This window comes from Bos javanicus, chromosome 16, assembly GCF_032452875.1.
Source record: "Bos javanicus breed banteng chromosome 16, ARS-OSU_banteng_1.0, whole genome shotgun sequence".
Lineage (NCBI taxonomy): Eukaryota > Metazoa > Chordata > Mammalia > Artiodactyla > Bovidae > Bos > Bos javanicus.
The window spans coordinates 41,154,464-41,442,821 of NC_083883.1; the positions used below are offsets into that span (position 1 = coordinate 41,154,464).

At 39.4% G+C, this 288,358-nt stretch overlaps 1 protein-coding gene and 2 long non-coding RNA genes across 6 annotated transcripts; 1 reads left to right on the plus strand and 2 right to left on the minus strand.

Moving 5' to 3' along the window:
- Positions 1 to 28,368: 28,368 nt before the first annotated feature.
- Positions 28,369 to 235,160, plus strand: LOC133227757 (uncharacterized). 3 transcript variants are annotated; one of them, XR_009729930.1, is made up of 6 exons: positions 28,369 to 30,373; positions 169,824 to 169,978; positions 197,993 to 198,074; positions 220,702 to 220,808; positions 224,882 to 225,311; positions 234,361 to 235,160. It is a non-coding gene; the product is annotated as an uncharacterized LOC133227757 (long non-coding RNA). The 3 variants fall into 3 exon arrangements; XR_009729931.1 differs by having other exon boundaries at positions 28,376 to 30,373; positions 220,702 to 220,804; positions 225,034 to 225,311; XR_009729929.1 differs by having other exon boundaries at positions 28,382 to 30,373; positions 225,034 to 225,311.
- LOC133227754 (uncharacterized) lies at positions 46,743 to 102,342 on the minus strand. The gene is made up of 3 exons (XR_009729927.1): positions 102,149 to 102,342; positions 59,589 to 59,704; positions 46,743 to 47,443 (listed from the first exon to the last, which is right to left on the minus strand). It is a non-coding gene; the product is annotated as an uncharacterized LOC133227754 (long non-coding RNA).
- On the minus strand, positions 223,359 to 234,365 carry TNFSF18 (TNF superfamily member 18). Of its 2 annotated transcripts, XM_061382657.1 has the most exons (4): positions 234,026 to 234,365; positions 232,996 to 233,172; positions 227,686 to 227,716; positions 223,359 to 225,320 (listed from the first exon to the last, which is right to left on the minus strand). In XM_061382657.1, the coding sequence occupies exons 2-4, from the start codon at positions 233,152 to 233,154 to the stop codon at positions 224,974 to 224,976; spliced, it is 537 nt and encodes a 178-aa protein (XP_061238641.1). In that variant the 5' UTR covers positions 233,155 to 233,172; positions 234,026 to 234,365; the 3' UTR covers positions 223,359 to 224,973. The 2 variants fall into 2 exon arrangements, with proteins under 2 accessions (XP_061238641.1, XP_061238640.1); XM_061382656.1 differs by lacking the exon at positions 234,026 to 234,365 and having other exon boundaries at positions 232,996 to 233,974.
- Positions 235,161 to 288,358: the final 53,198 nt, after the last annotated feature.

Here is a 288,358-nt window from a genome sequence, read left to right on the forward strand (position 1 = left end):
GTTCTGATAACCAGAGATGCCAGCTTTGTTTTCCCTTTTGTTTGTATTAACAGAGAAATTATTCGCTGGGATTGCCTCAAATAGGGGGCTTACCAGGTGGCACCCCAGGTGGCACTACTAATAAAGAAACTGCCTGCCAATGCAGGAGACATAAGACATGTGGGTTCAATCTCTGGATTGGGAAGATACCCTGGCTTAGGGCATAACAATCCACTCCAGTATTCTTTCCTGGAGAATCCCACGGACAGAGGAGCCTGAAGGGCTGCAGTCTAATGGGTGGCAAAGAGTTGGACATGACTGAAGCAACTTAGCATGCATGCATGCCTCAAATCGGGATTTGTCTTGTCTAATATTACTGACTACCTTGACCTCATTGAGAGTCTGGAGGCTTTGTTAGAAATAACTTTGAATAATCCCTTGGATACCCCATTTCTTTTAAAATAAGTAAAGGGAATGTATACTCAATCTACTTGAACAGATACTGCCTTCTCAGAAAGCATGGCTTCTTCATAGAATATTATTATTACTTTCACATATTATGTTCATTCTTCTTTATTAAATTATTAATATACCTGTTTCTTAATTAGCAGTAATGTTATGATATTTAGGATTTTTTTTTCTGTGAATGGATAAATGATATTTGTATTTTTCAGAGTTTTTAAAACCACTTTATTGAAGTATGATTGACGTACAAAAAGCTATACATAATCAATTGTGCAGTTAGTGAATTTGGAGATAAGTATACAGCAATGAAGCCACCACCTCAGCCAGTGCCATAAACGTATCTCTTACTTCTGTAAGTTTATTGCCATCCACCATCTTTTATTTGTGGTAAGAACTCAATCTAAGTTCTATCTACTTAGCAAAATTTTAAGAATATGATATGGTATTGTTTACTGTAGGCATTGTGCTGTACAGTAGGTCTCTAGGATTTATCTTGCATAACTGAAACTCTGTATCCTTTGACTCATCCTCCCCATTCTCCCTTCCCTTTTCCCCCCTGGAAACTCTCTGCTTTTATCAGTTTGACTATATTTTTTTCTTTTTCTTTTTTAGTTTGACTATTTTAGATTCCTCATAAAGGTGAGATCATTAGTAACTGTTTGTCATTCTGTGTCTGGTTTATTTCACTTATTATGCTATCTCCCAGATTCATCCATGCTGTTCCAAATGGCAGGGTTTCCTTCAGTTTTAAAGGCTGAATAATATTCCATTGTATGTATATGCCAGAATTTTCCTTATCCATTTATTCAATGATGAATACGTAAGTTGCTTTCATATCTTTGCTATTTTGAATTATGATGTAATGAACATGAGAACACAGATATCTTTTCAAAATCCTGATTTCAATTTCTTTGGATATACACTCAGAAACAAGATTGCTGGATCTTATGGAAGTTCTATTTTTAATTTATTAAGGAACTTCCATACTGTTTTCCATGATAGCTGCATCAATTTACAATCCCACTAACAGTGTACAAGGGTTCCCTTTTCCCCACATTCTCAACAACACTTGTTACCTTTTGATTTTTGACAATAACCATTGTAACAGTTGTAAGGTAATGTCTCACTGTGGTTTTGATTTTCATTTCTCTGATAATTAGTGATTCTGAGCACCTTTTCATCTACCTATTGGCCAACTGTATGTCTTCTTTGAAGAAAGGTCTATTCGAGTCATTTGGCTATTCTTTAATCAGCTTTTTTCTTTCAGTTGTAAGAATTTCTTATATATTTTGAGTACTAACCTTTTATCAGATACATAGTTTTCAAATATTTCCTCCCATTCTATAATTTGCCTTCTCATGTTGGTGATTGCTTCTTATGCTGTGCAGTTTTTTAGTTTGATGCTATTCCTCTTGTCCTTTTTTTGTTGCCTGTGTCCAGGATTTTATTTCTGAAGTTGCGAGAATAAGAAAAACACAGATTTTAGGCACAATTTTGCATTATTGGCTTCAAAATTTAAACTTATTTTTTAAATAAGATGAAACTTTACTGTTGAATATATGTGATTTACCCAATGTGTATTGATTATCAACTATGTGCAAGTTGCTGCCTTGGGGTTAAGAATAGAAAAGGATAAGCAGAGAGAAAAGAGACAAATTCTCCATCTCTGGGGGCATTATAAGTTAAAGGGAGGAAATTAAATAGATAAATAACAAAAAGATATTTTGTATTGAGTGAATTAATTCTCCTGAAATTAATTCTTCCTGAGAAAAATTTTCCAAATGAGACAAATTTGTGAATTCTCTTTTAATAGATCAAAGTCTGAAAGCATGAGAAAGTAAGAATTCATGGAAAGACAAGCAGTAGACTGGGGCTATAGCAAATGATCCCTAGGCAATATATGTAGGAAATAATTCTGAAGAAGCAGTTTGGAGTTAGATTATGAAGTCTTAGTTTCTACATTAAGGAACTTGCAGTTTATTCTCATAATGGTATGGGAGAGGCTTCTAGGAAACTGAGTGACATGAACTGATTTTCAGTGTGGGGACTGAGCAGTGGAGTGAATGGGAGTTTGTATCATAAAGTAAATCACCTATTTGTTTATTCCACAAACACTTGTTGAGTATCCAATGGTTGCTGGTGATACTGAATCTGATAAGACAAGATTTCTGTGATTGAGAAGCTTCTGGCCTAATGACAGATATAGTGCCAAGTAATCAGTGCTTTGGGGCTTCCCAGTTGGCACTAGTGGTAAAGAACCTGCCTGGAAATGCAGGAGATGTAAGAGCCTTGGTACAGTCCATAGGGTCACAAAGAGTTGAACATGATGAAGTGACTTACCACACATGCACAATCAGTGCTTTGATAGTGGTAGCATAGGATAGATTTAAATGAGACTGGTAGGTAGAGGTAATGATAAAAGAAAGCTATATGGGTCAATGACATGGGTTTGCAAAAATAGGTCCACATTAGCTAGACTTGTATTAGAGGTGTGTGTATGGATTTGTGTGACAATGGTGGTGAGGGGTGTGTAGAAATTGGGTACTTCAGGTAGAGAGGTTTTCATATATAAATTCGTGGACATGGGACACATTTTCAGAAGGGATATGTACCAAATTATTTCATGTGAATGAACTGGACTGTCTATAGTGGGTGTGGTAGGAAATGAGCCTAGAGAAGAAGGCAGAAACTAAATTGTGGAAGACTTTAGTTGGTCCATGAAGATTTTTTTTTTTTACTTTAATACTGTTGGGTGGGTCAAAGAGTTCTTTTCCTCTCTTGTGTATCTCTAGTGCTTGGAATGCTAAATACCTTATTTGTTAGAAAATGAATAAGTCGGTTAATGAAAAGTGAAGGCAGGAGAGGACGATACATTATCTTCTTCCAAAAGTCCTCTTCCATTTTAAGAATAAAACTTTTTTTTTCATGATAGAATATGATCTTTATTTTGGAAAATACAGCAATAAAAACATAAAATAATGTGGACATATTTGATATCAAGCATTTCTTCATAAATTCATGCATTTACTTAAAAAAAAAAAAAGTTCATTCAGGTTTTCCATACCATCTTATGGAAAAACACAAATGGACTTTTTGGCCTATCCAATAAATGCAATGGGAATCTGTAAAATTTAAGTAGGAAGTGGCATAATCATATTTGGACTTGAGAAAGATCACATGTAGTTATTTGTAAATAGACACTAGCCAAATTAGAGGTAAGAAGTCTGGTTGAGAGAGTGTTGTAGTTGCCCAGGTGAAGAGTAATGAGACTCTGAATTAAGCCAAAATGGGGTGAAATTGATGGATTGAAGACTTTTAAGACAGTAAAAGCTATGGAGTCAAAAGAGAGGTTGGGTTTGTAAGAGTGAGTGAGAGGGAGCATTCTACTAGGATGCTTAGTGTTTGGCTGTGAACACATAGAAAAGCAGGATGTCATGTATTGGAATAGAAAATATTGGAGAATACAAATTGTGAAATTATTTGTTCTAGCTCTGTGAAAAATACCATTGGTAGCTTGATAGGGATTGCATTGAGTCTATAAATTGCTTTGGGTAGTATACTCATTTTCACTATATTGATTCTTCCAATCCATGAACATGGTATATTTCTCCATCTATTAGTGTCCTCTTTGATTTCTTTCACCAGTGTTTTATAGTTTTCTATATATAGGTCTTTAGTTTCTTTAGGTAGATACATTCCTAAGTATTTTATTCTTTCCATTGCAATGGTGAACGGAATTGTTTCCTTAATTTCTCTTTCTGTTTTCTCATTATTAGTGTATAAGAATGCAGGGATTTCTGTGTGTTGATTTTATATCCTGCAACTTCACTATAATCATTGATTAGTTCTAGTAATTTTCTGGTGGAGTCTTTAGGGTTTTCTAAAACCTCGAATAGCCAAAGCTATCTTGAGAAAGAAGAATGGAACTGGAGGAATCAACCTACCTGACCTCAGGCTCTACTACAAAGCCACAATCATCAAGACGGTATGGTACTGGCACAAAGACAGAAATATTGATCAATGGAACAAAATAGAAAGCCCAGAGATAAATCCATGCATCTATGGACACCTTATCTTTGACAAAGGAGGCAAGAATATACAATGGAGAAAAGACAATCTCTTTAACAAGTGGTGCTGGGAAAACTGGTCAACCACTTGTAAAAGAATGAAACTAGAACACTTTCTAACACCATACACAAAAATAAACTCAAAATGGATTAAAGATCTAAATGTAAGACCAGAAACTATAAAACTCCTAGAGGAGAACATAGGCAAAACACTCTCTGACATACATCACAGCAGGATCCTCTATGACCCACCTCCCAGAATATTGGAAATAAAAGCAAAAATAAACAAATGGGACCTAATTAAACTTAAAAGCTTCTGCACATCAAAGGAAACTATTAGCAAGGTGAAAAGGCAGCCTTCAGAATGGGAGAAAATAATAGCAAATGAAGCGACTGACAAACAACTAATCTCAAAAATATACAAACAACTCCTGCAGCTCAATTCCAGAAAAATAGATGACCCAATCAAAAAATGGGCCAAAGAACTAAATAGACATTTCTCCAAAGAAGACATACAGATGGCTAACAAACACATGAAAAGATGCCCAACATCACTCATTATCAGAGAAATGCAAATCAAAACCACTATGAGGTACCATTTCACGCCAGTCAGAATGGCTGTGATCCAAAAGTCTACAAATAATAAATGCTGGAGAGGGTGTGGAGAAAAGGGCACCCTCTTACACTGTTGGTGGAAATGCAAACTAGTACAGCCACTATGGAGAACAGTGTGGAGATTCCTTAAAAAACTGGAAATAGAACTGCCTTATGACCCAGCAATCCCACTGCTGGGCATACACACTGAGGAAACCAGAAGGGAAAGAGACACGTGTACCCCAATGTTCATTGTAGCACTGTTTATAATAGCCAGGACATGGAAGCAACCTAGATGTCCATCAGCAGATGAATGGATAAGAAAGCGGTGGTACATATACACAATAGAGTATTACTCAGCCATTAAAAAGAATACATTTGAATCAGTTCTAATGAGGTGGATGAAACTGGAGCCTATTACACAGAGTGAAGTAAGCCAGAAGGAAAAACATAAATACAGTATACTAACGCATATATATGGAATTTAGAAAGATGGTAACAATAACCCGGTGTACGAGACAGCAAAAGAGACACTGATGTATAGAACAGTCTTATGGACTCTGTGGGAGAGGGAGAGGGTGGGAAGATTTGGGAGAATGGCATTGAAACATGTAAAATATCATGTAAGAAACGAGTTGCCAGTCCAGGTTCGATGCACGATACTGGATGCTTGGGGCTAGTGCACTGGGACGACCCAGAGGGATGGTGTGGGGAGGGAGGAGGGAGGAGGGTTCAGGATGGGGAACACATGTATACCTGTGGCGGATTCATTTTGATATTTGGCAAAACTAATACAATTATGTAAAGTTTAAAAATAAAATAAAATTAGAAAAAAAAGAAAAAGAAAAAAAAAAAAAGAACTGCCTTATGATCCAGCAATCCCACTGCTGGGCAAACACATCGAGGAAACCAGAAGGGAGAGACACATGTACCCCAATGTTCATCGCAGCACTGTTTATAATAGCCAGGACATGGAAGCAACCTAGATGTCCATCAGCAGATGAATGGATAAGAAAGCTGTGGTACATATACACAATGGAGTATTACTCAGCCATTAAAAAGAATATATTTGAATCAGTTCTAATGAGGTGGATGAAACTGGAGCCTATTACACAGAGTGAAGTAAGCCAGAAAGAAAAATACCAATACAGTATACTAACACATATATATGGAATTTAGAAAGATGGTAATGATACAAGACAGCAAAAGAGACATGATGTATAGAACAGTCTTATGGACTCTGTGGGAGAGGGAGAGGGAGAGGGTGGGGAGATTTGGGAGAATGGCATTGAAACATGTATAATATCATGTATGACATGAGTCGCCAGTCCAGGTTTGATGCACGATACTGGATGCTTGGGGCTGGTGCACTGGGATGACCCAGAGGGATGGTATGAGGAGGGAGGAGGGAGGAGGGTTCAGGATGGGGAACACATGTATACCTGTGGCAGATTCATTTCGATATTTGGCAAAACCGATACAATATTGTAAAGTTTAAAAATAAAATAAAATTTAAAAAAAAAGAAAAAATATTGGAGAATAAAGAAGAGAGGGTTTGGGGAGAAAACTGCTAAAGTTAGGATTGGACATGTTGAGTTTTAAGATACTTATGGGCCATAGTTCTGTAGCCATTAACAGAGCCCTGAGTAGCCCTGGTATTTAAGAGTGGGAAAGAGGGAACTATGAAGAAGAAGGAGGGAAATCAAAAGCATGGTGTCCTATAAATGAAGAAGACAGAGTTTCACAGATGTGTCAGTGAGCAGCAATATCAGATATCATGAGAACAAAGAAGGAAAGAGCAGAAACAAGCTTGGAGCTTGTTGGAGACATTAGAAGTATGGTAGAGATAGGAGCTACATTGCTATGAGTTGAGAAATGATGAGATCTGTAAATTAAAGGAAGAGGAAGCAGCAAGCCCCCTCCCCTTTCTCTTTTAAAAGAAGCATGGATTCTTAGAACGAATCATTGCCATTGATTTGGCATTGCTGGGTGATGTTTAAATATGTATATGTTGATGGAGCTGTACAGTTGCTGTGCCCACTACAGCTTCCCTAACCTGACGTTTGCTCTCTTCTCTGATCTTCGAATGCAGTGCAGCCAGGTGAGGACAGCTAGAAGGATGAGACCCAGTCACCAGAATGGACTAGGTACTTGCTGAGGACAGTGAAAGTAATGTTTTGTGGCAGATAGAACAAAGAACATGAAATGGACAAGCATCTGGTTTACATCAAGGAGCAGCTTAAGAATGGGTAGACAGAGGGGTCCCAAAACCAGAAACATTGGCAGAAAAGACCCAGTGGACCCAAAACATTTCAAAGTTCTTGAGATTAAATGCTAGTTCATGTCTGAGTAATAGAAAACCTGTAGGCCGTGGCTTTAGAACCACAGCATCATTCTTATGTAGGAATTCTGGGAAAAACCCCAAGGGGTTATCTCTTTGGGTTAGATGGAGCTGCCTGCTTGCAGACATGCAAATAATAATAAATATGTTTGATCTTTACCCATTTACTAAATTATAAGCTTCTAGATGCCGGGAAATCTGGGAGAGCAGGGTTTGTTTTTTTCAAAAATAATCATCATCATGTTTTGATAATTGAAGATACAGGCTTATTGGAAAACAGAAATGTTTAATTACCGAAATGTGTAGAAAGTGAAAGTTTCCCATAATCAACCACCCACCCCCATAACCACTGTTAATTGGTATATCTATGCAATTACCTGGGTTTTTTTTTTTTTTACAAGAATGGATAATACTGTATATGTTTTGTGACTTTGTGATTTCAGTGATGAGTGCCCTTTCTGTCAATACACAGAGACAACTTTCAGGCTTCATCTTCCTTAACAAACCAACAGAAACAAAACTTGTATTCTGTAGTGTACAGATTAATGAAATTATTTTAACAAATTCCTGTCAACAGACATGTGGGTTGTTTCTGGTCTCTCACCATTTCAGATAGACTGTAGTAAGTGTTCTTGCATATGGATCTGCATAAGCATTTCTATTGGATATATGTCTATTTCTAAAAATGCATTTATAAAAATTATGTATATTTTGCCAAACTGCCCTGGGATAGCTGTTAAAGAAGTTGCAAACAGTATCAGTAGCAGGGGTTCTCATCTTGGATTATGTGAACTATGGATATGATCAGAGTGTCTGAACTACAATGGGAAAAAAATTAGCATCTTCATTTTCTCTCACCTCTGAAATTTAGCTTTCAATTGCTAGTAATAACAACAAACCACAGTAGTTTTACCAATAGTTGTGATTTTCTCACTAATCGAATTCATTGTTGCTGTCAATATCTTGAAATATTATTTGTTTTTTCACTACTTTGAAATTAAGGTGGCTTTAATTCCTGTCAGTGTATCTTATTATTTAATGCGTTTAAAAAGTAGGTATATTTCAATATCACAGGTTTTAAAATATTGATAAATATTTCAATATACTTACTTCCTTTGTAATAGTGTGTACTTTATGTTTTTACGAGCATTTTTATGACAAATGGTCCACAGCCTTCTCCATACTGTCATAAACTGTGGCGCAAGAAGTGTTGCAAATTCCTAAGGCTTAGAGGCAAGTACATGAAGTGAGAATTATAATAGAATTAATAAGAAATACTTATGGTGCTATGACAAGCCAGATGCTATTCTAAGTACATTACTTATATTAACTCATTTAATCTTTACAACAACCCAGTTAGGGAAGTTATCTATTTTCACTTATAGCAAAGAAAATAAAGCACAGGGAGGTGAATTTGCCCAGGGTCACACTACTAAACCAGTTGTGTAGGCAGGCTGTGACCTCAGCATTGCACTTCAGGGTCTGTGTACTTACCTCCTTGGATAAACTGGTTTCAGAGAAAAGTATCTGCATGTGTGAAATAGTGAAGTCTTCACCTGGTCACCCTGACTTCACACCCTGACCTGAAAAGTGTGATTCGATATGTGCATCTTTACCTACTGTGTTGATGGAAACATGGGGGCAGGATACATAAAAGAACTAACAGAGAGCACAGACTCCCTGCTTCTGAATATAGTTAATATCTTCTTACCTATGATGATTCTCATTCACTCACAAATTCATTTATTCCACAAATATCTTGTACCAGGTACTTTCCCTGGCACTGGGGATGTAGCAGAGCATCAGAAAAATACAGTCCCTACCTTTCTAGATCTTATACTGTGGTCAGGAAATTGAGACAAATAAACAAATCCATGGGAACAAACAAAATGAACAAGGTCATTTCATAAAAGATAAGTGCTATGAATATGCTAAAACAGGGTGATGGGACAGAGTGACACAGACAAGGGTGGGAGATGCAACTTCAGCTGAGTGGTCAAGAAGGGCTCTACCCCAGGGTGGCATTTGGGCTGAGACAACAGAGATTTAGAGGACCCAAGCTCTCTGAGGACCTAAGGGACAGTGACCACTCCATGGTCAGATGTCCGAATGTATGAAGGAGATTGCTGAGACAGGGTCAGGTCATGGGAGAGGAGTGGGTGGTGAGAATGGGCCACCTTTTGGGGAAGATGTCTTCTCTGACTAACTGGTAAAGAAAGACACTTTGAACCTTCCCTTCTCATACTTTCTCAGCAGGAATTTCTCAGCATCAGAGCCAGCCCTTAAAAATCTCTGGTGTTAAATGCTCTTGAGACAGGATCAAGTCAAATCTCTCCTTCACTAGCTCTCTGCCTGAACCCTTTTTCACTTGACCCTTTCCACCAGCACGTGTTGTCTTTACATGTTTTCAAGTTGCTCTTCACTCCCCCAGGGACAAAATACCGGGAAGGAAAGAGACTTTGCCAGTTACAGAATACTGACAACACACTGTCACCCCAAATAGGCAGACTCATCTCCAGAAAAGTGAGTCTGTCCACAGTTTCGACTTTCAGTTCTGTTTTGTTGTCTCACCACTGACCAATTTTCTGTCAATAGAGGGTGAATTGACTTTAGTGGGAGTGGTTACTTCTACTGTGAATCTAAGAAAATCAAAGTAAAAAGTACAGGAATAAAAGAGATTTCAGTGTAGCCCAGAGGAGATCAATAAAACCAGGGTAGCAGAGGTGTGGGCTTACACTCATAAAATCATTAGCTTCCTTTCAGCTTTGTAGGAAGCCTCCAGGTGCTAAGGGAAGAGATGCTGAGCAGCTTCTCAGAGGGACACATATTCCTGTGGGGGTTCACACTGTTCCCAGGAAAGCCCTAATGAGCTGGCCGTGGAGGCATACGCTGTCTGTGGTTGTGAAAATTTTTTTTAAAGGGAAGGGAGTTTCACCCTGAGTTTTTAACTTAAAATGGGCTAACGTTAAAATATTTTCTGCCTTTCTAAAGCAAAGTCAGATTCCTTCCTCCTCCCACACAGATTTTTCAAACTGTCATCTGATCTTCTTCAATGTCTTAGAGCAAGGAGGGGGAAGACAGGGCAGAATGACTCAAATAATTAAATAGACCCTAGCAGGCAGGAAAATAAGAGGCCATAAGATAGAAACCAAGAATCCTAGAGAAGCTCCCATTATATACAATTGACCCATTTCAGAATTTTACATATTTTTATTTATTTATTTTCATATTTTTCTTTTTTAATATAAATTTATTTATATTAATTGGAGGCTAATTACTTTACAATATTGTATTGGTTTTGCCACACACTGACATGAATCTGCCATGGGTGTACATGTGTTCTCCATCCTGAACCCCCTCCCACCTCCCTCCGCATGCCATCCCTCTGGGTTCATCCCAGTGCACCAGCCCCGAGCACCCTGTATCATGCATCGAACCTGGACTGGCGATTCGTTTCACATATGATAATATACATATTTCAATGCCATTCTCCCAAACCACCCCACCCTCTCCCTCTCCCACAGAATCCAAATTTTAATTGGAGGATAATTGCTTTACAATATTGTGTTGGTTTCTGCTGCGCAACAGCGTTAGTCAGCCGTAAGTATACATATATCCCCTCCCTCTGGAGCCTCCCTCCCACGCCCCTCACCCCACCCCTCTGGGTCATCATAAAGCACCTGGCTGAGCTGCCTGTGCTATACAGCACCTTCCCGCTAGCTAGCTATTTTACACATAGGAATGTATATATTTCAATTCTACTCTTTTAGTTCATCCCACTCTCCTTCCACTGCTGGGTCCACAAGCTCATTCTCTCTGTCTGTGTCTCTATTCTTGCCCTGCAAATCAGTTCATCAGTACCATTTTCTAGATTTCATATATATGCATTAATACGTACATGTTTTTAAAGTCCTTTCTAGCTAAGCAGAAAGATCACACTTAGTCTGCTTTCCATTTATTTTTGTGTGTCAGTCACTCCTCAATGATTGTAAACCAGTCTTGATCTCCTTCAGTTCAGTTCAGTCACTCAGTCATGTCCAACTCTTTGCAACCCCCTGCATCGCAGCACGCCAGGCCTCCCTGTCCATCACCAACTCCCAGAGTTCACTCAGACTCATGTCCATCGAGTCAGTGATGCCATCCAGCCATCTCATCCTCTGTCGTCCCCTTCTCCTCCTGCCCCCAATCCCTCCCAGCATCAGAGTCTTTTCCAATGAGTCAACTCTTCGCATGAGGTGGCCAAAGTACTGGAGTTTCAGTACTTTGGCCTGAAAAGCATCATTCCTTCCAAAGAAATCCCAGGGCTGATCTCCTTCAGAATGGACTGGTTGGATCTCCTTGCAATCCAAGGGACTCTCAAGAGTCTTCTCCAACACCACAGTTCCAAAGCATCAATTCTTCGGTGCTCAGCCTTCTTCACAGTCCAGCTCTCACATCCATACATGACCAGTGGAAAAACCATAGCCTTGACTAGACGTACCTTTGTTGGCAAAGTAATGTCTCTACTTTTGAATATGCTATCTAGGTTGGTCATAACTTTCCTTCCAAGGAGTAAGCGTCTTAATTTCATGGCTGCAGTCACCATCTGCAGTGATTTTGGAGCCCAACAAAATAAAGTCTGCCACTGTTTCCACTGTTTCCCCATCTATTTCCCATGAAGTGAGGGGATCAGATGCCATGATCTTAGTTTTCTGAATGTTGAGCTTTAAGCCAACTTTTTCACTCTCCTCTTTCACTTTCATCAAGAGGCTTTTTAGTTCCTCTTCACTTTCTGCCATAAGGGTGGTGTCATCTGCATATCTGAGGTTATTGATATTTCTCCTGGCAATCTTGATCTCCTTAGAAAAGGTTTAATATACATATATGTGTGAGAGTGTGTATGTGTGCATGTGTGTGTGCTATGTGCATGCTAAGTCGCTTCAGTCGTTTCCTACTAAAGCCTGCCAGGCTCCTCTGTACATGGAATTCTCCAGGCAAGATACTGGAGTGGGTTGCCATGCCCTCCTCCAGGGGATACACACACACACACACACATATATATATGATTAAGTCCAAGACCATTGTGTCAGTGATACTGAGCATGATGCTCTTCCATTGAAGAAGATCAAGGAAAAGATTTGAAAATAGGCATTGAGACCATTCGACACAGTTTCCAGGCTTTGAGTTAAGTACTCAGTGTCTTCCTGGTAGTATCATGTTAATGCCCTAGTGATATTTTGATTTGATTTTGTACCACATTTTTTTTTTTCAGGAAATTAATGTGTACATATGACATCATTAATGCAAAAATAAAAGCTATTCCACCTTCCTGAACTTTAAGTTTAATTAACCAGCATATGGCTCAGTAAAGCCCAGATACTAAAGATTCTTCAGGGAATAGGTCAGGAGCATTTCTTTCAGAGTATTTGTTCTCGGCATGGTGCCCTGTCTAGCGGCCTGATTAGATTCGCCTGCATTTCATTTTCTCCCTAGTTGGCTTCTTCCTAACTCCACCTCCTTTATCTTGTACTCATGTCTCTAAAGTTAACAGGAGTGACTCTCAGTCCTCTATGTATTTGTTTTGGCAAAAAATGTTCACCATCCTAAATTCCTTCCAATTTTTCCTACTGTATTTCAGGAAGAACTATTACCAAGTCAGTCACATTGGATACATTTCTGTTGAATGTATCCAATAGACAATAACCACTCCCCCAAGAGAGTCATCAAATAAGAATTTTCCAGACTAAACTAAGGTCCTGTGCAAAAACTACACAATCATTTCATTGCATGACAGTGTAAGTAGATAATTTATCCAATAAACAGCCCACGAACCATTCTTAAACTGACCCAAGTTTAACCTTTTGAAGTAGTCTATGAAAAATATAAAAATTGAAGTGATCACTGATGAAACTCCAAATATGCAAAGACAGAGAAGTAAGATTTTAATTTCATTGAAGTATAGTTGATTTACAATGTTGTGTTAATTTCTGCTGTACAACAGCAACTCAGTTATACACATATATATTCTTTTCCATTATGATTTATCATAGAATATTCAATTTAGTTCCCTTCTGTGCAATAGAACTTTGTTGCTCATCCTATATATAATAGCTTGCAGTTCCTAATGCCAAACTCCCAGTCCTTCCCCCTCCCACACCCCTCCATATTGGCAACCACAAGCCTATTGTCTTGGGGCAACCACAAGTGAGTTGTGAGTCTGTTTCATAAATCTGTTCATTTATGTTGTATTTTAGATTCCACATAAATGATGTCATATGGTATTGTCTTCCTCTGTTTGACTTCCTTTGCTTAGTGTGATAATCTCTAGGTCCATCTATGTTGCTGTAAATGACGTTGTTTCTTTATTCTTTATGGCTGAGTAAAGTAATATTCCCTTTGCTCCGAAACCTGGAGAGAAAAGATTTTAAAATGTACTCATGCACCATAGAAAGAGAGCATTCAAACATAAAAGAGAATGCCATTTTAAAAGTAAGAGCTGGTTAAAAAGAAGCAAGACAACTTTAAAAAAGTAATTGATGAGTCTGTGTTAAAATAATGAAATTTAAAGTAGCAAATCTAAGATGGTCTAAGGATCATACAGCACGTCAAGAAAATTGAGCTGCTGAGTGAGTTTCACCTGTTTACTTGAACACATGGAGAAAATAGGGCAGCCAGTCTGGACAGTTGGTAACCAAGAGCCATAAAATAAAAGGGCTGGAAAATATCTTGGAGATATTTATACCAATATTCTTATTTTATTGATGAGGCAATGGAGGCCTAGGGAGCTTGAATGGCTTACTCAAATTACACAGGAACTTAATGACAGACCCTAAATAAGAATCTGGTCCCTTGGCTCCAGCCCAAATTTCTTGTTGCATAGGTCCCTGCCTCTCCGCTTGTCCTTTTCTTCCTTAGTTTGATATTGGTATTTTTACCCCATGGTAAACTCTTCTTCCACTCTCCTTCCTTAGGTAGAGTGGCCCAGAAATAACTTCAGACACTTAATTCCATCTGACTTTCTCTGAGCCTGGTTCCTATATAATGGCAGCTTTCTGGTACTGAAGGCGTTTAAAAGAATAATGAAGTCAGAAGAATGAGGTCCAAATCACTTACTAGCTATGTTGCAGGAATGATTTCCACTCTAAAAATAATTTTGAGACTATTAAATAAACATACTCCTACATACCTCAGTGACTAGGATCAAGTAAGAACTGAATAATTCCTAAAATAAAAATGATAGCAGAATAAAAAAATTGCCCAGGACTTCTGAATAACTAACAATCTCACATTTTCTTACCATCCCTAGTTAATATAAAGCATATGGTAACTGACATAATTTAATAAAAAGGTAAATTACAATATAGAAATGTAAATAAATAAATGAAGTTCATCTTATAGATGAAAATATCATCTAATCTGAAACTCCAAGATACTCTTCTAAAAACATTTTAACCCTGAATGAAATTTGCACTTTAAATCAAAATAATTTGACTTCAGAATAGATGCTTTGATGATTATTTTTAAGCATTTATGTGTCTATCCACTACAGTACCTATCAGAATATCTAGTATACATGCTCAGCATATATTTGGTGAATTTATGTAAATTAAAGTGAAATTCAGAAGAGCTTAGCAGAAACTATTTAGTTGTAGGTCTTTGGATACTAACTTTAGGCCTTAGAGGTGGCAGTGAAAATAAATGTATAGAATAGATTTTACAAATATGCTTGAAACTAATTAGCATTGATTTTTATGAACTAATACTTAAGATCAAGGATTTCCCAGGTGATGCAGTAGTAAAGAATCCACCTGCTGACACAGGAGATGCAAGAGACCCAGGCTTGATCCCTGCGTTGAGAAGATTGCCTGGAGTAGGAAATGGCAACCCACTTCAGTATTCTTGCCTGGGAGATTCCATGGACAGAGGAGCCTAATGGGCTATAGTCCATGGCATCAGAGTCAGACAAAACTGAACAACTGAGCACACGTATACTCTTAAGATCAATTTAATGCTTTACATTTTCTTTTCTTATTTTTTGACATCTATATAAAAATACAATTCACATATCAAAACATTTACCCGTTTAAAATGTACAATTCTTTTGGTAGCATCAGAGAGTTATGTGATCATCACAGTCTAAATGTATTTTTCTCTTTCCCAAAGGAAATATTTTTCCTTTCAGTAGTCACTCCCCATCCTCTGATCTGAGCCTAGGCAAGCGCACGTCTACGTCTCTATAGATACGCCTGGTATATTACATTGATTGCTTTTCTACATTAAACCAACCTTGAATTTATGAATTATCCCAGAAAGACAGTTGTCATGTAATGATGAAACATGATCCTTTTAAAATATTGTTGGATTGAGTTTGCTTGTGCCTTTTGAGGGTTTTCGCATCTGTATTTCTGAGCGTACTGGCCTGTAGTTTTTCTGCAGGAGGTGTTTTTGTTTTTATGGTGATTGTTTTTCCTGTTCAAGGATCAGATAATTGTCTCATGTAGTAAGTTGGGAGGTGTTCCCTCCAATTATGTTTTCTGGAAGAATTGGTATTAATCCTTCTTTTCACATGGTAAAATTTATTGATGAAACTACAAACTCCTGGGGTTTTCCTTATGAGAAGTTTTAAAATTACTAATTCAATCTTACTAGTAAGTTAAAGATTGTAGGTGTATTCAAAGTAGGTATAGCACGAAAGTTTTGAGATCTTTATTATGTGTTCAAAATAGACATTTACAGCTCTAATTTTCCCACTGAGCCCTTCTTTAACTGCCTTCCATAAGTTTTGGTATGCAATGTTTCAGTTTAAATCATGAAAATATTTTCTCATCTTATCTGTTAGTATTAACTTATTTATTCAAGAGGTTTAATTATTTTTACATATTTGTGAATTGCCCAACTTCCCTTTGTTATCAATTTCTAATTTAATTTAATTTTTGTCTGAGAATATACTTTGTATAATTTCAGTCCTTTTAAATTTATTGATATCTGTTTTATGGTCTATACTGGAGAATGTTCCATATGTACTGGAGAAGAATGTGTCTTCTGCTATCATTGGGTGGAGTGTTTTACAGATGTCTGTTAGTGCTATTTGTTTTATAGTCTTGTTCAAGTCTTATTCTGCTATTGATCTTCTGCCTAGTGATATCCGTTATTTAAACTGAGTCTTGAACTCTTCACCTATTATTGAATTATCTGTTTCTCCCATCAATTCTTTCAGATTTGTTTCATGTATTTCTGACCTCAGTTGTTAGGAGAATGTATGTTTATTGTTTAGTCACTAAGTCATGTCCAACTCTATGAACTGTAGCCCTCCAGGCTCCTCTGTGCATGGAATTCTCCAGGCAAGGAAACTAGAGTGGGTTGCCATTTCTTTCTCCAATGTATGTTTATAGTTGTTACATATTACTGATGGAATGACCTTTTCATCATTGTAGTTTCTTTATTATCTTTAGTAACATTTTTTTGTTTTAAAATTTATTTAGTCTGAAATTAGTAAAACTGTTCAAGTTCATTTTTTAGATACCTTTCCACCCTTTTACTGTCAACCTACCTGTATCTTTGATCTAAATTGTATTTCCTGTACATAGTATATCAGAGAAGGCAATGGCACCCCACTCCAGTACTCTTGCCTGGAAAATCCCATGGACAGAGGAGCTTCATGGGCTGCAGCCCATGGGGTCACTAAGAGTCGGACATAACTGAGAGAGTTCACTTTCATGCATTGGAGAAGGAAATGGCAACCCACTCCAGTGTTCTTGCCTGGAGAATCCCAGGTATGGCGGAGCCCTGTGGGCTGCTGTCATGGGGTCACACAGAGTTGGGCACGACTAAAGCGACTTAGTAGCAGTACATAGTTGGTTTTTTTCTTTCGATTTTTATTTTCCTTCATTTTTTAATTAAATAGAGTTAATTTACAATGTGTGTTAGTTTCAAGTGTAACAAAGTGACTTGTGTGTGTGTGTGTGTGTGCGTGCGCTTTTTCATATCCCTTTCCATTATAGGTTATTACAAGATACTGAGCATAGTTTCCTGTGCTATTTAGTAGGTCCTTGTTGTTTATTTTATATATAGTAGTATGTATAGGCTAATCCCAAATTCCTAACTTATCCTCTCCCCTCTCTTGCTATCCCCTCTGGCAGCTGTACGTTTGTATTCTATGTCTGTGGATCTGTTTCTGTTTTGTATATAAGTTAATTTGTGTCATTTTTTAGATTCCACAAATAAGTGATATTAGATGAGATTTATCTTTCTCCGTCTGACTTATTTCACTTAGCATGATCCTTTCTAGGTTCATCCATGTTGCTGCAGATGGCATTATTTCATTCTTTTTAATGGCTGAGTAATATCTTATTGTATGTATATACTACATCTTCTTTATCTATTCATGTGTCAATGGGCACTTGGGTTGCTTCCATGTCTTGCTATTTTCAGTAGCTGCAATGAACATTGCTGGTGCATGTATCTTTTCAAGTTAGAGTTTTCTCTGGATATGTGCCTGGGAGTGGAATTGTAGGATTATATTGTAGCTCTGTTTTTAGTTTTTTAAGGAACCTCCATACTGTTCTTCATAGTGACTGCACCAATTTATATTCCCTCAACAGTGTAGAAGGATTCCCTTTTGTCTACACCCTCTCCAGCATTTATTATTTGCAGATTTTTTAATGATGGCCTTTCTGACCAGTGTGAGATGATACATCACTGTAGTTTTAGTCTGCGTTTTCTAATAATTAGAAAAACTATGTTGAACATCTTTTCATGTGCTTTTTGGCCATCTGTATGACCTGTGAATTTCTTTATAATATTTCTCACCAGTTTTGCTGGCAAATTGCTGAAATTATCTTACTTTTTCCTTTAATCTAGGAATTTATTTGTTTTCGCCTTTATTTTTGAAAGATAGTTTTACTTGATGATGTGAAATTCTTAGTTGAGGAATTTTTTGCTTTCAGAATTTTGTATGTTCTCCTACTACCTGGGCCTTCCTGGTGGCTCAGATGATAAAGAATTTGCCTACAATTGAGAATATCTGGATTCAGTTCCTGGGTTGGGAAGATCCCTGGGGAAAGAAATGGCAACCCACTCTAATATTCTTGCCTGGGAAATCCTATGGACAGAGGAGCATGGCAGGCTACTCACTGGGGTCACAAAGGACATGACTGAACACTTTCACTTTCCTACTGCCTATCTGTCCTCTATTGTTTCTGATGAGATGTCAGCAATGCTATGTTATAGTTCTCTTCTGGGTAATAAGTGAAGTGAAAGTCACTCAGTCATGTCCAACTCTTTGCAACTCTATGGACTAAACAGTCCATGGAATTCTCCAGGCCAGAATACTGGAGTGGGTAGCCATTCCCTTCTCCAGGGGATCTTCTCAACCCAAGGATTGAACCCAAGTCTCCCACATTATAGGCAGATTCTTTACTGTCTGCATAAGAAGTTGTTTTATTCTTACTGCTTACCAGTCTTTCTCTTTATCTCTAGATTTTAACATGCTATTGTGATGCAATTGAATGTAAATATGACCAACCTAGATAGCATATTTAAAAGCAGAGACATTACTTTGCCAACAAAAGTCCATCTAGTCAAGGCTATGGTTTTTCCAGTGGTCATGTATGGATGTGAGAGTTGGACTGTGAAGAAATCTGAACGCCAAAGAATTGATGGTTTTGAACTGTGGTGTTGGAGAAGACTCTTGAGAGTCCCTTGGACTGCAAGGAGATCCAACCAGTCTATTCCACAGGAGATCAGCCCTGGGTGTTCTTTGGAAGGAATGATGCTAAAGCTGAAACTCCAGTACTTTGGCCACCTCATGTGAAGAGTTGACTCATTGGAAAAGACTCTGATGCTGGGAGAGATCGGGGGCAGGAGGAAAAGGGGACGACAGAGGATGAGATGGCTGGATGGCATCACCGACTCGATAGACGTGAGTTTGAGTGAACTCTGGGAGTTGGTGATGGACAGGGAGGCCTGGCGTGCTGCGATTCATGGGATCGCAAAGAGTTGGACATGACTGAGCGACTGAACAGAACTGAACTGAACTGAACTGAGGATACTTGGAGTTGATAGTGCTTCTTGGATGTGTAGAATATTTCATTTTGTTTTTTTTCAAATTTGAGAAATTAAAAAAATGGTGGGGGGAGGCATTATTTTTTGAGCATTTTTTTTGTCCTTTTTCTTCTTTTCTGATATTCTCATTATACATATGGTTAATTTCCTTAATGGTGTCCCAAATCTGTCTGAGATCTCACTTTTTCTTTTTTCTTTACCTTTGTTATTCAGGATGTATAATTTCTATTGATCTACTTCTCAGTTTGATAACTCTTCCTTTGGTCAGCTCATATTTACTGTTGATCCCTTCTAATGAGTTTTTAATTTTATCAAACTTTTTAACTCCAGAACTTTCATTCGATCTCTTTTATAGTTTCTATTGTGTGTGTGTGTGTGTGTGTGTGGTTTTTTTTTTTTTTTCTGTATTTGATGAGACACTGTTATCATTCTTCAACTCCTTAGGTGTGGTTTCTTTTAATTTTGAAGATATTTATGACAACTGCTTTGAAGTGATCATCTGCTGAGTCTACCACCTGGGCCTCTTCAAGCCAATTTCTATTGCCTGCTTTTATTCCTGTGTATGGATTGCAGTTCCCTGTGTCTTTCCATGTCTTATAATTTTTAATTGAAAGCTAGGCATTTGAAATAATATAATATAGCAACTCTGAATACTGTACTCTACCCCATCCACAGAGCCTTGATCTTGTTATTGCTTGTTTGGTCATTTGTTTAACAACTTAGCTGAATTAAGTCTTTGCAGTTTACTTCCCTTCCCAGTGGTCAAAAAGCTCTCATATCCCTGCTTAATTTTAAAAAAAATCTTTTAGCTTAGATACCTAAGGATTGCTCCTACGTCAACATAAACCACTTATTTGTCAAAAATTGTGCTTCAGTCTACTTGGCCAGTTAGATTTTTTCTTTTTACCATTGAATGTGTGTAGGTATGGAGGCTGCTATAAAGATTCAAGTTTACATTTTTGCCACCACATTCAACCAGAAACTAGTACCTTGGATTTTTTTCTCTCCAATTACTCTTAAAAGGACATGGCCTTTTGCATGTGTGCAGTCTTCCAGACATTCAAGGGTGGGAATGATTTTCCTAGGAGTTGCTTCTGGGTCTTCATAGATTATTGTTCATTCAGTATTTGATCAGAGGTTATGTTTATGCCACTAGTTCCTGTGAGATATTTCCTGGAATATGCTTTCACTTGCTGTGAACATTATATCAAGTTATTTAACCTTTTTAAGCCTCCTATATTTTTTGCTTTTGCTTTTCTAACATGTAAAATGAGAGCAATAACAACTATTTCAATCAAATATTGGTATTAGATAAAATAATTTATACAAGTGCCTTGTTGTTCAGTCGCTAAGCCATTTCGGACTCATTGTGACTCCATGGACTGCAACACATCAGGCTTCCCTGTCCTCCCCTATCTCCTGGTGTTTGTTCAAGTTCATGTCCATTGAGCTGGTGATGCCATCCAACCATCTCATCCTCTGTCACCCTCTATACAAGTGCGTGGTATACTGTTTTTTTACAGAATAAAATAAGGGTTGTGAATTATTATTTTATTATTATTAGGTATAATCAATGCTAATATTAAGAATAATAAATCCTTTAGGTAGTAAATCATATAAATATCCCAACTCTATCAGTTAGGATGCTTTGGGTCAAATAACAGAAAAATCAGCTCAAAAATTTCTTTCTTACAAGAAATCTAGAGGGAGGGAAATTTCATGGTTGGTTGAGTTAATGACCCAGAGGTATCATCAGGAAGCAGATTTATGCAGTCTTTTAGTTCTTCAGTCCTCAGAGTTTTCCTTGTTGTCTTAGGTTGATTCTTTTCAAGGCATAAGATGGCAATTATAGTTCTAAGTTTCACACGCAGGTTGCGAGAGCCACAGGCTGAAAAGAAATTGAATCTGTCTTTCATTCCTTTTTAAGGACAAAAACAGCTCTCCCTAAGTTAAAAAGCTTCCCCTCAGCTCTCATAAACCAGAATTTTGGCACACACCCATTATTAATACATCACTGATAAAAGGGTTCCGATTACCACCACAGGTTTACAAAGATTAATGAAGATTTACCCCTCTTCCCCAGCTGCTGGAGAGGATTAACATCTCTGAAAGCAGGTTGTATTGTAGTACCTGAATATAATTGGGTTTCTATGAGCAAGGGAGAAGAGGAGAAAGGATTTGAGTAGATAATAACATCTATTACATCTGTGCTAGGGATTAGGGGACTTAGAGATCAATAAGATAGTTTATCTTCAAGAAAATAATATTTATTAATAATATTACGAAAAAAATAGTATCATGATTATTTTGCCCATGATAATTGATACATTGCCCTGTCAATGTCTTTAATGTCATGGGTTTAAAAGAAAATGAGACATTAACTAAACTTGTTGACTCTCAAACTCATTTCATTTCCTTCATTCTGACCAAGACATTCTGTTTAGTCAGCATTGCAGATACAATTAATCAAATTGGCTAAAAACAATAAAGGGAAATTTGAAAACTATCCCTCAGTGATGGGAAAGTATCACTAATACCTAGAAAAGTTAGTTTATTTTATCTGTAAAGAAACGAATTCATGTTGATTTGAAGACTCATCAATTGTTATTCTAGACTGTTTTGAAGAAATCACTCAGGGTCTGTCTAGTGGCTCAGACCTTCCAAGTTTCTACCCACAGAGTAACACATTCTGTCAAGTAGACATTTGAAAGTTTTGCAGAAAAGAATAATAGAGATTTAGTTCTGTTTTGAATGAACACTTAAGAAAGTCTATTCTTCACTATAGTTTGGGGTAGAGAATACAGTTGAATGTGGTTTAAATTTTAGTGTCTTATACTTGGTAGTGGGTTAGAGAGAGAAGTGCCAGTGTCTAGATTTATGAAGCATGTATTATTTGTCCAAAATTTCTTTGTTTATTCATTCCACAAATTACACAGCTAAGTAGCTAATATGTGCTCTACATTTTGGTGGGAAATGATGAACCCCACAAAGTGAAAAAACTTCAAGGACTTTAATATGAGCATATTGTTATAATACAAAGAAGCAAGTGATAAGACAGTTCCTGCTATAGAACTTATGCAGAAGGAAAACAATGTCTGTTGCAACTAGAACAATATTTTATTGCAACAATAACAATTTTATTGCAACAAGAGTTGCAACAAAGAAAGATAAATACAGATATGAACATAATAATACATGGCACATACACATAGATACATTCATCAATTATTTATTGGGTCTTTGCTATATATAAGACCCTATGTCAAAAAGATACAAAGAAAAAGAAAACATTTCTGCATTCAGAAGGTTTACAAGATCACAAGAAAGATAACCTGCATACTTAAAGTACTAAAAACTAAGAAGGAAAAAAATCAATAATTTTTAATAAAATAGCAAATGCACACATAGGGGTTATTATGTGCCAGGAGTTACCCTAAGCATTTTAAATACATTACTACTAACTCATTTAAACTTCACAGTCTGCACTATTCTTCCATATCGCAGAGGAGGAAACTGAGGCACAGAAATACTTTGCCCAATGTTGCATAGCTAGAAAGTGGGGGGGAGTCAAGACTACAGGCCAGGCAATATGGCTCCAGAATCTATGCTGTACATGGTGCTTCATAATTACATGCAGTAACTTCATAGACTTCATATATAGGACAGGACAAGGTATACAATTTGAAATTTTAAGGAAGATATGAAGAAAACACTTGGAGTCTCCAGATAAATGAGATATTGTTTCTAATTCAAAGGATAAAATATGCCATTCTGGAAAAGAAAGCATTTGGAAGATGTGGAGGATTTAGGCATGAAGGATTAGGCAGGTACAGCCTGGGAAAGTATGAGGTATTATAGGGAATGAAGGCTTTTTCAGTGTAGTTTGGAATATAGTTGGTTATAGGAGATTAACCAAAGGTTAAAGTGGAAAGAATCCTAAACTGTTAGGACTGGCGGTGCCTTTGTTGTTGCTCAGTCCCTAAGTCATGTCTGACTCTTCACAACCCCATGGGCTGCAGCATGCCAGGCTTCCCTGTCCTTCACTCTCTCCCAGAGTTGGCTCAAACCCATGTCCATTAAGTTGGTGATGCCATCCCAATCATCTCTTTCTCTGTTGCCCCCTTCTCCTCCTGCCCTCAATCTTTCCCAGCATTAGGGTCTTTTCATTGAGTCAGCTCTTTGCATCAGGTGGCCAAAGTATTGGAGTTTCAGCTTCAGCATCAGTTCTTCCAGTGAATATTCAGGGTTAATTTCCTTTCCATCAATTAGTCTAGTTCATTCATTTACTGACAAAGAAAGTGAAACCCAGAGAGAATGACTGGAGCATCATCCCAGTGGTACTATGACTGGCAGAGCCAGGGTCAGATGTCTGTTCTGTGTTACAGGCCAGAAGTTTTCATATTCCATTAACTTACAGGAGTAGATCAAGGAGAAACTTTATATGTAAGTAACAGTAAACTACTAAAGGGTTTTGAGTAGGGAAGGAAGACCTGACTTTGAATTCCACATCCTTAACCTGCCAGTTGTGTGATTTGGGAGGATTTTACTTAACTGCTTTAAATTCAGTAGGTTCATCTGTAAAATGGGGATAATAAAATGCCTTTGTCATGGGGTTGCTTTGAGAAGTCAATGAGGTGCCTTACATAAAATTGTTGCTAAGTCGTGTCTGACTCTTGCAACCCCATGGACTGTAGCCCACAAGGCTTGTCAGTCCATGTGATTTCCCAGGCAGGAAAGGTTGCCATTTCCTTCTCCAGGGGACCTTTCAGCCCAGGGATCAAACACGAGTTTCCTGCATTGGCAGGTGGATTCTTTACCAGCCAGAAAAGCCCACACAAAGTAACAGTAGTTGCCAAATAAATAAAATCCCCACCCTCCACTTCTTTCTATTTTTCTTTCTTCTTTTTTTTTTTTCTTGTTTTGTTTTGTTAAACTTTTCTTTCCCTCCCCCCTCTTCTTTTTCTCTCTCTATCAGTTAGAAAGGTGGGGAAAGGCAGACACTGACCAGCCCCATGCCCACCTGCAGTGTGCTCCTATCTAGGATCTGTACCTCCTGGCCTGGAGGTTGCCTTGGAAGCATGCTACGCCCAAGCTCATGACAGATCAGAAGTGCAAGAATGCCCATAACCCTCCTCCCCACCTGCAGACCCCACCCCAGCCCCCACCAGAGAAGCCCTAAAGCAACGGCTGAAGGAATCTGGCTGAAGGAATTCATCAGCTTCTTCCTTGACACACAGATAAGATTCCTCTGAGGTACAGGTTCCATATCATTTCCCAGGGTTTCCCCACAGAACTGACTTCAGTGCTCTCTGGGATAGCACACCCTTCACTGGCTTCCTTCCCTTCCCTGACTCACTTCTTTTTTTTAACTTTTTATTTGTATTGGGACAGAGCTGATTAACAAACAATGTGATAGTTTCAGGTGAACAGTGAAGGAACTCAGGCGTACACATGTATGTATCCATTGTCTCCCAAACTCCTCTCCCATCCAGGCTGTCACATAACACTGAGCAGAGTTGAGTGTGCTATACAGTAGGTCCTCGTGGGTTATCTGTTTTAAATATAGCCGTGTGCACATGTCCATCCCAAACTCCCTAACTCTCCCTTCACCCCAACCTTCCCCCCACCCCTGGCAACCATAAGCCCATTCTCAAAGTCGATGAGTCTGTTTCTGTTTTGTAAGTTCATTTGCATCATTTCCTTTTAGATCCCACACATAAGGGATGTCTTACGATACTTCACCTCTTCTGACTTACTTTACTCAGTATGACATTCTCTAAGTTCATCCATGTTGCTGCAGATGGCATTGTTTCATTCTTTTTAATGGCTGCCCTGACTCACTTCTTCATTCCCCTTTCAACCTTTCAAATAAATTACCGCTAATGACTATTTGAATGCTTTGGGGGGATTCCACACCAAGATGGGATGGGATCTTAAATGGTAGAACTGGGTCCTAGAAGATCAGGGAGAAATGGGAATAAAAGCAAAGATTTCCCCTAGTCCAAGGGAAGAAAAAGAACATTTTTCGGGTTAGAACTGGCAGTTTACTGACAGCCAAGCTAGCTCTGTTACCTGTTATCCTATCCTCTCATCATTTCTTAACATTCCAGACCTAAACAACATAATCTCAGAAGTCTCATTATAATGTCTACTGGGAAATCCTGAATGGCCCAGCATCTGGGTTGACCTTTCTTTCCCAAGGCTGTTGCTCTCTTTGGCTTTTTGATGGTAGAATGAGGAGGTGGAAGCCACTAGTGCTAACATGCACTGTGATTCTGGGAACAAGGGTATTCCCAATATACAGACACCAATAACTGTCATTTTCAGAATTACTGTAGTGGTGCTGGTGATGAAGGCAGCCCAGAGAAGTTGCCTGCTTATCTAGATGACAGTGAGTTTTCTGATACTGTGGAGATGGGTCCGGGCCAGGAGGAGACTTTTCCCTGATAGTGCATGAGATTTGCCCACAAAAGCAGAGAACTCTGCAGCCTATCCCTACCCTTGTACTGAGCAGAGTGCTGCCTTGAGCAGGGCAAGGCTGTGTCTCCAGTTTCACATATCCATCTAATAAATAATCCTTTTTTGTGCTACAAGGCAGAATCCAGGAGAGTCTGTTGTGCGCAAGGAAGAGGAATATCTTTAGCAGACACCCACAAAAATATCTTTTAAAAGTCTAGAGCCCTAGGAGAATGAAACCAACTGGTGCCCAAAATGGCCTTTTAACATTCCAGGGAAACAAAGACCTTCAAGTTTCAGGGGTTATCATGACTAGACTTTTGAGGGGAAAAAAAGTGTAGCTGCTCAGTTATGTCTGACTCTTTGTGACCCCATGGACTGTAGCCCACCAGGCTCCTCTATCCATAAAGATTATTGCTAATATGGCCTGTGTCTAGATGACAATGAAGTCTTTTTCACGCAGTAAATACCTAGACTACACAAATAATGTGAGAAATAGTTTCCTAACACATTGAGGTTTGTAATATGACCTGTGTTTAAAATTTTAAATGGAGGTATAAATATGGGCAAATTGAAGGTAGGTGATTTTTCTGAAAATCAATTGGTTGAGAACAGTTGTTAAAATCAACGTGTGGTGGTGGTTCAGTTGCTAAGTTGTGTCCGACTCTTTGCAACTCCATAGACTGCAGCACGTCTGGCCTCCCTGCCCCTCACCATCTCCTGAAGTTCATTCAAGTTCATGTCCATTGAATCGGTGATGCCATCCAACCATCTCATCCTCTGTCACCCTCTTCTTTTGCCTTCAATCTTTTGAGGAGTCAGCTGTTCACATCAGGTGACCAAAGTATTAGAGATTCAGCTTCAGCATCAGTCCTTCCAATGAATATTCAGTTTGATTTCCCTTAGGATTGACTAGTTTAATCTCCTTGCTGTCCAAGTGACTCTCAAGAGTCTTCTCCAGCACCACAATTCAAAAGCATCAATTCTTTGACACTCAGCCTTCTTTATGGTTCAACTCTCACATCCATACATGACTACTGGAAAGACCATAGCTTTTACTAGACAGACCTTTGTTGGCAAAGTGATGTCTTTGCTTTTTAATACACTATCTAGGTTTGCCATAGCCTTTCTTCCAAGAAGCAAGAGTCTTCTAATTTCATGGCTGCAGTCACCATCCACAGTGATTCTAGAGTCCAAGAAGAGAAAACCCATCACTGCTTCCACTTTTAACCTCTCTCTATTTGCCATGAAATGATGGAACCAGATGCCATGATCTTAGTTTTTTTAATATTGAGTTTTAAGCCAGCTTTTACACTTTCCTCCTTCACCCTCATCAAGAGGCTATGTAGTTCCTCTTCACTTTCTGCCATTAGAGTGGTATCTGCACATCTGAGGTTGTTCATATTTCTCCCAGCAATCTTGATTCTAGCTTGTAACTCATCCAGCCCAGCATTTAAAATTAGGATATTGGTCAAAAATTGATATTTCTAATCATGGTAACTTTTCATTCAGTGATGCTTACCACTTCATTATAAAAATCATTTGTTCACAAATGGGGATAGCACTCATCATGTATTGAGTATTTAGGGTGAATAGTACAATAATGTCTATAATTATTAGAAAATTAAATCAATAAAATGGGCTTCCCAGGTGGCTCAGAATCTGCTTGCTAATGCAGGAAAATCCAGTTCAACCCCTGGGTCAGGAAGATCTACTGGATGAGGAAATGGCAATGCACTCCAATATTCTTGCCTGGAAAATTCCATGGACCTAGCAGGCTGTAGTTCGTAGGGCCACAAAGAGTTGGACATAACTGACCATGCATGCATGTAAATCAATAGAAATTATCTATAAAGATTCCCAGTATCTTTATTTCTTATTCCACTCTTAAAACAACATTCTAAACCATAGTGCTCTTTCTAAAAATACTTGACAAAAAGAAAAGAAAAGCATTCATTTGTTCATTTTGGAAGTTTAATTTTCTTTATAGAGAATTGTCACAGTTCCTTATGTTATAAAAAGTCAGGAAAATGTAGTTAAATATCACTGAAAGTGGACAAAATAGCTTTTTAAATGTGTTTTTAAAATTTTTAAATTATTGTAGGTTGCTTAAATATTAATTGTATGCAAGCAAGTGGTTAGACACTTTAAATATTTACCAATTTATTTTGGGTACTTTATTTAGACAGAGAAATATTATTTTATAATTTCTGAAAATATTAACCAATTAATTTAAGATAATTTTATGAGATTTGAAAAATAAACAAAAATACTAAAATATAAACTATTATTCATAATCAAGTATAAGAAAAATGATTCTCTAACCAAATACTTTCTGAAGAAATGACTTGAAATTAATTGTAGCCTCAAAAATTGAAAAACAGTCTCATGATATGCAGAAGTCACATATTTTTTAAGACAGTGACTGGAAAGGTTTTTGTTTTCAACTAATTTGTGATTTTAACCAATTTGTTTTAGTGCAAGTCTTTTGGAGAAAGTTTAGTCATAAAGTCTATACAGGGAAGTCACTCATTTTACCAGATGTTGATACAAGGTCAAGTGACTTTCATGTATTTATGATTTCCAAAGTGACTAGTGAAATGTAGACATAAAGACCTTGGATGTGATGATGGGAGTCTTAATTCCCTTATCTGATGTGTTAGGCTTCTGGATGTCCCTGTATCATGTGATTACTCGCTTGTTGGGCAAAGAGGACATCCATGTATGGAGAGATGTTCCTTGATCACAATTTCATCACAATTTCCTGCAGTGGTCCAATCAGGCCTGAATGGGTGATGCAGAGGAAACTGTCTTACATGCTTTATATAAAAGATTTTGATGCTGTGGTCTGTGGATTGTTTCCTGAAGGAGAATAATAAGGTCAACCACAATAAAGCACTCAGGTGAACAAAATAGGGTCTGCACAAGCTGCAGAACAGATATGGGTGTGTCAAAAACTGAACAGATATGGGTGTGTCAAATACTATCGTATTATTTATATTCCAGATTCCGTTGGTGGAGACAGAGATGTAGAGATGTTGTTGCTCAATTGCTAAGTTATGTCTGACTCTTTGCCACTCTATAGACTACAGCATGCCAGACTCCTCTGTCTTCCATTATCTCCTGGGGTTTGTGCAAATTCATGTCCACTGAGTCAGTGATGCTATCTAACCGTCTTATCCTTTGTTTCTCCCTTTTCCTTTTGCCTTCAATCTTTCCCAGCATCAAAGTCTTTTCCAATGAACTGGCTCTTCACATCAGGTGACTAAAGTATTAAAGCTTCAGCTTCAGCCACAATCCTTCCAATGAATATTCAGGATGTAAGGATACTTAACTTGAAAAGTGTGAGAGACAGAGGCAGAGAGAAAGAGAGTGAGACTTGAGAAATCTTTATAGACTATTTTATTTAGTTCTCTCAGGCTCAATAACAGCAAAACTAGAAAGGACACTTGGGCAAATTCTGAGTCATAAAAATACTTGTGGCTGTACATTTCATATTACTAAATTAGAGCCTATTAGAGGTTTTATGACTAGTTCTTGGCAAAAAGATCAGAGAATGTCCTTTCATCTGCCAGTGCTAACTGAAAAGGCAGTAGATTTTTATAAGCAAAGGCAGCGGGCTGAGCATGTAAATTTCCTGAAGGGTGCCTTTGACATTTGCAAGTAAAACTGTGTTAGAAGCCTAGATGTGTCCAGTGAAAAACAATATGTGAGCTGTGAAACTGCAAAACAATGTTGTGGATCATTTGGTCAAGTCATTTCTTGATCCAGTCTCCATCAGTACTGCTATAATATTTACAAGATTACTCTATTGGGTGTTTTCTTTATTTTCTCTTCTTTGGATTGCTCATGAATTAAGATTTCCATAAAATAAAACTTTTGGTGATAGGAATGTAGTCATCATGGTTTTTATATTTATTACATTTTCTACTTAAAAAAATAACTTATGAGGGTAATGAATGCTTGATGTAGTAGTCAAGCAAATACAAGTGAATAGACCACTGTCTCCTTTGCCAGTCCTCTGCCAAATTTAACAGTATCTTTCCACGCCTTTCTTTATGTCCATAAAATGTATTACTTTGTAAAACTGGTGTGACATTCTTCTCATCCCTGTATACACTCCTTTTTGCAGTATGACTTTGTGGCTCCTCTCATTAAGAAGTCAAGTCCACTTCTTCACCCTTGAAGCTGGACTTGCCAGGAGTGAGTTCCCTTGATCATTGGGGCACGACTGACAAGACACTGGGAGATCAAAGGACAGAAATCTTTTGCCTTTGGGAATTTTCTGAGCACCACATGAGTTTTGTCACATGTATAGTTATGCATAGAGCTCCTCAAAACTATGAAACAAGAACAGTACATAGAGAAAGGATTTATGAAAAAAAAAAGAAGAAGAAAAAATGGATTTCTGAAGTCTTTGCTTAACGAGGTGTGTGTTTTATCATGTTGTGTGATCTTAGGGAATTTATATGCAGTATAATCTCTTAAATTTCTTTATCTCTTTGTGCAAATATATGCTTTACTTTTCAAACTGAAGTAGAGTTGATTTGCAAAGTTTTGTTAATTTCTGCTGTAGAGCAACATGATTCAGTTATACACATATATACATTATTTTCTATATTCTTTTCCATATGGTTTATCACCAGGTGTTGAATATGGTTCCTGTGCTATACAGTAGGACCTTGTTGTTAATTCTATATGTAATAGTTTGCATCTCCTAACCCCAAATTCCCAGTCTGTCCCTCCCCGCTCGGCAACCCCAAGTGTGCTCTCTGTGTCTGTGAGTCTGCTTCTGTTTTGTAGGTAACTTCATTTTTGTCATATTCCACATAGAAGTGATAGCATATGATATTTGGCTTTCTCTTTCTGACTTGCTTTTCTGTGTATGATAATCTCTAGTTGCATCCATGTTGTTGCAAATGGCATTATTTTATTCTTTTTTATGGCTGAGTAGTACGCTATAAACATGTACCAAATCTCTTGATCCATCCCTCTGTCAGTCAGTGGACATTTAGGTTATTTCTATGTCTTGGGTATTGTGAATAGTGTTGCTATGAATATAGGGGGACATGTATCTTTTCAATTGTGGTTTTGTCTGAATAGATGCCCAGGAGTGGGATTGCTGGGTCACGTGTAACTCTATTTTTAGTTTTTTGAGGAATTTCCATATTGTTTTCCATAGTGGCTACAGCAGCTTATATTCCCACCAATAGTGCAGGATGGTTCTCTTTTCTCCACACCCTCTCTACCATTTGTTATCTATAGACTTTTTACTCATGGCCATTCTGAGTGGTGTCAGGTGGTACCTCACTGTAGTTTTGATTTGCATTTCTTTAATAATTAGCAATGTTGGGCATCTTTTCATATGGCTGTTGGTCATCTGTATGTATTCTCTGGAGGAATCTCTATTTAGTTCTTCCCCCCATTTTCAATTCAGTTTTCTGTTTTTTGCTGTTGAGTTGTTTGAGCTGTTTGTATATTTTGGAAATTAAACCCTTGTCAGTCGCATCATTTGCATAAGTTTTCTTCCATTTCAGTAGGCTGTCTTTTCATTTTGTTTTCCTTTGCTGTGAAAAATCTTATAAGTCTGATTAGGTCTCATTTGTTTATTTTTGCTTTTATTTCTATTGCTTTGGGTGACTGACCTAAGAAAACATTGGTACAGTTTATGTCAGAGACTGTTTGCCTATGCTCTCTCCTATTATGTCTAATGTTTAAGTCTTTTGTGCTTTACCTTTTAAAAATTTGTCATGCTTTTACTTTTAAGAGCGCAAACATATGAGAATACATGACCCTCTTTTATTAAAAATGATTTTAATCCTTTTACTCTAGCTGAAAAGACGAAGGCATTATAGCTGTCATCTCTCACCTTTCTATACTCTGTTCTCAGTCTCATTTTCTCCTCCCAAGTTCCTGACATTCCCATAGTTGCTCAGTCTTCTGTTCTGTAGGGATAATGTAGGAGAGTGTTCTACTAAGTTAATTTATACTACTGTGATAGGAATTTATAGGATTATCTTTCTGATGTGGGTAACCTGAAGAGAGACTAGTCAGAGTTTATTACAAAAGCTTGAATTGATAATGGTGGAATTTTAGGCCAGAAATATCTGAAAGTTGAAAGTTTACATACAACCTCTTCCATCTCAACCAGTGTATCTCTAATACATTCTCAGAAATATACCTTCTCAGGAGCAGGTATTTACTGCTTTTCTTTACCTCAGGATTCAACCGGATATAACCAGAGATAGAATACTTTTCCATCTTATCAACAGAGGTGATACAAGAATAGAAAGAATCATAATAGGATATTCATGATTAGGGTCAGGATATTGATTACCAAACATAGTCAAAAGATTTTTTTTTGTAAGTGGCAAGAGAGAGAAAGAACCATGTGACTCAGCTAAAACTATGTACTATACAAATCTCTTCATATACTGAAGCTTCCTTGGTGACTTAGATAGTAAAGAATCTTTCTGCAATGCAGGAGACCCAGGTTCCATCCTTGGGTTGGGAAGATCCCCTGGAGAAGGGAATGGCTACCCACTCCCTTATTCTTGCCTGGAGAATCCCATGATTCTCCTCTCCCATTACAGAGGAGCTTGGAGAGCTACAGTCCATGGGGGTCTGCAAAGAATTGGACATAACTGAGTGACTAACACTTTCACTGAAGCATTGGGACTAATCAGGTCATTTTTTAAGATGTATGAAAAATTACAAGTGTCAACTCCTCATAATCTGTTCCTATCCTTTCTGGAAACTTATACCATCAACTTTCCTTTTCTCTTTTTCTTCAACTTTTCCTTCTCTACATCTTTTTTCTACTACTATGCTTTTTCTCTCTGAGCAGTTCTTTCAGTAACCTCTTTAATAATTCTTTCTTCACCCCCAGGTCATGAATATACATGGAATCAATGAAATATGTTGTATGAAATAAAGATCATTTCACATTTTTCATATAGATGTTTAATTGCTCCAACATCATTTATTGAAAACAATATATTAATACTTTTCCCTACTTGTTATGAATCTAATGTCCATATAAGCATCTCTTAGTCTTATAATTCTTCTCTACTTGTTAGCTGTCTGATACCATCAGGGAGATTTACTTGGGGGTTGTCATTAATGTTCTCAAATTAAATAGCTCTTTTTTAAATTTGCTACTTAAAAAAATAGTCCCCAGTCTCTGCTGAAATTTTTGATAGTATCTATTCAGTTCAGTTCAGTCGCTTAGTCGTGTCTGACTCTTTGCGACCCCATGTATCGCAGCACACCAGGCCTCCCTGTCCATCACCAACTCCCGGAGTTCACTCAGACTCACGTCCATCGAGTCAGTGATGCCATCCAGCCATCTCATCCTCTGTCTCCCTGAAAATAACAAGCAGAATTATTCTAAAGTTGTGTTTGGCAACCATATTTAGAAGCATATTTAGAAGCATTATTTCTGTTGTTTCTCACCTGTGTTATCTCGTCTCCCCACACGTATGATTAATTTTTATTATCTGCTAGACTTTGACAAATTTCCTGTTTGAGGTCTAGGATAGTGTCGTCATTCTCAAGAGAGGTTTGTTTCTGTTAGGTTCCTGAGAAATTTGAAACCTGGCGTCACTGAAATCCAATATCAGGTGTTGATCTGATCTGAATCTGGGTTGGTTGCTGTATAAGGACCATTCTGCCCCTACTTCACCCTTACTCCTGAGGCATCCTGCCCAATCAGCGAGTTTGTAGGAACCATGCCCTTGGTGAGCCCTGTGCTCTTTCCAGAGAAATGGCGTTCTTCCACAACAACAACTTAAAAAAAAAAAAGTAAACCTTAATGTGAAAATCCCAAATATAAAATAGATAAAAGCAACAGTGCTCTGGTTGAAACTAGACAGTAGGGCCTGGGACATGAAATTACATCTTCTTAGTCTTATCATGTCTCCTAAGGTGGTTCCCAAAGTACCTCCAATGAATTCATCTCTTTTAAATATCTTTTTAAAAACCATCGAATTTTAGGGGGGAAAAAAAGCACTTCAATCTATTTTTATAAAGCTGGGTGTGGTTGGCTCAAGAAAAGGCCTAAGCCATGCATACAAGCCCCTTACATCTAATTGGTTTTATTTACACCTGTAGTCTCAGGCTGCACCCTTAAACTCAGGCTTTTATGAATAAAATTTGAGCCAAAAGTAACAAGAGACACTGAAGGTACAGTTGGCTCAGTACAAACCAGAAGTAGTCAAATAACGCTAAACCTCATGTCCTTTATAGATGGACAGAATATTTCAGTTTTTATTTATTCATTTATGAAATACTTTTGAAGTACTTACAGTGCAGACTTTGAAGATACCATGATTAAAAAAGAAAAGTGTGCGATGTGTTTCTGATCTTCTAGGCTTCTACTTAATTATGTATGAAGGTTGTTTTTTTTTTGTATTATGCTTTAATGTTATGTGCAAACACCAGTCTCTCAGTAAGTCTATATTTTTATCTCTTCAGTAACACCTACACTTAAATTTCCCCTTTTTCCACTTTTTAAAAATCCAGATTCTTTATTTATTCACCTCTTTTATCAATGATACCACTTCCTTTGAAACCCCCTCGGACAGAAGCACTATCATAGTATCTAGAATCTCGGACAGATTCTATCATAGTGTCTTCTTTTGGGCCTGGGAAACCGTCTGCTTTCTTTGCTCACTCACAAATTCTTCTTGACTGTGCCCTTAGTTCAAAAACCTTTACTCCACTGAAAGCCACGCCATCTAATTGTACCACTCTTTTTACCATAAAATGCATGCAACAAGCAATTTCACGCACCATGTAATTTAAATAATATATTATGACTTGAAACTGAGTTTTCCCACTTTTATCACCACTTGTTATTGGCCCAGCTCAAGGTTGGGCTTTCCCTGGGGCTCAGTGGTAAAGAATCCACCTGCAATGCATGAGACATGGAGACACAGGTTTGATCCTTGGGTGGAGAAGACCTCCTGGAGAAGGGAAAGGCTACCCTCTCCAGCATTCTTGCCTGGAGAATTCCATGGATATGAAGAGCTTAGCAGGCTATAGTCCACGGGGTCACAAAGAGTTGGACACAGCTGAGCAACTAACACTCACTATAGTTAATAATGTTGTGTTAACTTCAGGTGTACAGCAAAGTGATTCAGTTATACATGTATCTACTCTTTTTCTAATTCTTTCTCCATTTAAGTTATTATAGAATATTGAACAGAGTTTCCTGTGCTATACAGTAGGTTTTTGTTGGATATCTATTTCAAATATAGCAGAGTGTATCATGTCAATCCCCAAATCCCAATCTATTTCCTGTACTCCCCCCAACCACCACCAATGTGAGTGTGTTTTGTAAATAAGTTCATGTGTATCATTTTAGTTCCTTTATTCTTTCTCAGCAGCTTCTGTTCCTATTCCCGTTAGAGACTACCCGGAAGTTTTCACTCTACACAAAGCCTCAGCAAATGACCCAGGTTCCTATTTCACTGAGAAAAGAAACACTATCAAGTAAAAATGTTCTTGGTTCAAACCTGGATCTTCACCTACCTTTTTCTTTTCCTTAAATGGAATAAAAATTTCTTCTGAATCACTAAGGTGATTCTTCTACATATATTTTTGATCCATTTCCTCCTGCATCCTTAGAGTTTTTCTTTTATCAGTAAGCTTCATTCTTGCATCTCCATTTATTTCCCTCTCTTTACGTAAGTTCCAAATACTCAACCCACAAAGATGTTTGTTATTTCCCCTTTCTGAAAAACTCTGTACCACCCAACTTTCTCCTCCTCTTCACTACTATTCTCTTTCCTACCCAGTTGATTAAAATAAGCCTTACTTGCCTCTTCTGCTCCTTTACCTTTCATACATTTTTACCCACTCAAATTTGACTTCTGCCTGTTTTGATCCAACCTTCTCAAAGGTCAACAGTGAAAAATCCTATTTCCCAAATCCAATGCCCTTTTTTTTTGCTTTCCTCATTCTTTGAATCTGGTTATGGTATTTAACAATATTGACCACTTCTTCTTTCTTGAAAGTCTGTTCTCCTTCAGCTTTAAGATAGATTCTGTTTCCTTTTATTCTCTTCCTGTCTCCTTGATCCACTCTCTCAACCTTCTCTTTCCACCTCTCGATTGTTGTTTATCAGAATTCCAACTTTGTTCTCTTCTTGCTCTTCACTCTTTCATGGAGTGTTTCCAAACATTCTCTTTTCAGCTCTCCCCTATATGCCTTAGAGCAGCAGTCCCCAGCCTCCAGGATCTTTATGATCGTAGGTAGAACTAAGGTAATAATAATAGAAATAAAGTGTACAATAAATGTAATGCACTTGAATCATCCTGAAACCATCTCCTACCCTGCTTCAGCCCATGGAAAAATTGTCTTCCACAAAACTAGTCATTGGTGCCAAAAAGGTTGGGGACTACTGCCTTAAAGCCTGTCTCGCCTTCTTTTGAGCTACAGCTCACCTCTAACGGCATACTGGAAATCTCTGTCCATTGTCTTACTCCTGCAGATATACCTCTAGTCTCACTGGAACTCTTCTAAACTCTCCTCCATTCTTACACTCCAAAGAAACCTTAAAAGTCCTGTTTCTCATCTTACACTCTTTCTCTGTTTCTAGTCTCCTCATTATCTCCATTATCTAAGTTGAAAACCCTGGAATCACCCTCACTCCTCTTCTTTCCTCATTCCATTAAGTCAATAGGTCAGATCATCTCCATTTTGTCTTTGAAGCATTTTTTCCTTTTTTAATCAGATGTGACTTTCTACTTCCCCTTTGGACCCTCTTCATCAAGGCACCCCTGACTCTTTAACTTACCTGTAGGTAGCCTTGATGAGTCCTGGCTTTCTTCACTCTAGAACTCTCTTACTCCTTCCTTCTCTCAAGTTGTATTTTTATACTATCTGACCCAAATAACACTCAGTTACTGGATTCTTCAAGGAGTTTATAACTACATAAAAAGTTATTCCCTTCTACTAATTAAATGAGCTATTAGTGTGCACATGACACTTGCATATCAGAATCTCTGAAATTAGTGTAGGGTTCATTAAGGATGCTTTAGTGTCTATAAGATGGACTTCCCTGGTGGCTCAGATGGTAAAGCGTCTGCCTACAGTGTGGGAGATCTGGGTTCAATCCCTGGGTTGGGAAGATCTCCTGGAGAAGGAAATGGCAACCCACTCCAGTACTCTTGCCTGGAAAATCCCATGGACGGAGGAGCCTGGTAGTCTGCAGTCCATGGGGTCACAAAGAGCTGGACATGACTGAGTGAATTCACTTTCACTTTCTTTCAGGGTCTATAAGATATAAAATGAGGATGCTTTAATATGAATCAATGAAACTCTGAAGTCATATTTACTTCTTATTGTGACTATTTATCAGTACTCTCTTCCATCAGAATTTTCCCAGTCATTTATTATAGGAGTGGGGGAAAAGCAAGGGAACCCTGCCCACCACAAACTAGACAATCAAGAGCTAACTCTTTTGAATTGTTTCTGTTAGAAAGTCTTTAAAATATTTGTTCTCTTCTCCATGGTTTGGAGACTTTTAAATTTGTATCCTTGCTCAAGAAAGCCTTAGAAAGTAAGGTATATGAATCAAAAAGATGAAACTTAGTTTTCCTATTTGTTAGAAGTTCTGATTGAACCACAGTATTGAGAAGAGGGTGCAATACATAAATCAAAGGACTTGAGATTTTAAGCAGAGGCTAATTATATGTAGATTCATTTGTGTTAATGACTGAAAGTTGACAGTTGGGATTCTAGTTTTTTTACTTTAACATAGTTTTCATAGATAAAGCAAAGCTCTGGTGGTGCTGAATTTTTCTAAAAGTCTACTTCTGATGTAAAAAAAAAACCCTGAATACTTAATAATACATGAATTAAGTATGGAATCTGAATAAAATTCAGTGTTCATTTTTTTTTTATTCTGAATTATCTATTCTCATGTAACAGCATTCTACACAATTGCATCAACTTAGATCACAATAAACTTAGGGAAAAGAAAATAATGAAAGGATTTTATTTTGAATGAGATTTCATATCTAGATCTGGAACTATCAACTCAGTTATATCTGTTTATTGTGTGTGTGTGTGTGTTATAAGGTATGTACAGCTTCCCAGGTGGCTCTAGTGATAAAGAATCTGCCTGCCAGTGCAAGAGGCACAGGCAGGAGACTCAGGTTCAATACCTGGGTCGGGAAGATCCCCTGAAGGAGGAAATGGCAACCCACTCCAGTATTCTTGTCTGAAAAATCCCATGGACAGAGGAGCCTGCCAGGCTAAGTCCATGGAGTCGCAAAAAGTCTGACACAATTGAGTGTGCACATACCCACCCCCCTCCCCCCAACAACACACACCTCAGATTCATGAATGTGGAAGTCATTTGAAATGAATTTTTAAATACAAGTAAGTATTTTCACAGTGCTTTGAAATTTTGAACTGGCCGTGTAGGACTATAAAGCAAACAAATGATGTCTTCTCTAAAATATATGTTTGACATTAGGAAAGAAGTAATTTCTGGACATTCCATGCACTACCACCAGTGTGTTGAGCTCAAAATCAGGTTATTTAGTTTCTCTTCTATTAAATGTCATGATGAAATTGTGGTGCAGCATTGACCTTACAAAAGGTTTAAATACAATTCCTGTGGTAAAATTAAATAAACCTCTCTTGTTTCAAATGGGTTTCAGAATGTACACTAGCCAGTTTTAAGATCCAGTGACTAATACTTATTAATTTGTGTCTTCCAGTGACAATGTTAGTCATTGTGTCTTTGATTGTGTCAAGATACATAAAGCAGCTGTAGAATTTTTTAAAAACCAAATGTGGCAATGTTTTCATTCTGTGGCAATATAGTTTGTGAGACAAAGATTTTCGTAATTTCATATTTTGTATGATTCATCTAATTTTTCAGAAGACTGAACCCAGTGCAAATAGCAAATCATTTTCTGCTGTTTAAGCTTTTTTTTTAAATTAGATAATGGAGCTGAATTGGTTTTTTGTCAATTGTATTTGAGATGGCAGCCACTTTAGAAAATGACTAAATTATATGAGACAATTTCAATTTCATGTGATTCACTGAAGACAAAATTGTCTAAAGATATTTCACTCAAGTATTCTGACAGTGGTATGATAGTATATGAGTTTTAGAAATTAACACAAACTAAAAAATGCTGACAAGGGCAGTAATATTTGAAATGGAACTGAAAATTGTTCTTTTATGAAAGTAATATGTTGTACAAACGTATTTAATACATATGTTTGTCATAGGTTACCTCTTGGAAGGAGGGTGACTACTTTGGCTCAACTGTGACGTTATGCTAGCCCTAGAAAATAGCTTGAACCAGAAAATATATAATGAGATAATATTTTTATGGGCTGATATAATTATTTTAGTGAACCTTTAAGACTTAATTAAACTTCTGAAAATCTTTTCATATATTCTTAAGAAGTGAAAGTTAAAGATTGGCCAAAGTATATAACCCTCTAATTTAAAAGAAATGCATTCTTTTGTGGCCATTGTTAAACATAAATATTGTTTCTCTGCACGAAGTGCTTCGAGTTCATTTTTGAAATGCTTTTTTGTGGTTTTCAGAAGAATTCTTGAGGATCATTACTTTTCCTTCCCAATCCTTCAAGTTTGAATAATTTAATCTCCAGCTAGGGAAAATTTATTTATTAAAACTGAAATAGGGATTAAGAAATTTAGTCACAACCAATGAGTCTTTTGATGGAGAAAAATCTGAAGGGAAATTCACCATTAATTTTTAGACTAGTCAAGTCATAACTCTTATACCCATGGGAATTCCATTCTTGCCCTTAAGGACTTTTTACCCATCCGATAACATGTCTTCATTTAACATTGTTAGTCTGGATTGGGTTCTTCTTAAATGCCACTCCAATTTTAGTCTATCTAAATGAACGACTGGCTCTATATCCTTTTTGCTACCGTAAAGAACATTTATTCCTTCTCTTTCTGAAATGCTGAGCAGATGATGAGTGAAGGGTCATTCAAAATCTTCATGAACTGGAAGCAGGTTTTTATTTTTTCACATCCTTACTGTGCTCCACACTCAAAGTGATATTATTTGAGTCCACAGGATTTGAAAGCTGAACGGCCAACCTAGTATTTTAGAACATTCCTGAGATACTTTGCTCAAGAAAGTGGAACAAAGGGAGGTGGATTTCTGCTTCCTTTAATGGAATTGGTACTCACAGTGTTTCTAAAAAGCAAAAATACTTTGAGTTGAAATTAAATGGTGTTTTCATGGTTATTTATCTAAATGCTGAACTGCACAAACCTAAAATGTCAATCACCCAGGATGAAAACTTTATTGTTTATTATTTTGTATTTTATGGACTTTTGAAAAATTAATTTTTAAAATTGAGGTTTGGCTGGTGTAACAATATTGTACAATATTGTATTAGTTACAGGTATATAGTATAGTGAATCACAATTTTTAAAGGTTATACTCCATTTATAGTTATTATATACTATTAGCTATATTCCTTTAGGGATGCTTTAAATCAAAGAATTTGGAATTCTTAAAGAACACCAAAAATTGAGTCCTTTTGGAAATTTTCCTGATGTTTGGAAGAAACTAGGTATCTTTCTTAAATTGGAGAAAGTTATTCTGTTCCCTGGAGGGCTTTACCTATCTATTCCCTTGATGTAGAATGATGCTACCTTTCACATCCATCACCCAATTAATTTTTTGACACTTAAGATTCAGCTTATATATTGCTACCTTGAGGTTGCTAACTCATGACCCCTCAGCCTAAGTCCTGATTCTTGTTATATGCTCTTGTAGATCTTTGCAAACATTACTTGAGGCCCTTACCACAAGTAGTACTTGGCCATTTCTTTTGTATAAGTGATTAGTTTTAATGTCTTCCCCAATAAACTCTAAAGTTCTATCTGATTTGCTAATTCCACCCAGTTCCAACTGCCTAGTAGAGTACTTTGTATATATTGCAGATGCTCAATGCATATTTGTGACTAAAATGTAAGAACAAATATAGGGATGAAATACTTTCCCTCAAAATTAATGTGTGCTTTCCTGATTGTAAATTATGCATTTCTAATGGCTAATTTTCTCCAGATCTCTCTATACTCCAGCATCAATTTGTTCTAATCCATGAAAACCACACTTCAGGTGTTTCAATGACCTTCTCGCTGCCAAATATAGTATAGCTTATATATTATTTTAATCTCTTAAACTCCAATATAGTTTTGCATATGTTGAACTCCCAGCAACATATTGTTTTTAAAATGTAGATGCCTTCTTTTAAAATTGAAATATAGCTGATTAACAATATTGTGTTAGTTTCAGGTGGACAGCAAAGTATCAACATAATTTTTAACACTGGCCTCTGTTGCATGACTGTCTGCACTTCTCCTTTTCTGGTGATTCTTATCTACTCATATTAGAAGCTATCTTAGGTTAGATTTTTCATTCTAAGTAAGGGATTGGGGAAAATAGGATAGAGAGAGGGGAAGGAGTCAAGCAAGGGTAAAATTTTAGGCAAAGTACCCTAGAGAGTAGCTTAGTCTTATCCCAAGGGAAACTCTGGGGTCTGAGTTATGTAAGAGAGTTGTTCTTTCATTGCTCCTGCACTGGGCAGTCATGGGCTAACAGTGGTTGCTTCCCCAGGACTTTGGCTTTCTATCCTTACAGGAAAAACAGCTCTAGTAGCTAGAGGACTGAGGGGAATCTCATATATGGGCTCTAGAAGAAAGAGAACACAAAGCTGGTAAGGCTGCATAGAAACACAAGAAAAGACTGAAAGGAATCTGGGAAGAGCGCCAACAGTATCTGTTATGGAGACTCAACCAGAAGCATCATCCCTATCAATGCGAACTATTTCTGTGCTCAATTGTGTATTCTGTAATTTTGGATCCACCTGTTCAGGGCTTCCCTGGTGGTTCAGTGGTAGAGAATCCGCCTGCCAATGCAGGAAATCCAGGTTTGATCCCTGGGTTGGGAAGGTTCCCTAGAGAAGGAAATGGTAACTCACTCCAGTATTCTTCTCTGGGAAATCCCATGGACAGAGGAGCCTGGTGGGCTTCAGTCCATGGGGTTGCAAAAGAGTCAGATACAACTTAGCAACTAAACAAAAACAACCATCTGTTCAAAAAAGACATGCAAATCTACTTATCCTTCCCTGAACATTACCAGGCGGCTGTGCAGCACTGGAGTGGTGAGCAGCAGAGAGAAGATACCCTACGTCCAAGGTCAGTAGCAGCAGCCACGAGGAGATACCCCACGTCCAAGGTTATGTTAGGTCCATGAATCAAGGCAAATTGGAAGTGGCCAAACGGGAGATGACAAGAGAAAACGTCGACATTTTAGGAATCAGTGAACTGAAATGGACTGGAATGGGTGAATTTAACTCAGATGACCATTATATCTACTACTGTGGGCAAGAATCCCTTAGAAGAAATGGAGTAGCCATTATAGTCAACAAAAAAGTCCAAAATGCAGTACCAGGATGCAGTCTCAAAAGGGACAGAATGATCTCTGTTCGTTTCGAAGGCAAACCATTCAATATCACGGTAATCCAAGTCTATGCCCCAACCAATAATGCTGAAGAAGCTGAAGTTCAATGCTTCTATGAAGACCTACAGTACCTTTTAGAACTAACACCCAAAAAAGATGTCCTTTTTATTATAGGAGACTGGAATGCAAAAAGGAAGTCAAGAAACACCTGGAGTAACAGGCAAATTTGGCCTTGGAATACAGAATGAAGCAGGGCAAAGGCTAACAAGAGCTTGCCAAGAGAACACACTGGTCATAGCCAACACCCTCTTCCAACAACAGAAGAAAAGACTCTACACATGAACATCACCAGATCGCCAAGACCGAAATAGATTGATTATATCCTTTGCAGCCAAAGATGGAGAAGCTCTATACAGTTAGCAAAAACAAGACTGCGAGCTGACTGTGGCTCAGATCATGAACTCGTGATTGCCAAATTCAGACTTAAATTGAAGAAAGTAGGGAAAACCACTAGACCATTCAAGTATGACCTAAATCAAATCCCTTACAATTATACAGTGGGAGTGAGAAATAGATTTAAGCGACAAGATCTGATAGACAGAGTGCCTGATGAACTATGGACGGAGGTTCGTGACATAGTACAGGAGACAGGGATCAAGACCATCCCCAAGAAAAAGAAATGCAAAGAAGTAAAATGGCTGTCTGAGGAGGCCTTACAAATAGCTGTGAAAAGAAAAGAAGCCAAAAGCAAAGGAGAAAAGGAAAGATGTAAGCATCTGAATGTAGAGTTCCAAAGAATAGCAAGGAGAGATAAAAAGCCTTCCTCAGCAATCAATGCAAAGAAATAGAGGAAAACAACAGAATTGGAAAGACTAGAGATCTCTTCAAGAAAATTAGAGATACCAAGGGAACATTTCATGCAAAGATGGGCTCAATAAAGGTCAGAAATTGTATGGACGTAACATAAGCAGATGATATTAAGAAGAGGTGGCAATAATACACAGAAGAACTATGCAAAAAAGATCTTCATGACCCAGATAATCCCAATGGTGTGATCACTCACCTAGAGCCAGACATTCTGTAATGTGAAGTCCAGTTGGCCTTAGGAAGCATCAGTATGAACAAAGCTAGTGGAGGTGATGGAATTCCAGTTGAGCTATTTCAAATCCTAAAAGATGATGCTGTGAAAGTGCTGTACTCAATATGCCAGCAAATTTGGAAAACTCAGCAGCCATTGGTCACAGGACTGGAAAAGGTCAGTTTTCATTCCAATTCCAAAGAAAGGAAATGCCAAAGAATCCTCAAACTACCACACAATTGCACTTGTCTCACACGCTAGTAAAGTAACGCTCAAAATTCTCCAAGCCAGGCTTCGACAGTACGTGAACCGTGAACTTCCAGATGTTCAAGCTGGTTTTAAGAAAGGCAGAGGAACCAGAGATCAAATTGCCAACATCTTCTTGATCATCAAAAAAGCAAGAGAGTTCCAGAAAAACATCTATTTTTGCTGTATTGACTATGCCAAAGCCTTTGACTATGTGGATCACAATAAACTGGAAAATTCTGAAAGAGTTGGGAATACCAGACCACCTGACCTGCCTGTTGAGAAATCTGTATGCAGGTCAGGAAGCAAAGGTTAGAACTGGACATGGAACAACAGACTGGTTCCAAATAGGAAAAGGAGTATATCTGTATATTGTCACCCTGCTTATTTAACTTATATGCAGAGTATATCATGAGAAATGCTGGGCTGGATGAAGCACAAGCTGGAATCAAGATTGCTGGGAGAAATATCAATAACCTCAGATATGCAGATAACACCACCCTTATGGCAGAAAGTGAAGAACTAAAGAGCCTCTTGATAAAACTGAAAAAGGAGTATGAAAAAGTTGGCTTGAAATTCAACATTCAGAAAACTAAGATTATGGCATCTAGTCCCATCACTTCATGGCAAATAGATGGTGAAACAGAGGAAACAGTGGCTGACTTTATTTTTCGGGGCTCCAAAATCACTGCAGATGGTGACTACAGCCATGAAATTAAAAGACGCTTACTCCTTGGCAGGAAAGTTATGAGCAACCTACACAGCATAGTAAAAAGCAGAGACATTACTTTGCCTACAAAGTTCCGTCTAGTCAAAGCTATGTTTTTTCCAGTAGTCATATATGGATGTGAGAATTGAAGTATAAAGAAATCTGAGTGCCAAAGAATTGATGCTTTTGAACTGTGGTGTTGGAGAAGACTCTTGAGAGTCCCTTGGACTGCAAGAGATCCAATCAGTCCATTCTAAAGGAGATTAGTCATGAGTGTTCACTGGAAGGACTGATGTTCAAGCTGAAACTCTAATACCTTGTCCACCTGACTCATTTGAAAAGACCCTGATGCTGGGAAAGATTGAAGGCAGGAGGAGAAGGGGACAACAGAGAATGAGATGGTTGGATGGCATCACCGACTCAATGGACATGAGTTTGAGTAAACTCTGAGAGTTGGTGATGGACAGGGAGGCCTGGTGTGCTGTGGTCCATGGGGTCACGAAGAGTCAGATATGAAGAGTTTATTCAAATTCATGTCCATTGAGTCAGTGACACCTTCCAACCATGTCATCCCCTGTCACCCCCTTCTCCTCCTGCTTTCAGTCTTTCCCAGCATCAGAGTGGCTCTTCACATCAGGTGGCCAATTATTGGAGCTTCAGCTTCAGCATCAGTCTTTCCAATAAATGTTCAGGGTTGATTTTCTTTAAGATTGACTGGTTTGATCTCCTTGCTGTCCAAGGGACTCTCAAGAGTCTTCTCCAGCACCACAGTTTGAAAGCACCTTCTTCAGTATTCAGCCTTCTTTATGGTCCAACTCTCACATCTGTACATGACTACTAGAAAAATCATATCTTTGACTATATGGACCTTTGTCAGCAAAGTGATGTCTTTGTTTTTTAATATACTGTCTACATTTATCATAGCTTTTCTTCCAAGAAGCAAGCGTCTTTTAACTTCATGCCTGCAGTCATTGTCTGTGGTGATTTTGGAGCCCAAGAAAACAAAATCTGTCACTGCTTCTACTTTTTCCCCTTCTATTTGCCATGAAGTGATGGGATATTATGCCATGATCTTAAGTTTTCTGCATGTTGAGTTTTAAGCCAACTTTTCTACTCTTCGCTTTTACCTTCATCAAGAAGCGCCTGGCATACTTGATTCCCATCCAGCCTGGTATTTCGCATGATGTACTCTTCACAGAAGTTAAATAAGCAGGGTGCCGATATAGTCTTGACAAACTCCTTTCCCAATTTTGAACCAGTCTGTTGTTCCATGTCTGGTTCTGTTGCTTTTTTACCTACATACAGGTTTCTCAGGAGGCAGGTAAGGTGATCTGGTATTCCCATCTCTCAAAGAATTTTCCAGTTTGCTGCTCTTCACACAGTCAAAGGTTTTAGCATAGACAATGAAGCAGAAGTAAATGTTTTTCTGGAATTCTCTTGCTTGTTCTATGATCCAGTGGATGTTGGCAATTTGGTCTCTGGTTCCTCTGCCTTTTCTAAATCCACTGTGTACATCCTGAAATTTTCAGTTCACGTACTACTAAAGTCTAGCTTGAAGGATTTTGAGCATTGTCTTGCTAGCATGTGAAATGAGTGCAATTGCATGGTAATTTGAACATTCTTTGGCACTACCCTTCTTTGGGATTGAAATCAAAACTGACCTTAGCCAGAAACAACTTAGCATCTCATAGCTATACTGCTCAAGTGAGATACACGAACATGATGCCTACTACCTGTGTTGAGTTCCTTCTATGTCAGCTCCTAAGTTGTTGCAAATCTTCTCAGAGTTCCACACCACCAGTGCCAACCCATGAGAAAAGAGTAAAGTAAATGCTGACTTTGCTTTCTGCCTTAGGATGACTTACTGTCTGCTGGTGCTGAGGTTCATTTATTTCTCACCAGCATTCAGAAACTGTCATTTCCTTTTCTACCTGCAAGGCCTAATAATCACTTTTAAAGCCCTGTGTATTATTCATCACACATCTGCTTCTCAGGTATGGGCCTGAAAGCTTGCTGAGGAACAGCTTCCAGTTTTCCTCTCTTCTTTCACTGTGGAGAAACTTAGAAGTTTGGCCATACTTTGTGATGGAAGGACAAGGAACTAGGTAAATTGCTTGAACTTGATAAGCTTTCAGATTTTTAAACTGTACTTTCATTCTTGAAGGATAAAAATGTTCTCACAGAATTTAACAAAGCATCTTATATTATTAAGGTTTTTATTGTTTTTTTTTTTTTTTTAATATTTGCTGTAGTCACTGTAGATACTTAGCAAAATGTCTCTGCTGTGGTGAGTGGATCTCCAGGATTTAGATTTTCTGTTGTGGCTTTCACCTGGTGGGGTTACTACAGGACTGGGTCTTTTATCATGAATCCATGTTACAAAATATATATTCAGTTGGGATATGGTAGTGGTACCTGGACAGTGGTGAGGAGGATGAAACAGAACAGAGGAGAGGGGAATGCTACTCTTGGTTTATCACCTCAACTGGAATGTGAATTCACTGGGTTTTATTACCAATGGTACTACAAAAAAAAAAAAAAAGTTTTCATTGACTACAAAGGTCTTAACTGTAACTCATGGAGGATTAGCAAAACTGTTCATTTAAGCCAGGAGTTGTACCTCATGAAAATGAATTTGTTCTGACTTGATCCAGTGGTGGTGTTGGAAGGGCCAAGACTCAGGAGTCCAGACTTGATTATTTTCACACAGAATAGATCCAAATGCCACATAGTCAAGTAAAGTACAAATACGAGATTAAAATGAGCCTGTGCTCTGCTGGCCCTTTGAAGTTTAAGAAATTACTAACCATGTCCACTGTCCCAGGTGCCTAAAGAGATTCAAACACCCACAACTGAGTGCATTTGCCAGAGCTGCAAGCAGGTTTACATATTTTATGCCAAAACTTGAATGGCAGTGTCTCCCATCCTGAACTTCCGTGGAAGCTCCCTCTCATCAATCTTGGTTCTTGTTTTACTCAAATCCTTAATTGAAAAAAAAAAAAAAAACAACTTCAGAGGGCAAAGGACAGAATATTTTTCTCACTCTTTTCATATTCCCTGGGTGACTAAATTCTCATTCAGCATGGGAGAGAATGTTTATTCCAGAACTGCTGGTGGTGGTCTAGAACGACTCCAGAATATTCCACCTACATCTGTGTAAAGGTTTTTGTGCCGTGACCAGATGATAAGGGTTGGAAAACAATGAGAAGCATGCCACTCAGCCTGCAGGAGGGTTGTGGGTAGCTGGGGCTGAGTCCTTCTGTGTCTACTTGTCATCTCAGCTCATCATTAGTCTGGCCTCTGAGTTATGCTTGGAAAAGACTGCAGCCACTGAGAATGCTCACAAAGATAACCTCTTGCGGTTTCTGCAACTTTGGCCTGAAGTCTAACTAAATCGTTTACCTAATGGAGGCCACATGTTGGCCCTTCTTGCCTGGGTGTGTGCCTCTTCAGCTGCATGGTAGTCAACTTCATCCAAAGATGGGGTTTGCCAAACTGTTATGCTATGAAGGGCCAGATACAGTTCTGAGTTTCTCAACCAAAACAAAAATGAATTAATTAATGACTCATGCTTTATACTCATTTCCTGGGGCACACCCTTTGTTTCTCCTCACTCTTGCCCTTATGTCTTACACTCAATTTATTTTCTTGGTATTGTTTATGCTATTCTTCTTGCTTTTCTCACTGCCTCTACCTTAGTTTTTTATATATACATATACATGTGTGTATAAAAAAATCCAGCTTCTCTCCTAAGCTTATAATGCCACTCTATTCACTTCACGTTGATTAGTTTGTGTGTTTGGTATTATTTAATTTTTTTAAAACCTTAATTTTAATGTATACTTTTTAGTCTTTTTCTTTTGGTTTCTGGATTGGATTTTGCTTAAAAAGGCCTGCCCTATTATAAAATCAACTTTTGTATTTTCTTCTGCAAATGGAATGAATTTTGATATAAGGGGTGAGGTAGCAATCTAGTTTTGCTTGATTTTCTTTTCTCTAAATGGCTGGCTGTTTATCTCAACGTTATTTATTGCATAATCCATCTTTCTCTGCTGACTCAAGTACTATCTTTTTCTGTTGTACTGATTTCCCATGAGGATTTGGTATGGTTCTAGATTCTCTGTGCCAGTCCATAGATCTTCCTAACTCTACCAGAACCAGTAGTTTTCATCATTCTGGCTGAAATTCATTCTGTTATGCCCGTATCCAATATATTTATAGAGGGCCTACTATATAATTGACATTCTTCTGTGTGTTAGGATTACACTGATGACCATTTTAATCCCTAGTAATATTTCTTTTAATCTCTCATTATTTTTGTGGATGGGAATTCTTGGTGTAGAAAAAAAATTCTTGGTGTGTATCACTTTTTTGTTATCATATAAATTTGTTTGTTATCATATAAATTTTAGAATCAGTTTACCATGTTAAAGATAGTCTTCCTGGGATGTTTATTGGGGTTGCTTTGAATTTCTACCTTAGTTTAAGGAGAATTGGTATCATTTGAATATTACTTCTAGAAAATAATTTCCTATTGATTCAAGACTTCTATGTTCCCTTATAGAATTGCAAGCTTTGTTTAGATAGGACCTGCATATTTTTTGTTGAGTTTGTTTCTAGGTATTTGTCTCTCTTGTTTTTATCGTAGATGGTATCTTTTCCCCACTATAGTTTGTCATTTACCTCTGTATTGAGAAACTACTGATTGTTGTGAATTATTTAATCAGTCACTATGTCGATTTCTCTTAGTATAATATTTTTTAATCAGTCCCAATGTTTTCTAGGTATGTATATATATATGTGTATATAAAAAATTGTAATTTTATCTGTTATGTTTTTTATTTTTTTCTCTTGCCTAATTACTTGAGATTTTGATCCCAGTAATGATGTTGAAAATGGTTATCTTTATTCAGTTTCTGATTATAATGGGAACACTTTTAGTACCTTATCATGACAGGGGGTCTTGATTTGAGCTGTGAAACTGTTTTTCACAGAAGAAACTAATTCATTAATTTTTATTTTGAATTTTATTACCATAAAGTTGATTTAATTATTTTTTTCTTTTTGAATATAAATACAATGGATATATTCATAGATCTTTTTGTTTAAAACATCTTGTCTCTCTTCCATTATATTTTAGGTTAAATCATAAAGAGGTAAATTATGTAGCTGATTGCCACTAATTTAATTCTGTTTTGGCTTTTTAAAAAACTGTGTCTGGGATGTTAGCCAAAGAGTCAAATATTTTTCTCTCTTCTTATTTCCTTTGTCAAAATGAGCAAAAATAACTTTGTTTGTGTGTATGGATGGATGGATATAGATACATTCTTAAAGCAGCAATAAGACTAAAAATCAAAAGTCACAGTTAAAGATGTGCTGTTTTAAAAGCTTGTCAGTTTAAAATATCCTATTAGAAAGAATTCCACAGGACCTCTGGCCCAGATTTGCCTCCCCTATAAGTAAGACCCAACAGTTGAGCATTAGTGTTTCAAATGTTTGTTTGCCTTCCTGGATCTAACATCAATAACAAAATTGATTTGAATGATTATTCAATAAGTATTAAACAGATCAGCTGGTCTGACCTTAAACCAAGTCACTTACAGATCTCACTAAGAATTCATTATCCAGTTTCTAAAGCCTTGAAAATCAAATGGCAATCCACTCCAGTATTCTTGCCTGGAGAATCCCGTGGATGGAGAAGCCTGGTAGGCTATGGTCCATAAGGTCGCAAAGAGTTGGACACAACTAAAGTGACTTAGCATGTAGGGTAAGGGAGTTAGAGAAGGCAAGGTTCAGAAAAAGAACGAGACTGGCACTTTACAGATCACTTTTAATGAGGCGAGAAGGGGCAGCAGTCAGATTAGTGAGCTGCTGCCTAACCCAAGAAAAAAGTAAGTATAGTCTTATATGTGGAAAGCTACTGTCTTAAGGGGGGCCTCTTCTCCAAGGTTGTTCGGAGTAGTTATCTCTTAAACGGCTGGGGCAAGGAATTTTGGAGATCAGCCAGAGGCTGGACCAGCTGGGAGCTGGGCTCAGCCTTAATGTCCTTTTTTTTTTTTTTTTCTTTCTGGTGGTGAGAGAGTTCTTTGTTTTGCATAGAATGGTGGGGAGGACCTGGAGGGGAGTTTTAACTCCAGGCTATTTTGAGCCATAAAACTTTCCTTCATAGCACACGTGCACACAGAAGGCAGTAGAGAACTTCTCTGTAGGACATAATACAGTAAACTCCCAACAATATTTTTGGGTCATGTCTTCTTAGCTCCCGAGTGTCATTTATGGTGGTTAGTAAGAATTAGTCCTTCTCTCCAAATTCCCTTCTCTACAGTGTCTTGAGAGCAGTACTATTTTCTACTTGGTTCCTCCTTGCTAGTCTGACCCAGCAGCCTCTTCCTTCCCCCTTCTGAAAAGCCTGTTTCAGGAAAGGTGAAACTTCCCACCATCCTTGCAAAAGACAGTTTTTCAAGAGGGATAGTTCCTGCCACAATTCTAGCAAATAAAGTCTTTCATCACCTTAAAACTATATTATTGCTGTCACAGCCGCATTTCTACCTCTTAGGTGGGAGTTATCAAAGAGAAAGAAATACTGTGAGCCATCAGAGGGAGGAATAATTTCAAACAAGCACCTACTCATGCTCCTTCCTTCCTGGGAGCACTAGAAAGTTTTCATAGGCAACATTTTGAGGGACTTTTTGTATAGAAATTACCCTGATCACATAAAAGCATTCCTTCTATAGGCTACTCACTGGGACAAAGATATAGATTTAGAATATAGCATTCTATTGATACTTTGATCTTTCCCAAACCATTAATGTATTTCTTACAAATCAGTGCTACTTTTATGTAAATCAATAAATGGTTGCTGTAGCTTTGATGCAGAACCTATTTGAAAAATTTTTGTGAAGTTCTCTGAATTTTAAACAAAAGAGGTAGTTTTATGCATCATTTAAATTCTTGGGAACTTAATTAATTGACTTAGTTTCCTATCAGGAATTCATAATTGAGGATAAAAGAAGTTACAGAGAGAGCCAATGGGTTTTTTTGGATCCCATTATATCTAAACAAGACCAGAAGGAAAGAGTATTTTTCTCCCAACCCTTCTTCAGATGATGTTTTGTCTACTGCAGAGGAGAAAGGATAAATAAGCTGGGGGAAAAATGGCTTAGTGAGGAGTTAGGCTGGAGGAGGTACATTTAGTTGAATAGTGGAGATTGCCTCTTTATCCACTTTAGAGAAGCAATTTCCTTTCTCACTGGAGTTTGGTTACTGAGGAACAAGGCTTCCTAAGCAAGTACCTCACCCACCCCTTCCCCATGAGAGTGACTTCATCATAGGAAAGGTGTTCCATTATGTCACAGTGGGGTTCTCAGTCAAATCCGTGATAAGAAGTGGTTTATTACTGCAAAAGGAAAACTGAGCTATTAAGAAGTGAAGCTGGGGACGTCTGAGAGCAAACTTGACTGTTCTCCCAGACATTATGTTTATTCCCTTTCAGTTCAGTATAGTTTAGTCGCTCAGTTGTGTCCAACACTTTGCGACCCCATGAACCGCAGCACACCAGGCCTCCCTGTCCATCACCAACTCCCAGAGTTTACCCCAACTCGTGTCCACTAAGTCGTGATGCTATCCAACCATCTCATCCTCTGTCATCCCCTTCTCCTCCTGCCCTCAATCTTTCCCAGCATCAGGGTCTTTTCAAATGAGTCAGCTCTTCGCATCAGATGGCCACAAGTATTGGAATTTCAGCTTCAACATCAGTCCTTCCAATGAACACCCAGGACTTCTCTCCTTTAGGATAGACTGGTTGGATTTCCTTGCAGTCCAAGGGACTCTCAAGAGTCTTCTCCAACACCACAGTTCAAAAGCATCAATTCTTTGGTGCTCAGCTTTCTTTATAGTCCAACTCTCACATCCATACATGACTACTGGAAAAATCATAGCCTTGACTATAAACCATAGCCGTGACTACTGGATAAACCATAGCCTTGATCTTTGTTGACAAAGTAATGTCTCTGCTTTTTAATATGCTGTGTAGGTTGGTCATAACTTTCCTTGCAAGGAGTAAGCGTCTTTTAATTTCATGACTGCAATCACCATCTGCAGTGATTTTGGAGCCCCCCAAAATAAAGTTATTCCATTTATTGGAAGCATTTGTTTCTGTAACTCCATCAAGGAAGCGAGAATCAGGCTTGACTCTAAATATTTCTTTTTGAACATTAGTCAGTTAAAAATAGAATCATAGGAATTAAAAGAACTTCCAGGTTGGTTTTTTTTTTTTTTTAAACATTCCTGTATTTCACAATGGCCTTCCTAAACCCTTCCCCACATGTATCCTGTTTGCCCAAACACTGAGGATGTAATATCTCATGGTCTGTTTCAGAGTTCAACATTGTCAAGAGCAGGGAAATATTCCCCAACCAATCTAAGTGTATTCAGTCCAAGTCTGCATTTTTTTCTACCTCAATGCTAGAGCTAATAAAATGATCTTAAATTGTAAAAATTTAGCAGAATAAAGGCCTTAAAACTCAAGTGTTTCCCAACCAGAATTCTACTCCAGGCTGATAAAGTAATGAATGTCTGCCATTGGCCCTAAGCACATAGGAGAAGAAAGGTTTTGTGGGAGAGGGCAAGAAATGACAAACATTCTCTACATGGACAGAGAACAGGCTCATTTAGACCAGTGGTCACCTATGCCAGGTTGACTTCTGGTGCCTAGAGAGCTACATATCAGATCACTTGGGCTGCCTGTGAAGAATCCAAGTTTACAGACTCCCCTCTCCTACCCTGCTGCTGCTGCTGCTGCTGCTGCTAAGTCGCTTCAGTTGTGTCTGACTCTGTGTGACCCCATAGACGGCAGCCCACCAGGCTCCCCTGTCCCTGGGATTCTCCAGGCAAGAACACTGGAGTGGGTTGCCATTTCCTTCTCCAATGCATGAAAGTGAAATGTGAAATTGAAATCACTCAGTTGTGTCCGACTCTTAGCGACCCCATGGACTGCAGCCAGGCTCTTCCATCCATGGGATTTTCCAGGCAAGAGTACTGGAGCGGGGTGCCATTGCCTTCTCCTACCCTAGATCCTAATTTAGTAGATCCATATTGTTGAGTGCTACTCTGAGTTCAGAATCTGTACTAAACCAACACCCCCTACCCTGGCCAATGTAGGAAACCTGCCTGTGTATCTAGCCCAGCTCTGCTTCCATGCCTCTAGTGATGGTGGTGAGCAAGGGGCGGGGCAGGGTGATGTCCATTACCTAATGAAGCAAGCAATCTCTTTTTCAAGCAATTGTAATTATTACAAGCTTTTCCATGCACTCATTTGAAACCAACCACTCCTTGACTCTCATTCATTGTTTTCACTTATATGACATAGAAGAGAGAGCAAGCAAATATAAGTCTCTAACAGATTAGCTCTTCAATGTTTGTTGATCATACGCCATGTTTTCTCTCTGTTTTATCTTTTTTCTTTTCTAACAAACAGAATAAAACAAATCACCATTCTCTGAAATCCAGGAAAAGGGAGTGCCTGGAACTCTCAGCCAGGACTTTCCAGCCTCACACCTTGATCCAGGTCACCAGTTAATTAGCCAACTCATAGTTCATTTTGAATTCATACTTGCTTGTTCAGAATGACTTTGTAAATGCCTCCCCTGTCCCACTCTTACTGTGTAATAAAGATCTAGGAAGTCTCAGATTTATCTTATGTTATCTTTGAAAACCTTTGCATCACCCCACATTCCTCTAGCTCTCTCAGCTTCAATGCTTTGGGTCTGAGTGGATATCAGAGCCTCAAGAAGTCCCTTGTTGAGGGACTGCAGAACCCTGGAGGACCTGAGCTGAGTCACAAGGTCAATTGGTATAGATTTTACCCAGAATAAGTTACACATCCCCCTTTCTATGAATTTTCTTCCTTCTCCCTTCTCTTTTGCCTACCTCTTATTTTCACATCTCAGCATAGATCTTACCTCCTTAAAACAATGCCCACACTGGGTAAGGTTGCCTACCTCATCATGTATTTCCATAGTATCTGTGTTAATCATAACAGCTACTACATAGCAGGGGCTTCCCAGGTGGGGCTAGTGGTAAAGAACCTGCCTGCCAGTGTAGGAGACCTAAGAGATGCGGGTTTGATCCTGGGTCGGGAAGATCCCCTGGAAGTGGGCACAACAACCCACTCCAGTATTCTTGCCTGGAGAATCCCATGGACAGAAGAGCCTGGCGGGCTACCATCCACAGGGTCACAAAGAGTCGAACATGACTGAGGTGATTCAGCAGGGCATCACATAACTTGGAAATTATCCAAGTAGTTGTCTGGTGGCTTGTTATTACATTACAAATTAGCTCCTTGAAGACATGGACATTGTCTTATTTACCTGTGAACCTTAGATACTTTGTAACTGCTCAGTTAATAATTGCTAAATAAATAACTAAATGGATGGATAAGTAGATGAATGCATTGACCTAAAGAGAAGCTTGAAGAATTCTGAGTGAACAGAATTTGCCTTCCCCTTTCACTTTTTTGGGTGGTTTCTTAGCCTTTTCTCCAAATGGTTACTTGAGAGGTCTCCAGTCTTGCGATGAGGTGGTGTTCATTGCATTTATTGTTTATTCACTTGTTTCCTCCATACATGGAGACTCCCAGGAAATACTGCTAGTAAAGTTCCCAAGCTGATCTAGAAAAGCAGCATTAACAATGCATCTAGTTTCTCACCCTTGATACTAAAAGTTGTCCTATTTTCCAGTCAGTAGGTAGGTTGGGAAATTTTTAAAGCTTATCCTAAACTCATCTTGACATTCCTAACCTTAATTAAATATTACAAAGTGTCCTATCTCCTGTCAAAGACACTCCTGTGATGGAGATCGATAGGCAAAATTCCTTCCATTCCTGTGTTGCCTGAGAACTCCCAAACTGTGTAAAGAATCTGGTATTTTCTCATTAGCAAGTGTTCTCCCATCAGCCATGCTCTTCCCACAGAGCTGCATTCTTCTTTGATGAGTAAAACATTTTTTAATCATGTTCTGCCAGTGAGTCATTGGGACCCAAAGCAGTTTAGAGGAGAAATACAGAACTGAAGTTGGGCATGTGATTCTAAATATTTGATTTACATTTTATGTTGTGACTAAGTAGGCTCAAGGCATATTCCGGCAGAAAGCACCGCCTCCACCCAGAAAAATGAAATAGTTCTTGGGTCTTTCCTATTTATTCATACCTTTCATGCCTGATATCTCTCTTCCAAAGTAATTTCCATTTAACATTTTCTCATATTTAAGTGACAGTGCTTAGTAAATTACAGTTTTAAAGTGAATTCAAGAGAAGGATAACATATAAGCCAAAAAGTGACATGTAGAGAGATTATGAGATAACAAGTAATCTTAGTCTCACTGGGGATCAGTCCCATTACTTCACAGTCTCCTTAGTTAACTCAGAAAATAATCAAACCATACATCTCTAGTTTTACTTCCGAGTTCTTTTTTAGGACAAGACAACATGGTAAACTCAAAAGAATACAGAAAAATCAAATGCTATAAAGTATTCTATGATCTTGTTGCATCTTGTTCTTTGGCTTATAGTCATTGGAACAAATAATTGGCCATCTGGGGTTTACTTTATTTATTTTTAAATTAATTTTATTGGGGTATGGTTGATTCATAATATGTTAGTTTCTGCTGTACAGCAAAGTGAACCAGCTATGCTAATGCTAAGTCACTTCAGTCGTGTCCGACTCTGTGCGACCCCATAGACAGCAGCCCACCAGGCTCCCCCATCCCTGGGATTCTCCAAGCAAGAACACTGGAGTGGGTTGCCATTTCCTTCTCCAATGCATGAAAGTGAAAAGTGAAATTGAAGTCACTCAGTCGTGTCTGACTCGTAGCGACACCATGGACTGCAGCCTACCAGGCTCCTCTGTCCATGGGATTTGCCAGGCAAGAGTACTGGAGTGGGTTATACATATACATATATCCACTCTCTTTTAGGTTCTATTCCCATATAACTAATTACAGAGGACTGAGTAGAGTTCGCTGTGCTACACAGCAGGTCCTTATTAGGTATCTATTTTATATATAGTGATGTGTATATGTCAATCCCAATCCCGCCCCCTCCCCTCTCCCTTGGTAACCATAAGTTTGATTTGTACATCTATAACTCTGTTTTTCTTCTGTATACAGGCTCATTTGTACCATCTTTTAAGATTCCACCTATAAGTGATGGCATATATTTGTCTTTCTCTATCTGACTTACTTTACTCAGTATGACTCTAGGTTCATCCATGTGGCTGCAGATGACATTACTTTGTTCTTTTTATGGCTGAGTAATATTCCATTATATATATGTACCATATCTCCTTTATCCAATTCCTCCATTAATGGACATTTAGGTTACTTCTATATCCTGGTTATTATAAAGTGCTACAATGAATATTGGGATACACATCTCTTTTTGAATTACGGTTTTCTCAAGATATTTGCCCCAGAGTGGGATTGCTGGATCATATGGTAGCTCTATTTTCAGTTTTTTTTTTTTTTTTTAAGGAACCTCCATACTGTTCTCCATAGTGGCTGTATCAATTTATATTCCCATAAACAGTGTAGGAGGATTCCCTTCTCTCCACACCCTCTCTGGCATTCAGTGTTTGTAGATTTGTTTACTTTAAATGTCTGTCTTCCACTAAACTGTAAAGTCCAGGAGGACAGAGGCAGTGTTTGTTTACCTAGAATCTAAAACTGTGCCCTGTATGTTGTAGGCACCCGGGAGTAATTGGTAAATGAATAGAACCAATTACTGGCTAGCATCTAGTTGAGAGAAAGCAAGCCTGAAGAGTTCCTTTTAAACCTCTGCAGTTATCCCATGGCAGGAGAGAAGGGCAGCGCAAAGAGCTCTACACCACTCTGTTGAGAGGACCCCTCCCACACCCCCAGTCTTCCTAGCTCCGTGCTCAATACTTCTCTTCACCTCGCCACTACACATGGCCTGAGGACTAAATGCAGGAAGGCACTGTGGTCAGAACTGAGTGTTCTTCTTCACCAAAGAGTCTTTAGGGCTTGCCTTCATGTTATTCCACCTCTCCTCACGTTGTTCCATATTCCCTGCTTGAACTCCTTCTCCAAACCTCTCAGTCAGATTCCCCAAACCCTTCTTTTGGACTATGTTCTCACAGTCAAGCCTCAACAAAGTCTCCTTTTTCCATTACTCCTTCATTCAGTTCAGTTCAGTCACTCAGTCATGTCCGACTCTTTGTGACCCCATGAATCCCAGCACGCCAGGCCTCCCTGTCCATCACCAACTCCCGGAGTTCACTCAGTCTCATGTCCATCGAGTCAATGATGCCATCTAGCCATCTCATCCTCTGTCGTCCCCTTCTCCTCCTGCCCCCAATCCCTCCCAGCATCAGAGTCTTTTCCAATGAGTCAACTCTTTGCATGAGGTGGCCAAAGTAGTGGAGTTTCAGCTTTAGCATCATTCCTTCCAAAGAAATCCTAGGGCTGATCTCCTTCAGAATGGACTGGTTGGATCTCCTTGCAGTCCAAGGGACTCTCAAGAGTCTTCTCCAACACCACAGTTCAAAAGCATCAATTCTTCGGCGCTCAGCCTTCTTCACAGTCCAACTCTCACATCCATACATGACCACAGGAAAAACCAAAGCCTTGACTAGATGGACCTTTGTTGGCAAAGTAATGTCTCTGCTTTTGAATATGCTATCTAGGTTGGTCATAACTTTTCTTTCAAGGAGTAAGCATCTTTTAATTTCATGGCTGCAGTCACCATCCGCAGTGATTTTGGAGCCCCCCAAAAATAAAGTCTGACTCCTTCATTAGCTTGTCCTAATCAAAATCTAGGTCTCCTTTAGAGATTTCAATTCTTCCACATCCCTTGCAAGTGAAGGCAATTTTTTTTTCTTCCAACCTTTGTGCCATAGTGCTGGAGGTGAATATTTGATTCTTAGTACTTCCAAATATTGTTAACCATTCTCTTTAAACAGTTTTCTGAAAACACCTACCATTAGAGTCTATGCACATCCTCATCTATCTCCTAAGCTGTAGGTCTCTCCCTTTTTTCAGTAAAATTTCAATTTCTGTTTTTCCCCACTCCCACTCCTGTCAAAAATTCTGATGCCTCATTATCCACTGGAATAGTCCATCTTCTACTTGGTCTTTCAGTACCTTGATCTCATTTTCTGTGCTCCTAACCTCCACCACACCTCATCTCAGTCATTTACTCCTGTCTAAAACAGGACAGGAAGCCTAGACGGAGTCACTTATGATAAGCCCCATGTTACCAAGCTGAGATGGAACATATTTGCAGTTTTGACTCTTTCAGAAATGGACTCTTAAACCAGTAAATTAAGAATCTCTTGATCAGCACTAGTGAGCACCTGTGCCTGACAGACCCTTGCCTATCCCATAAGGGAAAGTGACCACACCACAACCAATCCACTCTTCACTGGTATGACTCTCTTGATCTTGCTCACTTCTGACTACAAAAGTCTTTCATTTTATTCAGCTCCTTGGAGCTCCTTTCTACCTTCCAGATTGGATGCTATCTGACTCATGAATCATTGAGTAAAGCCAATAAGATCTTTAAAGTCTACTCAGTTGATTTTTTTTTTTTTTTTTTGACACTTCCTACACTTATACCCTAGACCATGTATTGGGATGGCCAAAAAGTTCATTTGAGTTTTTCCAACCCAATATTTTGCAAGCACTGAATCTTAGTCAAACTGTCTGATCACCACTCTTACATCTCCAGTTCAATTCCTCTTACTAGAGGAATTCAATTCAATCAATCAATTCAATTCAGTCCAATTCAATTCCTCTTACTAGCCCTCCTCTACTCCCCAGAGATCCTTCTCCCATTCACCCTCTCCACTTCTCACTGCCTATTATCTCCTTCATAGCCTGTCTTCCCTCCTTACCCAAATTAGTTCATTGGTTTATTCTCATAATTACCTCTGGGATATACTTTTAATCCCTTGCCCCTTTAGGTTCTGGTTATGTTTACCAGGTTAAATCCAGTTCTCCACCCATTTTTGTTTGCACCTGAGGTGGTGAATATGGTTGGAAAGACTATATAACTAGGCAGACTGATATGTTTGAAATTCAAGAGTATTAAATGACACGAGCACACTACACTTACCAGCAAGTCTGCTCCTGCTTTCTTGGGTCTTTAGTTCTTACCTTTTCCTCTCTCTTCAAATCTATAACAGCTCTATTCTTGCTCCCTCTTGACTGTTGACTGTGCCTGATATTTCACTGCAGAAATAAAGAGTAATCAGATAAAAAGCTCCTCATCTCTTCCCAACCAAATCTCTCTCCTCCCTGTGCCTTTTATACCCGTAGAGTCTTGCCTCCCTACCTATTAAGAAGAATGCATTTTCTGTCCCCCTATTTAAGACCAACCATTCCACCTGTGTCCTGGATCATTTTTTTTATTAATTCACACTGTGTTAGATTGATTGATGCTCTGCTATCTTAAGAGGGAATGATCTTCATATTGAGACCAAGACATCAAAACCTAAAGATTTTAGCCAAGAAGAATTGTAGGAGAAAATCCTCAGTGGAAATGGGGTTAATTATTTAAATAGACCTTACTCTGATGGCCCAAGTTTCATTTCCTCCTTGAGATTTTGTCATGTTTATTTTTGCAGCCACTACCTTATCCTATACTCAGAGGCCTGCTGTTCCCCTAAAATTTTGATCTACTACTGCCACAACCAAAATTAATTTTGGTCTTGGCATAACTGAAGTGTACTGTATTTTCCCAAAGGTCTTTTACTAGAAACTAAAGAAAAATACCTTAATATTTTGTGACAGAATTTAGGTATAGAAAAGATACATTTGTTTATTCATTAATTCTTCAGCTATCTATTAAGTCTCCCATTATACTTGGCACTGAGGTTAAAGTCAAAGGTTTTAGCACATGGTATGTATTTGCAGATGGCTCTGAATCTAGGAGAGAAGACAATAAGAAAGAAACAAATAATTGCATAGAATTTAATAATATACAAATGTGGTGTAGTGGTTGGACAGATTGGGATTGATTTTCTCTACCTGAAGAAGCTGGGAAGGTGCATTGAGGGGAGGGTGTTTAAATTTGGAGAACGTAAGCAGGTCAGTGTAGATGGAGTATTGACGTGAGGCGGGAGAGATGAGGAAGGGACTAGGAAAACAGACAGGTGCCAGTCCTGGAAGATATTAAACATAATACTAAAGGGTTTAGACTTTATCCTGAATATGCAAAAGGAGATCTTGACTTTTTTAAGCATTAAAGTTTACATATTAGGTAGTTTTCGTTTGTACGAAGACTATTTAGGAAGTCAAGTGAGAGAGATGAGGACCTAAACTTAAAATGTTTGAGTGATAGTGATTCAGTCGTGTCTGACTCTTTGAGACCCCATAGACTATAGCCTGCCAGGCTCCTCTGTCCTTGGGATTCTCCAGGCAAGAATACTGGAATGCATTGCTATTTCCTTCTCCAGGTAACATGTTTAGAAGTATGAATCATTAGGTCCTAAGGAACAGTTGGATGGAGGAAGGAATAGTCAAGGATGACTTACCTGTTTCTAATGTGGATGTCTACATGAATAAGGGAAGAATGCACCATTGAAAGGGATGAATAATTTCCAGTGGGAAGTGTTTTGACTACATCCTTTGTGAGACTAGCATTAGAAGTGATTTTTTTGCCTGCAAAAGAATCGTTTGTGACCTTTTCTCTAAACTGGATTAATGAATGACACTACCTAAAATCCATTGTATGTACTATATTATTACGATTTTTAAAAACTAAGCAAAACTATTTGCAGGATAATAAACCCATCACCATGACACCTGAGCACTTAGTGAAGATATCTGAAGACTCTTTCTAGAGCCTGCATCCAGACAAATACGATTTGAAAAATTCTATTCAAATTCTTCTTTTCTATCAACATTAGTTTAACAGTGTTGTCTTTTTAACTCATTACTCCAGGAAAGATACAATAGCCAGGCTTATGCAAACATGGTGAAATAAAACTTACAAAACTTGCTCAAAGCAGTTAATTTTCCTGAAGTACCAACTAGACATTTCTATGATCTTAGGGTGATTGTTTCCAATGAAGAAAATCAGATCATCTGAAAGATTTTAGCTGTGTCTACTATGATTATATAGATTGGGCCATAAAATTTGTCCTATGGCTACTGATCTTGAATCCCATAACTTGAATCTGATAGACAGGTATATGCTATCTGCCTATCCATTAATGCTATTACCCTTTATTAGGGAGATAGAAGGTGTTATACAAATGATAAACTCCATATGGAATTGATTAGAAGTATAAATAAAAATGAAAAAGTAAAGTGGCTTTGAAAATTTTAGGTGGTAAAATTATAAAAATAACATTAATAATAGTGCTTACTCTTTTCCAGGCAGTATTCAATGCTGTGACTCTATGATCTTATTTAATCCTCACTATGATCCCATGGGCTAAGCACTATAACATCAGCTTTACACACAAAGCAGCTGGATTTAGTGAGGTTAAGTAACTCATTTCAAAGAAGCAGTCAATAAGCAGAAGAACGTGATTTAACTCAAGGGTCAGTGGAAACCCCAAGAATTTAAGAAGAATGGACTTGAACCCAAGTCTTTGTTCCAGATTTGCAGTGTTGAACTGTACCTAAGACTAATCTTAGGGCAATGATATCAGCCTCCAGTAAGCAGGGCAGATACAAAGACATCAAGAAGATGTTTGTTATTTAGCATTCTTTACGAGGTACACACACATACACACACACAGATAACAGATGGAGTTTTTTCCTAGGAGATCTGGCAACCCTAAATTCTGACCACTAGTTAGGCCTCAGCATGACAAATGCTGGTCCTAATGTACTAAAAGATAGGATGCTTAAGTGTGATGTTTTCAAAGACTTTGCTTACATAATCTCTAAAAGACCTTTGTAAAATGATCTAGAGCCATGTAGTTACCTCTCACACTCTTAAATTACCAGATAAAATTCTTCATTTAAATTTAAATAATTGCTGAGTATGAAATTTCCAGTGCCCTATAAATATTGGCGTGAAGTGCTCAGTTACTCTGCCATGTCCTACTCTTTGTGACACCATGGACTATAGCCTGCCAGGCTCCTCTGTCCATGGAATTTCTCAGGCAAGAATGCTGGATCAGGTTGCCATTTCCTTCTCCAGGGGATCTTTCCAACCCTGAGATCAAACCTGTGTCTCTTGTGGCTCCTGCACTGTCAGAATCCTCCTGGATTTTTTACCGCTGTGCAACCTAGGAAGCATTACTTATAATTAAACTGTGAATTCATTCTTCTAAGTATATTCAGTGAAATCTAAATACCATAGTGGTTTGATACTGTCACCCACATTGAAATAGATGATCATGTTCTATAATACATGAAAGTTTTATAATTATCTTTGAATTAATACTTCCTTTCTCACTGTTTTATCCTCATATAACCTATTTTAGCTTTGAAGGTCTCTCATTGATTACCCAATCATTTGTTTTTGTAGCAAATAGATGTATATAAATGGAAATTTCACTATTTAAAAACTTTCCTATACTTACCATGCAGTTTATTAGTACAGAATGGTTGAAACATGAATATACAACATGTGGGATGCAATGTAATTGGACAAAATTTTGAACATTTTTACTTTTTAAAAGGGCTTCCCAGGTGACTTTAGTGGTAAAGAACCCATCTGCCAATGCAAGAGACATAAGAGATGTGTGTTTGATCCCTGGGCTGGGAAGATCCCCTGAGAAGGAAATGGCAACCCACTTTAGTATTCTTACCTGGAGGATTTCATGGACAGGGAAACCTGGCAGGCTATAGTCCATAGAGTTGCAAATAGTCAGACATGACTGAAGAGACTTAGCATGCACTTAAAAAAAAAGTAAATGGGAGTTTTTTATCCAATTGTTTCAGATATTCTGTTCATAGACAGATTTCTCAGTACTAGAATGAGACAAAGTTCATCAATTTACTCTTATTTTTTTGTTTGTAAATGTATAAGCACTGGGAAATCCTGTTTACGTGGTTATGTAGAAATGTCATTCAATTAATAATCCTCCTTTTGTGTTAAATGCCAATGTTTATATCAGGACATTAAATAAACAGTTTATTATGCTCTCTTCAGCAGCATATATACTAAAATAAACTATTTAGTGATCTATCAGCTGACAGATTGGTTAAGTCTTCCTCCAATTTTGAAAAACTCAACAAGCTGAAAACCATCCAACTTGCAACAGATCCATCATAAACAGAGTCATTTGCTTTCTCAACACCAGCATCACTATTTTCAAATGTCTCTTTGTTTGTCACCCAGTAGTCTTTTATACTCTGGAGCAATGAGCCAAAGAAACTTGTGGATGGATAATGGGTGGTTCTTTCTTTTGCAAAGTGGACAAAGTTATTATGAAGAGGTAGATGGGAAAGAAAAAAAACTATGCTTTTTTCATAAGCATTTTATGGAAGCTGAGAATAAATTAGTGCTTTGAAACCATGTACATCTGCATATGCTCAGAAAGTTTTCAGATACCATCAGAATCTAGGCAACACTTTGAATCCCACTACTTCAGTGCCCATGCCTGTATACAGGAAAATCATGGTATTTTGGGTCATATGGGTTGTCTTTATTCCTAAAGATAGCTGAGTACCTAATTAACGTCATTTGAAGTGTGTGTGTATAAGTTGCTTCAGTCATGTCCAACTCTTTGTAACCCTATGGACTGTGGCCCACCAGACTCCTCTGTCCATGGGATTCTCCAGGCAAGAATACTGGAGTGGGTTGCCAAGCCCTCCTCCAGGGGATGGAACTTGCATCTCTTGCACCTCCTGTGTTGGCAGGCGGGTTCTCTACCACTGGCACCACCTGGGAAGCCCCAGTTTGAAGGGTACCAGTATGTTTTTCTGGATTCTAAAATTCCCCCAAAGCAGTGGTTACTGTTACCCCTCTGAACAAAAACCTCTCAAGTATGGAACTGAAACTGACTGGAAGAAGTAATAGATAGTGTTTACTGAGTATGTATTATGTGCCAGATATTTAAAATTTTTGCATAAACTAAATACTACTTAAAACCCTATGAAGTAGATGCTATTAGCCCTGGTGTACAAATGAGAAAAATTAAGGCACAGAAAAGTTAAATAACTTGCCCCTGGTTTCACCATTAGTTGGTAGAGCTGGCCTCCAAACCAGGCAGTTTGTCTCTGAAAGCTACTAAGCTTAACCACTAGGCTAAAAAACTCTCAATATTATTCCTATCTTTACACACTAGATTTCTTGGGTTAATTTTCTAGACATACTTTGGGGCTTTGAGAATAAGGGGCAGAGGACAGACCTGGATTTGGGTGTTTGTTTTTTGGAGGGAACTATAGGTAATGCTACAAAATGCAAGTCTGAGTGCAGTCTTTCAGTAAGGGCTGTGGACAACTAAATGGATGACTGAAGGTATTGAGTCTTGGGAAGGGAAGACGGGGGTTCAGAACCAGGGAAAGCAGACTTCAGAGAGAAAAAAGAGATAATGACTTTGTCATAATGGTTCTCTGCCTAGCCCCACCGGGAATTTGTTAAGCTAAGAGAGTAATGGTCCATTTGGTCAGTGACAGATGTTGAATATCTTGTGCATCTAGCTGCATATGGGAAACCTACAGGAAAGCCTGTAATGCTAGTTACTTCATTCACTGGACACTTGCTTAGTGATTGCAGCCCCTGTGCATAGACAGTAGCATACTCAAGATGTCCAAAAAAAAAAAAAAAATCAGGATTATAAATGCCTTAGATCATAAAGTGTGATAATCACGGTAAATTCCTAAATCAGGAATGTTTCTGTCTTAATTTCACACTGTTCCATTCTACTTGCCAGTAGCAAGTTTAAAACAAGCCAGGAAGGACCTAGTTAGATTAGATCACCTCATACTTTGGGGTGAATACTGAAAAACACAAACCTTAGGGCATGCCTTGGAGGTCAGAAAGTCAGCATTTGTGAGAACGAGAGAAGAAACAATTCCCAAGGTCTTGGCAGGAAATGTTTCGGCCATCTGGAATCACAGTTCTGCTGTTGCTGCACTGTATTTAACCCTTTATTAAAGTGTGGCTATTGTTTAGATGGAAAAAAAGATAAGCAGACAAATTAGCAACTGACCAGGGAGACTTGTGGGTTAGCATTTGAGTTTGTACCTGGAAAGAAATGAGAGGTTTGACAAGCTGCCTTCAGGTTCCCTGCTCTTTGTTCCTGGAAACCTCTTTTTGAGGGCCAGAATATTATAACAAGATTTTCTGATAAAGAGCCATCAAAGTCAAAGAACCAGAATAGATGATTAAATGTTAAACCCACCTAGAAAGTACATCAAGTAAGAAGGAATTCTTGCCTTTATTGGTAACTAAACTGAAATCCTTGAAAGTCTAGAAAACCCCAAGTTAACCTAATTATCCCTGGTCATTGTGTACCCTTCTGTAAAACTTGGCAGAGGATTTAGGACAACACTAAAGTGAGTCTTAATCCATATGTTCTAAATATGAGTCAACTGTGACAAAGCTGTCAAAACCCTAACTGTCTTATTCTGGGCACAGGACCAAACTAAGGAGAACGACAGCATTGTATACCGTGAAACAGTCAAGCCATTTGTTAAATGTTCGGTTTCCCTCTGGAATTTACATTTTAAGAGGGATATTGATCAATTGGGGGCATCCCAGGTGGTACAGTGGTAAAGAATCTGCCTGCCAATGCAGGAGACACAGGTTTGATCCCTGGGTCTGGAAGATCCCCTGGAGGAGGAAATGGCAACCCACTCCAGTATTCTTGCCTGGAAAATTCCATGAATAGAGGAACCTGGTAGGCTATAGTCCATAGGGTCACAAAGAGTTGGACACAGCTGATCACACAAGCACACACATTGATCAGTTGGAGCATATATAAAGGAATAGAACGATAATGATAGGGTCTTGGAAACAATGCACAGAAGAAACAGCTAATGACTAATGAGAAAACTTGATCTGGAAAGAGAAAAAGGAAGAATGCATATGGTTTCATGTTTGAAGGAATGTCATGTGGGAAAGGGGACAGACTCATTTGTGTTGACCTATATAGCAGGCAGATAGGAAAGATTTAGAGGCGGATTTAAAGACATGTTTGAAAAGAATTATAATTCAAACTTTTCAATTGTGGATTGGGTTGTCTAGTGAAGTAATAGGCTGGAGATGATCAAGGATAAGCTGTCATGGATATTACAGAATATTGCAGGGGTCTCTGCACTGGGTGACTTACATAGCACTGGCTCTCGAAACCTGGAACCTCTGCCTTCAAACCATTTATTTCTGACACAGATTTTTTTAATGAAAATTGCACTTGGAAACTCACTGTGTTTTTCTCTTTTACCTTAAAGATAAGCCCACTGCATGAGCCAAGTAAATCTTCTTGCTTATTGGGTTACACTTACTTATTAGAGAATATGAATATGGTTTGCAAATTAGCCTTCTATGGAAGGTGGGGGAGATATTATCTAAATTTGAATCACCTGTCATACTACATTCCAGGGTCCAAAGACTTCACAGTGAGCAAAAGGAAGTGGTTGATACTTTTCTTCAAAAAGATTTTTTTTCTATTTGATGGTTGGAAACATTCCTGCTCTGTGAAAGGATAATAAATTTTTAATACCCCTTTGCACACCAATATTCTATATTAAAAATATGTCTAGACTTCCCCTGAAGAGAAGAAGTTAAAATTTTACATAACTTCCTTCTCCTTCTGCCTCTGTAACTCAGCTTGCCCCTTGCAAAGTCTAGATCACGTAGGTCAGGTAGTCTCAGAAAGTGGGGACTTGTAATACTAGGAACTGGAGTTTATCTCACTCACCTTGTCCCGCTCTTCGCAATTGCCCAGCCCCTGCAAACCTGCTTAATCATGCATGTCCAGGCCAGGCATCCCCCTCTCCATCTTGACTGCTATTCCCATGCGTGAGAAACCCAGCCTATTAACAGCTAGTGCTGCCCACTACAGCCTGTCTATAAAAACTCTGTAATCCCTTTGTTCAGGACTCAGAGTTTGGAGTGTTAACTCCTTTGGGCCCACCAGCGTAAAAAAAAGTTAGAGTTCTCTAACTCTCAGAGTGTGGTGCTTGGTTTCTCAAGTACTGGTTTCTGTAACACCCCTAACTAATTCAGATTTTATAACATGATACTAGCTAATGATTCAGGTTTACTAGCACCTTATAAATGATTAGTTTTTTTAAGGAAAACTTTATATACTATTATTCTTCAAAATATTTTATGGCATATGCATTTATTCACTTTTATATATTCATAAAATGTTTATTATCCTATTACATCTAGAAATACAGGAATGAACAAAACAAAAAATTCCCCTGTTTTTTGGGAACTTAGATTCTAGATGAGAGGTAACAGAAGAAAAACGAAGTCCTTAAGAAACAACATGCAGAAAAGTGAATGGATAGATATATACATTGATACATGTGCTTAGCTAGTTTTAAATGCTACATAAAGAGTATAACAGCAGCAGTGTAAGGATTGCTAACTGAGTATGTGCTCATGTTTCCTGCAAAAGTTAATGTTTGACTTGCTGCTGCTGCTGCTGCTAAGTCACTTCAGTCGTTTCCGACTCTGTGCGACCCCATAGACGGCAGCCCACCAGGCTCCCCCATCCCTGGGATTCTCAAGGCAAGAACACTGGAGTGGGTTGCCATTTCCTTCTCCAATGGATGAAAGTGAAAAGTGAAAGTGAAGTCACTCAGTCATGTCTGACTCTTAGCGACCCCATGGACTGGAGCCTACCAGGCTCCTCCATCCATGGGATTTTCCAGGCAAGATTACTGGAGTGGGGTGCCATTGCCTTCTCCATGTTTGACTTGAGACCTAAATAAACAGAGAAAGTGAAAGTCACTCAGTCATATCCAACTCTTTGTGACCCCCATGGACTGTAGCCCACAAAGCTCCTCTGTCCATAGGATTCTCCAGGCAAGAATACTGGAGTGGGTAGTCGTTCTCATCTCCAGGGGATCTTCCCAACCCAGGGATCAAACCTGGGTCTCCTGCATTGCACGTGGATTCTTTACCATCTGAGCCACAAAAACCATGTGAAAATACGGAGAGGACCTTTCTAGGCAAGTGAGCAGCAAGTGCAAAGACACTGTGGTGAGAAGGAGACTGACTTGTTGAGGAAAAGCAAGACCACGGTGACCAGAGGATAGTGCCTTGAAAGGGAAGATAGTGGCAGAAGAAGCAAGAAGGTACAGGGGACCCTGAAGACTTGCAGGCTTTTGAAATAAATTTAGGGTTTATTTCAAGCACATTTAAAGTTATTAAGAGAGTTTTAAGGAAGGAATTATGTAATACAATGAGATATTCTTTTTGAAAGAATCTTTTGGCTTCTGTGTAGCAAGTAGATGGGAAGAAGGTGAGAGCCAGAACAAGGTATATTAGGCCACCATGCAAACATGTAAAAATAAAAATAAGCTCCCCAAGTGAATGTTAGACCAGTTGTTAACAAGAACTATCATAATATTGTCCTCATAGAATAAATAAATATTTATTGATGAGTTAAGTGTCTGGGACTGAAGCCAAGCTCCTTGTTCTTTCCATGAATTGTGCCTTTTTATTTGGCTCCCGGGTAATGAAATTACAAGCGCTGTGTACATTCATATTTTGGAAGACTTAAGGCAGAGAGCTGCTGCCTTTGAGAGGACATATGTTCAAAATTGGAACACATATATCTCCAACAGATAGCTGTTTAACTGAAGGAAAATCCATGGATACAGAGGAGATAGAAGAGGTTGGTGGAAAGCAAAGCAGAAAGACACTTAAGGGTCATGGTCCCTTTAGCCCCCTGATGCTAACAATGCTTATGTTGCTCTAATTATTTAGCCTCAAGGCAGCTTCTGTGTCCTGTCATAACATTGCCTCCAGGTTCTCTGTACCTCTTCTAAAGGCTCTATGCTGACTGGTTGGCTTTGAGCTTCACAGCAGGCTTAATCCAGTGCTTCTTGCCAGAGCAATGGTTTTCAAGTTCTAGCATGCGTCAGCATCACCTGCAAGTTTGTTAAAACACAGACTACTGGACTCCACCCCTAGAATTTCTGGTTCAGCAGGTGGGTCCCAGGAACCAACATTTCTGTGCATTTCCAGGTAATACTGATGCTCGAGGTCTAGAAATCATGCTTTGAGAATCTCTAGCCTTTAGGCGTAGAGTGTAGGTGAGGAATGAGATAGAGAATGACAATGATTAGAGAAAACCCCTGTTTACAACACCTGTGCAATAGATACATATAAGATAAAACCAAATTAACTTGAACCTCAAAGGTATCTTAATTGGGGAAAATGTCAAAAGGAGGAATTACAGCTGAGAGAATGGAATACAGCTGGAAGAACGGTTTTACTCTTTGCTTGAAGATGGTAGCGGAGCTGAGAGCTTAGGGTTCTCGAATAATTGCATGGAATCAAACTGCCCATGAACAGTATGAAAAGGCAAAATGGTAGGATACTGAAAGAGGAACTCCCCAGGTCAGTAGGTGCCCAATATGCTACTGGAGATCAGTGGAGAAATAACTCCAGAAAGAATGAAGGGATGGAGCCAAAGCAAAAACAATACCCAGTTGACTCACTGGAAAAGACTCTGATGCTGGGACGGATTGGGGGCAGGAGGAGAAGGGGACGACAGAGGAGGAGATGGCTGGATGGCATCACTGACTCGATGGACGTGAGTCTGGGTGAACTCCGGGAGTTGGTGATGGACAGGGTGGCCTGGCGTGCTGTGATTCATGGGGTCGCAAAGAGTTGGACATGACTGAGTGACTGAACTGAACTGAACTTGAGTTAGAAATGTTAGGATCATCTGTCTCTTTCCTCTAGCCCAGTATTCATTGGAACAGTTTTTTTTTAAGCCTTTTTATTTTGTACTGAGGTATAGCCAATTAACAATGTTATGATAGTTGCAGCGATAGTTTCAGGTAAAAAGCTAAGAGACTCAGCCTTATGTATACATTATCTATTCTTCCCCAAATTCCCCTCCCATCTAGGCTGCCATGTAACATTGAGCAGTGTTCCCTGTGCTATATAGTAGGTCTTTGTTGCTTATCAGTTTTATATAGCAGTGTGTATCTATCCATCCCAAACTCCCTAACTATCCCTTCCCCACACCCTTTCCTCTAGCAGCCATAAGTACCACATCTCTTTTTATCCATTCCTTTGTCTGAGGACATCTAGTTTGCTTTTGGAAAACACTGATGCTTGGATTCCATGCACAGAAATTCTGATTTAACAGGTTGAGGATGTAACCTGAGCATCAGAATATTAAAGTGCTTTCCAGGTCATTGTACAGCCGTGTTCCAGCTTCTGCCTCTTTCTGTTTGCAATCACTGGCTGTCTTTACTCTGGTCCAATTCTTCATTTCCCAATGCGGAACAAGGTTGGCTTAGTCCTACTATTATTATTCATCACTGTCAGCCTAAGAATAGGAAAAAACAGCCAGAAAGAGGAATTCAGGTGCAACTGGACCAGCTGGATCAGAAGTGGCTCTCAGTTAGTGGCTCTAGAAAGTAAGATATTTTTAGATATTGGAGGAGGGGTCATTTAAAAAAAAAAAAAACCTCTATACAATTAACTGTTTAAATTATCATTTTATAAAAAATGATAGCAGTTTATGCTGTATAACACAGGGAGCCCAGCCCGGTGCTCTGTGATGACCTAGAGGGGTTGGATGGGAAAGGGGGGAGGGAGGCTCAAGAGAGAAGGGATATATATATGTATTGTTGTTGTTGTTTAGTCATTAAGTTGTGTCCAACTCTGCTACCCTATAGACTGCAGCATGCCAGGCTTCCCTGTCCTTCACTATTTCCTAGAGTTTGTGAAAACTCATCTCCACTGAGTTGGTGATGCTATCTAATCATCTCATCCTCTGTCACCCTCTTCTCTCACCCTCAATCTTTCCCAGCATCAGGGTCTTTTCCAGTGAGTCAGCTCTTCACATCAGGTGGCCAAAGTATGGGAACTTCAACTTTAGCATCAGCCCTTCCAATGAATATTCAGGACTGGTTTCCTTTCGGATTGACTGGTTTGATCTCCTTGTTGTCCAAGGGACTTTGATGAGTCTTCTCTAGCACCACAGTTTGAAAGCATCAGTTCTTAGGCACTCAGCCTTGTTTATGGTCCAACTCTCACATCCATACATGACTACTGGAAAAACCATAGCTTTGACTATACAGACCTTTGTTGGCAAAGTGATGTCTCTGCTTTTATACTTATGGCTGATTTCTGTTTAGTCACTCAGTCGTGTCTAACTCTTTGTGACCCTGTCCATGGAATTTTTCAGGCAAGGATACTGGAGTAGGTTGCCATTTCCTCCTCCAGGGGGTCTTCCTGTCCCAGGGATTGAAACCATCTCTTCTGTGTCTCCTGTATTGCAGGAAGATTCTTTACCCATTGAGCTATCACATTGTTCTATGGAAAAAACCATCACAACATTGTAAAGCAATTACACTCCAATTAAGAATTTTTTTTAAATGATAGGAGCTTAGAATTCTTTCAAAAGTAATTACTTAGTTCTTTGGCCCATTTTTTGATTGGGTCATTTATTTTTCTGGAATTGAGCTGCAGGAGTTGCTTATATATTTTTGAAATTAGTTGTTTGTCAGTTGCTTCATTTGCTATTATTTTCTCCCATTCTGCAGGCTGTCTTTTCACCTTGCTTATAGTTTCCTTTGTTGTGCAGAAACTTTTAATTTTAATTAGGTCCCATTTGTTTATTTTTGCTTTTATTTCCACTATTCTGGGAGGTGGGTCATAGAGGATCCTGCTGTGATTTTTGCCGGAGAGTGTTTTGCCTATGTTCTCTAGGAGTTTTATAGTTTCTGGTCTTACGCTTAGATCTTTAATCCATTTTGAGTTTATTTTTGTGTATGGTGTTAGAAAGTGTTCTAGTTTCATTCTTTTACAAGTGGTTGACCAGTTTTCCCAGCACCACTTGTTAAAGAGATTGTCTTTTCTCCATTGTATATTCTTGCCTCCTTTGTCAAAGATAAGGTGTCCATAGGTGCGTGGATTTATCTCTGGGCTTTCTATTTTGTTCCATTGATCTGTATAGAGACATTTCTCCAACGAAGACATACAGATGGCTAACAAACACACGACAAGATGCTAACATCACTCATTATTAGAGAAATACAAATCAAAACCACAATGAGGTACCATTTCATGCCAGTCAGAATGGCTGCGATCCAAAAGTCAACAAGCAATAAATGCTGGAGGTGTAAAACCCTCTTACACTGTTGGTGGGAATGCAAACTAGTACAGCCACTATGGAGAACAGTGTGGAGATTCCTTAAAAAACTGGAAATAGAACTGCCTTATCACCCAGCAATCCCACTGCTGGGCATACACACTGAGGAAACCAGAATTGAAAGAGACACGTGTACCCCAATGTTCATTGCAGCACTGTTTATAATAGCCAGGACATGGAAGTAACCTAGATGTCCATCAGCAGATGAATGGGTCAGAAAGCCGTGGTACGTATACACAATGGAATATTACTCAGCCATTAAAAAGAATACATTTGAATCAGTCCTAATGATGTGGCTGAAACTGGAGCCTATTATTCAGAGTGAAGTAAGCCAGAAGGAAAAACACAAATACAGTATACTAACGCATATATATGGAATTTAGAAAGATGGTAACAATAACCCTGTATACGGAGACAGCAAAAGAGACACAGATGTACAGAACAGTCTTTTGGATTCTGTGGGAGAGGGAGAGGGTGGGATGACTTGGGAGAATGGCACTGAAACATGTATAATATCATATGTGAAAAGAATCGCCAGTCCAGGTTCGATGCAGGATACAGGATGCTTGGGGCTGGTGCACTGGGATGACCCAGAGGGATGGTACGGGGAGGGAGGTGGGAGGGGGGTTCAGGATGGGGAACACATGTATTCCCATGGTGGATTCATGCTCATGTATGGCAAAACCAATACAATATTGTAATTAGCCTCCAATTAAAATAAATTAAATAAAAAAATATAAAAGTATTTTCTGGTCTTAACATAGGTCATTAAAACATTTTTTTTTCAGTTGCCTTTGAGGCCCTGTTTTCGGGTGTATTCTCAACTTATTGTAATAGAAAGCATTTGGTTTTTTTTCCCCTGTGTCACCACTTTTTCTAGCAAACCATTTGTAGCATTTATATCTTATTAGTCTATCCTTGTCAGATTTCAGGCAACCTGAGAGATGGAAGGAAGGGGATAACAGGGAATCATCAAGACCTGGAAGCCCTCATGGACTTAGGCTGTGGTTAGGGTGCTTGCTAGAAATACACCAGAGAATGGAGGGTGAGTCATCACTAAGCTAAAACATGTTAGCTAGATAGCCATCAGAAGGATTTCCTGTTTGCCTCTGTGGGATGCAAATGAGAAATTCATCTTTTTGTCTGATTTTACCCATTTTTATTGCAAATGACTCCATAGATGGGAGGTCTCTTAGCCCTCTATCAGAAGGCTCTTGCCCTGTTCACCCAAATACAGAAAGAAAGATGGGCCTTAGGATCATCCTTGACTGAGTCACTCTTAATGGATGAGTTTGACACAAGAAACTTTCCCCTTGAATAGAGAAAATTGCCAGGCCTCCCCCATGGGGAACCTGGACTGGGAAAGACTGCTTCGTGCCCTTCTGCTGGGTCCTGCAGTCCCCAGAGGTTAGCAGTGGGGGAGAGAAGAGCACAGTTAGTTGCAAAAAAGACAGAGTCAATGCCACATTCAGAGATGCAGCTTTCTGAGCCCCACAGAGTACTGTGTCATTAAGATTCAGATCACACAGATTTCTCTGTCCAACATGCCTCAGAAATACATCAGATTTATTGATCTATCCTGGAAAAATGAGATGATTTAGACTGCTATTGACTTTTCAAATGAGATTCACATGCCATAAAAATCAGTTTTAAAGTGTACAGATAGTTTTTAGTATTTTCATCAAGTTGTGCAAGTATCAGTGCTATAATTCCAAAATATTTTCATCACCCTCTAAAGAAACTTCCATTCTCTCTCCCCTACACTCCCAGGAAACCACTAAAATACTTTCTCTCCCTGTGGATTTGCCTAGTGTGGAAATGTCATACACATAGAATTGTACAACCTGTAGCCTTTCGTAACTTTTGTAACTGGTTTCTTTGGCTTAGCTTGGGATGTTTTCAAGGATCGTCTGTATTGCAGCATGTATCAGTATTTCATTCCTTTTATGGCTAAGTAATAATCCATTGAAGGATATACCACATTTTATTTATTCACACATCATTTAATGAACATTTTGCTACCATTTTTTGGCCATTATGTGTAATGCTGCCATGAATATTTGTGTACACATTTTGTATGTTTTCCTTTCTCTTGGGCATACATTAGAAGTGTAATTGCAAGAGTATATGGTTACTCTATGTTTCATTTTTGAGGAACTCAGACTATTTTCCAAAGTGGCTGTACCCTTTCACATCCCACTAGCAATGTCTGAGAGCTCTAGTTTCTCCACATCCTTTCCAACCCTGGTCGCTACTGCGTGTTTTAGATTATAACCATCCTAGTATATGTGGAAGTGGCAGCCAAGTGTGGTTTTGATGGCATTTCATTAATGACAGATGATGTTGAACTTGTTTATATATCTTTAGAGAAATGTCCACTTAAATTCTTTGTCTGTTTTTAAATTGAGTTCTTTTTATTGTTGAGTTGTAAGTCTTCTTTATATATTCTGGGTGCAGGTATCTTGTAGTATCTGCAAATATGTTCTCTCATTCTGTGACTTGTACTCTCAATTTCTTGGTGGTATTATTTGCAGCACAAAGTGTTTCTTTTTTTTTTTCACTTTTGATGTAGTCCCTTTTTTCTTCCTCTCTTCCTTTGTCACTTGTGATCTTGATGTCATATCTAAGAATCTACTTTCTAACCCGAAGTCATGAAGATTTAATTCAATTTTTGGTCTAGGAGTTTTGTTTTCACTTTGACATGTGAGTATATGATCTGCTTTAAGTTAATTTTTGATGTATAATGTGAGTTAAAGATCACATTCATTCTTTTTGCTGAAAATCTATCTACTACAAATGTATTGATTTATACGTGGGTCCTTTGCATTTCTGTATAATTTTTAGGGTTAGCTTGTCAATTAATGCTTTTTTTTTTGCATTTCTTTTCCATAGGGATGGTCTTGATCCCTGTCTCCTGTACAATGTCATGAACCTCAGTCCATAGTTCATCAGGCACTTTATCTATCAGATCTAGGCCCTTAAATCTATTTCTCACTTCCACTGTATAATCATAAGGGATTTGATTTAGGTCATACCTGAATGGTCTAGTGGTTTTCCCTACTTTCTTCAAGTGAAAAAGTTGGCTTAAAGCTCAACATTCAGAAAACGAAGATCATGGCATCCGGTCCCATCACTTCATGGGAAATAGATGGGGAAACAGTGGAAACAGTGGCAGACTTTATTTTTTGGGCTCCAAAGTCACTGCAGATGGTGACTGCAGCCATGAAATTAAAAAACGCTTACTCCTTGCAAGGAAAGTTATGACCAACCTAGGTAGTATATTCAAAAGCAGAGACATTACTTTGCCAACAAAGGTTCGTCTAGTCAAGGCTATGGTTTTTCCTGTGGTCATGTATGGATGTGAGAGTTGGACTGTGAAGAAGGCTGAGTGCCGAAGAATTGATGCTTTTGAACTGTGGTGTTGGAGAAGACTCTTGAGAGTCACTTGGACTGCAAGGAGATCCAACCAGTCCATTCTGAAGGAGATCAGCCCTGGATTTCTTTGGAAGGAATGATGCTAAAGCTGAAACTCCAGTAGTTTGTCCACCTCATGTGAAGAGGTGGACTCATTGGAAAAGACTTTGATGCTGGGAGGGATTGGGGGCAGGAGGAGAAGTTGGTGATGGACAGGGAGGCCTGGCGTGCTGCGATTCATGGGGTCACAAAGAGTCGGACACGACTGACTGACTGAACTGAACGGAACTGTCAATTAATGCAAAAAAGGAGCTGAAATTTTAATAATTCTTTGCTTTTTCTCTTTGCTACCATATCTCTCTGATGCTTTGAAAATGATTTTTTTGTAATGTATCCAACATTTCCTAATTTTCACCATGAGGCCTTTGTCTTGCCTTGATCTACTACATCCTTCTTAAAAGTAAAAGTTCTCAGCTTATTTTTGTGGCTATATTGGTATCTCTCACATACAATGATCTTGATATAGGAGTGTTTGCATTTAAAATATAAATATGCCCTATATTTGAGTCATGTGTCTTCATCTAGAATGTGAAAATATATGTCTCTTCTACATTTACTTCTTGTAGGGAAGCCTTTTTTACTGCTTTTTCCTGACAGATATAACCATGAATGACATTTCTTCTTCTCATTTACACATATGATTTAATCATTTTTCATTTTTGCTATTCTTTGGGTCATAAAATCCCTATCTTTCTGACTATCAGAAATAATCAGTTTTTTCTCAGTAGGAAAAAGAAGTTAGAGGAAATGAAGTTTTGAAAGGGGAGCAGTTGCTAGTTTCAGGTTCTGAATGTCATTCTCATTCTGAGAGTAAGATTTCTTAAGCCTTAGGTTTCCTTCTATTCTCCCCACAATGAAAGAACTGCAATTCAACAGCAATCTTTGCATGATGCTATTTAATGTGTACAGAGCTGTCCCTGAGTCCTTCCAACCATGTGATCACCCTCAAACATATTTTTCAAACATAATTTTCAAACATAGTTTTAAATAGGCTAAATTCTAGAAAACTACAGAAGGAACAATCTCACACTTATTTTCTACGGTTCTTTTATTCAAGCTTCCCTTTTGAATTCAAGTATTTTCCCCACAATTTTACTGATAAAATCAAATGTAGTTAATATGTTTAAATAGTAGGCTTGTTAAATTATCAAATTATTTTTAAACTTATTCATTTAATGGTTTGTTGACATGTACATGCTTTATTTCAACAAATGTTTATTGAGTTCTGGACCCCGAGATACTTGTGATTCAAAGATGAATAAAATTTAGATCATGCCTGTGAGGAGTTAAAAATTTAGTGGGAGTGGGGAGAAATAGACAAAAAACATACAATTTTAAAATAATTTAGTGAACTCAATGATAGTACAAGGTGTTGTGGATCACTGACGAAGGACAGGAGTTGTTATTGTTCAGTCACTTAGTTGAGTCTGACTCTTTGCAACCCCACGGACTGCAGCAAGCTAGCTTTCTCTGTCCTTCACTATCTCCTGGAGTTTGCTCAAATTCATATCCATTGAGTCATCTCATCCTCTGCAGTCCCCTTTTCCTCCTACCTTCAATCTTTCCCAGCATCAGGGTCTTTTCCAATGCTCTGGCTCTTCACATCAGGTGGCCAAAGTATTGGAGCTTCAGCTTCAGCATCAGTCTTTTCAATGAATATTCAGAGTTGATTTCCTTTAAGATTGACTAGTTTGATCTCCTTGCAGTCCAAGGGATTCTCAAGAGTCTTTTCCAACACCACAGTTCAAAACCATCAATTCCTCAGTGCTCAGCCTTCTTTGACTACTATAAAAATTATAGCTTTGACTATAGGGCAATTTTAAAATAATTCAGTGAAGTCAGTGATAGTACAAGGTGTTGTGGATCACTGAAGAAGGACAGGAGTACTAAGGTGAAAAGAGAACCATGAGGCATTAAGGCCTTGGAAGGAGAGGAAGGTAAAAGCAAGAAAGGACCAGAATATTCTTGGCGGTAAAACTTAAGGGGAAGTAGATTCTGTTATCCTTAGATGGATACCTAGTGAAAGCTCAGTCATGGTAAAAAGGAACATCATCCCTTATTTTTTCACCTACTTCACAAAATTGTCTTGGAACCATTCAGTAGTCAGGTTTCTCTTTTTCTCTGATCAGTTCATGGGGCTTCCTTGACAGCTCAGTTGGTAAAGAATCCTCCTGCAATGCAGGAGGCCCTGGTTCGATTCCTGGGTCAAGAAGATCCGCTGGAGAAGGGATAGGCTACCCATTCCAGTATTCTTGGGCTTCCCTTGTGTCTCAGCTGGTAAAGAATCCGCCTGCAATGCTGGAGGTCTGGGTTCAATCCCTAGGTTGGAAAGATCCCCTGGAGAAGGGAAAGGCTATCCACTGCAGTATTCTGGTCTGGAGAATTCCATGGACTGTATAGTCCACAGGGTCACACAGAGTTGGACACAACTGAGTGACTTTTACTTTCCCAGTTCAGTTACAAATTCTCTGATGCAGAAGATTCCTTGTCTGGGCAATGCATAGCTTATAATTAACAACCAATTATTGTACTCAAAAAGAAGGAAGGAAGGATGTCACTGCACTTCACTGAAGACCTCTAATCTTACCTTCTCAGTGAGTTTTATTTCCTTTCTGCCACTAGAGGGAAATGTCAACATTTTTTTTTTTCTTCCTATCACCAGAGGAAATCTTCCTGAAGAAAAGGCCCTGCCCCCATACAGCTGGAGCCTATTTCTCCTGGAGAATTTTCAACATGAATCACTGTTCATACTTTATCCAGCTAGGTTCTTGGAACATAAACTAGCATCTTAATAATGGAAGAAATATCACCAAATAACATAGCTCCATTTTAACTGTTCTCGTTATTTTCTCTTTTCAGTCCTTAGAAACCAAATTCTATTGTAGCTGCACCCTCTGTGTGTGCACACTGACACTCACACATGTACATACACACACACTCCATGTTGCAGGCTTGCAAGGAGGTATTTTCTCACTTTGTGCTTTAATCTCTTCTCAAATAAGACTGAGAACTCTGAGGGAAAGAATGCATATTTTCTTCCCCAGATATTCTTACTTAAAATGAACACATTTAAAAATATGTTTAATATTTTATCATATTATATCATAATATGATAAAATAAAATATGAGGTCCCTTAATCATAAAATATGGTGTCCCTCCTAAGTTTTAGGAGGGACATCAGGATGGCCAAGGGGTCTAAAGTGAAAGTGAAGTCAGTTGTGTCCAACTCTTTGCAACCCCATGGACTGTAGCCTACCAGGCTCCTCCATCCGTGGGATTTTCCAAGCAAGAATACTGGAGGGGGTTGCCACTGCCTTCTCCAGGAGATCTTCCCCACCCAGGGACTGAACCCAGGTCTCCAGCATTGAAGGCAGATGCTTTACCATCTGAGCCACCAGGGAAATACTTGTTGTTCAGTTGCTAAGTCATATCCAACTCTTTGCAACCTGATAGACTGCAGCACACCAGGCTTCCTTGTCCGTCACTATCTCCTGGAGTTTGCTCAAACTCATGTCCATTGAGTCTATGATGCCATCCAGCCATCTCAATAAATATAAATAAAGCAATGAAGAACTCCTACTTTGGTAGAAAACAGGAATTTAAATTTAAATTTTTTGGTAACCAAAAAAGAAGATCATATTGGTGGTATGTCAACATCACTAGGGGGTGTCCTCATGGCTCAGATTGTAAAGAATCTGTCTGCAATGTGGGAAGGTTCGATTCCTGGGTCTGGAAGATTCTCTGGAGAAGGGAATGGCAACCTACTCTAGTATTCTTACCTGGAGAATCCCATGGACAGAGGAAGATGGCCAGATACAGTCCATGGGGTCTCAAAGAGTTGGACACAACTGAGTGACTAACACTTTCAACATCACTAGAGACCTGAAGGAAGTGAAATGCCAGAAAGGTCAACATGTTTACTTTTTCCCTACCATTAATTAAAATTTGCTATTTGCTAGACACTGGTCTAAGATTACATGCATTATTTTAATCTTAAATACCACCCTATGAAGTAAGTAATAATACCACCCCATTCAGGCCGGATGAAACACAGGCTGGAATCAAGATTGCTGGGAGAAATATCAATAACCTCAGATACACAGATGACACCTCCCTTATGGCAGAAAGCAAAGAGGAACTAAAGATCCTCTTGATGAAAGTGAAAGAGGAGAGTAAAAAGCTGGCTTAAAATTCAATTCAAAAAACTAAGATCATGGCATCCAGTCCCATCACTTCATGGCAAATAGATGGGGACATGATGGAAACTGTGACAGACTTTATTTTCTTGGGCTCCAAAATCACTACAGATGGTGACTGCAGCCATGAAATTAAAAGACGCTTTCTCCTTGGAAGAAAAGCTATGGCCAATCTAGAAAGCATATTAAAAAGCAGAGACATTACTTTGCCAACAAAGGTCCATCTAGTTAAAGCTATGGTTTTTCTAGTAGTCATGTATGGATGCGAGAATTGGACCATAAAGAAAGCTGAGCACTGAAGAATTGATGCTTTTGAACTGTGGTGTTGGAGAAGACTCTGAGGGTCCCTTGGACAGCAAGGAGATCAAACCAGTCAATCCTAAAGGAAATCAGTCCTGAATATTCATTGGAAGGACTGATGCTGAAACTCCAATACTTTGGCCACCTGATGTGAAGAACTAACTCATTTGAAAAGACCCTGATGCTGGGAAAGATTGAAGGCAGAAGAAGGGGACAACAGAGGATGAGATGTTTAGATGGCATCACTGACTCCATGGACATGAGTTTGAGCAAGCTCTGGGAGTTGGTGATGGACAGGGAAGTCTGGCATGCTACAGTCCATGGGGTTGCAAAGAGTTGGACATGACTCAGTGACTAAACTGAACTGATGAATTGCGTATTATATGTCCCTTGGGACTGAGCTTAACTATATTAAGGTAACTTAGGTAAGTTTCCACAGCTAGTAATGTGAAGACCTGAGATCTGAACTCAATTTTCTTTTCTTTCTCTCTGATGTATTGCCTTCTATTTATAAACAAAGTTCTAGACCTAAATCAAAGGGATCTCTGACTGTACTGCCAAAGTGCTCCCAACACAATCCCTTTCCCTTTACTCCAATGGGTAGAGATAGAGGATGGGAAAATTAGGCCAGTATTTCCAGTGTTGGTCCATCCTATAACTTGTTAGACTCAGACTTTGCCTATGATATGGTCAAAACAATCAGTGACTTAAAGTTCCGGGCCTCAGTTTTCTAATCCATAGACTAGGCTTAATGATTCCCATAAACTGGACTGCTGTTAGGTGCAACCTAGAGAATTTATGTAAAACTCTAGGACAGTTCCTTACTCTACCATCATGTGCCCCCAGATATACACTCCTTCAGACAAGCTGCAAAAGATGATCTCCAAGTTGTTTGTATAGAATTCTCATGGGACCCAATCAAAATTCAGATTTCTGAGTCAATTAAAGTAAAATACAGTATAGAGCTTCCTCAAAAAATTGAAAAATAGAACTACCATATAATCCAGCAATTCTACTCTTGGATATATAGCCTGAAGAAATAAAAACACCAGTTCGAATATGTACATCCATCCCAATGATCACAGCAGCTGTATTTATATTTGCTAAGAGGTGTGTGTTAGTTGCTTAGTTGTGTCCAACACTTTGCGACCCCATGGACTATAGCCTGCCAGGCTCCTCTGTCCTTGGGGATTCTCCAGGCAAGAATACTGGAGTGGCATGTCATTTCCTTCTCCAGGGGATCTTCCTGACCCAGGGATTGAACCAGGGTCTCCTGCATTACAGGCAGATTCTTTACCATATGAGCTAGAGGGAAGTCCTATAATTGCTAAGATATGGAAGCAAATAAAGTGCCCATCAACAGATAAATGGGTAAAGAAGACATGGTATGTGTGTGTGTGTATATATATATATGTGTGTGTGTATGTATGTATATATTCAATAGAATATTATTCAGCCATAAAAATGAAATTTTGCCATTTGCAACAACATGGATGGACTCAGAAGGCATTATGCTAAGTGAAATATGTCAGACAGGGGAAGACAAATACTGTATGACATTACTTATATGTGGAATCTAAAAAAATAACAAACTAAATGAATAATAATAATTAAAAAAGAAGCAGACTCACAGGTATAGAGAATAAACTAGAAGTTACCAGTGGGGGGAGGGAAGGGGAAGGGACAGTATGGGAATAGGAGGGAAAAGGGTTATTAAATGAAATCATATGTGTGAAACTTTTGAAAATTGTTAAGCACTATAGAATTTAAAGAATATTTCATTCAATAAAATAAGAAGGGTAAAATAAAGTTCCAAGGCTTCTCCATTTAGGTTTAGATAATTCATAAAAAAGGCCTAATTCAGTAAACAGCAAGTACTTTAAACTAGAAATTGATATAATCCTCCCTGTCTCTTAAAACACTATTTTTCCCTTCCTTACTACTGTTGGTTGCTCTCTCATAACTACAACATTCTTCATTTTACAGTTTGGTGGTGATTTTTTTTTAAAGATTAATTCTCAAGTTTTTTCCATCATTTCTCAAGATGGAAATTCTTCAGTTTGAGGGTATCATTATTGTCTATTATTGTCGGTTTCATTTTGCACTGCCCTGAATCTTCACATGCAAAATCAATTTCATCTTGTCTAAAAATGGAATCTTTGAAAACATAACAGTTGGCAGCTTGCCTCCATTTCTAATATCTGAGACCACCTTAGTATATTGCAGCACCGTTGGAATCCATAACTTTGGAGTCTCAAGCAGAAAAACATACTTACCATTCTGCATATTAATCTTAAATTTAGCTGTTATTAAGCAAGAAAAATAAGTGTCAACAATTAGAGTCTTAGAGCTACATATGGGATTGCCAGTGTTTCAGATAAAGTGGAAATTTATAGAATCAGTTTTTCTTAATGTTTACAAGAACTTCTGATTATTTTGACCTTATTTCTTGATAATCTTTTCCTCTCTCTTGCTCTGTTTTCTTTATATGACCCAGAATTGAGAATTGGGCTTTTTCGTAGGTTGTTTCTGCATGGAATCTATAGAGAAATCTATATTTGCTGGCGGGCGGGGATGGCTGAGGCAGCCCTATACATCTTTGACATGATTGGTTACTGTACCTTGATCTGGTGAGTGTCTGGTGCCTCCAGAGCAGGATGAATTTCTAATGGGGATGCAAGTTAGGGGGAGTCCTTGATCAGGGCCCAGATGCAGAGGTGTCAGGCTGGACAAAGAGTCTTGCTTTTTTCAGACATTTGCAGAGTATTTGAACCCACCCAGTCCTTGTACTAGGAACCAGATGGATCTCCTGAGTTGATAAGTGTCTTCACTCAGGTTCCCAAAAGCAGACTCTGAGACAGGTTTTTATGAAGGCAATTTATTGAAGATGTGCTCTCAGGAGAAGAGAAGTGGGATGCATGCGTGCTCAGTCGCTTCAGTCGTGTCTGACTCTTTGCGACCCTATGGACTGTAGCCCACCAGGCTCCTCTATTCAGGTAAGAATAGTGGAGTGGATTTCCATGCCCTCCTCCAGGAGATTTCCCAACTCAGGGATCAATCCCTCATCTCCTGCATAGAACAGGGAAAGAAAGTAAGGATCTGATCTCACTTGGAATTAACTTCAGTCTATGTCCCACAAGGAGTTCTGGAGCATGAATTATACCATGGTTTAGTTGCACTTTGAGGCAAGGGAGCCAGAACTATATAGTCCCTGTCAGTTACTGGTGGCGGACTGTCTTGGGGGAGGGATGGCTTCTCTCAGAGGGCGGTTCTCTGGAGAAAGAGCATCTGGGTACCCTTAGTGGTGATGCTCAGTGCTACTGGGGGATGGATGTGCCCACTCAGTGCAGGGGATGTGGGCAGGCTGGCAGCAGCATCCACTGCAGTAAGAAATGTCTTTCTCTTCTCACCCTATCTTAAGAACATAAAAAAATGCAGGTCAGTTCCTTTGCTTTTATTTAAGGAATTAAAATGATGCTCTGAATATAAATGGGTGTCTACACTGTCAGCCAGAGAAAACCTTAGCTTTCAGCTGCAGTTGAAATCTTGATTTGCTAGATATTTGTGGTTATGCATATTTAAGAAATCCCAAAGTTATAATTTAGGTGGATTACCACAAAGCAACAGCAGAAATTAGTTATATACACAAAAAGCTTTTCTTCATCACCTCCCACCTCTGCCAATACCAATTTTTCCACATAATATTCAACTTTACAAATCCACTCCTTTTACTTAGGATTATTCATTTTCTCACTCAGATGAGCCACATATTGTTTTCATAGAAGCTTGGTTCACAGAGACTGGGAGATGACTAAGGGATGAAATTGGCCTAGAGTCAGATGATAACTAGCAACAGATACTTGGAATAATCAGCTATGTATTCAACTGCCCAGCAAAGTGGAGACTATCTCTCGCCTTTAGTTCAACATTGCAGTGAGAGAAACAACGCAGTGACTCTATTTTTTTTTCCAGTTTTTGAAAGAAGAAGTGAAATTTTAGGTTTTCTATATAAATAACCCCATTTAAAATGTTAGAATAAATTCATATTTAAAATACTGTGGAGGCCTACTCTGTAGAGGTCAACATAGCCTCAAGTCCTGTGAAAGTCTGTCTGCCTGCACATTGCTATAAGATTTTAATCCCCTAGGATGAAAAATAGGAGTCTTATTTACCTTTGTATCATATCCAAGAGGGAGTTTTGCATTTAATACTCAAATATTTATTAAATGATTTGTTGAAAAATTGTGGAGACTCTTAGCATTTACCAACATTTAGGAAGATCTACAATTAATCTAGAATCACTGTGCTAAAACTGGAAAGAGAGAAAAGATAGCATTCTTACCCTCCAGCAGCTCACAGTATATCTGACCGGATAAAGAGATATGGAGAAGATAGTCGCAGTCTGTGGGGGTGAAAATAAAATAAAACAAAAAAGTGAACAGTTTCAAGGTCTTTGAGAGAAGCAGATACAGTAACACCTAACTGATTAAAGTAAATTTATCAATAGGAGCTAATAGAACAAAGTTTTGAATGACAAGTTGTAGTCAGCCTATCAGTGTACATATGGCAAAAAAGAAAGGCTTTCAAAGCAGAAGAAACTGTGTACAAAGCCATGGAACAGTGATAGTTCAGAAAGCTGCACCTTTGACTAGTACATAGAGTGAAGGATGAAAAGATAGGAGAGGACACATCAAAGGTAAATCAACAGCCAATTTGGGTTGGGAAGTGAGACTTACATGTCATGCTAGGAAGTTTTTCAAGACAGTGATGGAAAACTGCTGAAAAATCAAAAAAGGAAGAGGGTAGTATATTTTTCAGGAAGGCATATGAGCAGCTACAGTATGGCCTCAGCCTCATCCCCAACTAAGGCCTGCTAAGAGCAGTACCTCCCAGCCCTCTCTATGACTGGGTTCATAAAGCTGACACATCTGTCCTTGCAAAAAGAAGCATTTCCAGTTATCCAAAGTCCATCACGTGACCTTTGGTGTGACCCAGGGGCCTCAATGAAACAAGAACTTGGCATGGCATCACACTCACTTCACCACAGTGAGCTGAGTTGTGCTTATTGCTAATAGGAAGCAGAGAGGGGAAAAGGACTATTATGAAATTTTTTGGAAGCAACGCCTCTGGCAACCTGGTATCCTTTAAATGTCTAGGATACCCTTGTAGTGAATTGAATAGCTGGAGAATAAAGCTGAAAGAAAAGCACTTCTCTCTATCTTACATTTATTTTTTTTTAAAGCAACTAAAAATGAGATAAAGACTTGAGTGTAAGACCTGAAAGCACAACACTCTTAGAAGAAAATACAGTGGAGTAAGCTCCTTCATAAATGCATAAAGAAAGAAGAGATGGCAAGAAAACACAGAACAACTATACAAACAAGTTCTTAATGACCCGGGCAACCCCTATGGTGTGGTCACTCACCTAGAGCCAGACAGCCTGGAGTGTGAAGTCAAGTGGGCCTTAGGAAGCATTACTACAAACAAAGCTAGGGGAGGTGATAGAATTCCAGCTGATCTATTTCAAATCCTAAAAGATGATGTTATTAAAGTGCTGCATTCTATACGTCAGCAAATTTGAAAAACTCAGCAGTGGCCACAGAACTGTAAAAGGTTAGCTTTCATTCCAGTGCCAAAGAAGGGCAGTCCCAAAGAATGTCCAAACTACCAGACAATTGTGCTTGTTTTGCATGCTAGTAAGGTTATGCTCAAAGCCCTTCAACCTGCGTTCAGCAATATGTGAACCAAGAACCTCCAGATGTACAAGCTGGATTTAGAAAAGGCAAAGAAACCAGAGATCAAATTGCCAACATTTGGTGGATCATAGAGAAAGCAAAGGAATTCCAGTAAAACATCTACTTCTGCTTCATTGACTATGCTAAAGCCTTGGACTGTGTGGAGAACAACAAACTGGAAAATTCTTAAAGAGAGGAATACCAGACTATCTGTCTCCTGAGAAACCTATATATATGTGGGTCAAGAAGCAACAATTAGAACCGGACATGGAACACTGGACTGGTTCAAAATTGGGAAAGGAGTATGGCAAGGCTATATACTGTCACCCTGTTTATTTAGCTTATATGCAGAGTACATCATGCAAAATGTCAGGCTGGATGAATCATAAGCTGCAATCAAGATTGCTGGGAGAATATCAACAACCTCAGATATGCAGACGCCACTCTAATGCCAGAAAATGAAGAGGAACTAAAGAGCCTCTTGATGAGGGTGAAAGAGGAGAGTGAAAAAGCTAGCTTAAAACATAACATTCAAAAACTTAAGATCATGGCATTCAATCCCATCAGTTCAGTTCAGTTCAGTCACACAGTCGTGTCCGACTCTTTGTGACTCCATGAATCACAGCATGCCAGGCCTCCCTGTCTATCACCAACTCCCGGAGTTCACTCAAACTCATGTCTATTGAGTCGGTGATGCCATCCACCCATCTCATCCTCTGCCGTCTCCTTCTCCTCCTGCCCCAAAATCCCTCCCAGCATCAGGGTCTTTTCCAATGAGTCAACTCTTCTCATGAGGTGGCCAAAGTATTGGAGTTTCAGCTTTAGCATCAGTCCTTTCAATGAACACTGAGGACTGATCTCCTTTAGAATGGCCTGGTTGGATCTCCTTGCAGTCCAAGGGACTCTCAAAAGTCTTCTCCAACACCACACTTCAAAAGCATCAATTCTTTGGTGCTCAGCTTTCTTCACAGTCCAACTCTCACATCCATACATGACCACTGGAAAAACCATAGCCTTGACTAGACAGACCTTTGTTGGCAAAGTAATATCTCTGCTTTTTAAAAGCGGAAAAAGTGTAAACAGTGAAAAATTTTATTTTCTTGAGCTCCAAAATCACTGTGGACAGTGACTGTGGCCTTGAAATTACAAGGTGCATGTGGCTTGGAAGGAAAGCTATGACAAACCTAGACAGCAAATTAAAAAGCAAAGATATCACTTTGCCAACAAACGTCCATATAAAAAAAAAGCATAGAAAGCTATGGTTTCTCCAGCAGTCATGTACAGATGTGAGACTTGGACCATAAAAAAGGCTGAGCACCAAAGAACTGATGCTTTCAAATTGTAATGCCAGAGAAGACTCTTCAGAGCCCCTTGGACTACAAGGAGATCAAGCCTGTCAATCCTAAAGTAAATCAGCCCTTAATATTCATTGGAAGGACTGATGCTGAAGCTGACTCTTCAGTACTTTGCCCACATGATGTGAAGAGCCAACTTATTGGGAAAGACCCTGATGCTGGGAAAGGTTGAAGGCAAAAGGAGAAGGGGGTGGCAGAGGATGAGATGGTTAGATAGCATTACTGACTCAATGGACATGAGTTTGAGCAAACTCTAAGAGATAGTGAAGAACAGGGAAGTCTAGCATGCTACAGTTCATGGAGTCACAAAAAGTCAGACACAGCAGGTGAACTCACACACAAACTCCTTGATAGCAGTCTTGGCAATGATTATTTAGATTTAACACCAAAAGCAAATGCAACAAAAACAAACAAGTGGAACTATATTAAAAAAGCCTCTGGACAGCAAAGGAAACTATCTGCAAAATTAAAAGGCACCCTATGGGACTGGGAAAATATTTGAAAATCATGTATCTGATAAGGAATTAATACATAAAATATATAAAGAACTCAACTCAATTGAAAGATTAAACAATCTGATTAAAAAATGAACAAAGGAACCAAATAAACATTTTTCTAAAAGAGGACACATGAAAAGATGGGCAACACTACTAATAATCAGAGAAATACAAATCAAAAGCCCAATGAGGTGTCACTGCATACCTGTTAGAATGGCTGTTATCAGGAAAGACAAGAAATAACAAATGTTAGTAAGGATGTGGAGGAAAAAGAGACACTTGTGCATTGTTGGTGAGAATGTAAATTGGTACAGCTACTATGTTTAATAGTGTGGAAACCCCTCAAAAAATTAAAAATAAAACTACCATACAATTCAACAATTCTACTTCTAGGGTATATTTCCAAAGAAAATGAAATCACTATTTAGAAAAGATTTCTGTACCCCCGATTCATTGCAGCATTGTGCACAACAGTTAAGACATGGACGCAAGTATCCATCAACAGATAAAGGGATAAAGAAAACAGATAAATATATTTCTACACACACATATACACACAATTGAATACTCTTCAGCCATAAAAAGAAGGAAATCCTGCCATTTGTGGCAACAAGGATGGAACCTGAAGAGCATTATGCTAAGTGGAAGAAGTCAGAGAGAAAAACAAAAACTTACATTGGAATCTTAAAAAATAAAAGCACTCTTCTCTTAAATCAAAGATCTCCAGCCACTTGAAAATTGTAAACTGTTGACTCAAGAGCCAGAGGCAGATTTAATTGCCCACAAACTGTTGCCTGCAATATGTGAAAGCAATTTTTAAAAATTAATTGTCATTGAAAGACTGGCAAGTTAATGTTAGAATCCTCTACGTCTCTTGTAAATAATGCTACTGTGAACATTGGGGTGCATCTATCTTTTTGAATTAGTGTTTTCATTTTTTTCTGATTAAATAGCCAGGAGTGGAATTCCTGGATGATTTGCCAGAGAGGAGAGAAGTAGGGGAGGAAATAAAAATAGGTGAAGGGAGTTAAGAGATACAAACTACCAGTTACAAAATAAATGTCACAGGATTATAAAGTCATGGAGAATATAGTCAATATTTTATAACTACTTTCTATGGTGTGTAATCTATAAAAATATTGAATCACTATGTTGTCTACCTGAAGCTAATGTAATATTGTAAGTCAACTATATTTCATTTAAATAGTAATCTCCATGTCTGGTTTATGTTAAAAATCCTGAACTATCTGGAAATACTAGGCCCATTTTAGTATTTTAATTAATTGCTTGCCATACTTAAAACATGTCTTCAGCCATGAGGCTTAGTGTTCATATAGAAGTTAGAGAAGACATCCTGGGTAACAGAGACACTGGCATGATTCATTTGTTTTATGCATGCCTTTACAAAAAGAAAAATGTGTGTAAGTAATATAATGAACCAAGAAAACTGAAGTTCTAGTCTTACAGCATGCATGCTAAATTGCTTCAGTCATGTCTAACTCTTGGCAACCTCATGGACTGTAGCCCACCACAGTTCTCTCTCCATGGGATTCTCCAGGCAAAAATACTGGAGTGACTTGCCATTCCCTCCTCCAGGGGAGTCTCTCTGACCCAGGGATTGAACCCATGTCTCTTACGTCTCCTCATGGGCAGGCAGGTTCTTTACCACGAGCGCCAAGTTGCTCATAACCTACAATATCATTGGGATGAGAAGATTTGCCTTCCTAAATTCAGCTTTCCTATACATAACTCTTTGTGTGTTAACTTTTTTTATTTTTGGTGATATACACTTTGTTTTAGGGTCAATTTGAATTAGCGACCAAACAAGGTAAAACTTCACCTTTAAAAAAAAAAATCAAAGATGGTTACATAATTCATTTGCAAACTAATGTATACCTGAGACAACCAAATACAATTTAAGGCAATAATGGGAATATAGGAATTTTGTTGGTACCTTCCCAAAAAATAACACATAGTCAACTGTGAAAGGACATTATTTGTCATCAAGGATTAATTTATGACTATAGGACATGCTGTTGTGAAATGTAGCTTGTATTAAGTAAAAAAGTTTTCCTGGAATCAAAAATGTTTATGAATGACAACTTATAGAAGCATGTCAGTTGTTTGAGCAGAAATGATGTGTACCAGTCAGGAATGACCATTTGGAAATGGAAATCTAACTGCACATATTTCTTATCATTTTGAAGACATAACTAAGAAACTATAGAAAAAGTTTTACGAAAATAATACCATCTTATATTTTGAATAATACCATCTTATTTTTGTACAGGCTTCCCAGGTGGCAAAGTGGTGAAGAATCTACCTGCCAGTGCAGGAGACTTGGGTTTGATCTCTGGGTCAGTAAGATCTCCTGGCATAGGAAATGACAAAATGGCAACCCACTCCAGTATTCTTGCCTGGGAAATCCCAGGGACAGAGGAGCCTGGTGGGATCACAAAGAGTCAGACACGACTAAGTGCACACGTGCGCACACACACACATATCTTATTTTTGTGGTGTTGATGAATACTTTTCCATTACTAAATAACTTTTGGGAGAGGCCCAGGAGGGGCACATCTCAGAAATGACTTCTTTATGTGTTGAGAATAGTCTTGATTTAATGCAGACTACCAAGAAGTACTAAGTGTGACTTTAAATAGTACTCTTATGAGTATAGTTGGTACTTGGTATTAATATTAGATTACAGTGAAACTTAAATCCTGGTGACATTGTTTTACAGAGACTGGGAACTCAAATCTGCCTACTACATTTTCTCAGAAATCATTTTGTGCTAGGAATTTAAAATCTCACCCAATGTGGATGTGGTTTTTGTTCTAGGAGCTGGACATGGCACTGTGCTGGAGCCATAGACAATGCAATACTTGGCTTATGAAACATAATGTCTGTAGAATGACAGATTAGGTGTCCTGGTCATTCATTACATAGTGCTAAAAACATGTTTTGACTTCTTGGAGGGAAAAAAAGACCTGACTTATTCCTGTTATTCAAAGGGAAATTCTAGAGAAAAAAAAAATGTATGGGTGAGGTTAGAGCTCCCTTTTGAGTTCACAAGTATATGGTAGCAAAGACAACTTAAGCTCGTCAGTTTAAGGTTCCTTCCCTCTTTCAGCAGACATGTAGATCAGTCCTGAAAAACTTACATAGAGACAGACATCAAGTTGCAGGAAAACATCATTTGTCCCACAGGTTTCTACTGCGATTCCATGATTCAGCCTGGTCCCTCAGTTCTTAGTCCATTCAAGTGTCTGTTGAACTTTCACTTCCTCTTATGTAAAGGCTGGCAAATTTCCTCATATATTCTGGGCCCCGTTGTGAATCATGTTTCTGCCAACAGATTGTCCTAAGAACTATGGCGTTCTCTTGCCTTGATCCACCACTTCTTAAGTCCTGTTCTCTGGCTCTGCTTTTTTTCCTGCAAGGTGTAGATTCTCTCTACTCCCCTAAATCTGCCAGGGGTCTTGCCCTCTCTCTGGGTCTCTTCCCAGAAGGCAGAGTATCAGACCTCTCTCTCTGGGGTCTACCCACTTGTTGCTGTAGTTGTTTAGTTACTAAGTCATGTCTGACTCTTTGCGACCCCATGGACTGTAGCCACCAGGATCCTCTGTCCATGGGATTTTCCAGACAAGAATACTGGAATGAGTTGTCATGTCCTTCTCTAGGGGATCTTCCTGACCCGGGAATTGGACCAGCATCTTCTGCCTTGGAGGCGGATTCTTTACTGGTGAGCCACCAGGGAAGCCCACCCCAATCTTTTTGGCACCAGGGACCAGTTTGGTGGAAGATGATTTTTTCACAGACCCAGAGAGAGGGGATGGTTTCAGGATGATTTCAAGCACAGTGCATTTATTGTGTACTTTATTTCCATTATTATTATATCAGCTGTATCATAGATCATCAGGCATTAGATCCCAGAGGGATCCCTGCCATACATCTCCCCAGCCTGGAGAAGCTTTTTCTTGTACTAGAGGGAATGTTATTCTCCAGTCCTGTTCCTCATACATTTTAGATGAACCCATAACTATCTGTTTCCCTTACAGAGCTGAGGATTTTAGAAACAAAGCTAAGAAATAGCTCTCGGGATACTTTGGCTTTCTACCCTGTCCCATTCCTCCTCCAAGGCAATGAAGACAAAGGCAATAATTGGGTCTAGGAACTTTAGATGTAAGAACACAGGAATGAGATGGAGGGAGCAGGGAGGGGAAAGAGACAGAACACTTGTAGAACAAAAGAGAAGAGAAAGTTCAGAATACTGTTCCAGGAGACAGTATTTTAAAAGCACTCCAGATGGTCTGAAAAATTAACTAGTCAAAGGGCAGATGCTCCAGATGTCTGGAGGTGATCCTCCCAGGCCTTTTCTGTGTTATTACCATCCCAGAGCTCAGTGCATTCTGCAGCACTGTTATTTAAAATTAAAAGCAAAAAAGCTGTAAACACCCTCACTTGTGACTTGCCTTCCTTGAAAACAAGTTTCTCAATAGATTAACCATTGATTGCCAAAACACATTCCTTGATCAGTTTTCCTGAGATGCCTCATGAAAATTAATTCTTTGCAGGGTTAATTTTCTCCCACTGCCAGGTTACTGTGAAATTTTCCACTGCCAGGTTTGAGCTGTTTATCCATGAGGAGTGTGGTAATTTGTCTCCATCCATCTGCCTATTTTACTCACTCAACATTGGATGGGCACACACACAAGGAAGTAGGACTATAAGTAAGGATTAAATATAGTCACTGCCTCCAAGGATTCAGCCTATTGAGGATGGCAAAACTATACACAGACAGTTTCAATATAGTGTGGTAAGGGCTCTGCCAGAAACTGCCCAAGGACTTCTCTATCTCAAAAGTAGCAGAAGAATCAAATAGCCAGTTACTCTACTAGCTATCAGTAGAGATAGCAGGCCTGCCTAATGGCTCAGATAATAAAGAATCTGCCTGCAATGCAGGAGACCTGAGATCCTGGGTTGGGAAGATCCCCTGGAGGAGGGGATGGCAACCCACTCCAGTATTCTTGCCTGGAGAATCCCATGGACAGAGGAGCCTGGTGGGCTACAGTCTATGGAGTTGCAAAGAGTTGGACATGACTGTACAGTACTGGACAGTACAAGTACAGCTACTTGTACTCCTTTCCCTGGGCAATGGCAGCTATCCTAAAGATATTTTGTCTTTGTCAACTGCCTAGTATCTTTTATTTATTTATCTAAGTAGGCACAGGCAGAGAATTGAATTGATAATTCCCTTTAGTTCATGGATCATTAAGCAGTTAATCAGTCAACTACCAAGTCAGCTGTCAAGAGGCTTAGCCTAGCAAGCTAGCCGAAGACAGGGGCACACAGACTTTGCAATGGTAGTTTTAAATGAGAAGGTTAATCTTTCCTACTGTACATTGCCTACTTGCTTGATTTGCTGATTCACCACTTTATTCCACAAAGGACAGAAGACCAGATGGTGAGAGTAACTTAGATCCTGCACTCACCAAGGTCAATAGTAATCCTTTCTGGGTAGTCTATTTGTCTAGATTTGAAACATTGAAGAGGAACACATACCTCACAAACACCAGTGTTAAACTGCTTTTGACAAAAACTTTTATTTCTAAAAACCTGAAGTATTTCTGAGCAGAAAAGGATTATCAGCTTAATTCAGAACATTTAAAAAATTCTATTATTGGAGTATAACTGCTGTATAATGTTGTGTTAGTTTCTGCTGTATAACAATGTGGATCAGTTACATGTATTCCCTCCTTCTTGAGCACCTCTCCCACCCCTCTAGATTGTCACAGAACACCTTGCTGAGTTTCCTGTGCTTTATAGCAGGTTCCCATCAACTATCTATTTTACACATGGGCTCCCCTGATGGCGCAGAAGGTAAAGAACCTACCTGCAGTGTGGGAGACCTGGGTTTGATCCCTGGTTGGGAAGATCCCCTGGAGGAGGGGATGGCAACCCACTCCAGTATTCTTGCCTGGAGAATCCCTATGGAAAGAGGAGCCTGGCAGGCTACGATCCATGAAGTCGCAATGAGTCAGACACGACTGAGCAACTAAGCACAGCACAGTGTATATATGCTGGCTCAGATGGTAAAGAATCTGCCTGAAATGCAGGAGACCAGGATTCAATCTCTGGGTCAGGAAGATCTCCTGGAGAAGGGAACCGCTACCTAGTCCAGGATTCTTACCTGGGAAATCCAGAGGATCCTGGAGGGCCACAGTCCATGGGGTCACAGATGGGTCTGACAGGACCGAGGGACTAACACTTCCAGTGCATATATGTCAATGCTACTCTCCCAGTTTGTCCTACCCTCCCCTTAACCTCACTGTGTCCACACGTCTGTTCTCTGGATCTGCGTTTCTATTCCTGCTCTGCAAATAGGTTCGTTTGTACCATTTTTCTAGATTTCACGTATATGTGTTAATATATGATATTTGTCTTTCTCTTTCTGACTGATTTCACTCTGTATGACAGAGTTTAGTTTTATCCACATCACGAAAAGGACCCAGTTTCATTCCTTGAGCTAAACAGTTCCACCTCGCCTTTCTTTCAGTCAGTTCAGTTCAGTTCAGTCGCTCAGTTGTGTCCATCTCTTTGTGACCCCATGGACTGCTGCACACCAGGCCTCCCTGTCCATCACCAACTCCCAGAGTTTACCCAAACTCATGCCCATCAAGTCGGTGATGTCATCCAGCCATCTTATCCTCTGTTGCCCCCTTCTCCTCCTGCCCTCAATCTTTCCCAGCATCAGGGTCTTTTCCAATGAGTCAGCTCTTCACATGAGGTGGCCAAAGTATTGGAGTTTCAGCTTCAGCATCAGTCCTTCCAAAGCACACCCAGGACTGATCTCCTTTAGGATGGACTGGTTGGATCTCCTTGCAGTCCAAGGGACTCTCAAGAGTCTTTCCCAACACCACAGTTCAAAAGCATCAATTCTTCGGCACTCAGCTTTCTTTATAGTCCAACTCTCACATCCATACATGACTACTGAAAAAACCATAGCCTTGACTAGATGGACCTTTGCTGGCAAAGTAATGTCTCTGCTTTTGAATATGCTAACTAGGTTGGTCATAACTTTCCTTCCAAGGAGTAAGCATCTTTTAATTTCATGACTGTGATTTTGGAGCCCCCAAAAATAAAGTCAACTACTGTTTCCACTGTTTCCCCATCTATTTGCCATGAAGTGATGGGACCAGATGCCATGATCTTAGTTTTCTGAATGTTGAGCTTCAAGCCAACTTTTTCACTCTCCTCTTTCACTTTCATCAAGAGGCTCTTTAATTCTTTTTCACTTTCTGCTAGAAGGATGGTGGTGTCATCTGCATATCTGAGGTTATTGATATTTCTCCTGGAAATCTTGATTCCAGCTGGTGCTTCATCCAGCCCAGCATTGATAACTGCATATAAATTAAATAAGCAGGGTGACAATATGCAGCCTTGATGTACTCCTTTTCCTATCTGGAAGTTTCTATTCTCTCTCTCTGTCCCTCTCTTTCTATTTTGTCATAACTTCATCCTCAGAAAATCACCAGTTTGTTCTTTGGACCACATAATTTTACCATTATTCCTCTTGGAAGACTCTCTCTACCATAGGAGTTAATGTGTTGAGTTAATGGGAGTTAACGCACCATATGAGTTATTGAGTTATTCACAAAATAAGCATTTCTCTACTAAAGTAATGCTGTTTCTTTTTTTGACATGTCAGGACAAGTATAACTAAATGAAAATGAAAGGTATTGAAATGACCTTCAATTCAAAAACATGTGTTATGTTACAGTTGTTTACATGTCTATCAGCTTTGTGAACCTGGAGTCTGGAGGAAGGAATGTGGACTTTGGTATTAAGTAGCTTTACGGGCTTCCCTGGTATCTCAGATGGTAAAGAATCCACCTGCAATGCAAGAGACCTGTGTTCGATCCCTGGGTTGGGAAGATCCCCTGGAGGAGGGCATGGCAACCCACTCCAGTCAGTATTCTTGTCTGGAGAATCCCTATGGACAGGGGAGCCTGGTGGGCTACAGTCCATGGGGTCACAGAGTCGGACATGACTGAGCAACTAAGTACAGCACAGCACAGCTTTACTTTAGTTCCCTATAGAGTAATTCAGGAGCCATATATCCTTGGTCAAGTTCCTTAGTGTCTCTAAGCCTCAATTTTTTCATCTGTTAAAGCAACAAGTCATGGTGGCCTTGTGCTTTCTGCTTACTTTGTACTTGGCATCTCCCTCTACCCAACAAGCCTCTCCTTTCTCTCTACTTCCACTTACTCTGAATCCCACCCATCCGACAAGTCCAAGTTCTAGTCACTATTTCCCCAGTTGCTCTGGCCCACTGTGACCTCTGCTCCTTTGAACTTTCTAGAGTAAATAAATGCTCTTTGTACTACTCAATTAGCACTTACCACACTACCTTTGTAAAACATTCTTAAGGAGAAAGGAAAAAGAGTGCAAGAAGTAGGTCTAGATCAAACTACTTTTTCACCAATTTTCTGGTTCAAGCCTCCATGAAACACATCTTGATCATTTTTTCCTTTGTAATTTAATTTAATTTATTTATTTTTGGCTGTTCTGGGTCTTTGGGACTGTGCATGGTCTTTCTGTAGTTGCTGCGAGCAGGAGCTACTCTCCAATTGCTGTGCATGGGCTTACTGCAGTGGCTTGTCTTGTGCGGAGCACAGGCCCTAGGGTGCCAAGATTTCAGGAGTTGTAGCACGTGGCTCAGTAATTGCAGCTCCCGGGCTCTAGAGCACAGGCTCAATAGTTGTGGCACTTGGACAGGCCTAGTTACTTCAAGGCTTGTGAGATCCTCCCAGATCAAGGATTGAACCTGTGTCTCCTGCATTGGCAGGTGAATTCTTCACCACTGAGCCACCCGGGAAACCTCATCTTGATCTTTCATTAGTCAGATAGATTGTTCTTAGATATTGCTCTTGGAATTCTTAGATATTCCATTGCAATTTCTCTGTCCATCCATCTAGTTCTAGGTTGAAAGGGGCGGGGGGGCGGGGGGAGGGTTAAAATGCCATCAGACACTGCTGTTCCACCAGGAATGTGAACCTTCTGGTGCTTCCTTGCCATTTTCCTTAACCTACTCTGAACCAGGGGAATTATGAGTTTCTCCCCTTAACAACTGAGGTCAGTGTCACCATTACTGTCAAATGACAAAACAGACAAATTTGGCTAACATAAGACCTGAGTTGCTGCTGCTGCTGCTAGTCGCTTCAGTCGTGTCCAACTCTGTGCGACCCCAGAGATGGCAGCCCACCAGGCTTCCCTGTCCCTGGAATTCTCCAGGCAAGAACACTGGAGTGGGTTGCCATTTCCTTCTCCAATGCATGAAAGTGAAAAGTGAAAGTGAAGTCACTCAGTCGTGTCCGACTCCTAGCGACCCCATGGACTGCAGCCTACCAGGCTCCTCCATCCATGGAATTTTCCAGTCAAGAGTACTGAAGTGGGGTGCCATTGCCTTCTCCAAAGAACTAAGTTAAAACCTACGAATTTCCACCTCTGCTTGCCTTGAGCAGAAACCTTCTTCAAATCACTCAAAACTACAGCCAGTGCTGTTTTCTTGCTCTCAGCATTCTGACCAGGTGATTTTAAATGGTTATCCAGAAACTTTGCTCCATTTCAAAGCCCTTTTCCAGACAACAAACAACTTCTTCACTCTGGCTGCACATTTGGCTCTACTCCCTCTGTCTGGGACTGTGTTTCAGCTTTAGTTTGAAAGCAAGAGAGTTCCAGAAAAACATATATTTCTGCTTTATTGACTATGCCAAAGCCTTTGACTGTGTGGATCACAATAAACTGTGGAAAATTCTGAAAGAGATGGGAATACCAGACCACCTGATCTGCCTCTTGAGAAATTTGTATGCAGGTCGGGAAGCAACAGTTAGAACTGGACATGGAACAACAGACTGGTTCCAAATAGGAAAAGGAGTACGTCAAGGCTATATATTGTCATCCTGCTTATTTACCTTATATGCAGAGTACATCATGAGAAACGCTGGACTGGAAGAAACACAAGCTGGAATCAAGATTGCTGGGAGAAATATCAATAACCTCAGATATGCAGATGAAACCACCCTTATGGCAGAAAGAAGTGAAGAGGAACTAAAAAGCCTCTTGATGAAAGTGAAAGTGGAGAGTGAAAAAGTTGGCTTAAAGCTCAACATTCAGAAAATGAAGATCATGGCATCCAGTCCCATCACTTCATGGGAAATAGATGGGGAAACAGTGGAAACAGTGTCAGATTTTATTCTTCTGGGCTCCAAAATCACTGCAGATGGTGACTGCAGCCATGAAATTAAAAGACGCTTACTCCTTGGAAGAAAAGTTATAACCAACCTAGATAGCATATTCAAAAGCAGAAACATTACTTTGCCAACAAAGCTTCATCTAGTCAAGGCTATGGTTTTTCCAGTGGTCATGTATGGATGTGAGAGTTGGACTGTGAGGAAGGCTGAGCACCAAAGAATTGATGCTTTTGAACTGTGGTGTTGGAGAAGACTCTTGAGAGCCCCTTGGACTGCAAGGAGATCCAACCAGTCCATTTTGAAAGAGATCAGCCCTGGGATTTCTTTGGAAGGACTGATGCTAAAGCTGAAACTCCAGTACTTTGGCCACCTCATGCGAAGAGCTGACTCATTGGAAAAGACTCTGATGCTGGGAGGGATTGGGGGCAAGAGGAGAAGGGGACGACAGAGGATGAGATGGCTAGATGGCATCACTGATTCGATGGATGTGAGTCTCAGTGAACTCTGGGAGTTGGTGATGGACAAGGAGGCCTGGTGTGCTGAAATTCATGGGGTCGCAAAGAGTCGGACACGACTGAGCGACTGATCTGATCTGGTTGAACGTTCTCCTTGAATCACCATTCCTCAGGATGCCTAGTCCTTATCACAGTGTTCTACAGTGTCTTTTTTTGGATTGCATTGTTAAGGATGTCATCATTCCATTAACTGAAAAATCGTATTATTCTGCTTCTTATCAATGAACTCATCATTATATATATATATATATATATATATATATATATATATATATATACTTGGCCAGCATATTATGTCTCTAGGTCATGGAGTCTGTGCAGACTGGGTCTAATTTTTTTCTTCCTTGGGGATTTAGGAGCCTGTTAAACATACAGTATCCTGCTATATATATTTACCAATTGCTACAATGCTACATTTTCCTGGACAGTCCCTGATTCTAATACACTGTCTAAGCTTTATGTGCGTATTTTTTATGTATAGGTCCTATTTTGAAGTTTGGAAACCTCAGATTCATATAATCTGATCCCAGCTTTCAATAAACTTTCCATTCTGTGGTTTTAGGGCACAACCACAAAACAAAAACCAGAAGACTGTAAATAAAAAGGGTCAACCTGATCAAAACAGATAAGAGCATTATATCATTTCAGAGTCATTTAGGGTTGGGAAGGCAGGGAGATCTCACTTGGAAGTGATATCAAAGTCAAGGCCTTTGCATATATTTCTACTCATTCACATTTTTTAAGTAATACACTTGTTGACATCTTACGGATATATTGTCTCAAAGTTTGGGAGATGTGATGGGCTTGAAGGAAGATGTTCCCAGCATGGTGAGTCTACTTTCTGTAGGCCTGCAGGCTGCTGGATGCTGACTGAGGCGTCTCGGTGTGGCCCACATGGCTCTGCATGGAGCATAGTCAATAGAGAGTCCTGTGCTTTCTACTCACAATGAGCCTGCTGTGAAGCAGAAATGATGACAGAGGTGGTAAAGCCACTGAGTTGGCTTACTCACTGGGAGGGTGAAATTCAAGGTCAGTCAGCTTCTGTTATCCTAGCAACCCGCCCCCACTTCCTCTTGGCAAATAAATCACACAACGTGAAGTGTTTGAGTTAGGGGAGGACGCAAGGCACTAAAAAGGTGGTTAAGAGGCTTCTGTTCTGACTCTGCTTCCATTGCATCAAGGTTCCTGGGCAATCCATTTATTTAGTCAAATAATTAGGGTGCTGGATGGTAGAGAATTTCTGAGCAAAGGTACCTTTTTTTTAATACAGTCATAAAATTCCATTACATTCCATTGCCAAAGAAATATTAAGAACTTTGTATAGCTATAGAAAAAGCAACTAATTTTTTAAAGAGTCAACATTTTAAAGTCAGCAAAACAAAACAACTTTGCCCCCTGCAAAAGAAGGTGATTGGAGCAGATAGGTGGTGTTTTATGCTTTTTAAAAAGCGCTGATAGCCTGTTATCAATAAAATCTCATACAAAGCCATGATATATCAAAGGGACGAAGCAGAAACTGGTTGAAGTGGCAGAAACTGTCTACATAGCTTTTAAAACCTAAGCCGAAAAGTCTGTGTAGCTTCCCTTGCACAGAGCGTGAGGGCACTGCATAGCAGAATCTGAAACTGCTGGCCTCCACGCCTCCACACTGACTTCGGCTCTGACATTCCAAAAGGGAGCAATGTTCCCAATTTTTTTTTTTTCTTTTTAACAAGGAAATATTTAATTCTACTTTTCTGGTGTGAATAAAAGGAAAAGGCAGTATGGACAAGGGCATGGTCATGTGTTAAGCAGCTTTCTTTTTGTTCTTCTTGTATCATGAAGGTTTGAGAGCAGACGAGAGGTAAAGGGAAGTTCTGTACCTCCGAATAATCAGCTCTCCACTCTTCCATTAAGCAACAAAACAAATGAACATAAAGAAGATACACTGTGTTTCATGACCAGGCACTGGTCCTGTCTCCCTCACCCCATCCCCTCTCTCCATGAAAGAGTTGGGGGGTCTCTGAGCTCCTCTTTAAACCACACTGCTAAACCCTGGAAGGGTTAAGGCAGAAGATGGAAGTGTGGTCTCAGGGGGAGATGGAAGAGGAAACATCAGTGTATGAGATAAGGAACTTCCAAGAAGGCAGGCTGAGTGTTGACTTGGGAAGGCCAGTCTCTGCATACTTGGACATCTTCCTCAGGGCCCTAATGGTGGCTGGTCTTGGTCATCCTCCCCACTGTAAAGGCATGATATTAAGATCAATGAAATAATCCCTAGGTATACTCAGATTCCACAATATATGCTGTCACAAAGTGCATGATACCATGCAATTCACTAATTTTCACAGGCCCCAAAATGAGGGTTCCACTATCTACTTCACAGGAAGCCTACATTTCAGAAAATTTAAAGTACTATAAAAATGTACATAAGCCCTCTGGGATATCCTTTCCCCTCTCCTCTCATCTTTTGTATACTTTTCCTCATCGTCTTATCAAGAGATGGAGGTAAAGGAAAGGCATTAAGTGAATTTGTTGGAAGAGGTAGGTAAAAGCAGAGAAGGAAAATAACCATTCTTCCCTTTTAAACACGCCAACTGCCATTCCATTCAAGTCCTATTTCTCTCTAGTTGAGGTGAATATTTGCATCTTCTCTATTTCCTAGACACACACTACAAAAAAAGAACTTTGGAAGTTTCTAAGCATTAGACAAAGTATAAAGTAAAAATGTTACTTAGTTCAGAGAGAACTCAGCTTATTTAATGAAAGCATAATGAGCCTGAGATGTATTGTTTTCATTCAACAAATTCCAGGAACGCATGTAACCTCATGCTAAATCCACCTTAAAAAGAAAGAAATGTCTTATTCAGTGTTAAGTCACTTATCTAGTTTGAAAGATCCACAGAAGGCTCTTACTATAATGAGGAATCTGTTGGAGAAATCAGGCATGATGTATGTACTACTAGTAAGAATTGGCTCTATTCTTAAAACCAGAAAATTAGCCGTTAAAGAATGTATAGACCCATGGAAAAACATTTAGAGGGAAAGGAAACTTAGATGTGTAACAAACTATGACAAATCCAGCGACTTCAAACAACAGTCACTTACATAACTCATGAAACTGCAATTTGGGCAGGGCTTGGTGGGGAAGACTTGTCTCTGTTCCATGTGGCATCAACTGAGGCTTCCTAGGGCCTGGAGGATCCACTTGTAAGTTGGCATACTCACATGCCTGGCCTGTTGTTGGCTGGGAGCTCAGTGAGGGCAGGAGGCTGGAGATCTCTAGTCCCTTCCACTTGGGAGGCTCTATGAATTGCATAGTGGTAGGGTTCCAGAACTCAGAATCCTACAGGATAAGAAGTGGAAGCTTCTAGTTTCATAAGGCCTAGAACTAGAAATAACCACAGCAGCTTTTAAATTTAATTAGTCTAATTTGTTTATTTTTGCTTTAATAACTTTTACTCTAGGAAGGAGCAGAAATGAATCATGCCATCTGGAGAAGAGGGATGCTAATATGGGTAGGGAGACTGTGTAGGAAGCTTCTCTAAGTTGTGCCCTGACTACCTGTCTCTCCACTATGATCCAGGTCCTTCCGTAGGATTGCAACAACAAGATATCTGTGGGCCCCTTGGAAAGGGCTTGGGAATGGTCACGAGGCTGAGCCATCTGCCAACCAAGCCTATGTCTGTTGACCGTGGTCATCCTCTCATGGTGGCTGGATCAGTGACTGGTGTTGGTCACTGATCAGGACTGAAGGGTAAACAGGGCTCAGAGCAGGCCCTGCACACATGTGAGGAGTCTGTTTCTGGTGAACCTCCCGCTTCCCAAGCTTTTGGCCTATTCCCCAGGGCCTTGATCTCTTTAGTCCCAAGATCCTCTTCTACAAATGAGGCAGGTTCTATACAGCCCTGAGGAGAATGGGGAATCAGTTAATAACTTGGCAGATGAGGGATTCAGTTCAAATATTAGTATTTGACCAAATCTCTCCCATCAACTCATGAGTTCACCTTTTCTCTAAAGGATTTCCAAAAGCCAATGTTTCAAGCCCAACCAAGGGGAGCACTGATACTCTTAACCAAAAGGATTCTCATTATAGCAAGAGTACTATAAACTTCCTCAGATATAGTCCCAATTTAGGATAGCATTTCTCTGTCAATTTGCCATCTCACAACATCCACTTCTGAATAGTCTTACACATCACCATGAGTTCAACATCTGTCCCAAGGAATGAGACCCAGAGATGGAGTTTAGAGAATGTTCTTTTAATAATAGGGTAATCTATGTCCCATTGTTCCTATAATTAACATATGAATCTTACTTTTTTTCCAGTTTAGATTAATTCCACTAAACTGGAAATCTGTCACTCAAAATAGTCCCTGGTTCTTTATTTGCTGTTAAGCCAAACATAAATAATTGCTTCTCACTTTCCTAGAAAGTAAGAAGGGGGACATAAAGTCATCTCAAGGCATAGCCCCAGAAAACAGGCAAGTCTGGGAGTTGGCCTCTGTCTTTAGCAACATTGGAGGGTGTCACAAGTGTTAGCATAGACTGCTGGGAGAATATGTCTCTGCAATATCCATGTATCCCCCGCTGAGATTTCATCATGGTAGGTTCAAATTTTTGAGAAATAAAATATTATTTATAGATGTGAAATATTTTGTGCAGGCCACTACAATGGAGATAGGTTGGTGAGAGTTATTTCTGTAGAAATTTTTCTATATATCAGCAATAGTAATAATAGTAAATAACACAAATATTTCTTACAATGTGTCCAACATTATTCTAAGCACTTTCTATGTGTTTAGTCATATGATCTCTCCATCCTATAGGATAAGTATCACTGTCATTTCCATTTTATTGATGAGGAAACTGAAACTCAGAAAAGTTTAGTAATGTGCCCAAGACTAGTGGTAAAGAACACGCCTGCCAATGCAGGAGATGTAACAGACACAGATTCGATCCCTGGGTCAGGAAGATCCCCTGGAGAAGAAAATGGCAACCTACTCCAGTGTTTTTGCCTGGAGAATCCCATGGACAGAGGAACCTGGTGGGCTACAGTTCATAGGGTCACAGGGTCAGACGTGACTGAAGCGACTTAGCATACACACACATAAGTAGAAGAGTCAGAATCTAAAAAAAATTAATATATAGCAATATTTTATATGGTTTTAATGTTACATATATGGTATCATGTTGAATGCATCCTTTATAACTTTCTTTGTAACTTTATATTTATGTTAATATGCATGGCTCTTATTCATTCAAAGTGCTATACAGTACTTCATATGGAATATATTGCTATTCCACATTATGTTGATCTATTCTACTATTCTTGTCCCTGTTATGATTTATAATTTTTCCCTATTATAAAAATAGTGTATTAAACATAAAATATATTAAAAATTTGTATGAAAACACCAAAGACAGACACATATATCAATGGAACACAATAGAAAACCAGAAATAAACCCACATACTCATGGTCAATTAATCTATAATAAAGAAAGCAAGAATATGTAATGGAGAAAAGACAGTCTGTTCAATAAGTCACGTTGGGAAAACTAGACAGCTATTACATAAAAGAATGAAAATAGAAGCTGAGCAGCTACATGTAAAACAATGAAATTAGAACATTATCTAACATCATTCAGTTCAGTTTAGTTCAGTCGCTCAGTCGTGTCTGACTCTTTGCAACCCCATGAATTGCAGCACACCAGGCCTCCCTGTCCATCACCATCTCCCGGAGTTCACTCAAACTCACATCCATCGAGTCAGTGATGCCATCCAGCCATCTCATCTTCTGTTGTCCCCTTCTCCTCCTGACTCCAATCCCTCCCAGCATCAGAGTCTTTTCCAATGAGTCAACTCTTCGCATGAGGTGGCCAAAGTACTGGAGTTTCAGCTTTAGCATCATTCTTTCCAAAGAACACCCAGGGCTGATCTCCTTTAGAATGGACTGGTTGGATCTCCTTGCAGTCCAAGGGACTCTCAAGAGTCTTCTCCAACACCACAGTTCCAAAGCATCAATTCTTCGGCGCTCAGCTTTCTTCAGTCCTACTCTCACAACCATACATGACCACTGGAAAAACCATAGCCTTGACTGGACGGACCTTTGTAAGCAATGTAATGTCTCTGCTTTTCAATATACTATCTAGGTTAGTCATAACTTTTCTTCCAAGGAGTAAGCGTCTTTTAATTTCATGGCTGCAGTCACCATCTGCAGTGATTTTGGAGCCCAAAAAAATAACATCATATACAGAAATAAACTCAAAATGGATTGAAGACTGGATACTAAAAACTCCTAGAGGAAAACACAGGCAAACACTCTTTGACATAAACTGCAGCAATATTTTGGGGGAGGGGGAATTTGTTTTCAACTATTCATGCCACTGTCACCCTAAGTCACTCCTGCTTCATTGCAGTGAAAGGCAAATCATCAGGTTCACTCCAAGGAAAATGTATTCTCTTTTTGCAGGCTTAGCTTTCTCCTTACCTGCAGTTCCTCCAACCAATCTCAATTCTCTTCATCCTTCAAAGAGCACTGTAAGGTTGACCTTTATTGAGGTTTATATGTTTTATAATAAATGTGTGCTTTATACATTTTAGTTCACTTAGTCCTTACAATAACCCTACATGGTTGGTATTATTATTATTATTATTTTCATTTTAGAGATGGGAAATTAAGTTTCAGAGAGATTAAGTTCCAGAGTTACACAGTATATGGCAGAATGAGTATTTGAGGGCGAGTCTGTGAAGAAGGCTGAGCGCTGAAGAATTGATGCTTTTGAACTGTGGTGTTGGAGAAGACTCTTGAGAGTCCCTTGGACTGCAAGGAGATCCAACCAGTCCATTCTGAAGGAGATCAGCCCTGGGATTTCTTTGGAAGGACTGATGCTAAAGCTGAAACTCCAGTACTTTGGCCACCTCATGCCAGGAGTTGACTCATTGGAAAAGACTCTGATGCTGGGAGGGATTGGGGTCAGGAGGAAAAGGAGACAACAGAAGATGAGATGGCTGGATGGCATCACTGACTTGAAGGACGTTGAGTCTGAGTGAACTCCAGGAGATGGTGATGGACAGGGAGGCCTGGTGTGCTGCAATTCATGGGGTCGCAAAGAGTTGGACACGACTGAGCAACTTAACTAACTGTTAATTGAATTCTAAAACTTCTGCTTTGTGACTAACCTATGTGGGCCCACCCATCATAAGAAGCATTCCCTAGTTACTTTGAGAACTAGAAATACAAAAATCACAAAGGAAAATACCTCTTAAACACATAACTAGGTCCCATTAATACCATGTGAAGAATCTTCATAAAATAATAATTATCAGAGGATACATATCTTGTCAGGGAGAAATGAGTAATAATAGAAAATGAGTAAAACTTGGAAAAAATAAAGCTAAGACCTGCTTTACTTCTTCAGGGTTCCTAAGGTATTTTTGTAGGTGTCCTTTCAGAATCTTCCCAATAATGTGTTAACACTTGTTTTGCCTTAACATCTGTGATAACTATCAGGATGGGACTTCCAAGCTATGACACTGAGAATTCCTACAAAGTACTGAATAATGACTGATTAATGAGAAGGGGATGTTGAAAATAACTATGAAGATAAATGCACCAGTTACATAGAATATAGGTCAGGAAGTGAGATTTGGTGATTCCCAAGCTAAGACTTAACAGCCAATTAAGAGCAAAATAAAAGATGTAGAGCATTCTGGAGCTTCCCAGGTGGCACTAGTGGTAAAGAACCTGCCTGCCAGTGCAGAAGACTTAAGAGACTTGGGTTGGATCCCTGGGTCAGGAAGATCCATGGGAGAAGGGAATGGCAACCCACTCTAGTATTCTTGCCTGGGAAATCCCATGGCCAGTGGAGCCTGGTGGGCTACTGTCCATGGAGTTGCAAAGAGTTGGACACAACTGGCATGACTTAGCACTCACACACAGAGCATTCTAGACTTGGTAAACACCAGGAGCAAAGGGATTGAAAGCAAGAAATAGCATGGGATGAGGGATAACTACAAAGAATTTGGTTTTCCTGCACCATGAGTGAGAAAATTGAGGTTAAAAAGACACACAGGGTTCAGAAAATGGAGTCCACTTGGGGACACATTAAGGAGTTTGCAGTTTATTTAGCCTGTGGATGGTGAAATGATATCAAATGATCTTAGACAAGTGATCTGATTATATTTGCATATTTAGGCAGATGGCTCTGATAAATGGGTAAGACTTTGAGGTAGAAACCCAGTAAAGAGACTACAGTTGACCCTTATACAAGCCAACCTTCCACACAGTCAAAATCTGAGTATGTCTTATAATCAGTCTTCCATGCCTGTGGTTCCTTCTTGCCTGAAGTTCCTCTTATCTACAGTTCCATTATGCACAGATTCAACCAACAGGGGATCCATGTAGTACTAATATTTACTATTGAAAAAAAATCTGCAAATAAGTGGACCCACATACTTCAAATCCATGTTGATCAAGGGTCAACTGCATTATAATCTTCCAGGAAAGACATGAGGAGGGATTGGCATAAATCCATGACAATGAAATTGAGAGTGGGGTAAAATAAACAGATGATTGGAAATTTGAATCCAAGACAACATCCTACAGGATGTACGAGTTCTGTGAGAAAAAGAATGGTTTGGATCACAGGCTGGGGTTTCCATATTGGCTACTTAAGGGACAAAAGCCTGCCTTGTCCCTTTCTCTCTTCTGATGCAGTGTGAGAGCTAGTTCATAACATCTTCTCTCTTTACGGCCATGGCAGTTCTTTAGAGGTCTTATCACCCTTCTTCGCCACAAAGCCTGGCTCGGAGACAATTCTGCTTTACCCCGGTAGATCTTCCTACCTCAAAAACCTCAGGAATAGGTATTGGGGTTTAGTCACACTCTCACTTGGAAAGATCCTCAGGAAGTTCAGACAAGTTGCCTTATCTTCTGCCCAGAGCTTGGCATCCCATGAGGCTGAATTCCTTAAAAAACAGGCCAATAAAAAAAGTGGCATTAACCCTTTCTCCAAAATAAGAAACTGTCTGGTATATAGCTAGGCGTCCAAAAAGAGACTCCAGGTGACACTTTAGCACTGCTAGCCCAAACTGTACTTCACTAAAGAAAAAAAAAAAAAAACCATGTCAGCTACATCAGCATCTTTGTAACAACTAAAACTGTGAAAGTAGATGAGATCATTCAGAGTGAAATGTAGAATGAGAAAAGTGGCATGAAACCACCAACTTTTGAAATCCGTGGGCAAAAAAAGCTAACACTGAGATGAAAGTAACAGGAAAAATCAACAGAATATTTACTATACAAATCCAGGGGTAGAGCATTTTAAGAAGTTGTCATGAAGAGTCAAAGTTCTACTAAGTTAAGGTCACTGAAGAGTCCATTGTAATTGAATTTGTTGTTGTTAAGTCACTCATTCATGTCCAACTCTTAAGAACCACATGGACTGTAGCATTCCAGGCTTCCCTGTCCTTCACTATCCCCTAGAGTTTGCTCAAATTCATGTCCATTGAGTTGGTGATGCTATCTAACCATTTCATCATCTGCCACCCTATTCTCCTTTTGCTTTCAACCTTTCCCAGCATCAGGGTCTTTTCCATTGAGTCAACTCTTTGCATCAGGTGGCCAAAGTATTAGAGTTTCAGCTTCAGCAGCAGCCCTTCCAATGAATATTCAGGCCTGATTTTCTTTAGGATTGACTGGTTTGATCTCCTTGCAATCCAGGGGACTCTGGGGAGTCTTCTCTAGCTCCATAATTCAAAAGCATCAAATCTTTGGCACTCAGCCTTCTTTGAGGTCCAACTTTCATATCTGTAATGATTATTGGAAAAACCATAGGTTAGACTATATGGACCTTTGTTACCAATGTGGTGTCTTTGCTTTTTAATGTGCTGTGTAGGTTTGTCATAGCTTTTCTTCCAAGGAGCAAGTGTCTTTTAATTTCATGGCCGCTGCTGCTGCTGCTGCTAAGTCGCTTCAGTCGTGTCCGACTCTGTGCGACCCCATAGACGGAAGCCCACCAGGCTCCCCTGTCCCTGGGATTCTCCAGGCAAGAACACTGGAGTGCATTGCCATTTCCTTCTCCAATGCATGAAAGTGAAAAGTGAAAGGGAAGTTGCTCAGTCGTGTCCGACTCTTCGCGACCCCATGGACTACAGCCTACCAGGCTCCTCCATCCATGGGATTTTCCAGGCAAGAATACTGGAGTGAAATGCCATTGCTTTCTCCAAATTTCATGGCTGTAGTCACCATCTGCAGTGATTTTGGAGCCCAAGAAAATAAAATCTGTCACTGTTTCCATTGTTTACCCATCTATTTGCCATGAAGTGATGGGACCAGGTGCCATGATCTTAGTTTTTTGAATGCTGAGTTTTAAGCCAGCTTTTTCATTCACCTCTTTCACCTCCATCAAGAGGCTCTCTAGTTCATCTTCACTTTCTACCATTAGGGTGGAATCATCTGCATCTCTGAGGTTGTTGATATTTCTCTCAGCAATCTTGACTCTAGCTTGTGATTCATCCAGCCTGGAATTTCATATGATGTACTCTGCATAGAAGTTAAATAAACAGGGTCACAATATAAAGCCTTGTCATACTCTTTTCCCAGTTTTGAACCAGTGTATTGTTCCATGTCTGGTTCTAATTGTTGCATCTTGACCTGCATCCAGGTTTCTCAGGAGACAAGTAAGGTTGTCTGGTATTCCCCTCTTTAAGAAGTTCCCACAATTTGTTGTTCTCCACACAGTCAAGGGCTTTAGCATAGTCAATGAAGCAGAAGTAGATGTTTTTCTGTAATTCCCTTGCTTTCTCTATGATCCAATGAATGTTGGCACTTTGATCTGTGGTTCCTCTGCCTTTTCTAAATCCAGCTTGTACATCTGGAAGTTCTTAGTTCATGTACTGCTGAAGCCTAGCTTGAAGGATTTTGAGCATAATCTTGCTAGCATGTGAAATTAATGCAGTTGTATGATAACTTGAACATTCTTTGGCACTGCTCTTCTTCAGGATTGGAATAAAAATTGACCTTTTCCAGTCCTGTGGCCACTGCTGAGTTTTCCAGATTTGCTGGCGTATTGAGTGTAGCACTTTCACAGCATCATCTTTTAGGATTTGAAAAAGCTCAACTGGAATTCCATCACCTCCCCTAGCTTTGCTTGTAGTAATGCTTCCTAAGGCCCACTTGACTTCACATTCCAGGATGTCTGGCTCTAGGTGAGTGACCACACCATCATGGTTATCTGGGCCATGAAGATCTTTCTTGTATAGTTCTTCTGTGTATTCTTGCCACCTCTTCTTAATCTCTTCTGCTTCGGTCAGGTCCTTACCATTTCTCTCTCCTTTATTGTGCCCATCCTTGCATGAAATGTTCCCTCAGTTTAGTGCAGTTGCTCAGTCATGTCCAACTCTTTGTGACCCCATGAACTGCAGCACGCCAGGCCTCCCTGTCCATCACCAACTCTCGGAGTCTACCCAAACTCATGTCCATCGAGTCGGTGATGCCATCCAGCCATCTCATCCTCTGTCGTCTCCTTCTCCTCCTGCCCCCAATCCCTCCCAGCATAGCTCCAATTTTCTTGAAGAGATCTGTAGTCTTTTCCATTCTATTGTTTTCCTCTATTTCTTTACATTGTTCATTGAAAAAGGCTTTCTTATCTCTCCTCGTTATTCTCTGGAACTCTGAAATTTTTCCCTTTTTACCTTGCTTTTCACTTCTGTTCTTTCTTCAGCTATTTGTAAAGCCTCCTCAGACAAACACTGCCTTCTTGCATCTTTTTCTTTGGGAGGATTTTGGTCACTGACTCCTGTACAATGTTATGAACCTCTGTCCACACTTCTTCAAGCACTCTGTCTACCAGATCTAATTCTTTGGATCCACTTGTCACCTCCACTGTATAAATCATACAGGATTTGATTTAGGTCATACCTTAATGGCCTAGTGGTTTTCCCTACTTTCTTCAATTTTAGCCTGAATTTTACAATAAGGACCTGATGATCTGAGCCACAGTCAGCTCCAAGTCTTGTTTTTACTGATTGTATACAGCTTCTCCATCTTTGGCTGCAAAGAATATAATCAATGTGATTTCAGTATTGACTATTTGGTGATGTCCATATGTCTCTGATCTTGTTGGAAAAGGGTGTTTGCTGTGATCAGTGTTTTCTCTTGACAAAATTCTGTTAGCCTTTGCCTTGCTTCATCTTGTACTCCAAGCCAACCTTACCTGTTACTCCAGGTAACTCTTGACTTCCTACTTTTGTTTTCCAATCCCCTATGATGAAAAAGACATTTTTTTGTGGGGGTGGGGGGGGGTGTTCTAAAAGCTGTTGTAAATCTTCATAGAACCAATCAACTTCAGGCTTTTTGGCACCAATGGTCGGAGCGTAGACTTAGAGTACTGTGATGATGAATGGTTTGCTTTGGAAACAAACCAAGATCATTCTGTCATTTTTGAGATTGCACCCAAGTACTCCACTTAGGACTCTTGTTCACTATGAGGGCTATACCATTTCTTCTAAGGGGTTCTTGCCCACAACAGCAGATATAATGGTCATCTGAATTAAATTTGCCCGTCCCCATCCATTTTAATTCACCAGTTCCTAAGGTATCAAAGTTCACTCTTGCCATCTTCTGCTTAACAATGTCCAATTTTCCTTGATTCACAGACTTAACATTCCAAGTTCCTGTGCAATATTGTTCTTTACAGCATCAGACTTTCACTACCAGACACATTCACAACTGAGTGACGTTTCTGCTTTGGCCCAGCTGCTTTATTTTTTCTGGAGCTTTTAGTAATTGCCCTCTGTTCTCTCCGAGTAGCATATTAGACGCCTTTCAACCTGGGGGCTCAACTTCTGGTGTCATATCTTTTTGCCTTTTCATACTGTTCATGGAGTTCTCATGGCAAGAATACTAGAGTGGTTTCCCATTCCCTCCTCCAGTGGGCCACATTTTGTCAGAACTCTCCACTATGACCTGTCTGTCTTGGGTAGCCCTGCACAGCATGGCTCATAGCTTCATTGAATTATGCAAGTCCCTTTGCCATGACAAGGCTGTGATTCATTAAGGGGTGTTCCTGGATACTGATGTGCTTAACAAGAGCTGTTTCAGTGGATTTGTTAGGGTAGGAGTTAGATTATATTAAATTGAGATTTTAATGGCCAGTAAATAAGTAGCTGAGAAGGAAATTAATCATGAGGTACACAGAGGGAGAAGTTGTGTATAAGCATGGATACACAGTGAAGCAAAGGAGCCAGTGAAGAGGGCAGGCTGAGGATGAAAGACAGAAACACTAACCGATGGAGCTGGTCCTCTGGGACACAGGAGGAGATAGGGTCCAAAGTACAGAGGAGTGTGTTTGCTTTGAGCCTGAGAAAGAACAATCTATTCTGCTCTACAAATAAAGAAAAGGGGAGGAGAAAAATTATGAATGTAGACAAGTATGTAGTAGATAGAAAGTTCAAATATTTCATGCATGCTTGCTTCAAATTTCTCAGAGAACCAAGTAGTTAAAGCATCTGCTTAGATGGGCTGGAGAGATATGAAGCTTTGAGATTGTGACACAGTCAGATCAAAGACAAATAAGAGAGTCAATATTTGTTATTAATTCTCCCACTGATATTATAAACAACTAGCATTGTGTAGCCACACGTTCTGGGAAAGAAACTCACTCAGAAGGACAATGCAATAGTGGAGTGCAGGTTTTTTTTTTTTAATTTTTTTATTATTATTATTATTTTTTACTTTGCAAAAGTGTATTGGTTTTGCCATACACCAACATGCATCCACCACGGGTGTACATGTTAACTAGGCTTAAGACATATGAATCACGGGTTAACTTTGATTGTATCTTTCTTATGCGGGCCCAAGGCAGAGTCTCCTCTTAGCCAAGGACCCGGACCAGTTTTTATAAAAACCTTACATACCCTAAGCATAAGTGCCCAAACCCACCTCTCCAAATTCCCTGAAACTAGTCTGAACAAAGGAAAAAGAAAGATACAATCAAAGTTAACCCATGATTCATACGTCTTAAGCCTAGGTAGTTAACAGTGGACAATTATCAATAGGCCTGTGATCATACTCCAATAAGCATAATAGAATGTTATGATTCTATTTGGTTACACAGATAATTAGGGTATTCGAGAGTCCTGGGGCTCTTCCTTCCAGAGGCCTGGTTTTCCAGTTGGTCCTTCCAGGGGCCTGTTTTTCCAGTTGGTATGTGTGAACACTGTAACTTTGGGTTTCATTTAAGTTAACTGAATCTCTACCACCAAATTTAATCACACGGTGGCCCACCACTTACATTATTCACCCCACATACACTCCACATGTCAGTATTTTTCATTTGTATGTGGCTTTTTTTCAGTATAAAGAAGTTCTTGATTGTTCTTCTTGTGGTAAGGAAAGGAAATACAGCTCTTTTGACAACTTTATTTTCTTTTGACAAATGTATCTAAAGTCAGTCCTATATAATTTTTGTTTATTTTTACATTAGAGGATAATTGCTTTACAATGGTGTGTTGGTTTCTGCCATACATCGACATGAATCAGCCATAGATATACATTTTTCCCTTCCCTCGTGAATCTCCTTTCCACTTCCCACCCCATCCCACCTCTCTAGGTTGTCACAGAGCAGAAATGTGGTGATAGAGAAGACTCTTGAGAGTCCCTGGATTACAAGATCAAACCAGTCAAACCTGAATATTCATTGGAAAGACTGTTGCTGAAGTTCCAATACTCTGGCTGCCTGATGCAAAGAGTTGACTTATTGGAAAAGACTCTTATGCTGGGAAAGACTAAAAGCAAAAGGAGAAGGAGGTGGCAGAGGATGAGATGGTTAGATAGCATCACTGACCCAGTGGACATGAATTTGAGCAAACTCCAGGAGTTAGGGGAAGACAAAAGAGTCTGGTGTGCTACAGTCTGTGGGGTTGCAAAGAGTCAAACATGACTTAGCAACTGACCAACAAATAAAGAGGGTGATATTTTTTTTAATGCCAGTGGATAAACTATTCAGTTCTGGGACTGAGAACAAGTTAAAGAGAATGAAGAAAAATGGAAACTAAAACATTATGGAAACTTGGTTCTTGATCTCAAGTCATTTTCATGGAAATTGGAAGGGCAAAACTTATTCCCTAAACCAGGGATCCCCAACCTCTGATTCCCATAACTCATGATCTGAGGGGGAGTTGATGTAATAATAATAGAAATAAAGTGCACAATAAATGTGATGCCCTTGAATCATCCTGAAACTATCCCCCTGAAGACAATTTTTCGTGGAAACCAGTCCCTGGTGCCAAAAAGTTTGGGGGCTGCCACCCTAAACAATTAGCCTGTCAACAAACACTATTTAATAGAATTCCTAGTCTGTGCTTAAGTCTCAAGCAGAAGTCTTATGGCAGATTTTACAAAACTAGAATTTTACATTCATTTAAAGAGGAGTTGGCCTCTGAATGAAAGGTTCCTTTGATTAATGTCAAGTTAATTAATTTCTACTCAAGATTAATCAATTAAGAAAACAAAGCACTAGCCTGGTTTAAACAAATCTCATAAATAGAACAGTTTATATCTTTCTCACATAGCATTCAGATATATTGACTCAAATTTATACACGAAGAACCTTATTTAAATATGTTAGGCCATCAATAAGAATTTTTTGATCATTTATAGTGCCACAGGCCATAAATGCAAGGACATCTATTTCCAATTTGTTTCTATATGAAAACAAAGCAGGGGGGAAAAACACAAATGATGAAAATTGAAATGAAAAGAGGAGGATCTGAGAATCTGGATTTTAATTTGAAATCACTTTATGCCTGCTGCTAAGATTCATAAAGCTGATTTGAAACTATGGGATACTGTAGACATCAGATCAGATCAGTCGCTCAGTCGTGTCCTACTCTTTGCGACCCCATGAATTGCAGCACGCCAGGCCTCCCTGTCCATCACCAACTCCTGGAGTTCACTCAGACTCACGTCCATCGAGTCAGTGATGCCATCCAGCCATCTCATCCTCTGTCGTCCCCTTCTCCTCTTGCCCCCAATCCCTCCCAGCATCAGAGTCTTTTCCAATGAGTCAACTCGTCACATGAGGTGGCCAAAGTACTGGAGTTTCAGCTTTAGCATCATTCCTTCCAAAGAAATACACTGCTCTTAATGTATAGCTGCTTGTAACCATATCTAAGTCAAAAATCAACTTGTTAAAAAAGGAATTTTCAACCTCAAGGAAGCAAGACTTGATTTTTTATCTTGTGCTTCACGGGTATTAGAAGAGTTGTAAGGAGGCTGATGTCCTGAGCCAACCATTCCAGGTTCAGGAAGGAAGAAAGAATGTGAGAACAGGACTTGGTGGCTAGTGGTTTCAAACCCTTGGTCAGGAGAGTATTACTTTGGTAGTCTGATGGAGAGCAGGGAACAGGAAGAAGCAGCAGCATAAGAGAAATGCTGTCAGACCTCAGATGTCAGTGAATCTGGGGCAACAGTTCAACTGGCTGCATTTTCTTTCATTTAAAACACACATCTGCCCAGACTGGGCTGGGTGTTAACTTGTCTGGTAACAGGGCTGAGAGTCCTCAAAGAGTTGGACACGACTGAACGTCTGAACTGAACAAAACTGAACAGGGCTGGAAAGAGAACCAGCTATTTTTCAAGGTCTTTTCCAGCTCTGAGATTCATCCCATCATTTGCTGCCAGGGGAAACACAGGCTGAGCACAGGGATCATCCAAGCATTGGCATAAGCACACCAGGGAGCATAGTTCTGGATGTGGACAGTCAGCAGAATGGAATTTGAGGAATGTGATAGGACTAAAATGTGAAGCTAGAAAAGTTGACTTACATTAGAGAGATCATTGTTTAGATTCCTTAAGATTTTGAATACTTGAGGGTACACGCCTAGGTTAAGGGAAATGAGTTTCAGTGGAATTCAAATTGGGTCAGGCTTTTCCAGATGAAGCGGAAAATGCTAAAAGCCATAATGAGGCTAGAGGAACTGGGTTCAGAGTTTTCCTGGGTTCAAAGCTACTTCTGTGTTCCTCTCCTGGGATTTTGGAGAGCACATGGATAAATCAGGCAAGTGTATTCTCCTCAGTTCTGTCTCGTCTTAACAAAAAATTGAAGCGCCGGACATTAGAGCCCTCGGCGTGTCATAGCTCTTGGGTCTCAGACAGACAATGGTATAGCTCTCAGGTCTCGAACAGATCGTGTTATAGCTCTTAGACAAATCAGTGTTATAGCTCCGTGTTACAGCTCTATTTTATTTAGAAAATAGCAGGAAAATCCACCCTCAAGGTGTGAGGGCATGCCAACCCAAAGACATGAAGAGAAGGGGTGGGGCGGGGAGGCGGGGCACGCCAGCATGCGGGAGAGACAGAGAGACAGAACGAGCACGCACACAGGACAGAGACCCCTGGCCATTTGGCTCCTCTTTTTATATGTTTTTTCCTCTCCCTGGGCCTGTCCTATGTAAATTGGGCTAGCCAGGAGTGCTGTTTGTTCTACCTAAGGTCCTCACTCAGGTCCTCGGTCCTTGGACCTTCCTTTGTTCTATTTTCGCGGGCTTTTCCCTCCCTTGTCTTTTAGCTACCACCATTCTGGACTCCATTTCCTACTCTAACTACCTAATAGATATAAACCATCAGTGCAGAAAGAACACATGTAAACCTGCTTTGACATCCCTGCCTTGACCATGCTCAAAGCAGAAGCTTTTCCTCACTCCACCTCCTCCACTCCGTTGCATCTCAGCCCATTTTCATCACTTTGACTCTCAAACTCTCTTCTCTACCTTTGCCTTCTACAGCCTTCATCCAAACCATTTCACTTGGGTCCACTTCCCTTGGGCTCTTTGGAACATGACTTTGCCAAGGGGATACCCAAAATACAAATGCTTCTTTACAGAAAAACCTACTAGGCTTTTTTTTAGTCAATTAAAATATTCATACTTGTAAACCATATCTCAGTAAATCTGGTTCTCGGCAACCAAGATAAATCTTAGAAGTTTCTTTCTTTCTTCAGAGTTAATGATTTACATCTTCTCACTCTCCTTTTATAGCAACAATTGTGGCAAGTTTCCCTTGCCAACGAGCTTGTGAGTGCCAATACAGTCAACTGTTGACTTTGAGTTTGTCTGATTCTCAGAGCAGATTGAAGAAATTGTTGTTGTTCAAAGCAAATTGACGCAAATTATATAATTTCCTTCCAGATGTGTGTGAACCTAAGCATTTCTGAGATAGACAGCAAGATGTCAAAATCATTCCCACTTGGATAAACAGGAACCTCTTGAATTTGGGGCAGATCATCCTCTCATTTTTGGCTCCACTGACACTCTAAAGACAACGAGAGCAGGCATCCTCCCATCGAGGGCAGCCCCTTTGAGCACTGATCTTGCCCTAAGTGTGTACCGTGTATAAATGGTTATGAAGATACACAAATCAATGTGTGCATAACTGATATGAGTTTAACACATGGGTTTCTGGATAGTTACAGTGTTTTGCTCCCAGAAGGAAATCACCAAAATTAATTCCAATTTTGTTTTTGTTTTTTGTTTTTGAAGAAACATCCCACAGTGCTGATTTGTTCTCTATTTCCCACAATCTACAGCAACAAGTGACTCATTTTAAAACTAGCTCTAGAGTTGCCCATCTAAAATAACTCAAGTAAAACACACACACACACACTTGTGATGTTTGTCACAATTAATCAATCTTACAACACAATCCAGAACAATTAAAAGTTAAATAAGATATAAAACTATAAGAATCTTAGAACAACAAATGTGTGGAAATTTTTATACTTCTCAAGTGGGAAAGGTATTACTAAGCATTGTATCAAAGGCAGAAAGCATTAAGAAAATGAACAATAGAATTGATTTCTGAAAAAAAATTAAAACTTTTACAAGGCCAAGAACTTTGCCAAATATTAAAAAATATAAATTAGGGAAAATATTTGCAATCCATAAAGAGCAGTTAACATATAGTTTTTCACAGTTGCATGCTAGACAAAGTCATGAGAAGACAATTCACAAAACAAATGTCCAGTAAACATATAAACATGTTTGACTTTACCAATAAAGCTTTCCTTTATTCTCCAGTGGTTTACTTCTCTAGTATTAGCTTTTAAAAAAAATTGCATTATTAAAGAAAATAAAAAAGCAAACACTTTTCTTAAGCAGGTCTTTTGTTCAGAGGATTGAAGACCTCTGTGAGTAGATGGCAGCAAAACCCAGTGAAATTTGGATTATTACTATTAATATTATTAGTGCTAGTGACATGGAAAAATGTAGGTTGTATCAGTGCTCACAGTTCCTTGACAGGCACTTAGGAAAAGCTCATCAAAAACAATTTAAGTCAGTTGGAAATTACATCAGTGAAATAAGGGTATGTATATTTTGTGTGTGTGTGGTGATGCCCTGTAGGACTCTAGAAGCTAGGAAACTCCTGCTTTCCTTATGACTCTGTTTGTCTCTCCTTCATTCCATCTTTAAAGTGGGCTTTTCTGTAAGACTGTGTTCTGAGTTTGTTTGGATCTTAATGTATTGTTTATTGTTAAATTTTCTTTCTTTGTGGGAGAGATGGGGACTGAAGGAAAAGTAATGTCAAGTATGTTATCATTTTATCAGAAAGCATGATTTAAGATACTTCAAGTCATGCGTTTATAACCTTGCCAACGGATACAGTTGGAATTAGATGTGGCAGCAGCCAGATATGAACACTGAAGTGACTCCTGGAGAGAGAGTGGACTCTCGAGCAAACCACTGCGTTCAGAACCTGGCTCTAAGTATACTAGTACTGTAACTGCAGGGAAGTTATTTAACTTCTTGAAGCCTTAATTTCCTTATCTGTAAAAATGACTAAAACCAGGACTTGCTTCTTAAGTCTCTTGTGAGTCTTACTACTTGTAAGCACTAAAAATGGTATCAGAACAAGGTACGTGCTCAAAAGCTGTTAGTTACATACATATTTTCTTCAGTTTTCTGGGTTCAGAGATTTTTCTTCAATTCTCTGGCTGGCTGTCGTTCTTCAGATGTGAATACAGATTACAGGAAAGAGGAGAGTCATGCCAAGAAGTGAGAGACTGGAGAAAATGATGCATTCTCAGGAATCCTCTGAAGATGTTATAGCAGAAAGTTCAGAGAAAATTTAAAAACAACCCTGATCTCTTGGATAGAGATGAAGAAGAGCTTGGTTTGGACCAGCTGTTGGTCTTTTTGATGAAAGGAAATTCCATAGTGAAAGAGTGTTCTCTGGAGGCCTGGAAAGTTGAGAAAAGCATTGACTGCAGAAGGTCCTTGGGTGGAAGAAGCCTCACTCGGCTGTGAGGAAGGCACCTCCTTCAAGGAGCACAGATGCCATCTTCCCAATGCCTCCTGACCACTGTGGTTTTGACTCCAGGTCTTACCTTCTTTCTATCACCACCCGCACTCTCAGTCTCTCACTCCTTGCTGTAATTTTTCTCCATTGTAGTTATTCTAACGTATTTAACACTTGCTTGTGTATCCATTATTTAAGGTCAGTCTTTCTTCACTTGAAGTTAAGTTACACACGGGCAGAAAAGTGTGTCTTTTTTGTTCACTGATGCATTTCTAACACCTATACATAGTTGGGGCTCCTTAAATATTTGTTAAACAAATGAATGAATCACTGGATGAATGGAACACAGGGAGATAGAATGGTTTTAACACAGTTCCTCAGTTTTTCACTACTTGGGACACACATGCTTACAAGGCCCACCCTGACACAGCAGCTCATAGAGAGAGAAAGGAGAAAATTGAAATAAACAAATGGAAACAGAAGATAAATAGAAGCTCTGCTCTATAATGCTCTCAGTCTCATTCAAAAGGTGACGTTTAAACTTAGCCCCTTAAGGAAAATCCCTGCATCTCAACCTCCCCTTCCCCAGTCCCTGAACAAAGCAGGGTAAAAAGGACTGTGGCAAATCTTTGTTTGCTCTTAGCACCCAAAGAGGTGTATAAGAATGTACGGGAAGCAAAGCTGAGGATGAAGTTTTTCTCAGACACACCTCTTCCTTTGGGTGGAGATTGGTGTATGCGGTGTAAAACCTTAAGCTGTATTAAACAGAGCTGTGTGGGTTCCTCTAGGGGAGGTGCTCAGATTCTCAGAGTCCTGTCTTAGAATGCTTTATCCATTGACTATATCAATCTATCAGTGGGTTTCAACTGTAGTTTCCTTTGTGGTAAGTGCTGGTGAGAAAGTAGGATAGTTCAGTCTAGTTGTTTCTAGAAGATGAGGCCTGCCCATCACTGACCAGTGGAAAAACCCACAGTGAGGAAACAGTCCTGTATAAGGTCTATATCTCTAAAATAATCAACTAACTGACTAACTAACAAACCCTTCATCTATCTAGCTAGATGACTAATAGGCAAACCACTCAGTAGCCAGAATAGAGCTGTTGAAGGCAACAATTCAAAGCCATGTATATATATGTGTATATGTACATGAGCTTCCCAGGTGGCGCTACTGGTAAAGAACCCACCTGCTAATGCAGGAGACATAAGATATGTGGGCTCAGTCCCTGGGTTGGGAAGATACCCTGGAGGAGGGCATGGTAACCCACCCTGCTGTTCTTGCCTGGAGAACCCCATGAACAGAGGAGCCTGGCGGGCTACAGTCCATGGCTTTGCAGAGTCAGACATGACTGAAGTGACTTAGCATGCGAGTATACATGAATGCGAGTATGCATGAATGCGAGTATGCATGAATGCAATTATGCACGAATGTCCCACTGCAGTACTCTTGACTGGAGAATCCCATGGACAGAGGAGCCTGGTAGGCTGCAGTCCATGGGGTCGCGAAGAGTCAGACACGACTGAGTGACTTGACTTTCCCTTTTCACTTTCATGCATTGGAGAAGGAAATGGCAACCCACTCCAGTGTTCTTGCCTGGAGAATCCCAGGGACGAGGGAGCCTGGCTGCCATTTATGGGGTCACACGGAGTCGAACACGACTGAAGTGACTTTGCAGCAACAGCAGCATGCATGAATGTATATGCATGTTTGTGTGTGTGTGTGTGTGTGTGTGTGTGTATTGTTGTTGTTGTTTTAGTCACTAAGTTGTGTCTGACTCTTTGTGACTCCATGAACTATAGTCTGCCAGACTCCTTTCTCTATGCATATATAGAGTTGAATTTCGTTAACTCATTAGCCATATACAAACTAGCCTAATTACCTCTGCAGCCTATTTCCTTCTAGTTAGATCACAAATAGATCACACAGCAATTAGGCTGTGTCTTTCATTGTTTTAACTTCTGCTTAGTATGCATTCTTTTCCTGTCAGCCTATCTAACATATCTAAAATCCTTGGATCTTTTATGCACCAGTTTAACTTCTTGATCTGTGGCTTCATTCTGGGTAACTCTGGTTTCTCTTATGCCACCCTCCTCTACACAACACTTCTGCCCATATCCCAGAACCTTAAACTCAATAGTCTTGTCCTGCTCCAGGTTGGTTGTATTTTAAGTGGCTAGCACTGTCACACTGGACAAGTCATTTCTCTTTCTTAATTTCTTTTTTCATGTTTCTCCTCATTAACAATAGCTTCATCCTTCACATTCCTATGCTAGAATAATTGGGTTCAAAAAATAAAGTGACCCAGTCATTCCTTGTCTTTTTTTATTGGGATATAATTGCTTTACAATTTGCATTAGTTTCTGCTGTATAACGAAGTGAATCAGCTGTATATATACATATATGCCCTCTCTCTTGAGCCTCCCTCCCATCTCACTCCCAATTCCATCCCTCTAGGTCATCACAGAGCACTGAGATGAGTTCCCTGCACTTTATAGCAGGTTCCCACTAGCTGTCTATATGGTAGTGTACATATGTCAATCTCAATCTCCCAGTTAATCCCAGCATCCTCTTCTCCCTCCCCCTGCCCACATGTCCATTCTCTATGTATGCGTTTCTATTCCCGCCCTGCAAATAAGTTCATCTACCATTTTTTCCAGATTCCACATATATACATTAATACATGATATTTGTTTTTCTCTTTCTGAGTTACTTCACTCTGTATGATAGACTCTAGGTCTATCCATATATCTACAAATGATCCGATTTCATTCCTTTTAGTGACTGAATAATCTTCCATTCTATATATGTACCAGAGAAGGAAATGGCACCCCACTCCAGTACTCTTGCCTGGAAAATCCCATGGACAGAGGAGCCTGGTAGGTTGCATGCAGTCCACGAGGTTGCAAAGAGTCAGACACAACTGAACGACTTCACTTTCACTTTTCACTTTCATGCACTGGAGAAGGAAATGGCAACCCACTGCAGTGTTCTTGCCTGGAGAATCCCAGGGACGGGGGAGCCTGGTAGGCTGCCATCTATGGGGTCACACAGAGTAGGACACAACTGAAGAGACTTAGCAGCAGCAGCAGCAGTAGCAGCTATATATGTACCACATTTTGTTGATCCATTCATCTGTCATTGGACATCTAGGTTGTTTTCATATCCTGGCTATTGTAAACAGTGCTGCAATGGACATTGGGGTACATGTGCCCTTTTGAATTATGGTTTGCCCAGTCATGGGATTGTTGGGCCATATGGTACTTCTGTGTTTAGTTTTTTAAGGAATCTCCACACTGTCTCCCATAGTGGCTGTATCAATTTACATTCTCGCCAACAGTGCAAGATCCTTTTCTCCACACCCTCACCAGCATTTACTGTTTGTAGATTTTTTGGTGATGGCCATTCTGACTGGTGTGAGGTAATTGTAGTTTTGACTTGTATTTCTCTAATAATTAGTGATATTGAGCATCGTTTCATGTGTATGTCTTCTTTGGAGAGATGCCTATTTAAGTCTTCTGCCCATTTTTTGATTGGGTTGTTTGTTTTGTTTTCTAATTTTAAATTATTTTTTCATGGAGGATCTTCCTATAATTTATGTCATAGAGTGTTTTGCCTATGTTTTCCTTCAAGAGTTTTATAGTTTCTGAGTTTACATTTAGGTCTTTAATCCATTTTGAGTTTATTTTTGTGTATGGTGTTAGGAAGTGTTCTGATTTCATTCTTTTACACATAGCTGTCTAGTTTTCCCAGCACCACATTTATTGTATATTCTTGCCTCCTTTGTCATAGATTAGGTGGCCATAGGTGTGGGGTTTATTTCTTTCCTTGTCTTTTAAAGTTTTTGCTTTCCTCCTGTTTCCTACAAGGTAGAATCCAAAAGGTTTAGCTTAGAAGTTAAGACTCTTCAATATCTAATTTCAACCCACCATTTTATATTCTCCCTCTGCCCTCCCCCAATAACCTGTCTCTTATATTTTGCTCTTTGTAGTGTCACTTTGTTCTCTGAATACTGTAGGCCTTTTTACATATAGTTCACTCTCTTTGTGATATCCTCCCCACAATATTTACATATTCATCTTTTAGAACTCCAGTTCAAAAGTCACCATCTCAGTATTTCTATACAACTTTGTTCATATTTCTATAATTACAGTTAGTACATCTCTTTCTTATAACACCACACATAACACTTCAGCAATATTCCAGACATTTATTGGACATCTATTAGTTTTAGGGACAAGTACTAAGTGCTAGAGATGCTGATGATAAAAAATATCTCAAAAAAGTCAAGGAAGTCTCAGTCCAATGAAAAAAGTGACAAGTAATGAACATGGAGGGGAAGGCAGCAAGTCTCTTTTGAATGCAAAAGAAAAAGGGAAGTTTTTATGGCTGAAATGATAACTATTAACACATCTGTTTCCCAGTTCAACAAGGGCTGGCACTATATCCTGATTAGTTTCTGTCCCTAATAACTAGCAGTGTACCTGAAGCAGGCTTATTGAATTAATTAATTAGTAAATAAAAGAGGCAGGACTAAAGTGATTTGAAGTAACTTTCAAACTCTAAAACCATAAAAGCTATCTTTGTGGAATTCCATAATATATTACAAAGATAGTGCTTTATTTTTTTTTAATTTTATTTTATTTAACTTCACAGTATTGTATTGGTTTTGCCATCTATCAAAATGAATCTGCCACAGGTATACATGTGTTCCCCATCCTGAAACCTCCTCCCTCCTCCCTCCCCATACCCTCCCTCTGGGTCGTCCCAGTGCACCAGCCCCAAGCATCCAGTATCATGCATCGAACCTGGACTGGCAACTCGTTTCATATATGATATTATACATATTTCAATGCCATTCTCCCAAATCATCCCACCCTCTCCCTCTCCCTCTCCCACCGAGTCCAAAAGACTGTTCTATACATCTGTGTCTCTTTTGCTGTCTCATATACAGGGTTATTGTTACCATCTTTCTAAATTCCATATATATGCGTTAGTATACTGCATTGGTATTTCTCTTTCTGGCTTACTTCATTCTGTATAATAGGCTCCAGTTTCATCCACCTCATTAGAACTGATTCAAATGTATTCTTTTTAATGGCTGAGTAATACTCCATTGTGTATATGTACCACAGCTTTCTTATCCATTCATCTGCTGATGGACATCTAGGTTGCTTCCATGTCCTCTATGACCCACCTCCCAGAATATTGGAAATAAAAGCAAAAATAAACAAATGGGACCTAATTAAACTTAAAAGCTTCTGCAGAACAAAGGAAACTATAAGCAAGGTGAAAAAACAGCCTTCAGAACGGGAGAAAATAATAGCAAATGAAGCAACAGACAAACAACTAATCTCAAAAAATATACAAGCAACTCCTACAGCTCAATTCCAGAAAAATAAATGACCCGATCAAAAAATGGGCCAAAGAACTAAATAGACATTTCTCCAAAGAAGAAAGATAGTGCTTTAAATTGAGAGATTAAAGTAAGGATTTCAGAACACAAGTTTTTTTCCAGTTTATAAGTAGCCCTGAAAATAAGAGTAATACAAATTTCACACAGGGCTGCAAAAGTGAAGGGCAGAAAAGCCCTGAAGAAGACAGCAGTGAATCTAGGAAGTGCCTTGGAAAGAAAGGTAAAGGAGAGAAAGGAGAAAAAGATGTTGGCCGGTAAGACTAACTAAAGTTCTTCTCCGCTTCTTTTAAGGAAACAAATACGATGACACAAGCCCCGGGGGATGTATAGTCCAAGCTTTCAGTTTACTCGAAGTATAGGATTAGAGCAACAAGTTAAAACATTACCATGTGAAAACACACAGACACATCTAGAATATAGTACATTATATGTGTCTACGTACTGGTCCTATCTAAAAGTCAATTTCACAAAAACAAAACCAAACTAAAATGGTGTGAGACTGAAATTTTAAAGAAATTGAACTCTATAGGATGCTTGGGGCTGGTGCACTGGGATGACCCAGAGGGATGGTATGGGGAGGGAGGTGGGAGGGGGTTCAGGATGGGGAGCACGTGTACACCCGTGGCGGATTCATGTTGATGTATTAACCAATTAACCAAAACCAATACAATATTGTAAAGTAATTAGCCTCCAATTAAAATAAATAAATTTAAATTAAAAAAAAATTTTTTTAAAGAAATTGAACTCTAGTCACAAGACATTTCTAAGGCAACTGGAGCAATTTGGTTGGATATAAAAAGATACTATGAGATTACAGGTAATGTTTTAGGTATGTTCATGCTACTGTTTATGTAGAAGAATATTCTGATTTTTAGGAAATACCAGCAGAATAAGTTCAGATGAAATGTCATGATGAATTTAGTTTCAAATGAATTCAGGAGAGAGAGAGAAGCAAAATTTCCAAAATGTAATCAATTGGTATACCTAGTTGTATATATAACTATGTTTACTGAATTAGTCTATGATCTTCTCAATATCTTTGAAAGTTTTTAAAAACTAAAATATGAGGTAAAGAGAATAAAATATTAATAATATTTTATTATAAATAAAATATTTATAATAAATATAAATTTTATTATATTTTATATTTATTTATTATATTTATAGTTACTTACATATTGTATTTATTATATTTTATAATATAAAATATTATATATATTATAAATATATATTTATAATATATATTTTATTATAAAGTATTGATAAGGGAAATTTCTTAATGTGAAAAAGAAAAAAAAGAAAAATCAGACCAAGTAGCCAACTCACTAATCCATTGAGCTATACTAATGGATTAATCTATTGGATTTTAGAACACAGTAATTCTGTCAGCCAAGTTCAAGCCTCTAGGGATCCTTCTTACACTTAGAGGAAACAATAGTTTTGTGATGAGGACTAAACTGAACAAGTTCTATAGTGTTTCAAAGAGATAAACTGTGACACCTGAATTACAAAGATACACACATCTCCAATTCGGATTTATGGGAAAGACAAATAGCTTTTGCAGGCTTAAGTTATGAAGGAACTCTCATGTGTATGTGTAAGTTTAAACAAACTGTGTGTTAGATATAATGTATTTCACAGTATTTTCTATTAATAAAACTTGTTAATACAATTTTTGAACACGTGCTCATCCTAAACTTTAGAAATTCCTAGGAGTGCTAAAATATTAGGCAAGAGAAGTCAGTCAGTCCTAACATATTAGGCAAGAGAAGTCAGTCAGTAATTTCCTCAAGAAAACCGTGACCTTGAAATAGAGAAATGTATTTGAATGCTAATTAACCTGTGCTTCCAGAACCTAAGAAAAATTAACTGCTTCAGTTCAGTTCAGTTCAGTTCAGTTGCTCAGTCATGTCCGACTCTACAACCCCATGAATCGCAGCATGCCAGGCCTCCCTGTCCATCACCAACTCCCGGAGTTCACTCAGACTCAAGTCCATCGAGTCAGTGATGCCATCCAGCCATCTCATCCTCTGTCATCCCCTTCTCCTCCTGCCCCTAATCCCTCTCAGCATCTTTTCCAATGAGTCAACTCTTTGCATGAGATGGCCAAAGTACCGGAGTTTCAGCTTCAGCATCATTCCTTCCAAAGAAATCCCAGGGCTGATCTCCTTCAGAATGGACTGGTTGGATCTCCTTGAAGTCCAAGGGACTCTCAAGAGTCTTCTCCAACACCACAGTTCAAAAGCATCAATTCTTCGGCACTCAGCTTTCTTCACAGTCCAACTCTCACATTCATACATAACAACTGGAAAAACCATAGCCTTGATTAGATGGACCTTTGTTGGCAAAGTAATGTCTCTGCTTTTCAATATGCTATCTAGGTTGGTCATTGGAGAAGGCAATGGCACCCCACTCCAGTACTTTTGCCTGGAAAATCCCATGGACGGAGGAGCCTGGTGGGCTGCAGTCCATGGGGTCACTAAGAGTCAGACACGGCTGAGCAACTTCACTTTCAGTTTTCACTTTCATGCATTAGAGAAGGAAATGGCAACCCATTCCAGTGTTCTTGCCTGGAGAATCCCAGGGACAGGGGAGCCTGGTGGGCTGCTGTCTATGGGGTCACACAGAGTCGGACACGACTGAAGTGACTTAGCAGCAGGTTGGTCATAACTTTTCTTCCGAGGAGTAAGTGTCTTTTAATTTCATGGCTGCAGTCACCATCTGCAGTGATTTTGGAGCCCAAAAAAATAAAGTCTGACACTGTTTCCACTGTTTCCCCATCTATTTCCCATTAAGTGATGGGACCAGATCCCATGATCTTCGTTTTCTGAATGTTGAGTTTTAAGCCAACTTTTTCACTGTCTTCTTTCACCTTCATCAAGAGGCTTTTTAGTTTCTCTTCACTTTCTGCCATAAGGGTGGTGTCATCTGCATATCTGAGGTTATTGATATTTCTCCCGGCAATCTTGATTCCAGCTTGTGCTTCTTCCAGCCCAGCATTTCTCATGATGTACTCTGCATCTAAGTTAAATAAGCAGGATGACAATATACAGCCTTGACGTACTCCTTTTCCTATTTGGAACCAGTCTGTTGTTCCATGTCCAGTTCTAACTGTTGCTTTCTGACCTGCATACAAATTTCTCAAGAGGCAGGTCAGGTGGTCTGGTATTCTCATCTCTTTCAGAATTGTCCACAGTTTATTGTGATCCACACAGTCAAAGGTTTTGGCATAGTCAATAAAGCAGAAATAGATGTTTTTCTGGAACTCTCTTGCTTTTTGATGATCCAGCGGATGTTGGCAATTTGGTCTCTTGGTCCTCTGCCTTTTCTAAAACCAGCTTGAACAACTGGAAGTTCACGGTTCACGTATTGCTGAAGCCTGGCTTGGAGAATTTTGAGCATTACTTTACTAGTGTGTGAGATGAGTGCAATTGTGCAGTAGTTTGAACATTCTTTGGCGTTGCCTTTCTTTTGGATTGGAATGAAAACTGATCTTTTCCAGTCCTGTGGCCACTGCTGAGTTTTCCAAATTTGCTGGCATATTGAGTGCAGCACTTTCACAGCATCATCTTTCAGGATTTGAAATAGCTCAACTGGAATTCCATCACCTCCACTAGCTTTGTTCATAGTGATGCTTTCTAAGGCCCACTTGACTTCACATTCCACGATGTCTGGCTCTAGGTGAGTGATCACACCATCATGATTATCTGGGTCATGAAGATCTTTTTTGTACAGTTCTTCTGTGTATTCTTGCCACCTCTTCTTAATATCTTCTGCTTCTGTTAGGTCCATACCATTTCTGTCCTTTATCGAGCCCATCTTTGCATGAAATGTTCCCTTGGTATCTCTGATTTTCTTGAAGAGATCTCTAGTCTTTCCCATTCTGTTGTTTTCCTCTATTTCTTTGCATTGATCATTGAGGAAGGCTTTCTTATCTCTTCTTGCTATTCTTTGGAACTCTGCATTCAGATGCTTATATCTTTCCTTTTCTCCTTTGCTTTTCCTTCTCTTCTTTTCACAGCTATTTGTAAGGCCTCCCCAGACCACCATTTTGCTTTTTTGCATTTCTTTTCCATAGGGATGGTCTTGATCCCTGTGTCCTGTACAATGTCATGAACCTCCGTCCATAGTTCATCAGGCACTCTGTCTATCGGGTCTAGTCCCTTAAATCTGTTTCTCACTTCCACTGTATAATCATTAGGGATTTGATTTAGGTCATACCTGAATGGTCTAGTGGTTTTCCCTAGTGGTTTTTTCTTCAATTTAAGTCTGAATTTGGCAATAAGGAGTCATGATCTGAGCCACTGTCCTTAATGGGAATTAAATGGTTGACCCTAAATTTCTTTTTATATTCTTGGCATTTGTTTCTTATTTTCCCTGGAAAGAGCTAATTGTTCATGCTGGCAGAGCATGTGTAGACTCCGACTCCTTGTCCTGGGAATAAAGAGTCATGATTGCGAACTTCCCATTGCTTCCTGTTGCATGCTAGAAGATGTTTCACTCTGAAATGCTCCTTCATATGACCCTGGAACTGGTTTTGCTAAAATGCCTCTTTCCCCACCAGAGGGCATCAAGATTCACTGCTCACTGGACATTTCCCCCAGAACTGAGGCTTTCTAGGCTGTCAATGTTCTGTCAAGCCAGGGAAGACAGACTTCACCTGGAAAACAATGAGGGAAATTCTACTCATGTGAGTGGTTTTTCTCACACCAAAAACACATGTGCATTGTTACTATTCTGTCTTGAGAAAGTGGAAGTTCAATATATCCCTTTGAAATTGAAATATTTGAGGAAAGTGATTAATGTCCATAGAAGCTAACTCAGCCTAGGAGGTGAGTTCTTTCCCATGCAAGCTAATCCTCCCTGATTTAAAACTTACCATCAAAGTCAAATGTTTGGGGCTCTATGTATATTCAAATATATATTATATATTGAAGTCAGTCATGTCCAACTCTCTGCGACCCCATGGACTGTGGCCTACCAGGCTCCTCTGTCCATTGGATTTTCCAGGCAAGGGTACTGGAGTGGGTTGCCATTTCCTTCCCCAGGGTATATTCCCAACCTGGGAATCAAAACCAGGTCTCCCTCATTGCAGGCAGATGCTTTACCATCTGAGCCACCTGGGAAAAGTCAAGTATATAAACTTCCAGTGCTCAGAGATTTTCATCTCTTATGGCTCTTCTGGCCCAAATTTTGTAACTAGTTGACAAGTATGGTGGTTGCACATTTCAAACAATTCATTTATCTTTAGTCCCTGGAACAGGGAACAGACCCCATGGAGAGACCCTGTGTCTGGCACCCTTACACCGGTTGTTGTGCTGGTTATTAACCTGGCCTGCCATTTGCCTCTGATAGCCAGCTCCCTCATCTGAAACTTAAGAGCTGGCCAGACTTCCAAGACTCTCCCTGAGACCCAGGGCAGGGAAAACAAAATGTCTATTTTCCAAATAGCTTCATTTGGTTACACAGTGTCTAAGTAAGAACAATGGCCACGATGAAGGCTTCTCAGTTTTGTCATGATCAGAAGGGAAAAGGTGAATAATGACATTGAGGCCACTGAGGGTTTGTCCTCCAAAACCGAATGTCTCCTAATTCTGCCTCTTCCCCCCACTGTCAAATCTCAGTTCACTATTCTTAAGCAGACCAGAGAATTCATCTTTATTCATTTTCATAGCTTCTTTAAGTTTTTTTATTCTCCTTTCCTGCATCCCAAGGAACAGATTGAGTTTTTGTCTGCTATTTCAGATGTTGTATACCCTATTTTTTTCTTATAACATTCATACTCTTATTCATATATCCTTATTAGTTGTTTCATGTGTTAATACTTCTATTTTACATTAAAATATTGTTTTATCTCCATATTAATCTATCATGTTGTCTAAATTTTAGCTCTGGGTTTGATGCTTCCCTTTTTGTTTTTCTCCGGTTCTAGGTTTTAAAAAGAGAACAATAGACTTTACCAAGATATTTGATTACATTCTTTTTTCATCTCTTGTAGCAATTCCTGGTTTCTCTTCTTTAGAAATTTCTTATTTAGAACTTTCTTCAAAAGCACATTCAAGGTAGTATCTTTATAAGGTAAACATGAGGCTGTGCATGCCTCTTTTTTATTAAGCCGTTTTTTTTAAATGAAAATGTAACTTGATATAAAATTCTTAGTCTAAATTTCTTTTCCATCAATACTTTACATACAGAATTTCATTCTCTTTTTGCATTTGCTATTGCTACTGACAAATCTAACGACTACTTTGGGGGGAACTTGTGTCCTTCACTTGGAAGAAAGTACATCCAGAAACCCTTTGTCTCCTCAGCAGCATTGAACCATGAGTAAATTGATGTCATTACCTAATTAGACCAAAACTTTGCTCTAACACCAATCTTTCCCCACACATTAAATGCCTATTTTGACTTAAGTACTGCTTTAGGCTGTTGGTATGTGAACATCCTCTTCCAAGAACACAAGAAAAGACTCTACACATGGACATCACCAGGTGATAAATGCTGAAATCAGATTGATTATATCCTTTGCAGCCAAAGATGGAGAAGCTCTATACAGTCAGCAAAAACAAGACCAGGAGTTGACTGTGGCTCAGATCATGATGAACTCCTTATTGCAAAATTCAGTCTTAAATTGAAGAAAGTAGGGAAAACCACTAGACCATTCAGGTATGACCCAAATCAAATCCCTTACGATTATACAGTAGAAGTGACAAATATATTCAAGGGATTAGGTCTGAGAGAGTGCCTGAAGAAGTATGGATGGAGGTTCATGACATTTTACAGGAGGCAGTGATAAAGACTATCCCCAAGAAAAAGAAATGCAAAAAGGCAAAATGGTTGTCTGAGGAGGCCTTACAAATAGCTGAGAAAAGAAGAGAAGCTAAAGGCAAAGGAGAAAAGGAAAGATATAAACATCTGAATGCAGAGTTCCAAAGAATAGCAAGGAGAGAGAAGAAAGCCTTCCTCAGTGATCAATGCAAAGAAATGGAGGAAAACAATAGAATGGGAAAGACTAGATATCTCTTCAAGAAAATTAGAGATACCAAGGGAACATTTCATGCAAATATGGGCTCAATAAAGGACAGAAATTGTATAGACTTAACAGAAGCAGACGATATTAAGTAGAGGTGGCAAGAATACCCAGCGGAACTATACAAGAAAGATCTTCATGACCCAGATAATCACGATGGTGTGGTCACTCACCTTAAGCCATACATTCTGGAATGTGACGTCAAGTGGGCCTTAGGAAGCATCACTATGAACAAAGCTAGTGGAGGTGATGGAATTCCAGTTGAGCTATTTCAGATCCTATAAGATTTGAAAGTGTTTCACTCAATATGTTAGAAAGTGCTGCACTCAATATGCCAGCAAATTTGGAAAACTCAGCAGTGGCCACAGGACTGGAAAAAGTCAGTTTCATTCCAATTTCAAAGAAAGGCAATGCCAAAGAATGTTCAAACTACCACACAGTTGCACTCATCTCACACACTAGCAAAGTAATGATCAAAATTCTCCAAGCCAGGCTTCAGCAGTTCGTGAACCGTGAACTTCCAGATGTACAGACTAGATATAGAAAAGGCAGAGGAACCAGAGATCAAATTGCTAACATCCATTGGATCATTAAAAAAGCAAGAGAGTTCCGGGAAAACATCTACTTCTGCTTTATTGACTACACCAAAGCCTTTGACTGTCTGGATCACAACAAACTGTGGAAAATTCTTCAAGAGATGGGAATACCAGACCACCTTACCTGCCTCCTGAGAAATCTGTATGCAGGTCAAGAAGCAACAATTAGACCTGGACATGGAACAACAGACTGGTTCCAAAACAGTAAAGGAGTACATCAAGGCTGTATATTGTCACCCTGTTTATTTAACTTACATACAGAGTACATCAGGCAAAATGCAGAGCTGGATGAAGCACAAGCTGGAATCAAGATTGACAGGAGAAATATCAATAACCTCACATACCAGGTGACACCACCCTTATGGAAAGCGAAGAACTAAAGAGCCTCTTGATGAAAATGAAAGAGGAGAGTGAAAACGTTGGCTTAAAACTCAACATTCAGAATGGCACCTGGTCCCATCACTTCATGCAAATAGATGGGGAAACAATGGAAACAGTGGGAGACTTTATTTTGGAGTGCTCCAAAATCACTGCAGATGGTAACTGCATCCATGAAATTAAAAGATGCTTTCTCCTCGGAAGAAAAGTTATGACCAACCTAGACAGCATATTCGAAAGCGGAGACATTACTTTGCCAAAAAAGGTCCATCTAGTCAAGGCTATGGTTTTTCCTGTGGTCATATATGGATGTGAGAGTTGGACTGTGAAGAAAGCTGAGAGCTGAAGAATTGATGCTTTGGAACTGTGGTGTTGGAGAAGACTCTTGAGAGTCCCTTGGACTGCAAGGAGATCCAACCAGTCCATTCTGAAGGAGATCAGCCCTGGGATTTCTTTGGAAGGAATGATGCTAAAGCTGAAACTCCAGTACTTTGGCCACCTCATGTGAAGAGTTGACTCATTGGAAAAGACTCTGATGCTGGGAGGGATTGGGGGCAGGAGGAGAAAGGGATGACAGAGGATGAGATGGCTGGATGATATCACTGACCTTGATGCACGTGAGTCTGAGTGAACTCCGGGAGTTGGTGATGGACAGGGAGGCCTGGCGTGCTGCGATTCACGGGGTCGCAAAGAGTCGGACACGACTGAGCGACTGAACTGATGCTGAAAAAGATTGAAGGCAGGAAGAGAAAGGGATGACAGAGGATGAGAGGTTTGGATGGCATCACTGATTCAATGGACATGAGTTTGAGCGAGTTCAGGGAATTGGTGATAGACGGGGAAGCCTTGTGTGCTGCAGTCCATGGGGTCACAAAAGTCGGACACGACTGAGCAACTGAACCGAAACTGAATGTGAAAGTTTAAGTTTATCAAAACAAGCTCAGTTATGAGAAATCAATGGGCAGAACCTGCTCATATGATGCCAGGAAGTAGTAATGTGTCGCATACAATTCACTGTGGCAAAGCTAGCATGTACAGGCTAATAGAGACAGAGTAACAGCTAAGAAAAGCACTTGACTTCTAATTCAATATTCTCCCTTGAGGTAATCTCAAGACCCAAAACTGTGATGATACACAAGAGACACACCTTCAGAATGTCCTTGTGTCCCTTTCAGTAAGACTGTATGGACCTCAAATAAGGGATGTGGATAGTGTGATGCAAGTCAATGACCACTGTCAGTAGGGAGTCCTAGCAGTATAGCCAAACTACTATTCACTTATTCATTTATCTATCCATCCAGTCATCCACTCATTAAAAGCGGTCTTGTGTCTTTGCTGCATGTCAAGCCCTGTGCCATCAATATGCCAGGGCTATGAAAGAGAGCTTGACTATGTGGAGTTGACCAAATGGTGGAGGGGAAAGGTATGAGTCAAGGAGACTCACCAACGCATGCAAGCTCGTAAGTATGAGGAATGCTCTTAAGAAGAGAGTACATGTCCTTCAAACTGACCTGGTCAGCAGGACCAGGGAAGTTTACCTTGTAGAGGTGATGGCTGAGATTTGAAGGCTGCGCAAGATTTGAATAGACAATGACAGGAGGAGAGAATGCTCTAGGCAGAGGGTACATTATATGAAAAGAATGTGGCAGGAGGGAAGGTTTGGAGTCCCAAGGACAGAAAGTAGGCCAATGTAGCCAAGACATTGAACTCACCAGGGAACACTCTGTGACACGAGGGTGGGAATGGGTGGGGATCAGAATGTGTGAGACCTTTTAAGCTATGTTAGGAATTTTGGTCTTTGCCCTGCAGGCAACGGAAAGCCTTGGGGTTTTTAAGTCTGGAAATGGAGGTGGGATGATCAGTGTTGCAAGTGGAAAATATTACTTTGGTTGTAACATGGAGGGTGTATTACTGTGGGAAAGTGTTGTCAATAGCAGCAGCTGAGCACTTCCAGGCATTGGAAACATGTAACATGTAACAAAGCTTTCTCACATATGTCAGTTTACCTTGCTTTGGAAGATCACTGCCTGTGTGTGTGCATCAGCATAAATTCCCTTTCCCTGATTAATTTTTTTTTTTAATTTTGGGCATTTGTAACTATGCTGACCTCTGTTTAGAATAGTCCATCTGCTATCATGCAGAGCTCTGATCTGGCCTCTTTAAATTAGGTTCCCTGTGGTTGATCACCTGAAACTCATGGCACTGTTTCCCTGAGGTAAGGTTTTTCATACCTAGTTGCTGTTGTTTAGTCGCTCAGTCGGGTCCAACTCTCTTGCGACCCCATGCACTGTAGTCTGCCAGGCTCTCCTAACCATGGGATTTCCCAGGCAAGTATATTGTAGTGGGTTGCCATTTCCTTCTCCAGGGGATCCTCCCAACCCAGGGATTGAACCTGCATCTCCTGCATTGGCAGGTGGATTCTTTACCACTAAGCCACCAAGAAACTGGGCTTCTCGTATTTTAGGCTGTATCAAAAGCACTTGGAGCACTTGTTAAACCATAAACAGCTGGGCCCAGCACTCCCAAAGTTTCTGATTCAGTAAGGCTATGGTAGGAACCAATAATTTGCCTATTTAACAAATTATCAGGGGATATTGATGATGTTGGTCCAGGAACCACACTTTGAGAACCACTGCACCTAATGTGTTAGATCCCATCTGTGGCTGCACATTAAAATCACTTTGGAAGCCTTACCAGTACCAGTTTAGAGGGACCCCAGACCCAAAAATGTGAATATTCCCAGTGATTCTAATGCCCATACATTAGATTGGAAAACACTGATCTGGTTCCTTAGATGTTGAATACTAAGCCTTAAGTTGCATTACTCTGTCTCTTTTTCCCCTTTATTTCAAGCTAACTCATTGAATCCTAGCTATAAGGCAATTTGGAGCTTTCAACAGAAATAATTTTGAGATGCATACTATTTATGAAAAGTTTATCTGAGTTTTGTGTGCAACTATTTACATATTTATTTACAAAATGAGATCATACTATTCACACTGCATTTTAGTGTTTTTAAATATATTTTCCCACTCATCAACAAATTTCCATATTTCCATATCAACTAACAACAAAATACTCTTTATTTTTTTATTTGGGTATAGTTGCTTTACAATGTTCCATTAGTTTCTGCTGTACAAAGAAGTTAATCAGCTACATGTATTCATCTATACCCTCGCTCTTGAGCCTCCATACCACTTTCAAAATATCCCCTTTAAAACATCATTTTTAATGTTGATGTATTACCTCATTGTGTAAAGAACACAGTCTCTGAAAACAATACTAGTGATATTCTTGAAAAGTACTAAAATTAGAATTACCTAAAATTAGGTAAATGAAATTTTTATTTTGATATTTCTGTTTTATATTGCCAAACTGATCTATAGAAAAATGTATACAAATTTATACTCTCTTGTGAGTGTCCATTTCCCCACACTTTAATCAACCTTTGTTAGTTATCACTAAATCTACTTTTTAATTTACTAGATGAAAAAGTAAAATAGTTAAGAATTTTTAAAAGTTTAAAGTGAAAGTCACTCAGTCATGTCTGACTCTTTGCAACCCCATGAACCATACAGTCCATGGAATTCTCTAGGCCAACCTACTGGAGTGGGTAGTTAGCCATTTCCTTCTCCAGGGGATCTTCCCAACCCAGGAATTGAACTCAGGTCTCCCACATTGCGGGTGGATTCTTTACCAGATGAGCCACCAGGGAAGCCCTTTAAAAATTTATCGGAGTTTAATTTTAAAATGCCTACTCCTGGGAAGGAAAGTTATGACCAACCTAGACAGCATATTGAAAAGCAGAGACATTACTTTACCAACAAAGGTTCGTCTAGTCAAGGCTATGGTTTTTCCAGTGGTCATGTATGGATGTGAAAGTTGGACTGTGAAGAAAGCTGAGCACCAAAGAATTGATGCTTTTGAACTGTGGTGTTGGAGAAGACTCTTGAGAGTCCCTTGGACTGCAAGGAGATCCAACCAGTCCATTCTGAAGAAGATCAGCCCTGGGATTTCTTTGGAAGGAATGATGCTAAAGCTGAAACTCCAGTACTTTGTCCACCTCATGCAAAGAGTTGACTCATTGGAAAAGACTGATGCTGGGAGGGATTGGGGGCAGGAGGAGAAGGGGACGACAGAGGATGAGATGGCTGGATGGCATCACTGACTCAATGGGTGTGAGTTTGAGTGAACTCCGGGAGTTGGTGATGGACAGGGAGGCCTGGCGTGCTGTGATTCATGGGGTTGCATAGAGTCAGACATGACTGAGTGACTAAACTGAACTAGCCAACATCCATTCGTTTCTCAGTCAACACAACTAATGAGAACTTACAGTGTATACTGCATGTGAGCATCATTTTGGTCTCTAAATTAATATTTTTGTGCACCTATGTGGGAGTGGTTGATAATGAAGGTACTATATGATCTTTTGATTGTTTCTATTTTCATCACATGATTCCCACTGGATATTACCATCCAGATCAGTATATGTGTATTTGTGTGAGTGAGTGTTTACAGTCATGACTCATGTCCTAAGAGGTGAACAACATTGGCTTCAGCAACTTAGATGCTGATGAAACCTCTATTATGCAATTTCCTGTAGCACAGATTGCAGTCAGCAGGACAGGTTTTCATGACTCTGCTCTCCACTCCCTGCTTCAACTGCTTCCCACAAAATGTTCCCACAAAACGAACAGCTTTATCCCTGCCATGCTAACTGCTCCACAGCCAGTTTCCACCCTCTTCAAATTTGTACTTGCTTCAGGGACTAAGGAGCCTGGTAGGCTACAGTCCATAGGGTTACAAAGAGTCGGATATGACTGAAGCAACTTAGCACGCAGCCTGCACACAGGGAAGGGTAGATTTCCTTTACTACATGATTTTGGTGTGCCCAGGGTAGAAAGCAGGAGAAAGATTCCCACTAGCCCAGCAAACTCCTTCTCCCAGTTTATCAGTTCTTGTCCCTACTGCTGTTGCCACATCTCACTGCTGAGGATCTCTCAAGGAAGCTTCCCAAGGCTCAGGGTGTGCTCTTTACCAAGGAAAGTTATAGCCCCGGAAGTTGGCTGGGCTTCAAGAGAGGGAGGATTTGGTCTATGCTGTGTCATGAGTTATTTCCAAATTAATACAAAGGGTGAAGCTCCTCACTCGGACAAGCTGAAAGGCAGCCTCTGAACAAGTCAAGCAGTTCAGCTGGGGGTCTGACATTACTTTGATCATTCTTGTCTTTGCTATCTTTATAGCAGCTTACCTAAAAGCATTTAAATTGATCCCACTGAAGCTCAAAAGATTTATGTGTATTTTTCATATGTGGAGAAACTTCCAGTTTGGAATAACCTGGGATTTGCACTGGCACACACCTTTCCTTTCACCTGAAATATGCCTTCTAAACTTGAGAGATGGTGCTTCTCTTCATAAAATATAAGGTAGGAGTTGGTCACTATTACTCATCTCCATACAGAACATGACATTTAGTATCTTTGATTCTTATAGGAGTCATTCCTTAAGTTTACCCTGAATCTATATTGCTATGTTTTCTCCTGACTGACATACCATGATAATCAAGAGAGTCAACCAAAATGATGTCCAGACATGTAGAAAAGTGATCAGTACTCAAAGGCACATATTCCAGACACCAGCCTGCAGGAAAGTGGTATGCTTCATAGGGTACTGTGGAAGAAGTTCGGACAGGACGATCTTTAAATCCTTTCCCATTCTAAGATTCTATGTGCTTAGAACTTCCCCATGTTAGTATTAGGGAAAGAAAATAAAAAGTTGTCCCTATTATCTTTTCTTAATTCTACGTCTAAACACTTTTTATTAATGTATGACTTACATAGAATGAAATACATGATCTTAAGTGTATAGCACTTAAGCACTTGGCTTCCCTCATGGCTCAGATGGTAAATAATCTTCCTGTAATGTGCAAGATGTGAGTTTGATCCCTGGGTTGGAAGATCCTCTGGAGAAGTGAGTGGCAACCCACTCCTTTCTGGAGAATCCTATGAACAGAGGAGCCTGTCGGGCTATAGTCCATGGGATCACAAAGACTCGGACTGAGAGACACACTCAAAGAATGAAATACATAGATCTTAAGTGTATAACATTTAAGCATAACTCTGATTAAAACTAGAATAAATAGCAGTCCTCATGAGAGGTTCTCTCATGCCCCTTTCTGATCACTATCTCAAGGATAATATCAATTTTATACTCTATCACCATAGATTAATTTTTGCCTATTTCTGAATGTCATATTAATGGAATCACACAGTATATACTCTTTCATGTCTAGCTTCTTCATGCAATATTACGTCTGTGAGATTCATTTGTATTGTTAAGGATGGCAGTGGTTCATTCTTTTTCATTTCTTGTATGCTGTATGAACATACCACAGATTATCTATTCTATGGGTGAATATTTGAATTGCTTTCAACTTTTTGCTATCATTAATAAAGCTACTTTGAACATTCTTAAAATATTTTGCTACACACAGCACTCATTCCTATTGGATATATAGCCTGGAATGGAATTGTGGTAGGATCATGTTTAGTTCAAAAGATATTGCCAGTTAATTTTCCAAACTGGCTTTACCAATTTATATGGCCACCAACAATGTAAATCTCCATATTCACACCAACATCTGATTTTACTGTCCTTTTAATTTAATTCAGTCTAGTGGGAGAAACTGGTATCTCTTTAGTATTAATTTGCCATTTCTTGAAGGCTGATGATTTTGAAACTTTTCATATGCTTCTCCAATTATTATTTTAAATAATTCCAATCAGGTTTTTCTCTCCATTACCAGTGGAACTGCTCTTGATAAGTAACAAATGGCCTCCATATTAGTTCTCAGTTCTTATCTTCTTGACTCCCCAAGTAAGATGGTAGGCACTGAGAGAGGGCATGAGAGGGCATCAGAGGGCAGACAGACTGAAACCATGATCACAGAAAACTAGCCATTCTTATCACATGGACCACAGCCTTGTCTAACTCAATGAAACTATAAGCCATGCCATGTGGGGCCACCCAAGACAGACGGGTCATGGTGGAGAGGTCTGACAGAATGTGGTCCACTGGAGAAGGGAATGGCAAACCACTTCAGTATTCTTGCCTTGAGAACCAATGAAAAGTATGAAAAGGCAAAAAGATAGGACACTGAAAGATGAATTCCCCAGGTAGGTAGGTGCCCAATATGCTACTGGAGATCAGTCGAGAAATAACTCCAGAAACAATGAATAGATGGAGCCAAAGCAAAAACAACACCCAGATGTGGATGGGACTGGTGATAGAAGCAAGGTTCAATGCTGTAAAGAGCAATATTGCATAGGAACCTGGAATGTTAGGTCCACAAATCAAGGCAAATTGGAAGTGGTCAAACAGGAGATGACAAGAGAGAACGTCGACATTCTAGGAATCAGCAAACTAAGATGGACTGGAATGGGTGAATTTAACTCAGATGACCATTATATCTACCACTGTGGGCAGAAATCCTTAGAAGAAATGGAGTAGCCATCATAGTCAACAAAAGAGTCTGAAATGCAGTACATGGATGCAATCTAAAAAACAAAAGAATGATCTCTATTCATTTCCAAGGCAAACCATTCAATATCATGGTAATCCAAGTCTATGCCCTGACCAGTAATGCTGAAGAAGCTGAAGTTGAATGGTTCTATGAAGATTTACAAGACCTTCTAGAACTAACACCCAAAATAGATGTTCTTTTCATTATAGGGGAATGGAATGCAAAAGTAGGAAGTCAAGAAACACCTAGAGTAACAGGCAAATTTGGCCTTGGATACAGAATGAAGCAGGGCAAAGGCTAATAGAGTTCTGCCAAGAGAACACACTGGTCATAGCAAACACTCTCTTCCAACAACACAAGAGAAGAATCTACACATGGACATTACCAGATGGCCGACACCAAAATCAGATTGATTATATATCCTTTGCAGCCAAATATGGAGAAGCTCTATATAGTCAGCAAAAACAATACCAGGAGCTGACTGTGGTTCAGATCATGAACTCCTTATTGCCACTTTCAGACTGAAATTGAAGAAAGTGGAGAAAACCACTAGACCATTCAGGTATGACCTAAATCAAACCCCTCACAGTGGAAGTGAGAAATAGATTTAAGGGACTAGATCTGACAGACAGAGTGCCTGATGGACTATGGATGGAGGTTCATGACATTGTACAGGAGACGGGAATCAAGACCATCCCCAAGAAAAAGAAATGCAAAAAAGCAAAATTGCTTTCTGAGGAGGCCTTACAAATAGCTGTGAAAATAAGGGAAGTGAAAAGCAAAGGAGAAAAGGAAAGATATACCCATTTGAATGCAGAGTTCCAAAGAATAACAAGGAGAGATATGAAAGCCTTCCTCAGTGAACAATGCAAAGAACTAGAGAAAAACAATAGAATGGGAAAGGCTAGAGATCTCTTCAAGAAAATTAGAGATACCAAAGGAACATTTCATGCAAAGATGGGGTCAATAAAGGACAGAAATAGAAGGGACCTAACAGAAGCAGAAGATATTAAGAAGAGGTGGCAAGTATACACAGAAGGACTATACAAAAAAGATCTTCACGACCCAGATAATCATGATGGTGTGATCACTCACCTAGAGCCAGACATCCTGGAATGTGAAGTCAAATGGACCTTTGGAAGTATCACTTTCAACAAAGCTAGTGGAGGTGATGGAATTCCAGTTGAGCTATATCAAATGCTGAAAGATGATGCTGTGAAAGTGCTGCACTCAATATGTCAGCAAATTGGGAAAACTCAGCAGTGGCCACAGGACTGGAGAAGGTCAGCTTTCATTCTAATTCCAAAGAAAGGCAGGGACAAAGAATGCTCAAACTACCACACAATTGCACTTATCTCACATGCTAGTAAAGTAATGCTTAAAATTCTCCAAGCCAGGCTTCAGCAATCTGTGAACCATGAACTTCCAGATGTTCAAGCTAGTTTTAGAAAAGGCAGAAGAACCAGAGATCAAATTGCCAGCATCCCCTGGATCATCGAAAAAGCAAGAAAGTTCCAGAAAAACATCTATTTCTGCTCTATTGACTATGCCAAAGCCTTTGACTGTGTGGATCACAATAAACTGTGGAAAATTCTGAAAGAGATGGGAATACCAGACCACCTGACCTGCCTCTTGAGAAACCTATATGCAGATCAGGAAGCAACAGTTGGAACTGGACATGGAACAACAGACTGGTTCCAAATAGGAAAAGGAGTACATCAAGGCTGTATACTGTCATCCTGCTTATTTAACTTATATGCAGAGTACATCATGAGAAACACTGGGCTGGAGGAAGCACAGGCTGGAATCAAGATGGACGGGAAAAATATCAATAACCTCACATATGCAGATGACACCACCCTTATGGCAGAAAGTGAAGAACTAAAGAGTCTCTTGATAAAGGTGAAAGAGGAGAGTGAAAAAGTTGGCTTAAAACTCACCATTCAGAAAACTAAGATCATGGCAACCAGTCCCATCACTTCATGGGAAATAGGTGGGGAAACAGTGGAAACAGTGACTGACTTTATTTTTGGGGGTTCCAAAATCACTGCAGATGGTGATTGCAGCCATGAAATTAAAAGACACTTATTCCTTGGAAGGAAAGTTATGACCAACCTAGACAGCATATTGAAAAGCAGAGACATTACTTTGTCAACAAAGGTCAAGTTGTCTAGTCAAGGCTATGGTTTTTCCAGTAGTCATGTATAGATGTGACAGTTGGACTATAAAGAAAGCTGAGTGCCGAAGAATTGATGCTTTTGAAATGTGATGCTGGAGAAGACTCTTGAGAGTCCCTTGGACTGCATGGAGATCCAACCAGTCCATCCTAAAGGAAATAAGTCCTGAATATCATTGGAAGGACTGATATTGAAGCTGAAACTCCAATACTTTGGCCACCTGATGCGAAGAGCTGACTCATTTGAAAAGACCCTGATGCTGGGAAAGATTGAGGGCAAGAGGAGAAGGGGACGACAGAGGATGAGATGGTTGGATGGCATCACCAACTCAATGGACATGAGTTTGTGAACTCTGGGAGTTGGTGATGGATAGGGAGGCCTGGCATGCTGCGGTTCATGGGGTCGCAAAGAGTTGGACATGACTGAGCTACTAAACTGACTAACTCCCCAAATCACGCATCCTTTGTTTTCCTTCTACCCCACTGGCTATTCTTTATCAGTCTTTCTTTTTGCCAGTTCTTCCTAATCTCCCATCGTTTTAACACAGAAGTACCCTAATCAACTTCATCCCTCCTCTGACGCCAACCTCCTTCACCCCCTTTCCCTATTTTATTTTTGTTTATATTAATTATGACCATTTATAATATATATAGCATGCCAAGGTATTTATTGCTTTAGCCTTATCATAATAAGGGATGAAAGCTCCAGGAGGAAAGAAATTCTTGCCTCTTTTGTTCCTTTGATATATTCCCTATATCTAGGACAGTCTCTGTCACATAGCAAGTACTTAATAAGTACTTGATGAATAACTGAGTGATGGACTGAGTGAATGAAGCAATAGAGGGGAAATGGTAAGAAGCATTGGAAAAATACATTCTCCCAAGAAATATTTAGTGAGTGACTATTACAGACAGAGCCCTATTTGGACCTGTACACTCTAGACGGTATGACTTGTGTCACCAGAGTTCAAGTTTTAAAGGCAGGTGCCTTTGAGTTTATGAGTGGCATGAAATTAAAAGACACTTATTCCTTGGAAGGAAAGTTATGACCAACCTAGACAGCATATTGAAAAGCAGAGACATTACTTTGTCAACAAAGGTCTGTCTAGTAGAGAGGAATCAAATCCTTAAAAACATCTGTGGCAAGTGTCAAGATGACTCAAAGGAAAGCACCAGAAACAACTGCATAATCAGTTTACACTGCAATGTAAACTGAGGATGGGTGTGGTTTGGCAGCATAGTGTTATGTCTCTTTATCCACCTCTACCAGAAGCTTCATTGGAACATGACAGCTTCTCAGTTGGTAGCTAGGGCATAACTGAAGCCAGCTGGAGCTTTCATGTTGGGTCAGCTGGTAAAGAACCTGCTGCCAAAGCCAGAGACAAAAGTTCGATTCTTGTGTTGGGAAGATTTCCCTGGAGAAGAAAATCGCAACCTCTTCCAGTATGCTTGCTTGGGAAATCCCATAGATAGAAGAGCCTGGTGGGTTACATTTCATGGGGTGGCAAAAAGTCAGATAAGACTGAGCGTGTGTGTGCGCGCGCACACACACACACACACAGCTGTAGGCAGCTAACAATCTGGACTAAATTCTAGGTTGTAAAACAAAAGTAGTTAGTAAGCTGGACGAAGTCTCTGTGGCCAGAACAAACATTCAAACAAGTTTAGCACAAAGAAAGGCCAAATCAGTGCATTTAGAAATTCCTCTCTCAAAAAATTCCTGAGATCTCTGGACTTTGACCCAGGGAACGCCAAGAGATTAGAATACAAGTGAGAGATGCAAGCCCATGACAAGTCAAGAACAAAGTGGAAGGCATACACAATTGTGACATTTAGCAGTCATTTTTGGCTTCTGGGATCTATAGCCTGGATCTCCCAAAGGTCTTTGTGGTATCCAGTGCTGTGTTGGCTGGATGCCACCAACAGAGGCATATTCCTAAATCCTCACTGGAAACCTAAATCTGAAGACCAAGAACAGAATAAAGGGAGGTGGAAAGCTTTGCTGTCAAAGCTGGAGACTATTTCCAAAATAGGCAGATTCTTCCTCAGATTCTTGGCTATCAGGCAAATTGTTCAAAGGTAGTAGATGTCAGCTCATGGCCCAACTCTCTTCCTCCAGAAGTACAAAAAGATATTTTGGCCAACAAGCCATTACATGAATGTTTCTGTTTAAAAATTAGTTATTCATTTATTTATCTTTAGCTGCACTGGGACTTTGCTCCTGCACGCAGTCTATCTCTATTTGTGGCAAATGGGGGCTACTCTTCATTGTGGTGCTCAGGCTTCTCATTACCATGGCTTCTCTTACTGTGGAACATGGCCTCTAGGTGTGCGGGCTTCAGTAGTTGTAGCACATGGCCTCAGTAGTTGCGGCACATGGGCTCAGTTGCTCCGCCACATGCGGAATCTCCTCAGACTAGGGAATGAACATGTGTATCCTGCCTTGGCAGGCAGATTCTTATCCAATGCACCAGCAGGGAAGTCCCTACATAAATATTTCTATTCTTGAGTTACTATGTTTTACCTTGTATGATGGATATATATGCACTGCAGTCATGTCTGACTCTTTGTGACCCTACAAACTATAGCCCAGCAGGCTCCTCTGTCCATGGGATTCTCTAGGCAAGAATACTGGAGTGGGTTGCCATGCCTTCCTCCAGGGGATCTTCCCAACCCCAGAGACTGAACCCGTGTTTCTTATGTCTCCTGCATTGGCAGGTGGGTTCTTTACCATTAGCACCACCTGGGAAGCCCCATTCTTCCCTTTAGATTATAATTAATGAGGACAATAGAAGCTATTGTTTACCCATCTCTAAATCTTCCCTCCTACCACTATGTCCACCTAATCCAGTGCCTTGAACATGGCTGAAATTCAAAAAATACTCTTGATTGAATGGAATTTCCCTCAAATGTGTGAGAATGCATATTACCCTTAGGGCATATTGAAACTCCTGCACTGTGATTTTTCTCCTATCTACCATCAGCACGACTGGACCAAACTGGTTTGCCCACACTTCCTGCCTAGGTAACTAGAGGTGAACTTTTGCTGACCTTAAATATTTGTCACCATCTCTTAAGATCCTTACATTCCTCACAAGATTAATGGAAATAAACTTGGGTTTATTAATGGTTGATAATTGGAAATATTTGGAAGTATCTGGGAAGTAAGCATAGCCAGAGTATGTCCTATAAACCTCAAACATCTCTCTATAAATCTTAAAAATATCCTGCTTTGAAAATAAATTAAAAAGAGGTGTTGGGCAATTGTGTACTAAATTTCATTTAAATGAATCAATTTTTTCCCACGTCATTGAGAAGAAAATAACTGTAGACTTTCATGCAGTGGAGCAGAACTGAAACTCTTACTTCCCACAGTCATTTCTCAGCTATAAGTCATAAAATACAGTCTCTTTTCTGCCTATAATCTGTTTTCTTTCTTAAAGACACTTAAATTTTTTTTATTATATCTGTATTTCATCAGCAATATTTGATAAGAAAGGGAGCAGGGAAGAAGGAGAAGTAGGTAAAAAGGAAGCTTAGAGTATTAAGACAACCCCATAATAGAGTAGACTCTCACCTGGTCAGAAAATACTGGGGGAAAAAAAAAAACTGAAGAAACCGATGTAGAATGAGTTTGCCTTACTTTGAGATTTTAATAGCTATAGCTTTCTCTCACTAAGGAGAAAGTTGCTAAGGATTTTTTTTTTTTCTGCCATACAAAATAAGCAGTACCATCTTTATTAAACTCTAAGGGTGGAAACAGTGATGGTCAATTTTATGTGTTAACTTGACTAGCCCACAGTACCTAGCTATTTGGTGAAACACTAGTCTAGATGTTCCTATGAAGTTATGTTTTAGGTAAGATTAGTATTTAAATTAATAGACTTTGAGTAAAGCAGAATATACCCCACAATATGGGTGGGCCTCATCTAATCAGTTGAAGGCTTTAGGGGAAAAAGAAAAAAAAAAAAAGACTGATCTCTCTTAAGGAAGAAGGAATTCTGTCTCCACACTGCCTTTTGAATTGAACTGTAACATCAAACTTTCTGTGGGTCTCCAGCTTACTGGCCCAACCTGCAGAATTGAGACTTGCAGGGTCACCACAATTATATGAGCCAACTCCATAAAATAAATTTCTCTCACATAGATAGATAAAGTAAAGGTATACATATAGATAAAAACCTGCATTTTATTCTGTTTCTTTGGAAAACTGTGACTAATAAAAAAAAAAACCACACAGGTTAGCGTTGGACTTCTTGAAGCCAATAATACAGGTATTCGATACAAGTCAAAGATTAAATAAAGCACAGGTTACTTAGAAGATATTTTCTTGATTCTGAAAGGAAATGCTAGTCTACTGTGTATTATTTCTTGAAATGATACCTTCCCTGAAGCAGTTTCAATTGGAGCCCTTTCAACTCAGGTACACAATTCCTTGGATTGCCTTACTGTTATTATAGATCTACATTGACCAGAATTCAATCTTCAAAAATGTTATTACACATTAATACCTACTATGTGGGCTTCCCAGGTGGCTCAGAGGTGAGGAATCCCGCTGCCAATGCAGGAGATGCAAGAGACCCAGGTTCAATCCCTGGGTTGAAAAGATCTGCTGGAGTTCAGTTCAGTTCAGTTCAGTTGCTCAGTTGTGTCCAACTCTTTGTGACTCCATGAATCGCAGCACACCAGGCCTCCCTGTCCATCACCAACTCCCGGAGTTTACTCAGACTCATGTCCATCGAGTCAGTGATGCCATCCAGCCATCTCATCCTCTGTCGTCCCCTTTTCCTCCTGACCCCAATCCCTCCTAGCATCAGAGTCTTTTCCAATGAGTCAGCTCTTCGCATGACGTGGCCAAAGTACTGGAGTTTCAGCTTCAGCATCATTCCTTCCAAAGAAATCCCAGGGCTGATCTCCTTCAGAATGGACTGGTTGGATTTCCTTGCAGTCCAAGGGACTCTCAAGAGTCTTCTCCAACACCACAGTTCAAAAGCATCAATTCTTTGGTGCTCAGCTTTCTTCACAGTCCAATTCTCACATCCATACATGACCACTGGAAAACCCATAGCCTTGACTAGACTGACCTTTGTTGGCAAAGTAATGTTTCTGCTTTTGAATATGCTCTCTAGTTTGGTCATAACTTTTCTTCCAAGGAGCAAGCGTCTTTTAATTTCATGGCTGCAGTCACCATCTGCAGTGATTTTGGAGCCCCCAAAAATAAAGTCTGACACTGTTTTCCACTGTTTCCCCATCTATTTGCCATGAAGTGGTGGGACCAGATGCCATGATCTTCGTTTTCTGAATGTTGAGCTTCAAGCCAACTTTTTCACTCTCCTCTTTCACTTTCATCAAGAGGCTTTTGAGTTCCTCTTCACTTTCTGCCATAAGGGTGGTGTCATCTGCATATCTGAGGTTATTGATGTTTCTCCTGGCAATCTTGATTCCAGCTTGTGCTTCTTCCGGCCCAGCGTTTCTCATGATGTACTCTGCATCTAAGTTAAATAAGCAGGGTGACAATATACAGCCTTGACATACTTCTTTTCCTATTTGGAACCAGTCTGTTATTCCATGTCCAGTTCTAACTGTTGCTTCCTGACCTGCATACAGATTTCTCAAGAGGCAGGTCAGGTGTTCTGCTATTCCCATCTCTTGAAGAATTTTCCACAGTTTACTGTGATCCACACAGTCAAAAGCTTTGGCATAGTCAATAAAGCAGAAATAGCTATTTTTCTGGAACTCTCTTGCTTTTTCAATGATCCAGTGGATGTTCGCAATTTGATCTCTGGTTTCTCTGCCTTTTCCAAAACCAGCTTGAACAACTGGAAGTTCATGGTTCACATATTGCTGAAGCCTGGCTTGGAGAATTTTGAGCTTTACTTTACTAGTGTGTGAGATGAGTGTAATTGTGCGGTAGTTTGAGCCTTCTTTGGCATTGCCCTTCTTTGGGATTGGAATGAAAACTGACCTTTTCCAGTCCCGTGGCCACTTCTGAGTTTTCCAAATTTGCTGGCATATTGAGTGCAGCACTTTCACAGCATCATTTGCTGGAGTAGGAAATGGCAACCCACGGCAGTATTCTTGCCTGGAAAATTCCATGGACAGAGGAGCCTGCTGGGCTACAGTCCATGGGGTCACAAAGAGTCTGACACGATGGATTATGCATACACTCCTTTCCCCACTGACAATACTCTGTACTTGTAATAAAAATCTAAACTCCTTCTCATAGCCCATAAAGTTTTTCATAACTTAATCCCATCTTCCTTTCCATGATCACTTTCTCACTGTGCATCAACCACACTGGCTTTATTTCTATGCCCATTTATCCCATTCTCTTTCCTGATTCACTTATTTCCCCCTCCCTACAACACTTTTGGCTATCCATCATCCCATTCTTTCACCATTCAGGTCCACCTAAAATGCCAGCTTCTCAGATGGACCTCCTCTAATCACTTCAGCGAGAAGAGCCACCTCTGACAAAATATATTTTCCCATTCTCACTGTTTCTCCTATTGCTACCTTTCCATATTTGTTTTCTTCCCAGTGCTTAACACAACATAAGCTGTGTTAGTAATCACCTGTTTATAGACTTCTTGTCTTTCTGATCCCATTAGAATATAAAGGGTTTTGCTGGTATCGTTCAAAATTTTGAGAACAGTGCAAACAGAATGAGTTACTCTTTGACATATTTTGGGTGAATGAATGAAAGCCCTAAGTGTTTCCTCAGAGCACTTATTGCTTCAGTTGACAGTGGAGAGTCACTTGTGGTCACCTCTAATCTCAGCCCCCTTATGGTGAATGGGCCCTGATCTCCACCTAATGTTTCTCATATTTTTATACTCTGTTTCTCCAATTTGGACATAGAGTTTCGTGTGACCCACATTTTCAACCAAGATATTAAGCAAATACCAAAGGAAAAAAATTTTTTTTAATTTGTGCGGGAAGTGTGCTTTTTTCATAACATTTCCACAGATAAAATGTTTGTTTATGACATTTCCCCAAAGAAAATCCATCCACTTAGTATGGGTGTCTGCCTATTTATGTCAAATGCAGCTGGTGTTCTGTAAAATTCATTACATAAACAACTATTTCCCTTCCCTAGAATTTTAACTACTAAAAGATCACCTTTCTTTGCTTAGGTGTACCCCAAATGGGAAAATAGGTGCAATTTACATTAAATAAAGCATACAATTACATTCTGTTAGGTTTCAAATATTTACACGAACTGTGAACCAGGAACATACCACAGCACTTTAAGGGTGTTTCTGCCTGACAACAAAATATTTCACTAATTCAGTTGAAATTTAGTCTGTCATGCTGTTTAGTCTCCACAATGATCATAGAAAAGCATGACTACTTGGGCCAAATTAATTGATTTTCCTAAAAATTGTGTTGTTTGAGGGAGGATATGGCAAATATATTATTTAATCTTGCACTTGCTTTTATTTTTTTTTTCTTTTCTGAGATTCACTTCATAATCTTAATTATATCAATAATACTTAAATCATGGTTTTCTGAGCCTGTTTGTCTGCATTTTTTCCTTTCCTCTTCTTTTTTTATTTTCTTTGGGAACTGACATGAACTCTCCTTTATGAAGCTAGAGTTTGAAGAAGGCCTTCCTAGAGAAGAAGAATATATAAAATTCAATCTTGAGTAGCCCCTTCCAATAAGGATGTTAGTCTGTGCTCCAACCTTGTGGTAGAAATTCCCATGTCTCTAAATAGATAGATGATAGATAGATAAGCATAGAAATGTATAGAGATAGATGTATTTGAGTTAATTATACTCCTCAGAATGTACATTATTGTCATAGATCCATGATAGTCTCTTGCTTAATTTCATTCATTCTTTCATCCCTTTTCCACACCAGTTCTACATCCCTAGTATTCAAAAGTGTTTAATGTTTATCTTTTTGTAGGTATTGTTCTTACAAAATATCCATTTTATTAGCATGAATTTTCAACTTATGCTAGTTAGTTATTTACAGGTTCCACTCCTGTTTCTATCTTTTCTTTCTTTTTAAAAACTCAGCCATAACTTTTTTAGCATTCGTTTGTGGACACAACTTAGCAACTGAGCACAAGATTGAGCACATGGAGCTGTGGGCATACGTTATCTGTTATTTCTTTCACTGCGCAGTCCTTCACTGGGAATTCTTCACCTTCAACTTATCTTTCTCCTAAGATTGGACTCCAAGATTGCCTCTAATTTATACCACCAAAAGCGACACTGATGAGCTTTTTAAAAAATGTTCCCTTGTGAAACTGTGAGAATGTCTTTGTGTTGACATCCGAAAGTATGATTGCTTGGTCATAAAATATGGGGATATTTATTTGAACCAGGTTCTATTAGAGTGGTCTTTGCCCCAGTCTCTACTCTCTTGGAAAGATTGCCCCATATCTCCATCATGGCTGGGCAATGTCCAGCTTTCTCCCTCTTTATTTTTTTGGCCAGTTTAACAAATGCAAAATGGTGTCTCATTGATTAATTTGCATTTCCCTGGTTATTGCTGAATTTGGACATCTTTTCATATGCTTGTTAGCCTTTGGATTCCCTCTTTTATAAATGGCCTCATCATGTCCTTAGCCCATCTCATGATTGTGGGTTCTTGTCTTGTTAATTTTCATGTGCTTCTTTTCTTAAATATAAGGCTTTTGTATACTTCATCTATGTTGTGCATCCTTGAACAGAAAGATATAATTACTATATAATCAAATTCATCAATTATTTTGTTAATGATTTGTAGAATTATTTTAGAGGGAAGCATTGTTTAAGAATAGTTTCCCCAACTTCTAGGTCATAAGCATGTTCTTTTACATTTTCTTGTGTGTACTTTTATAAATTTTGTTTTAACACTTGAGTCTGAATCCATCTGCAATCTACCATTTGCATTTACTATTAAAGAAGGAATCCAGTTTCCTTATTCTACATGTTGTAAGCCTGTTTTCTTAGCACCATCTACTATAGCATCTGCACTTTGCCCATTGATTTGCAGAACTGCCTTTGCTGTATATACATGAGTCTGTCTCTCTGGGATCCATGTTCTTAAAACTATTTTTATGACTCTGATTTTTTTTTTATTATTCTTAATAACTGATAGGTTAAGTCTTCTCTCTGTAGCCTTTTCTGAGATGTTAGAATTGTGTGTTTGATTCTTCAAAGGTGTAGATTAAAGCTTAATTGGGTTTACCCTGAATTTATAGATAAATGTGGAGTGAATTGGTTTCTTCATAACATTGTCCTCATATCTAAGATAATAGAATTCCTCTCCCTTTGTTCAGGGTATCTTCTAGAAATCTTGTGTAAGTTAATTTCTGATAACTTTTTGTTGTGATTGAGATAGACATCTTTTATTTAAATAGTATTTTCTATTTTATTACTGATGAAGAAATGTGTTCTTATTATTGTGACGTGATCTTGGACCCAGCAAACACATTGAACTCAATAGTTCTAAGAGTTAGTCTGTTTTTCCTTCTGGCTTACTTCACTCTGTATAATAGGCTCCAGAGGGATGGTATGGGGAGGGAGGAGGGAGGAGGGTTCAGGATGGGGAACACATGTATACCTGTGGCGGATTCATTTTGATATTTGGCAAAACTAATACAATTATGTAAAGTTTAAACATAAAATAAAATTAGAAAAAAAAAAAAGAAGTGACACACACACACACAAAAAAGAGTTAGTCTGTCCCTCTGTTGATTTTTCTAGGTAAATAACCATATCACTTGCATGTCAAGTTTTATCTCTTTTCTTCCAGTCATTGAATTTACTTCTTTTTCATTCCAGGTAACATTCAGCAGTGTGTCTAGTACTGAGTGAAATAGTAACAGTGTATACTTGTCTTATTTCCAGTATTTAAAGGAATGTATCTAAGGTTTTTCCAATGACCACAATGTTTGTTCTAGATTTTTGGTATATAACTATTACCAAGTTAAGGAATTTCCTGGCTATTCCTAGTCCCAGTTTTCTAAGACTTTGTTTTTAATTATAAATAAGTGTTGAGTCATTCTTATCTCCTTTTGGAATCAAGACTACACTAAGCTCATAAAACAAGGTAGGCAATATTACTCCTTCCCTATTATCTGGAAAAATGTAAGTTAGAAATCAAATGGCAAATCAGGGTTTCTTTCCAATATGGGCAGTCTGGGATCTCTGGAAAGACACAGACTTTATTACATTACCAAAGAGAAGATTTATCTTTTTCAAATCAGTATTGGTTCTTGTTTGGTATCTTCTACCTTGGTAGGAGGGTGCCTACTGTTCTTAGTCATTGTTTTGCATAAACCAAGAGGCCTCTTAATGAAGGAGAAATTGGCATCCATTGTTGTTCAAACACAGTTTCTGTTCTCAATGAGTGGGAACATTGAGAGAGACTCTAAAGCTATCTCTTGAAGAGATGATTATTTTTGCCTCTGTGTTGCCCATAAGCATAATTACTCTGTTGGTTGAGGTAAGGAATAGAGGTGAGCACATTAAAAAAAATAGGAATGTGGTTAGTTGTATCTGGCAAAATGCCATCAATGAAGAAGATGGATAAACCATGCTGTGCTCTACTTCCAAAGATGCTAGTCTTCCAAATTTCTTCTTTTGATAATATCCACAGCCCAGTTTGCAAGAATTTCCAGATTCCTCTTTGTGATATTGAGGAAAGAATCCCAAAGATAGGATTTCAACAGTTCTAAAGATAAAGCTCAAAAAGTTGTGGTAAAACTTGTTAAGTGTGTGCTCACCCAACTCTGTACACTTTACATGGTGAAAGGAAGTAAAATCTTTTTTCCCATGAGCATTTGTTAGTTGAGGCTCCCTCTCCCATGTGGTAATCTGAAGCTAGATAAGGGCAGCCTTCTGATTGACAGTGATGTTGAGGTGAATATAGGAGTGTTTAGCTTTAGCTCAGGGCTATGGCATGAACTCCTGGTACTTTCTCTACTTGAGTTTATCTCCACCTTGAATTTACCTCTTTGTACTTCTATTCTTCAGGCAATACCATTTACACCACAGCAAAAGTAAGCGAGAGAGGGGTGAGGCTGAAGAAAGAGTTTCTTTAGGTCATTGTCCGTGCTGTTGAGTCAGTAAGTCAGGGTAGGTTTCTTAATTCCCAAAGGATCTGACCTTGCCAGCTGCCCACACTTGTTTCAGGTGACTAGACCTGTGGATGGAACCTGGCATCATTGCTTGAAATCTCATAGTGAGCAGGAGAGAGAGAGGATGGGGTGGAGGAGATCAGTTTTATTAGCAAGAGGGAAAACAACTGATTGCTGCTGCTGCTGCTGCTAAGTCGCTTCAGTCGTGTCTGACTCTGTGTGACCCCATAGATGGCAGCCCACCAGGCTCCCCCATCCCTAGGATTCTCCAGGCAAGAACACTGGAGTGGGTTGCCATTTCCTTCTCCAATGCATGAAAGTGAAAATTGAAAGTGAAGACGCTCAGTCGTGTCCGACTCTTAGCGACCCCATGGACTGCAGCCTACCAGGCTCCTCCATCCATGGGATTTTCCAGGCAAGAGTACTGGAGTGGGTTGCCATTGCCTTCTCTGAAACAACTGATTATGTATGCTTAAACACTGTGCCTATAAAATTCCCATAATCTCTTGTCAGTGAGTTTCAATAAGAGGGTGCGCATAAAAGAACTTAGAAAAATATTAAGCCTGCATATGGAAGGTGGTGTTACTTTGATCTTGTCTTTACTTTTCCATCTTCCATTATCACTGATTCTTTGGCACTCAGCTTTCTTTATTGTCTTAAAAACAGTATATTTTTCAGTTGAATCTTATCTTGTGGCTTCATGGTATTGTTTTATTTTTTAATTTTGAAGTTAATTTTTATTAGAGTATAGCTGCTTTACAATGTTGTGTTAGTTTCTGCTATACAGCAAAGTGAATCAGCTCTTGTTGTTGTTCTGTCACTCAGTTGTGTCCGACTCTTTGTGACCCCATGGACTGTGCAGCACATCAGGCTTCCCTGTCCTTACTATCTCCTGGAGCTTGCTCAAACTCACGTCCATTGAGTCGGTGATGCCATCCAACAATCTCATCCTGGGTTGCCCCTTTCTCGCCCTGCCTTCAATCTTTGTCAGCATTGAGGTCTTTTCAATTAAGTAAACTCTTCTCATCAGGTGGCCAAAGTATTGAATCAGCTCTCGATTCAGTTTAGTTCATTATTCATCCATGTCCAACTCTTTGTGACTGCAGCACACCAGGCTTCCCTGTCTATCATCAACTCCCAGAGCTTATTCAAACTCACGTCCATTGAGTCAGTGACACCATCCAACCATCTCATCATCTGTCATCCCCTTCTCCTCCTGCCTTCAATCTTTTGCAGCATCAGGGTCTTTTCCAACAAGTCAGTTCTTTGCATCATGTGGCCAAAGTATTGGAGTTTCAGCTTCAACATCAGTCTTTCCAATGAACACCCAGGATGGATCTCCTTTAGGATGGACTGGTTGAATCTCCTTGTAGTCCAAGGGACTCTGAAGACTCTTCTCCAACATCACAGTTCAGAAGCATCAATTCTTTGGTGCTCAGCTTTCTTTATACTCCAACTCTCACATCCATACATGACTACTGGAAAAACCATAGCCTTGACTAGATGGACCTTTGTTGGCAAAGTCAAGTCTCTGCTTTTTAATATGCTATCTAGGTTGGTCATAGTTTTTCTTCCAAGGATTAAGCATCTTTTAATTTCATGGCTGCAGTCACCATCTGCAGTGATTTTGGAGCCCAAAAAACTAAAGTCTCTCACTGTTTCCATTGTTTCCCCAACTATTTGCCATGAAATGATGGGACCAGGTGCCATGATCTTAGTTTTCTAAATGCTGAGTTTTAAGCCAACGTTTTCACTCTCCTCTTTCACTTTCATCAAGAGGCTCTTTAGTTCTTTTTTGCTCTCTGCCATAAGGATGGTGTTATCTGCATATCTGAGGTTATTGATATTTCAGTTCTGTGTATACATATATCACTCTTTTTTGGATTTCCTTCCCATTTAGGTCACCCCAGAGCATTGAGTTTCCCTTGTGCTATATAGTAAATTCTCATTAGTTATCTATTTTATACATATAATTTTCTTTTTCAACTGGAAATTTCCCCAGCACTTCCAAATAGAAGGCAAAGAAATATGTTCCCACAATACCATAGTGCTTCAGAAAACACTGGAATTTGAACAAGCCCACTTGAGTCCTCTCTTGACAAGGTCACCCTGCAGCTATTTGTGATCTTAGATTATCAGAACTCTTGAGCTCTTCTAACAAGCATCTCCACCTTAACAAATTTGGCTGTAGATTTTTTCTTTATTTCTCCTCCATTCCTTTCTTTTTTTCTTTCAGGTAAGACAGATTTGTATGTTGTCTGCCAAATTAAGGAAAATCCTTCTAAATGTATTCACAATCATATTACTGTATCTTTAAAATCCAATTATAGAAAATAATATTTAAAAAAGTTAAACTTCAAAATAAGGTGGTTTGCTTTTACTTTAACACCCTTCTATGGAGGAATTTTAACTATTCTCAAGGGAATGTTTCATGCAAAGATGGGTTGATAAAGGACAGATATGGTATGGACCTAACAGAAGCAGAAGATATTAAGAAGAGGTGGCAAGAATACACAGAAGAACTATACAAAAAAGATCTTCATGACCAAGATAATCATGATGGTGTGATCACTCACCTAGAGCCAGACATCCTGGAATGTGAAGTCAAGTGGGCCTTAGAAAGCATCACTATGAACAGAGCTAGTGGAGGTGATGGAATTCCAGTTGAGCTATTTCAAATCCTGAAAGATGATGCTGTAAAAGTGCTGCACTCAATATGCCAGCAAATTTGGAAAACTCAGAAGTGGCCACAGGACTGGAAAAGGTCCGTTTTCATTCCAATCCCAAAGAAAGGCAATGCCAAAGAATGTTCAAACTACTGCACAATTGCACTCATCTCACACGCTAGTAAAGTAATGCTCAAAATTCTCCAAGCCAGGCTTCAGCAATACGTGAACTGTGAAATTCCAGATATTCAAGCTGGTTTTAGAAAAGGCAGAGGAATCAGAAATAAGATTGCTAACATCTTCTGGATCATAGGGAAAGTAAGAGAGTTCCAGAAAAACATCTATTTCTGCTTTATTGACTATGCCAAAGCCTTTGACTGTGTGGATCACAATAAACTGTGGAAAATTCTGAAAGAGATGGGAATACCAGACAACCTGACCTGCTTCTTGAGAAACCTATATGCACGTCAGGAAGCAACAGTTAGAACTGGACATGAAACAACAGACTGGTTCCAAATAGGAAAAGGAGTACATCAAGGCTGCATACTGTCACCCTGCTTATTTAACTTAGATGCAGAGTACATCATGAGAAATGCTGGGCTGGAAGAAGCACAAGCTGGAATCAAGATTGCCGGGAGAAATATCAATAACCTTGGATATGCAGATGACACCACCCTTATGGCAGAAAGTGAAGAGGGACTAAAAAGCCTCTTGATGAAAGTGAAAGAGGAGAGTGAAAATGTTGGCTTGAAGCTCAGCATTCAGAAAACAAAGATCATGACATCTGGTCCCATCACTTCATGGGAAATAGATGGGGAAACAGTGGAAACAGTGTCAGACTTTATTTTTTGGGGCTCCAAAATCACTGCAGATGGTGACTGCAGCCATGAAATTAAAAGACGCTTACTCCTTGGAAGGAAAGTTATGACCAACCTAGATAGCATATTCAAAAGCAGAGACATTACTTTGCCAACAAAGGTCCGTCTAGTCAAGGCTATGGTTTTTCCAGTGGTCATGTATGGATGTGAGAGTTGGACTGTGAAGAAAGCTGAGCGCCAAATAATTGATGCTTTTGAACTGTGGTGTTGGAGAAGACTCTTGAGAGTCCCTTGGACTGCAAGGAGATCCAAACAGTCCATTCTAAAGGACATCAGTCCTGGGTGTTCTTTGGAGGGACTGATGCTAAAGCTGAAACTCCAGTACTTTGGCCACCTCATGCGAAGAGTTGACTCATTGGAAAAGACTCTGATGCTGGGAGGGATTGGTGGCAGGAGGAGAAGGGGATGACAGAGGATGAGATGGCTGGATGGCATCACCAACTCAATGGACATGAGTCTGAGTGAACTCCGGGAGTTGGTGATGGACAGGGAGGCCTGGTGTGCTGCAGTGCATGGGGTTGCAAAAAGTCGGACATGACTGATCAACTGAACTGAACTGAATGTTAATGACTCTCTCACACATATTGATTTAATATCATACAAAATACTTTCTCGGAAGTCTCATTTGAGAACTTCACATAGCCCTTAGGGTTGAAAGCCAAAGCAGGATTAATGATTTCCATTTTTCCAGAGATTAAATAGATGTAGAATGGTGACTAATGATCTAAGATGACACAGATTCCATTGGGCAAATCCAAGTCTTATACCACTAATGCATTTTCCAAGAACAACACTTCTCTGAGAGGAATTTAGCTGTATTAAGCAAAACTAAACTTGCAAAGTCATGTGATATGGGTACAAATAGTTTCACATACCATTTTCTCATCATCAAAACAAACTTGGCTGACAATGAGCAAAAGTGAAGTGTCCAGAAAGTTTGTCATTTGGGATTCTATCATTCTCCTTCATCCTTTCATCTCCATCTGGCTTCCCCTTCTCCCTTTCAGGTACCCTTTAGCCTTCTACTTGTTTCATACTTCTCCACTTATCCAGAAAGAAAAAAGAATTTCAAAGATCAGTGTGCTATTTTTCTGGCTGTAGAAAGTACATAAAAGGACAGTAAGGATAACCCCTGTGTATCCATCCCAAGGAGGGAGCACTCTTTATCCTTTTGGAGGAATTTTTGCATACATGTATATATAACATGCACATGCCTCAAGAGGTAGGTTGAAGGAGCAGAAAGATGAGTCAAAAGATGTTCCTGATATCTAGTAAAAATAATAACCTTTATATGTTATTTCTACCACTGGAAAACACAGCCAATCATATATTTATTCATGTAACACTTAATGCAACAATATACTGAGCATCTACTCTGCATCTGTGATATGTTTTAAGGATCTAGCAGTACTCTTCAAGGTTGTTGGACTAGTCAGCCAAAAAAAAGTGAAGAATTACAATATAGGGTGAAAAAGAGCATAATAATGTTGGTAAGTACTATGTGTAATAGTGGTACAAAAGAGGAAGTATTTCCCTTGTGAGCTGGAAGTCAGCAAAGGGCTCTCAGAAAAGAAGATATTTCAGCTGGAGCTGTAAAGAGGAATAAAACTTAGCCTGCCAGACATTCCAGGCAGAGAAAAACAGCACTTGCAAAAGCAGGAAGGTCTGAAATGAGTTGGCACACTCAAGAGACTATAACTAGTCCAGTGATGAAAAGAAAGAGTAGTGATGGGACAGACTGACAGTGATCAAGATCATGGCAAGACAGTGTGTCATGACTTATGTCATTCTTTTCTGATCAGTATCTTTTTCCCCTTCAAGTGATGATGGCACCATGATTTTCTTTTCTTTGGGGAACCACACTTTTCCTACTCTTTATGATCTTGATTGGGCTATCTTTCATGGAAACCTCTTAGAGACAGACAATGACTCAAAACTACCCAGTTTAGGGTTCTGTTGGTTACAGTGATTAATTCAAAGCACATGACCCAAGCAGGCCAATAAGAGTTTTCTCTAAGATTTGATGTATGGCAATTGGGATAGTCTTCTTCCTTTGGAATCTTTAACTGTATAGATAGCAGCTACTGTTTCCTGCTGCATGCAAGTTGTAGGGAGCAAACACACTAAAGAAGGCAGAATCCAAGGATGCAGTGAGAGAGATCAAAAGAAATGGAAAGATGAAGCCCAAGTGATATCACTTGAGTAGTGTGCCCAAAGCTTTTGATCAATTCCTGTACACTCTCATTACCTGGGTTCTACCTGAACAACTTTAAATTGAGTGTCCATCACTTATGATGAAGACAATCCTGATACACAACCATTTTTAGCACATTGGACTTTATTATACAGGTAATGAAGAGGGTCCTTGATAAGTCTGGAGCAATGACTAGATGTGTGTTTTAGAAAGTGTACGCTGGTGACTATGTAGAGAATGAGTAACAGTAGGGATAGTCAGGGAACCTAGTTATAAAACTAGTATGAAAATCTAGATAAGACACCAGAAAGACATGAACTAAGGCAATACTAGTGGTTTTGAGTGGAAAGAATCCATTTTGAGGAAGATTGAAAATGTAGTCAACTAAGTAAGAGGTGTGAAGGGGAGGAGGAGGTATTCAGGGATAATGATTAGCATTCTTGCTTGATGTTTTAGGTTGAGTGGTTTTTTGGTTAACCAAAAGAGAGAATCCAAGAAGAGATAAATATAGGGGGTGGGAAGAAGTATGTTCATTCAGGGAAATTTTAAGTTGAAGATTTTATGCACACTGATGTGGAGATGTCCAGTGGCAGTCAGTTAGATAGTTCTACCACTTCTGACTAAAGGCTGATCAGGAGATCCAGATTTGTATATCACAATAAACTGTGGAAAATCCTGAAAGAGATGGGAATACCAGACCACCTGAACTGCCTCTTGAGAAATCTGTATACAGGTCAGGAAGCAACAGTTAGAACTGGACATGGAACAACAGACTGATTCCAAATAGGAAAAGAAGTACGTCAAGGCTGTATATTGTCACCCTGCTTATTTAACTAATATGCAGAGTACATCATGAGAAACGCTGGACTGGAAGAAGCACAAGCTGGAATCAAGATTGCCGGGAGAAATATCAATAACCTTGGATATGCAGATGACACCACCCTTATGGCAGAAAGAAGTGATGAGGAACTAAAAAGCCTCTTGATGAAAGTGAAAGTGGAGAGTGAAAAAGTTGGCTTAAAGCTCATGATTCAGAAAATGAAGATCATGGCATCCGGTCCCATCACTTCATGGGAAATAGATGGGGAAACAGTGAAAACAGTGGCAGACTTTATTTTTGGGGGCTCCAAAATCACTGCAGCCATGAAATTAAAAGACGCTTACTTCTTGGAAAGAAAGTTATGACCAACCTAGATAGCATATTCAAAAGCAGAGACATTACCTTGCCAACAAAGGTCCGTCTAGTCAAGGCTATGATTTTTCCTGTGGTCATGTATGGATGTGAGAGTTGGACTGTGAAGAAGGCTGAGCGCCAAAGAATTGATGCTTTGGAACTGTGGTGTTGGAGAAGACTCTTGAGAGTCCCTTGGACTGCAAGGAGATCCAGCCAGTCCATTCTGAAGGAGATCAGCCCTGGGATTTCTTTGGAAGGAATGATGCTAAAGCTGAAACTCCAGTACTTTGGCCACCTCATGCCAGGAATTGACTCATTGGAAAAGACTCTGATGTTGGGAGGGATTGGGGGCAGGAGGAGAAGAGGATGACAGAGGATGAGATGGCTGGATGGCATCACTGACTCGATGGACGTGAGTCTGAGTGAACTCCGGGAGTTGGTGATGGACAGGGAGGCCTGGCGTGCTGCAATTCATGGGGTCGCAAAGAGTCAGACACGACTGAGTGACTGAACTGAACTGGATTATAAGAGAATGCCAGAAGCTTTTGAGGTGGAAGAGATAACTCAGGGAAATGGTATGGAGTGAGAAGAGAAAATAAAGGACAAAACTTTGTAGAATGACAGCATCTAAGAGGTAGACTTGTAATGGGAACTGGAAAGGAGATGTTGGAGAGATGGAGGAGGAATTATGAAAGAGTGGTGTACCAGAAACCGAGCTATTGTCAGTGGCACGAAGTACCTCGTGTTAGGTCAGTAAGATAAAGATTATAAAATATTCCTTTTTGACTATTTTGATGTCTCCTGTGACTGGCAAGAATACTGACTGAAGTGGTTTGCCATTCCCTTCTCCAGCAGACCATGTTTTGTCAGCACTCTCCACCATGACCCGTCTGTCTTGGATGGCCCTGCGTGGCATGGCTCCTAACTTCACTGAGTTACACAAGGCTGTGATCATTTTGGTTAGCTTTCTATGAATGTGGTTTTCCTTCTGGAGACTGTGGGATATAGTTCTTGCTTCTTATGTCTGCCCTCTGATGGATGTAGATAAGAGGCTTGTGTAAGCTTCCTGATAGGAGGGACTGGCTGTGGGGAAAACTGGATCTTACTCTGGTGGACAGGGCCATGCTTAGTAAATCTTGAATCCAATTTTCTGCAGATTTAATTGTTTGGCCTAAGGTGACTCAGTCCAAGGGAAGAGAAGCCCCAGCAAGATGGTAAGAGGGACAAAATCGAATTTGTAATAAAACCCCATATTCACCAGAGATGCTTAGAGGGCTCATACCTACCTTGTGTGCATCAGGACCCAGAGACTCCACAGAGACTGAGACAGAACTGTGTTTGAGTGTCTCCTGAAGAGGTATGGGTCAGCAGTGGACTGCTGTGGAGGCAGGGGTTCTGGGACCGGTGAACCTTGGTATGGCATAAGCCCTCTTGGAGGAGGTCACCATTAACCCCACCATAGAGCCACCAGAACTTAACACAGGACTGGCACAAACAGAACTTTGTGTGTACCAGGACCCAGAAGAAAGGAGCAGTGACCCCACAAGAGACTGACCCAGACATGCCTGTGAGTGTCCAGGAGTCTCCAGCAAAAGCATGGGTGGGCAGTGGCCTGCTGCAGGGTTGGGGGCACCGGGAGATTGCCATTATCTTCATTACCTCCACCATAGTTTGGCCTCAGGTCAAATAACAGGGAGGGAATAGAGCCCCACCCTTCAATAGAAAATTGAATTAAAGATTTACTGAGCTTGGCTCCATCTATCAGAACAAGACCTGGTTTCCCCCTCAGTCAGTCTCTCCCATCAGGAAGCTTCCATAAGCCTCTTATCCTTCTCCATCAGAGGGCAGACAGACTGAAAACCACAATCAGAAAACTAACCAATCTGATTACATGGAATACAGCCTTGTCTAATTCAATGAAACTATGAGCCATGCCATGTAGGGCCACCCAAGATGGACAGGTAATGGTGAAGAGTTCTGACAAAATGTGGTCCACTGGAGAAGGGAATGGCAAACCACTTCAGTATTCTTGCCTTGAGAATCCCATGAAGAATATGAAAAGGCAAAAAGATAGGGCACCGAAAGATAACTCCCCAGGTCAGTAGGTGCCCAATATGCTACTGGAGATCAGTGGAGAAATAACTCCAGAAAGAATGAAGAGATGGAGCCAAAGCAGAAACAACACTCAGTTGTGGATGTGACTGGTCATGGAAGTAAAGTCCAATGTTGTAAAGAGCAATATTGCATAGGAACCTGGAATGTTAGGTCCATGAATCAAGGCAAATTGGAAGTGGTCAAACAGGAGATGGCAAGAGTCAATATCGACATTTTAGGAATCAGGAACTAAAACGGACTGGAATGGGTGAATTTAACTCAGATGACCATTATATCTACCACTGTGGGCAAGAATCCCTTAGAAGAAATGGAGTAGCCATCATAGCCAACAAAAGAGTCCAAAATGCAGTACTTGGATACATTCTCAAAAATGGCAGAATGATCTCTGTTCATTTCCAAAGCAAACCATTCAATATCACAGTAATCCAAGTCTATGACCCGACCAGTAATGCTGAAGAAGCTGAAGTTGAACGGTTCTATGAAGACTTACAAGACCTTTTAGAACTAATACCCAAAAAAGATGTCCTTTTCATTATAGGGGACCGGAATGCAAAAGTAGGAAGTCAAGAAACACCTGGAGTAATAGGCAAATCTGACCTTGAAGTACAGAATGAAGCAGGCCAAAGTCTAATAGAGTTTTTCCAAGAGAACGTACTGGTCGTAGCAAACACTCTCTTCTAACAACATAAGAGAAGAATCTACACATGGACATCACCAAGAAGGTCAATACTGAAATCAGCTTGATTATATTCTTTGCAGCCAAAAATGGAGAAGCTCTATCCAGTCAGCAAAAACAAGACCAGGGGATGACTGTGGCTCAGATCATGAACTCCTTATTGCCAAATTCAGACTGAAATTGAAGAAAGTGGAGAAAACGACTAGACCATTCAGGTATGACCAAAATCAAACCCTTATGGTTATCCAGTGGAAGGAACAAATATATTCAAGGGATTCGATCTGACAGAGTGCTTGAAGAACCATGGTTGGAGGTTCATGACATTGTACAGGAGGCAGTGATAAAGACCATCCCCAAGAAAAAGAAATGCAAAAAAGCAAAATGGTTGGCTGAGGAGCCTTACAAATAGCTGAGAAAAGAAGAGAAGTTAAAGGCAAAGGAGAAATGGAAAGATATACCCGTTTGGATGCAGAGTTCCAAAGAATAACAAGGAGAGATAAGAAAGCCTTCCTCAGTGATCAATGCAAAGAAATGGAGGAAAACAATAGAATGGGAAAGAATAGAGGTCTCTTCAGGAAATTTAGAGATACCAAGGGAACATTTCATGAAAAGATGGGCTCAATAAAGGACAGAAATGGTATAGACCTAACAGAAGGTATTAAGAGGTGGTAAGAATATACAGAAGAACTATACAAAAAAAGACCTTCACAACCCAGATAATCACGATGATGTGATCACTGACCTGGAGCCAGACATCCTGGAATACGAAGTCAAGTGGGGCTTAGGAAGCATCACTTCAAATAAAGCTAGTTGAGGTGATAGAGTTCCAGTTGAGCTGTTTCCAATCCTAAAAGATGATGCTGTGAAAGTGCTGCACTCAATATGACAACAATTTGAAAAACTCAACAGTGTCCACAGAACTGGAAAAGTTTAGTTTTCATTCCAATTCCAAAGAAAGGCAGTGCCAAGGAATGCTCAAAATTGAAGTTTCTCAGTCGTGTCCTACTCTTTGAGGCCCCAAGGACTATAGCCTACCAGGCTTCTCTGTCCATGGGATTTTCCAGGCAAGAATACCGGAGTGGGTTGCCATTCCCTTCTCCAGGGGATCTTCCCAATGCAGAGATCAAACCCAGGTCTCCCAAGTTGCAGGCAGACACTTTACCCTCTGAGCCACCAGGGAAACCCAAGAATGTTCAAACTATCACACAATTGCACTCATCTCACAACGCTAGTAAAGTAATACCCAAATTTTCCAAGCCAGGCTTCAACAGTACATGAATCATGAAATTCTAGTAGTTTATCAAGCTGGATTTACAAAAGGCAGAGGAACCAGAGATCAAATTGCCAACATCCATTGGATCATTGAAAAAACAAGAGAGTTCCAGAAATACATCTACTTCTACTTTATTGACTATGCCAAAGCCTTTGACTGTGTGAATCAAAACGAACTGTGGAAAATTCTTAAAGAGATGGGAATACCAGACAACCAGACCTGCTTCCTGAGAAATCTTTATGTAAGTCAAAAAGTAACAGTTAGAACTGGACATGGAGCAATAGACTGGTTCCAAATTGGGAAAGGAGTACACAAAGGCTGTATATTGTCACCCTGCTTATTTAAATTTTATGCAGAGAATATCATGTGAAATGCCAGGCTGGATGAAGCACAACCTGGAATCAAGACTGCCGGGAGAAATATCAATAACCTCAGATATGCAGATGACACCACACTATGGCAGAAAGCAAAGAAATAAAGAGCCTCTTGATGAAAATGAAACAGAAGAGTAAAAAGTTGGCTTAAAACTCAACATTCAGAAAACTAACATCATGGCAACCAGTCCCATCACTTCATGGCAAATGGATGGGGAAACAGTGGAAACAGTGAGAGACTTTATTTTGGGGGGCTCTAAAATCACTGCAGATGGTGACTGCAGCCATGAAATTAAAAGATGTTTGCTCCTTGGAAGAAAAGTTATGACCAACTTAGACAGCATATTAAAAAGCCCAGACATTACTTTGGCAACAAAGCTGTGTATAGTCAAGGCTATGGTTTTTCCAGTAGTCATGTATGGATGTGAGAGTTGGACTATAAAGAAAGCTGAGCACCAAAGAATTGATGCTTTTGAACTATGGTGTTGGAGAAGACTCTTAAGATTCCCTTGGACTGCAAGGAGATCCAACCAGTCCATCCTAAAGGAAATCGGTCCTGAATATTCATTGGAAGGATTGATGCTGAAGCTGAAACTCCAATACTTTTGCCATCTGATGCAAAGAACTGACTCATTTGAAAAGACCCTGATGCTGGGAAAGATTGAAGGCGAGGGAAGAAGGAGACGACAGAGGGTGAGATGATTAGATGGCATCACCAGCTCAATGGACGTGAGTTTGAGTAAACTCTGGGAGTTGTTGTTGGACAGGGAGGCCTGGCATGCTGCAGTCCATGGGGTTATAAAGAGTTGGATATGAATGAGTGATTGAACTGATAACTGATTGGCTCAGTCCTGGAATCTATGGGCTCTATGGTAGGGCTACTGGTCACCTCCAAAAGGACTTATGCCAATACATGCTTCTCAAGACCGCTGCTTCCAGTGTCCCTTTCCCCATGGCAGGCGACTGCCAACCCACACCTCTGCAGAAGACCCTCAAATACCCACAGGCAGATCTGGCTCAGTCTCTTGTGAGGTTACTGCTCCTTTCCCCTGGGTTTTGTTTGTGCCCTACAGAGTCTCTGTTTCCTCCAGTTTATGGACATTCTGTAATTAAATCCTGCTGTCCTTCAAAGTCAGATGCCCTGGGGATTCCCAGTCCCTTTGCTGGATCCCCAGGTTGGGAAGTCTATGTGGGGCCTAGAAACTTTGCAGCAGTGAAAGAATTTCTTGGTATTATTGTTCTCCAGTTTGTGGGTCGCCCACCCAGTGATTACAGGATTTTATTTTTTCGTGATTGCACCCCTCCTACCATCTTGTTGTGGCTTATCCTTTGCTCTTCAACATGGGTTTTTTTTTTTTTTTTTTTTTGGTGGGTTCCAACATCCTCCTGTTGATGGTTATTCAACAGTTATGATTTTGGTGTTCTCAGAGAAGATGAGTGCATGTCTTTCTACTCTATTTTGTGGGGAAAGACTGAAGACAGGAAGAGAAGGGGGCAACAGAGAATGAGATGGTTGGATAACATCACCAACTCAATGGAGATGAGTTTGAGAAAACTCTGGGAGATAATGAAGAAAAAGGAAGTGTGCTTCAGCTCATGGGTCACAAAGAGCCGGACAAGACTGAGTGACTGAACAACCTGTGACTGGACTCTGAGCAGTTTCAAGGGAGCATAGGAGCTGAGAAGATAAGACTTTTTAAGCAGAAGTGTGTCCATCCAATTTAGCCTTTCTCATATTCTCAGATACACTATTGTTTATATGTAGAATTTTGCTGCATTTTATACTATATAGAGGATATAGCAAGCAGGATTTTATGAAAAATATGTAGTCTTTTATTGTGAGGTCTATACTTCTAACATGGGCAATATCTTGTGTACAAGGATATGTCATAGATGATCTCAGAAACCCAAAAGACACATCTTCCAGAACCATCTAGTTACTATATTTGTGTCTGTTTATACTTTCACCTCAGGTACATCATGTCTCTCACTCAGGTTAAGTGCTTTAAACCTAATCAAATGATACTAGTTTACAAGTTAAAGAGATTGTTTAGAGTTATGATTAGCTATCTTTGCATGTGTACTCAGTCAGTCACTCAGTCATGTCTGACTCTTTGTGAACCTATGAACTGTAGTTCACCAGGCTCCTCTGTCCATGGGATTCTCCAGACAAGAATGCTGGAGTGGTTTGCTGTGCCCTTCTCCAGGGGAACCTTCTCAACCCAGGGATCAAACCCAGGTCTCACGCCTTCAAGCAGATTCTTTACCATCTGCACTACCAGGGAAGCCCGAGAATACTGGAGTGGGTAGCCTATCCCTTCTCCAGGGATCTTCCATTGCTGCCTTTGCCTCAATCCAAATATGCTCAAGTTGGGAACTAGATTAGGACTTAGAGCTATGTGTCTTTATACCTTCTTAGAGATATTGTGTGTGTAATCACACAACCACAGAATTAGACATGATGACTAAAAACATAAATGTTTGTATCTCTTAGTAGGACTATCTTTATATTTCACTTATTTGAATAGAGACTAGAAACTGGAGTTTACCTCCTTGACTTTTTATGCTCTAACCTTAGACAAGTCTTTTGTCCACTCTGTACTTCTGTTTGAGTGTCTGCATGCTCAGTTGCTTGAGTCATGTCCAACTCTTTGTGATCCCATGGACTCTAGCCCACCAAGTTTCTCTGTCCATGGGATTCTCCAGGCAGGAATACTGAAGTGGGTTGCCATTTCCTCCTCCAGAGGATCTTCTCAACCCAGGAACCAAACCCATGGCTCCTGCATTGGCAGATTCTTGACCACTGAGCTGCCAGGGAAGCCTATGTCTCTGTTTACTTATCTGTAGAATGGAGATAATGCTAGTGATTACCTTAGGGACCTTTCATGAAGATAATGTGAACTAGAATGTATAAAGCACCAAGGCCAGATTACTAGCACATAGCTGTTGCTCAATTAGTTTCTATTGTGTTTATCATTATCATTATTAATATTGTCACCAGAAGGAAAGAGATTTTTTTCTTGGAATTTTTTTGCCCAGGACTCCTATTATCTTCTCTGGTCCAGCTGAATGACACTGCTTGCAGGGCCTGTGATAGAACCCCTACACTAAGCCACAAAGTCTCAAGAAGCCTCCAGCCTTGATGTCAAGCTCTAGAGAGTGTAGCTTGCAGTATTTTTACCTTTGTACTCCCTATGGGTGATCAGGAAATGATAGATTTATAGAATTTTTTCCTTCCTTCTGTTGCTTATGGTTTAATTTTTTGCTAAACGGAAAATATTTTGCCACATGCCCACATCCTCAGGTTTATCACATCAGAGAGAAATGCTGGCAGCAGCTCTTACTTCTCCAGATGTGAGCTCCTTGTGTGGCTGTCTGCATGTTTCTGGTACTTAGAGCCACAGAACATCTCATTTCCAGAAATAACACTATGATGTACCAACACTAAACTTATTTCCTGTCTTGGGTGGGCCCAGAGCATTCCAGTAAATTCACAAGTGTATTGTAGACTGGGAAAGAATAGAAAACATGCTTCACTCTTTTGCAAGGTTTACCAAGATCCATATGAATGAAACAGACTGACGTTGTGCTTTCATATGAAGTATTAAAGATCCCAGTGAAAGTCACTCAGCCATACTCCATTCAATTCTCCAGCCCAGAATATTAGAGTGGGTAGCCTTTCCCTTCTCCAGGGGATCTCCCCAACTCAGGGATCAAGCCCAGGTCTCCCATATTGCAGGCAGATTCTTTACGAGCTGAGCCACCAGGGAAGCCCAAGAATACTGGAATGGGTAGCCTATCCCTTCTCCAGGAGAACTTCCTGACCCAGGAATTGAACCTGCATTGCAGGCAGATTCTTTACCAGCTGAGCCACCAGGGAATCCCAAGAATACTGGAATGGGTAGCCTATCCCTTCTCCAGGAGAACTTCCTGACCCAGGAATTGAACCTGCATTGCAGGCAGATTCTTTACCAACTGAGCTATAGGCGAGGATGGAATGAACCAGCCAAGGGCCAAACATGACAGCATGTTTTGATATCCAGACTGTCTGGCTGAGAACTTCATAGCTCATTTATGCTCATTCCTCTGAGCATGGACTTTTTTTTTTTCTTAGCAATCACAAGAAATAGAAACTTCAACAAGAAACCCATAAGCAAGCTATGATATGCACTTGTAGTTACCAGGACACTCTCTGGAGTCCCAGTCACCATTATCATTGATAGCTTACGGGAAGGGTGTTGGATTTGTGATCTCCGAAGAAGATTTAGCTTCAGGACCAGAGACCAGGCTTGATCACTCAAGAGCTTTTGTGTAGCAGAGTTTTACTAAAGTATAAAAACGGACAGAGAAAGCTTCCAACATAGACATCAGAAGGGGGATGGAGAGTGCCCCAATCCCTAGTCTTAGCAAGAGAATTATATACTTTTTAATTGGTTATTACAGTAAATTAAAATGTCTCAAGGTTGTAAAGATCTTACTAGACCCACTCCCATAATATACATTTTAAGATAGCAGGATTAGTCAGAAGGTTTTCAGGAAGGAGAAACTTGTCCTCAAACAGGATACATTATTGTTATATAATCCTTACTAAGGAATGTAGGAAAAAAACATTTGTCCTTTCCTCCTTGAGAATTCCAGACCCCTATCTTCTCCTTAAGAGCCCCAGATCCCTTTCTCCTCCTTGGGGACCACAGATTTCTTATCCACCTGCCTAGTAATTTACACTCTCATCATCATCCTCATCATCTCTGCATTTTCCCTCAGTCTTGAGTCTTCACTACTCCATCCGTTCTAGTTGTCTGGTGCTGCAGGCTGTCACAGAGTCAATCAAGCAAGCCTCTATCTCAAGGGCCCAAAGATGGGCTGATCACTATGTACTTTCTGTAAGTGTAAATAAGTGTTAGTCGCTCAGCTACCTCTGATTATTTCTGTCCACAGGGACTGTACCCCATCAGGCTCCTCTGTCCATGGAAGTCTCCAGGCAAGAATGCTGGAGTGGGTTGCCATTTCCTTCTCCAGGGGATCTTCCCAACCTAGGGATGGAACCTGGGTCTCCAGCATTGCAGTAGATTCTTTACCATCTGAGCCACCAGGTAAGCCCCTTATCGTGCACATAAAAGAGTTCTGTAATTAGTCCCTTTCTGTGCAGTCTGAAAGACAAAGTAAGCACATGCAGAGCAACTAAAAAACCATAAGATATCTAAATGACAATGCAAACCTCCAAAATGGGAGTCCCAAAACAAGGGAGTTCAAAGTTAACTATAATTATGTGACCAGAAGAGGAATAATAGGAAGGAATAGGAATTCAGCTGAGCCATGGAGGATCAGCACATTTAGAGAAGGGAGGCAGAGATGTGTTTAGGTTGGTGAAAAAGTAATTGCGGTTTCAGGCTATGAATTTTAAATTATTATAACTGGGCTCAAATATATCTTTATTAATCAAGATAGGAACCATTACAATCAACATATTTTTTGCCAATGAGAAATAAGTTTGTTTATTCCTGTAGCATTAAAGTCTGTGTGTTGTGTCTTAGAAAGCATTTTCTTTTTAAAATTTATTTGTTTTAATTGAAGGATAATTACTTTACATATTGTGATGTTTTTTGCCATATATCAACATGAATTGGCCACAGGTATACACGTGTCCCCTCAATCCTGAACCCCTCCCTAGCCTATCCCTCTGCGTTGTCCCAGAAAATGGGCTTTCGGTGCCTAGCTTCATGCATTGAACTTGCACTGGTCATCTGTTTTACATATGGTAATGTACATGTTTCAATGCTATTCTCTCAAATCATCCCACCCTTGCCTTCTCCCACTGAGTCCAAAAGTCTTTTCTTTACATCTGTGTCATCCTACCTGCATGTAGGATCATTGGTACTGTCTTTCTAAATTCCACATATATGAGTTTATACACTGCATTTGTTTTTTCTCTTTCTGATTTACTTTACTCTGTGTAATAGGCTCAAGGTTCATCCACCTCATTAGAACTGACTCAAATGCATTCCTTTTTATAACTGAATAACATTCCATTGTTTATATATACCATAACTTCCTTATCCAGTCATCTGCCAATGGACACCTAGGTTGCCTCCACGTCCTACTTATGGTAAATAGTGCTGCAATGAACATTGGGGTACAAAGATGGCAGAGGAGTAGGTGGACATGGAGTACATCTCTCTATGGATATATCAGCAATACACTTCAAACACAGAAGTGCATGCAGAACACCAGCTGAGAGCAGACAGGAGTACCTGGCCAGCGGAAAAGAATATATAGACCCATGCAAAACTCGGTAGGACAAAGGAACTAGGGGGGAAAACAGGAGTATTAGTAGGACTGGACCTGCCCTCGGTGGGTGGGGAAACTGAAGCAGGGGTCCGATTCCCATATCAGGGCAATTGTCTGAGTCAGAGGAGAAACATTTAAGGCTGAATGTGAAAGAGCTGATCTGTGGTAGCCTAAATGGAATGAGAATCAGACGGTCCTTGCCACAGCCATACATTCCCTAGAGGGCACAGTGGCTGGAAACTGGAGTTTAGGGATTGTGGAGCAATCCCTGGGTGAGGGCTGCTACTGACTTCGGAGAGACAGATCATGGGGATGTGAGGGAAGAGATTGTAGTGGGAAATGCCTGTGGAGGAAAGTCAGGTAGCCATGAAAGCAAGGCGATACTGCTGAGTCACGTGTAGGGGGTGGAGCCAACATCATAGCCTCTCTCCCCCCACATGCCAGCATTGGCAGCTCAACAATAGAGAGCCTGGCCCATCAAACGCCTGACACACTGAACTACAGAGTAGGACCCCGCCCAGGGTGCTCCTTTAAGTGATTGATGCACCAATCTACAGAGTAGGACCGCAGCCGCGGGCCCCTCTATGTGCCTGATGCGCCAAACAGCAGAGAAGGACCCCAGGCAAGAAAGCCCTCTAAGTACCTGAATAGGCAGAGCTACAGAGAAAGACTGGCCAAAGAGGCCTTCTGATCACCAGCTGCAAGAGGCTCAAAAAAAGACTCTGATAGGGCCATAACTCCTGCAGCGGAGGCAGTCTGTGTCCCTGCACACTTGGTGCTGCCAGAGTCCCTGCAAGCCAAACAGCTGCATCACCTTCACGCTCAACTCTCACTGGGGCAGAGCTGACACAGGCAAAAAAATGTCTTGCACCTATGCGTACAGGGTCACTTCAGTTGTGTCCGACTCCTTGTGACCCTGTAGACTGTCGCCTGCCAGGCTTCTCTGTCAGGGAGAAGGGTTCTCCAGGCAAGAATACTGGAGCATATTGGCCAATCCTGGTTGCCATACCCTTCTAGAGCACAGTATTTCCTGCTGCCCTAGCCGCCAACACCCCTGAATATCTGGTGCTGCCAGAACCCCTGCAACCCAAGCACCTGCACCACCTCCACATCTGGCCCTCACAGGAGTAAACCCAAGTCCTCCAGGGCAACCTCAGGAGCAAATCCCAGTGGATGACCCACATGCAGAGGTGGAAATAAAACCACACTTGAAATCCACAGGGCAAGTGTGACTAAGGAAGATGACCCAAAACCCTCGCACTTAATATACAAGCTGTATATTAAATGTGATTAACACGATCAACTGGGCAGACTGTGGTGTGGAATATCTAAAAGATCAATGAGAGCTCCTTCAAAAGAAAATGGACTAGTTCTGATAGCTGTGGACATAGGCAAGAACACACAGGAGTAGGACCAGATTAGAATCTGAGCTGCCCCCACAGCAGGTCCAGAGATCAGCACAGTGTTAGAAGGCATCCTAGGGAGGTGAAGTGGACTGTGACTCCCAGCAAGGGAAAGGACTCTGACAGCAGTGACGCAAGAAAAACATTTATTATTGTTATGTTTTGACTTATTTTGTAGATTCTTTTGGATTTTTTTTTCTTTTCTTTACTTTCCCCCCCTCTGTTGTAGTTGTTGATTTTATTGGCACTATGAAATCTAATTAGGAGAAGGCAATGGCAACCCACTCCAGTACTCTTGCCTGGAAAATCCCATGGGCAGAGGAGCCTGGTAGGTGGCAGTCCATGGGGTCACTAAGAGTCGAACATGACTGAGCGACTTCACTTTCACTTTTCAGTTTCATGCATTAGAGAAGGAAATGGGAACCCACTCCAGTGTTCTTGCCTGGAGAATCCCAGGGATGGGGGAGCCTGGTGGGCTGCCATCTCTGTGGTCGCACAGAGTCGGACACGACTGAAGCGACTTAGCAGCAGCAGTATGAAATCTAATTAAGCTTTTGAGGGTTTTTTTTTTCTTTTTCATTTTTTTCTCAGTCACATTTTTCATTTTTAGTATAAACCTCTGCTTTATGTTGGGCTTTTGCAGTTCTGGGGAGGGTTTATTTTTTTCTCTTTTTTAATTTTAATTTTTTAAACCTATTATTATTTTTCTACATTTATTCCTTTGCTGGCTTTTCCTACTGTTCTTTTACCCTTCCTATTAATCTTTAATATATGTAAATCTTCTTTATCAACCACTATTTAACTTTGGATATCTATTATTTCTTTCTTTTCTTTCTTTCCTTTAGTCTCAATATATTTGTTAGTTTTATTCTCATTGCTTTATTCCCCAATTGGCACCTTGCTTTAGTTTTGTTTTCCAATTGTGCTTTAGTTAGTTTTGTTCTGGTAGATACAATTTTTGGTTTCCTTTGTTTATCAGGTCAATCTATTGTACTTTATTTTTGTTGGACTGTTTTGATTTTGCTTATGGGTGTATATGTATATTCAGTCACACTTTTTCTTGTTGTATGAACCTCTGCATCTGCTTTGGGCTTTTGCAGTTCTGTGGAGTTTTCCTTTATTTTTCCTTTTTTCTTTCCTCTTCCATATTTTTCTTTCTTTTATCTTTTTTATCATTCTAACTTAAAATTTTTTAAACCTATTATATTTTTTATACATTTATTCCTTCATTTGCCTTTCCTACTGCTCTTTTGCCCTTGCAGTTAATCTTTATATAAATCTTCATCCTCTACCTCTATTTAACTTTGCATATCTATTCTTTATTTCTTTTCCTCTCAACATATTTGTTAGTTTTGTTTTCATTGCTTTAGTCCCCACTTGGCACCCTGCTTTAATTTTGTTTTGCAGTTTGTACTTTAGTTAGTTTTGTTCTTAACTGGTAGATAAAATTTTTGGCTTCCTTTGTTTGTTGGGTCAATCTATTGTACTTTCTTTTTGCTGAACTGTTTTGATTTTGCTTTGGGTATATATGTATATGTGTATATTCCATTATTTTAATTATTTTTTGCCTGATTTTGTAACTGCAGTTTGCCTGGGGTTCATCTTTGGTTTCTCATTTTTGCATATTTATGTTAATCTCACTTCATACCATAACAAGCCACTTGTAGAATCTTTGTTCCTGACCAGAGATAACACTCTGAGCCTTTGGAGTGGGAGCACTGACTCCAAGACCCTTGACTACCAGAGAACTAACCCTAGGGAGTATCAAATAGGGAGAGCTCACACAAAGGAAACCACTGGAATATAAGACCTGGCATCACCCAACCACCAATAGCACCCTGTGCAGGATGCCTCATCTAAACAACAAACAAAAGAAAATTACAAACCAAATCATCAGCAGACAGGATTCCCACCTCACTTAGGCTTGCCCAACAGAGGAAAAACAAGCAAACAAGCAAAAACTCAGCACAAACTCACCCTATAAGAAGGTTACACAACCACTGGACCAACCTTAGAGGGCGGAAGCCAAAAGGAAGAAAGGATTCAAGACTAAAACCTGGGAAAAGGAGACCTCAAGCACAATAACTTAAAAAAAAAAATAACAAAAAGGCCGAGAAATACTACACAAACAAAGGAACAAACTAGAAACACAGAAGTCCAAATAAATGAAGAGGAAATAGAAAAATTACCTGAAAAAGAATTCAGAATAATGATAGTAAAGATGATCAAAAACCTTTAAAGCAAAATGGAGAAAATTCAAGAATCAATTAACAAAGACCCAGAAGAATTAAAGAATAAACATGCAGAGACAAACAACACAATTACTGAAATTAACAATATTCTTGAAGAAATCAATGGCAGACTATCTGAAGCAGAAGAACAAATCAGTGAGCTGGAAGATAAAAGGGTGGAATTAACTTCTAAAGAGCAGAATAAAGTAAAAAGAAAGAAAAGTACTGAAGATAGTCTCAGAGACCTCTGGAATCAATTGATATCAAATGAACCAACATTTGAATTAGAGGGGTCCCAGAAGAAGAAGAGAAAAAGAAAGGGTATGAGAAAATTTTTGAAGAGATTATAGTTGAAATTTTCCCCAACATGGAAAGGGAAACAGGCAATCAACTCCAAGAGGCACAAAGAGACCTATACAGGATAAACCCAAGGAGGAACACACCAAGACATATACTAATCAAACTAACAAAGACTAAACACAAAGAAAGAATATTAAAAGCAGCAAGGGAGAAGCAACAAAACATACAAGGGAAATCTCATATGCTTAACAGCCGATCATTAAGCAGAAACTGCAGGCCAGAAGGGAATGGCAGGATATATTTAAAGTACTGAAACGGAAAAATCTACAACCAAGATTACTGTACCTGGCAAGAATCTCATTCAAAATTGATGGAGAAATAAAAAGGTTTTCAGACAAGCAAAAGTAGAGAGAATTCAGTACCACCACACCAGCTTTACAACAAATGTTAAATGGACTCATATAATCAAGAAATACAAGAGAAGAAAAAAGATCTAAAAAATCAAACCCAAACAATTAAGAAAATGGCAATAGGAACATCAGATCAGTTCAGTTCACTTCACTTCAGTCGCTCAGTCGTGTCCGACCCTTTGCGACCCCATGAATCACAGCACGCCAGGCCTCCCTATCCATCACCAACTCCCGGAGTTTACTCAGACTCATGTCCATCAAGTCAGTGATGCCATCCAGCCATCTCATCCTCTGTCATCCCCTTCTCCTCCTGCCACCAATCCCTCCCAGCATCAGAGTCTTTTCCAATGAGTCAACTTTTCACATGAGGTGGCCAAAGTACTGGAGTTTCAGCTTTAGCATCATTCCTTCCAAAGAAATCCCAGGGCTGATCTCCTTCAGAATGGACTGGCTGGATCTCCTTGCAGTCCAAGGGACTCTCAAGAGTCTTCTCCAACACCACAGTTCAAAAGCATCAATTCTTCAGCGCTCAACCTTCTTCACAGTCCAACTCTCACATCCATACATGACCACAGGAAAAACCATAGCCTTGACTAGATGGACCTTTGTTGGCAAAGTAATGTCTCTGCTTTTGAATATGCTATCTAGGTGGGTCATAACTTTTCTTCCAAGGAGTAAGCGTCTTAATTTCATGGCTGCAGTCACCATCTGCAGTGATTTTGAAGCCCCCCAAAAAATAAAGTCTGCCACTGTTTCCACTGTTTCCCCATCTATTTCCCATGAAGTGATGGGACCAGATGCCATGATCTTCGTTTTCTGAATGTTGAGTTTTAAGCCAACTTTTTCACTCTCCTTTTTCACCTTCATCAAGAGGCTTTTTAGTTCCTATTCACTTTCTGCCATAAGGGTGGTGTCATCTGCATATCTGAGGTTATTGAGATTGCCCCCGGCAATCTTGATTCCAGCTTGTGCTTCTTCCAGCCCAGCATTTCTCATGATGTACTCTGCATATAAGTTAAATAAACAGGGTGACAATGTACAGCCTTGACGTACTCCTTTTCCTATTTGGAACCAGTCTGTTGTTCCATGTCCACTTCTAACTGTTGCTTCCTGACCTGCATACAGATTTCTTAAGAGGCAGGTCAGGTGGTCTGGTATTCTCATCTCTTTCAGAATTTTCCACAGTTTAGTGTGATCCACACAGTCAAAGGCTTTGGCATAGTCAATAAAGCAGAAATAGATGTTTTTTGGAACTCTCTTGCTTTTTCGATGATCCAGTGGATGTTGGCAATATACATCAATAATTACTTTCAATGTAAATGGATTTAAATGCTCCAACCAAAAGACACAGACTGGCTGAATGGGTACAAAAACAAAATCCATATATATGCTGTCTACAAGAAACTCACTTCAGATCTCAAGACACATATAGATTGAAAGTGACAGGATGGAACAATATATTCCATGCAAATGAGAAGCAAAAGAAAGCTGGAGTAGCAATGCTCATACCAGACAAAATAGACCTTAAAATAAAGATTACAGGAGATAAGGAAGGACAGTACATAATGATCAAGGGGTCAATCCAAGAGGAAGACATAACAATTGTAAATATCTATGCACCCAACATAGGAGCACCTCAATACAGAAGACAAACACTAACACACATAAAAGGAGAAATTGACAATAACACAATAATAGTAAGAGACTTTAACACCCCACTCACGCCAATGGACAGATCATCAAAACAGAAAATTGATAAGGAAACACAAGTCTTAAATGATACATTAGACGAGATGGATCTCATTGATATCTTCAGGACATTCCATCCAAATGCAGAAGAATACACCTTCTTCTCAAGTGCACATGGAACATTCTCCAGGATAGACCACATCTTGGGTCACAAATCAAACCTCAGTACATTTAAGAAAATTGAAATCATATCAAGCATCTTCTCTGACCACAATGCTATGAGACTAGACATCGATTACAAGAAAAAAATTGTAGGAAACACAAACACATGGAGATTAAAACACATTTCTAAATAACCAACAGGTTACTGAAGAAATCAAAAGGAAAAATTTTAAAATTCTAGAAACAAATGACAATGAAAACATAACAACTCAAAACCTATGGGATGCAGCAAAAGCAGTTCTAAGAGGGAAGTTTATAGCAATACAATCTTACCTCAAGAAACAAGAAAAACATCAAATAGACAATCTTACTTTACACCTAAAACAACTGGAAAAAGAAGAACAAAAAGAAAACACAAAATTAGTTTAAGGAAAGAAATCATAAAGATCCAAGCAGAAATAAATGAAAAAGAAATGAAAGAACCAATAGTAAAGATTAATAAAACTAAAAGCTGGTTCTTTGAGAAGGTAAACAAGATTGACAAGCCTTTATCCAGACACATCAAGAAAAAGAGAAGAATCAAATCAACAAAATTAGAAATGAAAAAGGAGAGGCTACAACAGACGATGTAGAAAAACAAAGGATTGTAAGAGACTATTATGAACATCTATATGGCAATAAAATTGACAACCTGGAAGAAATGGACAGGTTCTTAGAAAGTTCAGTATTCCAAGACTGAACCAGGAAGAAATTGAAATTATGAACAATCCAATTACAAGCACTGAAATTGAAGCTGTGATCAAAAATCTCTCATAAATCAAAAGCCCAGGACCAGATGGCTTCACAGGAGAATTCTATCAAACATTTAGAGAAGAGCTATTGCCTATTCTTCTAAAACTCTTTCAAAAATTTGCAGAGGACGGAACACTTCCAAACACATTCTACAAGGCCACCATCACCCTGATACCAAAACCAGACAAAGACAACACACGAAAAGAAAACTATAGGCCAATATCACTGATGAACATAGATGCAAAAATCCTCAGCAAAGTTTTAGCAAAGAGAATTCAGCAACATGTCAAAAAAATAAAAAGAAAAATAAAAACCACTCATGATCAAGTTAGGTTTATTCCAGGAATGCAAGGATTCTTCAATATATGCTTATCAATCAATGTGATACACCATAACAACAGATTGAAAGATAAAAACCATATAATCATCTCAATAGATGCAGAAAAAACCTTTGACAAAATTCAGCACCCATTTATGATTAAAACTCTTCAAAAACTAGGCATAGAAGCAATCTACCTCAACATAGTAAAGGCCATATATGATAAGCCTACAGCAAACATTATTCTCAATGGTGAAAAACTGAAAGCATTCTCCCTAAGATTAGAAGCAAGACAAAGGCATCCACTTTCACCACTATTATTCAACATAGTTCTGGAGGTCCACTACAGCAATCAGAGAAGAAAAAGAAATAAAAGGAATCCAGGTGGGAAAAGAAGTAAAGCTCTCATTGTTTGCAGATACCATGACACTGTACATAGAAAACCCTAAAGAGAATATCAGAAAGTTACTGGAGCTAATCAGTGAATTTAGCAAAGTTGCAGGATACAAAATCAATATGCAGAAATCACTTGTATTTCTATATACTAACAATGAAAAATCAGAAAGAGCAATTAAGGAATCAATCCCATTCATCATTGCAACAAAAAGAAATAAATATCTAGGACTAAACTTACCTAAGGAGACAAAAGAACTATACACAGAAAAGTATAAGACACCAATGAAGAAATCAAAGATGACATAAACAGACGGAGAGGTAGTCCATGTTCCTGGTTAGGAAAAATCAATATTGTGAAAATGACTATACTGCCAAATGCAATCTACAGATTCAATGCGATCCCTATCAAATTACCCATGGCATTTTTCACAGAACTAGAACAAAAAATTTCACAATTCATATGGAAACACAGAAGACCCCAAATAGCCAAAGCAGTTTTGAGATAGAAGAATGGAGCTAGAGGAGTCAACCTTCCTGACTTCAGATTATACTATAAAGCTACAGTCATCAAGACAGTATGGTACTGGCACAAAAACAGAAATATAGATCAATGCAACAAGATAGAAAGCCCAGAAATAAACCCATGCACCTATGGGTACCTTATTTTTGACAAAGGGGGCAAGAATATACAATGGGACAAAGACAGCCTCTTCAATATATGTTGAGAAAACTGGACAGCCACATGTAAAAGAATGAAATTAGAACACTTCCTAACACCATACACAAAGAAACTCACAATGAATTAAAGACCTAAATCTAAGACCAGAAACTATAAAATTCTTGCAGGAAAGCATAGGAAAAACCCTCAATGACATTAATCAGAGCAAGATCCTGTATGACCCATCTCCTAGAGTAATGGAAATAAAACCAAAGTAAACAAGTGGGACCTGGTTAATCTTAATAACTTTTGCACAACAAAGGAAACTATAAGCAAGGTGAAAAGACAGCCCTCACAATGGGAGAAATAATAGCAAATGAAACAACTGACAAAGGATTAATTTCCAAAATATACAAGCAGCTCATACAGCTCAATATCAGAAAAACAAACAACCCAATCAAACAATAGGGAAAAGATCTAAATGGACATTTCTCCAAAGAAGGCATACAGATGGCTAACAAACACATGAAAAGATGCTCAACATCGCTCATTACTAGAGAAATGCAAATCAAACCTACAATAGATATCACCTCACCCCAGTCAGAATGACCATCATTAAAATGTCTACAAACAATAAATGCTGGAGAGGGTGTGGAGACAAGGGAATGCTCTTGCACTTTTGTCTGGAATGTAAATTGATACAGCCACTATGGAAGACGGTATGGAGATTTCCTTAAAAAAACTAGAAATAAAACCACCATATGACCCAGTAATCCCACTCCTAGGCATATACCCTGAGGAAACCAGGGTTGAAAAAGACTCATGTGCCCCATTGTTCATTGCAGCACTATTTACAATAGCTAGAACATGGAAGCAACCTAGATGTCCATCTACAGATAAATGGATAAAGAAGTTGTGGTACATATGCACAATGTACTATTACTCAGGTTTTAAACGGAATGCATTTGAGTCCGTTCTAATGAAGTGGATGAACCTAGAACCTATTATACAGAGTGAAGTGAGTCAGAAAGAGAAAGACAAATATCATATTCTAACACACATATACAGAATCTAGAAAAATGGTACTGAAAGATTTATTCACAGGGCAGCAATGGAGAAACAGACACAGAGAATAGACTTATGGACATGGGGAGAGGGGAGGAGAGGGTGAGATGTATGGAAAGAGTAACATGGAAACTTACATTAGCATATGTAAAATAGATAGCCAACGGAAATTTGCTGTATGTCTCAGGAAACTCAAACAGGGGCTCTGTATCAACCTAGAGGGGTGGGATTGGGAGGCAGATGGGAGGGAGGTTCAAAAGGGAGGGGATATATGTATACCTATGGCTGATTCATGTTGATGTTTGGCAGAAAACAGCAAAATTCTGTAAAGCAATTATCCTTCAGTAAAAAATTAAATTAAAAAAAATTGGGGATACATGTATCTCTTTCAATTATGGTTTCCTCAGGGTGTGTGCTGGGTTGCATAGCATTTGTATGCCCACTTTTTTAAGGAATTTCCACACTGTTCTCCACAGTGGCCCTACCAGTTTGCATTCCCACCAGCAATGTAAGAAGGCTCCCTTTTCTCCACACCCTCTCTAGCATTTATTGTTTGTAGACTTTTTGATGAAAGCATTTTCTTCCTCCTGTTGGTTGTGGAAGTGTTTTTCTCTGAAAAATGTTGTTGTGGTGCTTCAAGAAGTGGTAGTTGGTTGGTGAGAGGCCAGTTGAATATGGCAGATGAGGCAAAATTTCATAACCTAATTCGTTCAACTTTTTTGAAGCATTGATTGTGCAATGTGCTGTCAGGTGTTGTGGAGAAGAATTGGGCTCTTTCTGTAGACCAGTGCTAGCTGCAGGCATTGAAGTTTTTGGTGGATCTTATTGATTTACAGAGCATACTTCTCAGATGTAATGGTTTTCACTGGGATTCAGAAAGCTGTAGTGGATCAGACTGGCAGCAGACCGCCAACAGTGACCATGACCTTTCTTTGGTCCAAATTTGACTTTGGAAAGTGTTTTACAGCTTCTTCTCAGTCCAACCACTGAACTGATTATCACTGGTTGTCATATAAAATCCACTTTTAGTCACATGTCACAATCTGATTGAGAAATAATTTGTTATTGCATAGAATAAGAAAAGATGACCCTTCAAAATGATGATTTTTAAAAGTTTTTGGTCAGCTCATGAGGCACCCACATATTGAGCTTTTTCAGATTTCCAATTTGCTTCACATGCCAAATGACCACAGAATGGTCAATGTTGAGTTCTTTGGCAACTTCTCATGTAGTTGTAACAATATCAGCTTCAGTGATCCTCTCAATTGGTTGTCAACTTCTGTTGGCCGGCCACTGCACTTCTCATCTTCAAGGCTGCCATCTCCTTTGTAAACTTCTTGAACCACCACTGCACTGCATGTTCTTTAGCTGTTCCTGTCCAAAACCATTGTTGATATTGTGGGTTGTCTGCTGTTTTACAATCATTTTGAACTCAAATAAGAAAATCACATAAGTTTGCTTTTTTTCCTAACATTTCCCTAGTCTAAAATAAATATAAAATAAACAGCAAGTAATGTCATTAGCAAAAAAATAAATAAAATAAAACAAGAAATGCACTTTAAAATGATTGATGTAGAACATCATTTTAACCACATTTCATTGTGACCACATTTATTTAAGAATGTATTCTAATATCAAACAGCAAAGTCCAACAATGCAAAACTGCAATTACTTTTGCACCAACTTAACATTAGTCTCTCAGTCGTGTAGGACTCTTTGCAACCCCATGGACAGGCTCCTCTGTCCATGGGATTCTTCACACAAGAATACTGGAGTGGGTTGCATTCCCTTCTTCAGGGGATCTTCCTGACTCAGGGATAGAACCTGGGTCTCCTGTGTTGCAGGCAGATTCTTTATCATCTGAGCCACCAGGGAAGCCATTGCACCAGTGTTCCAAACAGTGGGAGCTAAAAACACAAAGGCCAAAGTGTGCAGAGTAGGTATTGAGAACTGGGACAGGGGAACCAGGGAGGGGTGAGACCAAATGAGAAGAGCAGAATGTTTTAGAAAGTTAAATGGCCTTCCTTGGAATCTAGCCATCCTTTCTTATGTCCACTTGTAAATCTCAGGACCTGTTTTGAAAGAGGCAACTGAAACAACTGAAGGTATGGTTTAGGGAGCTGCAGTCAGAGGGAACTATGTACTGCATTTTCCTTTTCGTCCTTAGGGCTGTGCTGAGGGAACTCCCATTTTCCCATATTTGTCTCTCTCATCCCTGCCCCACACCAGTGCCAACATCCATCTTCAGGAAGAGCTGTTCACAGCAAGGCAGGTATGGCAAACCCAGCATGGTGCAGACCAGGAACAATGGCTCAGACTCTCAAACACCCATATGTGTTAAGTGCACAGCATCTGCCATCCTGGCCTCAGGCCCCAAAAGGAGGCTGCTTTCTAGGAAAGCTTTCACCAGTTGCTTTTCTGCTTCAAGATAGTAAAACTAGCATTCACCCCTCTGGGCTTTCATTTTAGTTCTCTTCCAATGCTTCCCTGAAGGAGGTAAAGGAGAGAATTCTTTCTCAATATTCTTTCAAACGAAAGCACACAGGCCCTTTTTCTTCCCTCACCAACCAGAATACAATTTCTCACCTACTTCTGATTCCTAATATAAGTCAGTAGCAAGGTTTATATGTATATTTCTCTGACTGAACTGTGATCTCCCCAAGGACAAGACATTATGCTACACGAGCCCCTTTCATCTTTTCACCCCAGTGTTCAACAGCCTGGCTGATGCCTATGGAGTATTTATCAACTGGAAAAAGAGAAAAGACCCCATAAGAGTTTCTAGACATTGTCCTGAAATTTTTTCTAAGACAAACCAGCTCATGAATGAATACTTGTATTCATGCACACTCCACCCAACTCAGGGCCATTAAACTCTTTAAATTTAGGTTAATGCTTCCTTTAAATGGAAAAAGATCAGATGGCCCCAGTAAATCATCAGATCTTTTCCAAAGTGGCAGCTAGCCATAAGCAAGGTCTTATGATCACACAGGGCAATTTTGCCAGAAAAGAGACTGGGGGTTAGGATACAGAGTTTCGGGTATTTATTAGGAAAGTAGGAGATGTTGATGCTACCCGGGGAAAGGCTTTATATGTTTCTTATGATTGAGTGAAGGGCCCAGATTCTAGGAAAGTGTGCAAAAGACCACATTACTGGCTTCATGACCTATAATTGGGCTTCCCTTGTAGCTCAGTTGGTAAAGAATCTGACTGAAATACAGGAAACCTGGGTTCAATTCCTGGGTCAGGAAGATCCCCTGGATAAGGAAATGGCAACCCACACCAGTATTCTTGCCTGGAGAATCCTATGGACAGAGGAGCCTGGCAGGCTACAGTCCATGTGGTCACAAAAGTCGGACACAACTTAGCGACTAAACCACCACCAATTGAGCAGGTTGCACAATTTTGCCATGTTCAAGAGACCTTGTTCTGATCGCTAGGAAACCATTCCTTCCCTCTAATACACACACACACACACACACACACACACACACACACCCCTTTCTATAGAGAAGAGAGAGCCATGAGCGTTCTAAAACCAGATGGGGAGCCAAAGGAGGAAAAGAACAAAGCACTATGTGGATTTTTAAAGAAAATATGTGTCATAAATTAGTTGTTAAGAAACTTTAGTATTGTCTTAAAAGAAAATTCCTCAAAGTCTCTAAAAAGTAGCTAGAATAAAGCTGACAAATTTGTGGCTTTTTCTAGAGGCCCACTGTGTAAATCTTGAGAAAACACCCCACGCTGTTGACACAACTTTCTCCTACTGGGCCATTCCCTTCTATTCCTCTTTCCTTCCTTCCTTCCTTCCAGTACACAAACTAAGACTGCTTTCTTGAAATTTTCCTGAGCATCATTGTTTCTGTGTCTGTTAAAGTACTGGTTCTTATCTCATACAGGACCATCGTCATCTCTCCTGGGCGGTCACTGAATTCTCATGCCCACCGAACATTGTCTGTACACTACATATAGATGCATCACAAATACTTCTGAAAAAGCCATGATAGTGTATAGTAAGTCCCCTACATACGAATGAGTTCTATTCCAAGCGCATATTTGTAAGTTCAATTTGTTCAAAAGTCCAACAGTGTTAGCCTAGGTACCCAACTAACAAAATTGTTTATATAGTATTGTAATAAGCTTTATAATACTTTTCACACAAATAACGCATGAAAAACACAAAAAATAAAGGAAACATTTTTAATTTTACAGTACAGTACCTTGAAAGTTATAGTAGTCCCAGCTACTTCACTACTGCCTTTACACTGGCTTCCAGACATCCTGGGCTTGAAATAGAGACATTTCACGACTGTGCTCTATAGAAAACTGTAAAGTACTCAGAAAAGTACACTTGTAGAGTGTGCAAGCACACGACAATGGCATGACAGATGAACTAGCTTACGTGATTGGACATGCTCACGTTTTTGAAAGTTTGCAACTTGAAAGTCCGTATGTAGGGGACTTACTGTAAAATTAATTCATTTAAAAGACACCTTCTGTCATTTTTATAATCAGCAAATATTAAAGGTATCTACTTTTAAATTAATTTTTATTGAGGTGTAATTGACATATAACATATTAGTTTAAGATATGCAGCATAGTGATTTGATATTTGTATATGTTAAAAAGTGATCACAAGAAGTCTAATTAACATCCATCATCACACCTAGCTACAATTTTTTTTCTTATGATGAGAATTTTTAAGATCTGTTTTCCTGGTGTCTTTCAAATATGCCTTAGTTTTCTTTGGACCTCAGTCTTTTTAATAACTCAAGGGCTAGCCAAAAATTAGCTTGTCCAAACTTGCCCAGTGTTTAAGAGGACACAGCATCCACTGGCAGTGTATTTAGGTCTGCTGGCAATTCAACAAAGAAAAGAGCAGAGAGGTGGAATGATATAGTCACAATGGCAAAATAAATTCCTATAGTTGGAGAACACAGATGGAGAACACAGATGCCTGCTTTGGCTCTCACACCACAACAGAGCCTTGAACCTCATGCTCTTTAGTACTCACATCCCCCACCATACACACACACACACACACACACACACACACACACACGGAGTGCACTCACACACCCTCATCTCTATTTCCTTATCAGTGCCTTCTTTGGTTACCCAGCTCTCTGTCACCTCTCCTTTCTTTAAACACCCATAGATAGCAATTCCCACTTTGCATTTTATTATCTCAGTCTTCTAGAGTGTCATATAGAACTTTCTGTCTCTAACCAAATTGCAAAGTCCTTGAGGATCAGTGACTGTGATTATACAACAGTTTCCTTGGGACCTTTACCTGGTCCTTGTATTGTGTTGAACTTCTTTTCAGTACATGAAGGTAATGACTGATGGATTGTTTTAGATGAAGCCTCTTATTCTGCAGGTCTGTTTCACATCCTTATCTTAAGTGAAAATTTCTTAGATATAATGTCTCCTAGTTTCCCTGAGAGAAAACAGCTTGGAGAATTTACTACCACTTTCCCTAATGCAGCCAAAGAAAAGGTGACAAAACAAATTATACACAGTGGAGTTATGCAGAGGTTTCCCATCTGATTTTATTTCCCTTACTAAAATGTATCTTCTGTGTCATGCGACAACTGTGTCAGTGAGACACAAAGGGCTTGGAAGTTGTCCTAGAACTTTAGAAAAAACAAGAAAATAGAAAACAGATGTTCTTCTTCAACAGCTCTGGTTTTAATCCCATGGGGGAAGCCTCAGCATCAGAAATCATGTGGGCACTCCATTTCCTGGTGATTAACAGACATGCTTCTCAATGGCAGGTTTCCAAAAGATATTTCTGCCTCTTTGATATCAGTTGTAGTACCTTCTGATTGGGCCTCCAATTGGCACAGTGGTAAAGAACCTTCCTGCCAATGCAGGAGATGCAAGGGACACAGGTTCAACGTCCAAGTTGGGAAAATTCCCCTGGAGTAGGAAAGAGCAAACCAGTCCAGTATTCTTTGCCTGGAGAATCCCATGGACAGAAAAGCCTGGCAGGCTACAGCCCTGGGGGTCACAAAAGGGTCAGACACAACTGAGTGCACACACACATACACACACACCTTCTGCATGCAAGCTCATTCAGGCTAAGCCCATTTCCCAATTTTTTTCAGTTTTTCCTAGAGATTGGTTTTGTAGTACTCAATATACCTGATTAAATGACACCTTCATTTGTGATTTTTACTTCATAATAATTATGTAATACATTTTATAATTATGTTATGAAATATGGTATACATCATAATAGTTAATCTAAGCAATAACTCCCTTCCCACTAACATGGTGTCTTGGAAGAATTCTGTCCCTTAACTGGAGCTTATGATCTGCATTGAGGAGTGAGCTAATATGACAGAATGATGGAGAGTTTAGCCTCAAAGTCAACCACCTGAACTTGCTGTCTGCCTTTGCTATTTATCTCTTGCATGAACTTGGGCAAGTGTCTTATCTTCTCCACGTCTCAGTTTCCTTATTTGGCATGGATTTGTTAAGAGGATTAAATGAACTGATCCACATAAAGTATTTTTAAAAGCTGCTGGTATACTTAATGTTCAGTAGATACTATTTATTATTAGTTATTCTCCTTGTCTAGCTCCAGAGGGTATGTCAGTCACCTGGAGTTCTGGACACATTCTCTCTCAACTCTGAATTTGGGCCCTCCACCCTGAAACAGAGACTCTTACCTACCTCAGGAAGGTCAACAGAGCTCCCTCCTCCATGACCTCATGTGGATGGATGCTGAACATCTTGTGTGCTGTGGAGCTGGAGCAGGAAGCAGTGCATGGGGCCCAGGGCTGCCAACTTGACTGAATTCAAACAAACATCGTTGATCCCAGACACACTCCATGACAAGTCAGCAGTCTGCTTTGATTTCCTCTTTCCTCACTGCTTCCTTTTCAGTAAATCAGTAGTCCACACCAGACCATGGTATAACAAGATATTTTCTAGGGCCTCATAAAGATGATTAGTTTCTTAAACGTTACCTGATCAGATCAAAGTTAGTACAAATATTTGGAAATTCCATAGTGTTTTGCAGTGTGTTGTGTCCAATATAACCTGTGAAAACAGCTTCGAGATGAACTTCTTGAGTGTTAAGAAATTGTTGTCTTATTTCTGTCGCTGATTCTGAGACTGCACTGGCTGGAGGACTTTAGGCAAATGACTTCCTTCTTGAATTTGGGCCTTCCCCAGAATAATCTCTGAAAAATAATATTCATTCCTACTGTACTATCAGAGATGGGCTAAAGACATGGCAAGAGTCACCCCACCCCTCAAACAAAAGGTGGGTGCAAGGAAATAAACATGTTCCCTGATTTGGCAACTTCTCAAGTCTATCTTTCTGTATTTCCATGATAAACTAATTAATAGAGAATTTGGATGAACTTGTGGCATCAAAAAAAAAATTTGGAAAGATGATCCTATTGTATGAGGAATGATGTTGTTTAATAAGGAATTACTTTCAGGATAGGATAACTTTAGGTGGGCGTTATTTTGTTAAAATTTTGCTGTGACTTGAATTAAGGTTTCAAAATGTAAATCTCAAATTATCCTGAGAACCCTCCACAAGGCTGTCAGTGATTTCCTAACTCTCATTCAAATCTTTGGCTAATCAGTATAACACACATTTGTCCAAACTTAGAAGTCCCTGAGAATTCCAGTACTTTTTTTTTTTTTTTTTTTTTTACTTTGCAATATTGTATTCATTTTGCCATACATTGACATGAGTCCGCCATGGGTGTACATGTGTTCCCCATCCTGAACCCCCCTCCCACCTCCCTCCCCATCCCATTCCTCTGTGTCATCCTAGTGCACCGGCCCTGAGCACCCTGTATCATGCATCGAACCTGGACTGGCTATCTGTTTCACATATGATAATTTACATATTTCAATGCCATTCTCCCATATCATCCCATCCTTGCCCTCTTCCACAGAGTCTAAAAGACTGTTCTATACATCTGTGTCTCTTTTGCTGTCTTGCATACAGGATTATCATTACCATCTTTCTAAATTCCATATATATGCATTAGTATACTGTATTGGTGTTTTTCTTTCTGCCTACTTCACTCTGTATAATAGGCTCCAGTTTCATCCACCTCATTAGAACTGATTCAAATGTATTCTTTTTAATGGCTGAGGAATACTCCATTGTGTATATGTACCACAGCTTTCTTATCCATTCGTCTGCTGATGGACATCTAGGTTGCTTCCATGTCCTGGCTATTATAAACAGTGCTGCTATAAACATTGGGGGTACACATGTCTCTTTCAATTCTGGTTTCCTCGGTGTGTATGCCCAGCAGTGGGGTTGCTGGGTCATAAGGCAGTTCTATTTCCAACTTTTTTTTGTTTTAATAGCTAATCTTTTTTTTTTTTTAATTTTTAAACTTTACAATATTGTATTAGTTTTGCCAAATATCAAAATGAATCCGCCACAGGTATACCCGCGTTCCCCATCCTGAACCCTCCTCCCTCCTCCCTCCCCTACCCTCCCTCTGGGTCGTCCCAGTGCACCAGCCCCAAGCATCCAGTACCGTGCATCGAACCTGGACTGGTGACTCATTTCATACATGATATTATACATGTTTCAATGCTATTCTCCCAAATCTCCCCACCCTCTCCCTCTCCCACAGAGTCCTTAAGACTGATCTATACATCGGTGTCTCTTTTGCTGTCTCGTACACAGGGTTATTGTTACCATCTTTCTAAATTCCATATATATGTGTTAGTATACTGTATTGGTGTTTTTCTTTCTGGCTTACTTCACTCTGTATAATAGGTTACAGTTTTATCCATCTCATTAGAACTGAAAAACTGGAAATAGAACTGCCTTATGATCCAGCAATCCCACTGCTAGGCATACACACTGAGGAAACCAGAAGGGAAAGAGACACGGGTACTCTGCTGTTCATCGCAGCACTGTTTATAATAGCCAGGACATGGAAGCAACCTAGATGCCCATCAGCAGATGAATGGATAAGAAAGCTATGGTACATATACGCAATGGAGTATTACTCAGCTATTTCCAACTTTTTAAGGAATCTCCACACTGTTCTCCATAGTGGCTGTACTAGTTTGCATTCCCACCAACAGTGTAAGAGGGTGCCCTTTTCTCCACACCCTCTCCAGCATTTATTGCTTGTAGACTTTTGGATTGCAGCCATTCTGACTGGTGTGAAATGGCACTTCATTGTGCTTTTGATTTGCATCTCTCTGCTAATGAATGATGTCGAGCATCTTTTCATGTGTTTGATAGCCACCTGCATGTCTTCTTTGGAGAAATGTATGTTTAGTTCTTTGGTCCATTTTTTAATTGGGTCTTTTATTTTTTGGAATTGAGCTGCAGGAGTTGCTTGTATATTTTTGAGACTAATTCTTTGTCCATTGCTTCGTTTGTTATTATTTTCTCCCATTCTGAAGGCTGTCTTTTCACCTTGCTTATAGTTTCCTTTGTTGTGCAGAAGCTTTTAATTTTAATTAGGTCCTATTTGTTTATTTTTACTTTTATTTCCAATATTCTGGGAGGTGGGTCATAGAGGATCCTGCTGTGGTTTATGTCAGAGAGTGTTTTGCCTATGTTTTCCTCTAGGAGTTTTATAGTTTCTGGTCTTACATTTAGATCTTTAATCCATTTTGAGTTTATTTTTGTGTATGGTGTTAGAAAGTGTTCTGCTGCTGCTGCTAAGTCACTTCAGTCATGTCCAACTCTGTGCGACCCCATAGACAGCAGCCCACCAGGCTCCCCCGTCCATGGGATTCTCCAGGCAAGAATACTGGAGTGGGGTGCCATTTCCTTCTCCAATGTATGAAAGTGAAAAGTGAAAGCGAAGTTGCTCAGTCGTGTCTGACTCTTAGTGACCCCATGGACTGCAGCCCACCAGGCTCCTCCGTCCATGGGATTTTCCAGGCAAGACTACTGGAATGGGGTGCCATTGCCTTCTCCGAGAAAGTGTTCTAGTTTCATTCTTTTACAAGTGGTTGACCAATTTTTCCAGCACCTCTTGTTATAGAGATTGTCTTTTCTCCATTGTATATTCTTGCCTCCTTTGTCAAAGATAAGGTGTCCATAGGTGCGTGGGTTTATCTCTGGGCTTTCTATTTTGTTCCATTGACCTATATTTCTCTCTTTGTGCCAGTACCATACTGTCTTGATGACTGTGGCTTTGTATTAGAGCCTGGTTGATTCCTCCAGTTCCATTCTTCTTTCTCAAGATTGCTTTGGCTATTAGAGGTTTCTTGTATTTCCATACACATTGTGAAATTATTTGTTCTAGTTCTCTGAAAAATACCGTTGGTAGGTTGATAGGGATTGCATTGAATCTATAGATTTCTTTGGGTAGTATACTCATTTTCACTATATTGATTCTTCTGATCCATGAATACGGTATATTTCTCCATCTATTTGTGTCCTCTTTGATTTCTTTCACCAGTGTTTTATAGTTTTCTATATATACGTCTTTTGTTTCTTTAGGTAGATATATTCCCAAGTATTTTATTCTTTTTGTTGCAATGGTGAATGGAATTGTTTCCTTAATTTCTCTTTCTGTTTTCTCATTGTTAGTGTGTAGGAATGCAAGTGATTTGTGTGTGTTTTTATATCCTGAAACTTTACTATATTCATTGATTATCTCTAGTAATTTTCTGGTGGAGTCTTTAGGGTTTTCTATGCAGAGGCTTATGTCATCTGCAAACAGTGAGAGTTTTACTTCTTCTTTTCCAATCTGGATTCCTTTTATTTCTTTTTCTGTTCCGATTGCTATGGCCAAAACTTCCAAAACTATGTTGAATAGTAGTGGTGAGAGTGGGCACCTTTGTCTTGTCCCTGACTTTAGGGGAAATGCTTTCAATTTTTCACCATTGAGGATAATGTTTGCTGTGGGTTTGTCATATATAGCTTTTATTATCGGAGAAAGCAATGGCAACCCATTACAGTACTCTTTCCTGGAAAATCCCGTGGATGGAGGAGCCTGGTGGGCTGCAGTCCATGGGGTCTCTAAGAGTCAGACACAACTGAGCAACTTCACTTTCACTTTTCACTTTCACGCATTGGAGAAGGAAATGGCAACCCACTCCATTGTTCTTGCCTGGAGAATATGTTGAGGTATGTTCCTTCTATTCCTGCTTTCTGGAGGGTTTTTTTTATCATAAATGGATGTTGAATTTTGTCAAAGGCTTTCTCTGCATCTATTGAGATAATCATATGGCTTTTATTTTTCAATTTGTTGATGTGGTGTATTACGTTGATTGATTTGTGGATACTGAAGAATCTTGCATCCCTGGGATAAAGCCCACTTGGTCATGATGTATGATCTTTTTAATATGTTGTTGGATTCTGTTTGCTAGAATTTTGTCAAGGATTTTTGCATTTATGTTCATCAGTGATATTGGCCTGTAGTTTTCTTTTTTTGTGGCATCTTTGTCAGGTTTTGGTATTAGGGTGATGGTGGCCTCATAGAATGAGTTTAGTTTACCTTCCTCTGCAATTTTCTGGAAGAATTTGAGTAAGATAGGTGTTAGCTCTTCTCTAAACTTTTGGTAGAATTCAGCTGTGAAGCCGTCTGGTCCTGGGCTTTTGTTTCCTGGAAGATTTCTGATTACAGTTTCAATTTCTGTGCTTGTGATGGGTCTGTTAAGACTTTCTATTTCTTCCTTGTTCAGTTTTGGAAAGTTGTACTTTTCTAAGAAGTTGTCCATTTCTTCCAAGTTGTCCATTTTATTTGCATATAGTTGCTGATAATAGTCTCTTATGATCCTTTGTATTTCTGTGTTGTCTGTTGTGATCTCTCCATTTTCATTTCTAATTTTGTTGATTTGATTTTTATCCCTTTGTTTCTTGATGAGTCTGGCTAATGGTTTGTCAATTTTATTTATTCTCTCAAAGAACCAGCTTTTGGCTTGGTTGATTTTTGGTATGGTCTCTTTTGTTTCTTTTGTATTTATTTCTGCCCTAATTTTTAAGATTTCTTTCCTTCTAGTAACCCTGGGGTTCTTCATTTCTTCCTTTTCTAGTTGCTTTAGGTGTAGAGTTAGGTTATTTATTTGATTTTCTCTTGTTTCTTGAAGTAAGCCTGCATTGCTATGAACCTTCCTGTTAGCACTGCTTTTACAGTGTCCCATAGGTTTTGGTTGTTGTGTTTTCATTTTCATTCGTTTCTATGCATATTTTTATTTCTTTTTTTATTTTTTATGTGATTTGTCAGTTATTCAGCAGCGTGTTGTTCAGCCTCCATATGTTGGAATTTTTAATAGTTTTTCTCCTGTAATTGACATCTAATCTTACTGCATTGTGATCAGAAAAGATGCTTGGAATGATTTCAATTTTTTGAATTTACCAAGGCTAGGTTTGTGGCCCAGGATGTGATCTATCCTGGAGAAGGTTCCGTGTGCACTTGAGAAAAAGCTGAAATTCATTGTTTTGGGGTGAAATGTCCTATAGATCTCAATTAGGTCTAACTGGTCTATTGTATCATTTAAAGTTTGTGTTTCCTTGTTAATTTTCTGTTTAGTTGATCTACCCATAGGTGTGAGTGGGGTATTAAAGTCTCCCACTATTACTGTGTTATTGTTAATTTCCCCTTTCATACTTGTTAGCATTTGTCTTACATATTGTGGTGCTCCTATGTTGGGTGCATATATATTTATAATTGTTTTATCTTCTTGGATTGATCCTTTGATCGTTATGTAGTATCCATCTTTGTCTCTTTTCACAGCCTTTGTTTTAAAGTCTATTTTATCTGATATGAGTATTGCTACTCCTGCTTTCTTTTGGTCTCTATTTGCATGGAATATCTTTTTCCAGCCCTTCACTTTCAGTCTGTATGTGTCCCTTGTTTCAAGGTGGGTCTCTTGTAGACAATATATATAGGAGTCTTATTTTTGTATCCATTCAGCCAGTCTTTGTCTTTTGGTTGGGGCCTTCAACCCATTCACATTTAAGGTAATTATTGATAAGTATGATCCCGTTGCCATTTACTTTATTGTTTTGGGTTTGAGTTTATACACCCTTTCTGTGTTTCCTATCTAGAGAAGATCCTTTAGGATTTGTTGGAGAGCTGATTTGGTGGTGCTGAATTCTCTCAGCTTTTGCTTGTCTGTAAAGCTTTTGATTTCTCCTTCATATTTGAATGGGATCCTTGCTGGGTACAGTAATCTGGGCTGTAGGTTATTTTCTTTCATCCTGCCATTCCCTTCTGGCCTGAAGAGTTTCTATTGAAAGATCAGCTGTTATCCTTATGGGAATCCCCTTGTGTGTTATTTGTTGTTTTTCCCTTGCTACTTTTAATATTTGTTCTTTGTGTTTGATCTTTGTTAATTTGATAAATATGTGTCTTGGGGCATTTCGCCTTGGGTTTATCCTGTTTGGGACTCTCTGGGTTTCTTGGACTTGGGTGATTATTTCCTTCCCCATTTTAGGGAAGTTTTCAACTATTCAACTATTATCTCCTCAGGTATTTTCTCATGGTCTTTCTTTTTGTCTTCTTCTTTGGGACTCCTATGATTCGAATGTTGGGGTGCTTAATATTGTCCCAGAGGTTCTGAGGTTGTCCTAATTTCCTTTAATTCTTTTTTCTTTTTTCCTGTTTCATTTATTTCTACCATTCTATCTTATACCTCACTTATCCTATCTTCTGCCTCCCTTATTCTACTGTTGGTTCCCTTCAGAGTGTTTTTGATCTCATTTATTGCATTACTCATTATATATTGACTCTTTTTTATTTCTTCTAGGTCCTTGTTAAACCTTTCTTGCATCTTCTCAATCCTTGTCTCCAGGCTATTTATCTGTAACTCCAATTTGTTTTCAAGATTTTGGATCATTTTCATTATTATTATTTGGAATTCTTTATCAGGTAGATTCCCTATATCTTCCTCTTTTGTTTGGTTTGGTGGGCATTATCCTGTTCCTTTACCTGCTGTGTATTTCTCTGCCTTTTCATCTTGTTTATATTGCTGTGTTTGGGGTGGCCTTTCTGTATTTTGGAAGTTTGTGGTTCTTCTTTATTGTGGAGGTTCCTCACTTTGGGTGGGGTTGGACAGTTGGTTTGTCAAGGTTTCCTGGTTAGGGAAGCTTGAGTTGGTGTTCTGGTGGGTGGAGCTGGATTTCTCTCTGGAGTGCAATGAAGTGTCCAGTAATGAGTTTTGAGATGTCAGTGGGTTTGGTGTGACTTTGTGCAGCCTGTATATTGAAGCTCAGGGCTATGTTCTTGTGTTGCTGGAGAATTTGTATGGTATGTCTTGCTCTGGAATTTGTTGGCCCTTGGGTGGTGCTTGGTTTCAGTGTAGGTATGGAGGCATTTGATGAGCTCCTATCAATTAATGTTCCCTGGATTCAGTTCTCTGGTGTTCTCAGGATTTGGACTTAAGCCTCCTGCCTCTGGTTTTCAGTCTTATTCTTACAGCAGCCTCAAGATTTCTCCATCTCTACAGCACCGATGATAAAACATCTAGGTTAGTGATTAAAAGTTTCTCCACAGTGAGGGACACTCGGAGAGGTACACAGAGTTACATGGAGAAGAGAAGAGGGAGGAGGGAGATAGAGGTGAGCAGGAGAAGAAGAGGGGGAATCAAAAGGGGCAAGAGCAAGCTAGCCAGTAATCACTTCCCTATGTGCTCTCCACAGTCTGGATCCCTCAGAGATGTCCATGGAGTTACACAGAGAAGAGAAGAGGGAGGAAGGAGACAGAGGTGGCCAGGAGGATAAAAGGGGGAAACAAAAGGAGAGAGATAGATCCAGCCAGTAATCAGTTCCCTAAGTGTTCTCCATAGCCCGGAACACATAAAGAGATTGACAGACTTGGGTAGAGAAGAAAAGGGGAGGAGGGAGATAGAGGAGACCTGGTGGAGAAAAAGGAGAGTCAAAAAGGGGAGAGAGCAATCAGGCCAGTGATCTTGCTCCCAAGTAAAAATGGGTACTGAAGATGGGGTTCTTAAAGGTACAAAGTTGGTAACAAATACCAAAAAGAAAGATTAAAAATCTAGAGTAGACGTTAGATTCTCAAAAATACAATATTAAAAAAAGAAAAAGAAAACAAAGTCACAAAATTATAATATATAATATGAATTTTGCTTTAAAAATAGGGTCTTTTTTTTTGCAAGGTAATAGCGGGTTATAAAAATGAAAATTAAAGGAGTAATAAGGGACTTAAAAATTAAAAAAATTTTTTTAATTTAAAAAATGATAACAGTAAAAATATATCTAGGACTTTCTCTGGAGCTGTTGCAGACAGTGTGGGGTCAGTTCATTTTCCGATAGTTCCTTGGTCCAGGTTATACTTCTCAAGGTCTATAGGCCCCTTCCTATGTAGTTGGTGCTAACTACAGGGTTTTAATCTATTGTACCTGTCACTTCCAAAGTGGTTCCCTCTGTTTATTTTAGCTTCTTCTGTTTGCTGGTCTCTTCAGTGTCTAATTTCTGCCCTGACACAAGGGGGGCAGTGGTGGTCACTTTTTTTTTAGGCTCACTTGTTCAGTCGTGCTGTGGGGAGGGAGGAAAACTGCATACATATACCACTGGCATGTGTGGGGAGCGCTCACAGTGTTTCAGCCACACTGGGTTTGCCTCCCCCCTCGCCCTCCTCTGCCCCCCCCCCCCCGGCTCATGGCATGTGTGCTTTCCCAGTCTACACTGCTCAGGCTCTAGGTTGCTCTGCCTGGAACTGTCTGATGCAGGCCCTGTGTTGCATGCACTCCCCAGGTTTAAGCCGCTCAGGTTCAGGTTCTCGGGTACTCCACAAAGGCGCAGACTTGGTTGGGCCTGTGTTTTGTGCCTGTCCCAGGTCCGAGCAGCTCAGGTGACCAGGTGCTTTGCAAGCACAGTTGCGCCCAGTTGAAGGCTGCAACTTATCACCTCCCCCATCCCAGCGGCTCAGTTTTCTGGGTGTACAATGGGCGGGCCTTCTCATGTGTGCCATGTGTCTCTTCTGGGGAGCTGATCTCTGGCTGCGACCCTCCCAGCAGATGTTGACCATCCAGAACCCCAAGACGTCTTGGTTAGCAACGAAGTCTGCTTGCAGTTTGGTATAGAATGCCTCTCTAGGCCTGTGATTGCCTCCTTCCGGCTCTGGCTGCCCTCACCTGCCTGTCTCCAGTGGGGGATAGGCCGGTCCGCAGCCAGCTAGCTCTGCTTAGTCCTTTGTTCTGTGAGTGAGCCTGGCAGTGTCTTAGGTTAGGGCTTTTTGCAGGATAGCTATCCCACAGTCTGGGTTGCTACCACAAGCTAGTTTCCTCAGATTGCCCTCGGGGCATTCAGGCTGAATCCTTACCCTAAGCCATGCAGCCTGCACCTCCCTGTCCAGTCCCTGCTTGCTAGTGGGCGATGCAAGCGTCTGGGCTGCTGCTCTGCTGGGAGTTGCTGTTAGGCACGTAATCTGTGGGTTTTAATTATTTACTTATTTTTCCTCCCGGTTATTTTGCCCTCTGAGATTCCAAGGCTCACCACAGACCGGCTGGAAAGAGTGTTTCCTGGTGTTTGGAAACTTCTCTCTTTTTAAAGACTCCCTTCCCAAGACAGATCTCTGTCCCTACCTCTTTTGTCTCTTTTTATCTTTTATATTTTGTCGTACCTCCTTTCAAAGACAATGGGCTGCCTTTCTGGGTGCCTGATGTCCTCTGCCAGCATTCAGAAGTTGTTCCGTAAAATTTGCTCAGTGTTCAAATGTTCTTTCGATGAATTTATGGGGGAGAAAGTGGTGTCCCTGTCCTATTCCTCCACCATCTTCCAAATATTTTTTATTGAACTGCATTTGACATATAACATTATTACTTGATACATTTATATACTCTACTATAATTGACATTGTAACAACAATTAAGATCTCTATGTTGTTACATATTTATTATTTCTTTCTAGTGATTAGAATTATTAAGTTCTAGTCTCTTAGCAAGTTTGAAAGTGAAAGTGTTAGTCTCTCAGTCATGTCTAACTCTTTGTGACCCTTTGGACTCCTCTGTCCGTGGAATTATCCAGGCAAGAATACTGAAGTGGGTACCCATTTCCTTCTCCAGGGGGTCTTTCTGACCCAGGGATTGAACCTGGGTCTCCTGCATTGCAGGCAGATTCTTTACTGTCTGAGCCACCAGGAAAGCCAGGCAAGTTTAATGCTTACAATACAATATTGTTGTTTGTATTCACTATGTTGTGCATTAGACGTCTAAGGCTTGTTTGCTACTTGTTGCAATTGTACCCTTAAACAACATTTGTCCTAATATAAATATTTCTGAGGGCATTCTTCACCATAGACAAGAGACTGTCTTGCTAATAAGGGAAAAATAATAATAGCAAGTATGTGTGCATGCTCAGTCATGTCTGACTCTTTGCAACCCCATGGGCTGTAGCTCTCCAGACTCCTCTGTCTATGGAATTTTCCAAGCAAGAATTTTGGAGTGGGTTGCTATTTCCTCCTCCAGGGGATCTTCCTGACCCAGGGATCGAACTCCTGTCTTCTCCATCTCCTGCCTTCACAGGGGGACTCTACCATGGAGCCATCTGGTAAACACAATAGCAAGTATATCCATTTGTAATGTATTAATAAGTTATTTTACATACATTATTTAATCCTCACAATATTGTGAAATAGTTATGGGAGACATAATTACCTCAATTTTATGCATGAGAGGAAAGAAAGAAGAAGAGGAATCAGTAGGGATTACAAAGAATATCCACCATCCATTTATACATCACTAGTGAATAACCACATGTGCCTATCTCTGGGAGTATATAGCAACAGACCAAATCTTTACAAAACCTATAACTTTATGAAAGTGACTGACAATTGATTTAATAACAATAAAATAATGTAAGTGCTGTGATATGGATCTCTGAGATCAAAGAACAGGTAGCCCTACTTTAAAAGTTGCAAAAGACCTCCTTAAATAATTTGCATTTTAGCAGATGTATAAGGGATGAGGAGTTAGCTTGATGAAAGGGAAGTAGGGTTGAGTACTCTTGTGGGACAGAATATCACGTCCCAAGAAACAGAATTAAGTGAAGACAAATTGCACTTATCAAGGAACCAAGAAAAAAAAATTTTGGCATGATTGTGTAAAATGTAAGCTGGGAAAGAGATAAGGCTAGAGAGTTAGACAAAGGACCAAAGTCATATCAGACCTTGTAGTTTATTTTAAGGACAATGATAAGACAAAAATTAGGGCAGCATGAAAAACTAGGATAGTAAAATATTTTGAAGGGATAATTTTAGGAATATAGTCAATCACAATAGCCCTACAAAGGAGTCAAAGAGTAAGAGGTCATTTGAGATATTATAGATGATAGAAACATTTCAGTTTGATGGTAGAGGTGTAACAAAAGCCCTATGTATGATTAAATGACAAGTAAATAGAGGCAAAGGGTATGTATATGGTTTGAAAAGTTCATCCCTCTCTTACTAGAGTTGATAGAAGGGTCAAAGAAAGTTTTTTCAAGATAGAAAATTTTAAATATGTTTGAAGACATAGGGGAAAGACTGTATATAAAGGTAGAACTTAAAGATATGATGAACTCATTAAAGATTAAGGAAGTAGTAATATACAGCATGGTGACTACAGTTAATAATATTGTATTCCATATTTGAAAGTTGCTAAGAGAGTGGACCTTCAAAGTTCTCATCACAGAAAACTGTTATGTTAAGTAGACTTCTTGTGGTAATCATTTTGTACTATATACAAATATCAAATCATTATGCTGTAGGCCTGAAATGAATATAATGTTATATGTATATTAAATCTTAATTTTTAAAAATTAAGGAAGTAAGATATACAAGAAGAGTTATAATGAAATGCTTAGCTAAGCAAGAAGGCTCAGAAAAAAGATCTGTGTGCATATTTTTACAGCCCAAGTACCAAAGCCAATCCTACTCTTTGCCCTTCCCTGGCTAGTTAACCTAATAATAAAATTCCTGGAAAGTTTTGTCTTTTTATCACTTGGTCTATCTGTAGTGGGACACTTTTCTGTTGGAAATTCACTTACTTGCATCTTTGAGATGATGTTAAGATAATATAAGAATTGCTAAGTCACATATCCTTAGCACATGAAAAGATAACATCAAAAATGAATTTTGGCTAATGGCTAATTTTCCATTCTCCTGATAAGAGGAAGTGCTCATATGCAATAAATGGGTATGGAAAGGTCTCCAGAATTTGAAGTGAGATGAGTCAGATCATTTTCATCATCACTGCAGCAACCAAAATGGAAAATTGTCAGATCATCATCTTCTACTAGGACATCATCAACCTTTCATCAAAAAGTAGAGGCTTCTTACAAGCACTGGCAAGAAAATGAAGCCACTTAATACTCCTTTCCCATGCCATCAACCTAACAAAAATGGGGTGATGGGGCTTTTCTTAGACATTTCAAGGGATTTGCTGTTCAGTTGCTAAGTTGGGTCTAACTCTTTGCAATCCCATGAACTGCAGCAAGCCAGGCTTCCCTGTCCTTCACTATCTCCCAGAGTTAGGTTAAACTCATGTCCATTGAATTCGTGATGCCATCCAACCATCTCATCCTCTGTTGTCCCCTTCTCCTCTAGCCCTCAATCAATCCTCCCTAGCATCAGGATCTTTTCCAAAGAGTTGCCTCTTTGTATCTGGCACAAAAGTATTGGAGCTTCAATATCAGTCCTTCCAGTGAATATTAAGGATTTATTTCCTTTAGGATTGACTGGTTGGATCTTCTTCTGTCCAAAGGACTCTCAAGAGTCTTCTCCAACACCACAGTTTGAAAAGTATCAATTCTTCAGTGTTCAACCTTCTTTATGGTCCAATTCTCACATCCATAACATGACTACTGTAAAATCCATAGCTTTAACTATATGGACCTTTGTTGGCAAAGTGATGTCTGCTTTTTAATATACTGTCTAGGTTTGTCATAGTTTTTCTTCCAAGGAGCAAGCATCTTTTAATTTCATGGCTGCAGTCACTGTCAGCAGTGATTTTGGAGCCCAAGAAAAGAAAATCTGTCACGGCTTTCCACTTTTCCCTCTTCTATTGCCATGAAATGATGGGACCAGATGCCATGGTCTTAGTTTTTAGAATGTTGAGTTTTAAGCCAGTGTGTTCACTCTCCTCTTTCACTTTCATCAAGAGGCTCTTTAGTTCCTCTTCACTTTCTTCCATTAAGTTAGTATCATCTGCATATCTGAGGTTTATATTTCTCCCAGCAATCTTGATTCCAGATTGTGATTCATCCAGCCTGGCATTTCACATGATGTACTCTGCATGTAAGTTACATAAGCAGGATGACAATATACAGCCTTGTTGTACTCCTTTCCCAATTTTGAACAAGTCTGTAGTTCCATGTCTAACTGTTGCTTCTTGCCTGAATACAGGCTTCTCAAGAAGCAGGTAAGAAGGTCTGGTATTCCCATCTCTTTAAGAAGTTTTCACAGTTTGTTGTGATCCACATAGTCAAAGGCTTTAGCATAGTCAATAAAGCAGAAGTGAATTTTTTTTTTTTTCCCTTGCTTTTTTATGATCCAACTAGTGGTGGTTTAGTTGCTAAGTTGTGTTGGACTCTTGAGACCCCATGGACTGTAGCCTGCCATGTTCCTCTGTCCATGGGATTCTCCAGGCAAAAATACTGGAATGGGTTGCCATTTCCTTCTCCAGGGGATCTTCCTGACCCAGGATCAGACCTGAGTCTCCTGCATTGCAGGCAGATTCTTTACCAACTGAGCTACAAGGGAAGCCCATGATCCAACAAATGTTGGTGATTTGATCTCTGGTTCCTCTGCCTTTTTATATCCAGCTGAACCTATGGAAGTTCTCTGTTTATGTACTGCTGAAGACTACCTTGAATGATTTTGAGCGTATCTTGCTAGCATGTGAAATGAGTGCAAATGTACAATAAGTTGAACATTCTTTGGCATTGCCTTTCTTTGGGATTAGAATGAAAACAGACCTTTTCCAGTCCTGTGGTCATTGCTGAGTTTTCCAAATTTGCTGGCATATTGAGTGCAGCACTTTCACACCAGCATCTTTTAGGATTTGAAATAGTCCAGCTGGAATTCCATTACCTCCCAAATCTTTGTTCATAGTAATGCTTCCTAAGGCCCACTTGAACTCACACTCCAGGATGTTTGGCTCTAGGTGAATGGCCACACCATCATTGTTATCCAGGTTATTAAGATCTTTTTTGTCCAGTTCTTCTGTGTATTCTTGCCACCACTTCTTTATCTCTTCTGCTTCTTTTAAGTCCTTGCTATTTCTGTCCTTTATGGTGCCCATCTTTGCATGAAATATTCCCTTGGTATCTGATTTTCTTGAAGTGATTTCTAGTTTTTCCCATTCTATTGTTTTCCTCCATTTCTTTGTATTGTTCACTTAAGAAATCTTTCTATTTCTCCTTGCTTATCTCCTAAACTGCATTTAATTTGGTATATATTTCCCTTTCTTCTTTGCATTTTGCTTCTATTTGTAAGGCTCCTCCAACAACCTCTTTGCCTGCTTACATTTCTTTTTTGGGGGGATGGTTTTGGTCATCACCTCCTGTACAGTATTACAATGTTAAGTGTTACAATGTTCAAGGAATTATGGAGTCAGATACCCTGGAAGATGCCATCTCAAAGTATTTCAGGACCTCCTACATCTTTAGATACAGATTCTTCTAGTCCTGCAATGGAAAAGTAGAGATTAAATCTGTGCCTTTAGCAGGCCACGAAAAAAGATATTGGAAAGAAAACTGGTTGTAGATACTGCAAATCTGGGCAGTAGACCTCATCCAGAAACTTCATTCAATACTCTAAATATCCTCAACATTCTCAAGCACTGGGCCAAGACCAACAGTGTGAAATTTAACAGGTACCGAGATTAATTCCTCAGAGTAGGGATTAATAGGTACAAACTACAATGTATAAGATAAATAAGCTTTAAGAATATTTTATACAGCCCGGGGAACATAGCCAAAATTTTCTAATAACTCTAAGTGGAGTAATATGTAAAAATATTGAATTAGTATGTTGTACAGCTGAAACTTATATAATAAATATTATGAATCAACTATACTTAAACTTTTTTGAGAAAGATTAATTCTTTCATCTAGGTTAAATACTATGAGTGCACATGAAAAAAAAACAGACATGAAAATCTGGGTTTTTTTTAACTGACTGTGACTTTAAGATGAGCCAGCACAGCTAATAATGACATCTAATGCCACTTTAGGCATGATTAAGGAGAAGAGTGTTTTCACTGAGAGTAAATTATATCTTTTTACTTTTTACAGATCAACCCCAATTCTGAAGTGCTTTATTCCAGTGTAAGGATAACTACTCAACTGTGAGCAAGTAGAGGCATCCATGATCAGATTTACATACAAATTTACAATGTGCAAGTCTTTGTCACACACTATAATACTGAGTTTGATCCCCATAATCATCCTATGAGATAAATATTGTTATACCAGTCTTAATAGATTATAGTGCTGAAATTGAGTGGCATTAAGTGCCTTGATCAAGGTAGCATGGTTACTAAGTGGTAGAGCCAGGTCATTGACTCCTAGACCTCCATTCTTTCATCTGTATCATCCTATAATAAACCATGATGTTTGACTGAGGGAGATAAGACTTGGTGGTTCTTGTTAATACTCTTCAAACATTGGAAGCTATTGAGAAAGCTATTAGACTATATTTAAAAAAATTTTTTTTTTATTGAAGTATAGTTGATTTAAAATGTTGTATTAGTTTTAGGTGTACAGTAAAGTTAGTTCAGTCAGTTCAGTCGCTCAGTCATGTCCAACTCCTTGCGACTTCATGGACTGCAGCATGCCAGGCTTCCCTGTCCAGCACCAACTCCCAGAGCTTGCTCAAACTCATGTCCATTGAGTCAGTAATGCCATCCAACCAACTCATCCTCTGTTGTTCCCTTCTCCTCCTGCCTTCAATCTTTCCCAGCATCAGGGTCTTTTCCAATGAGTCAGTTCTTTGCATCAGATGGCAAAAGTATTGGAATTTCAGCTTCAGCATCAGTCTTTCTAATGAACATTCAGGATTAAGATATCCTTTGGGATTGACTGGTTGGATCTCCTTGCAGTCCAAGGGACTCTCAAGAGTCTTCTCCAACACCATAGTTCAAAAACATCAATTCTTCAGTGCTCAGCTTTCTTTATGGTCCAACTCTCACATCCATACATGACTACTGAGAAAACCATAGCTTTGACTAGATGGACCTTTGTTGGCAAAGCAATGTCTCTGCTGTTTAATATGCCATCTAGGTTGGTCATAGCCTTTCTTCCAAGGAGCAAGCATCTTTTAATTTCATGGCTGCAGTCACCATCTGCAGTGATTTTGGAGCCCAAGAAAAGAGTCTGTCACTGTGTCCATTGTTTCCCCATCTATTTGCCATGAAATGATAGGACCAGATGCCATAATCTTTATCTTTTGAATGTTGAGTTTTAAGCCAACTTTTTAACTCTCCTCTTTCACTTTCATCAAGAGGCTCTTTAGTTCCTCCTCACTTTCTGCCATTAGAATGGTGTCATCTGCATATCTGAGGGTATTGATATTTCAAAGTATAGCAAAGTAATTCAGTTATATGTATATATATAGATATATAAGAATATAGGTAATAATTATATAGACATATATTTTTCATTATAGGTTATTATAAGATATTGAATATCATTTCCTGTGCTATATAGTAGGTCCTTTTGGGTTATCTTTTTAAAAAATTTTTATTGGGGTATAGTTGATTTACAATGCTGTGTTATTTTCAGGTGTACAGCCAAGTGAATCAGATATACATAAACATACATCCACTCTTTTTTCTAGATTCTTTTCCAATATAGACCACTACAGAGTATTGAGTAGATTCCCCCGTGAAGTATGCTGCTGCTGCTGCTGCTGCTGCTACTAAGTCACTTCAGTCGTGTCCGACACTGTGCAACCCCATAGACGGCAGCCCACCAGGCTCTGCCATCCCTGGCAGTATAGCAGGTTCTTACTAGTCATCTTCTTTATATATAGCAGTGTGTATATGTTAATCCCAAACTTCTAATTCATCACTCCTCTACCCACTTTCCCCTTTGGTAACCTTAGTTTGTTTTCAAAGTCTGTGAGCCTGTTTTGTAAATAAGTTCATTTGTATCATTTTTTTCAGATTCCACATATGAGATATCATATGATACTTGTTGCCTGATTTCACATAGCATGATAATCTCTAGGTCCATCCATGCAGATTTAGTCTTGAATGAGACAGCAGATAGATGTTAAGAGAACCGAGTGTTAGCAAAGCCTAGGTGACTATTACTGAAGGAGTAGGAAGTTGATGGAGAATTTAAGACAAAGCTAATAGAGCTAAAAGGAGTCAGTAGAATAAAATGAATTTCCTAATAAATCTTGAGTTATTTATAGCCTTCAGTGAAAATTCCTGAATAAGAGTTTGTGCAAATGTTTCCTTTACTCTCATTTTTTAAATAAACCTCTATTTTTATTATGAAAGCAGAAGTGGAAAAATGAGAAGGAGGATGCATTAACAATGACTCTGGAAAAGGAACCACTGATATGCCATCTGCCTAAAACTGTAGTATCGCATCCACAAAGCCTTTTATGGGACATCCCAATCATTCCAAATTCATGTGAATAATGACAGAGAGTGAAGGATGAAAGGCTAACCTTTTATAGGATAACATTTGGATCTAGTGGTGCTATATCCATCCACACTCTTCAAATACTTTCTAATTCTTCAAAATATGTAAAATACCAAGTCAGTATGCCCTCTCTACCTAGCTCCAAACAGGCAATCAGAAACTTGGCTTCTAATTTCAGTTCTGCTGGGTACTTTCTTATTGGCCTTGGGCGAGCTTGCACTCAGGTTTATGTTAGTATGACTCTTCAGGCCTGTGGCACCTCATGTAGAATTTATGAGCATATACTATGTAAAATGGATTAAGTGTACATGCCTGTTTAGCATCAGATAGACCTGATTTTCAGCAGTTCCCTGCCACTTAGAAGTCCCTCTAACTTCAGTTCCTTCATATGCTAAGTTTATGGATATGAAAATGCATGTGATATAATTATGTAAATTACCAATGAAGGGGGGATTCCCTGGTGGCTCAGATGGTAAAGAATCTGCCTGCAATGCAGGAGACCTGGGTTCAATCCCTGGGTTGGGAAGATCCCCTGGAGGAGGGCAGGGCCATCCACTCCAGTATTCTTGGCCTAGAGAATCCCCATGCACAGAGGCTGGCAGAAAACAGTCCATGGGGTCGCAAAGAGTTGGACATGACTGAGTGTCTAAGCACACACACCAGTGAAGTAGGTCACTGGTCGTAATCTATATTTTGGAGAAGGCAGATTTCAAAAAACTTTAAACAAAGTTAGATGGAATGTAATGGAGTAAAATTGGAAGGAGGACAGGGAGTGGATCAGTAAAGATGGGAAGCTATGGAAAAGACCTTGACACTGCAGTAGCATATCACTCAGATGAGTAAAGAAAGAAAGGCATATAGATGGATGTATGTGACTATACAAATAGTCTTTCTAATGGGCTCAGACCTAGAAGTGTATGAATAAAAGATGAGAGATGGGGCACATAACCAAGACAGTTTAGCTTATTTTTGACCATGCCATGAGACCTGTGGGATCGTAGGTCCCCAAAAAGGGATCAAACACAGGCCCATGGCAGTGAAAGCACTTAATCCTAACCACTGAACAAGCAGGGAATCCCCCCCACCCTTTTTTTTTTTCAAGACAATTTTAAAACAGTGGCCTAAACCTCCCAGAATAGAGTCAGGAAATCTATAGCCTGGAATGAGCTAAAGTATATGGGAAAAAAAGAAAAAAAAATCTGAAACAAGAAAAAGACTGTGCTTTGGGGTTTTGTTTGTTTAAAGAAGACTAAGAAGGAAAGTATAAGAGCCTGATTTGGGGGGGATAAAAGTGTCATGATGAATTTTATGGGAGAAACCTGAGTTTCTTAGGACCTCTTATGGAACACTTGTACCAAACGTTGAGCCTTTCATAGTTAAGGAGATATAACCTCATCTATGGAGATTTTGACTGTCCAGTAGGAAATAGGCATGCAAATAAATAAATTTAAAGTGTAAATATTTTTATTTATGTAAAAAATAAAATAAATGCAAAATATACTAAAATAACTATATTAATAGAGGCGGGTATAAAACCCAGGTGAAATATAAACCAAAAAAATCAAAATCTGCCTGGCTAGAGGAGGATTCCCAGAAAGAATGGCATTTAGACTGAGGCATCTCAGTCAATGAAATGCTGTACAAACTGAAAAAGATAACACAGATGTAAGATAATAATGTAGTCAAACTTCCTGTCATTCTGAATGAGTTTAGCCTCATTGACCCTGGTGAAGCCTTTCAGTTTGCTAAAAAACGTTTACTAAGGTTTCATAGTACCTGGCAAATTTTAGAGAACCAGAGAAATTGCAGAAGACTGAAAATTGATAAATATTATTTAGATTTTCAGTTTTAAGAGGAAAGATTCAATGGCAGACAGTGTTGTGGATTATTTGAAAGAACAGGCTGTGAATTTAAGATTGCTAAGAGATTCTGGCTTTGCTCCTTACCTTGGTCAAGATTGTGTGACCTTAACCAAGCTATCGAGCAACTCTGTCCTTCAGTTTCCTCATCTATAAAATGTGAGACTAAGAGGTTATACTCAAAGGATAGTAGTGAGCATTACAGGGAAAATGGTTGGAAGAATACCTAGCAGATGGTAAGTTCTCCATATTAGGAGCTGTTTTATAATAATACAAACTAGACCAAACTGGTAGGCCTTCAGATCAGATCAGATCAGTCGCTCGGTCGTTTCCGACTCTTTGCGACCCCATGAAGCGCAGCACGCCAGGCCTCCCTGTCCATCACCAACTCCCAGAGTTCACTGAGACTCACATCCATCGAGTCAGTGATGCCATTCGGCCATCTCATCCTCTGTCGTCCCCTTCTCCTCTTGCCCCCAATCCTTCCCAGCATCAGAGTCTTCTCCAATGAGTCAACTCTTCACATGAGGTGGCTAAGTACTGGAGTTTCAGCTTTAGCATCATTCCTTCCAAAGAAATCCCAGGGCTGATCTCCTTCAGAATGGACTGGTTGGATCTCCTTGCAGTCCAAGGGACTCTCAAGAGTCTTATCCAACACCACAGTTCAAAAGCATCAATTCTTCAGTGCTCAGCCTTCTTCACAGTCCAACTCTCACATCCATACATGACCACAGGAAAAACCATAGCCTTGACTAGACGGGTCTCTGCTTTTGAATATGCTATCTAGGTTGGTCATAACTTTCCTTCCAAGGAGTAAGCGTCTTTTAATTTCATGGCTGCAGTCACCATCTGTAGTGATTTTGGAGCCCAGAAAAATAAAGTCTGACACTGTGTCCACTGTTTCCCAATCTATTTCCCATGAAGTCATGGGACCGGATGCCATGATCTTTGTTTTCTGAATGTTGAGCTTTAAGCCAACTTTTTCTCTCTCCACTTTCACTTTCATCAAGAGGCTCTTTAGTTCCTCTTCACTTTCTGCCATAAGGGTGGTGTCATATGCATATCTAAGATTATTGATATTTCTCCAGGCAATCTTGATTCCAGCTTGTGCTTCTTCCAGCCCAGCGTTTCTCATGATGTACTCTGCATATAAGTTAAATAAACAGGGTGACAATATACAGCCTTGACAAACTCCTTTTCCTATTTGGAACCAGTCTGTTGTTCCATGTCGAGTTCTAACTGTTGCTTCCTGACCTGCATACAAATTTCTCAAGAGGCAGATCAGGTGGTCTGGTATTCCCATCTTTTTCAGAATTTTCCACAGTTTATTGTGATCCACACAGTCAAAGGCTATGGCACAGTCAATAAAGCAGAAATAGATGCTTTTCTGGAACTCTCTTGCTTTTTCCATGATCCAGTGGATGTTGGCAATTTGATCCAGCGGATGTTGGCAATTTGATCTCTGGTTCCTCTTGAACATCAGGAAGTTCACAGTTTACATATTGCTGAAACCTGGCTTGGAGAATTTTGAGCATTACTTTACTAGCATGTGAGATGAGTGCAATTGTGCGGTAGTTTCAGCATTCTTTGGCATTGCCTTTCTTAGGGATTGGAATGAAAACTGACCTTTTCCAGTCCTGTGGCCACTGCTGAGTTTTCCAAATTTGCTGGCGTATTGAGTGCAGCACTTTCACAGCATCATCTTTCAGGATTTGGAATAGCTCAACTGGAATTCCATCACCTCCACTAGCTTTGTTCATAGTGATGCTTTCTAAGGCCCACTTGACTTCACATTCCAGGATGTCTGGCTCCAGGTCAGTGATCACACCATCGTGATTATCTGGGTCGTGAAGATCCTTTTTGTACAGTTCTTCTGTGTATTCTTGCCACCTCTTCTTAATATCTTCTGCTTCTTTTAGGTCCATACCATTTCTGTCCTTTATCGAGCCCATCTTTGCTTGAAATGTTCCCTTGGTATCTCTGATTTTCTTGAAGAGATCCCTAGTCTTTCCCATTCTGTTGTTTTCCTCTATTTCTTTGCATTGATCGCTGAAGAAGGCTTTTTATCTCTTCTTGCTATTCTTTGGAACTCTGCACTCAGATGTTTATATCTTTCCTTTTCTCCTTTGCTTTTCACTTCTCTTCTTTTCACAGCTATTTGTAAGGCCTCCCCAGACAGCCATTTTGCTTTTTTGCATTTCTTTTCCATGGGGATAGTCTTGATCCCTGTCTCCTGTACAATGTCATGAACCTCATTCCATAGTTCATGAGGCCCTCTGTCTATCATATCTAGGCCCTTAAATCTATTTCTCACTTCCACTGTAGAATCATGAGGGATTTGATTCAGGTCATACCTGCATGGTCTAGTGGTTTTCCCTACTTTCTTCAATTTAAGTCTGAATTTGGCAATAAGGAGTTCATGGTCTGAGCCACAGTCAGCTCCTGGTCTTGTTTTTGCTGACTGTATAGAGCTTCTCCATCTTTGGCTGCAAAGAATATAATCAATCTGATTTCGATGTTGACCATCTGGTGATGTCCATGTATAGTCTTCTCTTGTGTTGTTGGAAGAGGGTGTTTGTTATGACCAGTGCATTTTCTTGGCAAAACTCTATTAGTCTTTGCCCTGCTTCATTCCGTATTCCAAGGCCAATTTTGCCTGTTACTCCAGGTGTTTCTTGACTTCCTACTTTTGCATTCCAGTCCCCTATAATGAAAAGGACATCTTTTTTGGGTGTTAGTTCTAAAAGGTCTTGTAGGTCTTCATAGAACCACTCAACTTCAGCTTCTTCAGTGTTACTGGTTGGGGCATAGACTTGGATTACTGTGATACTGAATGGTTTGCCTTGGAAACGAACAGAGATTATTCTGTCATTTTTGAGATTGCATCCAAGTACTGCATTTCGGACTCTTTTGTTGACCATGATGGCTACTCCATTTCTTCTGAAGGATTCCTGCCCACAGTAGTTGATATAATGGCCATCTGAGCTAAATTCACCCATTCCAGTCCATTTCAGTTCGCTGATTCCTAGAATGTCGATATTCACTCTTGCCATCTCTTGTTTGACCACTTCCAATTTGCCTTGATTCATGGACCTAACATTCCAGGTTCCTATGCAATATTGCTCTTTACAGCATCAGACATTTCTTCTATCACCAGTCACATCCACAGCTGGGTATTGTTTTTGCTTTGGCTCCATCCCTTCATTCTTTCTGGAGTTATTTCTCCACTGATCTCCAGTAGCATATGGGCACCTACTGACCTGGGGAGTTTCTCTTTCAGTATCCTATCATTTTGCCTTTTCATACTGTTCACGGAGTTCTCAAGGCAAGAATACTGAAGTGGTTTGCCATTCCCTTCTCCAGTGGACCACATTCTGTCAGATCTCTCCACCATGACCCACCCATCTTGGGTTGCCCCACGGGCATGGCTTAGTTTCATTGAGTTAGACAAGGCTGTGGTCCTAGTGTGATTAGATTGACTAGTTTTCTGTGAGTATAGTTTCAGCGTGTTTGCCCTCTGATGCCCTCTTGCAACACCTACCGTCTTACTAGGGTTTCTCTTACCTTGGGCGTGGGGTATCTCTTCACGGCTGCTCCAGCAAAATGCAGCCATTGCTCCTTACCTTGGACGAGGGGTATCTCCTCACCACCGCCCTTCCTGACCTTCAATGTGGGATAGCTCCTCTAGGCCCTCCTGCGACATGGGTGTGGGGTTGGTCCTCCCGGCCACTGCCCCTGGCCTCGGGCGTGGGTTGCTCCTCCTGGCCGCAGCCCTTGGCCTTGGGCGTGGGGGCGTAGGGGCGTGGGGTATCTCCTCCCGGCCGCCCACCCTGACCTCGGACCAAGGTAGGCCTTAGTCACATCAAAGATTCCAAAGTAGAATGCTTAAAAGACTCATCATTGAAAAAGAAGTGGTGATATTTGGGGACCAGGGTGGGTTCACTGATAATATGTTCCTTAGGACCCCCACACATTTCCTGTTTTGGCATATGTGTTTTGCTGACAAGGGAAAGGGACTTTGTAGACCTAGGATGTGGATTTTACCAAGGAATTTTGCCATCTTTGTAAAAAAAGGTAGGAAAATGCAGACAGGGATACTGATTGATCTTCTGATTAGGCATGTGTTGATTAAAGGACTTTAATCCTTTAATCCACAACTAAGTGTTGATTAAAGAACTTTACCAATTACCAGGAAAGGAGATACACACAGAAGGCTTTGGTATACTCATGGAGGAGGAATTATGTGAGACACTGGGGAAGCAAGAAAAGTATATTCCTATTTTCAAGGAGGTTATAGTAGATTAGGGAAAATAAATACTTACACAAATACTGTAACAGCATATGTATACTATACAATACTATAATATACAATGTGTCTGTATATACTATGCATATACTTTAATAACAGCATATACATACTTATATACACACTAAAATAACAAATATATATCCAGTACTATATTGCTTAGGGATTGTGGAAGGCAAAGAGGTCCCAGTGAAGCAGATACTTGAACTAGTTTTGAAGGCTGGTTTTTTTACCTCGCTAAATGATTTTGAAGAAATACTTTAAGAATATTTTTTTAATTGAAGCATGGTTGTTTTAAAGCTTTGTGTTAGTTCTTCGTATATAGAATAGTGATTATATATCCTTTTTCATATTTTTTCCGTTACGGTTCGTTACAGGGTATTGAATATAGTTTCCTTTGCTATACAGTAGGACCTTGCTGTTTATCTACTTTATATACATACACACACACACACACACACACACACACATATATATGTATATATATATATAGCAGTTTGTATCCACTAATCCCAAACCACTAATTTATTCCTCCCCTACTTTCCCCTTTGGTAACTGTAAGTTTGTTTTCTATGTCTGTGAGTCTATTTGTTTTGTAAATAAGTCCATTTGTATCATATTTTAGATTCCCCATGTAAGTGATATGGTTGGTATGTGTCTCTTTCTGACTTACTTCATTTAGTATGATAATCTCTAGGTCCATATATGGTTCTGCAAATAGCATTATTTCTTTTTTACAGATGAGTAGTAGTCCATTGTATTTATATACCACATCTTTATTCTTTCATCTGTTGATGGAAGTTTAAGTTGTTTTCATATTTTGGCCGTTGTAAATATTGCTGCAGTGAACATTGGGTGCATGTAGCTTTTCAAATTTGAGTTTTTCCCAGTTATATGCCCAGGAGAGGGATTGCTGGGTCATATGGCAACCCTAGCTTTTTAATGAACCTCCATACTGTTTTTCAGAGTAGCTATTCCAATTTACATTCCCAACATCAGCATAGAAGGGTTCTCTTTTCTCTACACCCTCTCCAACATTTGTTATTTGTGGACTTTTTAATGATGGCCATTTTGACTGGTGTGAGGTGATACCTCATTGTAGTTTTGATTTGCATTTCTCTAATAACTAGTGATGCTGAACATGTTTTCATGTGCTTATTAGCCATACAAATGTCTTCTTTGGAAAAATGCCTACTTAGGTCTTCTGCCTACTTTATGATTTTTTTTTAAATTGTTATTGAGTTGTATGAGCAGTGGGTATATTTTGGAAATTAAGCTCTTGTCATTTACATGGTTTGCAAACATTTTCTCCCAGACCATAGGTTGTCTTTTCATTTTGTTTATGGCTTCCTTTGCTATGCAAAAGTTTGACTAGGTCTCATTTATTTAGTTTAGCTTTTATTTCTATTTCCTGGGACGGTTGATCCAAGAAAACATTGCTATGAATTATGTCAGAGAATGTTCTATCTTCTCTTCTAGGACTTTTATAGTGTCATGTCTTATACTTAAGTCTTAAAGCTGTTTTGAGCTTATTTTTGTGTATGGTGTGATGGTATGTTCCAACTTCATTGGTTTACATGTAGCTGTCCAGCTTTCGCAACACCACTTCCCAACCCACTTCCTAAAATATCACCTCTTCTTTTCCAATGTTGAGTCTTTTAAGCATTCTACTTTGGAATATTTGGTGTGACTAAGGCCTACCAGTTTGGTCTAGTTTGTAGAATTATAAAACAGCTCCTAATATGGAGAACTTACCATCTGCTAGGTATTCTTCCAACCATTTTTCCTGTAATGCTCACTACTATTTCTTTGAGTATAACCTCTTAGTCTCACATTTTATGGATGAGGAAACTGAAGGACAGAGTTGCTCGATAGCTTGGTTAAGGTCACACAATCTTGACCAAGGTAAGGAGCAAAGCCAGAATCTCTTAGCAATCTAAATTCACAGCCTGTTCTTTCAAATAATCCACAACACTGTCTGCCATTGAATCTTTCCTCTTAAAACTGAAAATCTAAATAATATTTATCAATTTTCAGTCTTCTGGAATTTCTCTGGTTCTCTAAAATTTGCCAGGTACTATGAAACCTTAGTAAATGTTTTTTAGCAAACTGAAAGGCTTCACCAGGGTCAATGAGGCTAAACTCATTCAGAATAACAGGAAGTTTGACTACTTATTATCTTACATCTGTGTTATCTTTTTCAGTTTGTACAGCATTTCATTGACTGAGATGCCTCAGTCTAAATGCCATTCTTTCTGGGAATCTTTCTCTAGCCAGGCAGATTTTTATTTTTTTGGTTTATATTTCACTTGGGTTTTGTACTCACCTCTAAATTATTTTAGTATATTTTACATTTATTTTATTTTTTACATAAATAGCCTCCAGCTTTGTTCTTTTCCTTCAAGATTGCTTTGGCAATTCTAGGTCTTTTATGTGTTGTTTACTAGTTGTGTCCGACCTGCAACCCCGTGGACTGTAGCCCACCAGGCTCTTCTCCATGGGATTCTCCAGGCAAGAATATGCGAGAGGATTGCCATTCTTCAGGGGATCTTCCTGACCCAGGGATTGAACCTGGGTCTCCTGCATTGCAGGCAGATTCTTTGCCATCTGAGGCACCAGGGAAAATCAGGGAAGGGTCTTTTATAGTTCCATGTAAATTTTAGGTTATTTGTTCTGGTTCTGTGAAAAATGTCATGGGTAATTTGATAGGGATCACATTAAATCTGTATGTTGTGTGAGTAGTATTAATTCTTTCAATCCAAGAATATGGGATATCTTTCCATTTCTTTGAATCATCTTTAATTATCAATGTTTTATAGTTCTCAGTGTATATGTCTTTTACCTCCTTGGTCAGGTTTATTCCTAGGTTTTTAAATATAATTTTAAGAGGGTTTTTTTTTTTTTTTACTTTCCCTTTCTGATATCTCATTGTTACTGTAAAGAAATGCAAAGATTTCTGCGTGCTAATCTTATGTCCTGTTACCTTACTGAATTTGTTGTTTTTAGTTCTAGTACTTTTTGAGCAGAGCCTTTAGTGTTTTCCATATACAGTATCTTATTTTTCTGCATATAATAACAATTTTACCTCTTCCCTTCTAATTTGCATACATTTCTTGTCTGATTGCTGTGGATAGGACTTCCAATATTATGTTTAATAGAAGAGCATCCTTCTCTTAATTGAGCATCCTTCTCTTGCTCCAGATTTTAGTTGGGAGGCTTGAAACACTTTGTTATTTAAACTGCCAAAATTTCAAGACACATTTGATTATACTAATGAAAAAATTCTGTCCATTTATTGCTAAACAAAACTGTTTAAAATACTGAGACAGTTGTTTCAGTTAGCACTAAAATCATCCTTACAACCATGTCTTCTTGTCCAAGATCCCTATTTTGTTACTACTGCTTCTCTGTCTGAGCTCCTCCCCTCTCTGATACTGCTGTCTCTTACAGACCGCTCCTCACCTGGGCTGTCTCAGTAGCCTTTCAGGTGGTCTTGCTCTGCCTCTCCAACACGTCCTTCACCATGGTACCTGAGCTACCATCTCTGAAAAAGGTCCCATCAAGCCAAAAACTTCTAAAATAAAAAACAAAAAGCCCATAAATAGTAAAGCAAAGATTCCTTGAACTAACACTCTAGCTGTTTGGGATTTGATTTCCTTTGCATTCCATGTCAGTTCCCAACTCATATCTCCATCTATGACCTTCACTGAGCAAGGGGCTCACACATGCTCTCTTTCACACACCATGCATTTACTTACACTTCATCTCTGCTTAGAGACCTTCAACCCTTTCATCATATGAGAATTCAAATATTTCCCCCTTCTCTGATTTGGCTAGAATGTGTTATCCCTTATGCTTATTCATAGCACTTGTTTCATTGTATTGGATGATCTAGTGGAAAAAAAAAAAAAAAACTTGGCTAGGATTTGGATAATCTAGATTCTAATTCTTGAATATCTTCTTAACTTCACTGTGTCTATTTTCCAATTGCAACTGACGGGGCATTGATCATCTTTGTATAAGATACCTTTTAGCTCTATAACTCCTCAGAACTATATATTTGTGATTTGAATCCATCTATCTTCTACTAGGTGTAGTTTCTTAAATCACAATGTCTTATAAATCTTCACATTGATTGTAGCACCTGACTGCATTTTGTACCTAAAAAACCTTGGTGTAGATTAGTGGAATAAATGAGTGAATTAGTGAATGAATGATTAGATGTTTATATAATACAAATTGAGTCACTATTATGTTAGTAATTTAAATAAGATGTATTTAAATAAAGTATACTCTCCATTTGATGATGTTTATAGAGAAGATCTAAGATCACAGCCTTGTCTAACTCAATGAAACTATGAGCCATGTCGTGTAGAGCCACCTAAGATGAATGGATCATGGTGGAGATTTTTTGACAAAATGTGGTCCATTGGAGAAGGGAATGGCAAACCACTTCAGTATTCTTGCCTTGAGAACCCCATGAACAGTATGAAAAGGCAAAAAGATAGGACACTGAAAGATGAACTCCCCAAGTCAGTAGGTGCCCAATATGCTATGGGAGAATAGTGGAGAAATAACTCCAGAAAGAATGAAGAGACAGAGCCAAAGTAAAAACAACACCCAGTTGAGGGTGTGACTGGTGATGGAAGTAGAGTCCGATACTGTAAAGAGCAATATTGCATAGGAACCTGGAATGTTAGGTCCATGAATCAAGGCAAATTAGAAGTGGTCAAACAGGAGATGGCAAGAGTCAATATCGACATTTTAGGAATCAGGAACTACAATGGACTGGAATAAGTGAATTTAACTCAGATGACCATTATATCTATCACTGTGGGAAGAAATCCCTTAGAAAAAATGGAGTAGCCATCATAGCCAACAAAAGAGTCCAAAATGCAGTACTTGGATGCATTCTCAAAAATGGCAGAATGATCTCTGTTCATTTCTAAAGCAAACCATTCAATATCACAGTAATCCAAGTCTATGACCCGACCCATAATGCTGAAGAAGCTGAAGTTGAGTGGTTCTATGAAGACCTACAAGACCTTTTAGAACTAACACCCAAAAAAGATGTCCTTTTCATTATAGGGGACCAGAATGCAAAAGTAGGAAGTCAAGAAACACCTGGAGTAACAGGCAAATTTGGCCTTGGAGTACAGAATGAAGCAGGCCAAAGGCTAATAGAGTTTTTCCAAGAGAACATACTGGTCATAGCAAACACTCTCTTCTAACAACAGAAGAATCTACACATGGACATCATCAGATGGTCAACACTGAAATCAGCTTGATTATATTCTTTGCAGCCAAAAATGGAGAAGCTCTACACAGTCAGCAAAAACAAAACCAGGAGCTGACTGTGGCTCAGATCATGAACTCCTTATTGAAAAATTCAGACTTAAATTGATGGAAGTAGGGAAAACCACTAGACCATTCAGGTATGACCCAAATCAAATCCCTTACAATTATACAGTGGCAGTGACAAATAGATTCAAGGGATTAGATCTGATAGACAGAGTGCCTGAAGAACTATGGACAGAGGTTCGTGACATTATACAGGAGGCAGTGATCAAGACCATCCCAAGAAAAAGAAATGCAAAGAGGCAAATATTTGTCTAAGGAGGCCTTACAAATAGCTAAGAAAAGAAGAGAAGCAAAAGGCAAAGGAGAAACGGAAAGACATACCCATTTGAATGCAGAGTTCCAAAGAATAGCAAGGAGAGATAAGAAAGCCTTCTTCAGTGATCAATGCAAAGACATAGAGGAAAACAATAGAATAGGAAAAACTAGAGATCACTTCAAGAAAATTAGAGATACCAAGGGAAAATTTCATGCAAAGATGGGCACAATAAAGGACAGAAATGGTATGGACCTAACAGAAGCAGAAGATATTAAGAAGAGGTGGCAAGAATACACAGAAGAACCATACAAAAAAGACCTTCATGGCCCAGGTAACCATGATGATGTGATCACTCACCTAGAGCCAGACATCCTTAAATGCAGAGTCAAGTGGGCCTTAGGAAACATCACTACAAACAAAGTTAGTGAAATGATGGCATTCCAGTTGAACTATTTCAAATCCTAAAAGATGCTGCGGTGAAAGTGCTGCACTCAATATGCCAGCAAATCTGGAAAACATGGCAGTGGCACAGGCCTGGAAAAGATCAGTTTTCATTCCAATCCCAAAGAAAGGCAATGCCAAACAATACTCAAACTACCACACAATTGCACTCATCTCACACGCTAGCAAAGTAATGCTCAAAATTCTCCAAGCCAGGCTTCAACAGTATGTGAACCATGAACTTCCAGATGTTCAAGCTAGATTTAGAAAAGACAGAGGAAACAGAAGTCAAATTGCCAACATCCGCTGGATCATCAAAAAAGCAAGAGTTCCAGAAAAACACATACTTCTGCTTTATTGACTGTGCAAAAGTCTTTGACTGTGTGGATCACAATAAACTATGGAAAATTCTGAAAGAGATGGGAATACCAGACCACCTTCCCTGCCTCCTGAGACACCTGTATGCAGGTCAGGAAGCAACAGTTACAACTGGACATGAAACAACAGACTAGTTCCAAATCGAGAAAGGAGTGCGTCAAGGCTGTATATTGTCACCCTGCTTATTTAACTTATATGCAGAGTATATCATGAGAAACATTGGGCTGGATGAAGCACAAACTGGAATCAAGATTGCTGGGAGAAATATCAAGAACCTCTGATCTGCAGATGATACCACACTTATGGCACAAAGTGAAGAAGAACTAAAGAGCCTCTTGACGAAAGTGAAAAGGGGAGAGTGAAAAAGTTGGCCCAAAACTCAACATTCAGGAAACTAAGATCATGGCATCTGGTTCCTTCACTTCATGGCAAATAGATGGGGAAACAGTGTCAGACTTTATTTTGGGGGGCTCCAAAATCACTGCAGATGGTTAGTGCAGCCATGAAATTAAAAGACATTTGCTCCTTGGAAGAAAAATTATGACCAACCTAGACAGCATATTAAAGAGCAGAGACATTACTTTGCCGACAAAGGTCCATCTAGTCAAGGCTATGTTTTTTCCAGTAGTCATGTATGGATGTGAGAGTTGGACTATAAAGAAAGCTGAGCGCCAAAGAATTGATGTTTTTGAAATCTGTGGTGTTGGAGAAGACTCTTGAAAGTCCCTTGGACTGCAAGGAATTCCAATCAGTATATCTTAAAGGAAATCAGTCCTGAAGATTTATTGGAAGGACTGATGCTGAAGCTGAAACTCCAATACTTTGGCCACGTGATGCAAACTGACTTATTTAAAAAAGACCCTGATACTGAGAAAGATTTAAGGTGGGAGAAGAAGGGGACAATAGAGGATAAGATGGTAGGATTGCATCACCAACTCAATGGACATGAGTTTGAGTAAACCCCAGGTCTTGGTATGGACAGGGAGGCCTGGCATGCTGCAGTTCATGGGATCACAAAGAGTCAGACATGACTGAACGGTTGAACTAAAGAGTCATTTTTGGAGAAGATATACATTACTTTTTCTAATACATATATTTAATAAACGCCAAAGCACAAGCTTACTTTTAAGGATGTGGTGAAAGCATTACTATGGTAAAGGAAGCTAATGTGCCCTAGGGTATTGTTTCTTAGGGAAATAGGATAATGAAATGACTTTCATGATAGTGGTATGTGATAGTAGCCAACTTTCATGGAGCACTTGTTATATATGTACTTAGAATTTTGCATGGCTTATTTTACTTAAGTTTTTAAAAATGGAGAAGAATGGATATTAGATTATTTTGAGAGGTTGTTTGCAACATATATATCTTTTATCTTGCTAATCATTCTAACCAAGAGCTAGGTACCATCTTTTTTGTTCATTCATTTCAATTTGTTGAGTTCTTTTAATGTTCCAAGAACAGTTTTAGGTGCTAGGTGCTGGAGATATAGCATTGAATAAATAAAATGCTTTTATCTTGGGGCTTACCTTTTTGGAGAGGAAAGATAATAAGATAGATGTTAGATAAACAGGTTAAAATTTTAGGAATAAATCTAGCTCTTAAAATCAATGGCAGCCACCCTTCTAGTATCACTATGTATCATGAACATTTCATATATTAATTAGTATTGTAAACATAAATTTATTTTTGATTCAACAAATATTAAATTCCAACTATATATCAGACATTGGATAAATGACAGTAAACAAACAAGAAACTGAGTCTCAGAAAAGACAGAAATTTGTCCAAAATCCAAGTAATTGGTAAATGGCAAAACTGGGATTTTGAAAAAAGTATGTGAAGCTAGTGAAATAATCTTGGTCCACAGACAAGAGCCATAGCAGAAAAGAGGTCAGATTCTTTTTGAAAGTAAAGATTCTTTTTGAAGGTAAAGATTCATTTTGGTAAACTTGAATTTGAGATATTATACCCGCAACGTGAGACTGTCAAGTAGACACGTGAATTTACAAGTCTGAAATAAAGGAGAACAACTTGTGCTAGAGATAAATATTTGAGAGCTGACAGCATACAGGTAGATAATGTAATATTGATTGTGGCAAAGCTTGTATGCTATAGATTGCCAGCATTCAATTGGCAAAGTTGTCACTAGGTTATAAAAAGTGAAGATCTTGACCTTTTCTCAGACTCAGAGGATAGAAGTTCAGGTGATTTTGTGATGAGAAATGGATTATGGTAAGCCTCATGGGCAACAAAACTTAGGTTTTTTTTGTTTGTTTGTTTTACTTTCTAAATTGTATTTATTTAGAAGCTTTGACTGTCTTTAAATACTTGGAGAAATATTCAGCTGAGATGCAAAGTTGTATGCCATAAAGCAGTGGTTCTTATGTACCTTATCAAATGTACATAAGAAAAACCAATGGATCAGAGCTAGTTAAAAATTTGATTCCTAGGGCTCATTCCTAGAAACATTTATTCAGTGGAATATGAATGGGGACTAAGGATTTTTTTAAGCTTACTGGATAAATCTGATGTAAAGTTTATAGACCTGACTTTGAAAAATTCCGCTATTGCTCACTGAACAAATTGTTCTGTCTTAGTATTGTAAAGATAGCTGCTCTTGGTGCATCTGCCCAGCAATCATTAAACCAAATAGGAATTTTTCCAGTTCTGGTGATGTGAGACAGGTAGCTTATTGACCCTTTACCCTTAGTGCAAGTTAATTAACAAGGTTCTTTTATTTCCTCAATTACTTTAACAATGTTCCTAAGAACAGGTTGATAGCGAAGGGCAGCATTTAAGAACAGTAGGTGATGAAATGGAAGACAATAAATAAAGGGAGCCTAAAGGCTTTGCCCACTGGAGTCTGTCATCCAAAGTACACATGATAATGCTAAATTCACACCAACACTCAAATTTGTGATTCATTTGTTCATTCAGCAGACAGTAAGAACTATGGCCCAGGCACTGCGGCGGACCTTGGACTCTAGTCACTGGATTCCTCTCAGAGACCAGCCCATTGGATAAGAGGAACAGTCCAAAAGTAGGTAGGGAAGATTTCCATTCTAAACCCACCGGTACACCACAGTCTGATTCTGTGTTGAGGCCCATTGTGAACAACATCTCCGTTCCACCACCATCCCACCACCCCCTGCGCATGGTGGTGGTGGTTTAGTTACTAAGCCATGTCCGATATCCCTGGACAATACCAAAGCTGGGTAGAAACAATCACCCTGGATGCTGAAATCTGAGATTTCCACATGCAACTGAAGAAATGAGAAGGCTGGTTTATTCTAATGGGGCCTGTTTGTTGAATTTTCATTTTTCTATTGTCCAACACTTCCTGAATTCCTTGAAGCAGGTCCCATAAACCCTCAAGCCTGCTTCTCCAAGCAATGTAATGGGATTCACTAATACTGCTGTATTTCAGAGTAATAGCTCATCCAAAGTGTGTTGAACTCCTTAAAGTTGTTAATTGCTAACAGAAATCAGATTAAGATAAAATGAATGGAAGAGTCTGCAGTTTACTATCTTGAGCATTTGTTTTAGAACTGTAGATAGAGCCTGCTTAGAGCTCAGCACTGTTTTTTTTTTTTTTCTATAAAAGTTGAACTATTTCCATCATACTTCTCTAATTTTTCTTGACTATTTTCATTTCTAACAGTTTTCTTAAGTCTAACTTCTCTGAGCAGTGATTTTCCTCATCATCTGCCTTTTTATTCAACTCTTATTGCTCTTTGTGATGATGTTGGGACTTTTTGTATTTCTGTGTTTTATTAAAGTTTTCCTAGATCCCTTTTTGACACACGAGAGTATAACTGGATGGTAATATGATTGCTACTTGAATATCAAAGTGAGACAATATTAAAGTGAGACAATATCAAATTGTCACTGCAAATATGCAGAATTTATAAAAGGAATGAAGGTAAACTCCCTGTGCCACTCCTCTTAGACACTTTAGGAAGATCAAGGATGTAAATGAGGTCAGAGTCAGGAGGAGAGATTATGATAAAATTTATAAAGAGGGAGTAATAAAAATAGCTATCATCGAAAGACCACAAATAACAAACGTTGGCAAGGATGTGGAGCAAAAAGAACCTTCCTACACTGTTGGTGGGAATGTAAATTGGTGCAGGCACTATGGTGAACAGTATGGGGTTCCTCAAAAACCTAAACATAGAACTACAGTATGATCCAGCAATTCCTCTCCTAGGTATACATCTAAAGAATCAAAAGCACTGATTTGGAGTGCATGTATCATTTCAATGTTCATAGCGGCATTATTTACAACAGCCAAGACATGGAAGTGACTCAAATGCCCACCAATGGATAAACGGATAAAGCTGTGGTTTATATATAGTGAAATATTACTCGGATGTCAAAAAGAATAAAATAATAACATAACCATTATCCTTAGTGAAATAAGTCAGAAAGACAAATACTGTATGTTATCATTTATATATAAAATCTTTATAAAAAGCAAATGAATAAACAGAAATAGACTCGCAAATATGGAGAACAAACTAGTGGTTACCAGTGAGAAGAGGGAAGGAGGGGCAAGACAGAAGTACCAGATTAGCAAGTACAAATTACTATGTATAAAATAAATAAGCTAACAGGATACATTGTACAGCACAGGGAATTTAGCCAATATAATATCTTTCAGTGGACTATAATCTATAAAAATTTTGAATCACTATGTTGTTCACCTGAAAGTAACACAGTAAATCAAACTGTATCTCAAGTAGAAAACTTTTAAAAAATAAGTGTTTCATATGGGCAACAATATCTTTGATGTATACTTACATTCTCTAGATCACAAACACTAGCCTGGTAACCCACAGATATGTCAGTTATAGCCTACTTACCAACATATACTTTATTATAGGTATAAAATTTAAACAACTATTTGAAGAAACAAGGAAACAGAGTATACATTGGAAAAAAAAAAAAAACCCTGAAATCACAACACTAGGGAAATTTAAAGGTCATCTGTTGGTAGCTTTTGGTTGCAACTGTGGAGACCTCTGCTTGCCCTGAGAAATAACTAATAGGTGGGGCTATTTGTAAGGACTATGACAATTTCACTTTCTCCCTTGCCTATCCTGATTGTTCCAAGAACAAGGCAGGAACTGAGAGGCTTTATTGAGGAGAGTTTTACAAGCAGTGGTGTGCTGGTGAATAGACTTTCCAAAAAGAAAAGCCCTGATTGCCAATTCCCATGGTATAAATAGTCCCACCATAGCCAATTTCAAGGATGACTGTATTTCATAGCCAGAATGTGCAATTTTTGAAAATATAACAATCAGTTCTTAGGAGCAGGGATTCCCTAGTGGCTCATATGGTAAAGAGTCTGTCTGCAGTGCGGGAGACCTGAGTCAGATCCCTGGGTCAGGAAGATCCCCTGGAGAAGGAAATGGCAACCTACTCCAGTATTCTTTCCTGGAAAATCCCATGGACAGACAGCCTGGTGGGCTACAGTCCATAGGGTCACCAAGAGTTGGACACGACTGAGCAACTTCACTTTCTTATGAGCTAGTGCTGGCCCACTCCTGCACACTGCTGCTTATAACTCAACAATGATTAACACCGGCAAGTTTCCATAAATATATGTCATATAACTTTAATTTCCTGAGAAAATACACAAATGCAAGAGGAACCAGGCATCCAAGTCTTTGGCCCAACAGATTGCATTAAAAAAAACAACAACAACAAAAAAAGAAATACTAAGAAGCACCTTGGCCTCAGGCTTAGTTTGCTCCTAAGCAGACAATACAAATATTTTTAAATTAGCTTTATACGGTGATATTATTAACACACTGTAGCTTTTTACAAATATCCATAAATATCTTAAATTGGGTTATCATGTAATCATATTACATACCTTTCAATAAGAACCCATAAGCAGCTAGTTAATTTTGTAGAGTCCAAAACTTTAGCAGACCATTATTGAGTTGAGTGCTATTCATTCTTTTTGGAACTTAATACATTTGACCAAGACAGTCTCTACTAAGTGAGGAAGGGAGTTCAGTTGAAGTCAGTCCTGAACAATAGCCCATGCTCCCTGGTCCAGGTAAGGAAAGGAAAAGAAGTCTTTGAAAAAGGAAGGCATTGGTGTAGCTTCCCTCTATCTGCCAAGAGAATATATACCCCCTGAAGATCTAATCTGCTAAACTTTATAGACATCCACATGAGAGCAGAAATACCAACCCTAAAGCTATAATAGTGTGATACAGTGGGAAGCCCATGGCCCCTTGTTAATCATTTGTTCTGTGGGGTGAAGCAAGTTACCTATGTTCCACCTGCCTCCATATTCTCAGTGTTATAATTGTGCCAAAATACCTGCCCCGTTAACTTTCTAGAGTTGCCATGTGATATATGAAAATACTTTGCAAACTGCCTAGCCAGCTAAAAATACGGAATCATGACATGAAAAAATACAGTACTGGTAATATAAATTTCTGTGGTTAAATCTTATGATTAGTAATGATTACTCTTTCTTTACCATCGGCCATGTTTAGGCACATAGACAAACAAGTTCTCATGAAGCCCTATGTAAAGGTTCAGAATGACCCTTTTGACCAGCTGGTTTTATAAAGCACCAAGCATCCTGAGTGTGATTAAATTAAGAAAAATTCCAGAATAAAGTGCATCCCACACCAATGCCACCTGTGTCTCTGTCCCCTCATGCCATCAAATGTAAAGTGGGGTAATGCTTGCATAGCAGTGGCCACCCTCCAAGTCTGACTACTTTTTTATTAGGAGGGTCTCAGAAGATAGGAATATGGGAAGAATGAAGTCAAGCAGTCCACAGTCCAGGAATATGAGAACAAGGGCAGACTACTGCCCTGGATCTTTTCTGCATACAAGATAAGACTCCTGTGGGAATAAGACTTCATTTTTCCACCCAGAGATTCAAGGGTTAAACAATGACACTTGGAGAAGATTCTGTCCTCTAGCTACCCATATTCATTTCATGAACTAACAAAACTGTCTTTGCTGATCTAACATCAAGGGTTACCAAATGCCTTTTGTCCTTCTTCTGAGTCTCATTCAGACAGGCATGAGAAAAGAAAATTCACATGCAAGGAGTTCTGTTTCTGTTGATTTGTATACTCAGATGAACTGCAGAGATTGAAAATCTTCCTTGTCCAGCCTATGCACTGATGTCTCTGCAAGTGCTGAAGAGGATGAGGAGACCGAATCAAGTCTCTAGGAGATGAATTGGGGATTTGTAAGTAAAAAGATCCCCCAGTATGTCTTATTTTTCAGAACCTGATGCTCAGCATTGAATATCAAGTCTATTACATCTCCAGCGTGGAATTCGTAAGCCCCTCCTACATTCTGGATCATAGAGTTGTTGGTTAGAGCTTGTATGGGGTCTTCGTTCTTACGCAGCTGCACCTCGAAAGGAGCTCGTCCCTTGTAGGCTGTATTGGGAGCCACTTGGCCATAAATTAAGTACAAACCATTCTGAAGTATCTTCAGCCTCCAGTCAGCTGTCTTATTCACACAAGAAGGCTCAGGAGAAGGCATTTGCCATTTTGAAGGTAATGGTCCTACAAGATATTTATAAGGGAGGAATGGGGGGAGAAACAAAAAGAAAAGCATAGTTATTTAATTATTTCATCATCTTCTTGATAATAGTTTCTTTCCTATTTATAGGAAAGGTCTATACTAGTTCTCTCCAACCACAATTTTAAGTATCTACCACTCCCTACTTTGAAGAAATTGCCTAAGTTTATCTCTTGCTTGGGGGGCTCTAAGAAAATAAGTTTGGAATAGGGAAATGGGTTAGGGAATAGGGAAATAGCACTGTATCATTTATCAATCAGTATTTGTGAAATAAAAAGAAAAAAGGAATGGCACACTAGGATGGTGATGACAAGAGTTGGCAGTCCAGAAATGTATATTCATGTTTTTCTGTAGCAATACTATTTATCATGTATCACTTTATCAATGAGGCCTGCTCATCAATCTGTTTAAAATAGTGCTCTCCTGTCACTCTCTCTCTTTATCTTGTTTTAGTTTTCTTCATAGAAGTTGTCACCATCTAGCCTATTATAATTTAAGTTGTTTATTTATCAATCTTATACCTACTTGAATATAACATTTGAGGACAAAGGAAAAGTGAAGTTGCTCAGTCGTGTCCAACTCTTTGTGACCCCATGGGCTATAGCCTACCATGCTCCTCCATCCATGGGATTTTCCAGGCAAGAGTACTGGAGTGGGTTGCCATTTCCTTCTCCAGAGGATCTTCCCCACCTGGCAATCAAGCTCGGGTCTCCTGCATTGTAGGCAGACGCTTTACCGTCTGAGCCACCAGGGAAATCAAATATTCCTTTATTTTGTCCATAGCTGTATCTTCAACACCAAAAAGACTTCCTACTACCCAGTATATGCTGAATTAGGTGTACTGTGTCTAAATAATGGTGCTTCAGCTTATAGGTATGTGTCATTCAAGATTCACTTGAGATACTATTATCCAAATCCTTAGCAAATAGCTACTGGTAAATTAACTAGTTAATACATGGAAATTATTTGACTGTTTAAATAGAAGTATCCCTAGGTTATTGCTGTCATGGGGGATGTGAAAAGGATCAAAACTTTGATTTTTATGGAATTTACACATTTTCCTAATGTTCATTGTTTTTACACAAAGATGTAATTTCAGAATCCCAGAATGTGCAATAATTATCTGGTGTGTTCTCTAATGCTCCATAATTTTTGTTATGGGGGCAAAGCCTTTGTCAAATAATTAGAAAGAAACCTTGATTAAAAATATACTAAAAGAGATAACACATTGACTTAAATTCTTCTTTATATATAAATAACTGATAGAAGGGTCTGAAGGAGAATGAAGGAGAGATCATCAAAGCAGAAAGCAAAGTCTCCCTGTTTCTCCATTGAATCCAGAGCCCAGTAAATTTCTTCCTGCTTGACCATGCTATAGATAATAGGCAAGTCACCAGGAAGAAGTATCACTGGTTTTCATGTTTAATTCTGTGATGGCGGGAGCCTCAACCTTAAAGTTGAGGTTCTCAACTTTTACCACATCAAGAGGGTATTTCAAACATATCATGAGGAGTTTCACTCCATTTACTAGAAAAAACAACAAATCAAAAAGGCAGAGACAAGTAAAATGAGATTCCCTATCCTCTCAAGTCAAGGAAGCCTGGCTATTTGTGCTGTACAGTAAAACAGGAATTGAAGTTGACTCTAGAAGTAGTCTGCTCTCAGCAGAAAATGGGTGTTTGATCTTAAACCAGTAAACAACCCCAAATGTATTCATTTTTAATTTTGTATGTATTCTAAAAAAATACCCAAAGGCTCAACTGTAAACCTTACTGTGTCTTCTAAGCAAGTACCAGGTCACTATAAAGGAAAGTGACTCAGGAGCTAAGAGGAGAGGTGAAAGGAGCAGAGAAGGGACCACTCCCCTCTCGTTTCTCATCTTTACACTTGGAAACAAAAATTGCACCCTACACTCACTCTAGTGGACACTAGCAATATGGGAAATGTGAGAAGTTCTCTGAGTCTGTCCCAGGGAAAAGTCGTAGAAATCTGAAACTTGTGCTTATTAAAACAATTAAAAACAGAGCTGAAGCCTCAGCTCCTAGACAACTACATGATTAACAGTTAAAAACAGTAGTTGTAGGATAACTAAAATAGAATGCATCCTTTCTTAGCGCTGGAGCTTGCCTTTTGCAGCAAATAGTAAGAAAAGTAAAAAGGAGGCCTATAAGACAGTTCAGTCCAGTCAGTCATTCAGTCGTATCTGACTCTATGCGACCCCATGGACTGCAGCATGCCAGGCCTCCCTGTCCATCACCAACTCCCAGAATTTACTCAAACTCATGTCTAAAACTCATGAGTCGGTGATGCCATCCAACCATCTCATCCTCTGTGAGACAGGTTACTCACCAAACTTCGCTACACAGGGTCCTTGGGCAGTCTGTAGGGGAAGAAGAGGAATTGGTCAGGATGGTGACAGTGTCACAGTTTTCTTGATTATTTAGAGGCTCAGATTCATGAAGCAGACTTCTCTGCCCTAACCACATTTAAAAAAAAAAAAAAATCCCTCCCTCCACCCTGTTTTGGATCTCTCTGCTTTCCTTTACAGATGACTGGCTCCTTCCTCTACATTTCACTACACAGCTACCTTTTGGGTCTTCTAGGAGGAAGTTAAGAACTCCTTCTATCCACCTAATCTCCACCTACAGGACACCTATTTGATCTTGGATGCTCCTTCTCTTGGGCTATAGAAATTTTCTATATGTCTCTGCCCCAGTGACTGCATAAGATGATCCACTGGCACGTGAGAAGAAACTAACAATTCCCATTTATATTTATTTTAAATAGAAAATTAAGCTATAGAAATATTTATTAATGTATCAGAGTGATAAAGTCTCCCCTATTTAATATTTAGATAATCATGCATCACACATAGTAATTGAGATAACCCTGAGGAGATCTCAGTTTCAAAATCTTGCAACACAAATTACATGCCACAGAAAGCTATCAGTGTGGTTGATTTTATAAGTACAGATATTTAAATACTAAAGGCTTTACGATACTTGGTAGTAAGATAAGGTATATCCACAAACATTTTTTGCAGGGGCCATGTAACAGTGCATTGGTTTTCTTGCAGCAAACTGTTTAAGAGACTTTTTGAGCTTAAACAGGATGCCAATTTTTTAATAGGATTTCTCTGGCTGCTATGCTAAATACATTAAAGAGTGGCAAGAGTTACAAGGTAAGAGATCAGTGTAAGCATTTAGGCAAGAAAGCATGGTGCCTCTGACCAAGGTACCAGCTGTGGAGATGGTGACAAGTGATTGGAAATTGAGTAAACAGGAGTTCCTGACATGGATATGGATAAGAAAATGAGACAAAGATGACACCAAAATCTGAGCAATTAGAAAGATAACACTGTTAATGACTGAAATGAGCAAGATTTAAGAGGAGTAAATTGGGGGAAAAGAATCATGAGTTCATTTTTTGGACATGTCAGATTTGTGATGAGTATTAGATACCCAAGTAGGAGTGTCAAGAAGGCGACTGGATCTATAAGGATGGAATTTAAGGAGTTCTAAAAAAAAAAAAAAATTAATTTAGGAGCCTTCAGCATCTGCATGGTGAGTTAAGATATGAATCTATATAAGAGCATCAAATCAGTGATTATAGATAGGAAAGAGTATTGAGATATTGCAGTGTGTAGGGGTCAGGGAATAAGAAAGAACCCACAGAGGAGGCTCAGAAGGAAAGGCCACCTTGGTAAGGATTTTAATTATGAACTATGGAATTTAAGTTGTCTAAGGAAGGGAAAAAAATCATGAATGGAGTGAGGGACTATTAAGTTCTTTAAAAAGGAACTTTGCACTATTGAATGATGGACTTAAATTTTAGTGTCATAACATGGTAAGCGTACTCAAAGACACAGTCTTCCATTTTGATTTATATGTGTTCAGGAGGTGATTTTTCAGTTATGACAGTCAAGACCATGAATCAAGGTAAATTAGACGATAACTTTCAATTTCTTGTATTAAAATGTGTTAAACTAAGATTAAGAAAATAAAAGAAACATTTATCAAATTACTAAAATACTATTTCAATTGTTTTATAAGTGTTTATATTATATAATTGCATATTATACAAATACAATATTTTGGTAAAAGCAAAATGTTTTTGCACTGTGAATAAACCACATTAAGCATATCACTTGGTTTATCCTTATAAACTTATATTGCATATCTTTTTAATATACAAAATATTATAATTTGTATAAGACTTAGCAGTTAGCATATATTGGGATTGTAGTCAAGAATATTTTGTTGATAGAGTTTCTTAGAAGAGATGCTGAAATTCCATTTTGTTTAACCCATGTGATAGGGACTCCCTTAACTTCAATTTTCTCATTTATAAAATGGGGCAATCGCAGCACCGAGTCCATTTAGGTTGTTCATGTGCTTAAATGAGTTAAGTCTCATAAAGGATTTTGCCCAGATATTCTGTCTTGTCCTGCTTATTAAGTATTAGTGTTTTGATAATGATGTTGATTATAATGAAGAATGAAACAAACTTTATGTACCTATATATTATACTAGCATTGTAAGCAAGAGAAACTAATGTCATCTATGGTCATTGCTTCTTAAGAAGTTTATCACCTTTCTAGAAAGACACAAATCAACACATGAAGCAACTGAGTAACGATCTAAATATAAAAGCATGCCAAAAAATGTGCCATTGATAACAGCTATGTTGTCTTCTGTCATGTACAAAGAGTGTGTGAAGAAACCTAAGGCCACAGAAAAATTAATTGGAGAAATCTTGGATGTTGCATGGTGGGCTGCTTTAATGTCCATTTAGAACTACAGAAACCACCATTGTGATATTCTGTCATTATTGTCACAAGTGAAAATCTGTCTAATCACTAAAATCCTGTATTTGGCAGTGAGACACACTCTTTGGTTGAGGAAGTAGAATAGATAAGCAAGGAATACCCATTTTGTTAAGTCTTTATCTTCATTGTAAAGTCATTAATAATAATGGTATAAATATGAATCACTACTATCTACTAAGAGCCTACTATGGGTCAGGATTGTACTGTCTCTTAATTCTTACCACAACTCTATGAGATAACATTTTCATTTGCAGAAGAGGAAATGAGAAGTAGGAGGATTATGTAACTAGCCCAAGGTCACGCAGCTGAAAAAAGGCCAGGCTGAGATCCAAACAGCCTGTCTGAGTCAAAAGTCTCACCCCTACGGCTCCAGAGCAGTTTGTATTTCTAATCCTGGTGATGTTTGGAAGGAGTAAATATCCACTTATAAAGCAGTATATGAGTCCTGTTTAGTTAATTCATCTTTGCTTAGAAGGATCAGTGGCTCTTGTAACCCCATTTTGATTTAAGCTCAGATTTATGTAATTGGGTTAATAAGTAAACTTAATAATTATTTCTCCAAACCAACTCTAATCAAATAATCATTTGGAAATAGAATCTACTATGCTTATAAATACATGCAAAACTTCCCCTTTTGAAAGTATCCTTCGTTTCACTGAAGCAGGGGACTCTCCTGAACATTTGGTTTCTTCTTTTTTTTTTTTTTGCTGTGAAGGTATTTTTTATTTTTTAAATTATTTATTTTAATTGGAGGCTAATTACTTTACAATATTGTAGTGGTTTTTGCCATACATTGACATGAATCAGCCATGAGTGTACATGTGTTCCCCATCCTGAATCCCCCTCCCACCTCCCTCCCCATCCCATCCCTCAGGGCCATCCCAGTGCACCAGCCCTGAGCACCTGTCTCATCCATCGAACCTGGATGGGTGAACATTAGGTTTCTTAAGAGATAATTTCTGTAAGGTTATTTTCATGTAGGGGGTGGGGGAACCATCTCCTTGGGCTCATAACTGATTCTTTCAGTGAGATGTCTTCTGAAAGAGAGGGAAGAAAGGAAAAAAGAATCCTCCCACGGAAGTTTTTGTTGGTTTAAAAAGATCTGAGTCTTCCTGTCTAACACTTTTTGAATTAGTGCCTAGAGAGGTTGGAAAGTGGGATTTTGTATACAATAACCAGAGTGGAGATGAAAACAATGTAAACTCCAAGGTCATAGAGCATTATAAGGAGGTGGAAGTGGCTACCTAGTAATGACTCATCACCCACAGTCATTCAGTCGTCTTTTCCAAAAATACTAACCTGTGGCCAACAGGGAAAGAGAAGTGCGGGAAAGTGGAATATGGAAGCTAATATCATTGTACCATCAGCCAGTCATTGGCTTTTCCCATGGGAACAAAGCCTCCATGGCACCCTGTCAGGACAATATCCTGAAAACTTTTCAAAATTCCCCAAATTTGGAACAAACTCTGGGCTGTTTCTTTAGAAGCAGAACCTTTCACTGGGTAGCTGCATGTTGTCTAGGAGAGGGAATCCCAGAATAAGAGCTCAGACACAGGGGACTCATCAAGTTCAACGTTGGCAAGAGGTGTCCTAAATGCCTCTGGGAGTATGAGACCTCCTCCTTCCCTTTGCAAGAGCAGCTGTGTGCCTCTGAGAAAGACACTTCTCTTCTCTCCCAGGCAGAGTCCCCAGTCACATGCAGGAACTGATGACACGGAAAACCTACCCTATGTTTTTCAATGTCATCAGGCTAATAGCATGTGGAGTGGTTTTGAGAAGGAAAAGGCACTTCCAAATTTAAGTTGTTGCTATTCTCACCCTTCCCTTTCTTCAGAAATTGAAACAAAGAATTCCTAATGACTTTTCTTCCCCCTGCTCAAAGCTTCACTGTCCAGAGAGTTCAGAGGTCTGCTTGAAACATTCCTTGAGACACTGGGGGATGTGGTCACAAATTCCTTTCTTGTACACCATTGTGTACAGTTACAAAATACAAATTAATGGGCTACTGTGTAAAAACTTGGCCAAAGCTCTGCTTGCCCTAGGTTAACATCAGCATCTTCTCTGTACTGTTTCCTCCTGTATCTTTTCTCAGTTGCTTTCAAATATCTTTAGTAGTAGAACCATATCTTTGAAATCTTAACTGGTCAATCTGTCCCTTAGAAAAATGTTTCTGCAGTCACTGTTTTCAGATGTACCCAGGAATTGGCTAAATCCTAAATTAAATAAGGCATTTATGTTCTTTCTGATCAACACTATGTAAACAACAGTCAGAAAAAAACTTTTACTAAGAATCTAATGGATCTCCATTCTCTCCCCTAGACCCATAATTTGGAGTAGAGCTCAGTGGGAAATTCCCGATAAGCATCAGGGGCTTCCCAAAAAAGAAAGTACTTCCTCCTTCCTCTGTGAAGCCTTCCCTGATCAACCTAGCCCGAAGTCATTGCCCCCCTCTTGACTCCCTTTATGTTCTATACCACACTTAGATAAAGTATTAATCACTGTATTTTATGGCTAGAAGGGACATGATGATGAACAAATCCATTTCCCTACCACTACTTTTCAGATGAAGAAGCTGAGAACCAGAAAGATTAAATGTCTTTCAAATGCATACAGCTAGTTATTGAGAGACCTAAACCCAGAATTCGTATCTTCTTACTCCTAGTTCAGTGCATTTCTCTTCTCAAAGATAGACTACACCATCTATTACTTACCTTACTTGTCTCTTTCTTTCAAAGCTCTAAAAATATTGAGTGACAATGCTAACAACTAGACTTAACAAAAGAAAAGAGGAGTACAATAAATTGTAACCTTAGATTCTGTTGTCTCCTTACCTTGAGTGGAAGAAAAGTAAAGATTAGTGCACTGAAGGAGCAAAGTAATAGCACAATAATTACTGTTGAGTAGAGGAGCCATTGTTTCCAGGATGGTCTCTGTGCTCCTTGAAGACTTGAATGGCTTAAAGGCATATTCTCCATGTGGCTCAAACTCATTGTCTGCAGGAATGAGAGCTGTGGAAAGCAGAAATTCAGGAGTGATGAGCACATGGTGCAACTAGTCAGTTTTGTAGAGTAGTATGCTAATTAGTAGTGGGTGTGAGAGGCGGGGTTTTCCTCCTGATTCTGTGTGTTGGAAAATGATACTTCTAGGCTAAGTGCTGACTCTCACTTGGCACTAGGCCCAATGCACAGGGCTAAAAGCCAATACAAACACAGAGGATTAAAAGAAGAAAACAAGGGAAGTTAAAAGGGGAAAAAACTATTTCCTAAAACAAGAACAACTACGGAACTGGGCAGTATTACAAATTATTTCCAGATAATTACTTTTTGTAAGGAAAAAATAAAGTTCAAGATTAAGCCCTATTATACTCCAAATGTATATGTGTGAGGCAGTAGATTAGGGAGACTGGGATGCAAGGTTTGGAAAAAATAGTTTCATGGATTTCTAGGGCATAAAATGTGTTCATTCGAAGATAATCTCTAGAAAACACCAAGTGTATTACTAGAATTTAATTTTTAAAATGTCAACACAACAAGCTTAATTCTTTTATATCTCACCATTTTGAAACTCTGAAAATTCAATGCTGGCATCAAATAGAAATAAAATTATCATAAAAAGATATTTTATTGCACCCTGTCCTCCAGTCTGAGCTTACACTCTATTCCAAAAACCTGAAGTTTTCATCCTGGAATCAAAAATACTGATTTATTGCAAAATTGAGGAAGTCTCCTGGTTCGCTGTACTCAATCTTTCCATCTGTTAAATGGAATACCTGCCTTCTCCACTCACCTCTTCCCCTGCAGCCCCACACATAATATCAGAATTATGTGCTAGAAGGAATAAGCGTTTTTAAATCAGACAGACCTGAGAGAGGCAGTTCTTATCTGCTCAGTGGCCATCAGCATATTCTTCATTTCCTTCGTGGTAAAATTAGAGAAAATTTCCACTTCATAATGCTTTTCTGAGAATGAAAGAGATGTAAAGTTTTGGCTAAGAAGTGTTCCATAAGTGCTTCTCTCTTCACCCTTCTGAGAGAGGTTGTCAAGACGAAATCAATTATGAAATCCTAGAAAAGAATGATTTTTAAAATATTTACCATAGGGTGTAATTCATCTGATGTTCTTTCAAATAAAAGTAGGTAAAGTATTTTGAAGAAAAAATTTCTAAGAATCAAAGTTGTTTTTTTTTTTTTTAATTAGGGGAAAAGCCTATTGAACATCCTCATTTCTGAAAGAAGATGCTAAGGATAAGAGAACTTGAGGACTTCCCTGGTCATACAGTGGATAAGGGAGAAGGAAATGACAACCCACTCCAGTATTCTTGCTTGGAAAATCACATGGATGGAGGAGCCTAGCAGCCTACACCCCATGGAGTTGCAAAGAGCCGGACACGACTGAGCAACTAACACACACAGTGGATAAGAACCCACCTGCCGATGCAGGGGACATGGGTTTAATCCCTGGTCTGGGAAGATTCTACATGCTGCAGAGCAACCAAAGCCTCTGTGCTCCAGCTACTGTGCTCCACACTGTAGAGCCTGGGAGCAACAACTACTGAAGCCTGTGTGCCTAGAGCCTAGCTCCACAATAAGAGAAACCACTGCAATGGGAAAACTGTGTAACACAGAGAGTAGCCCCTGGTCACCATAACCAGAGAAAACCCACATTTAGCAACAAAGACCCAGAACAACCAAAAACTAAATAAATTTAAAAAGGAAAAAAAAAAACCTTTGAAAGGTGTATCACACCATTAATGACTGGATGACAGTGGAGTGGGGACCTGGGCCTAGAGATACTGTCTTATAACCCATTTTTTTTTTTTTACTACCACACTAATTGCAGCAATATTTCTCACTGAGTTATCAAATTTAACTTGGCCCAGATATCTCTGAAGAAGAGTCACCGAGTCACATGGGAATAATTTTTCAATACTGCAATGTTTTGTGGCTCTGTCTAGGATGCTGTGATTCAGAGAAGAATAATAAACTGACCCTAGAAGAAATTGATTCATTCTACCCATAACTCTTCTCTTTATCATGTCTGAAAGGCATAAACACCAGCACAGAATTTAAAATTGACTACTGAAAAGGCAGACTATTTCCTTCCTGCTTCTCTGATTTGTTCCTTCTCCTGATTCCTCTCCAAATTTTAATTGGAATTGCCTCTGCTTACTCAATTCAGTAAATATTTCCTTAAATGAGGAACTGTTCCAAATATAATCCAGCTCCTTCTGCCTTTAACCAAGGTTAGGCTCTCAAATATCCTGACTATTTCAACCTTCTAAACATATCTTTAAAGTATGACATGCTTATCTCAAGAAGAATATATTCCAAGCACTAGGAACTATACTCAATATCTTGTAATAAACTATAATGGAAGAGAGAATGTTTAAAAAATGGAATATAAATATTTGTATATATATGTGTAACTGAATGACTTTATTGTATAGCTGAAACCAACACAGCATTGTAAATCAACTATATTTCAATGCAATTTTTTAAATAAAGAAATTAAACTTGGAACCAAGAAAAGAGCAAGAGACATATTAAAAGAAGAGAGCTATAAAGAACTACCCAGTATGGGTAGTTCGGTCAACTAATTCCACAGAGGAGAAAATGAGGTCCCGAGAAAGAAGGAGACATACACAAGGTCACAGAACAAAACAGTGACAGAAGTAAAGTAGAATCCAGTCTGTTCCTTCCAAAAGAAAAAATAAAAGAATACATTCCAGGACTTCTTTCCACGAAACAGTTTCCAAAATGAATACCTTTCAGGTTAGGACAAGTGGCAGTAGGGAAGACTTTCAGAACTCTAAATTAATGAGTCATCATTGGTATCTTTTGGCTACACACTCTCAGAATTGACATGTCAGGATCCTACAAGAAGGAAATGAACACTGAACACATGAAGCTTCTGTATTTATGGCCTGACACTGGCTCAGATACTTGGAATGAATTTTTTAAATTAAGTTCAATTAGCAAATCTATGCTGAATATTTACTCTCAGCCAACTACTGTGCTAAGAGCTTTGAGAGGTATTTAAAAAAAGGCACAGCTGTCAAATAATTTGCTGCCCAACTGGATTTAAACCGTACATATAGGGAGACAGAAACCCAAGTGAATGCTAGAATACAGAGCATCAGCAGACACAGATCTAAAGGAGCTAAAATAGTTGAGAAGACAGGTTGGAAATTATTGTTTGACCAGAGAAAAGAGGGAATTCTTTCTTGAGAGAGTGGTAAAAGTTGAGGTATGAGCATTACATAAATGTTAGAAATTTTTAAATGTGAACAAGTGACAGCAGACCAAACTTTTGAATGGATCTGGTAGTCTGATTCAAGAGCTGACAAATGAGGAATTTCAGAAAAACAAGTAAAAAAATGTTTTCTATATTTTTCAGATTAGAAACAGCATACAAGTTATGACTGATTAAGCAACTTTGTATTCACAGTTCTTTTGAATTCAGAATGAATTAGATACATAGAAACTTGGCTATGGTTCAGTCATTGACTGAATCACACTAAAACAAATTGGGCACCTAGGATGTGCCTTCTCTGTGCACAGTTACATTAGAATAACAAGCAGCCCTGTGTTGACATCACCATATATACAAATAATGACACTGACATTCGAGAGCATGAATCATTTGCCCACACTGGTAGAACAGGGATTGAATCCCCAGGTATTGGACTCCAAAACACTTTTTCCACTCTTGGTGCTGAAATTTATCCAGTAGTTGCTGTGTAAACCGCGTGGGATGCATATTGAAATCTGTGAGAGAGTATTATATGGACATCAGATTTCTCCAAAATCCTGTATTACTGAGGTCTGCACTCCCTACCACATGCCCTCTATACACCAAGCCATGCTTAGTTACTCATTCATGTCTGACTCTTTGCAACCCCATGGACTGTAGCCCACCAGGCTCCTCTGTCCACGGGAATTCTCCAGGCAAGAATACTGGAGTGGGTTGCCATGTCCTCCTCCAGGGGATCTTCCCAACCCAGGGACTGAACCCAGGTCTCCCGCACTGCAGGTGAATTCTTTACCATTTGAGCCACCAGGGAAGCCAATACACTCTTTGCCATGGCTTTTATGCTTGTGATAATGTATGGTGTAGCATATTTAATCAGAAATATTCCATGTGCCAGAATTCACAACTGCACAACTGATTTTGTCTACTGTGGATTTCAGAGTATTTACTGTTATGACAAATAAGGCCCAGTTGACTTGAAGATACTACATAAATAGATGACTGAATTGTTATTTAGTTGCTAAATTGTGTCATATTCTTTTGCAATCCCATGAACTGTTGTCCACCAGGCACTTCTGTCCATGGGATTTCCCAGGCAAGAATACTGGAGTGAGTTGCCATTTCCTTCTCCACATAGATGATATATGATAGAAAATAAACAGACATGATACATAAATATGGTTTTAAACTTGGAATTTATGAAGACAACAAGTCTCTGTTAAGACTGGTAAATGTCTACTCTGTAAAGAATTCTGCACAGAAGACCTTGGTGCTGGGAAAGATTGAAGGCAAAAGAAGAAAGGGGTGGCAGAGGATGATATGGTTGGATGGTATCACCGACTCAATGGACATGAATCTGAGCAAACTTCAGGAGATGGTGAAGGACATGGGAGCTTGGCATGCTGCAATCTATGGAGTCACAAAGAGTAGGACACAACTGAGCAACTCAACAGCAACAACACTATACATAAATGAATACATATATAGAAATACATGTTTACATATATATACAAGTTTACATATTATATGTACAATAAATTCTACAAGATACATGTCAATCTCCAGATCATAAGAGTATGATCTCTTATGGAACTAATAAATAATTAGTTCCTCTCTAAGGAACTAATAACAACTCTAACCAGGGTGGCCTAGGAAACAATTTTAATTAAAACTATGTTTTTCTTCCATGACTTGGGGACCCTCTTCTGTACCCCATATTATCTTGTTCTGTGCTGTTTTACATGTCCATTTTTTTGGAGTCCTTACCAAATTCTTCATTGTTTGTCTATGTTTTACTGACTCAAGTGCAGCCTTTAAGCAGCAAGTCTATTGATCAATTTCCATGGAAGCCTTCCTGTGCTAGTTTCCTGCCTAAGCACTAATCTTTAAGAAAGGCTGTGTCAGGCAGTAGGTGCCTATCTAGCCTGAGTCTTTTATGTGAGTGGTTTGTTGTTGTCTCATGTGTGTGTGTGTGTGTGTGTGTGTTTGTGTAAGGGGCGGGGGGCAGTTCTCTCTAGGCTAACCAGTATTGTGTCAGTGTCTTGGCCATAAGAGAAGCATCTTAAGCACATTTTGATGGGAAGGATTACTTCCTGCTTGGAAACTAGACCAAAATAAATTTTCCATTATGTAGTATGGCATGATACTTCCTACTTAAAACCATTAACCACCACCCCAGAAGCCATAATGGAAGGGATTTGGTATTAAAGCCTATATTGCTCAATATCAAATGGATCACCAGAGAACTCTATTTCATCTATCAACCTAATTGAAATAAAAGGGTCTTAATATTCCTGAGACTAAGCATCACCAAATCTCCTGGATTTCTTGGGCAGCTCTGGCAGAGGAGGGAGTGAGGAGGTATTTTTCCCTTTACAATTCAACTTATTTTCTTCATTTGACAAGCTACCACATACACACTCCACCAGTGAAGAACAATCAGCACATTCACTGCACTCAACACCTAACTGTAACGTGTTCATACAGAAATCAATGAGATACTTCCTCTTCCGGTTTCCCATTTTTAATCCTGGTCTTACACCATCCAATTCAGATTCTCTGGCTCAAGGCTTGGTTTGTTGGTTTTGGCACTGAGAACCTACATGAGTAAAGGCAGGTTTTGACTTTTATATATGAAATGAATCCAAAATACAGCAAAAGGATGTTATCCTCCTCACTCATTTAGAAAACATCATTGACTGCCTTCTATGTACCAAGTATGTTAAGAACTTAGTACTGATAGAAAAGGGCCAGTCCTTATCTTCAAATTTCTTGCTGCTTTTTGGTTTGGTTTGGTTTTCACAGGTAGCTAGAGAAAGAGACAATATACAAAGCAACATGGGGAGAAGTATGTAGGAGGATAAGAACCAAATACCCGACCTCACTCAGGTTAAGGGCAAGTTTATAAAGGAGTCAGTGCCTAGGCTGGTACATCTAAAGAGATATTACCAGATGAAAAAACCTCATAATATCCCCTTCCCCTAAGCTAAGTAAATTTGTATTAATTTACTAATATGTTATATACTGATAATTTGCTATATTTAATATAGTATAATAGATACGTATATATTATGTATGCTATATAGTACAATGTATAAATATTGATTTTGTGTGCATATGTGTCTGTGTAGTTTGACAGCGTTTCAGGCACTTTACTTGGCAATGGAGAAATCAGAAAGAATATGATAAGACCTCCGATCTTAAAAAATTCATTGTCTGATAATTGCTGGTTTTTTAACATTTGAGTCTCCATGGAAAACAGGTTTCAATTTCAAGACAAGTTTCACTTACTGCTTTTTCAGAGAATGATTTTATATAACTTTCCCAATCTCCTAAGTGAGAATTTCCAAGGCATCTGGAGTTGCTCAGGCCAAGAAACTCATCCATCTTGTTTGATGACTCGAGCCCTGACTGAATACAGTAGGATGTCCCACTATAAAGAGGAAAGTTCAGGCTGATACACCAATGGAAAAAAACCTGAATCATAGACAATGCTGTGGAATGCTGTTTGATGAAATGGTGCCAGCTAAGGTAGCAAGCAGTTTCCATTTGCTAAATAAAGAGTAAACATCCCTGAAGAGTTAGCTATGAGCATTAGGAAAGATAAGGCTTAAATTATTTCAGATCTTTCATCATCCAGCAAGCCTCAGGGAAATCTCTTTGGCTGAAAGTAGGGATGTTCTCCACCCAACACGTACACAGCCTCTTACATCCTCTCCTGGTTCCTCATCTCATGAATTCCTAGATTATGTCATGAATCAGCTGCTCGAGTGTCGGTTTCTAATGTAAACCATAAAAAAGAAAAGTATAAAGAACAAAACCAAGCGAAACCAAAACAATCACAAAACTACTAAAATTCAAATCCGAATCTAATTCTAAAACCTATTTTTTTCATTCTGTCTTGATGCACCAATAAGTACCTGAACTTGGCTTTAGTAGTGGAAGGATTTCACAGTGAGAAACGATTTACAATGTTAAGGATTCTTACGTGCTTCATTTCTGAATATGATATCTACTAATACATCTTTTGAAGAAAAAGCTCTTACTGAATTGTCTTATCTTTTTCAAACAGGCACAATTTTTTGCTTTGTCTTCAATTTCAAATTCTTTCTTTTTATTCCTTCTTAGTCTCAAAATGACTCAGGTTTCCAGATGGAGCAGGAGTTGAAATGAAATTTTAAATTAGGATAAAAATAGAACTTGCTATTTCCACACTATTTCCAGCCAAAAATTTCCTTAAGCAATTTTTCTTAGCAAAAAGAAAAAAAGAAGCCCTTTATACTTCAATACAAATATATACACACACACACACACACATATATATATAGCATACATTTATTTTTAATTTTATCCTTTGTATTAACGAAGGATGAGAGTAATAATAGAGTGAGATAGAATATTAATTAAAAGAGAAATTTAGAGCCAAGTCACGTTGTGAGAACCCAAGGATGGGATAGCTGAGTTTCTATGTAGAAAATAGAAGTCCCAGAAGGCTTAAAGAGAAGATAGATAGGACAGTAATTGTGGTACAGGTGACAGATGATTTCAACAACCATTAGAATCATTAATGAATATGCTGAAAACACAAAGACTGGTGTGCATGTTCTCCTGGTAGTAACAATGTTGACAGCAAGCACAGCATCAAGAACAGCTGCCTTTGATTGAGCACCTTCTCTCTTTTAAGTAGGAATTGATCAGTTCAGTTCAGTTCAGTCACTCAGTGGTGTCCGACTCTTGGCAACCCCATGAATCTCAGCACGCCAGGCCTCCCTGTCCATCACCAACTCCCAGAGTCTACCCAAACTCATGTCCATAGAGTCGGTGATGCCATCCAGCCAGCTCATCCTCTGTCGTCCCCTTCTCCTCCTGCCCCCAATCCTTCAGAGCATTATGGTTTTTTCCAATGAGTCAACTCTTCGCATGAGGTGGCCAAAGTATTGGAGTTTCAGCTTCAACATCAGTCCTTCCAATGAACACCCAGGACTGATCTCCTTTAGGGTGGACTGGTTGTATCTCCTTGCAGTCCAAGGGACTCTCAAGAGTCTTCTCCAACACCACAGTTCAAAAGCATCAATTTTTCAGTGCTCAGCTTTCTGCACCATCCTACTCTCACATCCATACATAACCACGGGAAAAACCATAGCCTTGACTAGACGGACCTTTCTTGGCAAAGTAATGTCTCTGGTTTTAAATATGCTATCTAGGTTGGTCATAACTTTCTCTCCAAGGAGTAGCTCTTTTAATTTCATGGCTGCAATCACCATCTGCAGTGATTTTGGAGCCCAAAAAAATAAAGCCTGACACTGTTTCCATTGTTTCCACATTTCCCATGAAGTGATGGTACCAGATGCCATGATCTTAATTTTCTGAATGTTGAGCTTTAAGCCAACTTTTTCACTCTCCTCCTTCACTTTCATCAAGAGGCTTTTTAGGTCCTCTTCACTTTCTGCCGTAAGGGTGGTGTCATCAGCATATCTGAGGTTATTGATATTTCTCCCGGCAACATTGATTCCAGCTTATGCTTCTTCCAGCCCAGCGTTTCTCATGATATACTCTGGATATAAGTTAAATAAGCAGGGTGACAATATACAGCCTTGACGAACTCCTTTTCCTATTTGGAACCAGTCTGTTGTTCCATGTTCACTTCTAACTGTTGCTTCCTGACCTGGATACAGGTTTCTCAAAAGACAGGTCAGATGGTCTGGTATTCCCATCTCTTTCAGAATTTTCCACAGTTTATTGTGACCCACACAGTCAAAGGCTTTGACATAGTCAATAAAGCAGAAATAGATGTTTTTCTGGAACTCTCTTGCTTTTTCCATGATCCAGCAGATGTTGGGAATTTGATCTATGGTTCCTCCGCCTTTTCTAAAACCAGCTTGAACATCTGGAAGTTCATGGTTCATGTACTGTCAAAGCCTGGCTTGGAGAATTTTGAGCATTACTTTACTAGCATGTGAGATGAGTGCAAATGTGCGGTAGTTTGAGCATTCTTTGGCATTGCCTTTCTTTGTGATTGGAATGTAAACTGACCTTTTCCAGTCCTGTGGCCACTGCTGAGTTTTCCAAATTTGCTGGCATATTGAATGCAGCACTTTTATAGCATCATCTTTCAGGATTTGAAATAGCTCCACTGGAATTCGATCACCTCCACTAGCTTTGTTCATAGTGATGCTTCCTAAGGCCCACTTGACTTCACATTCCAGGATGTCTGGCTCTTGGTAAGTGATCACACCATCGTGATTATCTGGGTCGTGAAGATCTTTTTTGTACAGTTCTTCTGTGTTTTCTTGCCACCTCTTCCTAATATCTTCTGCTTCTGTTAGGTCCATACCATTTCTTTATCAAGCCCATCTTTGCACGAAATGTTCCCTTGGTATCTCTGATTTTCTTGAAGAGATCTCTAGTCTTTCCCATTCTGTTGTTTTTCTCTATTTCTTTGCATTGATCACTGAGGAAGGCTTTTTTATCTCTCCTTCATATTCTTTGGAACTCTGCATTCAGATGGGAATATCTTTCCTTTTCTCCAAGGAGCGGTGGCTGCCTGGGCACAGGAGGGCTAAGAGGAGCTACTCCACGTTCAAGGTCAGCAGGGGCAACTGTAAGGAGATACCCCTCACTCAAGGTAAGGAGCAGCGGCTGTGCTTTGCTGGAGCAGCCATGGAGAGATATCCCGCGTCCAAGATAAGAGAAACCCAAGTAAGACAGTAGGTGTTGTGAGAGGGCATCAGAGGGTAAACACACTGAAACCATAATCACAGAAAACTACCCAGTCTGATCACACAGACCACAGCCTTGTCTAACTCAATGAAACTCAGCCATGCCATATGGGGCTCCTCAAGACGGACGGGTCATGGTGGAGAGGTCTGACAGAATGTGGTCCACTGGACAAGAGAATGGCAAACCACTTCAGTATTCTTGCCTTGAGAACCCCATGAACAGTATGAAAAGGCAAAACGATAGGATACTGAAAGAGGAACTCCCCAGGTCAGTAGGTGCCCAATATGCTACTGGAGATCAGTGGAGAAATAACTCCAGAAAGAATGAAGGGATGGAGCCAAAGCAAAAACAATATCCATTCGTGGATGTGACTGGTGATAGAAGCAAGGTCCAGTGCTGTAAAGAGCAATATTGCATAGGAACCTGGAATGTTAGGTCCATGAATCAAGGCAAATTGGAAGTGGTCAAACAGGAGATGGCAAGAGTGAACGTCGACATTCTAGGAATCAGCGAACTAAAATGGACTGGAATGGGTGAATTTAACTCAGATGACCATTATATCTACTACTGTGGGCAGGAATCCCTTAGAAGAAATGGAGTAGCCATCTTGGTCAACAAGAGTCTGAAATGCAGTACTTGGATGCAATCTCAAAAACGACAGAATGATCTCTGTTAGTTTCCAAGGCAAACCATTCAGTATCACAGTAATCCAAGCCTATGCCCCAACCAGTAATGCTGAAGAAGCTGAAGTTGAATGGTACTATGAAGACCTACAAGACCTTTTAGAACTAACACCCAAAAAAGATGTCCTTTTCATTATTAGGGGACTGGAACGCAAAAGTAGGTAGTCAGGAAACACCTGGAGTAACAGGCAAATTTGGCCTTGGAGTACAAAATGAAGCAGGCCAACGGCTAATAGAATTTTGCCAAGAGAACACACTGGTCATAGCAAACACTCTCTTCCAACAACACAAGAGAAGATTCTACACATGGACATCACCATCTGGTCAACACTGAAATCAGATTGATTATATTCTCTGCAGCCAAAGATGGAGAAGCTCTATACAGTCAGCAAAAACAAGACCGGGAGCTGACTGTGGCTCAGATCATGAACTCCTTATTGCCAAATTCAGACTTAAATTGAAGAAAGTAGGGAAAACCACTAGACCATTAAGGTATGACCAAAATCAAATCCCTTATGATTATGCAGTGGAAGGGAGAAATAGATTTAAGTGACTAGATCTGATAGACAGAGTGCCTGATGAACTATATAGACGGAGGTTCGTGACATTGTACAGGAGATGGGGATTAAGACCATCCCCTGGAAAAGAAATGCAAAAAAGCAAAATTGCTTCTAAGGAGGCCTTACAAATGTGTGTGAAAAGAACAGAAGCGAAAAGCAAAGGAGAAAAGGAGTTGATCAGCCCATAATAACTACTTGACCATCCTAATTTGAAGTCAACCAAGGTGAATGACACTTTTTAGGTTCAGAGTGGGAAACATCATCAAAATTGTATTTATTTGAACACATAAAGCTTGTGGTTTGCAAGTGAATGGAGGAACAAGAAAACTAACATGGCATGGGCTTCTGAAATCAGTGAGCTAAGGAAAGGAGAAATGGTTACTGTCTTTCCAAGTCCAGCCTGCCTTTGTTTACCTCAGTCTCATACAATGACTTAAAGCTAGTGGACAGGGAGAGGCAAAAACTTCGCAGCTTATACTTCCCTGAAACATTTTGAGGTAGGAAAAAGCTTCAGGAGAGCACCTTGGTGAGACAGAAAGAGCTCAGCCAAGCTGTCAAGGCTTCCAGATTCTGGGTTTGGTTCTTTTCACTTAGCTACCATATGTGATATAGAACATATGGAGAAAAAAAAAAAAAAAAAGACCTCTTTGGGCATTAGTTCATCTGTTAAAAAAATTGTAAAGTGCATTTCAAACTCTAAAACCCTATAAAAATGTGACATACTTGGTAAGCTTTCATGCCTTTGCTACTCCATACTTTATGACTTATTTTTTCTGTTAGTTTCATGTGTGTTTCTGCACAGAATCCACCCCCCATCACACACAGATACACACACGCACACTATAGTTCTATTCATTTCCCACCACATAATAAAGTAGCCAAAATTCTTAAGTACTTATTTAGTTGCTATGTTCACACACAATGAAAATGGCAGAAAATTTGGACACTTTTGAATCTGAAGTTGAAACCAAGCATAACCCTATTCCTCCAGCGCTCGGCGCTGACACCACCTAGTATAATGTAAAGGCCCTTTTGTGTCCCCTGCCTCTCCTTTGTAGAAAAGTTAAAATCTTCCAGGCATCCTTGAGTCACAAAGGAGCAGGTTCAAGCAGTTAATTTGTAAAGGAGCTCTATTTAACTTGCTTAAAGAAATGTAAGTGCTTACAAATCAACAAATTCTAAATACAAGAGAAACTAAGCTAAATAAATTTCAGGTTCATGTGAACTGGGAAATATTGAATATGACTGTGTAAGTTTGTTAATCTAATTAGTATAGACATACCTTAGAATCATCAACCTTAAGTATAACACATCTTATTATGCCAAGGTTTAATATAAGCTAAATAAAATCTTGTTTTATCTGCTACAAATTTGTCAGCAAGGGAAAGTAACTTGATATGAAGAAATTTTAAGGAAAAAAATACAAATAAGAGCTTTAGGTGAACTTTTTGGGAAGTCTAGGAATGTCTTGGAGAAGGTGATGGCACCCCACTCCAGTACTCTTGCCTGGGAAATCCCATGGATGGAGGAGCCTGGTAAGCTGTAGTCCATGGTGTCTCGAAGAGTCGGACACGACTGAGTGACTTCACTTTCACTTTTCACTTTCATGCATTGGAGAAGGAAATGGCAACCCACTCCAGTGTTCTTGCCTGGAGAATCCCAGGGAAGGTGGAGCCTGGTGGGCTGCAAGAGTCAGACAGGATTGAAGCGACTTAGCAGCAGCAGCAGGAATGTCTACTTAAGAATAATCTCTTCAAGTATTTAACAACTTAAAATTTAGAGCTGTGCTAAATAAATTTACATGAAGGAAGTTTATTGAAAAATGAGACAATTGCTAAATAAGATACTGAAACATTAATTACTGGACACTGGCTTCCTTTTACAAAGAAACAAAAACACATTAATAAATGTGGCTGGTGCCACACTATTTTCTGTAAGAAGAACATTTTTTAAGAAATTATTATTTGGGTTTATGTTTACCAATGTATTATATGCTGCTGCTGCTAAGTTGCTTCAGTCGTGTCTGACTCTGTGCGACCCCATAGACGGCAGCCCACCAGGCTCCCCCGTCCCTGGGATTCTCCAGGCAAGAACACTGGAGTGGGTTGCCATTTCCTTCTCCAATGCATGAAAGTGAAAAGTGAAAGTGAAGTCGCTCAGTCTTAGCGACCCCATGGACTGCAGCCTACCAGGCTCCTCTGTCCATGGGATTTTCCAGGCAAGAGTACTGGAGTGGGGTGCCATTGCCTTCTCCGAAGTGATGGTATAGAAAGTGATAAAAATGTTTGTAGAAAAGGGACCCTAAGAGTTTTGTGCATGGCCAGGATAGGCAAAGTTTAAAATAAGTTTAATTGAGAAAATAAATTTTGAAAAATAAGGTGGTACAAAACTTGAATTTGGGCTTTTACCTCCATTAAGAGGACAATATTTTTTAAAATATTGAACTGCCTTTGATAACAGATTTTAAGTTCTTTACCTTTTAAGTAATCTGCTCTGTATCTGCCTTTTAAATCTTGTATTGTTACTTTACCTCAATGGATAGCTGTCTCACAGTGACCTGTGATCCTATCTGACTGACTGTTCTAAACCCTTTTAGTTATTTTTACGATAAAACTTCTCAAGTCAAATCGTAATGAAGCTTCTTTGACATTTAGCTTACTTTGGGATGCTTCAGAGGGTCCCTGAAACACCACAAAGGGAAATATTAAATTCAATAGATTGGCAGGTTAAATTACATGTTGTTATTGTTCTTCAGTCACTAAGTCATATCTGACTCTGAGACCCCATCAACTGCAGCACACCAGGCTTCCCTACCTTCATTATCACTAGTCATGGCAAACACCCTCTTCCAACAACGCAAGAGAAAACTCAACACATGGACATCACCAGATGGTCAATACTATAATCAGATTGATTATATTCTTTGCAGCCAAAGATGGAGATGCTCTATACAGTCAGCAAAAACAAGACCTGGAGCTGACTATAGCTCGGATCATCATCTCCTTATTGTAAAACTCAGATTTAAATTGAAGACAGTAGGGAAAACCAATAGGCCATTCAGGTATAACCTAAATCAAAACCCTTACGTTTACACATGGAGGTGACAAATAGATTCAAGGGATTAGATCTGGTAGACAGAGTGTCTGAAGAACTATGGACAGAGTTTTGTAACATTTTACAGGAGGTGGTGATCAAAAGCTGCTGCTGCTGCTGCTAAGTCCCTTCAGTCGTGTCTGACTCTGTGCGACCCCATAGACGGCAGCCCACCAGGATCCCCTGTCCCTGGGATTCTCCAGGCAAGAACACTGGAGTGGGTTGCCATTTCCTTCTCCAATGCATGAAAGTGAAAAGTGAAAGTGAAGTCGCTCAGTCGTGTCTGACTCTTCACGACCCCATGGACTGTAGCCTACCAGGCTCCTCTGTCCATGGGATTTTCCAGGCAAGAGTACTGGAGTGGGGTGCCTTCGCCTTCTCCGTGATCAAAAGCATCCCCAAGAAAAAGAAATGCAAGAAGGCAAAGTTGTTGTCTGAGGAGGCCTTACAAATAGCTGAGAAAAGAGAAGTGAAAGGCAAAAGAGAAAGGGAAAGATATAACCAACTGAATGCAGAGTTCCAGAGAAAAGCAAGGAAAACAAAACAAAGAAACAGAGAAAATGATAGAATGGGAAAGACTAGCGATCTAGTCAAGAAAATTGGAGATGCCAAGGGAATATTTCATGCAAAGATGGGCACAATAAAAGACAGAAATGGCAAAGGCCTAACAGAAGCAGAAGAGATGGAAAGAATATACAGAAGAACTATAAAATGGTCTTAATGACCCGGATAACCACGATGGCATGACTACTCACCTAGAGTTAGACATCCTGCAATATGAAGTCAAGTGGGCCTCAGGAAGCATTAACAACACAAACAAAGCTAGGGAAGGTAAAGGAATTCCAGTTGAGCTATTTCAAACCCTAAACGATGATGCGGTGAAAGTGCTGCACTCAATATGCCAGGAAATTTGGAAAACTCATCAATGACAACAGGACTGGAAAAGGTCAGTTTTCAATCTAATCACAAAGAAATTAAATGCCAAAGAATATTAGAGACTACCATATAATTGCACTCAACTCACATGCTAGCAAGATTATGCCCAAAATCCTTTAAGTTAGGCTTCAGCAGTACATGAACCAAGAACTTCCAGATGTACAAGCTGGATTTAGAAATGGCAGAGGAACCAAAGATCAAATTGCCAACATTTGTTGGTTCATAGAAAAAGCAAGGGAAGTAAAAAAAAAAATCTACTTCTGCTTCATTGACTACACTAAAGCCTTTGTGTGAATCATAATAAACTGTGTAAATTACATGGGAAGTATCAAATGAGTAATAAATCTTCTAAGGTTATGTCATATGGTAAATATTATTACTAAAATAGATTCTCTAAAAATTATATGGAACTCCTAACATTCTTGTATGTCCTGCTAAAATGTCAATCATAATTCTAGTTATTATCTTCAAGTGTTTTATATCACAGCAATAACCAAGTTACTTTGTCAATTGCATTGTAATCAGATTTTAAACATGCCTTAAACTTTTTGTCATTATAGAACACTCATGTGAAAGTGAAGTTGCTCAGTCATGTCCGACTCTTTGTGACCCCATGTACTGTAGCCTACCAGGCTACTCTGTCCATGGGATTTTCCAGGCAAGACTACTGGAGTGGATTGCCATTTCCTTCTCCAGGGGATCTTCCCGACTCAGGGATCGAACCTGGGTCTCCCACATTGTAGACAGACACTTAACCACCTGAGCCACCAGGGAAGTCATAGAACACTCATGCTTTCACTCTAATGCCTTTGAAAAATGCTTCCTCTTCAAGAAGATTTAAAGAAGGGCTTTTAGCTAAATACAAGTATCTGACCTTCAGATTATAATGCTGAACTGGGTAAGATATCAGAGAATTCTAGTAGAAAACGTGATGATTTCATAAGATATAAACAAAAGGATTGAATGAACTGATGAATAAGGTTATCATTTTATGGTTTCTGCAAGAATACAGAAGAACTGCACAAAAAAGATCTTAATGACCCAGATAACCATGATGGTGTGGTCACTCACCCAGAACCAGACATTCTGGAGTATGAAGTCAAGTGGGCCTTAGGAAGCACTGCTGCCAATAAAGCTAGTGGAGTGATGGAATTCCAGCAGAACTATCCTAAAAAATGATGCTATTGAAGTGCTTCACTCAATATATTAGTAAATTTGGAAAACCAAGCATTAGCCACAGGACTGGAAAAGGTCAGTCTTCATTCCAATTCCAGAAGGGCAGTACTACAGAACGTTCAAACCACCAGACAGTTGCACTCATCTCCCACGCTAGTAAGGTTATACGCTAAATCCTTCATGCTAGGCTTCAGCATTACTTGAACCAAGAACTTCCAGATGCTCAAGCTGGGTTTAGAAAGGGCCAGAGGAACCAGAATTGCCAACATTCACTGAATCATAGAGAAAGCAAGGGAACTCCAGAAAAACATCTACCTCTGTTTTCATTGATTACGCTAAAGCTTTTGACTGTGTGGATCATAACAAACTGTGGAAAACTCTTAAAGAAATGGGAATAACAGACCATCTTACCTGTTTCCTGAGAAACCTGCCTGCAGGTCAAGAAGCAACAGTTAGAACAAAGTATGGAACAACTGACTGGTTCAGGATTGAGAAAGGAGTACAAGGCTCTTTATTGTCACCCTGTTTATTTTAAATGCAGAGCACATAATGCAAAATGCTGGGCTGGGAGAGCAAGATTGCTGGGAGAAATATCAACAACCTCAGATATGCAGATGATACCACTCTAATGGCAGAAATCAAAGAGAAACTGAAGAACCTCTTAGTGAGGGTGAAGAAGGAGAGTGAAAAAGCTGACTTAAAACTCAATATTAAGAAAACTAAGATCATAGCATCCAGTCCTATCACTTCATGGCAAATAGAAGGGGAAAAGGTGGAAGCAGTGACATATTTCCTCTTCTTGGGCTCTAAGATCACAGCAGATAGTGACTGCAGTAATAAAATTAGAAGATGATCACTTTTTGGCAGGAAAGCTATGACAAAATTAGTGTGTTAAAAAAGCAAAGACATCACTTTGCTGACAAAGGTTCATATAGTTAAGGCTATATGGTCTTTCCAGTAGTCAAGTATGGATGTGAGACTTGGACTATAAAGAAAGCTGAGCACTGAAGAATTGATGCTTTTGAACTGTGGTGTTGGAGAAGATTCTTGAGAGTCCCTTGGACAGCAAGGACATACAGCCAGTCCATCCTAAAGGAAATCAGTCCTGAACATTCATTGGAAAGGACTGATGTTGAAGCTGAAACTCCAATACTTTGGCCACCTGATGCGAAGAACTGACTCATTTGAAAAGACTCTGATGCTGAGAAAGATTGAAGGCAGGAGGAGAAAAGGATGACAGAGGATGAAATGGTTGGATGGCATCACCAATTCAATGGACTTGAACTTGGGCAAACTCTGGGAAATGGTGAGGGACAGGAAGCCTGGCGTGCTGCAGTCCATGGGATCACAAAGAGTGACTAGTGACTGAAAAACATCAACATCTGAAAAATTACTGATTTAAATTTGTGTTTTCCAACTGTATCAGAAATCTTCCCCCCAAAGTAACTATACAGTAATTTGGAAAATTATATATTTGTAAGCAAAACTGAAACATTTCTCTTTTCCTCTCTGTCTGTTCTTTCTAGAGACAGGGACTGCTTAGGTTCCCAACAGCTTATCAGGTAAATTGGGAAGGCTATCTCACTTACAAGTACCTAAAATTTCAAGGTACTTTAGGGACCTTAAAAAGGGAGGAATTCACCTAGATCTGGAAAGCAAAATCTATTACAAGCCCTTGGTGTGGCTTTCCCAGACCTAAGAGTTCTTTTAAAAGTTCAATTTGAGACTCCTTATTAAAGTTTCAGCAAGAGCCTATATAATCAGTTGTGTGTGTGTGTGCTTCGTTGTGTCCGACGCTTTGCCACCCCATGAACCTTAGACTGCCAGGTTTCTCTGTCCATTGAATTTTCCAGGCAAGAATACTGGAGTGGGTTGACATTTCCTCTTCCGGGGGATCTTCCTAACACAGGGATCTAACCTGAGTCTGCTGCATCTCTTGCATTGCCATGCAGATTATTTACCACTGTGCTACCTGGGAAGCCACAAGATCAATTACAGTTATATAAACCTTCAGGCCAAGTTCATTGAAACCAGATGGAAATTTGGTTCTCTCTCTTTGTTAAGAGAACACAGTTTTCTTGGAAGGCTGCTTTTAATAACAGACTATGCAAATTTCTTTGCCTTTATGATTTATATTTGTTGTTAAAATTCTCTGCTATTTTGGTAAAGTAAACAGGTATTATTTCAAAATGACCAATGAAGTTTATCACACATGTAGATAAAGCTCATTCTACTTCCACAAAGATTAACCCCCTATGGCTTCCCTAGTGACTCGGTGGTAAAGAATCCCTCTGCCATGCCAGAGATGCTGAAGACTCAGATTTGATCCCTGGGTCAGGAAGATCTCATACAGAAGCATATGGCAAAATAAGCCAAATAAGCCCATTCAGCACAACTGTTGAACTTGTGCTCTAGGGGTTGGAGCTTCAACTACTGAACCTAAAAACCAAAAATACTGAGGCCTGAACACCCTACAGCCTGTGCGAAATAAGAGAAGACACCACAATGAAGAGCCCATGTCCTAGAGCTAGAAAGTGGCCCCCACTCTGTGCAACTAGAGAAAAACCCATGCAGGAATGAAGAACAGCAAAGACAAATTTTTTTTTTAAAAGTCAAAATAGAGTAGCTGTGGTTCAGACATCCAAGGAAATAATTAGGTGACAATAGGATCTTTGTCAAATCCTTGTATTGTTAAGAACTTGAGTTTTCTGAGCTCTGTCAGATTTGGGATGCCAAAAGCCATTCTCAAAACAATGGCTCCTAGCACCTGGTGACAACAACCTTATTTTTAAAGGTCTCCTCTTATAACTCTGCTCAGTTGGTAAAGAATCTGCCTGCAATGCAGGAGACACCAGTTCAATTCCTGGGTCAGGAAGATCTGCTGGAGCAGGGATAGACTACCCACTCCAGTATTCTTGGGCTTTCCTTGTGGCTCAACTGGTAAAGAATCTGCCTGCAATGGGGGAGACCTGGGTTCGATCCATGGGTTGGGAAGATTCCCTGGAGAAGAGAAGGGCAGCCCACTCCAGTATTCTGGCCTGGAGAATTCCATGGACTATATATCCATGGAGCCACACAGAGTCCGACATGTCTGAGTGACTTTCACTTTCACTTTTCTTATAACTCTTATATGTTTAGACAATGAAATTGCTAAAACTGTATGTTAATAAAAAGAGAAAACCCTTGTGTAACAACCAGTAGCCACATTAATGAGTAAAACCTACATGGATAAGCCGAGACAATTGAGTACTGGGGTACAGGTCACCCAAGAGTATCAAGTCTACATTAGGATACACGCTTATTTTTCTAACAAGTGTGATCTCCCTGGTCTATTTGTATTCAGGTTGTCACTACAGCAACTACTTCTATTAATAACTGAGTCAAGATGGACTCATTACACTGAACAGGATAACCCAGCAACTGACCCTATATTGTCACATCAAAATTGTTATCCAACAAACTTGGTTCTTATTCCTGCTTCAACATCTAGTTACAGAAATTCTCATACTGATCTTTGCATGATATGTAGTTCTATATGAGATCAGTGATGAAAATGGCACAACTCTAGATATGGGAAGAAGCAAAAGATGGAATACTTCCCTGAACTACAAGAATTTAATAAAGACAGGTAATCCAGAGAATTTTGGATACTGTTTTATGACCAGGTCCAGTAACAGCACATTGAGTGGCCCATCAACAAAAGTCTTCACCACATCTGGGAATGAGCATCCCCAGCACCAAGGAACACAGGGTCATGAAAAGCCCTGAAACCATGGCCAACGTTCTGACCCTGAAGGGCTCCCACCAACTGAAAATTAGCACTTGCCATGTACCTCTACAAAGATTAAATCATGGCCACTACAACTGTGCACTATCCACACACTCTGATAGGTGTTCAGGTTAGACATCAAGAATGAGGCACTCTGTGCTCTGGAAATCTGACAGAGCGGGCCTTCAGGTATGTAGACACTTTCAGGAGAAGACTTTATGAGCCCAGATTCTCGCATTTTCTCAGACCTAGAGAAACCCTAACATCATTGACAGTGACATTTGTTTTGGCTATGAAGGGGAAAATTACAATCGAGAGTGAAAATAGAGTAGCTGTGGTTCAGACATCCAAGGAAATAACTAGGTGACAGTAGAGTGCGATTTCAGAAAAGTCCTTGAATTGTAAAGAAATTGACGTCTCTAATACGCGTCAGCTTGGGATGCCAACAGCCATTCTCAAAACAGTGGCTCCAAGCACCTGGTGACTACAACCTTATGTTTAAAGGTCTCCTCTTGTAACTGTTATAAGTTTAGACAATGAAATTGCTTTAAATCATATGATAAAAGAGAAAACACTTGTGTAATGACCACTAGCCAAATTAAAGGTTATAAACTACTTGGATAAGCCTAGAGAACTGAGTTTCTGGGTACAAATCTTCAGAAAGCGTTAAGTCTATATTAGGATACATGAGTAGTTCTGTAAGAAGGACTACTAAGACCTCCCCTGTCTATTAATATTCAGGTGGTCTCTTTGCCAACTACTTCTGACTGAGGCCAAAAGGCTCCCTTCCTTTACCCAGAATAACACAAGTACTAACCCTATTTGGATCACAATAAAACTAGATATCAAACATAAGTTGGTTCTTACTCCTGCTTTGACCTCAGTTATAATAAATCTTTTACTGCTCTTTGGATGATATGTAGTTCCATATGAGATCAATGAGAGTCACAGTGTAACTCTAGATATGGGAAGAAGAAACAAGATGTAATACTTCCCTGGACCACAAGATATTAATAAAGACATGTAGTCCAGAGAATTTTGGATATTGTTTTATGGCCAAATCTAGAAACAGCACACTGTGTAGCCTGTCAACAAAAATCTTCATCTGTGGCATTGAATGATCCCCACACTGATGGAAAAATGGGCATGAGAAGCTCCCAAACTATGGCAAGTTGATGACCCTGAAGGGCCTCTGCCAGCTGAAAATTGGCACTTGCCATTTACCTCTACAAACATTTAATCATGACCAATGCAGCTGCTCACTTTCAACATCGCCCAAAAGGGGTTCAGACTGGAATTCAGGAATGAGGCTCTCTGTGCCCTAAAAATCAGATGGAGCATGCCTTCAGATAGGTAGACAAGAAGACATTATGACCCCTAATTCTTACATCTTCTCACACCTTGAAAAACACTAATTTCATTGACACTGACACTTGATTTTACTATGGGAAAATTACAATCAAGAGTCAAAAAGGCCTTCCCTGGTGGCTCAGTAGTAAAATAATCCACTTGCCAATGCAGGAGACACTCGTTCTTTGTCTGATCCTGGAAGATCCCACATTCCCTGGAGCAAAATAAGCCCGTTCACCACAACTGTTGAGTGTGTGCTCAGTGGCTCAGAGCTTCAACTTCTGAGGCCAAATGCCACAAATACTGAAGCCTGAATGCCCTACAGTCTGTGCTCCACAGTGACAGAAGCCACCTCAAGGACAAGCCTGGGCACTGGAACCAGAAAGTAGCCCCCACTCGCTACAACTAGAGAAAAACTCATGGAGAAATGAACAATTCAGCCAAAAAAAAAAAAAATTAATAAAATTTAATAAAAGAGTCATAATAGAGTAGCTGTGGTTCTGACATCCAAAGAAATATCTAGGCGACAACAGGGATGTGAGCTCTGACTACTCCTTGTATTGTTAACAACTTCAGCTTTCTGAGCTCTGTCAGATATGATATGCCAAAGCGATTCACAAAACAATGGATGCTAGTACCTGGTGAAGCAACTTTATTTTTTAAAGGTCTCCTCTTCCAAGGATGATATATTTAGATGATGAAATTGCTAAAACCATATGTAAATAAAGAAAAAAACACTTGTATAATGACAAATAGGCACATTACTGGTTAAGACCTACTTGGATGAGCCAAGACAATTTAGCACAGGGTATGAGATGCCTGAGAGTGTCAAGTCTACATGAGGATACATGCTTATTTTTCTAACAAGGCTGATCTCCCTTGTCTATTAACATTCAACTAGTCACTCGGCAACTGCTTCTATCAATAACTGAGTTCAGATGGCCTCATTCCATTGGACAGGAACACTCAGGCACTGACCCTTCGATAATAATCGAAATTATTATCCACTATAACTTGGTTCTTATTCTGCTTTGAGCCCTAGTCACAGTAACTCTCTTACTGATCTTGTAGCATGATATGTAGTTCTGTATGAGATCAGTGATGGTAACAGTGTGACTGTAGAGAAGCAGCAGCAAGATGGAATACTTCCCTGGACCTCTAGAGTTTAATAAAGATGGATGGTCCAGAGGATTTTGGGTACAGTTTCATGGTCATGTCCAAGAGCATCCCATGAGTGACCTGTCAATGGAATTCTTCCCCAAACCTGGGAATGAGCATTCCCAGAACTGAAGGACAAAATGGTCATGAAAAGCCTTCAAACCATAGCTAAATAAGTGACCCTGCAGGGGCTCTGCCAACTGAAAAATGGCAATTGCCATCTACCTCTGCTAAGTCGCTTCAGTCGTGTCCGACACTATGCGACCCCATAGACGGCAGCCCACCAGGCTCCCCCGTCCCTGGGATTCTCCAGGCAAGAACACTGGAGTGGGTTGCCATTTCCTTCTGCAATGCATGAAAGTGAAAAGTGAAAGTGAAGCCACTCAGTTGTGTCCAACTCTCAGCGACCCCATGGACTGCAGCTCACCATGCTCCTCCATCCATGGGATTTCCCAAGCAAGAGTACTGGAGTGGGGTGCCATTGCCTTCACTGCAGCTGCTTACCTTCAACACCCCCTGAGAGGAGTTCAGGGTGGATACCAAGGAGTGAAGAACTCTGTGATCTGGAATTCTGACAGAGCAGGCCAAGAGATAGACAATCTCAGGAGAAGATGTTCTGAGCCCTGATTCTTGCCTCTTCTCATACATAGAGAAACACTAATTTTGTTGAAGCAACACTTCTTTTGGCTATGAAGAGAAAATTACACTCAAGAGTCAAAATAGGCCTTCCCAGATGGCCCAGTGGTTAAAGAATCTGCTTGCCAATTCAGAAGACATGGGATCCATGGCTGATCTCGGAAGATTCCACATTCCGAGGAGCAAACTAAGCAGGGTCACCACACTAGGGCTTGAAGCTTCCTCTGCTGAACCCAAGTCCCTCAAATACTGAAGCCTGAATGCCCTACAGCTTCTGTGCCACAACAAGAGGAGCCACCACAATGAGAAGCCTGCATACTGGAGCTAGAAAGCAGCTCCCACTTGCTGCAAATAGAGAAAAACATGTGCAGGAATGAAGAGCAGCTCAACCAAAATAAATTAATAAATCTTCTTCAAAGAAGAGTCAAAATACAGTAGCTATGGTTCGGACATCGATGGAAATAACTAGGTCATAATAGGGGTGTGATCTCTGACAAGTCCTTATATTGTTAAGAACTTCAGTTTTTTAACAAGTGGTGTTGGGAAAACTGGTTAACCACCTCTAAAGAATGAACTAGAACAATTCCTAACACCATACAAAAAATAAACTCAAAATGGATTAAAGATCAAAATGTAAGACCAGAAGCTATAAAACTCTTGGAGGAAACTATAGGCAGAACACTCTCTGACATAAATCACAGCAAGATCCTCTATGACTCACCTCCCAGAGAAATGGAAATAAAAACAAAAATAAACAAATGGGACCTAATTAAACTGAAAAGTTTTTGGACAATGAAGGAAACTATAAGCAAGGTGAAAAGGCAGCCCTCAGAATGGGAGAAAATAATAGCAAATGAAACAACTGACAAGGAATTAATCTCCAAAACACACAAGCAACTCATGCAACTCAAAACTAGAAAACCGAACAACCCAATCAAAAAGTGGACATAAGAACTAAACAGACATTTGTCCAAAGAAGACATACAGATGGCTAATAAACACATGAAAAGATGTTCAACATCACTCATTATTAGAGAAATGCAAATCAAAACCACAATGAGGTATCATCTCACACCATCAGAATGGCCATCTTCAAAAAGTCTACAAACAATAATGCTGGAGAGAGTGTGGAGAAAGGGAACTCTCTTACACTGTTGGTGGGAATGCAAACTGGTGCAACCACTATGGAGAACAGTGTGAAGATTCCTTAAAAAAACTAGGACTAGACCTGCCATATGACCCAGCAATCCCACTACTGGGCACACACCTCTTTCAATACACCAGAATTGAAAGAGACATATGTACCCCAATGTTCATTGCAGCACTGTATGCAATAGCTAGGATATGGAAGCAACCTAGATATCCATTGGCAGACAAATGGATAAGGAAGTTGCGGTACATATACACAACAGAATATTCAGTTCAGTTCAGTCGCTCAGTCGTGTCTGACTCTTTGAGACCCCATGAATCCCAGCACGCCAGGCCTCCCTGTCCATCACCAACTCCCAGAGTTCACTCAGACTCACGTCCAATGAGTCAGTGATGCCATCCAGCCATCTCATCCTCTGTCGTCCCCTTCTCCTCCTGCCACCAATCCCTCCCAGCATCAGAGTCTTTTCCAATGAGTCAACTCTTCGCATGAGGTGGCCAAAGTATTGGAGTTTCAGCTTGAGCATCATTTCTTCCAAAGAAATCCCAGGGCTGATCTCCTTCAGAATGGACTGGTTGGATCTCCTTGCAGTCCAAGGGACTCTCAAGAGTCTTCTCCAACACCACAGTTCAAAAGCATCAATTCTTCAGTGCTCAGCCTTCTTCACAGTCCAACTCTCACATCCATAAATGACCACTAGAAAAACCATAGCCTTGCCTAGACGGACCTTTGTTGGCAAAGTAATGTCTCTGCTTTTCAATATGCTATCTAGGTTGGTCTTAACTTTTCTTCCAAGGAGTAAACATCGTTTAATTTCATGGCTGCAGTCACCATCTGCAGTGATTTTGGAGCCCAAAAAAATAAAGTCTGACCCTATTTCCACTGTTTCCCCATCTCTTTGCCATGAAGTGATGGGACCAGATGCCATGATCTTTGTTTTCTGAATGTTGAGCTTTAAGCCAACTTTTTCATTCTCCACTTTCACTTTCATCAAGAGGCTTTTGAGTTCCTCTTCACTTTCTGCCATAAGGGTGGTGTCATCTTCATATCTGAGGTTATTGATATTTCTCCTGTCAATCTTGATTCCAGCTTGTGCTTCTTCCAGCCCAGCATTTCTCATGATGTACTCTGCATATAAGTTAAATAAGCAGGGTGACAATATACAGCCTTGATGTACTCCTTTTCCTATTTGGAACCAGTCTGTTGTTCCATGTCCAGTTCTAACTGTTGCTTCCTGACCTGCATAAAGGTTTCTCAAGAGGCAGTTCAGGTGGTCTGCTATTCCCATCTCTTTCAGAATTTTCCACAGTTTATTGTGATCCACACAGTCAAAGGCTTTGGCATAGTCAATAAAGCAGAAATAGATGTTTTTCTGGAACTCTCTTGCTTTTTCCATGATCCAGCAGATGTTGGCAATTTGATCTCTCAGCTATAAAAAGGAATACATTTGAGTCAGTCCTAATGAGGTGGATGAAAGTGGAGCCTGTTATACAAAGTGAAGTAAGTCAGAAAGAAAAACACAAATACTGTATATTAACACATATATATGGAATTTAGAAAGACAGTAACGACCTTATATGCAAGGCAGCAAAAGAGACACAGATGAAAAGACGACTTTTGGACTCTGTGGGACAAGGCAAGGGTGGGATTATTTGAGAGAATAGCGTTGAAACATGTATATTACCATATGTAAAATAGATGACCAGTGCAAGTTTGATGTATGAAGCAGAGCACTCAATGCGGTGCTCTGGGAGAACCCAGAGAGAGAGGGTAGGAGGGCAGTGGAAGGGGGTTTCACAATGGGGGGACACATTGCACCAGTGGCTGATTCATGTCAATGTATGGCAAAAATATCATCACAATATTATAAAGTAATTATCCTCCAATTAAGATAAATTAATTTTTTTTTTAAACTTCAGTTTTCTGAGTTCTGTAGATTTGGGATGGCAAAAGGCATTAGAACAATGGCTATGGAAGAGAACAAGATGGTGGAGGAGTAGGTGGATGTGGAGTACATCTCTCTCCATGGATACATCAGCAATACACCTTCAGACACAGAAGTGCATGCAGAACACCAGCTGAGAGCAGACAGGAGGACCTGACCAGTGGAAAAGAATACATAGAACCACACAAAACTCAGTAGGATGAAGAAACTAGGGGGGGAAACAGGAGTATTAGTAGGACTGGACCTACCCTCAGCAGGTGGGGGAACTGAAGCAGGGGTCCGATCCCCACAGCTGGGCAATTGTCTGAGTCAGAGGAGAAACATTTAAGGCTGATAATGAAACAGCTGATCTGTGGCAGCATAAATGGAATGAGAATCAGACTGTCCTTGCTACAGCCATACATATGCCAGGCAAGAACACAGGTCTCCTGGAAGGGGCAGTGGCTGGGAGCTAGAGTTTAGGGATTGTGAAACAATCCTAGTGCAAGGGCTGCTGTTGACTGTGGGGAGACAGATTGAGGGGATATGAGGGAGGAGATCGTGGTGGAAAATGCCTGTGGAAGAAAGGCCGGGCAGCCATGGAAGGAAGGCAGTACTGCTGAGTCATGCATAGAGGGTGGAGCCATCACTATAGCCTCTCTCTCCCCACACACCAGCATTGGCAGGTGAACAATTGGAGAGGCTGGCCCATCAAACACCTGACGCACTGAACTACAGAGTAGGACCCCACCCAGGGTGCTCCTTTAAGTGACTGATGCACCAAACTACAGAGTAGGACTGCAGCCATGGGCCCCTCTATGTGCCTGATGCGCCAAACAACAGAGAAGGACCTCAGACAAGGGATCCCTCTAAGTGTCTGAACAGGCGGCACTATGGAGAAAGACTGGCCAAAGAGGCCTTCTGATTGCCAGCTACAAGAGGCTCAAAAAAAGACTCTGATAAGGCCATAAGTCCTGCCGAGGAGGAAGTCTGTGTCCCTGCACACTTGGCACCACCAGGGTCCCCACAAGCCAAGTAGCTGCATCACCTTCACACTCACCTCTCACTGGGGCAGAGCTGCCACAGGCAAAAAAAAAAAAAAAAAAATCTTGTGTTTATGCACGCAGGGTCACTTCGGTCCTGTCTGAGTCTTTGCCACCCTGTAGACTGTGGCCTGCCAGGCTTCTCTGTCAGAGAAGGGGTTCTCCAGGCAAGAATACTTGACTGTATTGACCAACACTGGCTGCCATACCCTTCTAGAACACATTTCCTGCTACCCTAGCCGCCAACCCCCATGAGTACCTGGTGCTGCCAGAAGCCCGGCAATCGAAGCAGCTGCACCACCTCCACACCTGGCCCTTACAGGGGCAAACCCAAGCCCTCCAGGGCAGCCTCAGGAGCTAAACCCAGCGGACAACCCACATATAGAGATGGAAATAAAACCACAGTTGAAACCCAGGGGCAGTGTGGCTAAGGAAGAAGACCCAAAAACTTCCCGCAAGCTGTACAAGCTGAAGATTAAATCCACATGATTAACTAGGCAGACTCTATGTCTATGAAATATATAAAAGGACTTTGAGAGCTCCCACAAAAGAAAACACACTAGCTCTGATAGCTGTGGACACTGGAGGCAAGAACACAGTGGGGTAGGACCAGATTAGAATCTGAGCAGCTCCCACAGCAGGTCTAGAGATCAGTACAGTTTTGGAGAGCATCCTAGGGAGGTGAGGTGGACTGTGATTCCCAGCATAGGAAAGGACTCTGACACCAGAGACTCAAGAAAAACATTTATTATTCTTATTTTTTGACTTGTTCTGTAGATTCTTTTGGATTTTTTTTCTCTTTTTTTTCCCTTTTTCCCCTCCTCTGTAGTAGTTGTTGATTTTATTGGCACTAAGAAATCCAATTAACATTTTCAGCTTTTTGTTGTTGTTGTTCTTTTTCTTCAGTTGGATTTTTTATTGTTGTCATAAACCTCTGGCTCCATGTTGGGCTTTTGTAGTTCTGTGGAGTTTTTTTTTTTTTTTTAATTTTTAATTTTTTAAACATACTATTATTTTTCTACATTTATTCCTTTGTTTGCTTTTCCTATTGTTCTTTGCCCCTTGCAGTTAATCATTAACATATATAAATCTTCTTTATCTACCGCTATTTAACTTTGCATGTCTATTCTTTCTTTCCTTTCCTCTCAACATATTTGTTAGTTTTCTTTTCATTGCTTATTCCCCAATTGGAAACTTGCTTTAGTTTTGTTTTTCGGTTTGTGCTTTAATTAGTTTTGTTCTGGTAGATATAATTTTTGGTTTCCTTTCTTTGCTGGGTCAATCTATTGTACTTAATTTTAGTTTGACTGTTTTGATTTTGCTTATGGGTGTATATGTATATTCAGTCACACTTTCTATTGTTATAAACCACTGCCTCTACATTAGGCTTTTGCAGTTCTGTGGAGTTTTCCTTCTTTTTCCCTTTTTTCTTTCTTCTTCTGTTTTCTTTCTCTTTTTTTATAATTTTAATTTTTTAAAACATTATATTTTTTCTAATTTATTCCTTCATTTGCCTTTCCTACTGCTCTTTTCCACTTGAAGTTAATCTTTAATGTATATAAATCTTCTTCATCTACCTCTACTTAACTTTGCATATCTATTATTTCTTTTCTTTCTTTCCTTTCCTCTCAACATATTTGTTAGTTTTGTTTTCTTTGCTTTATTCCCCACTTGGCACCTTGCTTTAGCTTTATTTTCCAGTTTGTGCTTAACTTAGTTTTGTTCTTAACTGGTAAATATAATTTTTGATTTCCTTTGTTTGCTGGATCAATCTACTGTACTTTATTTTTGTTGGACTGTTTTCACTTTGCTCACGGGTGTATATGAATATGTGTATATTCCATTATTTTAATTATTGCCTGATTTTGTAACTGCCATTTGTTTGGGGTTCATCTTTGGTTTCTCACTTTTGGATATTTGCTTTACTTTCCCTTAATGCCATAACAAAACACTTGTGGAATCTTCATTCCTGAGCAGAGATCAAAAACTGAGCCTTTGGAGTGGGAGCACTGACTCCAAGACCCTAGACTACCAGAGAACGAACCCTAGGGAGTATCAAATATTGAGAACTCACACAAAGGAAACCACTGGAATACAAGACCCAGCATCACCCAACCACCAGTAGCACCCTGTGCAGGACACCTCATCTAAACAAACAAAACAAAACTACAAACCCAATCATCAGCAGACAGGAGTACCACCTCACTTAGTCTTGCTCATAAGAGGAAAAACAAACAAACAAAACCCAGCACAAATCTCACCCTATACGAAGTTCACACCAACCTCTGGACCAACATGAGGAGGGCAGAAACCAAAAGGAAGAAAGAATTCAACCTTCTTCAAGAAAAGAATTCAATTTTCCTTGAAGCCTGGGAAAATGAGACCTCAAAAACAATAACTTTTAAAAAATCAGAAGGCAGAGAAATACTACAAAATGAAAGAACAAACTAGAAACACAGAAGTCCAAATAAATGAAGAGGAAATAGGAAAATTACCTGGAAAAGAATTCAGAATAATGATAGTAAAGATGATCAAAAACCTTGAAAGCAAAATGGAGAAAATGCAAGAATCAATTAACAAAGACACAGAAGAATCAAAGAATAAACATGCAGAGACAAACAACACAATTACTGAAATTAAAAATATTCTAGAAGGAATCAATAGCAGAATATCTGAAGCAGAAGAATGAATCAGTGAGCTGGAAGATAAAATGGTGGAAATAATTTCTGAAGAGCAGAATAAAGTAAAAAGAATGAAAAGAGCTGAGGACAGTCTCAGAGACTTCTGGGACCATATCAAATGAACCAACATTTGAATTACAGGGGTCCCAGAAGAAGAAGAGAAAAAGAAAGGGTATGAGAAATCTTTTGAAGAGATTATAGTTGAAAATTTCCTCAACATGGAAACGGAAATAGCCAATCAAGTCCAAGAGGCACAAAGAGTTCCATACAGGATAAACCCAAGGAGGAACATGCCAAGACACATACTAATCAAACTAACAAAGACTAAACACAAAGAAAGAATATTAAAAGCAAGGGAGAAGCAACAAGTAACATACAAGGGAAACCCCATATGCTTAACAGTTGATCTTTCAGCAAAAACTCTGCAGGCCAGAAGGGAATGGCAGGATATATTTAAAGTACTGAAAGGGAAAAATCTATAACCAAGATTACTGTACCTGGCAAAGATCTCATTCAAAATTGATGGAGAAATAAAAAGCTTTTCAGACAAGCAAAAGTTGAGAGAATTCAGTACCACCAAACCAGCTTTACAACAAATATTAAATGGACTCATACAGTCAAGAAATACAACAAAAGTAAAAGGATCTACAAAATCAACCCCAAACAATTAGAAAATGGCAATAGGAACTTATATATCAATAATTACTTTAAATGTAACCAAACCAAAAGACACAGACTGGCTGAATGGATTAAAAAAAATGAGACCCATATATATGCTGTCTACAAGAAACCCACTTCAGATCTCAAGACACATATAGACTGAAAGTGAGAGGATGGAAAAACATATTCCATGCGAATGGAAAGCAAAAGAAAGCTGGAGTAGCAATCCTCATATCAGACAAAATAGACCTTAAAATAAAGATTACAAGAGATAAGGAAGGACACTACATAATGATCAAGGGGTCAATCCAAGAGGAAGACAGACAATTGTAAATATCTATGCACCCAACATAGGAGCACCTCAATACAGAAGACAAACACTAACACACATAAAAGGAGAAATTGACAATAACACAATAACAGTAGGAGACTTTAACACCCCACTCACACCAATGGACAGGTCATCAAAACAGAAAGTTAATAAGGAAACACAGATACATTAGACTAGATCGATCTTATTGATATCTTCAGGACATTCCATCCAAATGCAGAAGAATACACCTTCTTCTCAAGTGCACATGGAACATTCTCCAGGATAGACTACATCTTGGGTCACAAATCAAACCTCAGTACATTTAAGAAAATTGAAATCATATCAAGCATCTTCTCTGACCACAACGCTATGAGACTAGACATCGATTACAAGAAAAAAATTGTAGGAAACACAAACACATGGAGATTAAACAACACATTTCTAAATAACCAACAGGTTACTGAAGAAATCAAAAGGGAAATCGAAAAATTTCTAGAAACAAATGACAATGAAAACATGACAACTCAAAACCTATTGTGAAGTCGCTCAGTCATATCCGACTCTTTGTGACCCCATAGACTGTAGCCCACCAGGCTCCTCCATCCATGGAATTTTCTAGGCAAGAGTACTGGAGTGGGTTGCCATTTCCTTCTCCAAGGGATCTTCCCAACCCAGGGATCAAACCCAGGTCTCCCACATTGTAGGCAGATGCTTTACCGTCTGAGTCACCAGGGAATCAAAACCTATGGGATGCAGCAAAAGCAGTGCTAGGAGGGAAGTTTATAGCAATACAATCCTATAATTGTAACAAAAGCAATACAACAATACAGGGTTGTATATATATATATATCAAGAAACAAGAAAAACATCGAATAGGCAACCTAGAACAACTGGAACTTACACCTAGAACAGCTGGAAAAAAGGACAAAAAAACCCCCAAAATTAGTAGAATGAAAGAAATCATAAAGATCTGAGCAGAAATAAATGAAAAAGAAATGAAAGAACCAATAGTAAAGATTAATAAAGCTGGTTCTTTGAGAAGATAAACAAAATTGACAAACCCTTAGCCAGACTAATCAAGAAAAAAAGAGAAGAATCAAATCAACAAAATTAGAAATGAAAAAGGACAGGTATCAATAGACAATACAGAAATACAAAGGATTATGAGAGACTATTATGAACAACAAAATGGTTATAAAATGGATAACCTGGAAGAAATGGACAGATTCTTAGAAAAGTTGAATCTTCCAAGACTGAACAGGAAGAAATAGAAATTATGAACAACCCAATTACAAGCACTGAAATTGAAGCTGTGATAAAAAAAATCTCCCAAAAAACAAAAGCCCAGGACCAGATGGCTTCACAGGAGAATTCTATCAAACATGTAGTGAACAGCTAATGCCTATCTTTCTAAAAGTCTTTCAAAAAATTGCAAAGGAAGGAACACTTCCAAACTCATTCTATAAGGCCACCATCACCCTGATACCAAAACCAGACAAAGACAACACACAAAAAAGAAAACTATAGGCCAATATCACTGATGAACATATATGCAAAAATCCTCAACAAAATTTTAGCAAACAGAATTCAGCAACATATCAAAAAGCTCATACACCTTGATCAAGTTGGGCTTATTCCAGGGATGCAAGGATTCTTCAATATATGGAAAACAAACAGTGTGATATACTATATTAACAAATTGAAATATAAAAACTATATGATCATCTCAATAGATGCAGAAAAAGACTTTACAAAATTCAGCACCTATTTATGATTAAAACTCTTCAAAAAATGGGCATATCAGGAACCTACCTCCACATAGTAAAGGCCATATATGATAAGCCTAGAGCAAACATTATTCTCAATGGTGAAAAACTGAAAGCATTCCCCCTAAGATCAGGAACAAGACAAGGGTGTCCACTTTCACCACCGTTATTCAACATAGTTCTGGAAGTCTTAGCTACAGCAATCAGAAAAGAAAAAAAAAAAATAAAAGGAATCCAGATGAGAAAAGAAGAATGAAAGCTCTCACTCTTTGCAGATGACATGATACTGTACATAGAAAACCCTAAAGAGAGTATCAGAAAGTTACTAGAGCTAATCAGTGAATTTAGCAAAGTTGCAGGATACAAAGTCAATACACAGAAATCACTTGTATTTCTATATACTAACAATGAAAAATCAGAAAGAGCAATTAAGGAATCAATCCCATTCACCATTGCAACAAAAAGAAATAAATATCTAGGAATAAACTTACCTAAGGAGACAAAAGAACTGTACACAGAAAAGTATAAGACACCAATGAAAGAAATCAAAGATGACATAAACAGATGGAGAGATAGTCCATGTTCCTGGGTAGGAAGAAACAATATTGTGAAAATGACTATACTGCCAAATGCAATCTACAGATTCAATGCAATCCCTATCAAATTACCAATGGCATTTTTCACAGAACTAGAACAAAAAGTTTTACAATTCATATGGAAACACAAAAGACCCTGAATACCCAAAGCAGTCTTGAGATAGAAGAATGGAGCTGGAGGAGTCAACATTCCTGACTTCAGATTATACTACAAAGCTACAGTCATCAAGACACTATGATACTGGCACAAAAACAGAAATATAGACGAATGGAACAAGATAGAAAGCCCAGAAATAAACCCATGCACCTATGGGTACCTTATTTTTGACAAAGGAGGCAAGAATATACAATGGAGCAAAGACACCCTCTTCAATAAATGGTGCTGGGAAAACTGGACAGCCACATATAAAAGTATGAAGTTAGAACACTTCCTAACACCATACACAAAGATAAACTTAAAATGGATTAAGGACCTAAATGTAAGACCAGAAACTAGAAACTCTTAGAGAAAAACATAGGCAGAACACTCCATGACATAAATCAAAGCAAGATCCTCCATGACCCACCTCCTAGAGTAATGGAAATAAAAACAAAAGTAAACAAGTGGGACCTGGTTAATCTTAAAAGCTTTTGCACAGCAAAGGAAACTATAAGCAAGGTGAAAAGACAGCCCTCACAATGGGAGAAAATAATAGCAAATGAAACAACTGACAAAGGATTAATTTCCAAAATATACAAGCAGCTCATACAAGTCAATACCAGAAAAACAAACGACCCAATCAAAAAGTGGGAAAAAGACTCTGTAGACATTTCTCCAAAGAAGACCTACAGATGGCTAACAAACACATGAAAAGATGCTCAACATCACTCATTATTACAGAAATGCAAATCAAAAGTACAATGAGATATCACCTCACACTGGTCAGAATGGCCATCATCAAAAAGTCTACAAACAATAAATGATGGAGAGGGTGTGGAGAAAAGGGAACCCTCTTGCACTGTTGGTGGGAATGTAAATTGATACATCCACTATGGAAGATGGTATGGAGATTCCTTAAAAAACTAGGAATAAAACCACCATATGAGCCAGCAATCCCACTTCTAGGCATATACCCTGAGGAAACCAAAATTGAAAGAGACACATGTATGTCATTGTTCACTGCAGCACTATTTACAGTAGCCAGAACATGGAATCAACCTAGATGTCCATTGACAGATGAATGGATAAAGAAGTTGTGATATATATACACAATTGAATATTACTCAGCCATAAAAATGAATGCATTTGAGTCAGTTCTAATGAGGTGAATGAACCTAGAACCTATTATACAGGGTGAAGTGAGTCAGAAAGAGAAAGATAAATACCATATTCTAACACATATATACAGAATCTAGAAAAATGGTACCAAAGAATTTACTTACAGGGCAACAATGGAGAAACAGACATAGAGAAAAGACTTATGGACATGGGGAGAGGAGAGGAGAGGGTGAGATGTATGGAAAGAGTAACATGGAAACTTACATTAGCATATGTAAAATAGATAGCCAACTGGAATTTGCTATATGTCTCAGGAAACTCAAACAGGGGCTCTATATCAACCTAGAGGGGTGGGATGGGGAGGCAGATGAGAGGGAGCTTCAAGAGGGGATATATGTATACTTATGGCTGATTTATGTTGATGTTTGGCAGAAAACAGCAAAATTCTGTAAAGAAATTATCCTTCAATAAAAAAATTAATTAAAAAAATAATAATGGCTGCTAGCATCTGGTGACTACAACCTTATTTTTAAAGTTCTCCTCTTCTAACTCTCATAGATTAGACAATAAAATTAAAATAAAACATTTGTGTAATGACCTATATAGCCACAATATGGGGAACACAGAATTGGATAAGCCTAGACAGCTGTGTTCCGGGGTACAAGTTGCCTGGCAGTGCCATGTTGACATTAAGATACAAGCTTATTTTTCTAATAAGGATGATTACTCTTGGCTTTAGTATTCAGGTTGATACTGTGGCAACTAATTCTATTAATAACTGAATCCAGATGGCCTTATTTCATTGGACAGGAACACCCATGCACTGACCCTCTATTAGCCACAATCAAAATGTTATCCAATGTCACTTGCTTCTTATTCCTGCTTTGACCCCTTAATAACAGTAATTCTCTTATTGATCTTTGCATTTTGTTTAGTTCTGTATGAGATCAATGAGGATAACAGTGTAACTCTATATATGGGAAAAGCAACAACATGGACTACTTCACTGGACAGCAAGAGCTTACTTACGACAAGCAGTCCAGGTAATGTTGGATACTGTTTTATGGAAAGGTCCAGGAACAGCCCATTGAGTGATCTGTCAATGAAAACATTCCCCAGAGCCTGGAAAGAGCATTCCCAGCACCGAATGACTAAATGGTTATGAAACCGTAGTCAAATATATGACCCTGAAGTGGCTGTGCTGACTGAAAATTGGCACTTGTCTTGAACCTCTACAAAGATTAAATCATGATCACTTCAGCTGCTTACTTTCAACAACTCCTAAAAGGAGTTCTGGGTGGACATCAGGAGTGACTCATGCTGTGATCTGGAATTCTAACAGAGCAGACTAAGAGACAGATAATTTCTGCAGACAACTTTCTAAGCCCTGATTCTTGCATTTTCCCATACTTAGAGAAACACTGATTTACTTGACAATGACACTTCTTTGGGCTATGAAGGGGAAAATTATAATCAAAAGTCAAATAGGCCTTCCCTGGTGGCTCAGTAGTAAAAGTATCCACCTGCCAATGAAGAAGATATGAGTTCTTTGCCTGATCGCCAAAGATCCCATATCCCCTGGAGCAAAATAAGCCTGTTTGCATATATGGAGTATGTGCTTTAATGCTCAGAGCTTGAGAGTCTAACCCCAAATGCCACAAATACCGAGGCCTCAACACCTTACAGCCTCTGCTCAGCAACAAGAGAAGCCACCACAATGAAGTCTGCACACTGGAAATAGAAAGCAGCCCCCTCCTCACTGCAACTGGATAAAAACCTGTGCAGGAATGAACAGCTCAGCCCAAAAACATTAATAAAGTCTTCTTAAAAAGAGTCTTAATAGAGTAGCTGTGGATCAGATATCCAAGGAAATATCTAGGTGACAATAGAGGTGTGATCTCTGACAAACTGTTGTATTGTGAAGAATTACAGTTTTCTGAGCTCTGTCAGATTTGAGATGATAATACTCATTCTCAACACAATGGCTGCTAGCACCTGGTGACAACAATCTTATTTTAATCCTCTTGAAACTCGTGTGTTTAGGCCATAAACTTGTTATAACCATATGTTACTAAAGACAGAAATCACTTCTATAATTATCAATAGCACCAAATTGTTAAAACCTTCTTGGATAAGCCTAGACTTCTGAGTACTGGGGTACCAGTTGCCTGACATTCATGCTTATTTTTAGAACAAGTATGATCTCCCTGGTCTATTAATAGTCATGATGTCACTTCTCAACTATTTCTATTAATAACTGAGTCTAGATGGCCTATTCCACTGGACAGGAACGCCTATGCATTGACCATTTATTGTCCACAATCAAAAATGTTATGCAACGTAACTTGCTTCTTATTCCTGCTTTGACCCCGAGTCACAATAATTCTCTGACTGATCATAGTAAGTTATATAGTTCTTTATGTGATCGATGATGATAATGGTGCAAATCTAGATAGGGCAAGAGTCAACAAGAAAGAATACCTCCCTGAACCACAAGAGTTCAATAAAGACAGGTAGTACAGAGAATTTTGGAAATTGTTTATGGAAAGGTCCAGGAACATCCCATTGAGTGACCTGTCAATGAAAATATTCCCCACAGATTAAATCATGGCCAGGGCAGCTCCCACCTTCAGCAACCCCTGAAAGAAGCTCTGGATGGATGTCAGGATGGAGGTACTCTGTGATCTGGAATTTTGACAGAGCAGGCCAAGACAGACAATTTCTAGAGAAGTCTTTATGAGCCCTGAATCTTCCATCTTCTCATACCTAGAGAAACATTAATTTCATTCACAGTAACACTTTTTTTGGCAATGAAGAGAAAATTCATATTAAGAGTCAAAATATGCCTTCACTGGTGGTTCAATATTTTAAAAATCTGTCTGCCAATCCAGGAGACACCAGTTCCATGCCTGGTCAGGAATGATCCCACGTTCCACGGAGCAAACTAAGTGTGTTCATCACAACTGTGGAGCCTATGATCTAGGGCTCAAAGCTTCAACTTCTGAGCCCAAATGCCACAAATACTGAAGCCTGAACTTCCTACAGCCTGTGCTCTGCAACAAGAGAAATGACCACAGTGAGAAGTCCGTGAACTGGAACTGGAAATTAGCCCCCATTTGCTGCAACTAGTGAAAAACCTGTGTAGGAATGAAGAATAGTTCAGCACAAAATATTAATACAATTTTCTAAGAAAAGACTCATAGTAGAGTAGCTCAGGTACAGACATCACAGGAAATATCTAGGTGACAATAGGGATGTGATCTCTGACAAGTCCTTGTATTGTGAAGAATTTCAGCTTTCTGAGGTATAGCAGGTTTGAGATCCTAAAAGGTATTCTCAACACAATGACTGCAGGCACCTAGTGATATCAACCTTATTTTAAAGGTGTCCTCTTGGAACTGTTATATGTTTGGACAATGAAATGGCTTTAACCATATGTTAATATAGTGAGAAAACTCTTCTGTAATTACCAATAGCACAAAATTGTTGAAACCTACTTGGATTAAGCTAGACTTCTGAGTATCAGGATACAAGTCGCTTGACATTGTCAAGTCTACCTTAGGATACAAGCTTATTTTATTTTACTAAAGGTATGATCTCCCTGGTCTACTAATATTCAACTTGTCAATCCTCAACTACTTCTTTTAATAACTGAGTCCAGATGGCTTCATTCCATTGGATAGGAACACCCATGCACTGACCCTCTATGGTCCACAATCAAAATCATTTTGCAACATAACTTGCTTCTCATTCCTGATTTGACCAAGGCTATAATCATTCTCTTACTGATCATTGCAAGTTATGTCATTCTGTATGTGATCAATGATGATAATGGTGTCACTCTAGATAAGGGAAGAAGAGATAAGAAAGAATACTTTCCTAAACCATGAGAGTTTAATAAAGATAGGTAGTACAGAGAATTCTGGATATTGTTTATGGAAAGGTCCAGGAATAGCCCATTGAGTGATCTGTCAATGAAAATACTCCCCAAACCCTGGAATGAGCATTCCCAGCACCAAATGACTAAATAGTTGTGAAAATCTTCCAAATCATAGTCAAATATATGACCCTGAAGGGTCTGTGTCATCTGAAAATTGGCACTTTCCATGTGCCTCTATAAAGATTAGGTCACAGCCACTGCAACTGCTTCAACACCCCCTGGAAGGAGTTCTGGGTGGACATCAGGAGTGAGTCACTTTGTGATCTGGAATTCTGATACAGCAGGCAAGATACATAATTTTTGAAGAAGACTTTATGAGCCCTGATTCTTGCATCTTCTCATAGCTAGAGAAACACTGATTTCCTTGACAGTGACGCTTCTTTTGGCTATGAAGGGGAAAACTATAATCAAAAGTCAAATAGGTCTTCCCTGCTGGCTCAATAGTAGAATCCACCTGCCAGTGTGGGAGATAGCAGTTCTTGCTTGATCTGGGAAGATCTCACATTCCCTGGAGCAAAATAAGCTCGTTCACCACAATTGTGGAATCTGTGCTCTAGAGCTTTGAGCTTCAACATCTGACACCAAATGCCACAAATACTGAGGCCTCAACGCTCTACAGCCTGTGCTCAGCAACAAGAGAAACCACCATAATTAAGCTGGTGCACAGGAACTAGGAAGTAGCCCTCACTGGCTGTAACTAAGAGAAAAAAAGGTGCAGGAATGAAAAGCACTCATCCCAGAAAAATTAATAAAGTTTTCTTAGAAAAGAGTCATAATAGAGTCACCGTGGATCAGATATCCAAGGATATAACTAGGTGACAGTAGGGGTGTGAGCTCTGACAAGTCCTTGTCTTGTAAAGAATTTCAGCTTTCTGAGTTCTGTCAAATTTGAGATGATAATAGATTTGAGAATTGTCTCAACACAATGGCTGGTGACAACAACCTTATTTTTAAAGGTCTTCTCTTGGAACTCATATGTTTAGACAGTGAAATTGCTATATGTGCGTGCTCAGTCGATTCAGTTGTGTCCGACTCTTTGTGACCCCATGGACTGTAGCCCAACAGACTCCTCTGTGCCTGGAATTCTCCAGGCAAGAATGCTGGAGTGGTATGCCATTCGCTCCTCCCAGGAATCTTGCCCACCTAGGGATCGAAACTGCGTCTCCTATATCTCCTGCATTGTAGGTGGCTTCTTTCCTGCTGAGCCACCAGGGAAACACAAAATAGCTATAAGCAAATATTAATAAAGGCAGAAAATACTTGCATAATGACCAGTACCCCTTTCATGGTGAAAATCTACTTTGGTAAGCCTAGACATCTGAGTACCAAGGTACGAGTCATCTGACAGTATCAAGTCTACATTAGGATGCACACTTGGTTTTCTAAGAAGGAAGATTTCCCTGGTCTATTAATATTCAGGTTTTCAGTACTCAACAAACTCTATTCACAATGGACTCCAGATGGCCAAATTCCATTGGACAGAAACAACGAGCACTGACCCTCTACTGACCACAATCAAAACTGTTATGCAATGTAACTTGCTTCTTATTCTTTCTTTGACTCCAGGTCACAATAATTCTCTTACTGGTCATTCCAAGTTATGTAGTTCTGTATGTGATGGATGACAATAACAATGTAACTCTAGATATGAGAAAGAGCAACAAGATGACATATTTCCCTGGACCAGAAGAGTTTAATAAAGATAGGTCATGCAGAGTATTTTGGATACTCTTTTATGGAAAGGTGCAGGAACAGCCCATTGAGAAATCTGTCAATGAAAATCTTCCCCTAACCCAAGGATGAGCATTCCCAGCACCGAAAAACTGGTCATGAAAAGCCTCCAAATCATAGTCAAACATATAACCCTGTGGGGCTGTGACGGCTGAAAATTGGCACTTGTCATGTGCCTCTACGAAGATTAAATTCTGACTCACCTTCAACACCCCCTGAAAGGAGTTCTGATTGGGCATTAGATTGAGGCACTCTGATCTGGAATCCTGACAGAGCAGGCCAAGGCAAAGACAATTTCTAGAGAAGTCTTTATGAGCCCTGATTCTCCCATCTTCTCATTCCTGGAGAAACACTATGAATGTTTTCATTGACAGTAACACTTTTTTTGGCAATGAAGGGTAAATTCATATTAAGAGCCAAAATATGCCTTCACTGGTGGCTCAGTATTTAAATTATCTGTCTGCCAATCCAAGAGACACCAGCTCCATGCTTGGTCAGGGATGATTCCACATTCCATGGAGCAAACTAAGTGTGTTCACCACAACTGTGGAGCCTATGCTCTAGGGCTCAAAGCTTCAACTTCTGAGCCCAAATGCCACAAATACTGAAGCCTGAATGCCCTACAGCCTGTGCTCCACAACAAGAGAAGCCACCACAATGAGAAGTCCACACACTGGAACTAGAAATTAGCCCCCACCTGCTGCAACTAGTGGAAAAACCCATGCAGGAATAGAGAACAGCATAGCACAAAAAAATTAACAAAATTTTCTAAGAGTCATAGTAGAGTAGCTCAGGTTCAGACATCCAAGGAATTATCTAGGTGACAATAGGGGTGTGAGCTCTACAAGTCCTTGTGTTGTTAAGAATTTCAGATTTCTGAGCTCTGTCAGATTTGATATGCTAACAGGCACTCTCAAGACAATGGCTGCAGGCAACTGGTACATCAACTTTATTTTTAAAGGTCTCTGCTTGCATCTATTATATGTTGGGACAATGAAATTTCTATAACAATATGTTAATAAAAAGGGAAAACTCTTGTCTACCAATAACACAAAAGTGTTAAAATCTACTTGGATAAAGTTAGACTTCTGAGTACCAGGGTACAAGTCGCTGGACACTTTCAAGTCTATATTAACATACATGCTTTTTTTTACTAACAAGTTTTATCTCCCTAGTCTCATAATATTCAACTTGTCAATCCTCAACTACTTCTAATAATAATTGAATCCAGATGGCCTCCATCGGACAGAAAACCCACACACTTACCACAATCAAAATTGTTACGCAACATAACTTGCTTCTCATTCCTGCTTTGAACCCTAGTTACAATAATTCCCTTAATTGATGGTTGCAAGATACGTCATTCTGTATGGGATAAATGATAATGGTGTAACTCTATATAGGGTAACAAGCAACAAGAAAGAATACTTCCCTGAACCACAAGAGTTCAATATAGACAGGCAGTATGGAGGATTTTGGATACTGTTTATGGAAAGGTCCTGGAACAGACCACGGAGTAACCTGTCAATGAAAATATCCCCCAAACCCTGGAGTGAGCATTCCCAGCACCAAATGACTAAAATGGTCATGCAAATCCTCCAAACCATAGTCAAACCCTGAAGGGGCTGTGCCACCTGAAAATTGGCACTTGCCATGTACCTCTACAAAGATTAAATCATGGCCACTGGAACTGCTCACCTTCAACAGTCCCTGAAAGGAGTTCTGGATGGACATCAGGAGTGAGCCACTCTGAGATGTGGAATTCAGAAGGCAATGGCACCCCACTCCAGTATTCTTGCCTGGAAAATCCCAAGGACAGAGGAGCCTGGTGGGCTGCAGTCCATGGGATCGCGAAGAGTCGGTCGCGACTGAGTGACTTCGCTCTCACTTTTCACTTTCCTGCATTGGAGAAGGAAATGGCAACCCACTCCAGTGTTCTTGCCTGGAGAACCCCAGGGATGGCAGAGCCTGGTGGGCTGCCGTCTATGGGGTCACACAGAGTCGGACACAACCGAAGCGACTTAGCAGCAGCAGCAGCAGCAGGCTAAGAGATAGATAATTTCTGGAGAAGACTTTGAGTCCTGATTCTTGCATCCTCTCATAGCTAGGGAAATGCTTTGACAGTGACATTCATTTGGCTATAAAGGGGAAAATTACAATCAAAAGACAAAAGAGAAATTCCTTGGTGATTCAGTTGTAAAAGAATCTGTCTGTCAGTTTAGGAGATAGGAGTCATTACCTGATCTGGGAAGAGCTCACATTCCCTGGAGCAAAATAAGCCCGTTCGCCACAAATGTTCTAAGACTCAGAACATGTAACGTCTGACCCCAAATACCACAAATACTAAGGCCTCAACATGCTTCAGCCTGTGTTCCACAACAAGAGAAGCCACCACAATGAAACCCACGCGCTGGAACTAGAAAATAGCCCCCACTGACTATAACTAGAGAAAAACCAGTGCAGGAATGAAGAACAGGTCAGCCCACCCAAAAAAATTCATAATATTTTCTTAGAAAAGAGTCATAATAGAGTCACTGTGGGTCAGACAGCCAAGGAAATAACTATGTGACAATAGGGATGAGATTCTGACAAACTCTTGTATTGTGAAGAATTTCAGCTTTCTGAGCTCTGGAAGATTTGAGATGATAACAGCCATTCTCAACACAATGGTTGCTAGCACCTGGTGACAACAACCTTATTTTTAAAGGTCTCCTCTTGGAACTTTTGTATGTTTAGACTGTGAAATTTCTATAACCGTATATTAAGGAACAGAAAAATCCCTTGTGCAATAGCCCCATTAATGGTTAAACCTACTTGAATAACACTAGACTTCTGAGTTCAGTTCAGTTCAGTCACTCAGTCATGTCCAACTCTTTGTGATCCCATGAATCGCAGCACTCCAGGCTTCCCTGTCCATCACCAACTCCCAGAGTTCACCCAGACTCATGTCCATCGAGTCAGTGATGCCATCCAGCCATCTCATCCTCTGTCATCCCCTTCTCCTCCTGCCCCCAATCCCTCCCAGCATCAGAGTCTTTTCCAATGAGTCAGCTCTTTGCATGAGGTGGCCAAAGTACTGGAGTTTCAGCTTTAGCATCATTCCTTCCAAAGAAATCCCAGGGCTGATCTCCTTCAGAATGGACTGGTTGGATCTCCTTGCAGTCCAAGGAACTCTCAAGAGTCTTCTCCAACACCACAGTTCAAAGGCATCAATTCTTTGGCGCTCAGCTTTCTTCACCATCCTACTCTCACATCCATACATGACTACTGGAAAAACCATAGCCTTGACTAGACGGACCTTTGTTGGCAAAGTAATGTCTCTGCTTTTGAATATGCTATCTAGGTTGGTCATAACTTTCCTTCCAAGGAGTAAGCGTCTTTTAATTTCATGGCTGCAGTCACCATCTGCAGTGATTTTGGAGCCCCCAAAAATACAGTCTGACACTGTTTCCACTGTTTCCCCATCTATTTCCCATGAAGTGATGGGACCGGATGCCATGATCTTCGTTTTCTGAATGTTGAGTTTTAAGCCAACTTTTTCACTCTCCTCTTTCACCTTCATCAAGAGGCTTTTTAGTTCTTCACTTTCTGCCAGAAGGGTGGTGTCATCTGCATATCTGAGGTTATTGATATTTCTCCTGGCAATCTTGATTCCAGCTTGTACAAATGCCTGACACTGTCCTCTCTACATTAGGATACATGCTTATTTTACTAACAAGTATGATCTCCCTGGTATATTAATATTCAAGATGTCACTCAACAACTTCTATTAATAACTGAGTCCAGATGGCCTCATTCCATATGATAGGAACACCCATGTGCTGACCCTTTATTGTCTACAGTCAAAATTGTATTGCAACATCACTTGCCTCTTATTCCTGCTTTGACCCCTAGTTACAATAGTTCTCTTACTCATCAGTACAAATTATGTAGTTCTGCATGTGATCAACAATGAGACCACTGTAACTCTATATATGGGAAGATGCAACAAGATGGAATACTTCCCTGGAATACAAGAGTTTAATAAAGACAGGGAGTCCAGAGAATTTTCAATACTGTTTTATGGAAATCTCCAGGAACAGCCCATTGAGTTATCTGTCACTGAAAATCTTCCCCAAGTCCTGGAGTGAGCATTCCCAGCACCAAGGTAAAAAATTATTATGAAAATCCTCCAAACCATAGTCCATATATGATCCTGAAGTGGCTGTGCTGACTGAAAATTGGCACTTGCCATGTATCTCTACAAAGATTAAGTCATGGCCACTGCAGCTTTTACCTTCAACAACCCCTGAAAGGAGTAGTGGCTGGACATCACAAATGAGGCATTCTATGATCTTGAATTCTGACTGAATAGGCCAAGAGATAGACAATTTCTGAAAAAGACTTTAGGAGCCCTGATTCTTGCACCTTCTCATACCCAGAGAAATACTAATTTCCTTGACAGTGACACTTCTTTTGGTTATGAAGGGGAAATTTTTTTTTTTTAATCAAAAGAGGCCTTTCCTGGTGGCTCAGTTGTAAAAGAATCTGCCTGTCAATGCAGGAGATATGAGTTCTTTGCCTGTCTCTGAAGATCCCACATTCCCTGGAGTAAAGTAAACCATTCGCCACAACTGTTGTGTGGAACCTGTGCTCTAGGGCTTGGAGCTTCAATTTCTGAGCCCAAATGCCACAAATATGAGGCCTGAATGTCCCACAGCCTGTGCTATACACCAAAAGAAGTCACCACAGTGAGAATCTCACACACTGGAACTGGAAAGTAGCCCCCACTCACTGCAACTAGAGAAAAACCAGCGCAGGAATGAGGAGCAGCTCAGCCAAAAATATTAATAAAATTTTCTTAGCAAAGAGTCACAAAAGAGTAGCTGTGGTTCAGACATCCAAGGAAATAACTTAGGAGACAACAGGGGTGTGATCTGACATGTCCTTGTTGCCAGAAAAGAAATTTAGTTTTCTGAGTTCTGTCAGATTTGACATGATAACAGCCATTCTCAAACAATGGCTCTTACTTAGCACCTGGTGACAACAACCTTATTTCTAAAGATCCCCTCGCATAACTCCTATGTTTAGACAATGAAATTGCTAAACCATATCCTAATAAAGAGAGAAAACACTTGTGTAATGACCAATACCCCATTAATGGTTAAAACCTACTTCTATAAGCATAGATACCTGAGTTCCGGGGTACAAGTCGCCTGACAGTGTCAAGTCTACATTAGGATGCATGCTTATTTTTCTAACAAGGAGGATTTCCCTAGTCTAATAACATTAAAGTTGTCACTCCTCAACAACTTCTATTAAGAACTGAGTGCAGATGGCCTCATTCCATTGGACAAGAACACCCACTCACTGACCCTCTACTGTCCACAAACAAAATGGTTATGCAAAAGAACTTGCTTCTTATTCCTGCTTTGACCCCTAATTTCAATAATTCTCTTACTGCTCTTTACATGATATGTAATTCCATATGAGGTCAATGATGATACTGGTATAACTGTAGATATGGGAAGAAGCAACAAGATGGAACACTTCCTGGACCACAAGAGTTTAATAAAGACAGAGGGTCCAGAGAATTTTGGATATTCCTTTATGGAAAGGTTCAGGAACAGCCCATTTAATTAGCCAATCAATGAAAATCTTCCCCAAACCTAAGAATGAGCATTTATAGCACCAAACAACTAAATGGTCATGAAAAGCCTCCAAACCATAGTCAAATATCTAACACTGAAGGGTCTGTGCTGCCTGAAAATAGGTACTTGCCGTGTACCTCTACAAAGATTAAATTATGGCCACTGCAGCTGCTCAACTTCAACAACCCCTGAAAGGAGTCTGGGTGGACATCCGGATTGAGGCATTCTGTTATCTGGAATTCTGAAAGAGCAGGCCAAGAGATAGATAATTTCTGGAGAAGACTTTATGAGCCCTGATTCTTACATCTTGTCATACCTAGAAAAACACAAATTTCATTGACAGTTACATTTTTTTTTAGCAATGGGGCAAATTAAAATCAAGAGTCAAATCAGGCCTTCCCTGGTGGTTCAGTATTTTAAAAATCTGTCTGCCAATCCAGAAGACACCAGTTCCATGCCTGATCTGGGAAGATCCCACATTCTGCACAGCAAAGTAAGCGCATTCACCACAGATGTGGAACCTTGCTCTAGGGCTTGGAACTTCAACTTCTGAGCCCAAATGCCACAAATACTGAAGCCTGAATGCCCTACAGCCTGTGATCCACAAGAGATGCCACCATAATGAGAAGCCCACGAACTGGAACTAAAAAGTAGACCATACTCGCTGCAACTTAGAAAAACCCATGCAGGGATGAAGAACAGCTCGGCCCAAAAACTTAATTAAAAAAAATTTTTAAGGGTCACAAATAAATATCACAATAACATCACCATGGTAATTGATATGTACAAGGTTTACTGTTATAAAAAAAATATGAATGCTAATTTTCCACAGATTTTAAAATATGAAAGTTTTTCAGTAGATACTTTGGAAATTTTTTAAATGGCAAAAAATGTAGACTTAACAAAGTGTACAAACCCTTAGAAGGAACAATAATTGAAATCCCTTAATAAATATACTTTCTTTAAAATAACAGTATATAACAGTAGAAATATTTGAAAATCCAGAAAAATACAATAGTTAAAATCACACATAACCTAAACATAACCACTGTTAACATGTAGATTTTATTCTTACTCTTTTTTTCTGTATCTGTGAAACAAATAAGATTGACAGTCCAAACACAACAATTTACACACAAAGAAAGATTTATATTTCCAATAAATATTGCTTAAATTTGCCCTTTATTGCAGTCTCACCCACTTACCCACCACTCCCTACCCCACATACCTATACATGTAAGTGGTGTCAACTGGAAGAGTGGTGGTACACATGTTGCCTACTTTCTCTCCATTTCACATTCCCTGGGCCTTGGCCCACCAGTTCAGCATGAAGACAGAGAGGACACATGTGAAGTGGTGAGGAGGGAAAACTGACAAGGTCATTAGTGGAAGTCTGGCATTACTTTGTTGGGCTATAATCCCTTTGAGTTACTTGTTAATGGTTGGAATATGTATTAGTTTCCTATTGCTGCCATTATAAATGACTGCTATTTATACTAATAATATATAATATTATTACCTGTGCTCCAAACTGGACATAATGGTTATTCGAATGTGAGAAGAGGGCTTGTTTAGAACAGATGTGTAAGCTCTAACTAGACTTCCTTTTGATACACTGCAAGTTTCTACAGCTGAGAGGGAAACTGCCTAAGGATTATATGAAGAGGGCTGTTCTGCTGCTGTCAAGGTCTAATTATTACAAGTTACAGTTCTTCTTCTTTGTACTTGAGAAAGCATCTCAGTATGTTCTGGTTTCCTGCTCAGGGGAAGCTTTTAACCCAAAATAGGCTATTACAGGTCTTAGCTTATGACAGGAATCTGGTTACCAGCAGTACCAATATCAGAGAGGTCAGTATTAGACAAAAAGTCACCCTTCAGTTCTTCCCTTTCTTAATTTTGAGTTAGCCAGTTCTTAGCATCCTCTAAAATTTAACCAACCACAACTTCCTAGAGAAATCATCCCTTGACCTTTTCACCTTAGTTAAGTGCCTCTTCCATTTGTTCCCAAACCTCATCATATTTATCCACATTTTAGCTCTTACCACCCCACAGTATAACCATCTGCTTACTTATACATCTTCTCCATTGGAATGTAGGACTCTATAGGTGATTTTTTTTAATCTCTTTACATCCAAAAGCTACCCAAGGTCAGGGTCACAGACAATGCTTAAAAAACATTGGATGGATTAGTGGATGGGTAGATGAATAGCTCTACTAACATTAGACCATCACAGAGTAGCAACCAGACTAGACTCTGATCCTAAGGCTTGATTTTGTAAGTGTCCGGAAGCATTTAACAGGAGGCTTCCTGTGTGCTGTTTTGGATCTGTCAGGAATTCTCTGTTCCTTATTAATTCCTGAATATTCAGGAATTAAGAGGAGAGGCAAGCCTCTCCCAGGACTGAGGAATCCAGGCATTTCCTATGTTAGTTTTTCTATACAGTGATAAGTACCCTCTTCCTTTTTATGAACCATATGGTAAAAGTGATTATTTACAACTCTCTCTCTCTTTAATAGGGATCGCCTATGTTTTGTAAGTCTGGAATTTTAGTCTTTATCTTTGCTGAGAATAACTACAGTATATATGCCCACACCATGTTGATTAAAACACCTTTGCTCCATCAGAGCTCTGGTTCCTGTGTCTTTCTTTCTCTTTCTTTCTTTCTCTCTCTCTCTCTCTCTCCCCCTCTCTTTTTCAGGCTGATCCCCTGGAATGCAGAGGCCCTCTGAGTTCACTTTCCTGCCCAGGCTTCTAAGACCCTCTCGAGAAGACGCTCTGCACCTTCACCCCATCGAGAGGGCACCTGAGGCCTCCGGGATCAGAGCAAGCCCCGTGCCAGGGGCTTTATTGGCTTTCTGTGTAAACCAAGGAATATCAGCCTCTTTCTCTCCTTTACTTTCTTATCATTGACTCCGGACCACCAGGTTCCAGTCCATTAAAGGACCTCAACAGTAAGTACCATGTTCATCCCATTCTACCTCCACGAATCAGAATCAGCTATGACTAGGGCTAAATCTATGCTGAAATGTCCACTTCCCATTTTGCTTAATCATTTTTCCCCTTAGCCCGGTGACACCAATAACAACATTTTTGTTTTTCAAGCTAAGATCTGGTGGTCTTATGGCTGGCAGTAATGCCCATGGCTGGCCTCTCTAGCCTTTGAGATACTGAGTGCCAAGAAAAGGAAGCAGAACAGTGCCTGTGCTTATCAGGTTACCTAAAGTTTGTCGTATAAACAGCATGACTCACATTGGTCTTGTCTAAACTGTACACTCTTCCTATGATTTATAATTAAAAGGATCTTACTAGACACCCTGTAGACATTGACTGATTACACTGTACATCTGTTTCCTGATGTATATCAAACCATGTTGTAATGTGAATGCTGCCACAAAACCACATCCTTGTTAAAGAAGTAAACACAGAGTAGATTCTTACCAAGATGGATGACCATGATCAAGTCTTCTCTAATGGAATGAGCATCTGGCATGACTTCCAAGCAACTCTTGAGTTTGTTGTCAGTTTATAATTGTAGTGTTGCCTACTCCTTCCTTTTACCTACCTGGGGTGTTGTACTTTTTCCCATAATACTATTTATGTCTCTATATTAAACTGCAAGCCTCTGAGGGGCTTGGACAGTGTTTATATCTACAGTGTTTTGCATGGTGTAGATGTTCAGTAAATGTGCATAGGAAGAGTGAGTGAATAAGTAAGTGAAACAATATATTGATCTTCTTTGAGTTAAATATTTCATATATCTGAATTATCTTTCCAACTAGGAATGAGCATGCCCACAAGCTTTTACACATTCTGTCCTTTATTCTTTAATGGCCAAAACATATTGAGGGGGTGATAGGCCTGGGTTGTAAGGTAAGTACATTCTCTAGTTTTGGATCAGAACAACATTAACTGGCTCCTTCTATAGTCAGATCCAACATCTTGATCTCCTTAGAACCATTTCTGTGCTTGATTCTTTTAAATCTGACTGATAAAGTATATAAACATGAGTTTACAAATTTGGATTTAGATAAAAACATGAAAATATATTTTCAAGGCAGAAATCTCTAATACCCTTAAGATGGAAGATTGAATACAAAAGGAAGTTTAAAAAACAAAGCTAAATGGAATTCATATGATGAAAAAAGGGGAAATTCTGGCCTTCAATTTCTTAGCCATTAAAGCATCACTTGAAACTGCAACAGTAAACAAAAGGTGACAGAAACATGGCTAGAAGATACACATTTTAAGAAATGAGAAAAACCAGCTTGAAGATAACATTTGCAGGAATATTTTCCTTCTGTTCAACTCTTCAAATATGATTTCATAAAGCCTGAATGTTTCAGCCCTTTGCTAAGTTCTTTGGTGAACTATCATTCAATTTTCACTGTTTTGAAACCCAGAGTTGTCATTCCATACAGTTTCTCTGTTCAGGTGAACTCTCTGTTGCCACATGTAATACTGCTTCTACACCATCATTCTATCATTCAAAGTTCAATTATCTTGTCTTAGTTATTATCTTATTTGACATCTTCATAGACTTTACCATTATTAACCCAAATTCAAAACCCTCTTGGTTTCTAGGCTACCATTCACTTCTGGTTTGCTGTTTGCCTTTTGTCTCATCTTCATGGATTCTTTTTTGATTTCTCTTTAAAACTAGGGTTCATTGGGATTCAGTCCTAAAGTCTCTTTTCAGATTACAAGATGTCTCTAAAGAAAGTGATGTCAAGCAAGAAGGCAGACTAGAAAGCTCCAAGCTCTCATTCCCCTGCAGAACCAAGTAGACAAATATAGACTGATAAGAAATAGTTTTATTGGATCTATAGAAATGAGTCAAATATCTACAGCAATCAAGGAAAGACTCAAAAGTTATACACTTAACATACAAAATTTTGTGGTATTTTGCTAACTCTTTGTCCCATCCTCTCCCATTCACCAATGCATGCATTCAGAAGGCCATCACTTCAATCCCTCTCTCCTCTTTTGGGACAGAATTTAAAAAGTAGAACATGTTTGCAATGTTCTGAGAGTTCCTGAAAGATAAGTTTCTATCTTACCTAACATAAATCTCAGAGAGAAACAGAAGCATACTTGGATATCAAGTTGAAGGCCACTGAAAGCTGTAGCAGGCACCTTAGTACACAAGAGATGGAGAGGACTGCAAACTCACAGATGGCAGAAGAAAGAGATTATGAGCAAAGTAATATCACAGAAGGTCTAAGACTCCAAGAAAAAGCAAAGGCGTCTCAGGGAAATTCAAACATTTTAAAAAGTCATGTAAAGGCAGTTTGACAGTTTCTCATAAAAATTAAACATACTCTTACCATATTACCCAGAAATTGCACCCCTTGATATTTATCCAAAGGAATTGAAAACATATCCACCCCAAAACCTGCATGTGGATGTTCCAGTACTTGGAAGAAACCAAGATGTCCTTCAAGAGGAGAATAGGTAAATAAACTGTTGTACATCCAGACAATGGAATTACTTCCAGCACTAGAAAGAAACTATCAAACCATGTAAACACATGAAGAAAGTTCAAATGCATATTACTAAATGAAAGAAGCCTAGCTGTAAAAAGCTATGTACTATATGATTTCAAGTAAATAACATGCTGAAAAAGGTAAAACTACAGAGACCCTAAAAACATCAGTGGTTGTCAAGGAGGCTGTGGAATGGAGGTAAAAATAGGCAGAGCACAGAGGATTCTCAGGACAGCAAAAATAAAATATATTATCATCATGGATATATGTCATTATACATTTATCCAGATCCAGAGACTGTCCAACACCAAGAATAAAACCTAAGGTAGACTCTGAGTAATTACATTCTGTCAATGTAGGGTCATCCTTCATTTTATTTTTTTTTTCACCTTTCATTTTAAAATTTGTCATTCTGCAAATCTGTTTGCAGAGCAGCAATGGAGATGCAGACATAGAGAATGGACATGGACAAGGGTGGAAGAGTATAGGGAGAGGGTGAGAAAAATGGAGATGAGTAGCATGGATACATATACACTAACATATAAATAGACAGCCAATGGGAATTTGTTGTATGACTCAGGGAACTCAAAATGGGGCTCTGTAATAACATAGAGGGGTGGGAATGAGCAAGAGGTGGGAGGGGGATTCGAGAGGGAGGGGGATATACATACACAGAGGAGAATGAAAAAGTTGGCCTAAAGCACAACATTCAGAAAACTAAGATCATGGCATCTGATCCCATCACTTCATTGGAAATAGATGGGGAAACAGTGGAAACAGTGTCAGACTATTTTGGGGGGCTCCAAAATCACTGCAGATGGTGATTGTAGCCATGAAATTAAAAGACACTCCTTGGAAGGAAAGTTATGACCAACCTAGATAGCATATTCAAAAGCAGAGACATTACTTTGCCAACAAAGGTCCGTCTAGTCAAGGCTATGGTTTTTCCAGTGGTCATGTATGGATGTGAGAGTTGGACTGTGAAGAAAGCTGAGTGCTGAAGAATTGATGCTTTTGAACTGTGGTGTTGGAGAAGACTCTTGAGAGTCCCTTGGACTGCAAGGAGATCCAACCAGTCCATTCTGAAGGAGATCGGTCCTGGGTGTTCTTTGGAAGGACTGATGCTAAAGCTGAAATTCCAATACTTGGGCCATCTCATGCGAAGAGTTGACTCCTTGGAAAAGACCCAAGAAAAATAGAAATGCTGACTTTATAGCTTTGATCTCTATAGCCGCCAAATGGGATTCTCCTTCACCCAAGGAGGTGGTAAGATGTGGGAAAGATATTAATAATAAACATTAAAGTTGTCTAAGAAAAAAAAAAAGGAAAAGACCCTGATGCTGGGAGGGATTGGGGGCAGGTGGAGAAGGGGACGACAGAGGATGAGATGGCTGGATGGCATCACTGACTCGATAGACATGAGTTTGGGTGAACTCCGGGAGTTGGTGATGGACAGGGAGGCCTGGCGTGCTGCAATTCATAGGGTCGCAAAGAGTCGGACACGACTGACTGACTGAACTGAACTGAAGGCTAATTCAAGTTGATATATGACAGAAATCAAACCAATATTGTAAATCAATTAAAAATAAACTTTTTTTAAATAAATAAAATCTGTAATTCTAACGAGTGATTTTGATAATGGGGAAAGATATGCATGGGTGGAAACAGGTGACATATGGCAAATCTCTGTGCCTCCCATTCAATTTTGTTGTAAATCTAAAACTGCACTAAAAAATAGTATTTTTAAAAAACACCCATACATACAAGAGAAAAAGTCCATGCACAGACTCAGGAAAGATGAATGCACAGTCTGAGAATACTTCAAGTCTTCATGCCAGGCTGATTGGCAAAGGTCTTGGCATTGAGTTAGTCCCCAAAGACAGGGAGTTGTGACTATTGTTTCAAATGCTTAATTCTCAACAAAATGAAAACACAACATGCCAAAACATATGTGATCAGGAAAAGGGCAATCTTAAAGGAAATATTTATAGCTGTAAGCAAATTAAAAAAGGAAAATTTCCAAATCAACCATCTAAAATTATACCTTAAGGAACTACAAGGAAAACAAACTAAACCCAAGGTTAGCAGAAGGAAGGAAATAATAAGGACTAGGGCAGAGAGAAGCAAAATAAAGAATAAAAAAGCAATAGAGAAAAATGAAACCAAGAGTTGGTTCATTTTAAAAAATTAACAAAACTGATAAATTGTTATCTTGGTTGACTAAAAAAAAGAAAGACTCAAATAACTAAAATTAGAAATGAAGGATCAGACATTTCTACCAATTTTATAGAAAATATAAAGGATTATGAGAGTGTACTATGAACAATTGTACATAAATAAATTGAATAACCTAGGTGAAATGGACAAAAATCTAGAAACACACAGCCTAATGAGGAAATAGAAAAATATAAGCAAACTGGTAACTAGTAAAGAGATTGAATCAATAGTCAAAACCCTCTCCAAAAGAAAAGCTAAGGACCAAATTACCTCACTGGTGAATTCTATCAAACATTTAAATGATGAACACCATCCCCCTCAAACTCTTCCAGAAAACTAAAGAAAAGGAAACATTTCCAACTCATTTAAAGAGGGAAGCAGTGCTTTGCTATCAAAGCGAGGCAAATTCACTACAAGACTACAGACTCATATTCCTGATGAGCAGCAATGTAAAAGTCCTCAATAGAACACTAGCAAACAGAATTCACCAGTTACTAAAATAATTACATGTCAAGATCAAGTGGTATTTCTTCCTGGAAGGTAAGGATTATTCCAGTATAAAAAGCAATCAATGTAATACAGGATGAAGGGGGAAAAGCACATGATCATTACAACTGATACAGAAAAGGCATTTGACAAAATTCAGTCCTTTCATGATAAAAACACTCAAACTAGGAGCAGAAGAAAACGGCCTCAACATCATAAAATTCATATACGAAAGGTCCTAGCTAATATCGAACTCGACAGTGAAAGAATCAAACTGTTCTATCTAAGATCAAGAACAAAACAAGGTTGTCCATTTTCACTACTTTTATTCAACAAAATACTGGAAGTTCAAGCCAGAGCAATTAAGGAAGAAAAATATAAAAGGCATTCAATTTGGAAAGAAAGTAGTAAAATTATCTGTCCTCAGACAACATGATCTTATTTTACAGAAATCTTTAAAGATTATGCACACATATCCTAACTTGTAGAATAAATAAATTTTAAGAAATAGTTCTGATAGAAGAAAACAAAATTGCAGGACACAGAATCAATACACAAAAATCATTTGCATTTCCATACACTAACAGAGAACAATTCTAAAAGGAAATAAGGAAAACAATTCCAGGTAATAACATCTAAAAGAATAAAATACTTGGAATAAACATAACCAAGGAGATAAAAAATTTGTACACTGAAAACTACAAAATTACTTAGAGACATTAAAGAAGATGCTAACAAATAGAAAGATATTCAATATTCATGAACTGGAAATTTAATATTGTTCAGATGTGAAAACTACCAAAAGAGATCTACAGATTCAATACAATTTGTATCAAAATCCAAATGATGGTTTTTTTTAATTTTATTTTTGCAGAAATAGAACAATGTATCTTAAATTCATTTAGAACTTCAAGGTACCCAGAATGGATAAAACACTCTTGAAAAGGAACAAAGTTGGAGGTCAGACACTTCCTATTTCAAAATTT

What these genes read in the sequence shown, in the direction of transcription:
- TNFSF18 (XM_061382656.1), bottom strand. Translation starts at nt 233,208, where the DNA reads ATGTGCTCATCACTCCTGAATTTCTGCTTTCCACAGCTCTCATTCCTG. An exon ending in TTACTTTTCTTCCACTCAAG is followed by an intron (nt 227,717 to 232,995) that starts GTAAGGAGACAA and finishes CTTCCCCTACAG; the next exon opens with ACTGCCCAAGGACCCTGTGT. An exon ending in ACCCTGTGTAGCGAAGTTTG is followed by an intron (nt 225,321 to 227,685) that starts GTGAGTAACCTG and finishes AATATCTTGTAG; the next exon opens with GACCATTACCTTCAAAATGG.